This window comes from Manis javanica, chromosome 10 (genome assembly GCF_040802235.1).
Source record: "Manis javanica isolate MJ-LG chromosome 10, MJ_LKY, whole genome shotgun sequence".
NCBI lineage: Eukaryota > Metazoa > Chordata > Mammalia > Pholidota > Manidae > Manis > Manis javanica.
Window position 1 is genome coordinate 43,052,265 of NC_133165.1, and position 208,978 is coordinate 43,261,242.

The 208,978-nt window shown below is 38.5% G+C and overlaps 2 protein-coding genes, 2 long non-coding RNA genes and 1 pseudogene across 9 annotated transcripts; 2 read left to right on the forward strand and 3 right to left on the reverse strand.

Annotated features, from left to right (window-relative positions):
* Positions 1 to 2,617: 2,617 nt before the first annotated feature.
* On the reverse strand, positions 2,618 to 33,956 carry NIPSNAP2 (nipsnap homolog 2). The gene is made up of 10 exons (XM_037002585.2): positions 33,756 to 33,956; positions 19,508 to 19,647; positions 19,380 to 19,425; positions 16,332 to 16,426; positions 15,918 to 15,988; positions 14,998 to 15,138; positions 13,939 to 13,970; positions 9,255 to 9,349; positions 5,179 to 5,262; positions 2,618 to 3,748 (listed from the first exon to the last, which is right to left on the reverse strand). The coding sequence occupies exons 1-10, from the start codon at positions 33,845 to 33,847 to the stop codon at positions 3,684 to 3,686; spliced, it is 861 nt and encodes a 286-aa protein (XP_036858480.1). The 5' UTR covers positions 33,848 to 33,956; the 3' UTR covers positions 2,618 to 3,683.
* Positions 33,957 to 36,900: 2,944 nt separating this feature from the next.
* On the reverse strand, positions 36,901 to 206,934 carry MRPS17 (mitochondrial ribosomal protein S17). Of its 6 annotated transcripts, XM_073215245.1 has the most exons (6): positions 206,399 to 206,580; positions 183,816 to 183,904; positions 171,515 to 171,641; positions 171,086 to 171,178; positions 38,845 to 38,984; positions 36,901 to 37,332 (listed from the first exon to the last, which is right to left on the reverse strand). In XM_073215245.1, exons 1-6 carry the CDS (start codon positions 206,460 to 206,462, stop codon positions 37,063 to 37,065), a joined length of 783 nt encoding a protein of 260 aa, XP_073071346.1. In that variant the 5' UTR covers positions 206,463 to 206,580; the 3' UTR covers positions 36,901 to 37,062. The 6 variants fall into 6 exon arrangements, with proteins under 6 accessions (XP_073071346.1, XP_017529346.1, XP_017529345.1 ...); XM_073215242.1 differs by lacking the exons at positions 36,901 to 37,332; positions 38,845 to 38,984 and adding an exon at positions 155,338 to 163,267 and having other exon boundaries at positions 206,399 to 206,934; XM_073215244.1 differs by lacking the exons at positions 36,901 to 37,332; positions 38,845 to 38,984; positions 183,816 to 183,904; positions 206,399 to 206,580 and adding exons at positions 155,338 to 163,267; positions 175,812 to 175,918.
* On the reverse strand, positions 66,738 to 67,317 carry LOC108405611 (large ribosomal subunit protein eL19-like; annotated as a pseudogene).
* LOC118969165 (uncharacterized) lies at positions 91,308 to 100,558 on the forward strand. The gene is made up of 2 exons (XR_005057083.2): positions 91,308 to 95,900; positions 99,443 to 100,558. It is a non-coding gene; the product is annotated as an uncharacterized lncRNA (long non-coding RNA).
* On the forward strand, positions 156,296 to 175,832 carry LOC118969166 (uncharacterized). Its single transcript, XR_005057084.2, has 3 exons — positions 156,296 to 156,426; positions 174,879 to 174,981; positions 175,701 to 175,832. It is a non-coding gene; the product is annotated as an uncharacterized lncRNA (long non-coding RNA).
* Positions 206,935 to 208,978: the final 2,044 nt, after the last annotated feature.

Consider the following 208,978-nt stretch of genomic DNA (forward strand, 5'->3'; position numbering starts at 1 on the left):
ATTAATGATGAGTCTTCAGACCTCATCTAACCCAGCTTCACAGTAACTAACCCAGGTGACCTCATCCTTGATGGGCTTTCTTTACTCGGCTTTCATGATAACCCACTTCCTTGAGTTTCTTCCTATTTCCCTGGTGGTTTCTCACCTTCTTCCTGGTTCCTCCTCACCCTGGTCCTCTTCTCTATATACTCACTCCCTGTGAGACTTTAAATCCTACATGCAGACAATTCACAGATGTTTTACCTCCAGGCCAACTTGGACCAGACACATTTTATACTACGTAATGCCCCTCTCCTCAATTTCAGACTCATATACCCAACTGCCCACCTGATATCTCTACCTGGTTATCTGCATAGATATCTCAAACTCAACATGAGCAAAATAGAATTCCTGATCTTCATTCCCCCAAATACGTTCCACCTCCAGTCTTCCCCTCCCTCTAGTTGCTGAGGCCAAAAACTTAGTCACTTTCAATGTTTCTCTTTCATTCACACTCCACAATCAATTGTTCCAAGTGAAACCATGTTGGCTCTAACTATATTTAGAATAGGACCATTCTTCCTACTTGTACTGCTACCCCTAGTCCAAGCCACCATTTAAAACTAAGTCAGATCATACCATCCTCTCCTTAAAACCTCCCAATATATCCCATCTCACTTAAGAGTAGAAGCCAGGGTCTTCCCAATGGACCCTACTGATCCAGCCCTGTGCCCCCTTGACCTCTTCTTCCACCAAGCTGTCCCTCTCACCTCTTCTAGCCACAGTGGTCTCTGCTGCTCCAGTGCCCAGCAGGCATGACTCTGCCTTAGGGCCCTGTAGCCATTCCCTTCCATGGAAGGATCCACCTTCTCACCCCCACCCCAACCCAAGACTGCTAACTTCCATATCTCCTTCAATTTTTTTCACCTAAATCTCGGCTTTTCATCAAGGCCAACTCTGACATGTTTAATAAACATACTGCCCTTCCCAGCCCAGCCTTAGATTCCTGACTTCCATTACCCTGTTTTATTGTCTTCCCCTGTAGCATTTATCAACGTCTACCATATCATATAACTTACAGTGTTATATTTTAATTGCCAGTCTCCTTTCACTGGACGGTAAGCTTCCCAAGGGCAGGGATCATGTTTTGTTCCAAGTGCCTAGTGCTTATAGTACGTAACAGAAACTTAGTATTTGTTGAACTGAATAAAGACTAAAGCCCAGTGTGGGGAAGGCTGACTTGTGAAATCCAATGACTTAAGTAGGACAGAAATTCCTTCTCCTAAAGTAGGGTGTACTCTGAAAGAATTCCATTTTAGTGATTCAGTTCACTGCTCTATCCTTTTCTGAACAAAAAGATCCTTTAAGGAGCAAATAAAAAGATGCAAACTATTTCTAAAGGAAAACGTTCTTACATATTCTATTTGGCACCTGGACACTCTGCTGCTCACCAGATACTGAATGGCCTGGGGATGGGTAATTGGTGGATGAAGCAGTTTAGGGAGGCCCTTGAGCCCAGTTGTGATAGTTAACTTTGTGTCCACTTGACTGGCCTAAGGGATGCCCTGAGAGCTGGTGAAACACTATTTCTGGGTGTATTTGAAAGGGTGTTTCTGTAAGGTAAGTATTTGATTCAACAGACTGAGTAAAGAGATCCACCCTCACCAATGTGGGTAGGCATCATCCAATCTGTTGGGGGCCTGAATGGAAAAGGCAAAGGGAAAATTCACTCTCTCCTTGAGCTGAGACATCCTTCTGCTTTCAGATACTGGAGCTCTTGTGCTTGGACCTTTGACTTCAGATTGGGCGTTACACCACTGGCTCCCTGACTCAGGCCTCTGGACTTGGACAGAATTATTCCATTAGTTTTTCTGATTCTCCAGCTGGCAGATGGAAGATTGTAGGACTTCTTGGCTTCCATTAACTGTGTGAGCTAATTCTTATAATAAATCTCCTCATATGTTTCTGCATCTAGATATATTGGTTTAGTTTCTCTGGAGAACTCTAATATACCAGTAAATGATAGAAGATTCCTGACTTGTGCAGGGTTTATTTCATTTACAAGTCCACATACTTTGTAAGTGAAAGTTCTCGTTCTCAGCAATTTTTTTCCAATTCTGAATAGCTAGATTAATTTTACTAGTAATACTAATTTTATCATTTTTCTTTAGAAAGTAGTTTCATAGAATAGTTCTTTCATTCATGTCCTGCAAACATACTCTGAGCATCCAATCACAATTGCTGGTGCTAAAATGTTTTCACTATACTCTCTCCTACTGCTCCCAATGGCACCAAGAAGAGCCAGTTACAGAAATTCAGAGCTAAAGGGACTTCAAAGGCCTTAGGATTCAACCTCCCTATTTTATAGTTTAAGGATATGAATGCCAAGAGGATAAATACTTCATAAAGGAGCACAGCCTGGACTACAAAGTCCTGTTCTGCTGAGAGCCCAGAACCTCAAACCCCAGGACTGGCACATTCCCCATAACACCCTACTGAATGGCCAAAGGAAAAGGCGAATGACCTTATTTAATATATTTATAGACTCACATATGCTCACTTAACTGGGACAAGCTGTTTTTTAAGATTGACAGAATCATTCTCAGCACAAGTTCATTAAGAAAAGATTGCAAACATGTGAAAATTAAGAATATTTTATTGACTTTTATATGTTCTTGGAGAAAACCATTCCCATGTAAAAGTTTGACATTTGATGAGATTTATTCACAATTTACACATAATTCTTTAATTTGGGGTCAGATATAATTTTTCATTTCAACAGGACTTTCACATGATTACAGTCACAAAATTGGCACACTGTATTAAAAAACAAAATCAAACAGCTAGATAAAGTATGCAGCTTTATGCCAATTTAAATGTCAACATGCACCACCCTTCATCCATAATTTTGGAAGTATATGCTGTGAGCTTACTAAAATATTAACTAGAGAACGTCTGAGATCACAAATGCTTGTTTACAAAATAAAACCTCTTTTCCTAGTGCTACTCATTTTGTTATAGAAAAATATTACAAATAAAAATTAGTGCTATTCAAGGTGTTCACTTCAAAATCACATGATATACAGGTTCAAGCCATTTCCCCTCTCATAATGAGATATCACAAAACACTGTGATGACTGAATTAAATGTACCCTGGCAACCACACCAGCTGAGTAATGGACACTGACTGATTAAAAATGAGAGTGAATTAAAACATTTTCAGGTATTGCATACACTCATAATTTGTTCCCAGTCTGAGACTCAGAAAGACTGTTAGAGAAACATGACAAAATTTATATTTCTTCCTGATACAAGAAATTTGTCTAAAAATCTGTAATTATAAAACAGATTGGCTTTTCATAAAGAAATAGCAACTTTTCTCCCCAAGATTATATTCTTGTTTGGAGATTATTCAAATTTTAATTTGGGCCCTTTTTTTCCAGAGGGTGAGGAGGGGTGGTGGCTCAGTATTACAAGGTATATTTGACGAACAGGGATGCTTCAAGGAGGACTACAGAGCACGGTCACGACCGAACTGTGATAGTTTCCTTTCTTGTGATTATGTAGATTTTAAAGAAAAGAGGTTCTCTCATAAGCTATATACAGCAGTGTACACTTTTTTTTCACTTTATATACAATTAAAATTAACTTATGACAAATACTTGTCACATCAATTTATGTAGGCACATCTAAATTCCATAGCTTTACTGGAGGGGTGAGGTCTTCAGTGGGATCATGATTCTGGATTCCATTTCCTGAATAAGTGGGACTGAAAACAAGGATCAAGATTACTGGGCTATTTTTTTTCTAAACACATGAAGTAAATATATTTACTTATAACAAATAGATTGCTGAGAATGTTCAGAAGATATACTATTTGAAATCAGAATAGAGTACTGGGAAATACAGGACTCATCTAGGGTAGAAATATGTAAGCTAATGATAGACCAGCTAACATCCTATAAGATGTTATTAAAACAGATTCTGTCTGGGGATGTATTTCATTTGTAGGAAATTAGGAAAGGCCATATTATGAGAAAGAAAAACGGTGCTTTCTCAAAAGGCTTTTTGAACTAAAATAAGTACACATAAAATCAAATAATGGTGTATTTGACTGTATCCTGTATAAAGGAACAGATACACTACATTTGTAAAACTGTCATTGCTGAAAACCGAAGGAACAAAACAACAGCAGACTCACGGACTCCAAGAAGGGACTAGCCATTACCAAAGGGAAGGGGATGGGGAGGGAGAAGGGGATTAAAAGGCATTATGATTAACACACATAATGTAGGTGGCTCACAGGGAAGGCAGTATAGCATGAAGAAGACAAGCAGCGACTCTATAGCATCTTACTACGCTAATGGACAGTGACTGCAATGGGGTGTGGCAGGGAACTTGATAATATGGGCTAACACAGTAACCATAATGTTGCTCAAGTGAAACCTTCATAGAATTGTATATCAATGATACCTTAATTAAAACAAAACAAAACAAAAAAAAACTGTCATTGCTAAGTAAAACTCTGGAAACTGATGAGAGTAGAAGGATTTTTTGCACTAAAAGACAATACTTATTTTCTCAAACAAATTGCTCTTCGATTACTTGGTAGTATATGGGCTTAAATATACCTGACATGGAACACTGTTGGTACCTACTACCTGTATTGGTATTGCTGGGTTTTATTCAGTCTGTGTTTTATCAAAACCAAGCAACCAGGATTTCATAATACATATGTATGCATTCTGTTCAACATTACAAAGCTCTACACATGTACACATGGAAAGTCTAAATTTCAAATTAATTTTCAAAACTACTTTTTAATTGCTCTATCAAATTGTAATGTTTTTGGGACTGGTCAATTTTGATGGGAATGGGAAAGCTTAGAAAAAAATTTGTGTAATAAATTTTCAGAGAATACAGAAATATACAAAAAAAAGATATTGATGTAAAATTTATAGCATACAAGGATGTGAAAACTATACCAGAGAACATATATACTTGAAAGAATATTCTTTATTGAAACAATGTCATGTAACTATTCCCTTTACTGGTATGTATGGAGCAATATACCATTAAAAAAAAAATGTGTATATATATATATATATATATACACACACACATATATGTTAGCTTCAGGGTGAAAAAATGTAAACCAATAAGATGAGAAGAAATGTTTTATGCCTGTTAAAATATTACCTGTATAATACACCAATTCTTCCCAGCCATGTTTATGCCATACCGCATTCCGTATGTCTTCCCTAGTCTGAAGATTCTTATAAGCTTAAAAATAACCACACAGAAGAAGCAAGACTTAAACCAAACATAATGCCCGCCATTCTATTTAGTATAAAGTATTGATTCAGCTGGTCATTTCAAAGAACTACTTTGGGAATTTAGTATTAAGCTGGGATTACTGTGAGCTGGTTATTCTAAGCAAAAGTATGTTAGGCCTTGTGGGAGAAGCAAAACAATCCATTCTTATGTTTTACAGTCTAGTGGCTCCAAGACATACCTTTCTAAACCAAGTGAACTTCTTCAATAATGTTAAATTCAGAACCAGAAACTGTCAGACTATAGATAAGCAGTATTAGATTCCATTTTGCTCAACATTTACAAAGCTCTAAAACGATCTGGGGTGGCTCTTTTCAATGCAGGAGGACAAAAAGACAAGTAAAGGCAAAGTCAACCCCTGCTGAATACTGAGGTATCCTCAGGAGACCAGGGAAGATACCAGGAGAGCTTCCTGGAAGGCATGATTTGACCAGGTGGGTCATAAAGGCTGAAGAGGATGTTTCTGACACATAAGAATGGAAGAGAAAGGCACTCCAGGTGGAGGGAAGAACATGGTCAAAGGCATCAGACTCCTTGCTGTCATGTGGTACAATGCACAGATATGTCACTGAGGTGCCTTGGTTTGATTCCAGACCTCAGCAAAATACTTCCAACTACTTACCTGGGAAATGTGTCCTCGGTACCTCGACATGGCATTGGCCAAGACCCAGGGCTACCCCCTCACTGCTATTTTCTCTTTGGGACACACCCCGTTTCCCCATGCCACTTCCTTCTCCCTATGAGAAGACCTAACCTTGCAGGCCTAACAATTTAACCATCAAATGACAAAAATTCTCTTTACTAGTATGGTTTAAAAATTTATCCATAAAGTTTTGAAGATGCTGAAAAACAGAAGGAAAAAGAAGACTTTTACCTCTCACCACCCAGAAGAAAACAGTTAAATTCATATGACAAGAAGCAGCATTCTCTCTGAGGTCAGGTGTATGACTAGTGCATGGTGTGATGACGCCCCCTTGTAGGGAACACAGGCTAGAGATGCCTGTGTTCCTATTTAAAAATTAACTTAAATTTTCTTAATTAAAACAATTTTTACTGTGGTAAAATATACATAATAAAATATACTATTTTAATCATTTTTAAATGTTCAGTGGCATTAAGTACATTCACACTGTGCCGCCATCATTACCACCCATCTCTAAACCTTCATCAGCCCAAATTAAAACTGTACCAATGGAATAATAATTCCCATTCATCCGTCTCCCAGTCCCTGGTAACCTCTATTCTACATTCTGTTCTATAATGATTTGCTTATTCTAGGTACCTCACATAAGTGGAATCATACAGTATTTCTCCTTTTGTGTCTGGCTTATTTCAAGATTCAACTATATGGTAGCATGTATTAGAATTTCATTCATTTTTATGGCTGAATAATGTTATGTTATACGTACATACCACATTTTGTTGAACTGTTCACCTGTCAATGGATACTTGGGTTTGGGGAGGCTATTCAAGATGGGAGGCACTTGAGCATTTTCACATACTGAGGGAAGGAGCCCACAGGCTGGGTGGTGATGGAGCAAATTGATGGAGAAGGTCTAAAGGAAGGTCAGGGAGGGATGGCCTCAAGTGCAAGGGTAAAAGGAAGGGGTGCTGTGCTGTGGAGAGATCTGCTTCGAAACCAGACATGCCGAGGTCTGAGCCTGGGTCAGATACTAACCAGCTGTGGCTCCTGGGTGATTTATTTACCACCTATGAGTCAAAGGTATGCACTTGTAAGGATTAAAGGGAATGATTCATAAAATCATCAACATACTGAGATGCTTGGTAAGTGTTGGTTCTCTTTCTCTAAAAAAATGGAAAAGTGAGAGTTAGTTTTCGGGGCAGGCAAATGAGGATTCATCTCTGCATAACTCAATACTCTCTATAAAGTAGGAAGTGGGCGGTGGACACTTGGGACACTGATAGGGACAAAAAAAGTAGGTAGAGAAGGGCAGTGGCAAAGAAAAGACATGTGCTACAATCTGGCCACCCTCAGATGTTCTAGCTTCTGTGTGTCTGCATGGAGGAGGGCTCTGGTGGACTCCTCCTCATCTTGCTGTTGCTCTGTGAAGCCTCAAGCTCCCCCCACCCACAGGGCAGAGGTAAGGGCTCTACTCTGTGCTCCCCATAGCCCCTGTCAGAGTACTGCCACTCACACCCACTGATGCCTGTCTGCAAGTCCAGAGCCCTTCACCTGGGAGTCCCTACCCAGAAACGCCAGTCCCTATCCAGGTGCTGATGTGAACCAAGTGTATGCATGGCTTGTCCTCTCTCTGCCTGTGAGCCAAAGCATGTGGCGATGATCCTGACCCATCAAGTCCCCATGCTCACACCAGAGGATGTCTGAAATGCAGGAGCCACCCTCAGAGGCCCCTCGGGCTGAGAAAGGGGAGAGAAAGGAAGAGGTCTGACTTCTCAGTTTAAGCCTCTGGACAGATCATACACTATTTTAAAAAATAAAAATAAAAACTACGACTACCCTATCTCAAACCCATAAAGGTTAAACTACATTTTGGATAATCTCAAAAGGGAGGGCCACAGAACACATTTTAAAAGATGTATTTCCAAATCTACTACATTTGAAAACTGAAACTAAAGGACAGTGCTGCCTCTGCTGTTCTGGGGAGTTGAGGTTATTTACAGCATCCCTCATGGGGTGCAGAGTTTTCAATCTCCTAAATGCTGGGGAAGCTCAGTGTGTGCAGCTGTGATGAGGCCCGGGCAAAGCAGTGACTGGTGGGTGTGAGAATGGGGGTTTCCTCCTCGAGACCCGAAGGTCTGTTGGGGAGGGTTGCAGGAGCAAAATGTAAAAACTTCTTTTCTGGCCTCAATTTACCCATTCAGACTTAGGTCTCCAGCAGACATCCTACCATTTAGCCAGTCTGCACTATTTGTAGTTTTCTGAGTACTTTTTATGATCTCCTGTGCCCCCATGACTGTTTCAGCCCTTCCTTCTGCCTTTACCTGTCAACCCATCTAGATCCTGAAGTCTAGTTCATATTTCACCTTTACTAATTTTCCCCAAATACGTAACTTTATATCCCTTTAAGTGAAAGGAAACCTGAAATGTAACTCTTTATGTAACTGGGCATGTCATGTCATTTGTGTTGTTTTAGCCCTTGTTAGTCCTATCACCTTATTTTATAAGCAGCCGACAGGATACAGCACCTGGTGGGATCAAACAGGCCATATCAACACCTTAGTTAATATGGTCTGGAAATGAGTTATGCTTTTTTTCTTTTTAAAGTTAATAGCCATTTACAAATGTGCCCAGAATATACCCAGATATGAGTGAGAACAGTTCCTGTTCTCTCAGGAAGACAGATAAAAATAGCCACAACTGTGACAATCTGCCCAATACTGGGCTCTGGGGGCTCAGGAGGAGAATGACAGTCACTTGGGGGTTGGTGAACATCCGAGTTAGGCCCTGAAAGACGCCAGAGATGGTACCAAACAAAAGTGGGTGGGGATAGAAAAGGTGAGTGGAGAAGGGCCTGTGGGATGATGGAACCAGACCCAAGGTGGGAATGAGTGTAAATGTGGGAAAGTGCCTCCCAGGCAATTGCAGGACTGCCCAGGAGGGAGCGAGGATGTGTCTAGAAGGTTGGTTGGGACTGCTCTGTGCAATGCACTCGTCAGCTTTCCCATCTTCCTCCTCCTGTGTTTGCTCCTCCCATGTTTGCTCACTCCTTACCTCTTTCCCATCATCTCCATTCTCGCCATCAGCTAACTCACAGGCCACGAGCCTATGGACCTTTCACTGCAGACCTCTTTTATTCTAGATAGTCCAGCAACTTACCTTCTATCTATGACATACAGATTTGCTAGTGTTTAAGGATACTGGCTTGGTATATGCTTACCAGCTAGTACAACTTACTTGGTAATGAACTCTGAGATATCACTTAACACAAAAATGAAGGAAAACCTCCCCCCCCACATACCCCAAAGATGATGCACCATATACAGCTGCCCAATCTGAGAGAAGAATCCTCCAACTGCTTCACTACTGTCCTGCCTGAAGCGAATTGCACGAGCCCTTTAAGAAAAGTTCAGATATTTAATTAGGTATGTTAAAAAGAAACAATAAATTTCCTCCATACTCAGAGCAAACTGTTCAGAAGACTATTTTTTAATTATCAAATACAATTGAAAGTATTTTAATCTAAGATGTAAATATATCTTTCTATAGCTAGACTAGTCATTTTTCTGAGGAAAATAATTAATGACAAACTAAAAAATGTGAGGATATGTGGTTGTACTTCTGATTCTTGACATAAATCAAGAAAACTGGCAATAGGACCTGTCAACTTAAAAAGAATTGCTTCTCCAAGAACATGCTGAGAGAGTGAGAGGCAAACCTGGATACTAGAACACCCAAGATGCCACAAGCACCATATCCAAGGGAGACTGAGACCACCCATGAGAATGGGGTGTAAAGCAGAGGTGAGGGGAGCACACCTTCAAAGCAGTCGCAGACAGTGAACCCTGAAAAGCTTGAGAGCTCTCTGAACTATCAGGGAGATTCTGCAAACCTCATGGACAGCACACAGAACCATGAATGTGGAGCTTCCTGGTAATACACCATTTGTCAAACTGATGCTGCCCCTCAGGTTTTGTTCTTACCAGAGCAAATGGTAATGAGTATCAAAGGGCATTCATTCCGTACTATGCTTGGACGCTATGTACTATATACTATGTGTATATACATGTGTTATGTGTATAACATGAAATTGTGATAAATTAGTTAAAAATGGGCACTTGTCTTAAACTTTTTAAGATTTCCACTGCAAAAGGTACTGGCTCTTTAAACACTTTTCTGGCCTGAAGTCTGTCCCATCAGAATTGACAGGACTTGGGAAGGTGGATTCATTTGAATTCATTTGAAAGAGCTGGAGGCATATGAACAAGGATACTAATCCACTAATATCTACAGTGAGCTACAACTCTTGAGAGACAAGATACTTGAGTTGGCTTGATTAGGGCATTCTCTTCCAGGAGGCAAACCCCAGAATAACTGAGTCAGAATATCTCAAGGAGCGGCAGGTATTGAATCCGAGCCAGGGCAACCTGCATTGGGAATGTGGAAGCTCACCTCCTCAAGATCCCTATGTACATCTTTGGCTCTGTCCACCATGAGCTCTGCTCCATGAGGCTGACCCGAGGCTTCAGGTTCTTTTGTGGTGAAGGAGGGATCTCTTGCTATTGCCCCCATGAGTTACTCCCAAACAATATTAAATTCTATATTTAAAATTAAGTGATCAAAATCTTCACAAAACTTACAAATCTGATTGGTAAATTACTGAAATTAAGCAAATTACTTTAATGTGCATTCTAACTACTTGGAAGAAAAACCATCTTGTATTGATAGTGATAAATATTCAGGATTATTCATTTCATTATGAATTTTTCTAATTCAGTTATAGTAGGCAAAGAAAACATACTTGCCTTAGCCTCGTAATAAGCAGAAGTATGTACTGAAGAGGAGATCAGCACCTTAAATAATTACCTATGTGCCAAAATATAAATTGAGTGCTGAACTGGCTTTATAAATAATTTTTAAAACAATTGAAGAATGACCTCAATACTTCTTTGTGGATTTCATTGTGGGCAAGCCTTAGTTAGCAACATGCAAAAACAAAATTAATGAGTGATCCTATTCTGAGGGGCAACTAAATTATATGTATAAGGCCCCTCCCTAAAAAAAATCCCTTAATAAAGTGGTGCCTATAATATGTAAGTATACAATTAAACATATATTTCTTAGTTCTCAAATAAAAGAAATTCTAACTTGCATTATTTAGCCTTTGATGACCCAAGAAGAAAAGATTGGTTAAAAATAAAGAACAGTTTTTTTTGTAGCTAGATCTTAGAAATTATCTAGTTCAAAGCAAGACATTTCATAACTGAATAAAGGAGAATATATGTAAGTTGAAAGTGAGTAAAAGTTATAGGTTCTCACTTATAGATAAAGAAACCACGGGTAAATAGCTTACTAATAGCCAATAATTCATTCTTGTATCCTATTATTAAAGCTTTATATTACTAGATCTTTTGTTTTTTCTCATTACACTAGTCAGGATTTCCAAAAACAATATAAAATTATAATGACGAAAGTTTGCATGTTGTTATAATGGTAAGTAATGAGTATGCTTCTTGTAGCTGTTTAATGTAGCTGTTAAAATGGAAGACATGGTAGTTTTATCTTTTAACTCAGGGCCAGCTAACTACACCCCTCAGGCTAAATCTCACCCTCTGCAGCTTATTTTTATTTTATGGTCCAGGAACTACGAATGGTTTTTACACTTTTAAACGCTTGGATAAAAAATCAGTAATTATTTCATGACACATGAAAATTATGAATTTTAAAAACAGGTGTCCAGAAATAAAGGTTTTGTTGAAACATAGCCATGCTCATCCACTTACAAATTGCCCACAGTTGCTTTCACACTAAAACAGCAGTTAAGTAATTGTGATGGATGTAGTATCATCCACAAAGCCTGAAGTATTTATTTACTGTGTAGTCCTTTATAGAAAAGCTTGTCAACTTCTGATTTAAAGTATTTTCTATTCTTGATTTTTAAATATTCTCTTTTTTTTTTCTGATTTTTAAAAATCAGAAATTAGTGTCTAATAAAACTGGTGTCTTCTGAACATGCATTAAGGTAACTTTTAAACTGTTTTTCTTTTAATGATGATTTCAAACATCCTAATCACCTAGATTTTTAAGACATGAATACTTTACATCTTTTTTGTATTCCTCATCCCCAACTTCCCTATCAGTTAACACTCTTAGGAAGCAGTTACCTCTCTTTTGAAGACAAGTCTTCCTGTCCATGGTTTTATATTTCTACTTAATATGCATTCATGAACAATAGTTATATGTTTTTATGTAGCTCTTGCTGTATATAACTTGTTTATATAACTCTCCTGTATCGTTTTAAGATTTATATAAAAGATATCATGCTATACATATTCCTTTTCAGTTATTTCTTCTTGACTTGGTGTTTTCAAGATTAATGCATGCGTACATGTTTTACTTTAACTACTATATATACTATAAATAAATAAAGTCTATATGTAAAAAAAATATATATATTATATATATATATATATACTTTATTCTTCTAACCTCTTTTGAATATACACTCAGAAGCAGGACTGCTGGATCATATGGTAATTCTATTTTTAATGTTCTGAGGAACCTCCATACTGTTTTCCATAATGGCAACACCATTCCTACGAACAGGGCACAAGGGTTCCAATTTCTCTGTATCTTCAACACTTTTCATTTTCAGTTCTTTTGATAATAGCCATCCTAAAGGGTGTGAGATAATACCTCATTGCAATTTTGATTTGTGGTTCTCCTATGATTAGTGATGTTGAGCATCTTTTCAACTTTTTAGCCATTTGCATATCTTTGAAGAACTGTCTATTCAAGTTCTTTGGCCATTTTTTAGTTGGGTTATTAGTCTTACTGAGTTGTAGTATTTCTCTATATATTCTGGATACAAGCCCTTTATAAGATACATGATTTACAAGATGTTCTCCCAATCTGCGACTTGTCTTTTAATTTTTAAAATAATATCCTTTGAATTACAAAGCTTTTTCATTTTTATGAACTATAAAACTTTAGAAGAAAACATAGGAGAGAGTCTTTGCAAACTTGGGGTAGGCAAAAAGTTCTTAGATATTAACACCAAAATTGTGATCCACAAAAGAAAAAATTTGGTAAATTACATTTAGGTCTACATTTCATTTTTGGTTAATTTTTGTATATGATGTGAGGCAGCAGTCTGAATCTATTTTTTGCAAAGATGTTTGGCTGTCTCAGTACCCTAGGTCAAAAAGACTACCTGTCTCCACTGAATTTGCTTTGGTACATCATTTGTTGGAAACTAATTGCTCATAATGTGAAAGTCTATTTCTGGAATTTCAATTCTGTTAGATTGATCTATATGCCTGATCTTATGCCAGTTCCATACTGTCTTGGTTACTCCAGCTTTTTAATCAGTTTTGAAACTGAGAAGTGTGAGTCCTCCAACTTTGTTCTTTTGCAGGGTGGTTTTAGCTCTTTTAGGTCCTGTGCATTCCCACAGCCTGCTGGGAGCCTCACTGGAATTACACTGAATTTATAGATCAGTTTTGGGAAAAATTGGTATTTTGCCATTTAAACTAAGAATAAAAAAAAGCAATAGTATCATGTGGTGCTCCATTTATGTAATGAAAGCAACATTTCAGAAAAGGTAATTATCTCATGCTACATTGGGATATGGTTTAAAAAAAAAAGTACTTATTTATCCTAGAAATACATACTAAAATGTTATAGATGAATGGTATATTGTTTTGGATTTACTTCCAAATTTTCTGGGTTATGGGTATTAGACCTAAGCAAGATTGGCCCTGTGTTGATTACTAAAGTAAAGGGTGTGAGAAAGGTGGGGTGGAGATCCACAGTATTAGTCTCCCTAGTTCTGCATATGTTTGAAAAATTTCATAATAAAAACATCTAAGAAAAAAACATTGTAGTATCAAATTATGCCCATATTTCATTCCTAGAATTAACACTATGGCCTAAAATTAACTAGTAATAAGATTAACAAACTCAGCATTTGGTAACATACTTACCAGTAATTGCCCCATTCAATCATAGTTCCTGGCTGAAAAGAGATTTGAATTTTGGTTTATTAGTTTTTCTATGAAGAAATATGGAAACAGTAGTATAAAAAATTGACAAAATTAACTTAAAAATTAACTTTTATTAATGTGAGATGTTAACAAATAAAAAATGTGACAAAATATTATTCACTTTGGTCATTTCCATCCCATAATGGGCTTCATATAAGATGACATTTATATAAGCCATCCAATTATGGTTATCAAAACTGTACTTAGGCCTACCCTCCAAATGTACTGAAGGGATCATTAAATTGTTGATATCCATTCAGACTTTATTGTGAAATGTTTAAAAAATTCAATTTAAGTAAACTTAACAAGCATGTCACTTTATTTTTACAGTATAAGGGTATTAGAGCACTGAGATCTACTGATATGCATTCCTTTTAATAATGTTGTTATCTGGGGCTTTCTCTCTAGTAGTCACTTGGGGAAATACCAGAAAGTCTTAAAAAATATTATTCCCTTTTACTCTTACAATGCAGTACAACATTGAATAGGCATATATTTATTGATTGTTCTAATTCAATTATAATAGATGCTATACATTAGATAGAAGTGACAAGTGGTTACCAAGGCGGAGGGGATTGTATGGGGGCAGGGGAGTGGGGGAGGGGAACTGTTGAACCACTGTTATGTACATTTGATAAATAAAACAATAAATTAATTAAAAAAACAAAAATAAATAATAGATGCTATATACCATCCCTAGTCTTGCATTTTAGGCCTTTCCTTTTGAAATAGAAATGCTATATGGAAAAATGTCAAATAATAAATATTATATACAAGATTATAAAAAACAAAAGAGCTTTACAGAAGAAAAGGAATGAAAAAGAAAGAAGATTGGAAAAAAAAAAGGAAATAAGAGAAGGACTGGACAGGGGAGAAAACAAGCCAATCAAAATACAATGACAAACATATTATATAATGTACATCTAACTTTTCTTTTCATTAGGGGTTGCTCATGTTTTTTCATGAAGAATGACAGTTAACTCCTATTTTAGTACTTACTCGGAGTTGGTAAGATCTGAGTTCATATATATTAGGTCCTGACCGTGGGACAGGCTCATTCCAGAAACTGAACTCCAATAGCAGCTGATTCTTCCTAGACAGAAGCATGTTGCTTCTTGCCTTACGGAATTCTACAAATTCCTTTAAGTGAAAAAAATGTGCTTATGAAATCTTCTAATATTTATATATAAATCCACTTTAGTAGCATTTATGTTCCTCCTATAATAGATTAGTATTATAAATAGGGTCCCAGTTGGCTGAGACAGTCCCAGTTGACATTTTGTTGAACCAGTGTAACAACTATTAGCATTCCCTTTCTCTTAAGTGTCCAGGTTTAGATGATAAACTACATGGTCATCCTAATTATTTAAATGACAATGTAAACAAATTTGATTTTTTAAGTTTTTAGATTTTCCTAACAGTGTCTGACAGCATAGTAATAGGTGACATGGACAGCACAAAACATCCTGTAATCTAAAATAATTTATATTTGGACTCGCAAGCTGTATAAAAAATTTTCTTTCCTAATAATGTATGGCTGTTAAAAATCTCTCCACTAACCCACACCTATTAGTGAAGGGAGGGAGAGGAGAATAAAGTCAGCGCAAGCTAAAAACTGTGCGGCTGGCAGTTCCTGAAGCAGGTCGATGTGAGGTAATCCAGGGCTGATTGTGTCTACCATGCTGACTTACTGGTTTAAAAGTACCAGCTTATCAGTTTCAAAGTACAAGTTATTTTGATAGTATTATAACTGGTTACTTAATGTTTAAATACAACTTCGTGAGTCCAAATAATAAAATTCTTGCTATAACAAAGTTTGCAAATGTTAAAAAAAATGACAATAGCAGAGTCCTTTAATTCTGTACTAACATCTACTCTATCATTAGTCTGAATAAGTAAACAGTTTTCAAAATCATTACCTGATTTTCTCTGAGTTTATTCATGACCTCTGTGAGTGCTGGATAGCCTCCTTCATACCTCCAGAGGTGGACTGAAATATATTTTAAAAGATAATACACATTTAGAGTTTCATGATACTCTTACCTTGAAAATATTCCAGATATGAATAATGTTTACACAGTACAAAACTAATGCGACATGTGTCAGTCTATGAGTTACATCATAAAGTTTTAGTAATAGAGTCAAACATTAAAAACAATAAAAAAGTAGTTTTTGCAGTGAATTACTGGGAAGACTACTTTAACCATAAAACTAGATTGAGACTTGGAAAGCTTTGATTACAAAACAAGCATTAAATTAAATATTACTTATTTAAGTCATTTCACTAAAGGCTTAAGGAATAAGTGTTTATTCCAAAGACTTCTGCTTCCTACCAGCTTGATCCTGCTCGCCATACCACGTGTTCCAAGTCCCCACCAAAGTACAAGGGTAATGTTTATCTTCATGAATCTTTGGCAACACCTCTTGACTTAAAGAGAAGAAATAGCAACACTAATTAAACAACCAACAAAATTACACCCACGTGTAAAACACATGATCAGTAACAGGAATAAAGCCATCTCCTCTGTGTTCTAACAAATACCTCAGAATGTATTTATGATAAATGGCATGCAGAATTGACCTTTTAGCTGAATTCTGTGTTGGTCTAATATCCCACTTATCAGAAGCGTAGGTTTCTGATACCCCAACTATCTAGAACAGTTGTAAGCAACTCAAATATAGTGATAAAAATAAAGAAGAGCCAAAGGTCCCAAGACTCCAGGAACTGGGTCTACTATTTGCCATTTCAGAAAAAAAAAAAGAAGTACCTAGGAATGGCCAAGTTTATAAAAGCTAAGTTCTGCTAGTTCCAAAAATAGGAAGAAAGAGAGAAATGGGAAGAGTACAAAAAAAACACATAAGAAGTAAGAACGAAGAAAGAAGTGTTTCAGATAGGGGAGACAGCAGAAGTGGCATGAGTAGGCAGAGGTAGCAGGGGCAGAGAACAAGTTGGCCTTAAGGAAGGAGGAGGAAGACAGCATTAGAACATAACAGACTGGAAGCAACCCAACTCGAACAGTTCTAATCCCAACAGTCCACAAGGGCATCAAAGTGGCAGAAAAACACTAATTAACGATACAACATGAAACATAAATTAAATAGCTGAGGGGATTTGAGAGTTATCATATAATCTCACATTGAACGCACCATCTAGTTCATTACCATTGATTGTATGGTAGTGGCAAAGTCAAGAGATGTCAGAACTTGGTTCCATGTAAACCTTCCTGTAGTACAGAGTCTAATGTACAGGGAAAGGCAAAGGGAAGAGGCATAACTGCCATACCAAGAGAAAAGCTAGAACCTGCACACTTTTTTGAATACATTATGATAAAAAAGTATAACACAGATTCACCAATGGATGCAAAAGGGTAAAGGGTCAGAAATGGAATCTGTTCAAACTATTTGTTGACAGTGAGCTTTATTAAGCTAGTGATTACCACCAGATGCTGGGGCACCAAGACTGGGCATATATGCATAGTTCAGAAAAAAGCTTAAACGGTCTTATATTTAATTGAAAATCCATACACCTCTATGATCCAGTACAATACCGCACCATGTTTTTTTTTCGAAGGGTGGACTTTACTTTTAACATCAGATCTTAATTTTAAAAGTAATTGCTACCCTTAAGAAAATACATGGGGTATGGTCATGATACTGGGTCATAAGGACTTATGTGCAGAAATAATATGAGATTGATGGAAGCTGAACGTGGAAAAAGAGGCATTATGTTAGGAAAATGGAAGGGATTTTCCTTTTTGTCACATGACATAAGCAGGAAGTAAACAATCCTGAACTGGATCCAATGTGGAAGAAGGAAGCTTGTATAGGTAGGGTCCAGAAAGGAGCTGGAGCCTGACAATGGGGCCTAAGCTTTTTACCAATACAAAGTCATATATATGGATTTGTAGCCAATCTTCTTTGCTGGGAGCCCCAAACCTGCTCCTGGAAGCTCTGGCCTTACCTGCACGGAGGTTGTAAGGTAGATAGTACTTGTACCCAGAATGAGATGAGTTGGGCAGAACCTCATTATTGGGGTTATAAAAACCAGGCAGGAGTTAAGCCTTTATGTACTAGAAACAGGGAGCTGCTGGAAGTTTCAGAGAAAAGAAAAACATGATGAAGGTGAAAAGAGAATGTATGCAGATCCACCTGACAGACTTATGGCTAATGGAATGTAGGACTGGGTGAAGCTTTGAGCCTGGGAAGGCAGTCACAAAGGAAGATATTTGGAAATTGGGCTAGGCAGTCTGGGAGAAGGAGATGGAGATGGAAGCAAGAAAAATGAACCAAAATACATGTCAAATGAAAAATCCACAGTCCTAGTGGCTGACTAATCACAAAGAATGAAGGAAAGAGTTCAATAAAATCATGGTGAATGACACATATGAAGAAGTTGGAAGAGCAAATGGTCTACATGTTGAGTTTGAAGGGAGAGCAAGACATCCATATAGAAATATGAATAGACAAGAAATCTGAGACAGAAGAGACAGTAAAAAAAAATAGGACAGGAAAGAGAATCCAGGGAAACATAAGCATAGAAAAAATTTCATTTTATGAAAAAGATTTAGAAATAGGCAACTGCTTTGTTTTAGGGCATTTTTAAATAAAGAAAACTGCAGAGGTGAATAAGACATTCTATGCTAATAATTCATTTCGTGAACCACCTCCAAAAATAAAATAACAGATTTCTGCTTCTGGAAACTATGCTGATTCTGGTGGCAAAATCATTTGCTTTCTCATGAAAGTAGCAGATATTAAAGGTAAACAAAATGCTTTTTAATTACATTTGCTCAAAACTGATCATCAAAATACCATTTCTGTTAATAATTTAATTAAGAATACACTTAATTCTCTCTTTAGTCTTAAAGTTTACAAATTCTGTAAGAGGATCTCTTTTCATATGAAAATCTGCTTAAGGGACTTGAATCCTGGTGAATAGAAGACTTGGGAAGAAATGGCAGCCACATTCTAATACATAGGGCACTTTCACATGGCAGTTTTACTTTGGAGTAAAATTGGAAACAACTGGAGGTCACAGGGATGTGAGTTCTAATTCCTAACACTCAAAGCTGTTCAGAGATAGAATGTATGAATGTATCGAAGCACAGGCAGTCAGCAGATGGACTAGATGGCTTTGCAAGGTTTCTTCTACCTTAATAGTATAGAAACACTCTAATAGCTTATATGATGATTTAACTGTATAAATGCTTAAAATCAAAATGCTCTCAGCAATCCCACATAGAGCTCAATTGAGGAGCCTCTAAACATTCAGCTTTGAGAAGAGGGATCAAAGATCTCATTCTGTTATCAAGTGTTAGCTGAACCAACAAATTTTAAAATTCTTATTTTTCCCCAAGTAAAGGATAGTTTGGTATACACACCAAATTTTGTTGTATGCTTCTAGGCATTCCGGTTTAACACTGTGAACTGAAACAAAAGAAAATTCAACGATAAACTTACAAACAAAGGGAAAAAAGTCAACTATGAAAGTAACAAACCTATCACTCACACTGTAATTTGTATAGACTGCTTGTTTCCTTTTTGGCTAGAAGATTAGAGTGAGCATCTTTTCTTGGATCAACTTTCCGGACAAATAAAGACTTTAACCAGCTGTCTTCTCGAGGTCTGTTATCAGAAGATGTCAATGTCCTATGGAATAACAAATACAAAAATGTGAATCTCATCAGATGTACCAAGATTTCAGTGTCTTTAGGTAGTGCCATATAGTGTACACTGCTTTCATAAATTCATCAATCCATCCAGCAAACATACCTTGAACACCTAGTTCAGGAGCTGTTCTAGAACCTGGGGTACCATAAGATGTCCTCTTTCCATTATGGTAATGTGCACTCTCAACAGCAGGAACAAGTGTAAGATATGTAATTCGTGGCTCTCTTAAGAAAGTCTTTGTGTGTATCTTTGCAATTCCCACAGTTTGTTTTTCCCTCTTCCAAAGCAATTTCTGACAGAAAAAAATATACATGGAAATCTAGAGTAGTCAAAATCGTGGTGAATGAAAGTAGTATGGTGGTTGCCAAGGGCTCAGAGGAGAACACAGTGAGGACTTATTGTTTAATGGGTAGAGACTTTCAGTTTGGGAAAATGAATGTGGATGGTGGTGATGGTTGCATAACAATATCAATATACTTAAGGACACTACTATATATACACTTAAATGATTAAAATGACAAATTTTATGCTACATGTACTTTACCACAATAAAAAATGTGAAAAGAAAATCATTTCATCCCTTAACTAAATTGATTTAGAATCAAGATTTTTAACTGTCACAAAAACCTAGGATTACAAACTTTATTAAAGCATAATTTGCTAATTTTCATCATGTAACTGAATTCTTGTTATACATGCTGTCAGAGAGTGAGGTAAAGTTCACTGAAGTAACAAACTGCACTTTTACCATGAAATTTTAAGTAAATGTGCTTGCTTAGTGGGCACTGTGGGCAGTGTGGTATTATCTATATCAAAATTAAAACTGCATAGGCCTTTCAGCCTAATAAATGCACTTGTAGCTACATCCCACAGGCAGTTATATTTATATAAGTGCACAAAGTTGAATGTATAAGAACATTACTGCCTTGTCTCCAGATTTGTCCTGGTACAGGTAATTTGGATATCCATTAATGGGGTCAAACAAATTGGGGACTATCCAAAATCAGAATACAATGCAATCATTAAAAAGAATGAGGAAGAGAGGAAGAGGGAAAAATATGGTGGAGTAAGGTAAGGTAAATTCGAAACCTCCTCCCTCATATACACCAGGGAAGTAACCACAGCAAACACAATTAACCCTGAAGACTGAAGAACAGACCATCCACACCTGGAGAAGAAGAGAAGGCCACATTAAGAAAGGTAAAGTGGCAGAGCACAACTGATTTACCAGTAATATGACCCAAGCCATACCCTCATCCCAGCCCACAAGCAGGAGAGACAGAAATGGAATGGGGAGGGGATAAATGCTCAAGAACTCTGTACACTTGGCCCTGGAGATCTGCCCCAGCAACATGAGTTCACATTGCTTTGGGCTTTGATGATTCACGGGGCTTGACGCTACGCAGAGTTGTGGAGCACTCTTGGAGGCTGAGACTCCTGTCACTTATAGAGGACAGGAACACTCTGTTGGTCCTGCTGAAACCCAACACAGAGGTATCACTTTACAAGATTTACCAGCAATAGGAAGTGTGTCAGGAGCAGGTGTAAGAGGGAGCTCTCTCTGGAGGAGAAAGGGCAGGTGGACAACACTTCCAAAGCCCTCCCTCTACCCAAGTGCTCAGGCAATCTCAGGAGCTAGCTCCAAACGCTCCATCTCCCTTGCTGGTGGCTCAGTCCCACAGCATGCTTCCCTGCCCACATGTCCTGCCTTGCCTGGCCCAGAAGCAGTCAGACTTTGCTTCCTGGAAACTGGAAGGACACTTTCCTGACTCTCCCAGTCCTGCTTCAGCTCAACTGGTGGGGCTCCTGAGGGGGACAGCTCTAAACTGTCCATATCCTCACTGGTGACTCATCCCTGCATCCCACTCCATAGAACATACCCCGACCAGCAGAGGGAGGGCAGCCTGCCCACAATGAATCCCAGCAGAAGCACCTCACAGTCACAAAGGGCATGCAGAGGCCACTGCTGGTGGAAATGCAGAAGGTGGCACTGCTCATTGCCCACCAACAACAAATGAGGCTCCATCACAAGGGAGACTAAGGCACTGGTGAGCAGAGTCTTGAACTCTGGGCACCACAGGATGCCTTCTTCAAAAAGCCATTACTTCATAGACCAGGAGGCATAACAGATCTACCCAATAGAAAGAAAGACACACAGAAACCCAGACAAAATGAGGAGGCAGAGAAATATACTCCCTCAAAAAGGACAAGATATGAAAGAAGGCTAAATGAAAGAGAGATCACCAATTTCTCAATAAAGATTTCAAAGCAACACTTACAAAGATGCTCACTAACTTGGGGAAAAGAATTGATGATCTCAGTAAGAGTCTCAACAAAGAGACAGAAAAATCTGCAAAAGAGCCACTCAGAGCTGAAGAATATAATTACTGAAGTGAAAAACAGAAGAAATGAATAGTAGACTGGTGGAAGTAGAGGGGAAAAAAGTAAGGAGATGGAAAATTGAGGACAGGAAAACAACCAAGCTGAGGAGAATTTCTAAAAATGAGAAGATGATAAGATAGAAGTGTGACAATTCCAAACAAAAAAATATTTGCATAATAGGGGTCTCAGAAGGAGAAGGGAGAAACAAAGGCATAGAAAGTCTCTTTTAAGAAAAAACAGCTGAAAACTTCCCCAATCTGAGATAGGAAATAGACACACAGGTCCTGGAAGCAGAGAATGCCTAACAAAAAGGAATCCTAAGACAACACAAAGACATATAGTAAATAAAATGGCAAAGATAAAGAGAGAATCTTAAAAGCAGCAAGAGAGAGGCAGCCAGTTACCTATAAGGAAATTCCATAAGGCTATCAGCAAATTACTCAGCAGAAATTTCACAGATCAGAAGGGCATGGTATGAAATATTTAGTGTACTGAAAGGGAAAAACCTACAACCAGAAATCCTCTACCAGAAAGATTATCATTCAGAATGAAGGACAAATTAAAAGTTTCTTGGAAAAACAATGGTTAAAAAAATTCACCATCCCTAAACTGGCCTTCACAGGATTTGCTAAAGGGATTTGGGTATATGGAAACGTTCTTAAACCTAAATATTTTTCATCAGTGAAAATAAACCTACATTAAAGGTAGACCAATTGCTTAACTAAGCAAGTATGAAGTTAAAAAAAAAAACCCAAAAGTAGTAAAATCAGTATCAGTCAAGGGATACACAAAAGATATAGATTATGACATCTTAAGCATAAAGTGCACAGGAGGAAGAAGAATAAAAAAGTAGTACTTTTAGATTGTGTTCAAAACAATGTCCATCAACTTAATATAAACTGTTATTTATTTAGGAAACTATGAACCATATGTCAATCACAAGCCTAAAGCATGTAAAAGATAAACAGAAAATTAAAAAAAAGAAATCCAAGCATAATATTAAGAAAATCATGAAATTATAAGATAAGAGTATAACAGTGGAAGAAAGGAACAGAGAGGAACTACAGAAAGCACCAAAAAACAATTTGTAAAATGGCAATAAGTACATACCTATCAATAATTCCCTTAAATGTAAATGGACTGAATGCACCAATCAAAAGACCTAGGGAGGCAGAAAGTATAAAGAAACAAGACCCACCTATATGCTGCCTTACAAGAGACTCATTTCAGACCTAAAGACGTACACAGACTGAAAGTGAAGGGATGCAAAAAGGTATTTCATGCAAATAAATGGGAGAAAAAAGTAGTAGAAGTACTTGTATCAAAACAAGTAAGGTTTCAAAACAAAGAAAGTAACTAGAGACAAAGACATTACATAATGATAAAGGGATCAGTCCAACAAGAAAATATAATGACTATAAATACCTATGCACCCAAAATAGGAGCACCTAAATATATAAAACAAATACTAACACATCTAAAGGGAGAAACAGACAGCAGTACAATCATATTAGGAGACTTTAACAGCCCATTTAAACCAATGGACAGATCATCCAGACATAGAATAAATAAGGAAACAGAGACATTGAAAAACACATTAGATCAGATGGACTTAACAGATACATAGAATGTTCCACCCAAAAGCAGAAGAATACATATTTTTCTCAAGTTCACATGGAATTTTCTCCAGGACAGAGCTCATATTAGGACACAGAAAGAGCCTCAATAAATTCAGAAAGACTGAAATTATATCAAGCATCTTTTTGGATCACAATGGTGTGAAACTAGAAATCAATTACATGAAGAAAACAAAAAGCCCCCCATAAACATAAGAAGGCTAAACAACATGCTTCTAAATAATCAATGGATCAATGAACAGATCAAACAGGAAATAAGACAATATGTACAAACAAATGAAAACAGAAAAACAGTTATTTCCATATAGATGCTGCAAAAGCAATTCTAATAGAGAAGTACATAGCAATACGGGCCTACCTCAGTAAGAACACTCCCAAATAAATAGTCTAAATTCACAACTAAAGAAACTAGAAAAAAAAGAACAAATGAAATCTGAAGTCAGTAGAAGGAGGGACATAATAAATATCAGAGCAGAAATAAATAATGTAAATAATATTAGAACAGAAAAAAAAAAGCAATGAAACCAAGAGCTGGTTCTTCAAGAAGATAAACAAAATAGAGAAACCCCTAGCCAGACTTATCAAGGAAAAAAGAGAGTATGCAAATAAACAAAATTAGAAAAGAAAAAGGAGAAATTACAACCAACACAGAGATTCAAAGAATTGTAAGAAAATTCTATGAAAAATTATATGCCAATTTGATAACCTAGAAGAATTGTGTGAATCCCTAGAAACATACAATCTTCCAAGCCTGACCCAGGAAGAAACAGAAAATATCAACAGTCAAATCTCCAGTAACAAAGTTAAATTGGTAATAAAAAAACTCCCAACAAACCAAAGTCCACAACCGGACAGCTACAGAGCTGAATTCTGCAAAACATTTGAAGAAGAGTTTATACCCATCCTTCTTAAGTATTCCAAAAAGTAGAAGAGGAGGGAACACTTCCAAACTCATTCTATGAGGCCAGCATCACTCTAATACAAAACCAAAGACACTACAAAAAAAAGAAAATTATAGACCAATATCCCTGATGAGCATAGATGCAAAAATCCTCAATGGTATTAGCAAACCAAATTCAAAAATACATCAAAAGGATCATCCATCATGTCCAAGTGGGACTAATTCTGGGGATGCAAGGATGGTACAATATTTGTAAATGAATCAATGTGATACACCACCTTTACAAAAGGATAAAAACTATATGATCATCTCAATAGATGCTGAAAAAGCACTTGACAAAATTCAACATCCATTCATGATAAAAACTCTCAACAAAATGGGTGTAAAAGGGTATGTGCCTCAACATAATAAAGGCCATATATGAAAGGCTATATATTGAAAACCTTAAAGATTCCACCAAAAAGCTATTAGAATACTGAATTCAGTAAAATTGCAGGATACAAAATTAGTATACATAAATATGTTGCATTTCTATATACTAACAAAGAACTAGCAGAAAGAGAAATCAGCTAGCAACCAACAGCTAGCAACCACTGATCTATGTTCCTACCTTTTTTGCCTTTTCTAGATCATCTTATATACGGAATCACACAGAACATACCTTTTTGAGTCAGTGCCCATTCTTTTTCCACAATCCCTTTTCAAACTCATGACCTTCATTGCTGGCCAGGGCTGTTAAAACATACTTTACGGTTTTGATCTTTAACTGCTCTACACATTAAGTGATCTTTTCTGTCCCTTGCTAGATCATGCTAGAGTAACATGCTGGATTTCAATGGCCAGTATAAATGCTCAGGCTCTTATCCAGTGCTTCAAAATAGGGTCAGTATGCTAACAGGTCAGTATGAGCCATTTCTGGGGGATCTGTATGGAAACACAAGATGATTTATCTACAGACTATTTCCAATCTGTTTATAGGGCTCCTTAAGGACACAGACACCACAAGCAAATCTAAGAGAAAAAGAGATAGTGACCCCAGGTATTAGGGACGGGGTTTGGAATTTAAACAAGAGGTAAGAAAAACTCTCACGAAGTGCATATTCACCATTGCGCATGAGATGAACATGTGGATTCCACATTACAGTAATATAAATTCCTATACTTATTCAACTATGGTGGTTTAGAACTAATAGTACTCTAAATTTCACATGCTATATTGGTAGCATTTTTTTTGCTTAAAAAAGTAAACTTGCTGCTTTAATGAACAAATATTACAATGCAACTTTCTCTCCATAAGATGTTCTTTAAATTTAAAACCAGATTCATAGGCTATTGTCACAAGTAGCTAGAAACCAGATAAAAAGACTTGAATGATGTAAACTTACGCATATACAGACATAAAATATTCAAATACAAAATTTACAAACTGTTTTCTATGAACAATGAATAAATATGAAACTATTTTTTCAGATCCTTCAAAGATCAAAAAGCAGCAAGCTCATAAACAAATTAACAATACCGGAAACATGCCATTTTTTTAAGCAAACAGGACAAAAATATATAATCCTAAACAGCATTTGTAAAAAGAAGTTGGAAATTCTTCCATTTTGCTTTTGTAAGTTAACAAGTTAAAACTCCTTAGAATTAAGAAAGTGTTATTAATGGTGGGAGCCGTGAGGTAGGTACAAAGAGTTAAGGTAGAAGAGAAACAGCTTTCCTTAACACAATGTCTATATTGACTGTGCTTTTCACTTCTGTGTATGTTTAAGTACATTTTTAACCCCATAATAAAATATCTTAAAGCAGTTAAAACAGACTTGATAAATGGTGTAAAAATTAAGTTTTTAAAACTACTCTTTCAATAAAACAAACTTTTAAAAATAAAATTTTACATAAAAGCTATTAATCCCTTAGCAAAACCCAAAATCATGTTATTTCTGTTTTCAATTCACTCTTTGAATATATAAACACACTAATTCTGAAGAAGACAGTTCTCCAAATTAATCATGGTTAAATTTATTTAAACAAAAATAAAAAATTTTGTCAATTTGTTTAAAGTGTTGTAAACACCACATTTTGGGATATCATGAGGCAAACTGGCAAGCATATACAACTGGCGATACACAAAAGAAAGTTTTAAGACTTGTTAATGAGACTTTGTATAATTCCTGTTTTTTCTATATTTTAGATTTTAAGTTCATTAAATTTAAGAAAGGGGTACAATGAAAGTACAAAGTGTATACCAACACTAGGGAATTTCACTTAAAGTAAGAAATACCACAATAACTACTACTAATAGTTTTAAATGGGTTCTTCCGGGAATGTAGACAAGCATATGTCATGTGTGCATATATTGATACTTAATTTCTATGGCACTTAATACCTTATAAAATAGGAGAATTAAGAATTATTGGCAGCCTAAATCTGGGGGCTGCGGATCCAAAGTAATTTTTCTTGTCCTCTTTAGAATTTAAGGGGATTACAAATTACTAAGAATATACTTCTGGCTAGGCACTAGATTAGACAGTTTATGTCATTCTCATTTAATCCTTGGAACAATCTAGCAAGGTAGGCATTATTGCATTTTAAAGCTTGGTTCAGAGAGGTTAAAGGGCCTAAGAAATGGCAAAAAGAAATATGAACCCAGAACTATAAAGTTCAAAATACTTTCACTAGTAAGGAATGTCTCCTGTACACAAATCTCCGCAATGGAACATTTGTTACAGATTTTAATAACAGCAAAGGGATTTACTTGGGGATGGGAAAAATGAATTAAGGGATATGGAAATGCTCCATGAACTAAAGATGAGCCTAAGAAATAGACACCATTACAGGACATACACAAAAACCTGAGTGGTGTTTTCTTTTTATTAAGGTATCACTGATATACAACTTTATGCTCAGGTTTCACATGAGCAACACTGTGGTTACTATATTCCTCTATTATCAAGTCCCCACTACATAACCCATTACAGTCACTGTCCATCAACAGAGTAAGATGCTATAGTCACTACTTGTCTTCTCTGTGCTATATATACTTCCTTCCCCCTGCTCCCCCTACATTATATGTGCCAATCAGTCCCTTAATCCCCTTATCCCTCCCTTCCCACCCACCCTCCCCAGTCCCTTTCCCTTTGGTAACTGTTAGTCCATTCTTGGGTTCTGTGAGTCTGCTGCTGTTTTGTTCCTTCAGTTTTTGCTTTTTGTTATACTCCACAGATGAGCGAAATCATATGGTACTTGTCTTTCTCCACCTGGATTATTTCACTGAGCTTAATACCCTCTAGCTCCATCCATGTTGTTGCATTGAGTGGTGTTTTCTTGAGAACTTGGGTAGTCACTGTCTTGATAAGTTAAAAACAGTCTATTCCAGCATTACCCTCAGTTGGTTGTCCAACTCTGGAATCTGACTGTCAGGTGACCAAAGCTGTCTAATATGTTCAGTGCATGTAGCCGTCCAAACTGCACCACAGAACGGGGGAGAAGCAGCTATGCTAACAGCTGCCAGGATGGTAAGAATGAGTGGGGTTCTTTACTGAGTCACAAACATCACCATCAGTTATCTCTGTAACATCATATATATGTTGTGTGGCACTTTAGAGGGTGGATAGGGGACAGTACATTCTACAAAACACAAGACATTAAATAGAATAAGCACTATGTGCCACACAGTGTGAATGTAAAGATGAACCAGATACCTAGCTCATTCAGTCTCATGAGAGAAAGCTATCAGCAAACAGCCACAGTGGTTATAGATACTGCAGACTCACACACACTACACACACACACACACACACACAAACACACTGGCTTGGCCTATGGTAAGGGATACTTCAGACTCACACACACCACACACACACTGGCTTGGCCTATGGTAAGGGATACTGCAGACTCACACACCACATACACACACACACTGGCTTGGCCTATGGTAAGGGATACTGTAGACACACACACCACACACACACACTGGCTTGGCCTATGGTAAGGGATACTGCAGACTTACACACCACACACACACACACACACACACACACCTTGGCCTATGGTAAGGGATACTGCAGACTTACACACCACACACACACACACTGCAGACTCACACACCACACACACACACACACTGGCTTGGCCTATGAGGAGACATTCTGGCAGGGATACTGCAGACTCACACACCACACACACACACACACACACCTTGGCCTATGGTAAGGGATACTGCAGACTCACACACACCACACACACACACCACACACACACACACACACACACCTTGGCCTATGGTAAGGGATACTGCAGACTTACACACCACACACACACACACTGCAGACTCACACACCACACACACCACACACACACACACACACACACACACACACACACTGGCTTGGCCTATGAGGAGACATTCTGGCCCTGTCTTGGAGGACAAGCAAGACAGATGGACAAGGCAGGTGGTAATTCCAGTCAAAGGGAACATGTCCAGGGGCATGGAGTCATGAGACTGTATGGCATATTTCTGGAACAGCAAAGACGTTACTAAGGTAGGAGGACAGGGTGGGAGGATGGCAAGAAAGATAATAGGGCAAGGGAGACAGGGTGATTAGGCTCTTGTGCACCGTGCCCATCAGCTGGACTTTATCCTGTACATAGTGCAATGCTAGCAAGTTTCTGAAAAAAATCTAGGTGTAAAAAAGCAGCCTGGCAGTGGTGTGGGGGATGATCTGCAGCAATAAAGGTAGGGAGCATGGTTCTTGGGCTCCTGCTGGCTGCTATGCCTAGCAGTACCAGGCACACAAGAGGCATTCAATAGTCACTGGATGGACCAAAGGATGGTCCTGGGTTAGAATGATGGCAGTGGGAATGAATGGGAAGGAATTCTTTTTTTTTAAAAAATTTTTATTAAGGTATGATTGATAATACACTCTTATGAAGGTTTCACATGAAGAAACAATGTAGTTACTACATTTACCCATATTATCAAGTCCCCACCCATACCCCAATGCAGTTACTGTCCATCAGTGCAGCAAGATGCCACAGATTCACTATGTGCCTTCTCTGTGCTACATTCCCTCCCTGTGATCCCCCACACCATGTGTACTAAACATAATACCTCTCAATCCCCTTCTCCCTCCTTTGCCCACCCCCCCCACACCCCTCCTCTTTGGTAACCATTAAATCATTCTTGGAGTCTCTGAGTCTGCTGTCATTTTGTTCGGGGAAGGAATTCTTTTAAAAGATAATCCTGATATGAAAAGAAGACACAGTTCCTGATTAGGTGTGGAAGATGGTACTGTAGTTCAGCTGGAGCAAATCACGGATGGGAAATGCATTGAACACTGAGACCCCAGGATTAGGCAGCAGTAGTGTAATGGGCTTCATCATCTGATCATCAAGCATCTACTGACTGCATTGCATGTGCTGGGTACTGGGCCAGCTGAGGATACAAAGATGAATAATCATGGCCCTGACTTCACAGAGCTGTTTGCTGGTGGGAGCCGATGGACAAAAACATGATCACAGCCCAGTGTGAGATGAGCTTCTTGATGGAGATGTAAGGTAGGGGTGGGCATAGAGGAAGTGGAGTCTAAGTTGGCCTGGGGAGACATGGAGCAGCTCTCTGCAGAAGCACTTGGTGAGCTGAAGACTTACAAGATGACAGGCATATATCAGGCAGATGCCCATGAGAGGAAGGACATTCTAAGAAGCTGAACTATGCCTGCCAAAGCCAGGAGTGTGCAAATATGGTGGAGGGATGGGAACAGAGGGGACCAAAGGGCCAGATCCAAAGAAGTGTCTTGCATTAAAGTAGTTAACCATCCAACTCCCCTCCCACTGCTGACCCCAATAAATCTGTCTTCCACATTGCTATAGAAAGCTGTTCTCTAACATTTCGGTATGGAAAAGTTCAAACACAGAAAAGATGGAAGAATAATGAAGACCTCTATGTCCTGCATCAGTGAAAAAATGATGAACATTTTGTCATTTTTCATCTTTCTATAAATATATTTTTGCTTTTTTACCAAACCATTTGTAAGTATAGACATTATGAGTCTTCATCTCTAAATACTTCAGCACGCATCTCCTAAGACAAAACCATGATACTATTTTCACATCTAAGGAAAATAATAATGCTAATATCCACTCCATTTTATATGTCCCCAATTGTTCCCAAAATGTCATCTACAGCTTTCTTGGCAGGGGTGGGGTGGGACAGGGTTGGAGGGAAGAGGGGTTAGAATCCAAAGTTCATATCATTGATATTTTTCTAATAAGAAAATGTTCTGTTAGAATTCTTAAGTCATTCCCGTCACCAAAAGGTTCAAGTCCACCCTCCTTGTAGGAGGCCAGACTATTGCTGCTAAGAGTTGAACTAGGGGAGAAGTAATAGAGAAGGCAGAATTGAGACCAGCTGGAGGGAGCAGCAGGTGGGTGTGGGCTGCGTGTCTTCATGACCAGAGAACCCAGGAGAGGCAAGCAGGCTTTGTGAAAGGAAGATGAGTTAAATTCTGAATACATAAGCTGAGTCTCAAGCACCTGCAAGACACTAAAGCCATGTCCACTATCAGCTGGAACTCAAGACCTGGAACTGGGCTGAGCAAGTAAGAGATGCTGGCAAATGTTTCCTGAGAAGACTTTCCTCCTTCACCTCTGAAACATTTCTTGCAAGGTCAGCCACCTTCTGGCAGCATCTTGCATAGTTAACCACTCCCTCCTTGAAATACCTCTCCCTGGGCATAGTCACATAACAGTGACCTCACTGCCTGCTCCTTCCCAGCCTCCCTTGCTGTCTCTCCTTCCTGTATTTAGCCTGTAAATGTTAACATATCCCAGGAACTGTTTCTCAGGCCCTTCTCTATTCACACTCTTTACTCAAGCAATCTCAATCACTCCTATGGTTTAAAAAAATGGTTAATTATGAAAAATTTAAGTCAAACACAAAACAGTATAATGAAACCCAAGTACCTATCAACATGTAGCATTCCTATATACTGACAACTCCCAGATGTTAAATACAGTCCAGACATTTCCTCTGAGGTCAAGTGGGCCAACTACCTACTTGGCCTTTCTAACTGAATAGCTCACAGCCATCTCAAACTTTATCTGGTTAAAATTGCTCTGGATCCGTTCTCTCCACCTATTCACTTCTCATAACTGTTCCTCCTTTTCTGAATTAGCAGTAAACTCCAGGATGGCAATGACCTTATTCATTGATGTTCCCAACATCTCCAGGCATATGGTGTACATTCATATACCTATGGAATGCCTCTCAGTAATTGGCACCAGCATCCACTCAGTTGCCCATTACCCTTGATTCTGTCTCCCTTCCAAAGTCAGATCAGATCGTGTCACACTAGAGCTTTTACTTTTAAGTGTCTTCCATAGCTCCTAAAAATAAAATCCAAGCTCTCTAAAGATGACTTGCTAGGCCTGGAAATATCTGGCTCTCACTCCTTGCTACCTGTCTTCTAGGCAGTCTTCCCTTCACTCTTGTGCTCCAGCCTCCTAGATTTTTCTGGGGTTTCCCAGTATGCCTGACTTCTTCCCATTCAGGGCTTCAATGCCCACTGATTCTTCAGATCTCAGCTTAATGTCACCTTTTTAGAAAAGCCTTCCATGATCTCATGTGGTAGGTTCCCTGATTTTCTCTGACAGCACCTACCTCAACCTGTAAGTCTATATGGGTTTTTGTCCCTGCCATAACTTCCTGCTATGTTTCACAGGGCTTCAAAGACATCATATACATTCAACATTTGATACTGAATATTCTAAAGAACACCTACAGTTAAGGCAGACTAGAGCCTAGGAAGGTACAAGGGACCTGAGAGAGCAAAGAGCCAACAGGTTGGATGGAAATAAAGAGTCTAGTGTCAAGAGCATGTGCCTCAGGAGGAAGTGGGGAGACCCAGGTGAAAATCTCCAGTTTATTAGCTCTTGACTTTAGGCACTTTAATGAACATGTTCGGTGAATACCTTCAGTCTTAGCTGTCTTTTTTGTAAAGAAAATGACTTTCATGGGTTCATATTACCTGTGTGAAAAAAAGTAAGATATACAGTAGATGCTCAATAACAGAATAAAAACAAAAGGAAGTTGATTTGTTAATTAACTTGGAAACATAAACACTGGATTTGGAAATACAAGTTGAGCATCAGTCCTAGGAAGGGCGCTGGGCTTGAAATCTGACAAACTTGGGCTTAAATGTCTTTCCCTAGCTCTGTGTCTAATGTCCTTTGAGGTTCCATTTCATCTCTAAAATGCAAATCTTATTACTTACTTAAGATTGCTCTAGGATTAAGTAAATAAGCCATATTATATAAATCTCCCTGGCCCATAGTAAGAGATTGTTACTAACGGTAGTTCCTTTGCACTTTCGTTTTTAAGTGCCAATTGTTATTTTCTAGAGGCTCGTTAAGTAAAAACAAACAAGACAACATTTAAATTACCCAATGTAAAGAAACTGAAAAAGCAAATCTACTTGTGGTAGTAAACTTTGGTTTTTGTGTGTTGAAAATGGTACATGAATATGTCAAAATGATGGAGTCAAAAAACCTAACATTAAATCCAATGAGGTTAGAAAAAAAGTTTAAAAACGAACCCAACACCTATTTAATGATGATAAGCGTAGGCACCGTTTGATCCATTACCTACTTTTAAATGCCAGTCAAATACTATTCCTAGTGCCGACCTCCTCACTTGTCCCCCTGCCCTTAACGAGGGCTCATTGCGGTCGAGGCGTTATTTTTTTCTCTTTCTCACAACCTAAGAGAGATCCGGTATCTCCTCTGCCATTTGCAGATGCAGACGCCTAGGTTCTGCGCGGGCGAATAGCTTTCCCAGGACGCAGTCGGGACCCGGCGGGCCAAGTCCAGGGCTTGCGGCTTTAGCCGCATGCCTGCCGGCGGCCACGACCCCGGGTCGCGCCGGGTCAAGGTCTCCCAAGAGCCGCGGCATGGCGAGCGGCCGTGGCCTAGGGCGCCGACACCGCCGTGACCTTGAGCCTCGCTGGCTGGGAAGGCGCTCCGACCCCGCCGTGCCCCAGTCCACCCCGTCCCCGCCGACCGCGGCCTCGGACCCCGCCACCCCAGCGGCCCTGCCCCGCGCCGAGACCAGGCGCCCTGCACCCCGCGGCAGCCCCTCCCTGGCCACTCCCGGAAAGGGCGGTGCTGCCTACCGGAGCCTGGGCAGGAGGCTGCAGGGGGCGGCCCGCCGCAGGAGGCCGCCGATCCAGGCCGCTCCGCGGGAACGCAGCACTCGCGCCGCCATCTTGCTTCGGAGCCTGGGCCCCCACCGCCGGGGCCGCCGTTGACGCCGTTGACGCCGTTGACGCCACCGCTGCCGCCGCGACCTCTTCCCCGGCCGGGCCCGCCGGGCTGGCGCGGGGTGGGGCGCGCGGCCACTGCAGTGCAGGGCGCTGCCGCCAGGGGGAGCAGGTGCGCGGCCGCCACGGCCCGGCTCGCGGTACGTCCGGCGCGGGCAGGCCCCGCAGCTTGGAGAAAGGAGTGGGAAGCCCCAGAGGGGTCAATGGCATGACAGTGATGTCCTGCGAGAGGGTCTCGGTGCTCAGAACAGGGTGTACCAAAGGAACATGGGCAAGGCTCGAATGCACTTGGAAAGAGCCGCAAGAAGAGTAATATTTTTGCTGGGGGAATGCAGGGTCTTGGGGGGCAAAGCTGGGAGGTGGGCTTGTCCCCCAATACCTTTTGAATTTTGTACCATGTAAGTATATTCCTTTAAAAACAAACAAAAAACACTTCAATGAAATCATTTTGGACGGAAACAGAAAGTACATTGTTTCTGTTCATTTCGCTGGTCCCATCCCTGCCCTCAAGCTGTCCCAGTCAAGTGGGGCATAATGTGAAATGATATGGATGGAATGTGTCGAGAGGGAGCACGGACAAGAGAGCCTGTAACTGGGGGGGTGGCTGTGAAGTGGAGGCTAAGCCCCCAGTAGCTGGCAAAACAGCACAGCCCTAAGGGATGGGGAGTTGACCAATGTTAGATGGAGGACATCTCCAGTGAGCAAACAACTTAAAAGGTGTGGGTTAGGATGGCACTGTCTGCAGAAAATGTATCCTGCAGTAAGATAAGCAGCACAAAAGTAAGCATGAAAAAACTGCCCTGCAATACAGGGCAGAAAGGGAGCTAGACAGAGAATGGGGTGAAACAGGAAGGAATGGAAGCCTCAGCCACCAAGGGAAGCATTTCAAGACCACTGTGAATCTGCAGAGGCCAACAGGAAAATTCCCTTATAACTGGGTAGCTGGGAGGTCTGTTACCCAGGCACATCTTTCCAGGACAGGTGGCACAAGAATTGGGCTTGCATACTTAGGGGCTCTCTGAAGTTGGCAATTTTGAAGGTGAACGAAATGTTGGGGTTCAAGAGGTATAGGAGTTTTCTGACTAGAGTAGTATTTGACCATGTTAATCTGGCAAGGAGCCAGGAGGGAGGACAGACATTTCTATGGGCCCTGTAGATCAATGAGTGGCAACAAGGATTTGCCTCAGACCAGGGAGATGCATTTTTCACTTAAAGGCAACTGGAGAACAGGCCAGCGGCATTAGGACAGGTCAGAGGGTATGTGGCTGATGCTTAATGAGGCTGTAGAGGCTGGAAAGATCCAAAAGGGAGGCTGAAATGAGCTCTCTACAGGGTAGAAAGGATGTCCTATCCTGCACAGTAAGAGGAAGGGCCTCTTCAAGCCCATGGTGTCAATGTGCCCTTGTGAACTTTCTCACACATTCTCATATAACTTTTCAGCTCTACTTGAGAAAAATGCTTTCAAATCTACTTTCCTGAAAATATAAACTTGACAGACATTTCTTTGCTGACCTTGCTTTCATGTTATTTAGTATTAGGCCTCTCATTCTACATTTTTAACTCTGCTATCATTTGCTCTGGAGTTCCATAAACTCAGTGCTTTTTACTAGGGAGTTTTATTTCACAGGTGTGTGGTTTATTCAATGCCACAGAATAAATATGGGGCATCTTCCTGGAGTGTAGTTTTTATACCAGTATTTTCAGGAAAAATGTTAGGTAAAAATGATACATTATAGAGTACATGCAAACATTTAAAATATTAAAGCTTTTAGAGATGTCTTGGTGTCCTGTCCCTTCCAGGATAACTGGTATCAGATAGCTCCACCTGCCAGGGACCTAGACACTCTTCCATGCTTCCTTTTGGTTCACCCTCTCTTGTATCAAACCCTGAGTTCTAATATGGTACATCACCTATCCAACCACTTTTCATCTTTCCTGACCAATTCAGTTTGTAAGTCTTAGGATCAGTCTTTGAACAGGTCATTGTCTCCCTCCCTCTAATCTTTCCTCTTACAGTCCATTCTCGTCACAGATGCTATTACTTTTATTTAAATATGAATCTACATCACTTTCTTTAAAAATGTTAAATAACCCACCACCATTTACAGTGTACTTCCTGTCTACTGCTCTGAGTTCCTCTCTCATGAAAGGCCCAGCAATCCTCACCAGCTTCTTGAAGCCCTTGGTTATGCTCCTCTCTCATACTTTGAGGACTTTACACTCTCTTCCTTCTGCTTGGAATGCTCTTTCCACATCCCTCACGTACTAGCCTGAAGACTTTCTTTTCTTCAAAATTCAGTTCTAGCCCTATCTCATCTCTCTGGGAAGTTACCCTAATTTTCCCCCCATGAATGTCCTTCCCTGCCATGAAGGCCCCTATGCATACCTATTCCATTACAGTATGAGCCCCGAGAGGGTGGACAGTACCTGTGGTCATTGTTGAAATCCTGTACTAATACAATGTGTTAGTTTAAGTATGCTCCAAGTCTCTAAGTTATCACAGTTTATTAATGAACAGCAACAAAACTGAAATTCTCCAACTCAAATACACCTGTAAGAAGCTCTACAACTTCCTCAACATATCAGATTTTAAGAACTCATTATTTAATCTAGCCTGGGATACAGAATAAAAGTGACACAAATTCTTAAAGTTTTTTGTTCTACCTGTCAACATTCTCTACAGACTTTAATCTGATAAAGTCTGACCTCAAGCATGCTGCTTATTTTCATTTGGAATTAGTAAAATCAGAGTAAAGATTTAAATTTTTGAATGTATATCATCAAAAATATTCACCTAATGTGTTATCTGTTCATGGTATCAAAAGGTTTCTTCTCCCAAAATAAAGATTCTAAGATAAATTCAAGATGCTTTGAATGAAAAAAAAAGTACACTTTCTAAATAGTGCACTAACAAAATAGAACAGTGGACTACTAGGCACACTTAGTGTAACAGTTAAGTATGTACACTGAAAAGGAATTCAAAACATGACCATAAATCTTTATGAAAAATTGTAACAAAGCCTTTATTTTCTTTGCTTTCAGCTATTTCATAAATACCAGGAGAGATATTGGACAGTTTGTGGTGAGACTCAGAAAAAAATTTTTTCTCATAAAGCAAACCTGTAAGTCTTTCCCTTTGGTTCCTTCTTCCAATCCTCCTTCACTGTGTTGAAGAGCTATCATGTTCTTTCAGATTTTTGGTTAGGTGGGTGGTTTCCAGACTGACTGGACTCTCCAGATAGATAGCTCCTGCACAGGGTTTTCTGGTCACTGGATCTATGACTTGTCCAACTTTGAAAACGATCTCAGCCAATTCATGTTTCACATGCTTCGTTCGTGGGACAGGTAAAGCTTTGAGAAGCACAATATCCCCAACTGTGCACTGCTGAAGGGCATCGTGAGCAAAGTAGGTTTTGCGCTTGTTAAAATACTGTTGCGAGAAAGAGGAAGAAATCAGTAGTTCCTATCCGTGATCTGCCAGTGCAGTATAGAATATGAAAAAATAATGTACAGAAAACCAGCTGTGACTTGGGGAGAAAGATAATACATTTAAAGGAGGCCTCCAATACAAAAATCACCCGCTTTATTTATGGAAATTAGCAATGACTTTTTCAGAGCTGATCCTGTCCCTGAGCTCTCCAGCTTGTTATCTTCTGTACCCTTGCTGTATAAATTATCACCCTTCTCTACCACTATTTAAGGTCTTCCTTCCCAGTGAAGCCTTCTCTCCAAACTGTATGTAACATACTACTCTGAGTACTAGTTGTGGGATTTGGGATAAGTCACTTACCCACTCCAAGCTCAGTTTTTTTCTATCATAAAATAAACCTCTAAAGTTACCAAGAGAATTAAATGCCATAACATATATAAAGCACTTAGCTATATGCCTGGCTCAAAGTATTGCAAACAAGCCAGAGATGATAACTAGAATCATCTGTTCCTCCTAACAACCCTGCCACAGCAGGCATTCCCATTTTACAGATTAGAAAAACAGACTCAGGTAAGTTAAGTAATGTGCACAGGTAGTAAACAACAGAATCAGTATTCACACTAAGGCTTTCTGATTCTAGGTCCAATGATTATGCCATCACTTCAACTTGCTCCTGGGTTTTTGATCCTAAATAACAAAACAGCATTTCTACTTAACTGTGTGCTCAACCTTGAATGCAGAAACATCTTTGGCACTTCCCTCCTCCCTCCCCTGCACATCTAACAAATCCAGGACTCCATCCCTTCTTTCTTTCTCCACGTTTCCCACTCTACCCCAATGCTCCAAGACTGTTCAAGTCCTTATCATTTCCATCCTAAGCTTTTGCAATAGCCTCTTACCCACTTCCTGACCTCTAGCCTTGTCTCCTCATCTGTTTTGCCTTTGCTTATGGGATGAAGTAAAAAATACTACATAAAAGGTCTTTCCCAATTCATTTCCAATTGTTCTTGTATTCATTTAACAACGGTGCCTACTTAGTGCCAAGTTTTGGGCTCAACCTTGCCCAACCACTTGCTATTCCTGTACTATGTCACACCCTTTCATGGCTAAAAAAATTTTCACGAACTACTTATCATGGCCAGAATGACTTTCCCGGCCCCAATCTGGTCCTCCAGATAAATCCTTTTTGAGATTCTGCTCAAATGTCTCTTAGTCAAGGATGCTCTCCGTTGACAATTTGAAAGCATGAGGTGTTCTGCTCTCTTCTGCCACAGTACTGCGCATATAAAACTACAGCACTTACCAGACTAAACTGTAATTAACTCTATGTGTCCCTAGAATGGGAGTGGGAACCATGACTAATTCGTTTTATTATACCCACAGACCAGTACTGTGCCTGGTTCACAGCACATATTCAGTGCATCCTCACTGACAGAGAAGTCTTTTTCAGCTCAGAACCCGGAATATGTTGGTGATTTATTAATGACACCTAAAAACAGGGATGTTCCTCACCTTTGATAAATAGGGATCCAGAACAAGCCTGGTCACTCTGACTTTGGCAGTTTTTTGCATTGCTGTCCCAATCACCTTTCCCACGATCCATTTGGCATGGACGGATGAACGAGCTATTGACATTATGTGACTTTGGTCACCTGAAAAACAAATTTCAAAGTTGAACATTCCGTTGGTTATGACTCGCCAATTCTGTCACTAGAACTCACCAAGTTCAGAAAGAGCTTTTGTTGACCTTCTGGAATCACCACGTTAGAAATGCTTACACGTTTCATTATTTTCTTAACTGCCCAACCTCACTTCTTAATACCATTTATAAAACTGTAATTTTAACCTAAAACTCAGTTTCCCCCAAAGCAAAATGGAAGTAACTATAGGTCCTACTCACAGGAGCGCTTTATGGATTTATCTGTAAAGCTCAACTGCGCGATTAACAATGGCCTTTACTGGCGTCCCTTATTACTCGCCATTCCGCTGGGCTGCCTCTCCCCAACAGCTCACAGCCTGGCTACTCGCGCGGCAAACGCCTAGGCGGAGCTGCCGGGGTGTCCTTCCCATTGAGGGAGACCTTGACGCGGGACTGCTTTCCCAACCACTTAATAGTGAGTTCATCCATCCCGCAAGGCTGACCCACCTTCCGCAGCTGCTGAGCGCACCCAACGCACACCTCCGGATCTACTACACTGGTGAGCACCCCGCAGAGCGCCGACCGGAAAGTGATAAGGGTTACGTCATACGCATCGCTCCATCCGGTCCGTCCCTCTTATTGGCCGCAGATCGCCTTAACAGCGGGCGGGGCTAAAAGCAGGGTTCCGCCCACTCCGGCGTAAAAGGAGCCGCAACCTGTCGATCACCCCGCATACTTTGGCCTTTCATTTCCCCATGGTAACAGCGACGGGAGTGTGGGGATTATTGCCTTTCCTGGTTTTTATTTATTAATTTATTATTATTATTATTATTATTATTATTATTATTATTATTATTATTATTATTTTTGTTATCATTAATCTACAATTACATGAAGAACATTATGTTTACTTCAAGTCCCCCCCACAAACCCCATTACAGTCCCTGTCCATCAGCATAGTAAGATGTTGTAGAATCACTACTTGTCTTCTCTGTGTTGCATAGCCCTCCCTTTCCCCCATCGCCCAACATTATACATGCTAATCATAACACCCCCTTCCTTCTTCCCCACCCTTATCCCTCCCTACCCTCTCATTCTCCCCAGTCCCTTTCCCTTTGGTAACTCTGAGTCCCTTCTTGGGTTCTGTGACTCTGCTGCTGTTTTGTTCCTTCAGTTTTTCTTTGTTCTTATACTCCACATATGAGTGAAATCATTTGGTATTTGTCTTTATCCACCTGGCTTATTTCACTGAGCATAATACCCTCTAGCTCCATCCAGGTTGCTGCAAATGGTAGAATTTGTTTTCTTCTTATGGCTGAATAATATTTCATTGTGTATATGTACCACATCTTCTTTACCCATTCATCTACTGATGGACACTTAGGTTGCTTCCATTTCTTGGGTATTGTAAACAGTGCTGCAATAAACATAGGGGTGCACCTGTCTTTTTCAAACTGGGCTGCTGCATTCTTAGGGTAAATTCCCACCAGCAGTGTAGGAGGGTTCCCCTTTCTCCACAACCTCACCAACATTTGTTGTTGTTTGTCTTTTGGATGGTAGCCATCCTTACTGATGTGAGGTGATATCTCATTGTAGTTTTAATTTGCATTTCTCTGATGACAAGCGATGTGGAGCATCTTTTCATGTGTCTGTTGGCCATCTGAATTTCTTCTTTGGAGAACTGTCTATTCAGCTCCTCTGCCCATTTTTCAATTGGATTACTTGCTTTTTGTTTGTTGAGGTGTGTGAGCTCTTTATGTATTTTGGATGTTAAGCCTTTACCGGATCTGTCATTTATGAACGAATATATTCTCCCATACTATAGGGTACCTTTTTGTTCTATTGATGGTGTCCTTTGCTGTACAGAAGCTTTTCAGCTTGATGTAGTCCTACTTGTTCATTTTTGCTTTTGTTTTCCTTGCCCGGGGAGATATGTTCATGAAGAAGTCGCTCATGTTTATGTCCAAGAGATTTTTGCCTATATTTTTTTCTAAGAGTTTTATGGTTTCATGACTTACATTCAGGTCTTTGATCCATTTCGAATTTATTTTTGTGTATGGGGTTAGACAGTGATCCAGTTTCATTGTCTTACATGTAGCTGTCCAGTTTTGCCAGCACCATCTGTTGAAGAGACTGTCATTTCTCCATTGTATGTACATGGTGCCTTTATCATATATTAATTGACCATATATGTTTGGGTTAATGTCTGGAGTCTCTAATCTGTTCCCACTAGTCTGTGGCTCTGTTCTTGTGCCAGTACCAAATTGTCTTGATTACTATGGCTTTGTAGTAGAGCTTGAAGTTGGGGAGTGAGATTCCCCCACCCCCACCCCCACTTTATTCTTCTTTCTCAGGATTGCTTTGGCTATTTGGGGTCTTTGGTGTTTCCATGTGATTTTTGAACTCTTTGTTCCAGTTCATCGAAGAATGTTGTTGGTAATTTGATAGGGATTGCATTGAATCTGTATATTGCTTTGGGCAGGATGGCCATTTTGATGATATTAATTCTTCCTAGCCAAGAGCATGGGATGAGTTTCCATTTTTTAGTGTCCTCTTTAATTTCTCTTAAGAGTGTCTTATAGTTTTCAGGGTACAGGTCTTTCACTTCTTTGGTTAGGTTTATTCCTAGGTATTTTATTCTTTTTGATGCAATTGTGAATGGAATTGTTTTCCTGATTTCTCTTTCTATTGGTTCATTGTTAGTGTATAGGAAAGCCACAGATTTCTGTGTGTTAATTTTGTATCCTGCAACTTTGCTGTATTCCGATCAGTTCTAGTAGTTTTGGAGTGGAGTCTTTAGGGTTTTTTATGTACAATATCATGTCATCTGCAAATAATGACAGTTTGACGTCTTCTTTACCAATCTGAATTCCTTGTACTTCTTTGTTTTGTCTAATTGCCATAGCTAGGACCTCCAGTACTATGTTAAATAACAGTGGCGAAAGTGGGCATCCCTGTCTTTTTTCCGATCTCAGAGGAAAAGCTTTCAGCTTCTCACTGTTCAGTATGATGTTAGCTGTGGGTTTATCATATATGGCCTTTATTATGTTGAGGTACTTGCCCTCTATAACCCTTTTGCTGAGAGTTTTTATCATGAATGGATGTTGAATTTTGTTGAGTGCTTTTTCAGCATCTATGGAGATGATCATGTGGTTTTTGTCCTTCTTTTTGTTGATGTGGTGGATGATGTTGATGGATTTTCGAATGTTGTACCATCTTTGCATCCCTGGGATGAATCCCACTTGGTCGTGGTGTATGATCCTTTTGATGTATTTTTGAATTCAGGTTGCTAATATTTTGTTGAGTATTTTTTCATGTATGTTCATCGGGGATATTGTTCTGTAGTTTTATTTTTTTGTGTTGTTCTTGCCTGTTTTTATACCTTTGTGGTCTGAAAAGTTGGTTGGCAGTATTTCAATCTTTTGGAATTTACTGAGGCTCTTTTTGTGGCCTAGTATGTGGTCTACTCTGGAGAATGTTCCATGTGCACTTGAGAAGAATGTGTATCCTGTTGCTTTTGGATGTAGAGTTCTGTGGATGTCTATTAGGTCTATCTGTTCTAGTGTGTTGTTCAGTGCCTCTGTGTTCTTACTTATTTTCTGTCCAGTGGATCTTTTCTTTGGAGTGAGTGGTGTGTTAAAGTCTCCCAAAATAAATGCATTGCGTTCTATTTCCTCCTGTAATTCTGTTTGTGTTTCTTTCAGATATGTTGGTGCTCCTGTATTGGGTGCATATCTATTTATAATGGTTATATTCTCTTGTTGGACTGAGCCCTTTATCATTATATAATGTCCTTCTTTATCTCTTGTTACTTTCTTTGTTTTGAAGTCTATTTGTCTGATACTAGTACTGCAATACCTGCTTTTTTCTCCCTGTAGTTTGCATGAACTATCTTTTTCCATCCTTTGACTTTTAGTCTGTGCATGTCTTTGGGTTTGAGGTGAGTCTCTTGTAAGCAGCATATAGATGGGTGTTGCTTTTTTATTCATTCTGTTACTCTGTGTCTTTTGATTGGTGCATTTAGTCCATTTACATTTAGGGTGACTATTGAAAGATATGTACTTAGATACATTTGCAGGCTTTAGATTCGTGGTTGGTTACCAAAGGTTCAAGGTTAGCTTCTTTAGTATCTTACTGTCTAATTTAACTCACTTATTGAGCTGTTATAAACCATGTCTGGTGATTCTTTATTTCTCTCCCTTCTTATTCCTCCTTCTCCATTCTTTATATGTTGGTTGTTTTATTCTGTGCTCTTTGTGTTTCCTTTAAGTGCTTTTGTGGGTAGTTGGTTTTATTTTTTGTCTTTAGTTAGTATTTTGTTGGTCTCCTTTCTTTGCTGTGATTTTGTTTTCTCTGGTGACATCTATTAAGTCTTAGAGTGCTCCCATCTAGGACAGTCCCTCTAAAATACCCTGTAGAGGAGGCAAATTCCCTCAACTTTTGCTGGTCTGGGAATTGTTTAATCCCTTCTTCATATTTAAATGATAATCATGCTGGATACAGTATTCTTGGTTCAAGGCCCTTCTGTTTCATTGCATTAAATATATCACGCCATTCTCTTCTGGCCTGTAAGGTTTCTGGTGAGATGTCTGATGATAGCCTGATGGGTTTTCCTTTGTAGGTGACCTTTTCCTCTCTCTAGCTGTGTTTGAAACTCTGTCCTTGTCCTTGATCTTTGCCATTTTAGTTATTATGTGTCTTGGTGTTGTCCTCCTTGGGTCCCTTCTGTGTACTTCCGTGGTCTAATCGATTATTTCCTCCCCCAGTTTGGGGAAGTTTTTGGCAATTATTTCTTCAAGTACACTTTCTATCCCTTTTTCTCTCTCTTCTTCTTCTGGTACCCCTATAATGCAAATATTGTTCCTTTTGGATTGGTCACACAGTTCTCTTAACATTGTTTCATTCCTGGAGATCCTTTTATCTCTCTGCCTCAGCTTCTATGTGTTCCTGTTCTTTGGTTTCTATTCCATCAATGGCCTCTTGCATCTTATCCATTCTGCTTATAAATCCTTCCAGAGATTGTTTCATTTCTGTAATCTCCCTCCAGACATCATCTCTTAGCTCTTGTATATTTCTCTGCAGTTCCATCAGCATGGTTATGACCTTTATTTTGAATTCTTTTTCAGGAAGACTGTTTAGGTCTATCTCCTTCTCAGGGGTTGACTCTGTGATCTTAGTCTGTATCAAGTTCTTTTGTCTTTTCATGGCGATAAAGATAGTTTGCAGAACTGGAGTGTATGACAACTGGGAGAATGTCCCTTCTTGCTGTTTTGTCGCCTTCCTCTCCTGGGAGAACAGTGACTTCCAGCAGCTTGTGCTGGGAGCTGTGCACAGACGGGGCTTCTGATTCTTGCCTGGCAGCTATGGAGTTAAGCTCTGCAGTTGCTGTGGAGTTAAGCTGCATGGTTGCTATGGGCGGGGCCTGCCTCAGGCTGCTGCTCTGATATGGCGGAGCCCCGTTGGAGGGGAAACAGCCGGGAGGCTGTTTATCTCTGTGAGGGGCCTCCAAGCTGCAATGCCTCCCAAGGGGTTAGGGCACCCGGAATTCCCCTGGATTCCCAGCTGCTAGGCTAAGTGTCCCAGGACACTTCCATCCAGCTGTGGGGTCCCTGTTTCTTTAAGATTTTCAAAAAGCACTTGCTTTTCTTTGTCCCAGTGGCACCAGCTGTGGGGACCCACTCACAGGTCTTACTGTCCTGTTCCCCAAGTTTCCAGCACCCCACGCACGCAGTGTGTGTCTGCGCTCTGGTGCAGATGGCTAGGGCTGGCTATTTAGCAGTCCTGGGCTCCCTCTCCCTCCCCGCTCTGACTCCTCTCCTCCCTCTGGAAGCTGGGGTGTGGGGTGCTTGGGTCTCGCCGGACCGTGGCTTGTATCTTACCCTCTTGTGAGGCACTGAGTTCTTGCAGGTGTGGATGTAGTCTGGCTGTTGTCCTGTGTATTCTGGTCTTTCTTTTAGGAAGAGTTGTATTTATTGTATTTTCAAAAATATATATGGTTTTGGGGGCAGATTTCCACTGCTCTACTCAAGCTGTCATCTTCCTTTCCTGTTTTTATTACATTTCTTTTCTGCTGGACTTCAGGCTTTGGACAAGGCCTTACAAATCAAAGGAACTCCATTCGTTCATCAAGCACTTAAGCATCAGATTGCCACATGCTGAGACAAGCGCTAATTCTCACACAGCAGCTTGTAAGATAAAGTTATGTATACTTTTATGTTCAGTATGATTTTAAGTGTTATATCTCAATATCTGTGAGATGGAGAGAAGATCAGCATCCATACTTATTTATGTGTGCCAATTACAAAGGAGTTAGATGGGTCAAGAGTAGGCTGATTGATGATGCTTTCTCGGATAGCCTGGAAATGTATTAGGCTCTTGTTTGGAAATTGCTTAGAGGAATGGAAAACAATAGGCTATTTTGAGAGGCAAGATCTGGATGTGGTCAGTCACCTTTGACCCTTGAAAAAGGTTAGCTACTGGTGAGGGAACTCTGGGAAAAAAGAATTCATCAATGCATTTTTCTAATACTTTCTTCTTTCTTAGCAAACAGTTATGGAACACTTATTCAGACTATGCTAAGCACTTGGGGCAAAAAGATGAACCAAAGGGGATCCTCACTCTCAAAAAGCCTACTGTCTAGGAAGGACAGGTGAGTAAAGAAACAATTATAAACGAGCACAGGTAATGAAAACCTTGAGAAAGGAGTGACTAACTGTGGAGAAAGGAAACTTAATCAATACATATCCCCTAGCCAGGGGCCTTAGCTTGGGAGGAGAGGGACAAAGGATGTGAGGAGGGCATTTGAGGCAGAAAGGAAAATATGTGAAGAGAGCTGGGCTGTGAGAGACAGTATGATGATGAGGAGTCCAATATTGCTAGAATACATGGTGAGGAGAAGAGTGGCAGGGATTGAAGTTGGGCAGATATAGGCCTCTGCCTAGTTCATACAGTATGAACTCATGATATATTTTTCTCAAAAAACAGAAAAAAAAGCCTTTCCTAGAAAGCCTAGAAGCAATGACAACCCAGTAGCAATCAGTATACCAAGCACCCAGATTGTGATATCTACATACCATTTCTCTCTGAAAGGAACCAAGGATACTTGAGAAACGGCTGACTTCAGGTCTGGAGCAGGAAACCTATGGGATTTTATAGTAGGGATATCTGTGTCAGAAATCAGGGGAGCTATTAAAGATTCATGGGGTTAAGTCAAAAGCCAATCTGAAGGCATTCCCACTGAACTAAGATGAGATTGTATGAGGCTAAAAAGAGTAACTGTAGTGGACTGAAAACATGAAATACTTAAAAATCCATGAGTTCATAATTGTACTTAAAAGTAAAATTTACTGATTATATTTGGAGAGTCCTAGGGCACCAAGTCAAATTTGATAAATAAAAGTGTTATAATAGTTGGATAGCAGACATGAGCAGGGAGGGAGTTGGGGACTTTGGCTGGTGTTTACATTGAGTTAGATGCTTATTTATATTCTAAATATTCCATGTAAACTGTTCTCTCAGGATGTGGGGAGGGAGGGTACAGATACCAGACCTGCTAAAACTGACTGGTTCCAACATGGAGGACAAGTTGACCCTGACTTCACATCAAAGTACATTATACACTCATTAGCATACTAAAATCCCACCACTTGGCACCATTACAGTTCTGAGGAAGACGCTCTAAGGACAAAAAGATGGTGTCACCCTATTTCTCAGATATCCCATACCTATTCTGAGAAAACCCCACCTAATCTGATGAATATTTCACCCCTACTTAAAATCTAGCTGTAAGACCACTCAACTAATTCCCACTGTCCTGCTAACCTCTGGAGTATGCCTGCACTCTCTCCTCTAGTGTGTACTTTGCTTTATTAAACTACTCTTGTATCTGCTCAACCTATTAGTGAATTATTTCTCAATCAGAGTCAAGAACCCTCCCACAGATTGAGGTCTCATCTGGTGACAGGGAGATTACCTCAGATTAGATTGCCTGACAACAAGAGGAAAGAATCCATGTATCCTGATATATAATCAATGATAGAAAGTGAATCTCAGCATGATGAAATAATTGATGCATGAGAATGACAGAATTGGAAAATAACTTTTTTGAAACCATGAATGAAATAATGAATATCAACATGGTTAACAAAACTATGGGTTGAAAGATTGAGGGGGAACTTTATGATAAAAGGAGCAGACTAATACCTCCTGAACCTCTGATTAATCTGAGCATCAGTATAAGTGAGTCAACTAGACATTATACACCATTTTTTTAGATTATACACCTTTTGATGTAAAGGCAAAGGAAGTACAGAGCGTTATATATAAAATATTAATGCATAAAAAATTAATGCATAAAAAGTAATCACAGCTGGGAGAGAAAAAGGATGGCAGAGTAGGAAGGCAAGGTGGAAACCTCTTCCCCCACACGTACACCAAGGAAGCACCTACAGCAAAAAAAAATAACCCTGAAAATGACCTGAAGACTACAGAACAGTCATTCTACACTTGGTGATGAAAAGACCACATGTAGAAGGGTAAAGGAGCAGAGCCACAAATGACTGGGACCCAAGTCCTTCCCCCATCCCAGTGCACAATTGGGAGGGACAGAAATGGAGTGGGGAGGGAATAAGCACTCAGGATCTCTACACACCCAGCCCTGAAAATCTGCTCTGGGAATACAGTCCATATTGCAGTGGGCTTTGGTGATTAATAGGGCTGGATACCAGGGAGAGTTGGAGCACTTTGGGAGATGACACTTGTGGAGGACAGACATGCTCCATTGGTCCCTCTGAGACACAACACGGAGACAAAAGATTGAAAAATTTACCAGCAGTGGAAAGCATGCCAGAGGGGTGAGGGTTGGATAGAGCTCTCTTCACAGGAGAAAGGACAGGTGGATGATGCTTCTTCAGCCTTCTCTTAGCTCAACTGGATGGGCTCTTGTGGGAGTTCCAAACACTCCATTTCCCTCATGGTGGCTCAGCTCTAAAGGGCTTCCCAGCACTCCCAGCACACCAACCTACATGCCTGCCAGGCATGCATTGCCCTGCAGCAGACAGACTTTGCTGCCTAGCAGGTGGAGGGAGTATTTCCCAACTTTCTTGGGCCTATCTCATCCCAGCTTGGGAAGTGCCTGCAGGAACCAGCTCCTAGGCTCCTTTCTCCCTGCTGGTGGTCTAGCCCCATGCTGGACTCCCCCGAAAACCCACCCTACCCACACATACAGCCCAGTAGTGCTGCCATTGCTGCAAGGCAGGCAGAGGGCAGCCCTTCCCACAGTCTGAGCAGAAGCACCACTGCTTGGCTCACAAAGGGCCTCTGTGACAGAAACCACTGTTGGCAGACAAAGGCAGCCCTACCCATAGCCCACTACAACTGGGTCTTTATCACAAAGGAGAACCAGGCACTGGTGTATAAAGAGTCTTAAGCTTCTGGTCACCACAGCATGACTTCTTCATAAAGCCATCATTCTCTAGATCAGGAAGAATAGTGGAACTATCCAATACACAGGAAGAAAACACAGAAACCCTGAAAAAATGAGGAGAGAGAGGGATATGTTCCCAAGAAAACTATAGGATAAGACAGCAGAAAGAAGGCTCAATGAAACAGAGACCACCCATCTTCTTGATAAATATTCCAAGAAATAGTCATAAATATGCTCATTAATCTGAAGAAAAGTATTGATCATTTCAGGGAAGACTTCAACAAAGAGATAGAGGAGTTGAAAAAGATCCACCAGAGCTGAAAAATACAATATCTAACATGAAAATGCAATGGAGGGTATGAATAATAGATTGCCTCAAGTAGAGAAGACAGCCAATGAGATGGAAATTAGAGAACAGGAAAACAATGAAGCCAAGGAACAGAGAGAAAAAAGGAATCTTTAGAAATGAGAGGACAGTAAAAGAGCTGTATGAAAACTCCAACTGAAATGATACTTGCATAATAGGGGTCTCAGAAGGAGAAGAGGGAGACAAAGGAGTAGAAAGTCTCAATGAAGGAAAAATTGCTGAAAACGTCCCCAGTCTGGGAAAGGAAATAGATGCCAGGTCCTGAAAGCATAGAGAGCTCCTAACAAAAGGAACCATAGGAAGACAACACCAAGACATAAAAAATTAAAATGACAAAGATTAAGGATATGGAGAGTGTACTGAAAGAAGCTAGAGAGAGGCAAAAAAAATTCTTATAAAGGAAATCCCAGCAGGGTATCAGCAGACTTCTCAGCAGAAACTTTACAGACCGGAAGGGAGTGGCATGAAATGTTGAATGTATTGAAACAAAAGGACCTCAACCAAGAATCCTCTGTACAGCAAAGTTATCATTCAGGATTGAAGGAGAGAATAAAACTGTCCCAGGTAAAAGCTGAAGGAATTCACCACCACTAAACTGGCCTTACAGGATATGTTTGAGGGACTTCTGCAGGTGGAAATGTTAAGCATAATATTTTTCACCAGTGAAAATAAACCCAGAGTAAATGTAGTAGACAAATTATTTACCCAGGTAGTATGAAGTTAAACAAAACAAAACAAATGTAGTAAAACCAACTATATACAAAATCAGTAAAGGAATACACACAAAAAATGCAGATGATATCTAATACATAAAGTATGAAGGAGGAAGAAGAATAAAAAAGAGTACTTGTAGATTCTGTTTGAAACACAGTGACCATCAACTTAATATAGACTGTTATATATTTAGGAAACTACCCATGGACCTTATGGTAAACCACAACCTAAAGCCTATAATAGGTACACAAGAAATTTTTAAAAATCCAATCACAACACTAAATAAAACCACCAAATAATAAGAGTATAAAAGGAAGAAAGGATCAGAGAGGAGCTACATAAACAACCATAAAACAGTTAATAAAATGGCAATAAGTACATACCTATCAATAATTACCTTAAATGTAAATGAACTGAATGTATTAATAAAAATATACAGTGGCAGAATGTATAAACAAGACCCAGATATATGCTGCCTTCAAGAGACTCATTTCAGACCCAAAGACACAGACAAGGGATGGAAAAAGATATTTCATGCAAATAATAGGGAGAAGAAAGCAGGGGTAGCAGTACTTGTATCAGACAAAATAGACTTCAAAGCAAAGTAACCAAAGACAAAGACCACAAAAAGAGCCTCAATAAACTCAATAGCTTGAAATTGTATTGAGCATCTTTTCAGATCACAATAGTATGAAATGAAATCAATTACATGAATATAAAAAAACCTCCACCAACAAATAAGGCTAAACAACATGCTTCTAGATAATAAGTGGATCAATGAACAAATCAAAGAAGAAATCAAGCAATGTATGGAGACAAAAGGAATAAAATACAACATTCAAAATATGTGAGACACTGTAAAAGTGGTTGTAAGAGGGAAGTGCATAGCAATACAGGCTTATCTCAAGAAACAAAACAATCCCAAATAAACAGTCTAAACTCACAACTATGGAAACTAGAAAAAGAAGAACAAATGTAACCCAAAGTGAGTAGAAGTAGGGACATAATAAAGAATCAGAGCAGAAATAAATAACATAGGGAAAAATAAAACAACAGAAAAAAAATCAGTTGAAACCAAGAACTGGTTCTTTGAGAAGATAAACAAAATAGACAAACCGCTAGCCAGACTCATCAAGAAAAAGAGAGGACACAAATAAACAAAATTTTAAATGAAAAAGGAATAATTACAACTGACATCACAAATACAAAGAATTAGAGAATTCTATGAAAAATTATATGCCAATAAATTGGACAACCTAGAAAAAATGGACAAATTCCTAGAAAAGTACAACCCAAGGCTGGCACAAGAAGAGACAGAAAATCTGAACAGACCAATTACCAGTCATGAAATTGACCTGGTAATCCAAAATCTCCCAATAAACACAATCTCAGGTCCAGGTGGCTTCACAGCTGAATTCTACCAAAAAACATTTAAAGAACAGTTTACATCTATCCTTCTTAAAGTACTTCAAAAGGTAGAAGAGGGGGTAATACTTCCAAACTCATTTTATGAAACCAACATCATTCTAAAACCAAAACCAAAACCAAAGAAACTACAAAAAAAGAAAATTACAGACTAATATCTCTGATGAGCATAGATGCAAAAATCCTCAAAAAATATTAGCAAACCAATTAAAAAATACATTAAAAGGATCATCCATCATGACCATGTGGGATTTATTCCAGGGATGCAAGGATGACACAATATTTGTAAATGAATCAATGTGATACACCACATTAACAAAAAAGGATAAAAGCCATATGATCATCTCAATAGATCCTGAAAAATCACTTGACAAAATTCAACATCTATTTATGACAAAAGCTATCAACAAAATGGATATGGAAACTATGTATCTCAACATAATAAAAGCCATATATGACAAACCATGGCTAACATCAGTTCAATGGCAAAAAGCTGGAAGCTTTTCCTCTAAGATCAAGAAAAAGACAAGGATGTCAACTCTCACCACTATTATTCAACATAGTACTTGAAGTCCTAACCATACCAATCAGGCAAGAAAAAGAAATAAAAGCCATCCAAACTGGTAAAGAAGAAGTAAAAGGGTCACTATATGCAGATGACAGGATACTATATACTGAAAACCCTAAAGACCACCAAAAAAATATTAGAACTAATAACTGGATTCAGCAGTTGCAGAATACAAAATTAATACACAGAAACCTGTTGCATTACTATATACTAACATTGAACTAGCAGAAAGAGAAATTAGGTAAACAATTCCATTTACAATTGCATCAAAAATAATAAAATACTTGGAAGAAACCTAACCAGAGAGGACCTCTACTCTGAACACTATAAGACACTGATGAGGGAAATTAAAGAAGACACAAATAAATGGAGATCTATGCCATGGTCATGGATAGGAATAATTAAAATTGTCAAAATGGCCATCCTGCCCAAAGCAATTCACAGTTGCAGTTCAATCCCTATCAAAAGACCAACATCATTTTTCAATGAACTAGAGCAAATAATCCTAAAGTTTATATGGAACCATAAAAGACTCCAAATAGCCAATGCCACCCTGAGAAAGAAGAACAAATCTGGGGGGATGACACTCCCTGAGTTCAAGCTATACTACAAAGCTACAGTAATTAAAACAGTATGGTACTGGCACAAGAACACACCCATAGATCAATGGAAGAGAATGGAGAGCCCAGATATAAACCCATGCATATATGGCCAATTAACATATGATAAAGGATCCATGAATATTCAATGGGGGAAAAGACAGTCTCTTCAATAACTGGTGCTGAGAAAACTGGATGGTACATGCAAGAGAATGAAATGATTACTGTCTAACACCATACACAAATGTAAATTCAAAATGGATTAAAAACCTAAGGTCTCCCTAGGCAAGGAAAACAAAATAAAAAAAGAAGTGGGACTACATCAAACTAAAAAGCTTCTGTACAGCAAAGGACACCATCAACAGAACAAAAAGAGAACCGTCAGTATGGTAGAATACATTCATAAATGATTTATCTGATGAGGGGCTAACATAAGGAGTTAACTCACAGGACTCAACACCCCCCCTCAAAAAAAGAAATAACCCAGTTAAAAAATGGGTAGAGGACCTGAAGAGAAGTTTTTCCAAAAAAGGAATACAGATGGCCTACAGGCACATAAAAAGAGATCATCTTTTCCCCATTGTATATTTATGGCTCCTTATTTTATATTAGTTGACTATATATGCATGCTCCATATCACTAATCATCAGGAAAATGTAAATCAAAACCACAACTATGTATCACCTTATGCCAGACAGAATGGTCACTATCCAAAAGGTAAGAAATGACAAGTGTTGGTGAGGATGTGGAGAAAAGGGAACAGTCCTACACTGTTGATGAAAATGTAAATTGGTGCAGCCACTATGGAAAGCAGTAAGGAGATTCCTCAAAAAACTAAAAATAGAAATCCATATGACCCAGTAATTTCACTTCTAGGAATTTACCCAAAGAAAACAAAAGCCCTTATATTTATTGCTGCATTATTTACAATAGCCAAGATATGGAACCAATCTAAGTGTCCATCAGCAGTGGAGTGGATAAAGTAGAGGTGACGCATATACATACACAAGAGGGTATTATTCAGCCATAAAAAAAGAAATCCTGCCATTTGTGACAACATGGATGGACCTAGAGGGTATTATTGTTAGTGAAATAAGCCAGGTGGAGAAAGACAAATACCATATGATTTCACTTATTTGTGGAATCTAAATACAAAATAAAGCAAAATGAATTAAATAGTGGTAGACTGATAGACACTGAGAATTGACTGATGGTTACCATGGGGGGAGGTGTTTGGGTGGCTGGGTGGGGATTGTGAGGGGGATAAAGGGTCACAAAAATTCTCAATTATAATTATAAGTTGGTCACAGGAATGCAGAATACAGCATGCAGAATTTAGTCAATAATTCTGTAATATCTTCCTATGTTGACAGATAGTAACTGCACGAGTGAAGGTGAGGATTTAATAGTATGGGTAACTGTTGAACCATTCCTGAAACCAATATAAGAGTGTATATCAACTATACTTCAATAAAAAATGTGAAAAAAATGGAAGCCAGTGGCCACATTAATAAGCAAAATCTCTGCTCAAATGACCTCCCTGCCTCTTCCCAGCCCCCAATAATGCCCTGAGATAGTGTACATTAGTAGCATGACTACATCATGAAGCATAGACAATAGGATATAGTAAAACTGTTTATGAAATTTGACCTTGGGAAAGCATGTTTAAGTTCAGGAGGTCTCCAAGATCACCCTCAATTCAATAAATCATTAGAAGGACTCACGTGTCAGGCAGGACATTCCAAGGACTTACAAGGTTACCTATCAGCTTCCACAGCAAAGGGCCAAACCTTTCTTTATGTAAGATTAATCCTTTACTAAACAGCTTATTATGTCAAATACCCCTTCTCTGGGTGTGTAAGGAGTTTCACAGACTTCAGGAGTGTGTATAACTTCTACAGACCCCCCAGATTATCATATCTTAAGCTTCCAGACCTTCATGTTGGGGCTCAGAAGTCACAGAACATCACTTTTTTTTCTTTTCTATTAGATAAAGTAAGTCAGAATCTAACTCAGATTCAGTGTATGAGAAGACTACACAAAAGCATAAATATCAGTTCACGGGGGTCATTTTTGGAGACTGGTTACCGTGGTCCTTTCAAGGCATTTCTTATGGTGAGTGACATGTGAGTTTTGCTTGTGGTCTTTCCCTTCATGTCATACTTAATAAGGTCTTGGCATTTATAGGCCTGTTTTATATAACAAGATTTGTGTTCATGCTACGATGTCATTTGCATTCATTCTAATCATGCTTCTCATGAATAAGGGTTTTTTTCTGTGGATCTAGACAACTTGATTCCAGAACCCATCATAGTTTTCTTGGGAAATTCTAGAACTGTCCCAGTATAGATTATCCCTCATGAATCTTTGCATTATTATGCTGTGAGATGACTTTTCATGATCAGTTTTGAACTTTAGTGTTTTTAAAATTCAGTTCTAGACCCCTAGGTTGTGAGAAACACTTCTTTGGAAAAAGAAGAAGACTGATAGTAGATATTACAATGAATATGTGGTCCCTCCATAATCACCCTAACACGGCCCAATTGTGATCCTGAAACCCAGAGAAATAATGTAAGAGAAGAACCTGTGAGCAGAGGACAAATATGAATGTAAATCATGTTTCCATTTGATTGTCCAAGGTGAACAAAGAGAGGATTATTGGATGGAGAAAAGGTTAAGTAAACTAAAAAGAGGCCATGGGCCTTGAGTACCAAAGGACTGGGTTTGAAAGACATCAGATTCTGCAGTCTGGATCATTAAATCTGATTCGAGGGATTCTTAATCTAAGGTTGGTATGGAAAGAGTTTTATGGGGTCTGAATTCCACAACATTGTATATGTAGGTTCTTGCAGGGAGGTATTCTGACTTTCATCAGACTCTCAAAGAAGTCTGTGGTCCTGCTCCCCCCAAATTAAGAAATTACTGCTTTATACCCAGATCATTAAAAATAGTTCTTAATTATTATTACAGCTGCTTTGGGCTCTTGATTTAAATCTAACCAAAACGTTATCATCATGTTAATCTTTCCATTTTTGTGATGGCTCTGTATCTTCAGCTCTACTGTCACTCTCACTTTAAATAGTTAGAACTCCTACATCTAACTACAATGACTTTTTATGCATACACCAGTAATCAAGAAAATCCAGAGTGGAGAGAGATTAAAATGGTGGCATGAGGGGTGAGACAGAGGCCTCTTCCCAAAACCACATATAATGTGAAAATATAATTAATACAACTAATCCTGAAAAAGCAACAGGAAAGAAGGCTGCACCAGACTGCATAACTCCTGGAGGAAAGAACAGACCCCATGGAACAGGATAATGGACCAAAGCCATGAACCAGTGGGACTCAAGCCCTTCCCCCACCCCAGCTCTCCAGCAGGAGGACTAGAAACAGAGCACGAAGGGAGTGGAGGGTATGACTGTTGAACACCCAGCCCTGGAGATCTGCTCTAGGAGCATGAACTTACATGGTATGGTGCTCTGGTAATTAGTGGGGTTTGAAAGATAAGACAGGTGGAATACCTGGAGAGACTGAGATTCCAGCCATTTGTGGAAAACAGGGATCCAAATCTAGCTGCTCTGGGACCAAAGAAAGGCAGGTAGTCTGAGAGACTTCCTAACAGTGAGAGGGCTGCTCAAGGGCCAAGGACTCTACAGAGCTTACTGCTCAGGAGAAAGGACAGGTGGACAAAATTGTCTGGGTGTACTCTGCCCAGCAGGTTGGGAACTTTCAGGACCTTCAGGTGGTCAACCCCCTGGCTAGGGGCACAGCTCCAAGGCCCCCCACTGATACAGAGCCTGCCACACCTTCCTCCCAGCCAGCCCACACCAGCTCACAAACCGGCAGCCCTTGCCCTGATGTCATGCCAACCAGAAGAAGGCCCCACCTATGGCAGCTACCAACACAAAGCATAGAGGCTTACACCTGTGTGCTTGGCCCACTGGTTCTGACAGTGGAGACAGGCACAGCAGTCTGGAAGCAGGAAACATATCTTTCTTTACCCCAGGCACCAGAGCCACTCCCCTGACACTTCCACCATTACTCCAGGGGCTGAGCAGCTCCAGAGGGTATAGCTTCTGTGCAGTAGAGGGTGCCACATACAAATATGAAATGTCAAAGGAACCTGGTTCAAACCCAAATCCCACAAATACCAGGAAAAGGGTCCAGTCTTCCTGAAAGAGATTTCAAAATAAAAATCATAAACATGCTCATGGAGGTTCAGAAAAATATTCAACAACTCAGGGAAGAATTCTGGATGTAGATTCAATCATTATGGAATACAAAATCTGAAATGAAACATACAATGGAGAGATTTAAAAGAAGATTAGATATAGTGGAGGAGATGGTAAATGGAATAGAAATTAGAGAAGAGGAATACAAAGAAACTGAGGCACTGAGAAAAAAGGATCTTTAAGAATGAAAGAATACTGAGAGAACTGTGTGACCAATCCAAATGGAATAATATTCACATTATAGAGGTACCAGAAGAAGATGAGAGAGCAAAGGGGGTAGAAAGTGTCTTTGAGGAAGTAATTGCTGAAAACTTACACAATCTGGGGAAGGAGATAGCCTCTCAGGCCATGGAGGTACACAGATCTCCCAACACAAGGGGCTCAAGGAAGACAATGCCAAGACATATAATAATTAAAATGACAAAAATCCAGGATAAGGACAGACTATTAAAAGCAGCCAGAGAGAGAGAAAAGATCACATACAAAGGAAAACCCATCAGGCTATCATCAGACTTATCAGCAGAAACCTTACAGGCCAGAAGGGAGTGTGGCATGATATATTTAATGCAATGAAGCAGAAGGGCCTTAAACCAAGAGTACTCCACCTAGCAAGATTATCATTTATATTTTAAGGAGGGATTAAATAATTTCCAGATAATCAAAAGTTGAGGGAATTTACCTCCCACAAACAGTCTCTGCAGTGTATTTTGGAGGAACTGCTATAGATGAACGTGTTCCTAAGGCTAAATCACTGTCACCTGAGGAAATAAAACCACAGTAAAGAAGGCAGAACAATTAATCACTAAGCAGATGAACAATTAAATCAACTACTGCCAAAGTCAGTCAAGGGATAGAAAAAAAGTACAGAACATGATACCTAATATAAGAAGAATGGAGGAGGAAGAAAAAGGAGGAGAAATAATAGAAAACCTTTAGATTGTGTTTGTAATAGCATACTAAGTGAGTTAAGTTAGACTCTTGGATAGTAAGAAAGTTACCCTTGAATCTCCGGTAACCACGAATCTAAAGCCTGCAATGGCAATAAGTACAAACCTATCAATAATCACCCTAAATGTAAATGGTCTGAATGCATCAATCAAAATACAGAGTCACTGAATGAATAAAAAAACAAGACCCATCTATATGCTGCCTGCAAGAGACTCACTTCAAACCCAAAGACATACATGGTCTAAATGTGAAGGGATAGAAAAAGATATTCCAGGCAACTAATAGGGAGAAAAAAGCAGGAGTTGCAGTACTTATATCAGACAAAATAGACTTCAAAACAAAGAAAGTCACAAGAGACAAAGCAGGACATTACATAATGATAAAGGGGTCAATCCAACAAGAAGATGTAACTATTACAAATATCTATGCATCCAACACAGAAGCACCTACATATGTGAAACAAATATAAAGGAATTGAAGGGGGAAATAGAATGTAGTACATTCATTCTAGGAGACTTCAACACACCACTCACTCCAAAGGACAGATGAACTAAACAGAAAATAAGTAAGGAGACAGAGGCATTGAACAACACATTAGAACAGATGGACCTAACAGACATCTACAGAACTCTCCACCGAAAAGCAGCAGGATACACATTCTTCTCAAGTGCACATGGAACATTTTCAAGAATAGATCATATACTAGGCCACAAAAAGAGCCTCAGTAAATTCAAAAATATTGAAATTGTACCAACCAGTTTCTCAGACCACAAAGGTATTAAACTAGAAATAAATTATGCAAAGAAAATGAAAAATCCACAAACACATGGAAGCTTAACAACATGCTCCTAAATAACCAATAGATCAATGACCAAATAAAAACAGAGATCAAGCAATATATGGAGACAAATGAAAAAAATAATTCAAAACTGAAAAATCTGTGGGATGCAGCGAAGGCTGTGATAAGAGGGTAGTATATTGCAATACCTCAAGAAAGAAGAACAATCCCATATGAATAGTCTAAACTCACAATTAACAAAACTAGAAAAAGGAACAACTGAGGCTCTAAGTCAGTAGAAGGAGGGACATAATAAAGATTAGAGCAGAAATAAATAAAATCAAGAACAATAAAACAACAGAAAGAATCAATGAAAGCAGGAGCAGGCTCTTTGAGAAAATAAAAATAATAGATAAATCCCTAGCCAGACTTATCAAGAAAAAGAGAGAGTCTATACACATAAAAAGAATCAGAAACGAGAAAGGAGAAATCACTACAGACAGCACAGAAATACAAAGAATTGTGGGATAATACTATGAAAAATTATGTGCTAACAAACTGGATAACCTAGAATAAATGGACAACTTTCTAGAAAAATACAACCTTCCAAGACTGACCCAGGAAGAAACAGAAAATCTAAACAGACCAAGTACCAGCAATGAAATTGAATCAGTAATCAAAAAAACAACCCAAGATCAAGTAGGATTTATTCCAGGGATGCAAGGATGGTACAATATTTGAAAATCCATCAACATCATCCACCACATCAACAAAAAGAAGGACAATAACCACATTATCATCTCCATAGATGTTGAAAAGCATTCAAAAAAATTGAACATCCATTCATGATAAAAACTCTCAACAAAATGGGTATAGAGGGAAAGTACCTCAATATAATAATGGCCACAAGGATGCCCACTCTCCTCACTTTTATTCAACATAGTTGTGGAGGTCCTAGCCACAGCAAAAAGACAACACTAGGAAATAAAATGCATCTAGATTGGTAAAGAAGCAGTTAAACTGTCACTGTTTGCCAATGACATGATATTGTACATAAAAAAAACCTGAAGAATACACTTCAAAACTACTAGATCTAACATCTGAATTCAGCAAAGTTGCAGGATACAAAATTAATACAAATAAATCTGTTGCATTCCTATACACTAATGATGAACTAGCAGAAAGATAAATCAGGAAAACAATTCCATTCACAATTGCATCAAAAAGAATATCTAGGAATAAACCTAATGAAGGAAGTAAAAGAACTATACCCTGAGAACTACAAAACATTCATGAAAGAAATGAGAGAAGATAAATGGAAATACATCCTGTGCTCATGGATAAGAAGAATTAATGTTGTCAAAATGGCCATCCTGCCTAAAGCAATCTACAGATGCAATTCAATCCCTACCAAAATACCAACAGCATTATTCAATGAACTAGAGCAAATAGTTCTAAAATTTCTTTGGAATCACAAGAGACCCTGAATAGCCAAGCCAATCCTGAGAAGAATAAAACTGTGGGAATTATGCTGCCCAACTTAAAGCTCTACTACAGAGCCACAGTGATCAATACAATTTGGTACTGTCACAAGAACAGACTCATAGACCAATGGGACGCACTAGAGAGCCCAGATATAAATGCAAGCATATATGGCCAATTAATATATGATAAAGGAGCCATGGATATACAATGGGGAAATGACAGCGTCTTCTACAACTGGTGGTGGAAAAACTGGACAGCTATATGCAAGAGAATAAAACTGGATTATAGTCTAACCCCATACACAAAAGCAAACTCAAAATGGATCAAAGACCTGAATGAAAGTCATAAAACCATAAAACTCTTATTAGAAGACAACATAGGCAAAAATCTCCTGAATATAAACATGAGCATCATTTTCCTGAACGCCATCTCCTTGGGATAGGGAAACAAAAGCAACAATGAGTAAATGGGATTACATCAAGATAAAAAGCTTCTGTACAGCAAAGGACACCATTAGCAGAACAAATGGGTATCCTACAGTATGGGAAAATATATTTGGAAATGACATATCTGAAAAGGGGTTAACATCCAAAATATATAAAGAACTCAAATGTCTCAACAACCAAAAAGCAAATAACCCAATTAAACAATTAGTGGAGGATACGGACAGACAATTCTCCAAAGAAGAAATTCAGATGGCCAAAAGGCACATGAAAAGATGCTCCACATTGCTAATCATCAGGGAAGTGCAAATTAGAACCACAATGAGATATCACCTCACACCAGTTAGGATGGTGAACATCAAAAATACTAGAACAACAAATGCTAGCAATGATTCAGGGAAAGGGGAAGTCTCCTACACTTGCTGGAGGGAATATAAACTAGTTCAACCATTGTGGAAAGCACTATGGAGGTTCCTCAGAAACCTAAAAATAGAAATAACATTTGACCCAGGATTTCCACTCTTAGGAATTTACCCAAAGAAAACATGACCTCAGATTCAAAAAGACACATGCACCCCTATGGTGATTGCAGCACTAGTTACAATAGCCAAGAAATGGAAGCAACCTAAGTGTCCATAAGTAGGTGAATGAATAATGAAGATGTGGTACATATACACAGTGGAATATTATTCAGCCATAAGAAAGAAACAAAGCCTACAGTTTGCAACAACATGGATGGAGCTAGAGGGTATTATGCTCAGTGAAATAAGGGAGGCGGAGAAAGACAAGTATCTAATGATTTCACTCATTTGTGGAGTAAAAGAACAAAGCAAAAACTGAAGGAACAAAACAGCAGCAGACTCACAAAACCCAAGAATGGACTAACAGTTAGCAAAGGGAAAGGGACTGGGGAGGATAGGTGGGAAGGGAGGGATTAGGGGAAAAAGGGGCATTACAATTAGCACACATAATGTAGGGGTGGGGGCACAGGGAAGGCACTACAACACAGAGAAGACAAGTAGTGATTCTATAGCATCTTACTACACTGATGGACAGTGACTTTAATGGGGTATGTGGTGGAGACTCGATAACGGGGAGAGTCTAGTAACCATTAATGTTGCTCATGTAATTGTACATTAATGATAGCAAAAAAAAAAGACATATGCACCCCTATGTTTATTATGGCACTATTTACAATAGCCAAGATAAGGAAGCAACCTAAGTGTCCATCGGTAGATGAATGGATAAAGAAGATGTTTTGTATATACACCTTAATGAAACAAATTGTATAAAAGACATACCTTAATGGAATACTATTCAGTCATAAGAAAGAAACAAATCCTACCATTTGCAACAACATGGATGGAGCTAGAGAGTATTATGCTCACTGAAATAAGTCAGGTAGAGAAAGACAAGTACCAAATGATTTCCCTCATTTGTGGAGTATAACAACGAAGCAAAACTGAAGGAACAAAACAGCAACAGACTCCAAAAAGGGACTAGGGGTTACCAAAGGGGAGGGGTGAGGGATGGTAGGTGGGGAGGCAGAGAGAAGGGGATTGAGGGGTATTATGATTAGTGCACATGGTGTGGGCGGGATCATGGGGAAGACAGTGTAGCGTAGAGAAGATACGTAGTGACTCTGCGGCATCTTACTACACTGACTGTGTTCAATGGCTATGGAGGGGGGACAATAATATGCGTCAATGTAGTAACCACATTGTTTTTCATGTGAAACCTTCATAAGAGTGTACATCTTAATAATAATACCTTAATAAAAAAATTGTAAAAAAGAAATACCTTAATGATACTAAAAAAAGAAAAGCTTAAAGCAGTCCTCAAGTCACTTTACCACACTGTAACCCCAAGCTATGGCCTCACTGACGGTATATTCTAAGTAGTCTCAGGCAGTTTCCTGGGTAGGTTTTTTCCATTCCTCAGAGTTCCTCCTCTGATCCTTTTCATCTAGTTAGGGGAGAACAGTGGTGTTCAACTGGCAAGCTTTGTGATTTTTCAACATGGACTATAATATCAGGTTCAAACTACAGCTTAACAGATTATTATTAAGACTGATTTGAGGAGATTAGGGAGAGAGGCAGCTGACAGTTGGGAAGGCCCCTGAACCATGTCATTCTGCTGCTGAGAAACCCTTGAATGCGTTTCCTATGCAAACTCAAAAGGTTATAAAAAAACAAAACCAAAAAAACTTTGTAATTGTAGATCAATGATATCAAAATTAAAAAATAAAAAAAAAACACCTTAATAAAAAAAATTGTAAAAAAGAAATAAAATAAAATCCAAGTACAGAATATGAATTCTGGCTCTCTTGATCTAAGGTTAGAGTCTCTTCTGTATTCTGATTGCTATCATTATCATCTAGTTCAGCCAGTTACCGAGTTATATTACCTGTGGTCAATTACTCAGCTTCTCTGCCTTCAGGCTTGTCATTTGTAAAATTGGGTTATTGCTCTTACCTAAACCTGTAAAGTACTCAACATAATATTTGACACAGATTATGTGCTCAACAAATGTTAGTTCCCTTGTATGTCTACATCATTTGAATGGTTTCCAGTAGACATTTAAGAAATCCTCATTAAATATAGTAATAACAGAGAGTGTTTATAGAATACTTATTATGTACTAGGCAACATGACACTTTTTTCCATCTTATCTAATCTTTACTACAATTTTATTAGGCAGGTTTTACTATTGTTGCCATTTACAAATGAGGAAATCAATGCTGGGAGAAGTTAAATAAATTGTTCTAGGCCCCAAAGCCAGCAGGTTGAAGAACTGGCACTTGAACTTTTTCAAATGTTTGAGTGCCTATTTTGTGACCAGAACTGTAGACAGGAGTTAAAAGACATGGGTCTTTTTCCTATAATGTTAAAATCCAAGTGTGAAAAGTAATAAAAAAGCAATATAAGCAGTAGTCAAAAACTCATTATGGTGAGGGATAGTCTCTAAAGGGAATGGAAATTCAGATAAAGTAAAGATTGACAAAGCTGGGGAAGTCAAGAAAGGAAGATTTCCCAGAAGAAGGTGAAAAATAAAAAACTGAAGACCTCCAAAATAAGAGGCACATGGAGCTGTTACAGATGCTATCCAGGAAAAGGACTGAGTCCTGGGTCAGGAAGGTTCTGCTTCATCAGCATCAAGGCCACTTGTTGGGTGAGGTCATCAAGAAGACAAGACCACTGGGTGACCTGTGGGCTGTACTCCAGCAATTGGAGATTCCTTTTCCTTGGAATGTGGGTTATGCTTTCCTTACTAGCTCCCAGGGCCTGTCTCAAGGACATAACCTGAGATAGTGATGTGGTATTGAGACCATCTGGACAGTATACATGACTGAATCTACTTAAGGCCTCCATATACACTTCTAAGATTTGGTGGGTGGGTGCAGAGATCTAATCATTTTACAGCAGCCCCAAAACAAGCCCTTGGAAGTTCCCTTGCTTATCAAACCTGCCACCTACCAGTCTGAGTCACCTTTTTCTTTGGCCTCTCCCTGCCCTCTACTTATGGGGTATTGTTTCGGATTATACTTGGGAAGCTCCTGAAGAGCTTGTGAAACAACACAGATGTTCATTGACTAGGAACTTGGCAATATTTGTTATGCTGAGCCAAGAGCTGATAAATTGCCCTTTGTAGTATCTTAGATCTCAGACTCTGTGTCACCTGGGATTGGAATTTTAGGAAGGTTGATAGAAAAATTAGTATGTTGGCATGTGGTTGGCTACTTCTTGTAGCTTTATGGAATGTCTTGCAAGAAACATGCAGCTTTGGTTTAAGCTGGCTCATCTGAAAAAAGGAGAGAGGAAAGAATATTCAACTTGGCCAAGAGAGGACTTTTTTGCCTACGGTCAGCAATCCAAGATGTTTAAATTAGCTAATCTTGTGTCTTCAGTTTTGAAAAGCAGATTTTTTTGTCCTAGTAAAATTTTGGGAGAGTAAAGGGAGGAAGCCTGGAAGCAAAGTAGAAGAGATAAGATATCGGGACCTAGGAGAAGAGACTCATTTCTATCTCCTCTCATGTAATTATACCTGTATGCTACTGGCAAGATAAATATTTTGAAGAATCTTTGATATATCTGTGGGCAAGGGACAGATTGATAATGCCTCCTCTCTCTGGGATTTTGTTTTATGTTGTCCTGAGACAGAGGCCAAGGTGGAGGCTAAGTTAAGGAGATTGAGCAGAGCCCTGAAGCCTATAGCTACAAGTCATTAAAAACCCAGGCTGGGTTCCAGATTCAAGGGCCGTGAGTCAGTAACCTTTTAGACTTTGCTTATTAGTCTGAATACAAATACATGGGAAGACTGCTACTTTTCTAAGAGTTGTTCAGTCAGGAGAATTGCAGTCTTTCTACAGTAGGAAGTAGGCTTGTTGAATTTGAAGGCATAGGTTCAGAAAGGAGATCTTATCCAGCACACTTCTCAGATGTGACTGTCTTAGTTCTGTTGGAGATGCTGTAATAAAATATAGACTGGGTGGCTTATTAACAACAGAAATTTGTTGCTCACATTCTGGAGGCTGAGAAATCCAAGATCACTGACAAATTCAGTGTCTGATGAGGGCCCACTTCCTGGTTCAGAGATAGTGCCTTATCATTGTCCTACTATGATGGCAGGGGCCAAGGGAGATTTCTTGGGTTCCTTTAATAAGGGCACTAAAACCCATTCCTGATGGCTCTGCTTCCCAAAGGTTAAAATTCAACATATGAATTTTGGGGGACATTCAGACCATTAAAATGACAATGAAAGGTAATAGATGAAAAGATGAGAGAGAGAGACTGAACAGGAGAATGAATGATGTGTAATGGGTTAGGGAATTGTATGGCTGATGAATAAGCTCATCACATGGGGGGAGGTGTTATTCCTTTCCAGAAGCATCTAATACATGTCTTACACTACTGAAGGCTGCATGCTGTTTTCCATTTTCCCTTAATTTTTCCAAATGACATTTTCTAATGTTTTCCTTTTCTTAAACCAATGATCGATGTATTTGTTGGGGATTTTTAAAAAATCGAGATATAATTAATATAAAACATTGTCAGTTTAAGGTGTACAAAGTGTTGACTTGATATGCATTGCAATATGATCATCACTGTAGCTTTAGTTAACATCTCTATGACACAATTATCACTTCTCTTTTGTGGTGAGAACAATTAAAATATAGTCTTTTAGCAACTTTGTAGTTTATAATATAGTATTGTTGACTCTAATGAATCTGCTGTGCATTAGATTTCCAGAACTTATTTATTTACTGGTTGCAAATTTGTACCCTTAAATAACATCTCAATTACCTCACCCTCAGATCCTGGTAACCAGCATTCTACTCTCTACTTCCATAAGTTTGGAATTTTTAGGTTCACATGTAAGTGATGTCATTTGTCTTTCTGTCTGACTTACCTCACTTAGCATAATGGCTTCAAGGTCTATCATGTCATCTCAATGGCAGGATTTCCTTCTTTCTTACGGCTGAATAATATTCTATTATAAATATGTATATATATCTTACATATTTTATATCCATTCATCTATGGATGGATACTAAGGTTATTTCCATATATTGGCTTTTGTAAATACTGCTACAACAAATACAAGAGTGCAGATATTGTTTTGATATCCTGTTTTCATTTCCTTCGGATATATACTCAGAGGCAAGATTGCTGAATTGCATGGTAGTTCTATTTTAATTTTGGTGGTATTTTCTTTTTTTGAGATATAATTGACATGTAACATTATATTAGTTTCATGTGTGCAACATAATGATTCAGTATTTGTATATATTGTGAAATGATTACCACATAAGTTTAGTTAACATCCATAACCACACAGTTACAATTTTTTTTCTTGTGATGAGAATTTTTAAGATCTACTCTCTAAGCAATTTTCAAATAGTAACTATAATCAACAAGCTGTACATCATATCCACAGGACTTATTTTATAACTGGAAGTTTGTACCTTCTGTTCATTTTGCACACTTCCCATCTGACAACCACTGTGTATCTATGTTTGGTTTCTTTAGATTCCATATAGAAGTGATATCATAGGGTATTTGTCTTTGTCTGATTTATTTCACTTAGCCTAATGCCCTCAAAGTCCATCCATGTTGCTATAAATGGCAGGATTTCCTTCATTTTTTTGTGTGAATAATATTTCATTGTATATACATACCACATTTTCTTTATCAATTCATTCATTGATGGACACAGATTGTTTGGCTATTGTAAATAATGCTGCAATGAACATGGGGGAGCATATATCTTTCAGAGTTAGTGTTTTCATTTCCTATAGATAAATACCCAGAAGTGGAATTGCTGGATCATATGGTAGTTCTATTTTTAATTTTTTGAGGGACCTCCATACTGTTTTCCATAGTGGCTGCACCAATTTATAGTCCAACAACAGTGCCCAAAGTTCCCTTTTCTCAACATCCTTGCCAACATTATCTCTTGACTTCTTAGTGATAGCCATTCGAATAGATATGAGTTGATATTTCACTGTGGTTTTGATTTGCATTTCCCTGATGATTAGTGATGTTGACCCTCTTCTCATTACCTGCTGATCATTTGAATGTCTTTGGAGGAATGCTGATCATTTGAATGTCTTTGGAGGAATGTCTATTTACTTTCTCTGTCCATTTTTAAATTGGATTTATTTTGTCATTGAGTTGTATGAGTTTTTTTTTTTTTTGCAGGCAGAAACAACTTGATTTATTGAATGCTTGATCTATGTAATTGCTGAGGCCACTATGTACAGACAAGAGAGAGGGAGCTTTATTTCTTGGTCTCTTCCTTCTTGGACAGAGTCTTAATGACTTCCTTCTTCTTGGCCTGGTGCTACTCTTTATGGTGCTTGTGTGCTTCCTTAGTCTTGGACCTGAGGGCCTCACCCTAGGCAGCCAGAAGCTTCTTGCAGGCCTTGTCTGCCTTCAGCTTATGGATGTGTTTCATGAGAATCCACTTGTTTTTGAACACATTACCCTTCACTTTCAGGTACAGGCTGTGATACATGTGGTGGTCAATCTACTTAGATTCACATTACCTTCTGAGCAGCATGTGCAGAATTCTCATCCTCCTCATCCAGGCCACCTTCTCAGGCATTTGAGCATTGGCAAGTACCCTTTCACTTACCTATGTCCTTCTGGCAAGCCAAGGTGTTTCTCTGGCACTGATCTAGGAAATGGACAGTCACAGGCTTCCAAATGATCGGCCCATCTTTGATCAGCTTCCAAATCTGCTGATGTGAGTTGGCATTGGTGATTTCATTGGTCTCACTGGGGTCCAACCAGACGTTCTTTTTACCACAGTGGAGGACACTGGAGGCAAGCCTCTACTGAAGCCTGAGCGAACTCATGGCTGTGGCCGCAGCAGCATAAGGAAAAGGGAGTTCTTTATATATTTTGGATATTAACTCTTTATCTGATATATGGTTTGAAATGTTTTCTCCCTTTCTGTAGGTTTCCTTTTCATTTTGTTGATTTTTTTGCTGTGCTTTTTTTGCTTTTTAATTTGATATAGTCCTACTTGTTGATCTTTGCCTTTTTTGCTTGTGCTTTTGCTGTCATACCCAAGTAATCATAGGCAAGAACAATGCCAAGGAGTTTCCTCCCTATGTTTTCTTCTAGAAGTTTTAAGGTGTCATGGTCTTTTGTTTAAATCTTTAATCCATTTGAGTTAATTTTGGGGTTGCTATAGGAGTCCACTTTCATTTTTCTGCATGTGGTTATCCAGTTTTTCCAACATCATTTGTTGGAAAGATTATTTTTCTCCCATTGAGTGCTCTTGCTTCTTTGTCAAATATTAGTTGACCCTATATGCATAAGTCTATTTCTGGGCCTGAGTTTATTATTCTATTCCATTGGTCTGTGTGTCTATTTTTATGCCAATACTATATTGTTAGAATTGCTATAGCTTTGTAATATATTTTGAAACCAAGGAGTCTGAAGTCTACAGGATTGTTCTTTTTTATTTTATTTATTTATTTATAATATATTTTTGTTAAAGTGTACTTGATATACAATATTATATCAGTTTCAAGTATACAACATAGTGATTCAACAGTTTTATACATTATTAAATGCTCACCCCCCAACTAGTGTAGTTACTGTCAACATAGAGAGATGTTACAAAACTATTGACTATATTCTCTATGCTATACTTTCATCCCCATGATTAATTTATATTATGACTGATGTTTTCTGCCTTTTTATCCCCTTCACCCACCTCACCCACCCACCCCAACACCTCCCCCATGGTAGCCACCAGTCACTTCTCAGTATCTATAAGTCCACTGCAGTTTTGTTCATTTTATTTTGTTGTGTTTTTAGATCCCATATATAATTAAAATCATATGGTATTTGTCTTTCTCTGCCTGGCTTACTTCACTTTGCATAATACCCTCTAAGTGCATCCAAGTTGTTGTATATGGCAGGATTTCTTTTTTTTATGGTTGAATAACATTCCATTGTGTATATGTACCATCTCTTCTTTAATCATTCTTCTACTGATGGACACTTAGGTTGTTTCTATTTCTTGGCTATTGTAAATAATGCAGCAATAAACATAGGGGTTCATATATCTTTTCAAATCAGAGATTTTTTTTTCTTTGGGAAAATTCCAAGAAGTGGAATTACTGAGTCATACGGTATTTCTATTTTTAGTTTTTTGAGGAATCTCCTTACTGCTTTCCATAGTGGCTGCACCAATTTGCATTTCCGCCAACAGTGTAGGAAGGTTCCCTTTACTCTACATACTCACCAACACTTGCTATTTCTTGTCTTTTGTATAGTGACCATTCTGACAGGAGTGAGGTTATATCTCACTGTGGTTCTGATTTACGTTCTTTCTTTCTCAAGATAGCTTTGGCTATTAAGGATCTTTTGTGGTTCCATACAAATTTTAGGACATTTTTTTCTATTTCTGTAAAAAAATGCCATTGGAATTTTGATGAGTATTGTATTGAATCTATAGATTATTTTGGGTACTATGAACTTTTAAAAATATTAATTCTTTTGATATATGAACATGGAATATATTTTCCATTTGTATCTTCTTCAATTGCTTTCATCAAAGTCTTATAGTTTTCATTGTATAGCTCTTCACTTCCTTGGTTAAATTTTTCCTAAGTATTTTATTATTTCTGATGCTATTGTGAATGGGATAGTTTTATTTATTTATTTTTCAGATATTCATTTTTGGTATATTGAAATGCAACTGATTTCTGTATGCTGATTTTATACCCTGCAACTTTACAGAATTTGTTTACTAGTTTCAACAGTTTTTTGGTTGAGTCTTTAGGATTTTCTATATAGAAGATCATATCATCTGCAAATAATGACAATTTTACCTTCTTTCTGATTTGAATGCCTTTTATTTCTTTGTCTTGCCTGATTATCCTAGCTAGGACTTCCAGCACAATGTTGAATAAGAGTGGTGAGGGGTACCTTTTTTTTGTTTCTGATCTTAGAGGGAAAGCTTTCAGCCTTTCATCATTGAGAATAATGTTAGCTGTGGGTTTGTCATATAGCCTTTATTATGTTATGAAACTTTTCTCCCCAACAGGTTGAAGGTTTTTACCATGAAAAGACATTGTTTTTGTCAAATGCTGTCTCTGCAAATATTAAGCAGATCATGTGATTTTTATCTTTCATTCTATTGATGTGATGTGTTAAATTGATTGATTTTGTCTGTGCTGCATCATCATTGTATCCCAGGGACAAATAACACCTGATTACAGTGTATGGTCCTTCAAATATGTTGTTGAATTCAGATTGCTAAGACTTTTGCTGAGAATTTTACATTTGTATCTTACAGGGGTATCAGTTTATAGTTTTCTTTTCTTGTAGTATCTTAGCATCTGGCATTGGTACATGGTGTTCCCTCATATTGTAGTTTTTGTAGGAGTTTGAGAGTTATTGGTATTAGTTTTCTTTAAATGTCTAGTAGAATTCACCAGTGAAGTTTTGTGGTCCTGGAATTTTCTGTATTTGGAGGTTTTTGATTATTGATTCAATATCCTTAGTCATTATTGATCTCTTCAGATTATCTGTTTTCCAGATTCAGTCTTAGTAGATTGTCTTTTTCTAGAAACTAGCCAATCTTTTCTAGGATACCCAGTTTATTGGAATATAATTTGTAGCAGTCTCATGATCCTTTGTATTTCTGTGGTATAAGTTGTAACATATCCTCTTTCATTTCTGATTTATTTGAGTTTTCTCTGTTTTTTTCTCGTCTAGTTACATGTATGTCAATTTTGTTTATCTTTTAAAAAATAGCTTAGTTTCATTGGTCCCTTCTATTTTTTTTCTGGTCTGTCTTTCATTCATCTCCACTCTGATATTTTAAATTTCTTTCCTTGTTCTAACTTTGAGATAACTTTGGTTCTTCTTTTTCTAGTTCTTTGTTGTATAATATTAGGTTGTTTATTTGAGATCTTTTTATTTTCTTAATATATGCATTTGTTGGTGTAAACTTCCCCTTAAGGAATGCTTTTGCTGCATCCTATAGGCTTTGGAATGTTATGTTTCCATTTTAATTTGTTTTAAGATACTTTTTATTTCCCGTTTGATTTCTTCTTTGACTTTTGTTTGTTCCTGGATGTGTATTTTGTTAGCCATTGTTTTCTTGAAACAGATATTTTGATTTCTTTATCAGATAAATTGCAATTTCTGTGTCTTTGATCCAGTTATTGGAGGATTATCTTTTGGTGATGATGTTTCCTTTATTCTTCATGTTCCTTGGAGTTTTGCATTGCTTTTTTTTACATTTGAAGTAGCAGACACCTCCTTAATCTTTCTTGTTGTCTTTGGGTGGTAGCTACTTCTCACAGATCTGCTTATATCTGGGATGTTCTCCAACCTCATATTAAAACCCCTCCTCTTGTAACAGAATTCTTAAGCTTGTATGTCCTCTCTGGTCTTTACAGCCTGTCAGGCTCGTTGCTGGTAGCCTCTCTTATTTTCCAGAAGGTGGTGCTACAGGTCAAATTTTGGGTTTCTCCCTAGACCACAGATCGTAGCCTATTTTCTGATGGACTCCTTATTTATTGGAGCTAGCTGCCAAGTTGGGGGAAGTGTGGGTTTTGCATTCAGGATATTTGGGGTGCCTGCAGACCAGGTGGGGGTATTCTCATGTGAGGTTCTCCCAGTGGCTTGTGGGCTAGCTTCCTTCTGGTGTCCTGAAAACAATCAAGTGAAACCACATTTTTTAAATGTCCTTTGATATTCGTATCCGTCTCTTTCCTCATCTCCTCCCTCCTCATAGTTAGAGGCCCCACTTCAATACTCTAGGTGCTGTGGTAGAGAAACAGGCTTCTCCAGTAGCATCCCACACAGCTGGTGTAGCCAGCACTCATTCACTGTCCTCCCTTTCCCTCACGGGAGAGGCTGATGTCAGCTGGTTCAGCCCTACAATGTGCCACCTTGGGGAAGGGTGTCACTGGCAAAGTTTCTCTTTTCCCCTCCAATGTGTCCAAACTTTATGTACATATTTGCTCCAAAAAAGTACTAAAATCTCTCCTTGGGAAAGCTGTACTTCTGCAAAGGCTCTCTTATCTGTAGGTGTCTGCCCAAGTCAGCACTCTTCTGGTTTTCCATGACCATGGCTGATTCACAAGCTCCTGTTGGCTCTGCAGGTCCTCCCAGGACTCCTTCCAGGGGCCTTAGTGTATGGTGCTGGATCCCACAACTCCCGCAGATGTACTTTTATTCATGGATGATTGCCTAATTAATTGTTAAAAAGAGGGGACAAAAAGAGGGATGTCTGTGTCACCATGATGCTGGTATCACCACAGGTGTGTTGAGGATTATTAACTTTTCATAAAGGGCTGGTCTGATGTGAGCCAAGTCAAGTCAATGAGACTCAGTTTTAGGACTATTATTTAGAACTGTTGAGAAAGAGAAGCTCTTTTTCTGCTAAGCCACCACAAAGTTGCCATCACAACCGAAGAGCCTCTCTAAGAATAAAAGCAACATAGGCAAAAACAGTCACAGAAGGGAGAAGGATGGCATCCTGATGGTGTCATTGGAGCCATTCATTGGTAAATGCAGCTCATTTTAAAAGCAAAACCACTGCAGAACTCTAACATGGTAAAATAAACAATTAGAAGTGATGTACAGGAAAATGAAGAGGCAACTGTTAATTTAGAGAAAAATAGGTTAAATGTGATCTAAAAATGTATTTAGTAAAATTGGAAGGGGGAATGGTTTACATTATTTTAAAATTTGGAAACTTCTTTCTTTCCTTTTGGTTTTAAAATGTGAGTTGTTAATTCTCTACCCTCAGTTTGTAAAGGGACAGATCTTCCTATAAAATTTCCATCGTAAGTGCCCTTTGTTCCCTAATGTGCAGCAGACCGGTGGTTCTCACATTGGAGCTTGTCTCAGGTTCCCTGGAGGAGGGCTTAAGACCCAGATTCCAACCTTTTTCCTACTTCCCACCTTATTCTCTCTCCCTTCCCACTCTTTCCCTTTTCCCCCCTGGAATTCTGATTCAGAAGGGTAAAGGTGAGGACAAGAATTTACTTTTTTTTTTTTTGGTATCATTAATCTACAATTACATGAAGAACATTATCTTTACTAGGCTCCCCCCTTCACCAAGTAGCCCCCACAAACCCCATTACAGTCACTGTCCATCAGTGTAGTAAGGTGCTGCAGAATCCCTACTCGTCTTCTCTGTGTTGTACAGCCCTCCCCGTGCTCCCCCACCAAACCCACATTACACATGCTAATCATAATGCCCCCTTTCTTTTTTCGCGCCCTTATCCCTCCCTTCCCACCCATCCTCCTCAGTCCCTTTCCCTCTGGTAACTGTTAGTCCATTCTTGGACAAGAATGTACTTTAAAAAAATTTTTTTAACAAACTCCCAGGTAAAGGCCACACTCAGGGTAAGAATCCAAGGATCCTAGCCTAGGAGGCAGGAGCCCTCACTCAAAACATTTCTAGCCTCTAAATCTTGGTTAAATTACTTGAGTTTCTCATCTATAAAATGGCATATATAAAATGTCCAGATTCTCAAAATTTTTATAAGGATAAAATATAAAATAAATGTTATAGCACTATTTCAGATTTTCTCAGCGTATGTAGAATCATACAGGTTTGGGTTTTAATGTTGGACCCGCAATTTAAGGGTTGTGTGGACCTCTGGAGGTCACCTAATCTCTCTGTGCCTTGGTTTCCAAAATACAAAAGTAGGAATCACATATTGAAAAGTTGTAAGACTGTGTGAATATGTGAAGATGCCTAGCTAGTCACACACAGTAAATTCTAAATAAATTTTAGCTTCTCTTTCAACATCACACACCTAGTTAGGATTAAAGTATAATGCAGTTAACGAGTTTGACCATATGCTGGAATTTACTACTCTTAATCTGAAATGGATCTGATTTTGGCTTAATAGACAACACAATCTGTATACAATGGGAATCCAGAGAAGACACTTTCTAGTAAACTAGATTCCAGATTATAATTTAGAAACTGCTGTTTATGATTTGGTGAATTGAATTTTAAAAACCTTTATATGATTAAATTTAAACTCTTTGTTTTGAACACACTCCCCCCACAAATAATCAGCTCCACTGGTTTAGTCTTTGAAATTCTTAAAGATTATGGTTTTACTCCTAATGTAGATTCTTACCCTAGAGATGATCATATATTCGGATAGATTTCTTATGTGATAAATGTGTTTTGGTTGGTAACAATTGAGTAATTGGGATTCTCTTTAGGACTTTGCTCTCTATAAAAAGTAGTATGAATAGAATTTCTAAGGTTTTTGTTCTCAACCCACGTGAAACTATCCCTATTGAAGCCAGGCTTTGTGATTATTTGAATTTTATTATACAATATAAATCATAAACCAGAATATTTAATGAAATATGAAGAAATCTAGTAAGCTGGGGTGCCTATTTTCTCCCAAAGCCTCTAGAAATCAGAATCCTTGTTAAGGAATAAAGATTTTATAAACTTGATATATTAATGGAAACCTTGGCCTAAGTGCCTCTGAACTTGACAAGTACTTTTGAACCTTCTGTACTTTGGCACAATAAGGTCAACAAAACTCATGTGTTTAAATTTAAACAGAATTGGGTCAGATAATGCCCCCGCCTTTCCCTCCCTGGTATTTAGTTTCCTATCCATAAAAATCTAAATCTCTAACTTGGAAAATGCCACAAATCTGCAACATTGGGCTGCTGAGATAAGTCAGACCAAGCAAAGCCACTTTCCGAAATAATGATACCTTTCTAAAAAGAATTGGGGTCACCACAGGAATTCATAGATCTATGAAATAGGTCAAGAATAGTACCTGGGAATTCTCATGTTCCATTTTGATGTTATGGATAAGATATGGCTATCAGCCATAATCATTTTCACAAGGATCTCTTGGTCTTCACTCATTCAAGGCCTGTGTGCCTCCAGTACTCCCTGACCACAGCAAACATCTCAAATTGATTATGACATTTTTTCATATCTAGGCAATGGCATCAAAATTCTTTTTGTAGACAAATTTATCAAATGATTAGGGCTGGAAGTATAGGGGAAAACCATATGCCATTTGTCCTTGGTCCACCTCTGGTTCTTCTATTTTCAGCTAACCATCATTTCTTTCCAAACCTTAATTTCATGGTACTAAGATCACTTTCAAAAATATTGTTTGACTCTCATTGTCATTAGGACTAAGTTCCAGTCAAATGTTTTGGGCATTTAAGATTCTATGGTCTGGCCTAACCTCACACAGTCACTCTTGCCTCTCCCTGTGCCCCACTTCGGACTCCTCATTCCAGCCAGACTGGCCTACTCACAGGAATTTATAGATCTATGAAATAGGTCAAGAATAGTACTCGGGAATTCTCATGTTCCATTTTGATGTCATGCCCATAGATACCATCTGCACTCCAACCTTGTCTTTGCTTTTGATGTTCCCTCTCCTGAGAAGGCCTTCCCTTAGTTGTTCTAATTTTTTAAGCCTTGTCTTTCAGGTATAGCTCACATCTTGCAGGAAGCATTCTTTGACTCAGTAAGTCCTCTTTAGCACACTCCTTCACTCATATTTTTACTGTGCATATCTTTGTGTTACTTAAATATTTTTCTAGTGCAAATTAACAATTTTTACTTTTTTTTTGTATCTAGAACTTAACTTCCAAAGAGACAGCAAGTAATTTAATGACAAGAACTATGTCTTAGAGAATTTTTGTTCCTCTTTTTGGGTTCATAGGAAATTATCCAAGAACGACCCAGGATCATGTTAGTGCCATTAGTGGCTAACTTATTAAATAGGTGAATGTTGAGTGAATATGGGAACAGGAGGCAAATGATGAAAATAGGAAAAGGGCTCTTCACTCTGCAGTGTTCTTTCTTCTTCCACCAGGAAATACTCAATTTCCTGGAGCAGCTATCAAAATGGACTGTCTATAGGGCTGTGGAAGTGACCATATGTCTTTGAAAACATACCTTTAAACAGAAATAGTAATGTGTCCTATTTTTAAATGTGCTCCCTATAGTGACAATGTTTTATGGAGGTGTGAACAAATGTGGGAAAGCTTGTCTTTACTTCCGTGCCTATAAATAAACTAGAAGATACAGAGAGAAACTTCTTGGGTATAGAAAACACAGATAAAGGAAAAAATACTTCAATCATCTGCAAATAACATGGCATTTAAGAAGGGGCAAAGGAAACTGTTCCCTCCTGGGGACTTGGTCATTTCACTTGATCTTCCTTGAAGAATAACAATGTCCCAAGCATGCCCAGCTGGGGAAGACAAAGGGCCCTGAGTGATCAGCCCTGACTTAAGAGTTTTCAGAATGGCTGGTAAAGAAGTTTCTACCCAAATATGAGAGAAGGATCCCTAGATCCTTCAGAAGAAACAAGAAATACCACTAAGTTGTATGGCCAGCATGACCCTTCTAGCTCTGAAAGAACAAAATGGAACTACTGGTGTACGTACATTCCTATTAGACAATCAACAGTCCACTCTTTCACTGATTTCTAAGGCTCTTAATCCAAGCCACTGTCCTGGAGAGGAGGGAAGCCACTGAAAGAAGTGAGAATAAAGGTTTTATCTGGAAATTAGCTTGTACAATGTAAGAAAGTCCTTTCAGCTTACTAAATAACACACTAGAAATAAAAATCTCTTGCTTTTATTGTTTTCTTGGGAACTAAGATGTTTCTAAGATACTGTTCAACTGGTTGAAAAACATATTGGAACAAAGTTTTGACAGATAGTAACTACATTACTTGGGGTGAGCATTTAATAATGTATATAACTTCTGAATCAGTATGTTGTATGCCTGAAACTAATATAATATTGTATATCAACTATACTTCATTAAAAAAAGAAAAACATACTGGAAATACAGGCCTAAAGAACTTCTAATTTTTTTCATGGTTATCTGACACATGTAAAAGACTCCAATCAGCTTTCTGAATAATATACCAGAAAACAAATCTCTGGCTCTTACAATTATTCCTAGAATTTAGCTTGTTCATATAAGCAGTTAACATAAATGAAAATTTCTAGTAATTATACTTTCATCTGGCACTGACATGGTGCTTGTAAGGGAATCTAATCAGGCTACAGAAATTACAGGAACTAGAAACTTTCATTACAAATGTGTAATTCACCAACTTCAACAATTTTGATTCACAAGTGACTCAAGAAGAAACTACAAGTTTCTGCAAGGAAATACAGGGTGCTGTAGATTAGTGGACTCTGCGTAAACCTGGCATGAAGTGACTTTTATTCATTCATGTAATAATACTGAGGTCTTCATCCTTAGGAGGCCCCAAGACTTCTCCAGGATTCCCCTGCATTACTGGTCCTAAAGGACCCCAGTGTCTGCCTCTTGTGCAGCATTACACCATGCTTCTATTTTCCTTGAGATACCATCATCCTCCAAACAAATCCTATGTGGTAGACAGAATAATGGGCCTCCTAAAATGTATGTTGGAACCTGTGAATATCATACCTTACATGGCAATAGGGTCTTTGCAGGTGTGACTAAGGACTCCAAGACAGAGAGATTATACTGGATTTTCCAGGTGACCCCAGTTTAATCCTAAAGTTCTTATAGGAGGAAGGTACCATGGTCAAAGTCAGAAAAAGAAGATGTGGTGATTCAAACAGAAGTTGGGGGGATGCCCTTTGAAGATAGAGAAAGGGGCCATGAGCCAAGGAATGAAGGCAGCCTCTAGAAGCCGAAAAAGGCCAGGTAAAAGATTCTTTCCTGGGGCCTCCAGAAAGAATGTTGACACACTGATTTTAGAACTGTAGAACTAATATCACACTTTTGACTTCTAGAACTGTAAGATAGTAAATTTCTGTTGTTTAAATCCACTGAATTCGTGGTAGTTCATTACAGCAGCTGTGGTAAACTAATATACCCTATATTTGTCCACCATTCCTTGAACAGTCTTTTAACTACTGCATGCTACTGCAATACTACCTAATCATCTTTAAGAACCTGGTTCAGACAATACTTCAGTCAGAAAACCCTTTCCAAAGCCTCTAGTCAGAAATAACAGTTCCTGTATGTTCCAACAATATTTTACTTGCAGTTGTTATCGTTTATATCCCATGCTGTTTTGTCCAGATTGTATACTCTTTAGAAGGAGAAGGACCCAGAGCCTATTCATTTTGATTTCCGCATAGCATCTATCCCAGTACTTTGCACAGGTTAGATACACAAGAAATATTAGGGCATAAGTGAATGGATTACAAACAAGTTTTTCTATAAAGCATGAACTCTTTTCATGGCGTGTATATGTTTGAATGGCAGTGTTGAATGGGGTTGAGGCAGTATGAAATAGTGCAAGACACAGAAATCTGGTAGCTTTAATAATACATTAAACATAATCAAATGTCTGTAAACAACTAAAAACTGATTCTAAGAATAAATTCAAGTTGAAATCAGTAAATAATGAATTAGAAAATAAAAGAGTAGCAGAATAAATTAATCCCAAATCATTGTATTTTGGGGGGAATGTCTATTGGATAAATAATTTAATGTGGGGGGAAAAATAATTATTTGCAACCCAATCAACTGAATTAGCAGAAACAGACTAGAAGATAGTGTGGATCATTTGTGAACTAGCAGGGATTTTGAGATGTGGAATATCTACATTAATAAAGAGATTTCAGTTTAAGAAGGAAATATGAATTATAAGTATTTAGACATAGATTTGCCCAACATTTAAGCCCCCTATATTGGTGACCAGTATATTCTTTTTTATTTTGGGAGATTAATCTTTTTTTATTTTGACATCATTAATGTACAATTACATGAGCAGCATTATAGTTAGTAGACTCCCCACATTATCAAGCCCCCACCACACACCCCATTACAGTCACTGTCCATCAGTGTAGTAAGATACTATAGAATCACTACTTACCTTCTCTGTGTTGTACTGCCTTCCCTGTGCCCCCATCCCTACATTATGTGTGCTAATTGTAATGCCCCGTTTCCCCCTTATCCCTCCCTTCCCACCTTTTCCCTCCCCAGTCCCTTTCCCTTTGGTAACTGTCAGTCCATTCTTGGGTTCTGTGAGTCTGCTGCTGTTTTTTTTTTTTTTTGAGAGGGCATCTCTCATATTTATTGATCAAATGGTTGTTAACAACAATAAAATTCAGTATAGGGGGGTCAATGCTCAATGTACAATCATTAATCCATCTCAAGCCTAATTCTTGTCAGTCTCCAATCTTCTGAAGCACAACGAACAAATTCTTACATAGTGAATAAATTCTTACATGGTGAACAGTACAAGGGCATTCATCACAGAAACTTTCGGTTTTGATCACGCATTATGATCTATAAACAATCAGGTCAAATATGAATATTCGTTTGATTTTTGCACTTGATTTATATGTTGATCCCACATTTCTCCCTTTATTATTATTAGTATTTTTATTTTTAATAAAATGCTAAAGTGGTAGGTAGGTGCAAGATAAAGGTAGAAAACATAGTTTAGTGCTGTAAGAGGACAAATGTAGATGATCAGATGATCAGGTGTGTGCCTATGGACTAAGTATTAATCCAAGCTAGACAAGGGCAGCAAAACATCCACGGATGCAGAAGATTTCTCTCAAAACAGGGGGGGTGAGGTTCTGAGCCTCACCTCTGTTGATCCCCAATTTCTCACCTGATGGCCCCCCTGTGACTGTGCCTGTCTTAGGTTGTTCCTCCCTTGAGGAATCTTACCCGTCTCTGGCTAACCAGTCATCTTCTGGGGCCATACAGGGAAATGTAAAGTTGGTAAGTGAGAGAGAAGCCATATTGTTTGAAATGTTTAGCTTTTTACTTCTTTGCAGATTTATGCCCTGTGTCTTCTATGCCCAGCACTTGTCTCGAGGTATCTTTACCACCTGGAGGAATTATGATACTCGGTAAATTCGATGTGAGGCACGAATTCTATTTAAGGGTTGTAATTAGGAAGGAAGAAGAAAAGCTATAGAGGTAGCATATGGAAGAAAACATGGGAGGATTGATTATTTCTTTGACATATCTTCTTGTAGAGTACCTTAAGTATGTATAGGTTTTAAACTACTAACTAATTTGCACACACATATTAACATAATAGGAATACGGTGACATAAACAAAGCAAATCTATAATTACCATCCATCTCCAGTGAAGCCAAGAAAACCATTTAGGCACCCTAGGCATTTGTGAAAATTTGTCTATGATATGATGGATATTGTCCAACTGTACTTGAACAGTCTGAGAGAAATCAGACAAATTAAAGCAGCCCATTTCTGGGATCTGTTCACATCCCATATGTTCTTTTAACTGTAGATAGTCTATAGTCATAAGATTTTGGAGTGCTACAACTTGCACCCCTCCCAACTCCTGGTTGAGTTCCAACAGTACAGATCTGGTCAAATTCATTGTCTCACTGTATGCACATGCCAGCCTAGACATCTCCCTCCTCATTCCAATGGCAAGTCCAGGAAATGGTGGGGTGGACACAGCCAGAACTGCAGCATCGCCTGGATCACTGTGGAGGCTTTTTGATGATCATCCCCCGGCACGAGTCCTCCAGAGAGTGCTGCTGCCGGAAGCTCCTCCTCATATCGTATCTTAGTTCATTTTCTGGGTAGCCAAGCTAGGCCTTGATCTTCTGCATAGAAACAAACAGACCCTTTGCCCACACTTTGGCATGCCCTCTATACCACTGTGCAGAACTCATTGGAGGTCAGCACACAGGGACTGCCTTTTTTTTTTCTTTTTATTAAGAGAAAGGAATATTATCAGAAAAGAGTACCTCCATAGCTGATCATCTGACACCCTTTAAGTGATCAACATTAAGGATATTTAAAGCATGCGTTGATCTTTGATTTACCAATAGTTTAATCCTATCAAGGAGTAATCCCCGTGTTCTTTCTTTCTTTCTTTCATTTTTTTTAAATTTTTAATCTACACTTAGATGAAGAATACTATGTTTACTATGCTCTCCCCTATATCAGGTCCCCCCTAACAACCACATTACGATTACTGTCCATCAGCTTAGCAAAATGTTGTAGAGTCACGACTTGTCCTCTCTGTGTCATGCAGCCCACCCTCCCCTTTCTCCCTCCCCCCCATGCATGCTAATCTTAATACTCCCCTTATTCTTCCCCCCTCTTATCCCTCCCTGCCCACCCATCCTCCCCAGTTCCTTTCCCTTTGGTACCTGTTAGTCCATTTATGGGTTCTGTAATTCTGCTGCTGTTTTGTTCCTTCAGTTTTTCCTTTGTTCTTATACTCCTCAGATGAGTGAAATCATTTGGTATTTCTCTTTCTCCACTTGGCTTATTTCACTGAGCATAATACTGTCCAGCTCCATCCATGCTGCTGCAAATGGTTGGATTTTTCCACTTCTTATGGCTGAGTAGTATTCCATTGTGTATATGTACCACATCTTCTTTATCCATTCATCTACCGATGGACATTTAGGTTGCTTCCAATTCTTGGTTATTGTAAATAGAGCTGCGATAAACATAGGGGTGCATCTGTCTTTCTCAAACTTGATTGCTGCGTTCTTAGGGTAAATTCCTAGGAGTGGAATTCCTGGGTCAAATGGTAGGTCTGTTCTGAGCATTTTGATGAACCTCCATACTGCTTTCCACAATGGTTGAACTAATTTACATTCCCACCAGCAGTGTAGGAGGGTTCCCCTTTCTCTACAGCCTCGCCAACATTTGTTGTTGTTTGTCTTTTGGATGGCAGCTATCCTTACTGGTGTGAGGTGATACCTCATTGTAGTTTTAATTTGCATTTCTCTGATAATTAGTGATGTGGAGCATCTTTTCATGTGTCTTTTGGCCATTTGTATTTCTTTTTTTCTTTTTTTTTTTTTTTTTGAGAGGGCATCTCTCATATTTATTGATCAAATGGTTGTTAACAACAATAAAATTCAGTATAGGGGGGTCAATGCTCAATGTACAATCATTAATCCATCTCAAGCCTAATTCTCGTCAGTCTCCAATCTTCTGAAGCATAACTAACAAGTTCTTACATGGTGAACGAATTCTTACAGAGTGAATAAATTCTTACATGGTGAACAGTACAAGGGCATTCATCACAGAAACTTTCGGTTTTGATCATGCAATATGACCTATAAACCATCAGGTCAAATATGAATATTCATTTGATTTTTGTACTTGATTTATATGTTGATCCCACATTTCTCCTATTATTATTATTATTTTTATTTTTAATAAAATGCTGAAGTGGTAGGTAGATGCAAGATAAAGGTAGAAAACATAGTTTAGTGCTGTAAGAAGGCAAATATAGATGATCAGATGATCAGGTGTGTGCCTATGGACTAAGTATTAATCCAGGCTAGACAAGGGCAGCAAGACATCCACGGATGCAGAAGATTTCTCTCAAAGCAGGGGGGGTGAGGTTCTGAGCCTCACCTCTGTTGATCCCCAAATTCTCACCTGATGGCCCCCCTGCGACTGTGCCTGTCTTAGGTTGTTCCTCCCTTGAGGAATCTTACCCGTCTCTGGCTAACCAGTCATCTTCCGGGGCCATACAGGGAAATGTAAAGTTGGTAAGTGAGAGAGAAGCCATATTGTTTGCAAAGGTTAGCTTTTTACTTCTTTGCAGATTTATGCCCTGTGGCTTCTATGCCCAGCACTTGTCTCGAGGTATCTTTACCACCTGGAGGAATTATGATACTCGGTAAATTCGATATGAGGCACGAATTCTATTTAAGGTTTGTAATTAGGAAGGAAGAAGAAAAGCTATAGATGTAGCATATGAAGGAAACTTGGGAGGATTGATTATTTCTTTGACATATCTTCTTGTATAGTACCTTAAGTATGTATAGGTTTTAAACTACTAACTAATTTGCACACACATATTAACATAATAGGAATACGGTGACATAAACAAAGCAAATCTATAATTACCAGCCATCTCCAGTGAAGCCAAGAAAACCATTTAGGCACCCTAGGCATTTGTGAAAATTTATCTATGATATGATGGATATTGTCCAACTGTACTTGAACCATCAGACAAATTAAAGCAGCCCATTTCTGGGATCTGTTCACATCCCATATGTTCTTTTAACCATAGATAGTCTATAGTCATGAGATTTTGGGGTGCTACAACTTGCACCCCTCCCAACTCCTGGTTGAGTTCCAACAGTACAGATCCAGTCAAATTCGTTGTCTCACTGTATGCACATGCCAGCCTAGACATCTCCCTCCTCCTTCTTATGGCAAGTCCAGGAGACGGTGGGCTGGATGCAGCCACAACCGCAGCATCGTCCGGATCCCTGTGGAGGCTTTTTGATGATCATCGCCCGGCACGAGTCCTCCAGAGAGTGCTGCTGCCGGAAGCTCCTCCTCATATCGTATCTTAGTTCATTTTCTGGGTATCCAAGCTAGGCCTTGATCTTCTGCGTAGAAACAAACAGACCCTTTGCCCACACTTTGACATGCCCTCTATACCACTGTGCAGAACTCATTGGAGGTCAGCACACAGTAACTGCTTTTTTTTTTTTTTTTAATTAAGAGAAAGGAATATTATCAGAAAAGAGTACCTCCATAGCTGATCATCTGACACCCTTTAAGTGATCAACATTAAGGATATTTAAAGCATGCGTTGATCTTTGATTTACCAATAGTTTTATCCTGTTAAGGAGTAATCCCCCTTTTCTTTCTTTCTTTCTTTTTTTTTTTTTAAATTTTTAATCTACACTTACCTGAAGAATACTATGTTTACTATGCTCTCCCCTATATCAGGTCCCCCCTAACAACCACATTACGATTACTGTCCATCAGCTTAGCAAAATGTGGTAGAGTCACTACTTGTCCTCTCTGTGTTGTGCAGCCCACCCTCCCCTTTCTCTCTCCCCCCCATGCATGCTAATCTTAACACCCCCCTTCTTCTTCCCCCCCCTTATCCCTCCCTGCCCACCCATCCTCCCCAGTTCCTTTCCCTTTGGTACCTGTTAGTCCATTTTTGGGTTCTGTAATTCTGCTGCTGTTTTGTTCCTTCAGTTTTTCCTTTGTTCCTATACTCCTCAGATGAGTGAAATCATTTGGTATTTCTCTTTCTCCACTTGGCTTATTTCACTGAGCATAATACTCTCCAGCTCCATCCATGTTGCTGCAAATGGTTGGATTTTTCCACTTCTTATGGCTGAGTAGTATTCCATTGTGTATATGTACCACATCTTCTTTATCCATTCATCTACAGATGGACATTTAGGTTGCTTCCAATTCTTGGCTATTGTAAATAGTGCTGCGATAAACATAGGAGTGCATCTGTCTTTCTCAAACTTGATTGCTGCGTTCTTAGGGTAAATTCCTAGGAGTGGAATTCCTGGGTCAAATGGTAGGTCTGTTTTGAGCATTTTGATGCACCTCCATACTGCTTTCCACAATGGTTGAACTAATTTACATTCCCACCAGCAGTGTAGGAGGGTTCCCCTTTCTCCACAGCCTCGCCAACATTTGTTGTTGTTAGTCTTTTGGATGGCAGCTATCCTTACTGGTGTGAGGTGATACCTCATTGTAGTTTTAATTTGCATTTCTCTGATAATTAGCGATGTGGAGCATCTTTTCATGTGTCTCTTGGCCATCTGTATTTCTTTTTTGGAGAACTGTCTGTTCAGTTCCTCTGCCCATTTTTTAATTGGGTTATTTGTTTTTTGTTTGTTGAGGCGTGTGAGCTCTTTATATATTCTGGACGTCAAGCCTTTATCGGATCTGTCATTTTCAAATATATTCTCCCATACTGTAGGATACCTTTTTGTTCTATTGATGGTGTCCTTCACTGTACAGAAGCTTTTCAGCTTAATGTAGTCCCACTTGCTCATTTTTGCTGTTGTTTTCCTTGCCCTGGGAGATATGTTCAAGAAGAGGTCACTCATGTTTATGTCTAAGAGGTTTTTGCCTATGTTTTTTTCCAAGAGTTTAATGGTTTCATGACTTACATTCAGGTCTTTGATCCATTTTGAGTTTACCTTTGTATATGGGGTTAGACAATGGTCCAGTTTCATTCTTCTACATGTAGCTGTCCAGTTTTGCCAGCACCATCTGTTGAAGAGACTGTCATTTTGCCATTGTATGTCCATGGCTCCTTTATCAATTATTAATTGACCATATACATTTGGGTTAATTTCTGGAGTCTCTAATCTGTTCCACTGGTGTGTGGCTCTGTTCTTGTGCCAGTACCAAATTGTCTTGATTACTATGGCTTTGTAGTAGAGCTTGAAGTTGGGGAGTGAGATCCCCCCTACTTTATTCTTCTTTTTCAGGATTGCTTTGGCTTTTCGGGGTCTTTGGTGTTTCCATATGAATTTTTGAATTATTTGTTCCAATTCATTGAAGAATGTTGCTGGTAATTTGAGAGGGATTGCATCAAATCTGTATATTACTTTGGGCAGGATGGCCATTTTGACGATATTAATTCTTCCTAGCCATGAGCATGGGATGAGTTTCCATTTATTAGTGTCCCCTTTAATTTCTCTTAAGAGTGACTTATAGTTTTCAGAGTATAAGTCTTTCACTTCTTTGGTTAGGTTTACTCCTATGTATTTTATTCTTTTTGATGCAATGATGAATGGAATTGTTTTCCTGATTTCTCTTTCTATTGATTCATTGTTAGTGTATAGGAAAGCTACAGATTTCTGTGTGTTAATTTTGTATCCCGCAACTTTGCTGTATTCCGATATCAGTTCTAGTAGTTTTGGAGTGGAGTCTTTAGGGTTTTTTATGTACAGTATCATATCATCTGCAAATAGTGACAGTTTAACTTCTTCTTTGCCAATCTGGATTCCTTGTATTTCTTTGTTTTGTCTGATTGCCTTGGCTAGGACCTCCAGTACTATGTTAAATAACAGTGGGGAGAGTGGGCATCCCTGTCTGGTTCCTGATCTCAGAGGAAATACTTTCAGCTTCTCGCTGTTCAGTATAATGCTGGCTGTGGGTTTATCATATATGGCCTTTTTTATGTTGAGGTACTTGCCCTCTATTCCCATGTTGCTGAGAGTTTTTATCATGAATGGATGTTGAATTTTGTTAAATGCTTTTTCATCTTCTACGAGATGATTATGTGGTTTTTGTGTTTCTTTTTGTTAATGTGGTGGATGATGTTGATGGATTTTTGAATGTTGTACCATCCTTGCATCCCTGGGATGAATCCCACTTGGTCATGGTGTATGATCCTTTTGATATACTGTTGAATTCTGTATGCTAATATTTTATTGAGTATTTTTGCATCTACATTCATCAGGGATATTGGTCTGTAATTTTCTTTTTTGGTGGGGTCTTTGCCTGGTTTTGGTATTAGGGTGATGTTGGCTTCATAGAATGAGTTTGCGAGTATTCCCTCTTCTTCTATTTTGTTGAACACTTTAAGGAGAATGGGTGTTATGTCTTGTCTGTGTGTCTGATAAAATTCCGAGGTAAATCCGTCTGGCCCCGGGGTTTTGTTCTTGGGTAGTTTTTTGATTACCGTTTCAATTTCTTTGCTCGTAACTGGTTTGTTTAACTTTTGTGTTTCTTCCTTGGTCAGTCTTGGGAGGTTGTATTTTTCTAGGAAGTTGTCCATTTCTTCTAGGTTTTCCAGCTTGTTGGCATATAGGTTTTCATAGTAGTTTTTAATAATTCTTTGCATTTCTGTGGAGTCTATCGTGATTTTTCCGTTCTCATTTCTGATTATGTTGATTTGTGTTGATTCTCTTTTTCTCTTAATAAGTTGGGCTAGAGGCTTATCTATTTTGTTTATTTTCTCAAAGAACCAGCTCTTGGTTTCGTTGATTTTTGCTATTGTTTTATTCTTCTCAATTTTGTTTATTTCTTCTCTGATCTTTATTATGTCCCTCCTTCTGCAGACTTTAGGCCTCAGTTGTTCTTCTTTTTCCAGTTTTGATAATTGTGATGTTAGACTATTCATTTGGGATTGTTCTTCCTTCTTCAAGTGTGCCTGGAGTGCTATATACTTTCCTCTTAAGACTGCTTTCACTGCGTCCCACAGAAGTTGGGGCTTAGGGTTGTTGTTATCATTTGTTTCTATATATTTCTTGATCTCTATTTTGATTTGTTCATTGATCCATTGATTATTTAGTAGCATGTTGTCAAGCCTCCATGTGTTTGTGAGCCTTTTTGTTTTCTTTGTAGTATTTATTTCTACTTTTATACCTTTGTGGTCTGAAAAATTGGTTGGTAGAATTTCAATATTTTGGAGTTTACTGAGGCTTTTTTTGTGAACTAGTATGTGGTCTATTCTGGAGAATGTTCCATGTGCACTTGAGAAGAATGTATATCCTGTTGCTTTTGGATGTAGAGTTCTATAGATGTCTATTAGGTCCATCTGTTCTAGTGTTTTGTTCAGTGCCTGTGTGTCCTTACTTATTTTCTGCCCTGTGGATCTATCCTTTGGGGTGAGTGGTGTGTTGAAGTCTCCTAAAATGAATGCATTGCAGTCTATTTCCCTCTTTAGTTCTGTTATTATTTGCTTCACATATGCTGGTGCTCCTGTATTGGGTGCATATATATTTAGATTTAGAATGTTTTTTTTAAAAAATTTTATTTTGGTATCATTAATCTACAATTATATGAAGGACATTATGTTTACTAGGCTCTCCCCTTCACCAAGTCCCCCCCACAGTCACTGTCCATCCACATAGTAAGATGCTATAAAATCACTACTTGTCTTCTCTGTGTTGCAGAGCTCTCCCCATGCGCTCCCCCACACTGTGCTTATCATAATGCCCCCCCCTTTTTTTCCCGCCCTTATCCCTCCCTTCCCACCCATCTTCCCCAGTTCCTTTCCCTTTGGTAACTATTAGTTCATTCTTGGGTTCTGTGCTTCTGCTGCTGTTTTGTTCCTTCAGTTTTCTTTTGTTATTATACTCCACATATGAGTGAAATCATTTGGTACTTGTCTTTCTCCACGTGGCTTATTTCACTGAGCAAAATATCCTCTAGCTCCATCCATGTTGTTGTGAATGGTAGGATTTGTGTTTTTCTTATGGCTGAGTAATATTCCATTGTGTATATGTACCACATCTTCTTTATCCATTCATCTACTGATGGACATTTATGTTACTTCCGTACCTTGACTATTGTAAATAGTGCAGCGATAAACATAGGGGTGCATCTGTCCTTTTCAAACTGGGCTGCTGCATTCTTAGGGTAAATTCCTAGAAGTGGAATTCCTGGGTCAAATGGTATTTCTATTTTGAGCATTTTGAGGAATCTCCATGAAGCTTTCCACAATGGTTGAACTAATTTATATTCCCACCAGCAGTGTAGCAGGGTTCCCCTTTCTCCACAACCTCGCCAACATTTGTTGTTGTTTGTCTTTTGGATGGTAGCCATTCTTACTGGTGTGAGATATCTCATTGTATTTTTAATGTGCATTTCTCTGATGACAAGCAATGTGGAGCATCTTTTCATGTGTCTGTTGGCCATCTGCATTTCTTCTTTAGAGAACTGTCTATTCAGCTCCTCTGCCCATTTTTTAATTGGGTTATTTGCTTTTTGTTTGTTGAGGTGTGTGAACTCTTTATATATTTTGGATGTCAATGCTTTATAGGATCTGTCATTTATGAATATATTCTCCCATACTGTAGGATACCTTTTTGTTCTATTGATGGTGTCCTTTGCTGTACAGAAAATTTTCAGCTTGATATAGTCCCATTTGTTCATTTTTGTGTTTGTTTCCCTTGCCCAGGGAGATATGTTCAAGAAGCGGTCACTCATGTTTATGTCTAAGAGATTTTTGCCTGTTTTTTTCTAAGAGTTTTATGGTTTAATGACTTACATTCAAGTCTTTGATCCATTTTGAATTTACTTTTGTGTATGGGGTTAGACAGTGATACAGTTTCATTGTCTTACATGTAGCTGTCCAGTTTTGCCAGGACCATCTATTGAAGAGACTGTCATTTCCCCATTGTATGTCCATGGCCCCTTTATTATATATTAATTGGCCATGTATGTTTGGGTTAATGTTTGGAGTCTCTATTCTGTTCCACTGGTCTGTGACTCTGTTCTTGTGCCAGTACCGAATTGTCTTGATTACTGTGGCTTTGTAGTAGAGATTAACGTTGGGGAGCGAGATTCCCCCCACCCTCACTGTATTCTTCCTTCTCAGGATTGCTTTGGCTTTTCGGGGTCTTTGGTTTTTCCATATGAATTTTTGAACTATTTGTTCCAGTTCATTGAAGAATGCTGTTGGTAGTTTGATAGGGATTGCATCGAACCTGTATATTGCTTTGGGCAGGATGGCCATTTTGATTAATTAGGAAGATATTAATTCTTCCTAGCCAGGAGCATGGGATGAGTTTCCATTTGTTAGTGAACTCTTTAATTTCTCTAAGAGTGTCTTATAGTTTTCTGGGTATAGGTCTTTCACTTCCTTGGTTAGGTTTATTCCTAGGTATTTTATTCTTTTTGATGCTATTGTGAATGGAATTGTCTACCTGATTTCTCTTTCTATTAGTTTATTGTTAGTGTATAGGAAAGCCACAGATTTCTGTGTGTTAATTTTGTATCCTGCAAATTTGCTGAATTCCGATATTAACTCTAGCAGTTTTTGAGTGGAGTCTTTAGGGTTTTTTACGTACAATATCATGTCATCTGCAAATAGTGACAGTTTAACTTCTTCTTTACCAATCTGGATTTCTTGTATTTCTTTTTTTCGCCTAATTGCCGTGGCTAGGACCTCCACTACTATGTTGAATAACAGTGGGGATTGTGGGTCTTGTTCATGATCGCAGAGGAAAAGCTTTCAGCTTCTCGTTGTTCAGTATGATCTTGGCTGTGGGTTTATCATATACGGCCTTTATTATGTTGAGGTACTTGTCCTGTATTCCCATTTTCTTGAGAGTTTTTATCATGAATGGATGTTGAATTTTATTGAATGCTTTTTCAGCATCTATGGAGATGATCATGTGGTTTTTGTCTTTCTTTTTGTTGATGTGGTGGATGATGTTGATGGATTTTTGAATGTTGTACCATCTTTCCATCCCTGGGATGAATCCCACTTGGTCATGGTGTATGATCCTTTTGATGTATTTTTGAATTCGGTTTGCTAATATTTTGTTGAGTATTTTTGCATCTACGTTCTTCAGACATATTGGTCTGTAGTTTTCTTTTATGGTGGGGTCTTTGCCTGGTTTTGGTATTAGGGTGATGTTGGCTTCATAGAATGAGTTTGGGAGTATTCTCTCCTCTTCTATTTTTTGGAAAAATTTCAGGAGAATGGGTATTATGTCTTCTCTGTATGTCTGATAAAATTCTGAGGTAAATCCATCTGGCCCGGGGGTTTGTTCTTTGGTAGTTTTTTGATTACTGCTTCAATTTCATTGCTGGTAATTGGTCTGTTTAGATTTTCTGTTTCTTTCTGGGTCAGTCTTGGAAGGTTGTATTTTTCTAGGAAGTTGTCCATTTCTCCTAGGTTTCCCATCTTGTAAGCATTTAGGTTTTCATAGTGCTCTCTAATAATTCTTTGTATTTCTGTGGGGTCCGTCGTGATTTTTCCTTTCTCATTTGTGATTCTGTTGATTTGTGTTGACGCTCTTTTCCTCTTAATAAGTCTGGCTAGAGGCTTATGTATTTTGTTTATTTTCTCAATGAACCAGCTCTTGGTTTTGTTGATTTTTGCTATTGTTTTATTCTTCTCAATTTTATTTATTTCTTCTCTGATCTTTGTTATGTCCCTCCTTCTGCTGACCTTAGCCCTCATTTGTTCTTCTTTTTCCAATTTTGATAATTGTGACATTAGACTGTTAATTTGGGTTTGTTCTTCTTTCTTTAAATAAGCCTGGATTACTATATGCTTTCCTCTTAAGACTGCTTTTGCTGTATCCCACAGTATTTGGGGCTTTGTGTTATTGTTGTCATTTGTTTCCATCTATTCCTGTATCTCCATTTTGATTTGGTCATTTATCCATTGATTATTTAGGAGCGTCTTGTTAAGCCTCCATGTGTTTGTGATCCTTTTTGCTTTCTTTGTACAGTTTATTTCTAGTTTTATGCCTTTGTGGTCTGAAAAGTTGGTTGGTAGGATTTCAATCTTTTGGAATTTACTGGGGTTCTTTTTGTGGCCTAGTATGTGGTCTATTCTGGAGAATGTTCCATGTGCACTTGAGAAGAATGTGTATCCTGTTGCTTTTGGATGTACAGTTCTGTAGATGTCTATTAGGTCCATCTGTTCTAGTGTGTTGTTCAGTGCCTCTGTGTCCTTACTTATTTTCTGTCTGGTGTATCTGTCCTTTGGAATGAGTGGTGTGTTGAAGTCTTCCAAAATGAATGCATTGCATCCTATTTCCTTCTTTAATTCTGTTAGTATTTGTTTCACTTATGTTGGTGATCCTGTATTGGGTGCATATATATTTATAATGGTTATATCCTCTTGTTGGACTGAGCCCTTTATCATTATTTAATGTTCTTCTTTATCTTCTGTTACTTTCTTTATCTTGAAGTCTATTTTGTCTGATACTAGAATTGCAACACCTGCTTTTTTCTGTCTGTTGTTTACATGAAATATCTTTTTTCCATCCCTTGACTTTTAATCTGTGCATGTCTTTGGGTTTGAGGTGAGTCTCTTCTAAGCAGCATATGGATGGGTCTTGCTTTTTTATCCATTCTATTATTCTGTGTCTTTTGATTGGTGCATTCAGTCCATTTACATTTAGGGTGATTATTGAAAGGTATGTACTTATTGCCATTGCAGGCTTTAAGTTTGTGGTTACAAAGGTTAGCTTCTTTACTATCTTACTGTCTAACTTAACTCACTTATTGAGCTATTATAAACACGGTCTGATGATTCTTTATTTCTCTCCCTTCTTATTCCTTCTCCTTCCTTCTTCATATGTTGGGTGTTTTGTTCTGTGCTCTTTTTAGGTGTGCTCCCATCTAGAGCAGTCCCAGTAAGATCCCCTGTAGAGGTGGTTTGTGTGAGGCAAATTCCCTCAACTTTTGCTTGTCTGGGAATTGTTTAATCCCTCCTTCATATTTAAATGATAATCGTGCTGGATACAGTATTCTTGGTTCGAGGCTCTTCTGTTTCATTGCATTAAGTATATCATGCCATTCTCTTCTGGCCTGTAGGGTTTCTGTTGAGAAGTCTGATGATATCCTGATGGGTTTTCCTTTGTAGGTGACCTTTATTTTCTCTCTGGCTGCCTTTAATACTTTGTCCTTGTCTTTGGTCTTGGCCATTTTAATTATTATGTGTCTTGGTGTTGCCCTCCTTGGATCCTGTGTCATGGGAGTTCTGTGTACCTCTGTGGTCTGAGAGGCTATTTCCTCCCCTAGTTTGGGGAAGTTTTCAGCAATTATTTCTTCAAAGACACTTTCTATCCCTTTTTCTCTCTCTTCTTCTTCTGGTACCCCTACAATGCGGATATTGTTCCTTTTGGATTGGTCACACAGTTCTCTTAAAATTCTTTCATTCCTGGAGATCCTTTTCTCTCTCTCTGCATCAGCTCTCTGCCTTCCTGTTCTCTGTTTTCTAGTCCATTAATGGTCTCTTGCATCTCGTCCATTCTCTTTTGAAGTCCTTCCAGATCTTGTTTTATTTCTGTATTCTCCCTCCTTAGTTCTTGCATATTTCTCTGAAAGTCCATCAGCATGGTTATGACTGTTGTTTTGAATTCTTTTTCAGGAAGACTGGTTAAATCTATCTCTCCAGGTTCCTTCTCAGGGGAAGATGTAGAAGATGTTGAGGCTGTCTGGGTTAGTCTTGTCTGGATCAAATTTTTTTGCCTTTTCATGTTGATAGGTGCAGTGGAGTGCTATTGACTTGTCTGTCAGCTGGGAGAGTCAAGCCTCTTTCCACTTGGCTCCTGGCCTTACTTTACTGGGACAACTGTGACCCCTAGTGGCTTGTTTTGGGCAATTGCATGTAGACTGGGTCTTTGTATCTTGCCCTGTCGGTATGGAGGAAACTCCCTAGCTGCGAGCGTGGCCAGCCTCAGGCTGCTTCTCTGCTATGGCGGGGCCCAGGAGGGGTAATGGACAGGGGCTGTTTGGCTGTTTACCTCCGTGAGGGGTCTTAGAGCTGTTGCCCTGGGGATTAGTGCGCCCAGAGTTCCCTGGAATTTCCAGCTGCTGGACTGTGAACTGGGATGCTTCCGTCCAGCTGTGCAGTCCCTGTCCCTTTAAGACTTTCAAAAAGTACTAGCGTTTCTTTGTCACAGGGGCACCAGATTCGGGATCTGCTCTAAGGTCTTACTGTCCTGTTTCCCTAGTTTCCAGCTCCCCACGCATGCACTGTGTCTGCGCTGGTGTGGATAGCTGGCGCTGGGTGTTTAGCAGTCCTGGGCTCCCTCTCCCTCCCTGCTCTGACTCCTTTCCTCCTGCTGGGAGCTGGGGTGAGGGGCCTCAGGTCCCGCCGGGCTGTGGCTTGTATCTTACCCCATTCACCAGGTGCTGGGTTCTCGCTGGTGTGGATGTAGTCTGGCTGTTGTCCTGTGTCTTCTGGTCTCTCTTTTAGGGATAGTTGTATTTGTTGTGTTTTCAAAAATATATGTTTTTGGGAGGAGATTCCCACTGTCCTACTCATGCCACCATCTTGGCTCCACCCTCCTGCTGCTATTTTGTTCCTTCAATTTTTGCTTTGTTCTTATACTCCACAGATGTGTGAAATCACTTGATACTTGTCTTTCTCCACCTGGTTTATTTCACTGAGCATAATACCCTCCAGCTGCATCCATGCTGTTGCAAATGGTAGGATTTGTTTTCTTCTTATGGCTGAATAATATTCCATTGTGCATATGTACCACATCTTCTTTATCCATTCATCTACTGATGGACACTTAGGTTGCTTCTATTTCTTGGCTATTGTAAATAGTGCTGAAATAAGCATATGGGTGCATCTGTCTTTTTCAAACTGTAGATTGCTTTGGGCAGGATGGCCATTTTGACAATGTTAATTCTTTCTACCCAAGCATTCTTAGGGTAAATTCCTAGGAGTGGAATTCCTGGGCAAATGGTATTTCTATTTTGAGTTTTTTGAGGAACCTCCATACTGCTTTCTACAATGGTTGAACTAATTTACATTCCTACCAGCAGTATAGGAGAGTTCCCCTTTCTCCCCATCCTCACCAATATTTGTTGCTCTTTGTCTTTTGGATGGTGGCCATCCTAACTGGTGTGAGGTTATATCTCATTGTGGTTTTAATTTGCATTTCTCTGATGATTAGTGATGTGGAGCATCTTTTCATGTGCCTGTTAGCCATGTGAATTTCTTCTTTGGAGAAGTGTCTGTTTGGATCCTCTCCCATTTTTGAATGGGATTATTTGCTTTTTGTTTGTTGAGGTGTGTGAGCTCTTTATATATTTTGGATGTCAACCCTTTATTGGATCTGTCATCTATGAATATATTCTCCCATAATGTATGTCTTTTTCTTCTACTGATGGTGTCCTTTTTTATACAGAAGCTTTTCAGCTTGATATAGTCCCACCTGTTCATTTTTGCTTTTGTTTCTCTTGCCCATACAGATATGTTTATGAAGTTGCTCATGTTTATGTCCAAGGATTTTTACCTATGTTTTTTTCTCAGATTTTTATGGTTTCTTGACTATATTCAGGTCTTTGATCCATGTTGAGTTTACTTTTGTGTATGGGGTTAGACAATGATCCAGTTTCATTCTCTTACATGTAGCTGTCCAATTTTCCAACACCAGTTGTTGAAGAGGCTGTCATTTCCCCATTGTATGTCCATGGCTCCTTTTTCGTATATTAATTGACCATATATGCTTGAGTTAATGTCTGGAGTCTATTCTGTTCCACTGGACTATGGGTCTGTTCTTGTGCCAGTACCAAATTGTCTTGATTACTGTGGCTTTATAGTAGAGCTTGAAGTTGGGAAGTGAGATCCCCCCTGCTTTACTCTTTCTTCTCAGGATTGCTTTGGCTATTCAGGGTCTCTTATGGTTCCACATGAATTTTAGAACTATTTGTTCCAGTTCATTGAAGAATGCTCTTGGTATTTTGTTAAGGATTGCATTGACTCTGTAGATTGCTTTGGGCAGGATGGCCATTTTGACAATATTAATTCTTTCTACCCAAGAGCATGGGATGAATTTCAATTTGTTAGTGTCCTCTTTAATTTCTCTTAAGAGGGTCTTGTAGTTTTCATGGTATAGGTCTTTCACTTCCTTAGTTAGGTTTATTCCCAGGCATTTTATTCTTTTTGATGCAATTGTGAATGCAATTGTTTTCCTGATTTCTCTTTCTGCTAGTTCATCATTAGTTTATAGGAATGAAACAGATTTCTGTGTATTAATTTTATATCCTGCACCTTTGCTGAATTCAGATATTAGTTCTAGTAGTTTTGGAGTGGATTCTTTAGTGGTTTTTATGTACAATATCATGTCATCTGCAAACAGTGATAGTTTGGCTTCTTCCTTACCAATCTGGATGCCTTTTATTTCTTTGTGTTGTCTGATTGCTGTGGCTAGGACCTCCAGTACTATGTTGAATAAAAGCAGGGAGTGTGGGCATCCCTGTCTTGTTCCCAGTCTTAGGGGAAAAGCTATCAGCTTCTCACTGCTAAGTATGATGTTGGCTGTGAGTTTGTCATATATGGCCTTTATTATGTTGAGGTACTTGCCCTCTATACACATTTTGTTGAGAGTTTTTATCATTAATGAATGTTGAATTTTGCCAAATGCTTTCTTAGCATGTATGGAAATGATCATGTGGTTTTTGTCCTTTTTGTTGATGTGGTGGATGATGATGGATTTTTGAATGTTGTATCATCCTTTCATCCCTGAGATGAATCCCAGTTGATAATGGTATATGATACTGTTGACGTATATTTGAATTCAGTTTGCTAATATTTTGTTTGTTGAGAGCCGGGGCTATGTCCCTTCCCCCATGTCTGAATGCAGCATGGGAAAGCACAAACTTGAGAACAGCCGATGCAGTCCATGGAAGTTATCTGCCCACAAAAACATGTCTTGTCCTTGAGGAGGAGCCAAGACTCCTCACTCTGAAAATAGGGAGATCATGAGGATGTGTGAAAACACCGCCCCTGCTTCTGGCCTGCTTTCTCCCACTTGCGGATGTGGCAGGAATGGAGAACAAAGAACACTCTGTTTATGCACTCCATGAGCAACTAATGGAACCCTGCTGAGCCTACCTTTGCCCAGTTACTGCTGACGTCAATACTGTGCTTGATTGTTTATTGGATAATGCCATTTCCTGGAATAGTGAGCTTTTTGCTGTATAAATACCCTAGACCTTCAATAACGTTTTGCTGGTGACACGAAGGAGCATCAGCCCTCCCCACCTCTCTTGTATCCTTTATTCCGGTCTCCTCACGTCCTTCGGTAGCTCTGTTTGACTGTTGCAGCTGGACCCCGACAAGTGGTGCCTGAACAGGGACCTGAAGGAGAGGGAGAAGGTGACGGCCACCACGTCAAGAAGAGAAAGCCCTGGCCAGGGTAACGTGAGAAGACGCGCAAGAGAATAGGCACGCAAGCAATGTGGACATGGTAAGTGAATTTTTCTGGGAGTCCAATATGGGACAGGCAGGGAGCAAACAGTTATATGTTTGCGTGCTAAAGAGGTTGTTAGCCGCCAGAGGAATTAAAGTAGGGAAACCCCAATTAGAAAGATTTTTAGATTTTATTGAGAAAGTGTGCCCTTAGTTCCTGGAAGAAGGGACAGTAGATATAGAATTGTGGAATGAGGTAGGAAAGGGACTTCAATCTTATTATTCTACCCATGGTCCAAAAAAGGTTCCGGTGGACACATTTATCCTGTGGACCTTAATTAGAGACTCTTACATGACTTAAGGCAAATTAATGCGGTTCTTAAACCTATGGGACCTTTACAACAAGGCTTCACTTTTCCAGCTATGATTCCAAAAGACTGGAATATGGCTATCATTGACCTTAAAGATTGCTTTTTTATCTTGCTCTCCATTCAAAGTAGTCCTCTTAGGCCTGCTTTACTTTCTCCTGTGTAATGTAAATAGAGCCTGTAATTAAGCTGAACCCTCAGATCAACATGTAAATAGCTCCATTCTATTAACTGCTTTCCTTAGAGGCAGTCATCCTGGAGCTAAGCATTTCCTCCTCAACAGCCCCAGGGAAGCCAAACAAGCTTGTGACTCAGATCAGGGCTCTAGTAGCGAAAAGTCACACAGTCCCTGCATTTATAAGACAGGCATGGGCCTCTTGAGGAATGACTAAAGCTCAGGCAGAAAAAACTAGGAAAACTGAGAGCAGTTCGATCCCTAAACTCTAAAAAGAAGTATCTTATCTTCTGCACACAAACCTGGCCCCAGTACAAACTCTCTGATTAGAGAGGCTTGGCCCCTAAAAGAAGTATGCAATATAATGTTATGCAGCTAAATATATTTTTGCCACAAGGGAAGAAAATAGTCAAAAGTTCCACAAACTACTACAATATGGAGCTAGTTTTCTAAATTCTTTTAGTGAACATCTATTCTACTTTTTAAGTTCATCATTATCTTTGAGAATTGAGAAGTCTTAAACTAAACTCCCTGAGATAGAAGAAATTTATCTTCTGCAATACAGCCTGGCTTTAAATGACTGGAGCTAGAATTGTGCTTGCATTTCATTTCCAACCCCCTGGACACACACAGTCCCTATCAGTTCAGAGCCTTCATGGGACCTGTTAGTCTGGGGCCATCTAAACCTTAACCCAGTTATGTAAACTGCTTGCCCTTAGAGGGTATTCTTGAAAACTGAAGTACTTTTAATCAAATAAACTAAGAAGGAAGAAGACCACTGAATATTATAAACTCAAATCTTTATGTCAGTTTGTCTGTGTATATGTTTTTATATGAAAAGTGCTGCTAACTGTAGTCATTATGTCTCGGTCTGTATGTTTGTGTGTCTAAGCGTGTAACAAAAAAATATTTTCTACCTCCAGAAGGTATTAATAAAATTGATTTAAAAACAAGTGCTTGTGAAAATTGGGCATTCTAAAACTTCCAGAATATCTAATAAAAAATATTATGCATTAATGCTAATTTAAGCTTAACTGATATGGACATGTCCTTATAGTTATTAGCTGCCAAAGTTTACTTTAAGTCTTTTAAGTTGATGTTACCTGTTAAATATTTAAAGAAAATGCTTAAAGAAAAGCTTGACTTTGTCTAATGTTTGGTAAAAGTTTTATAAATAATTTAGCATGGTTGCTAAAAATAAGTAAATAAGTGTAGCAAATAAACTTTTTAATAATAATACTGTATTAATGTATAACAATGTATATTTCTGCAAACAGCCTGAGAATTTTTGTGGTAACCAAAATTCTTAAAGTTTGCTAAGTTATATAGACATATTTTTTATTTAATAAGAAATTGTGCTGTAAGGCACATTTCCAAAAATGATAAAATATTTCATAGATGTATCAATCTGAAGAATGCTGGTGTAACAGTTTACAGTGGCCTGTTTTTCAGTGTTCACTGAAGGTTAAGGTACCAAATAGTTTTAGTTCTAATGAAAACTACTTAATATAATAAGGAAAATATTTTAGTATGCTAAAGATATATGTTTTAATAAGAGAAAGTATAAAGAATGGAAATTCATTTTGTTGAGAGTAAAAGAAAGTTAATTGTTCTAAAGTACAGCTATTTATTTAATGAGAGACAGAGACAGAGACAGAGAGCAGTGTGGTGCAGCAGCCTGGTGCCTTTTGTTGTGGCAGATCCACTCAGCCTGTTGCTTTGGGAGAGGGTCAAGATCTTTAGAGATAAGGTGGGATAAACCCAGTCAAGCCCCAGGCAAGCCCAGGCATAATTCTCACTGGCTTATGTGCTTTTGGGACCATGGGGCAAATGAAGAATAAATTACTATATTCTTACAGATATAATCATGCTATGTGAAATTAAAGCAAGTGAGTCTTAATAACGAGTATACAGCAAAATTGGAGTTTTGTTTTCAGTTGGAAAGACAAAGTATTCTTTAACTGTTAGTCTGCTCTTAATATTGAAAGATTGCAAAGGGTTCTCTAATTGTTTTATTGAAACAGTTTCTTATACTTAAAGTCTTAATGAATTGTCTGAGTATTTAAGAAAATAAGATCTTAATATTAAAAAGACTAAGCTAAGTGTTAACTATGTAACCTTCTCCATTTGCTTTTAAACTTTATTATCATTCTAGTTAAATAATACGTGTTATTTAATAACTATAATTCTATTTAGATAAGTGCCTTAAAAACTTCTGAGAGCTTCCCAAAAAACCAAAATTTAAAAAAGTATTTTTACCTCTCAATTAACTCTGATATTTTCCAGAGGGCGCCTGGAACATATCAGTAGAATTTCTTCTCCTCATCAAAGAAAATATTTGACTAATTTGGCTTATTTACCTGGTATATACTTACCTAAAAAGTACTGTCAAAAGGAATAATGCTCGATTTTATTACTGAGTGTTTTATGTTACAGAAATATCCAAACTTACATATATCAACTATCTTACAGTAAGTTCTCATCAAATCTTTAACCATTGTCATTTGTAAATCTTTTCTTGTTTATAATCACTGTTTAATTATTACTAAACTAGTAAAGAACTAGATTTCAGCAAAATGAGTACTAGTTACTTAAAATTAAGTAAACTAAAGACAAATGATTTTGTAGCTTGTTTCAAGTGTTGCTGATAAAATGTTTTAAGCTTTATCTCTTAAACTGACTAACAACGCTCCAGTTTACCTCTCCTCTGTGTTACATACATTTTTCAGCTATATAACATCACTCATAACACAGGCATTTCATACAATTCTACAAGTCAAGCTCTCACTGAATATTGTCATCTTATTCTTAAACATTATTTATTAATACAAAGAGGGGGGATTACTCCCCAATATGATAAAATTAGTTGCAAGTTGACGATTGGTGCATGCTTTATATATCCTTAATTTTGATCTTCTGGAGGGTGATAGATGGTCAGCGGTAGAGGTACATTTTTCTGATAATATTTCCTTTTCTGAAACAACAACAGTTCCTGGGTGGTAGTCTCCAATGGGTTCTTTACTACGGCATAAAGATCATATCAAGGTGTGGGGCAAGGGGTTTGCTTGTGTTTTTACAGAAGATCAATGCTTGATCTGGCCGCCCAGAAAATGAATTCAGATACGATATGAAGGAGAACTTCCAACATCAACATCCTCTGGAAGAGTCATTCCAGAAGGTGACCATCAAAAACCTCAACAAAAGTCTGCATGTCAAACACGGAAAACTGAAGCCCACTAAATAATATTACAACAACTCATGAGCCAAAAGTTGCACAAGTCATCTTTTTGTGTACCAAGAAATTTCTCTATCAGTGAACTGTTGAAGAAGAATTTAATAGGCATAAGACTTTCTCCTACGGTGTTTACTAATATCTCAGGCATAAACATCACTCTTCCCCCTAAAGTACTTGCTCCTGATGCCCAATTAAATCTACCTGTTAGTATTACTATAATTACTGATTGTGTATGTATTAATTGTACTCATGTAGCCTCTTACTGCAATTGTGCAATCATTGTAAAATGGTCTTCTAGATATAGACTTCCAAATAGTTGGGTATTTTTGTGTGCCCTTTCTCCACACTATCAAGGTGTTGGTAGTGTAAGATGCATTCTTCCTGTTCTAATAGACCATCCTGAATATAAGCACAAGAGACTTCTCCGAGTTCTGCCATCTGACTGTGATGAAAACTTGAAACTTGGAGGTCCTTCCTCTGTTGCAGTTGCAGCTGCATTCCTCCTGCCAGTTCCTAGACTTGTCATTGGAATGCTAAAGGAGATATCTAAGCTAGCCTGCGCTTATAGGAAAACAAACTTGACTGCTTCTGTATTATCTGAACTCAACCAAGAACTGAGAGAATTGCGAGCTGCAGTGCTTCAGAATCAAGCTGCTGTGAACTGTCTGATGTTAAAAGAGCATGTAAGATGTGATCAGTTTCCAAGAATGTGCTGTTTCAATTTCTCAAACTACCCAAAATCAATTAGATGATATCCCTCATATTGTCAATAAGTTTTTACAAATGCCTAAGCTATCTAACTAGTTTTCTTAATTTCATTAGATATAACTAGTAATTGTAAATCTGCCTTTGTTATGTATCTGTATTCCTATTCTGTTAATGTGTGTATGCAATTTAACTAGTAGTTTGTTAAAACCTATATATATATATTCAAGTTATGTCTGTCTTTTGACATGTTCTATCTCAGCCATGTAATGCATATTTCCTGCAAAACTGAGATACCATATAATCCACAAGGCCAAAGCATCGTAGAATACGCCCATGGTACCCTTAAAGCTCAATTGGAAAAAACAAAAAAGGGGGAGTTATATCCCCAGTCACCACAGAACTATTTAAATCATATCTTATTTGCAGCTAAAACTGCATCTGATATATTAAATCAGATAAAAGACGTGTTCAGGGACCCCCTGAATAGTCTCTGGCACGCTGTCACACCTCTCTTAACCCTAAGCATTTTATGTCTTCTATTGCTGTTACTAGGGCCTTGTGTCCTTCGCAGCATGTGGAAACTCATCCAACAAGCCTTAAGAGGCCTGCATCGTTTGAAATTGCAGATGTCCCCCCCCCCCCCTGCTGACTTGTAAATCATAAGATCTAAAGTCAAGTATGGTAGCCAATTGTAAATCATAAGATCTAAAGTCAAGTATGGTAGCCAATGATGGGTAAGATATGGTTGAATTGTAAATACCAACCTAAGACAGGGAGTAGTTGACAGAGGACTATAGCCCCATAACGGGTAAGGATTTACTTCAACCATACAACCTAAGACAGGCACATACCTTGACCCAATCTGAGTTAGGCTAGTTATTTTATTAAAGATAAAAGGGGGAGATGTTGAGAGCCGGGGCTATGTCCCTTCCCCCATGTCTGAATGCAGCATGGGAAAGCACAAACTTGAGAACAGCTGATGCAGTCCATGGAAGTTATCTGCCCACAAAAACATGTTTTGTCCTTGAGGACGAGCCAAGACTCCTCACTCTGAAAATAGGGAGACCGTGAGGATGTGTGAAAACACCGCCCCTGCTTCTGGCCTGCTTTCTCCCACTTGCGGATGTGGCAGGAATGGAGAACAAAGAACACTCTGTTTATGCACTCCATGAGCAACTAATGGAACCCTGCTGAGCCTACCTTTGCCCAGTTACTGCTGACGTCAATACTGTGCTTGATTGTTTATTGGATAATGCCATTTCCTGGAATAATGAGCTGGAGCGTCAGCCCCTCCCCACCTCTCTTGTATCCTTTATTCCGGTCTCCTCACGTCCTTCAGTAGCTCTGTTCGACTGTTGCGCCTGGACCGCGACATTTGTTGAGTATTTTTGCGTGACCAGTATATTCTACACTGCTTAAGTAGGACTGACAAAGGGTTTTGAGATCTTGGAATGAAAGGTACTCTGTGTTTTTTGAGGCTATGTCTAAAATACCATGGAGTTCCCACCTTGTGCTGTTGTGATGCTTAATCATCACGTGGGGGAGGAAGCTCAAGCAGCCTGTGGAGGGGCCCACTCATAAAGGAAAGGATACCTGAATGGGAAGGCAGGCTCTCTCCCTAGCACATGTTGAGCTCACAGTGAATAGCTGGCACCAATTTGCCAGCTGTGAAAGTGAGCCATCTGGCTTCTAGTCAAGGTTCTCCTGCTGATACTTTGTCTCCATTGAGTCCTGTCCAGTTTGAAGATTCATGAGCAAATAATGGTTGTTTGGTTTTAATCCATTAAATTTGGGGTGTTTCTTTTGTGAAGTTCACTATGTTACTGGACACAGCGGGTCTGTTGCTTGGGGTGTTTTCTGAATAATCAGCCTCAAGAGAAAGTCAACTCAAAGCAAAGCTTAGTTTACTTGTGACAAGTGAAGGAGACAAGGATAGTCTCTCATAAAACTGTCTAATCTTGAGAAATCAGGGGCAGGTTTTAATTCAGCAAAGGCATGCATACACATTAGGGGAAAAGGATGGTTCTCTGTTCTGGGTGATCTCTTGATGGCACGTGCACAGCTCCTCACCATGCTTTTTCATGTCACATTTACAAAGATGGTGAGTATCTCCAGGTTATCTCAGGATACACTAGCACTGTCACTGTAGTCAGTTTCAGTTTCAGGAACCATTATGGTCTTCCCAAGAAGATCTCAACACCTAAGTTTAGCACAGTTTCAAAATTACCTCATAAACATGCATCAGCTGGTTAGAAATGTACCAGATGTAAACCACCCAAGAAAAACACTCAAGACAAAATTATTCATTCCCAACTGACCCTGTTCACATTAACAGACTCTTGTCCACCACTTGAGCTCTTTTAGGTAACAACTAAAACAGATGGGAACGTCAAAGTTTCTCATTGACAAGTTTTCCTACGATACTCTAGGAGGGAACATAGCTGCTGACACCCAGACCTGGTGCTAAGAAAACTAACTTGTGCTGCATGATTTTATGTTGCATAGCTGGAAGAATCTCCTGGGGATCAACACACTGAAAGCTTAAAGTTATCTGACACCACTAAAAAACATCTTTATTTTGGAATTGGGAAGAAGAGTTGGGAACCATATGCTCTCTCCCCAGAAGACTTTTCAAAGTCCAGTGTACAGTGAACATAGCAATCTGGTCATTATATGAAGCCGGGGAAGGGGTGCTAACCATGGGCTGGAGTGAGTTGGGACCACCTAATACTTGGTATACATGCAGAAGCAGGAAACACAAAATATATTCAGAGAAAGTAACATTTTGGCTGTACTCTCCTTTCTCTTCTTCCCCTGCAAGACACACACACACACACACACACACACACACACACACACACACACACAAAATATATATATATATATATATATTAAAGGGCCAATCTCCACCTGTCCCAGGGCAGTCTCCAGGTAGGGCTACCAGGTTTAGCAAATATAAATACAAGAACATGTACTCTGAGGCCTGAATCTCAAGCTCAGTTTCTTCCACACACCAAGACCAAGACAAGAGCATTCATCTGCTTCATTACCACTCTGGTGCCTCCTTTCTCCTGGGCCTGCTCTCCTCCTGCCTGGCTCTGGGTGCATGAAGGACATGCATGGCACACCACTTTTGAGGCCTGCCCACCTGGGCCTCCACCCAGGATGCCTCTGGCATCTCTTCAGTCCCTTAAGGTGCCCAAGGGACCAGTGTCCTCTGGAAATTGGTGTTTGTCCTTCCTGGTGTGGATTTGCCCTGGTGGCCATTAATTTGGGTCTTCAGCAGGCAGAGGGGAGTGCTTGGGCTTGAGGGAGTTATGGTGAATGTTCTTTTCTTTGCTGTGTCTGAGAAGCTCCTGAGCCACTGGCCACCCAACCTACCCCCAAACCACTGCCTCAGACCCCACAGACTGACTCTTCTCAGACCTCACTGTTGTGGGGAAGGAGTTGTTCCCAGGGGATGACAGAATGGGCTCTTGGCTGCCAGGCAGTGATTTCAGGCCATGGGAGACAGGGTGCCAAGCTGTGAGGTGCCCTTGTTAAGGATGAAAAAAAGCTTGGTATCTCTTCCTTCATATTGTGTCTGTCTTCTTTGCTGCCTTAATCTTTGGGTCATTTTCTGCTCAACCCTACTAGCAAACATGCTAATCATTAGAGGAATTTTGCTTACAGCTTGAGATTTCTGCAAATAACCCCTTCCTGGAAGCTTGTCTCCCAAGGAGATAAGGAAGTATGTACAAAAATAACAGTTGTTTTGTCAAGGACTATAAGGAACATCCTGAACACACCCACATCAATGGGAGTTAACTAATCAAGAACAAAGTTTCATAACCCTTTTCTGAGTCTTGCTAGCACCTAGATGCCTGGGATCAACCCTCACCTCTGGACATCAGCCCCTTTCTGCTTCTCCCTTTCCTAGCATAAAAGGAACTTAAAATTCATCCTGAGTTAAGATCTTCAGGACATTAGTCCACTATCTTCTTGGGTTGCTAGATTTCCAAATAAAGTGGCCTTCCTTGCCCCACCACCTTATCTCTTGACTTATATTGGCCTGTTGTGTGATGAGTGGTAGGAACTTGGACTTAGTTATATCCTGACTAAGAGGTCTGAGTTCGAATTGCACTTCAGCTGCTCATTAGCAGACCTTGAATAGGCACAGAGCTTGATCACTTATTCATCTGTAAAATGGGGGATGAAAGTTACTTCTCCAGCACAGGTTTCTGTTTCTAAGCCTATGGCATAGTATGTGTTCTGTATACAACAGTTGACCTAATTACCAGAGATGCCTAGGACCCACGCCCCCAGAAAAAAGTGAGGATCCTAGGAGGGAAGGTGAGGATTACATTCTGGAAGAATAGATCCACTTTGGTATGAGAAAACTCTCTGAAGTCTCTCAGAACAGAAGCTAGAGCATCTAAGGAAAAATACATTGTGGTATGGCTAGAGCAAAATAAATTCCTGATTCCTACTAGAGACATGTGGACTTGGTTGGAGACACCTCAGGCATAGGTCTTTGAGAATTGTTAGGACTTTGCCCTATGGGTTTGAGTACTGATGAGCACAAGCCAGACTGAGGCTGAGGACATCCCCCTACATGAGGGATTAAAACACACAAAAATAGGGGCACCTCAGGAGAAGCCTTGTTGAAAGAGAGCAGGGGAGAGAAAGGTTTTTTCCTCAGGCAGGTTGGCATATCCACTTGTATGTTACTGTTGAAGAGAAGACTATGCAGGTATATATGGATGCAGTCTGTTACATCTAGTAAATGCTGCCTGCAAGTGTCCTATCCTTAGTGGGTATTTATTTTTTATCTTCACACATATAAACACAATATACTAATAATTGAGGGCTTCCTCTGTATTAGGTCTTGATACAACAATTCTTGTGTTTGAATCCCCATTCCAAAATTTGCCAACGTTGAGTCAAGTCACTTAACTTCTCCGAACTGCAGGCTTTTAATTTATAAAAAATAGCCATATTAACATTCATCTCAATGGTTTCTAGTGGGGAAGCAAATGAGATTACATGCACTTGAGTTACATCATATGAACATTAAAGTTAACATGAATTCATGAGTACTGATAGGAAAAGAAAGAAACTTAACAGTTCAATACTGTGGGCAATTCTGACTGTCATTACCCTTACTAAAAATTGAGCCCTGAGAGGAGCAGGAGTGAAACATAAATCTGTGGCTCCCTAACTTGGTTTCTACCTCTCTTCAAAGTTCTCTTCTGTCTTGTGAGTGATTTAAGAGATTAAAACAACTACTAAATTGTGATATGACGCATGCACAGGAAAATAGAAATGTACAATTCAATGAGTTATCACCAAGCAAAAATCTGTGTAACAACCATCCAGGTCAAGAAATAGAGCACCTGCTAACAGCTCAGAAAAGTGCTCTTGCCTTTTCTCAATCCCTGTGTTTTTTTCTTACCCAAAGTAAACACAATCCTAACTTTTATGACAGTCACTTCCTTTTTCTCCATCATCTTATCACTTAAACGTGCATTTCTAAATACTACAATTCCTTTGAATTTTATATAAATGGAATTATGCAATACACAATCTTTTGTGTCTGATTGCTTTTGCTCAACATTAGGTTTGTGGGATATATTCATGTAGTTACATGAACTTGTAATTCACTTAAATTTTTCTGTAGGATTCCATTGTACAAATGGACATCAGCCCCTTCTGATGGGACATTTACCCATTCTATTACTAATGAGCATTTGGGTTGTTACCATTTTTTGGCTATTAGAATTATTGCTACTGTGATTATTATTGCATATATTTCTTGATGTACTTAGCATATATAACCTGGAAGTGGAATTGTTGGATCATAAAAATGCATATCTTCAACAACCATATATAATGATAATTTGTTTTCTGAAGGTGTTCTAATTTATAATCCCTGTAGCAATGTCTGAAAGTTCCCACATCTTTACCAACACTTGTCAGTCACTTTCTGTCATTTTTTCAGCCATTCTGTTGGGTGTTGCATAATATTTCACTGCGATTTAAATTTCTGTTTTCCTGATAGGCCATTTAGATATTCTCTTTGCAAAGTGCCTGTTTACGTCTATTGCCCAGTTTCCTCATGGTTATTTGCTTTTCTCTTGTTGATTTGATGTTTTTTTTTTATTAGTTTTATGTACTGCAAATATCATCTACTCTGTCACCTGTCTCTTGATAATGTCTTTTGATGGACAAAACTTCTTAATTTTAAATAGTCCAATTTGTGAATCTTTTGCATATGGATAGTGCTTTTTGTATATTGTTTAAAAAGTTTTTCTTTTCTGAGGTTATGAAGTTATTCTCATAGAGTATCTTCTAGAAGTTTTATTGTTTTGCTTTTCACATTTAGATTTATAATACATCTGAAACTGTGTTGCATAAATGACTGAATTTCCAGAATCTCCCACCTGGCTTTAGTCCATTTACATATCAATAGGTGTTTACCACTGCAGCCTCCCATAGCCTCTAGGGAAAAGGGTGAAGAGAAAATGGCCTTTCTATTCTCCCCTCTATTCTTGGTATGTAATTGGTCTGGTGTCTACCAGGGACCCACCCACAGAGCTCCTCCCAGAAGGGGTGCGCAGGGAAAGGAGAAAATGTGTGGTGGCCAGAGGAGATGGACAGAGCCAGCCCTGGGTAGTGACTGTAAGGAATAAAAGCCCTTTCTCCCAACTTGAGTTTCACTAACTTAATAGGGGAATTTATTACCAGGAGGGGAACTCCTTTTCCCCTGGAGACAAATCTGGCATAGTCAGCAGGATCCATTGAACCTGATACTTGTCTTCATGGGTGTGATGTTTTGGTGGGCTGCTCCTATAGATTGTGGAGAAATACCCTTTAATCCCCCCATGGGTGGTGGGTATTCATCTGGGGATTCTCTGGTGGATGAAGATTCATCCAGAGATATCTCAGTGGGGATGTGGTCTGGGGTAAACTGCCTCCTAGAGGAGTGGAAGCCTTCCCTGAATTGGGGAAGAATGGGGACGTTGGAGGGAGTAGAGTTGGCCTTCTGCAATACTGGGAACTCCTTGGGGAAACTGAGTGGCCACAAGGTGGCAGGTAAAGTGCGGTGGCAGTTTCTCATGGCATTGGTAATGGTTACCAAGGAAAGAGACACACACTTCAGCAGTCAATGAGCAGAATAGGAAGATGAGTTGTAGGATGCTATGAAAAAGGAACAAAAGTTCTTGAAAACCAAGGTCGTGCTGTTGAGAGACAGACTAGTGGTGAGGGAGGGGAAGGCAGAAAAATGCAAGCTACAAGAGGCCATGGGAGAGGTGAAGGAAGGGGTGGTGCCTTCAGCTCCAGATATGGTAGAGGAGACATCAGAGGAGGAGGAGCTGTGGGATGAAGATGGATTGGGGGCCAAGGCCAGAGCTGTTGCTGAGGTTACTGACTGAGGCACCAGCCCCCTCCTGTATTGAAAGCCCACCCAGTTGTCATTAAGAAAACAAAGATGCAACAGTCACAGGTTCCTTAGCAGTTCCCTTCCCAGGTTGTGAAGCATTCCATGCTATGGCCCTTACCCAAGCCAAGCTGGTGGATTTGAGCACCCAGTTTCAGCAGAGCCCTCAGAGCCTCTGCCCACATGGCTTTTGCATCTTTGAGATTTAGGATTGGAGGGCATTGTTCTGTCTGGGTCAGAAATGGGTAAACTGGTTTCCCTGGGTAAACTCATCCCTCTCTCTGCAGAGTTTATAAATGACCATCACACCCCCAGGAGTCATGCAATTTTGGATTGTCTGACAGGAGCCCTTAGGGCAATTTGGCCTAATCAGAGTGATTACCATATTTCCCCACCAGATGGACAATATATGCAGAGCTCCATCAGGTTATATGAGAGTTGGGCATGAAAAATATCATCTACAATATGGACCCTCATGGCCCTGAGGAGGAGTTGTGTGTGGTGGGGATGAGAAATCTGGTGCTCCATACAGCTTTCCCATGACTCCTTGGATCTCTAGTGAGCATTCTTTCCCCTACATAGGGCAACCCATAAGTGAGGTTACTTGTACTATAGCAGGCCTGGAGAGATTGAAAGAATAAGAGCACAGAAGGAAATATGATCTGTGACTGAAAGAAGAGGTTCAAAGGACCCCATGAAGGTCTCAAGAACCCAAGATGTGGGTTTATTTGATAAAGGTGGGGGCAGTGAAAGAAAAACTTGATGGACAGCCCAATAGAATCTTGCCAGAGCTATGGCAGCAATCAAAACCAGAGCAGAGGTTCCATCACTAAGGTCTAAGACATGGAAGCTGGAGGCAAAGCCACATGTCTGGCCCATGTGCCTGCAGGACTTCCTGGGGGGAAAGTACCCAGACACTGCCTGTGCCCCCACCCCCACAGGAAGGTGATTGGGCATTGCTGTTTGACTGAGGTGGATCAAGGCTGCCACCTTGGGGGACATGGTGGGAACTGGAGGCCATATGTAGTATTAGAAATTCATTGGTCCCCAGTGAATATACAATGTGCCTGGCTCCGGTGGACACAGGAGATGAATTGTCTCTGATTTATGGCAACACTGAGAAGTTGCCTGGAACCTCCTGCTGTGATAGATAGCTATGGGGGTAAGGCAATTAGAGTGAAGAAAGCCCAAATCCCATTGGGGATAGGGCATTTACTCCCAAAGGAGTATACTGTGTATATTTTCTCCCATCCCTGAATATATTTTTGGGGTGGATATCCTGCAGGTTATCCTGTGGTTACAAACCACTGCAGATGAGTTCAGACTGAGGATATGTGGGGTAAAGGCAGTTCTGAGGGGACATGCTAAGCACCCACCTGTATCTCTGCCTGTACCTCAGTGGGAGATGAATACTAAGCAATATAAATTGCCTTGGGGACACAAAGAATTTGGGGAAACTTTACAGGAGCTGGAGAAGGTGGGCATCATAAAGCCCACTCACAGCCCTTTTAATTTCCTGGTGAAGAAGCTGGATGGCTCCTGGCATTATAACCGTGGATTACAGAGAATTGAATAAAGTCACACCCCCTCTGCATGCTGCTGTCCCCTCTATAGCAGCCATTCTGGACATCCTCAGTCATGAGCTAGGGACAAATCATTTTGTTGTAGATCTTGCTAATGCTTTCTTCTCTATTGACATAGCACAGGAAAGTCAGGAACAGTTTGCCTTCACATGGGAAGGCCAGCAGTGGACATTCACTGCCCTTCCACAGGGATACCTCCACAGTCCCACCATTTGTCATGCATGGGCTTATAGCCCAGGACTTGGAGACATGGAATAAACTGCAAATGGTGTAGCCATATCACTACATTGATGATATTATGCGCATGTCTGATTCACTTGAAATTTAGAAGGGGCAGTACCTAGACTGCTGCAACATCTACAGGAGAAAGGATGGGCTGTGAACAGCACCAAGGTTCAGGGACTTGGTTTGTCAGTCAAGTCTTTTGGGGTTGTCTAGTTGGTTAAGACTATAGTTATCCCAGAAGAAGTCTATCCCAGATAAGGTCTAGGCTTTCCCTACCCCTAAAACTGTGGCAGTATTACAAGAGGCTTTGGGTCCTTTGGGCTACTGGAGAGTGTTTATCCTGCACTTGGCACAAATTCTGAGGCCCTTATACTGGTTGGTATGAGAGGACATTGGGTGGGACTGGGATGAAACATGTTCAGCTGCTTTCACTGCTCAGTGGGCAGTCAAGGCTTTGCAGGCCTTGAGTGTAATGGACCCATAAGGCCCTGTGAGCTAGATGTTCATGTAGCCAAAGATGGTTCTGGATGGGGCCTCTGATAGCAGCTTGAATGGACCAGCCAACCTACTGGATTCTGGTTTCAACTCTGGAAAGGAACAGAGGTCTGGTACACCTTGAGAGAGAAGCAACTGGCTTCTGTGCACCACACTTTGCTGGCTATGGAGCCAATTGCCAGACAGCTCCTAACAAGGTGATAACCACCTATCACATTATGGGGTGGGTGTGAGACTGGATCCAAAAGACATGGAGTGGTGTGGCAGAGGCCTACACTGGCCAAATGGGATGCATATTTAAAGCAACATAGTGCCCTTACCACTAGCCCTTTAAGTGGAGAACTCCAGTGCCTATTGGGTCCAGTGACATATACCAGTGGAAAACAGGAAGAACTTGATTTGGAGCCATTAGTAACAGAGAGGCCTAATTGGGGTTGTTCTATACCTGAAGATGCTTGGTATACAGACAGCTCCAGTGTGGGCAGCTGCCAAAGTGGAGGGCTGTGGTTTTCTATCCTAAGACTGAGACAACATGGATTGAGGATAGGGAGGGGAAGAGCAGACAATGGGCTGAGTTGTGAGCAGTATGGCTCATGATCATGCAGGAGCCCTCCCCATTAGTTGTCTGCACAGACAGCAGGGCCATCTATCAGTGCCTTACCCTGTGGCTGCTGACATGGTGTCATGCCAACTGGATGGTTGGTCACCAGCCCCTCTGGGGACAAGAGTCGTGGCAAGACCTATGGGCCTCTGGTCAGACTAAGACTGTTAACTGTATATGATATGACTGGCCATTTGGCTTTGGCATCCCCAGAGAATGATGAAGCAGACACATTGGCCCAGTTGCACTGGCTAGAAGGAAAGCCTACCTCTAACATCAGCATTTGTTGCATATGGGACAAAAAGACAATGTGAGCTGTAGCCCATCCGTGGGGCTTGCTTTTGACCTTTGAAGAAGTCAGCAGAGCCTGGTGGGAGTGTCTTGTGTTCTCTAAGAGAAATTTATACTGAGTCCTGCAGCAACATGGAACAATAGTAAAGGGGCTGATACCCCTTGTCAGGTGGCAGATAGACTATATTGGGCCTCTGCCCATATCAGGAGGATATCAGTATGCCATGACTTGTATGGACACAGCTACTGGACTGTTGGGTGCTTTTCCTGCACATTGTGAAGATCAGCAAACGATTAAAAGAGCTAGAGTCTCTTTGCAGCCTGTGGCTAGCTGCAGGCGATTGAAAGTGATCAAGGCACCCACTTTACTAGACATTCATTACAATAATGGGTGCAACAATTAGGAATAAGGTGGAAGTTTCATGTACCATATAACCGTACCAGGACAGGCATGATAGAGAGGTACAGTGGTTTGTTAAAATCTGGCCTGAAGTCAGACACCAACAGTCTATGGGGCTGATCAGTCTGTGGACAGTGCAACAGAATTTGAATGAGAAGCACTGGAAGGGGGCATTGAGCCCTGTGGACATGCTAACATACATTGCTTCTTCTCCTATACAACTGCAGGTACAAATAAAAGAGGAATTATTGAAGACAGGATATGGCCAGCAAAGCAATATTCTGCTGCTAGAACCAACCATGCTAAACCCTGGAGACTCTGTTGAGTGGACATAGCCTTGGACATTTCAACACATGGACCAGCAATGGCTGGTCCTTCTGGTTGCCTTGAGGATGAGTCCTGGGAGCTGACCTCCTGTGTGTTCCTGTAGTAAAAGGTGTGGAGAAGTTGGGGTTCCTATGGCCAGGATCCTCACAGCTTAAACCACTTGATGATGTAACTGGTCTGTTGCTAGGCTACTGCTTCCACACCCGTAGGCAATAAGCTATTATTGCACTATACAGAGAGCTCCGCCCAGTGCTCTGGGCAGAGGCAGAGATACTAGTGCTCGACCTACCACTGGGAGAACAAGCTGGATAATAAACCCTTTCACCCCAAAGAAATGTTCTACTGTCATTTCTTTGGTCACACTGAATCCATAGTGAGATGACTGGGGGCTGAAACCCATTGGAAAGTAGTCCCGAAAGACACAGTAGTGCACCCAAAACAGCTGGGAGGTAAGAACATCTTATGGGGAAGCTTTGTTTTGTCTTTATGGCTAGAGCATGTGCCTCCCATAGCCCTACATATTGATTGATCTGTAGCTCCCATAGGGAGAGGGATAAATGTCTGGTATGCTAGACCAGGATGGGACACCATTCCTGCCACTGTCCTAACAGAGGACCACTCTTGTATGCATACTACCTGATGGACAAGATTTGCCTATGCTGGTGTTGTTAACACATGTATCTTATTGCCCTTAAGGTTATTCTCTTCTACAGTCATTGTGGATTGGGCCTGTCTCCTAGTCATAGCTGTTGCTTGCTGAGTGTGCACGGAGCTCCCTACTAGTTCAGCTGCTGGTCTCCTGTGGATTGGGTGAGCTATGGACTTAATCTGAGTTGGACTTTGAATCCAGCTGGATCTTAAGGTTTGAGGGTGGCATGATTTTATTGCTACCTGTATTTCTGTTATTGTATGTTACTAGTCTAGTTACAGTGCTCTAGTTTTCTCACTAAGGGCCCATTGCAGAAGATTTGGGTGAGATTGGGGTAGATTGTGAGGTGAGAATTTTGGAGGGGTGGATTGTGAGGTAAATGGGAGAATTTCCATAATCTCTCACATGGCCTTAGTCCACTTACTTATCAATACGTGTTTACCACTGCAGCCTCCAGGTCAAGCAGTGAAGAGAAAATGGCCATTCTCTCCTCCCCTCTGCTTCTGGTATGTAATTGGTCTGGCATCTGCCAGTCACCAAGAACCTGCCCATAGAGTTCCTCCCAGAAGACGGTGGGTGGAGGAAGGAGAGTACAAACCGTGACTGGAGGAGATGGAGCTAGGCCTTCACAGTGACTGTAAGGAATACAAAGTCTTTTGCCCAACCTATCCTTTCCCATGACTTATTCTGGGTTCCCTGGATTAATAGGGGAAATTATTACAGGGAGAGGATCCCCCTTTCCCTCAGAGCTACAAACTGACTTTTGTATATGGTGTGAAATAGCATCTCATTTTATTTTACTATATGGCTATGTTGTTTCATTCATTGAAAAGTAATCCTTTCCCCATGACTTTGCAGAACTCTATTATAAATTAAGTGTTCATAGGTACCTGGGTATGTTTCTCAGCTCTGTATTCTATTCCCCAGGCCTATGTTCCATACTTGGCCAATACCACCACACTGTCTTAATTACAGTAATCAGCAGCATGCTTTCAAATGTTTAACAATCAGTTCTGAAAAAGAGTCTTGATTTGCAGCATTTGCCAATTTATTTTTTGAGAGGGCATCTCTCATATTTATTGATCAAATGGTTGTTAACAATAAAATTCTGTATAGGGGGGTCAATGCTCAATGTACAATCATTAATCCATCTCAAGCCTAGTTCCCATCAGTCTCAAATCTTCTGAAGCATAACAAACAAGTTCTTACATGGTGAACGAATTCTTACATAGTGAATAAATTCTTACATGGAGAACAGTACAAGGGCAGTCATCACAGAAACTTTCGGTTTTGATCACGCATTATGAACTATAAACAATCAGGTCAAATATGAATGTTCGTTTGATTTTTGTACTTGATTTATATGTTGATCTCACATTTCGCCTATTATTATTATTATTTTTATTTTTAATAAAATGCTGAAGTGGTAGGTAGATGAAAGATAAAGGTAGAAAACATAGTTTAGTGCTGTAAGAGGGCAAATGTAGATGATCAGGTGTGTGCCTATGGACTAAGTATTAATCCAGGCTAGACAAGGGCAGCAAGACATCCACGGATGCAGAAGATTTCTCTCAAAACAGGGGGGGTGAGGTTCTGAGCCTCACCTCTGTTGATCCCCAATTTCTCACCTGATGGCCCCCGTGCGACTGTGCCTGTCTTAGGTTGTTCCTCCCTTGAGGAATCTTACCTATCTCTGGCTAACCAGTCATCTTCCGGGGCCATACAGGGAGATGTAAAGTTGGTAAGTGAGAGAGAAGCCATATTGTTTGAAAAGGTTAGCTTTTTACTTCTTTGCAGATTTATGCCCTGTGGCTTCTATGCCCAGCACTTGTCTCGAGGTATCTTTACCACCTGGAGGAATTATGATACTTGGTAAATTCGATATGAGGCACGAATTCTATTTAAGGGTTGTAATTAGGAAGGAAGAAGAAAGGCTATAGAGGTAGCATATGGAAGAAAACATGGGAGGATTGATTATTTCTTTGACATATCTTCTTGTAGAGTACCTTAAGCATGTATAGGTTTTAAACTACCAACTAACTTGCGCTCACATATTAACATAATAGGAGTACGGTGACATAAACAAAGCAAATTTATAATTACCATCCATCTCCAGTGAAGCCAAAAAAACCATTTAGGCACCCTAGGCATTTGTGAAAATTTGTCTATGATATGATGGATATTGTCCAACTGTACTTGAACAGTCTGAGAGAAATCAGACAAATTAAAGCAACCCATTTCTGGGATCTGTTCACATCCCATATGTTCTTTTAACCATAGATAGTCTATAGTCATAAGATTTTGGAGTGCTACAACTTGCACACCTCCAAACTACTGGTTGAGATCCAACAGTACAGATCCGGTCAAATTCGCTGTCTCACTGTATGCACATGCCAGCCTAGACATCTCCCTCCTCATTCCTATGGCAAGTCCAGGAAACGGTGGGGTGGATGCAGCCACAACTGCAGCATCGTCCGGATCCCTGTGGAGGCTTATTGATGATCATCCCCTGGCACGAGTCCTCCAGAGAGTGCTGCTGCCGGAAGCTCCTCCTCATATCGTATCTTAGTTCATTTTCTGGGTATCCAAGCTAGGCCTTGATCTTCTGCATAGAAACAAACAGACCCTTTGCCCACACTTTGACATGCCCTCTATACCACTGTGCAGAACTCACTGGAGGTCAGCACACAGTAACTGCTTTTTTTTTTTTTATTAAGACAAAGGAATATTATCAGAAAAGAGTACCTCCATAGCTGATCATCTGACACCCTTTAAGTGATCAACATTAAGGATATTTAAAACATGCGTTGATCTTTGATTTACCAATAGTTTTATCCTATCAAGGAGTAATCCCCATGTTCTTTCTTTCTTGCTTTCTTTTTTTTTAATTTTTAATCTACACTTAGAAGAAGAATAGTATGTTTACTATGCTCTCCCCTATATCAGGTACCCCCTAACAACCACATTACGGTTACTGTCCATCACCTTAGCAAAATGTTGTAGAGTCACTACTTGTCCTCTCTGTGTTGTGCAGCCTACCCTCCCCTTTCTCCCTCCCCCCATGCATGCTAATCTTAATACCCCTTTCTTCTTCCCCCCCACCCTTATACCTCCCTGCCCACCCATCCTCCCCAGTTCCTTTCCCTTTGGTACCTCTTAGTCCATTTTTGGGTTCTGTAATTCCGCTGCTGTTTTGTTCCTTCAGTTTTTCCTTTGTTCTTATACTCCTCAGATGAATGAAATCATTTGGTATTTCTCTTTCTCTGCTTGGCTTATTTCACTGAGCATAATACTCTCCAGCTCCATCCATGTTGCTGCAAATGGTTGGATTTTTCCACTTCTTATGGCTGAGTAGTATTCCATTGTGTATATGTACCACATCTTCTTTATCCATTCATCTACCAATGGACATTTAGGTTGCTTCCAATTCTTGGCTATTGTAAACAGTGCTGCGATAAACATAGGGGTGCATCTGTCTTTCTCAAACTTGATTGCTGCGTTCTTAGGGTAAATTCCTAGGAGTGGAATTCCTGGGTCAAATGGTAGGACTGTTCTGAGCATTTTGTTGAACCTCCATACTGCTTTCCACAATGGTTGAACTAATTTACATTCCCACCAGCAGTGTAGGAGGGTTCCCCTTTATCCACAGCCTCGCCAACATTTGTTGTTGTCTTTTGGATGGCAGCCATCCTTACTGGTGTGAGGTGATACCTCATTGTAGTTTTAATTTGCATTTCTCTGATAATTAGCGATGTGGAGCATCTTTTCATGTGTCTGTTGGCCATCTGTATTTCTTTTTTAGAGAACTGTCTGTTCAGTTCCTCTGTCCATTTTTTAATTGGGTTATTTGTTTTTTGTTTGTTGAGGCATGTGAGCTCTTTATATATTCTGGACGTCAAGCCTTTATCGGATCTGTCATTTTCAAATATGTTCTCCCATACTGTAGGGTTCCTTTTTGTTCTATTGATGGTGTCTTTCGCTGTACAGAAGCTTTTCAGCTTAATGTAGTCCCGCTTGCTCATTTTTGCTGTTGTTTTCCTTGCCCTGGGAGATATGTTCAAGAAGAGGTCACTCATGTTTATGTCTAAGAGGTTTTTGCCTATGTTTTTTTCCAAGAGTTTAATGGTTTCATGACTTACATTCAGGTCTTTAATCCATTTTGAGTTTACCTTTGTATATGGGGTTAGACAATGCTCCAGTTTCATTCTCCTACATGTAGCTGTCCAGTTTTGCCAGCACCATCTGTTGGAGAGACTGTCAATTTGCCATTGTATGTCCATGGCTCCTTTATCAAATATTAATTGACCATATATGTTTGGGTTAATTTCTGGAGTCTCTAATCTGTTCCACTGGTGTGTGGCTCTGTTCTTGTGCCAGTACCAAATTGTCTTGATTACTATGGCTTTGTAGTAGAGCTTGAAGTTGGGGAGTGAGATCCCCCGTACTTTATTCTTCTTTTTCAGGATTGCTTTGGCTATTCGGAGTCTTTGGTGTTTCCATATGAATTTTTGAATTATTTGTTCCAATTCATTGAAGAATGTTGCTGGTAATTTGAGAGGGATTGCATCAAATCTGTATATTGCTTTGGGCAGGATGGCCATTTTGACGATATTAATTCTTCCTAGCCATGAGCATTGGATGAGTTTCCATTTATTAGTGTCCCCATTAATTTCTCTTAAGAGTTACTTGTAGTTTTCAGATTATAAGTCTTTCACTTCTTTGGTTAGGTTCACTCCTAGGTATTTTATTCTTTTTGATGCAATGATGAATGGAATTGTTTTCCTGATTTCTCTTTCTATTGACTCATTGTTAGTGTATAGGAAAGCTACAGATTTCTGTGTGTTAATTTAGTATTCTGCAACTTTGCTGTATTCCGATATCAGTTCTAGTAGTTTTGGAGTGGAGTCTTTAGGGTTTTTTATGTACAGTATCATATCATCTGCAAATAGTGACAGTTTAACTTCTTCTTTACCAATCTGGATTCCTTGTATTTCTTTGTTTTGTCTGATTGCTGTGGGGAGGACCTCCAGTACTATGTTAAATAACAGTGGGGAGAGTCGGCATCCCTGTCTTGTTCCCGATCTTAGAGGAAATGCTTTCAGCTTCTCACTGTTCAGTATAATGCTGGCTGTGGGTTTATCATATATGGCCTTTATTATGTTGAGGTACTTGCCCTCTATTCCCATTTTGCTGAGAGTTTTTATCATGAATGGATGTTGAATTTTGTCAAATGCTTTTTAAGCATCTATGGAGATGATCATGTGGTTTTTGTCTTTCTTTTTGTCGATGTGGTGGATAATGTTGATGGATTTTCGAATGTTGTACCATCCTTGCATCCCTGGGATGAATCCCACTTGGTCATGGTGTATGATCCTTTTGATATACTGTTGAATTCTCTTTGCTAATATTTTATTGAGTATTTTTGCATCTACATTCATCAGGGATATTGGTCTGTAATTTTCTTTTTTGGTGCGGTCTTTGCATGGTTTTGGTATTAGGGTGATGTTGGCTTCATAGAATGAGTTTGCGAGTATTCCCTCTTCTTCTATTTTGTTGAACACTTTAAGGAGTATGGGTGTTATGTCTTCTCTGTGTGTCTGATAAAATTCCGAGGTAAATCCGTCTGGCCCCGGGGTTTTGTTCTTGGGTAGTTTTTTGATTACCGTTTCAATTTCTTTGCTCATAATCGGTTTGCTTAACTTTTGTGTTTCTTCCTTGGTCAGTCTTGGGAGGTTGTATTTTTCTAGGAAGTTGTCCATTTCTTCTAGGTTTTCCAGCTTGTTGGCATATAGGTTTTCATAGTAGTCTTTAATAATTCTTTGTATTTCTGTGGAGTCTATCGTGATTTTTCCATTCTCATTTCTGATTATGTTGATTTGTGTTGATTCTCTTTTTCTCTTAATAAGTTGGGCTAGAGGCTTATCTATTTTGTTTATTTTCTCAAAGAACCAGCTCTTGGTTTCGTTGATTTTTGCTATTGTTTTATTCTTCTCAATTTTGTTTATTTCTTCTCTGATCTTTATTATGTTCCTCCTTCTGCTGACTTTAGGCCTCATTTGTTCTTCTTTCTCCAGTTTTGATAATTGTGATGTTAGACTATTCTTTTGGGATTGTTCTTCCTTCTTCAAGTGTGCCTGGAGTGCTATATACTTTCCTCTTAAGACTGCTTTCGCTGCGTCCCACAGAAGTTGGGGCTTTGTGTTGTTGTTATCATTTGTTTCTATATATTCCTTGATCTCTATTTTGATTTATTCATTGATCCATTGATTATTTAGTAGCATGTTGTTAAGCCTCCATGTGTTTGTGACCCTTTTTGTTTTCTTTGTAGAATTTATTTCTACTTTTATACCTTTGTGGTCTGAAAAATTGTTTGGTAGAATTTCAATATTTTGGAATTTACTGAGGCTCTTTTTGTGAGCTAGTATGTGGTCTATTCTGGAGAATGTTCTATGTGCACTTGAGAAGAATGTATATTCTGTTACTTTTGGATGTAGAGTTCTGTATATGTCTATTAGGTCCATCTGTTCTAGTGTTTTGTTCAGTGCCTGTGTGTCCTTACTTATTTTCTGCCCTGTGGATCTATCCTTTGGGGTGAGTGGTGTGTTGAGGTCTCCTAAAATGAATGCATTGCAGTCTATTTCCCTCTTTAGTTCTGTTAGTATTTGTTTCACATATGCTGGTGCTCCTGTATTGGGTGCATATATATTTAGTATGGTTATATCCTCTTGTTCGACTGAGCCCTTTATCATTATGTAGTGTCCTTCTTTATCTCTTGTTACTTTCTTTGTTTTGAAGTCTATTTTGTCTGATATTAGTACTGCAACCCCTGCTTTCTTCTCACTGTTGTTTGCCTGAAATATGTTTTTCCATCCCTTGACTTTTAGTCTGTGCTTGTCTTTGGTTTAAGGTGAGTTTCTTGTAAGCAGCATATAGATGGGTCTTGCTTTTTTATCTATTCTATTACTCTGTGTCTTTTGATTGGTGCATTAAGTTCATTTAAATTTAGGGTGACTATTGAGAGATATGTACTTATTGCCATTGCAGGCTTTAGATTCGTGGTTACCAAAGGTTCAAGGTTAGCCTCTTTAGTAGCTTACTGCCTAACTTAGGTCACTTATTGAGCTGTTATATACACTGTCTGGAGATTCTTTTCTTATCCCCCTTCTTATTCCTCCTCCTCCATTCTTCATATGTTGGGTGTTTTGTTCTGTGCTCTTTCTAGGAGTGCTCCCATCTAGAGCAGTCCCTGTAAGATGCCCTGTAGAGGTAGTTTGTGGGAAGCAAATTCCCTCAGCTTTTGCTTGTCTGGGAATTGTTTAATCCCGCCATCATATTTAAATGATAGTCGTGCTGGGTACAGTATCCTTGGTTCAAGGCCCTTCTGTTTCACTGCATTAAATATATCATGCCATTCTGTTCTGGCCTGTAGGGTTTCTGTTGAGAAGTCTGATGTAAGCCTGATGCGTTTTCCTTTATAGGTTACCCTTTTCTCTCTAGCTGCCTTTAAAACTCTTTCCTTGTCCTTGATCTTTGCCATTTTAATTATTATGTGTCTTGGTGTTGTCCTCCTTGGATCCTTTCTGTTGGGGGTTCTGTGTAATTCCATGGTCTGTTCGATTATTTCCTCCCCCAGTTTGGGGAAGTTTTCAGCAATTATTTCTTCCAAGATACTTTCTGTCCCTTTTCCTCTCTCTTCTTCTTCTGATACCCCTATAATACACATATAATTCCTTTTGGATTGGTCACAGAGTTCTCTTAATATTGTTTCATTCCTGGAGATCCTTTTATCTCTTTCTATGTCATCTTCTATATGTTCCTGTTCTCTGGTTTCTGTTCCTTCAATGGCCTCTTGCATCTTATCCGTTCTGCTTATACATGCTTCCAGGGTTTGTTTCACTTCTGTAATCTCCTTCCTGGCATCTGTGATATCCCTTCGGACTTCATCCTATTGCTCTTGCATTTTTCTCTGCATCTCATCCCATTGCTCTTGCATTTTTCTCTGCATCTCTGTCAGCATGTTCATGATTTTTATTTTGAATTCTTTTTCAGGAGGACTAGTTAGGTCTGTCTCCCTCTCAGGTGTTGTCTCTGTGATCTTTGTCTGCCTATAGTTTTGCCTTTTCATGGTGATAGAGATAGTTTGCAGAGCTGGTACAAGTGACCGCTGAAAGAGCTTCCCTTCTTGTTGGTTTGTGGCCTTTTCCTGGGAGAATAGCGACCTCTCATGGCTTGTGCTGGGCAGCTGTGTGCAGACAGGGCTTCTACTTCCTGCCCGGCTGCTATGGGGTTTATCTCCGCTGTTGCTGTGGGCTTGGCCTGGCTGGGGCTGTTCCTCCAAAATGGTGGAGCCCCGTTGGAGGGTGTGCGGCCGGGGGGCTATTTATCTCCGTAAGGGGCCTCTGTGCTCCCTGCTGCCCAGGGGGTTAGAGTGCCCAGAGTTCCCCAGATTCCCTGCCTCTGGTCTATGTGTCCTGTCCTGCTCCTTTAAGACTTCCAAAAAACACTCTCCAAACCAAAACAACAACAGCAACAATGAGAGAGGGAACAGAAAGAAAAAAAAGGAAAAAACACGCGATTTTTTTTTTTTTTTTTTGTCCTCAGGTGCCGGTTCCAGGCACCTGCTCACTGGTCCTGCTGCCCTGTCTCCCTAGCACCTGGGTCCCTGTCCTTTCAAGGCTTCCAAAAAGCACCCACCCACCGGTCCCGCAGGGAAGGAACGCTCGATATTCTTTGTCCTCAGGCGCTGGTCCCAGGCACCCGCTCACCAGTCCCGCCGCCCTGCCTCCCTAGCACCGGGGTCCCTGTCCCTTTAAGGCTTCCAAAAAGCACTTGCCAAAAAGAGAGAAAAAAAGGGGAAAAACGCGCGATTTCCTCTGTCCTCAAGTGCCGGTCTCAGGCACCCGCCCACCGGTCCCGCAGGGAAAAACGTGGGATATTCTTTGTCCTCACGCGCTGGTCCCAGGCACCCGCTCACCAGTCCCGCCACCCTGCCTCCCTAGCACCGGGGTCCCTGTCCCTTTAAGGCTTCCAAAAAGCGCTTGCCAAAAAGAGAAAAAAAAAAGGGGAAAAACGCGCAATTTCCTCCGTCCTCAGGCGCCGGTCTCAGGCACCCGCCCGCTGGTCCCGCAGGGAGAAACGCGGGATATTCTTTGTCCTCAGGCGCTGGTCCCAGGCACCTGCTCACCGGTCCCTCCTCCCTGCCTCCCTAGCAATGGGGGCCCGTCCCTTTAAGGCTTCCAAAAAGCATTCGCCAAATAAAAAACCGCTCCGGTTTCTTTCCACCTGCCGGGAGCCAGGGGGAGGGGCGCTCGGGTCCCGCCGGGCCGGGGCTTGTATCTTACCCCCTTCACAAGGCACTGGGTTCTTGCAGGTGTGTATGTGGTCTGGATGTTGTCCTGTGTCCTGTGGTCTCTATTTTAGGAAGATTTTTCTTTGTTATATTTTCATAGCTCTATGTGTTTTTGGGAGGAGATTTCCACTGCTCTACTCACACCGCCATCCTGGCTCCGCCCTCCTCCATCCCTGTTTCTTAAAAGACATAAGATGTTGTAGGTCGTGAAGCTTTATCTCCCAGACACTTAGGCATTTTTTTTCCTTATGCATTATAATTCAGATCACACTGTTTCATTTTGTGTCTCTAAAAAAATCTTATCTTGAGTATTTCCCAAGCCTATCAGATATTCTGCAGCATTATTTTTCATTGTTTCATACTTTCATGGTTTCAGTATGGTTGAAACAGTGTTTTTTTTAAGTAAACATTTCAAACAAATTAATAGCTTTTTTTTACAGGTTTACAGAAAAATAGCATATAGTACAGTTGTCACATACCTTTCACCTGTGTTCTCCTTACCCTGTCCCCCTATTATTAACATCTTGAGTAGTGTGGTACATTTATTACAATTCATAAGCCAATATTGGTACATTGGTATTAGCTGAAGTCCATAATTTACATCAGGGTTGATGTTCATTTTACAGGTTTTGGCAAATGTCCAATAACACATATCCACTATTTCAGTATAATAGAGAATAGTTTCTTTGTCCTAAAAATCTACTGTACTCCAGCTTTTCATCTCTCCCCCTAGACTCTGGAAACTGATCATTTTACTGTCTTCATAGTCTTGCCTTTTCTAGAATGTCATATAGTTGAATTCATACAGTTTGTAGCATTTTCAGATTGGCTTCTTTTACTTAAGCAATATGCATTTAAGGTTTCTCCATGTCTTTTTATGGTTTAATAGTTAATTTCTTTTCACTGCTGAATAATATTCCATTGTCTGCGTGTGCTAGTTTATTTATTCATTTACCTACTGAAGATCTTCTTGGTTGTTTCCAGCTTTTAGCAATGATGAACAGAGTTTCTATAAACATCTATGTACATGTTTTTGTATGGGCACAAGTTTTCACTGACTTTGGGTAAATACCAAGGAGTATGATTCCTGGATCATATGGTAAAAATATGTTTAGTTTTTTAAGAAACCACCAGACTGTCTGGAGTGGCTGTACCATTTCACATTTCTACCAGCAGTGAATGAAACTTCCTGTTGCTCCATAACCTTGACAGCATTCTGGATTTTGGCCATTCTAATAGGTCTGTAGTAATATCTCATTGTTGTAATTTGCATTTCCCTGGCGACATATGATATGGTGCATCTTTCAATATGCTTCTTTGCCATCTGCATATATTTTTTGGTGAGGTGTCTGTAAAGATCGTTGGCCACTTTTAAGTTGAGATATTTATCTTCTTATTGAGTTTTAAGTAATCTTTGTGTATTTTTATAACAGTTCTTTATCTGTTATGTCTTTTCCAAATATTTTCTAGTGGTCTGTGGCTTGTCTTCTCACTCTCTTAAATGTTACTGAATTTTTTATTTCAAATTCGAATTGTTCATTGCTGGCATATAAGAAAGCAAGTGACTTTGTATATTAATATTTTATTTTGAAACCTAGCCTTAATTTTATTTTTTATTAGTTCCAGGGGATTTTGGCGGATTTGTTAAGACTGTCTACATTGAAAATCATGTAATCTCTATATAAATATGGTTTTATTTCTTTTTTTCCTAATTTCCTCTTCTGATCTTTTGCTTTAGCTAGAACTTCCAGTATGAAGTTGAATAGGAATGATGAGAATGGATATCCTTGCCTTATTCCTGATCTTATCATGAAAGCACCTAGTTTTTCATCATTCAGTATGATGTTAGCTGTAGGCTTTTTGTAGATGTTCTTTGTGAAGTTGAGAAAGTTCCCCTCTATTCCTAGATTTTTTGAGAGTTTTTATCATGGACAAATGAGTGTTGTTTTGTCAACTGCTTTTTCTATATTCATTGATATAATCATATGACATTTTCATTAGCCTGTTGATGAGATTACTCATTTAATAATTAATAATTAATTGATTTTTGAATGTTGAGCCAGTCTTACATACCTGGAATAAATCCAATGTCATTGTGTGGTATATATTTTTTATTTGTTTTGTTTTTTGTTTTTTATTAAAATATCATTAGTATACAATTTTATGTTAGTTCCAGATTTACATCACAGTGGTTCAACAGTCCCCATGAGCAAATTATATGGTGATTGCAAATTATTGTTCTCCTTTATCCCACACACCCTGCCCCCTGCACCCATCCCAGCCCCTTTTCCTTGGTAACAACTAGTCACTTCTCAGTGTCTATGAGTCTACTGCTGTTTTGTTCCTTCTGTTTTGCTTTGTTTTTATATTCCACAAATAAGTGAAATCATATGACATTTGTCTATCTCTGCCTGGCTTATATCACTGAGCATAATAGCCTCTAGGCCCATCCATGTTGTTGAAAATGGCAGGATTTCTTTTATTTTTATGGCTGAATAATGTACCATACCTTCTTTATCCATTCACTTATTGATGCACACTTAGGTTGCTTCCATATCTTGGCTATTGCAAATAGTGCAGTGATAAACATAGAGGTGCATATGTATTTTGGAATCAGGGATTTTGTTTTCTTTGGGTAAGTTCCTAGGAATGGAATTACTGGATCAAATGGTATTTCTATTTTTAGTTTTTTGAGGAAACTCCATACTGCTTTCCACAGAGGTTGCGTTATTGTACATTCCCACCAACAGTGTAGAAGGGGTTGCCTTTCTCCACATCCTTGCCAGCATTTGTTGTTTCTTGTCTTTTGGATAATGGCCATTTTAACTGGTGTGAGGTGATATTCATTGTGGTTTTAACTTGAATTTCCTGATGATTACTGATGTGAAGCATCTTTTCATGTGCGTCTTGGCCATTTGTGTTTCTTCTTTGAACAGCAACTATCCAGGTCCTCCACCCATTTTTTAATTGGGTTATTTGTTTTTTGGGCTTTGAAGCATGTGATTTCTTTATATATTTTGGATGTTAACCCCTTATCATATGAATCATTTGTGAATATATTCTCCCATACTGTAGGATGCCTTTCAGTTATGTTGATGGTGTCCTTTGCTGTGCAGAAGCTTTTCAGTTTGATGTAGTCCCACTTTTTCATTTTTTTATTTTGTTTCCCTTGCCTGAGGAGATGTATCCAGGAAAAAGTTGCTCATGTTTATATTCAAGAGATTTTTGCCTATGTTTTCTTCTAAGAGTTTTATGGTTACATGACTTACATTCAGGTTTTTGATTCACTTCAAGTTTACTTTTGTGTATGGAGTTAGACAATAATCCAGTTTCCTTCTCTTGCATGTCCAGTTTTGCCAACATCAGTTGCTGAAGATGCTGTCTTTTCCCCATTGTATATCCATGGCTCCTTTATCTTATATTAATTGACCATTTATGTGTGGCTTTATATCTGGGCTTTCTATTCTGTTGCATTGATCCATGTGTCTGTTCTTTAGCCAGTACCAAGTTGTTTTGATTATTGTGGCTTTGTAGTAGAGCTTGAAGTTAAGGAGCATAAATTGCCCAGCTTTGTTCTTTCTCAAAATTGCTTTGGCTATTTCAGGGTCTTTAATAGTTCCATATGAATTTTAGAACTATTTGTATTCATTGAATAATGCTGTTGGTATTTTAACAGGGATTGCATTGAATCTGTAGATTTCTTTAGGCAGGATGGCCATTTTGACAATATTAACTCTTCCTATCCATGAGCCTCGTATGTATTTCCATTTATTGGTATCTTCTTTAATTTCTCTCATGAGTGTCTTGTGGTTTTCAGTGTATAGTTCATTCACCTCCTTGGTTAGGTTTATTCCTAAGTATTTTATCCTTTTGGATGTAATTTTAAGTGGAGTTGTTTCATGATTTCTCTTTCTGCTAATTCATTGTTAGTATATAGGAATGCAACAGATTTCTGCGTATTAATTTTGTATCCTGCAATTTTGCTGAATTCACTTACTAGTTCTAATATATTTTTGGTGGAATCTTTAGGGTTTTCTATGTATAATATCATGTCTTCTGCAAATAGTGTCAGTTTAACTTCTTCCATACCAATCTGGATGCCTGTTATCTCTGTTTCTCTGATTGCTGTGGCTAGGACCTCCAGTACTATGCTGAATAAAAGTGGTGAGAGTGGGCATCCTTATCTTCTTCCCAATCTTAGAGGAAAAGTTTTCAGCTTTTTGCTCTTAAGTATGATGTTGGCTATAGGTTTGTTATGTATGACCTTTATTATGTTGGGGTACGTGCCCTCTATACCCATTTTGTTGAGAGTTTTTTTCATGAATCGATGTTGAATTTTGTCACATGATTTTTCAGTGTCTATTGAGATGATCATGTGGTTTATATCTTTTTGTTAATGTGGTGTATAGTGTTTAATTTGTGAATACTGTACCATCCTTGCATCCCTGGAATAAATCTCACTTGGTCCTGATGGATGATTTTTTAATATATTTTTGAATTCATTTTACTAATATTTTATGGAGGTTTTTTGCATCTATGTTCATCAGGAGTATTGGTCTATGATTATCTTTTTTGTGGTTTTGGTATTAGAGTGATGCTGTCCTCATAGAATTAGTTTGGAAGAATTCCATCCTCTTCTATTTTTTCAAATACTTTAAGAATACTTTAAATATTTGGTAGAGTTTGACTGTGAAGCCATATGGACCTAGATTTTGTTTTTTGGGTTTTTTGTTTGCCGATTCAATTTCGTTGCTGGTAATTGGTTTGTTCAGATTTTCTGTTTCTTCCTCGGTCAATCTTGGAAGGTGGTATTTTTCTAGGAAGTTGTCCATTCTTCTATGTTGTCCAATTTATTGGCATACATTTTTTCATAGTATTCTCTAATAATTGTTTGTATTTTGTGGTATGCATTGTGATTATTTTCTCATTACTGATTCTGCTTATGTATGTACTCTCTTTTTTTCTTGATAAGTCTGGTTATAAGTTTATCTATTTTGTTTATTTTCTCAAAGAATCAGCTCCTCATTTCATTGATTTTTTTCTATTGTTTTATTTTTCTCTATTTTATTTATTTCTGTTCTTATCTTTATAATATCCCTCCTTTTACTAACTTTTGGCTTCATTTGTTCTTCTTTTCATAGTTTCTTTGTGATATTAGACCATTTATTTGGGCTTGATCTTGTTTTGGGAGATAGGCCTGTATTCCTATGTACTTCACCTCTTAGGACTGCATTTGCCACAGAGTTTGAGCTGTTGAATTTTTGTTTTCATCTGTCTCCATGTATTGCTTGATTTCTGTTTTAATTTGTTCATTTTTCCATTGATTATTTAGAAGCATGTTGTTTAGCCTCCATGCATTTATAGGCTTTTTTCTTCGTGTAATTTATTTCGAGTTTAATACCATTATGTTCAGAGAATCTGCTTGATACAATTTAAATCTTTTAAAATTTATTGTGACCTACTGTATGATGTATTCTGGAGAATATTCATTGCACACTTGAGAAAAATGTATATACTGCTGTTTTGGGGGGGAATGTTCTGTAGATATCTGTTAAGTTCATCTCATCTATGCCTTGTTTCCCTACTTATTTTCTGTCTGGTTGATCTATTGATGTGAGTGGTGTGTGAGAGTCTCTTAAATGAATGTGTTGCAATCTATTTCCCCCTTTAATTCTGTTAGTATTTTTTTTTTTACATATTTCAGTGCTCCTATATTGGTTACATAGATATTTATAATGGTTATATCCTCTTGTTGGATTGACTCCTTTATCATTATGTAATATCCTTTTTTGTCTCTTGTTACTTTCTTTGTTTTGAAACTTATTTTGTCTGATATAAGTATGGCTAATCCTGCTTTTTTCTCCCTATTATGCGCAATGGATATATTTTTCCATACCATCTGTGTATATCTTTGGGTCTGAAATGAGTCTGTTGTATGCAACATATATGGGTCTTGTTTTTTTTTTTTTTTTTATCAATTCTGCCAGTCTGTCTTTTATTTTGTGAATTCAGTATGTTTATGTTTAAGGTAATTATTGATATGTATGTACTTATTGCCATTTTATTACTTGTTTTCTGGTTGTTTTCATAGCTCCTTTCTGTTCCTTCTTCCTCTATTATACTCTTCTCTTGTTATTTGATGGTTTAGTGGTATGATTAAATTTTCTTTTAATAATTTTTTGTATATATTGTAGGCTTTAGAGTCGTGATTACCAATAGTTCAAGGACAGCTTCCTTAATATATGACAGTCTTTATTAAGTTGCTGATTCCTCTATTTCAAACACAATCTAATTTTTTTCTTTTCCTCCTCCACAGTTTATGGATGTCATAATCCACAGTTTTTGTGTATCCCTTCACTGATTTTGTATATAGTTGATTTTGGTGCTTTTGATTTGTTTTAATTTTGTACTTGCTTGGTAACTAATTGGTCTACTACCTTTACTGTGGGTTTATTTTCACTGGTGAAAGCTTTGTAGTCTTAGGCACATTTCCATCTACAGCAGTTCCTTTAACATATCCTGTAAGGCTGGCTTAGTGATGGTGAATTCCTTCAACTTTTGTTTATCTGAAATTATTGAATTCCTGCTTCAAATTTAAATGAGAATCATGCCAGGTAGAGGATTCTTGGTTGGAGATCCTTCTGTTTCAGTACATTACATATTTCATGCAACTCCATTCTGGCCTGTAAAATTTCTGCTGAGAAGTCTGCTGACAGCCTGAGGGGGTTTCAGTATAAGCAATCTTTTTTTCTTTCTCTGGTTGCTTTCAATACTCTCTTCTTATCATTGACCTTTGCTATTTTAATGATTATATGTCTTGGTGTTGTCTTCCTGTGGTTCTTTTTGTTAGGGGCTCTCTGAACTTCCATTACCTGAGTGTCTATTTCCTTCCCCAGATTAGGGAAGTTTTCAACAATTATTTCCTCAGAGAGACTCTATCCTTTTTTCTCTCTCTTCTCCTTCTGGTGCCCCTATTATGCAAATATTGTTTTGTTTGGATTGGTCACACAGCTCTCATTATTTCATTTCTAGAGATCCTTTCTTCTTTCTGTTCCTCAGTTTTGTTGTGTTCCTGTTCTCTAATTTCTATTTCACTGAGTCTCTCCACTACTTGGAGTAATCTACTCTTAAATCCCTCCATTGTATGTTTCATTTCTGATACTATATTCTTCATTCTGAGTGGCTCTTTTTTAACTCTTCTATCTCTTTGTTGAAGTCCTCCCTGAGGTCTTGAATATTTTTATGTAAATCACTGAGCATGTTTATGATTTTCTCTTTGAAATATTTATCAAGATCAGTGATTGTTTCATTTAGCCCTCTTTCTGGTGTCTTGTCCTCTATTCTGTGTTTCTTTATTTGTATTAGATAGGTATGCTATGCTTCATGGCCTATAGAGTAATGGCTTTATGAAGGAGGCATCCTATGGTGCCCTGAAGCTCAAGACATTTTATTCTCCAGTGCTTGGCTCTACTTTGTGGGATTCCCAGCTGTTGGTGTGCAGTGGGTGGGGCTGCATTTCTGTCTATCTTTTGTAGTGGTCTGAGTCTGCACCTGCAGTTTGCTTCAGCCACTGCCTTTGTGGTTTGAGAAGAAGCTTCTTCTGGGATTGCTGTTGGCAGGGTGACCCTCTGCCTGCCCTGCAGTGATGGCAGGGCCGCAGGGTTAATGGGGCGTGCAGGCTAATGTGCTGCTCTCGGGCAGAGAACCAGGCTTGGACACCTTCAGAAATGAAGAAGGTCTTGGGGCTGGCTCCACTAGGCACCTCCCCATTTTGGCTGAAACAGGGCCAAGAAAACTGGAAGTGCCTCTCTCTGCCTGCCAGACAGCAAGGTTTCATGCTGCTGCTGGGCCAGTGGGTTGGCTCCCAGCAGTGTGCAACTCTGGAATGAACTGCCAGCAAGGGGGACGGAGCATCTGGAGCTTGTGAGACTTCCCAACTTGTTGGGCTGAGGGAGGGCTGGGGAAATATTGTCCCCCTGCCCTTTACCCTCTGGGGAGACCTCCATTCAACCCTCACACCTCTAGCACCCCTCCCACTACTGCTGCTTCTGTTTTGGGTCTCAGGAGGACAAATGTAGCATGCCTGCCTTTCCCAGGTGTCTGGAGACTCAGACTCCCAGAGTGTTCCAACTGTCCCTGGTGTTCAGCCCAATTAATCACTAGAACCCAGTTTAATGTGGACTTGTGTTCTCAGAGAAGATCTTCAGGACCAGGTGTTCAGAGTTCCTGGGCACCTATCCCCAGGAATCCATTCCTCTTTCTCCTGCCTGTAGGCTGGAGTGGGGGGGAGGGATTTGGTCCTGCTCAATTGGAACTCTGCCACTTTACCCTTTTCTGTGTGGTCATCTCTTCTTCCCCAGGGTCTGTTCTGCAGTCTTCAGGTTTTTTTTTCAGGTTTAGTTGTATTTGCTGAGTTTTCTTTTATGTGTTTTAGGGAAGAGGGTTTTGCCTTGTCTTCCTACTCTGCTGTCTTTTTTTCAGTCCCCATTTTCTGTTACTCTGGGGTGCATATATCTTTTTGAAGCAGAGATTTTGTTTTCTTTGGGTCAATTCCTAGAAGTGGAATTACCAGGTCATATGGTACTTCTATTTTTAGTATGTTGAGGAACCTCCATACTGTTCTCCACAGTGTCTGCACTAATTTACAATCCTAACAACAGAGAGTTCCCTTTTCTCCACATCCCCGCCAACACTTTTTATTTCTTGTCTTTTGGATAGTCGCCATTGAGGAGATATCTCATTGTGGTTTTTGTTTTCATTTCCCTATTTATTAGCAATATCAATGGAGCATCTTTTCATGTGTCTACTGGCCATCTGTATTTCTTCTTTGAAACAAATGTCAGTCGAGGTCCTCTGTCCATTTTTTTTTGTAGATAATTATTTTTTATTGAAGGGTAGTTGACACACAGTATTACATTAGTTTCACGTGTACAACACAGTGATTCAACATTTATATACATGATAATTCTAGGTACCAGCTATCACCATACCAAGTTGTTACAATATTTTGACTATATTCCTTATGCTATACATTACATCCCAGTTACTTATTTATTTTACAATTGGAAGTGTGTACGTTTTTTTTTTTTTGGTGAGGGCATCTCTCCTATTTATTGATCAAATGGTTGTTAACAACAATAAAATTCTGTATAGGGGAGTCAATGCTCAATGCACAATCATTAATCCACCCCAAGCCTAATTTTCATCAGTTTCCAATCTTCTGAAGCATAACGAACAAGTTCTTACATGGAGAACAAATTCCTACATAGTGAATAAGTTACATGGTGAACAGTACAAGGGCAGTCATCACAGAAACTTTCGGTTTTGATCACACATTATGAACTATAAACAATCAGTCCATATATGTATATTCGTTTGATTTTTATACTTGATTTATATGTGGATACCACATTTCTCTCATTATTATTATTTTTGATAAAATGCTGAAGTGGTAGGTAGATGCAAGATAAAGGTAGAAAACATAGTTTAGTGTTGTAAGAGAGCAAATGTAGATTATCAGGTGTGTGCCTGTAGACTATGTGTTAATCCAAGCTAGACAAGGGCAATAAAACATCCACAGATGCAGCAGATTTCTCTCAGAACAGGGGGGGAGAGGTTCTAAGCCTCACCTCTGTTGATCCCCAATTTCTCACTTGATGGCCCCCCTGTGACTGTGCCTGTCTTAGGTTGTTCCTCCCTTGAGGAATCTTACCAGTCTCTGGCTAACCAGTTATCTTCCGGGGCCATACAGGGAAATGTAAAGTTGGTAAGTGAGAGAGAAGCCTTATTGTTTGAAAAGGTTAGTTTTTTACTTCTTTGCATATTTATGCCCTGTGGCTTCTATGCCCTGCATTTGTCTTGAGGTATCTTTACCACTTGGAAGAATTATGATACACGGTAAATTTGATATAAGGCACGAATTCTATTTAAGGGTTGTAATTAGGAAGGAAGAAGAAAAGCTATAGAAGTAGCAGGCGGAAGAAAACATGGGAAGATTGATTATTTCTTTGACATATCTTCTTCGTAGAGTAACATAAGCATGTATAGGTTTTAAACTACTAATTAAACTGCGCACACACATTAACATAATAGGAGTACAGTTACATAACCAAAGCAGACCTATAATTACCAGCCGTCTCCAGTGAAACCAAGAAAACCAGTTAGGCACCTTAGGCATTTGTGAAAACTTATCTATGATGTCATGGATATTGTCCAACTGAACTTGAACAGTTTGAGAGAAATCAGACAAATTAAAACAGCCCATTCCTGGGGACTGTTCACATCCCATATGTTCTTTTAACAGTAAATAGTTGGTAGTTGTAAGATTTTGGAGTGTTACAATTTGCACTTCTCCTAATTCTTGGTTGAGTTCCAACAGTATAGATCCAGTCAAATTTGTTGTTTTACTGTATGCGCAGGCCAGCTTAGATATCTCCTTCTTCATTCCCATGGCAAGTCCAGGAACCAGTGGGATGAGTGCATCTACACCTGTAGCAGTGTGTGGATCTTTGTTGGGGTTTTTTGATGACCATCTTCTGGCATGAGTCTTCCAGAGAGTGCTGATGTTGGAAGTTCTTTTTCATATCGTATCTTCATTCTCCGCCCATTTTTTAATTGGGTTATTTGTTTTTGGGGTGGTGAGGAGTTTGAGTTCTTTATATACTTTGCATGTTAAACCCTTATTGGATAGATCATTTTTGAATATATTCTCCCATACTGAAGGTTGCCTTTTTGTTCTCTTCATGGGTCCTTTGCCTTGATTTTTAGTTTGATGTAGTCCCATTTGTTCATTTGCTTCCCTTGCCTGAGGAGACGTGTCGAGAAAAAAATTGCTCATGCTTATGTTTAAGAGAGCTTTGCCTATGTTTCTTAAAGATAATTTTTAAAGATATACATATATATATATCTTTAAAGTCGATCTGGTCTAATGCATCATTCAATGCCTTGTTTCCTTATCTAATTTTGGTCTGGATGATCTATCCATTGATGTAAGTGGGGTGTTAAAATCCTTTTTTATTATTGTGTTACCATCAGTTTCTCCCTTTAGGTTTGTTAGTATTTGCTTTCTATATTTAGGTGCTCCTATATTGGGTGCATAGATATTTATGATTGTTATATCCTCTTGTTAGACTTATTCCTATAACAATATGTAATGTTCTTCTTTGTGTCTTATTTTCTTTGTTTTAAAGTTCATTTTATCTGCTATAAGTATTGCTAGTTCAGCTTTCTTTTTTCATCCTTATTTGCATTTAATATCTGTGTTTTTAGGTCTGAAGTGTCTCTTTTGGGCAGCAAATAGATGGGTCATGTGTTTTTATCCATTCAGTCACCCTGTATCTTTTGATTGGTGAATTTAGTCCATTTACTTTTAAAGGAATTATTGATATATACATACTGATGGCCATTTCGTTAAATGTTTCCTGGTTATTTTTGTCATTCTTCTCTCATCCTTGCTTCCTCTCACTCTCGTCTTTTGTGTTTTATGACTTTCTTTAGTGTTATGGCTGGATACCCTTCTTTCTTTTTATAAGTTTTGGTTTGGTGGTTACCATAGCGTTCTTATTTGACATCCTATGAATATAACAATCCATATTAAGCTGATGGTCACTTAAGTTCCAATTCCTTCTAACACCACTACATTTATCATTCCTCTGCTCCACCTTTTATGTATGTATCTTATTTTATACCTTTTTAAGGAAAGATTCCATTAACTAATTTTTAGATGTGATTATTTTTGCTACTTTGTCTTTTTGACCTTCATACTGACTTTTAAGTAATTGAGCTACTACCTTTGCTATGTGAATGCTTTACCAGTGGAAATATTACCCTTTATTAAGTTTGTTGCCTCTAGTTAGGTTCTTTTCCTCTTATAGAATTCCCCTCAACTTTTCTTGTAAGTCTGGTTTAGTAGTGGTAAACTCTTTTAACTTATGTCGATCTGCGAAGCTCTTTATCTCCCCTTCCATTGTGAATGATAATCTTGCTGGGTAGGCATTCTTGATGGGAAGTCTTTCCTTTAAGCACTTTGAATATGTCATTCCATTCCCTTCTGACCTGTAAAGTTCTACTGAAAAATCAGCTCATAATCTTATAGGGTTTCCCTTATTTGTAATTCTTTGCTTTTCTTTTGCTGCTGTTATAATTCTTTGTCTTTGATATCTGACATTTTAATTATGATGCTTCTTGGTGTGGACCTCCTTGGGTTCATCTTTGGAGCTCTCTGTGCTTCTTGGGCCTGGTACTCTGTTTCCTTCCCCATGTTAGGAAATTTTTCTGCTATGGTTTCTTCAAATAAGTTTTCTTCTCCTCTTTCTCCCTCTTTTCCTTTGGAGACTCCTATAATGCATATGTTAGGTCATTTGATGTTGTCTCAGAGCTCTCCTAACCTATCCCCATTTAAAAAGATTCTTTCTTCAGCATCCTCTAGTCTGATGTTTATCCCCTCTAGTGTATTTTTATTTGCTCTATTGAGTTCTTCCTCTCTGTTTCTTTCTGTAGATTTCCTATGTCTTTGTTGACATCTACCTTGAGTCCACCACTTTTTTCTCAGGGCCAGTGAGCATCTTTATAACCATTACTCTATCAGATAGACTGGTTATGTCTGTTTCATTTAGTTTTTTTATATTTTGGAGCATATTCCTCTGACTCACCATTTTGTTTGACTTTTGGTGCTTGATTCTATGAATTAGCTGACAGGACTTAGACTTCTAATTTTAAAGGATTGGCATTGAGTAGGAGGGTCTTCTGGATAGACTGCATGTGCTTCATGGTTTTGTCAAGCTGAAGGCTGAGTATACAAGGCTTTTCCTGTTTCTGGAGATCCCAGGATATGGTCCTGGGGATGCAGTCTTGGGGTTCCCATTGGAGGGACTTCTGGGTGAACACCTGTGGGTTCTGCACTGGTGGGGAGGCTGGTGGGCCAGTGCCAAATTGGAGACACACTCCAGGTAACGCCAGGATTGACAGCAGTTTAGTCTCCTGTGCCTCCTTACCCATAGAGCCGTGCACACTCTGGGCTGCTCCAGGGATTCTAGCATTAGCACTGGCTGCATCCTGCTGCTAGGGTGAAGGCAGGCCCTGTGCATGCTCCCCTAAAGCCTGTGTTTGCCCTGGATAACTCTGGGAAATCCACCATTGGTGTTGGCCCACAGTTTCCTGGGAAATCCCTGTCAGGCTGAGGAACTTTCTGGTTCTGCTGATGGTGGCTGGACTGGTGGATGGCAGTGGGCAGCAAGATGGGACTGCTTGATCTCCTGTAGGTGCATTTGGATATGAGGGGCTTGGCCCAAAAGGCCACCTAGATCAAGTCTGAGGTTAGTGTGTGCACCCAGGCCCTGTTCTCTTCCACTCCAATGTGTGCAGAAGGAAAACAAACAATGTTGCTGACCAGGTCCTCTGATCCCAGAGTGCTTCCAGCTTTTCCATTGCGAAGTGGCAGATGCTTAGTTCTGAAACAAGTTCTTTCACTTATGGTCTAGTTGCACTTTAAACCACAAGGCTTTTTTCTTGCATCTAAGTACAGGGAGCCTGTACCTGGCTCTCTCAGTGATATTCCTTTCCCTCCCCTCTGCCAGTCACAGTGATGGAGGTGGGGTTCTCACTACTACCATGTCTCTGTCTCTTCTTTTGTTTTTTGTTATGTGATCTTTCTATCCCTCATTGTACAGAAGTTGTTCACTCCAGTCTCCATTCTTCATCAGGATGAAATACTCTGTCTGCAGGTGTATATTCAGTGTGTACATGGTAGAAAGTACGTTCAGTCTTTCTCTACTCTGCCATCTTTCCAGAATCCCCTCAACAGTGTTTTTCATTCCTAGCATTTCTTTTGGTTCTTTCTTAGAGTTTCCTTCTGTCTGCATACATTACCCTTCTGTTCTTGTATCATGTACACTTTTTGCATTATAATCATTGGCATATTAAACATAATTGTTTTAATTTCCTGGTTTGATAATCCTGACACCTCTGCCATGTTAGAGTTTGGTTCTAATGATTGCTCTGTCTCTTCCAACTGTGTGTGTGTTTACAGTACCTTGCAATTTCTTGTTGAATCTGGTACTGGTTCCCATGGAGGTTTACTTTTGAACTTTGGCTCTGATAAGTTTAATTCTCTGTATTTAAGGTCTTTCTCTCCAGTTTTTGGGGTAGCAATTTGACCTGTGATCTCAACTTTCTGATGGATATAAGAAGAGTTATTAATTTTTTTTATGGATATAAGAAGTCTCTTCAGATTTTTTCTTGTGAAGACAGGAGTGATGACTTCTAAGTTGCTGTAAACTGGATTGGAAACTAGTCATCCAAAATTTATTTTTCAATTCTCCATAGTTGGGCATTTAGGCTGTTTTCCAGCAAACATACCACTACACAAACATCTTTCCTCAAGCATCTCTGGATACATTCTCAGAAAGGTTGAAGTTTACTAACTCTGCCTGTGATTAAGCCTCTTCATATTTTACCAATACTTCTCAAGGAAGAATGGGAACAGTCAGGAGGGCCTGAAATTTTAATCACCTTTTAAAAAATGTTTTATTCAATCATAACCTACATACAGACAAACATACATAGGTGTGCAGCTCACTGAATTTTTAGAAACTGAACTCATCCATGTACTCAAAATCCAAATCAAGAACTGGAACATTCCATCAGAAGCCCCATTACTCCCTCCCTGGCACTACTCTACGGAAAGTAGGATTAAAAAACAAAGAGTCCTATTCCATTACGTCTTTGGAACCTTAGTTTATTAATGCATTGGTAAAAATCTAGGCCAAAAAAACTTTTGATAAGTCATTTCTGCAGTCACTTAACAGTCTGAAGTCTGGCTGGAAAGATTATATTGTGTACTTTTGGGCAAGTTTAATCATAGAAGGATTGTTTTCTTCTTCCACTTTCCAGCTCAGATATATTTTGCACTGAAATCTGGCAGTGTAGGGAGGGGACATACTCCTTTTCCATTCTATTCTTTTCCAGTTCATCTCCTATCCACTTGTCTGCGACTCTTTCACCTCACATAGGGAATGTTGAAGGGGACAATCTGTCTCATACTCACTTTTGTATCTTGATATTTATTATATTGGTTTCTCAGTCAAAATCAGGGTAGGTAGCCAAAGCAATATTGAGAATAAAGAATGAAGCTGGGGATACCATCTTTCCTGCTTTCAAACTATACACAAAGTTACAGTAACTGAAAGAGTATGGTACTGGCACAAAAAAGCAGCTCAATCAGTGGAACAGATAAGAGACTCCAGAAAAAAACGCACACTTATATGGCCAATTAATATGTAGCAAAGGATGCAAGAATATACAATGGGGGAAAATACAGTTACTTCAATAAATGGTGCTGGGAAAACTGCACAGCTACACTCAAGAGAATAAAACTAGCTCACTGTGCAACACTATTCAAAAAAGTAAACTCTAAGTGGGTTAAATACCTAAATGTAAGACATTAAATAATAAAACTCCCAGAAGAAAACATAGGCACTAGTAATTTTTTTCTCAGTATGTCTCTCCACACAATGGAAACAAAAAAGAAAATAAGCAAAAGGGACTGTATCAAATTAAAACACTTCTGCGCATGGAAGGAATCCAACAAAATGAAAAGACAACCTACTCTATGGGAGAATATATTTACAAATGATGTATCTGATATCCTTCCCCACCACAGATTGCACAGGTGTGGGGTTCTCTCTGTTATCATGTTTCTATGTCTCCTGCCATATTTTATGTGATCTTTCTATCCCTCATTGTGCATAATGTTTACACATAGTCCTCAGTTCTTCCTCAAGATGAATTACTCTGTGTGTGGCTGTAGATTTGGTGTAAAGGTGGGAGGAGGTAGGCTCAAGAACTCTACACTGCCGTCTTCCCAGAAGTCTCCTATTACTCATTTTCATATTATAAAAATGGTTTGTAAATTGTGAATCCATTAAACCAAGCATACCTCACTTTTCCTTTATATAATGAAGTTTTTCTTCTTTATCTCTGAACAAAACTTGCTTGAATCATCATTAGACTAGGTGGTACAAATTTTAAAAATTCATTCTGTATTGACAATGTTAATATTTTCTAATTTATTCATTCCATCTGAGGGCTGCTTCTATATAACTGTGAATTTAAAAAATACATGTCTTTCACCCACCTTAAAAAAATCACAATAAAATGTAGAAATCAAAAGTGTTCAGTTCAATTAATCTTGTCAGCTATATATGCCTATGTAACTGCCACTAACACAAGATATAAAACGTTTTTATCACCTCAAAAAGTTCCCCTATTTGAGCCCTCCTACACTTCTGGTGGGAATGTAAACTAGTTGAAGCATTGTGGAAAGCAGTATAGGGGATCCTCAAAAAGCTCAAAATAGAAATACCATTTGACCCAGGAGTTTCACTTCTAGGAATTTACCCTAAGAATGCAGCAGCCCAGTTCGAAAAAGACATATGCACCTCTATGTTTATCACAGCACTATTTACAATAGCCAGGAAATGGAAGCAACCTAAGTGTTCATCAGTAGATGAATGGATAAGAAGATGTGGTACATATGCACAATGGAATATTATTCAGCCTAAGAAGAAAACAAATACTACCATTTGCAACAACATAGATGGAGCTAGAGGGTATTATGCTCAGTGAAATAAGCCAGGTGGAGAAAGACAAGTACCAAATAATTTCACTCATCTGTGGAGTATAAGAACAAAGCAAAAACTGAAGGAACAAAACAGCAGCAGAATCACAGAACCCAAGAATGGACTAACAGTTACCAAAGGGAAAGGGACTGGGGAGGATGGGTGGGAAGGGGGAAAAAAGAAAGGGGGCATTACGATTAGCATGTATAATGTGCAGGGAGGGGGACACGGGGAGGGCTGTGCAACACGGAGAAGACAAGTAGTGATTTTACAGCATCTTATATGCCAATGGACAGTGACTGTAATGGGGTTTGTGGGGGGGACTTGGTGAAGGGGGGAGTCTAGTAAACACAATGTTCCTCATGCAATTGTAGATCAGTGACACCAAAAAGAAAAAAAAGTTCCCCTATTTGTCAGCTTCCTATGCCCACCACCTTAAGCTCCCTGACTTTTGGTATTAAAGAGTGGTATTAATTTTTCCTGTACTTTATAAATGGAATCATTGTATACATTTTTTTTGTGTTTCTAAACCAAATAATGTTTTTGAGATTCAGGTTCATTGTCACTATCTCAGCAGTTCATTCTTTTTTTCTTGCTGAGTCATGCTGATGGACTTTGCATTGTTTCTGGATTTTAGGTATTATGAACAAGGTTTCTATGAACATTTTTGTAGAAACATTTTCATGGACATATGCTTTCATTTCTCTCAAGTGAAATTGCTGGATCATAGGGTGGGTAGATATTAAACTTTATAAGACAGTGCCAAACAGTTCTACAAAATGGCTGTACTAGTTTACATTTCCACCAGCAAAGTATGAGTGTTTTAGTTTACATCCTCACCAACATTTATTGTTGTCTGCCTTTTAAGCCATTTTTGTATATCTTTCTTTCTTAACAAAGTATCATTGATATACAATCTTATGATGGTTTCACATAACACAGTGGTTTAATTTACTCATATTATCAAGTCATCACCCATCTATTGTGGTCACTGTCTAGCAGCATAGTGAGATGTTATAGTCATTAATTGTCTTCTGTGTGCTGTACTGCCTTCCCTGTGGCTAACCTGTATTGTGATTGTGAATTATAGTGGCCCTTAATCCCATTCTACCTTCCCACTCACCCTCCCCAACGCCTCCGTTTTGGTAACCACTAGTCCCTTCTCAGTGTCTGTGAGTCCACTGCTATTTTGTTCCTTCAGTTTTGCTTTGATTTTTTAAATTTTGGTATAATTAATGTACAATTACTTTAACAACATTATGGTTACTAGACCCCCCTTTTATCAAGTCCCCACCACATACCCACTACAGTCACTGTCCATCAGTTTAGTAGGATGTTATAGAATCATTACTTGTCTTCTCTGTATATACTGCCTCCCCCCCCATCACCCTGCTACATTATGTGTGTTAATTGTAATGCCACTTTTTCCTCCTTATCCCTCCCTTCCTACCCATCCTCCCCAGTTCCTTTCCCCTTGGTAACTGTTTGTCCATTCTTGGGTTCTGTGAGTCTGCTATTTTGTTCCTTCATTTTTTTCTTTGTTCTTATACTCCACAGATGAGTGAAATCATTTGATACTTGTTTTTCTCCACCTGGCTTATTTCACTGAGGATAATACCCTCTAGCTCCATCCATGCTGTTGCAAATTGTAGGATTTGTTTTCTTATGGCTGAATAATGTTCCATTGTGTATATGTACCACATCTTCTTTATCCATTCATCTACTGATGAACACTTAGGTTGCTTCCATTTCTTGGCTACTGTAAATAGTGCTGAAATAAGCATATGGGTGCATCTATCTTTTTCAAACTGGGCTGCTGCATTCTTAGGGCAAATTTCTGTGAGTGGAATGCTTGGGTCAAATGGTATTTCTATTTTGAGCTTTTTGAGGAACCTCCATACTGCTTTCCACAATGGTTGAACTAATTTACATTCCCACCAGCAGTGTAGGAAGGTTCTCCTTTCTCCACATCCTTGCCAACATTTGTTGTTGTTTGTCTTTTGGATATTGGCCATCCTAACTGGTATGAGGTGATATCTCATTGTGGTTTTAATTTGTATTTCTCTGATGATTAGCTATGTGGAGCATCTTTTCATGTGCCTGTTGGCCATCTGAAGTTCTTCTCTGGAGAAGTGTCTGTTCAGTTCCTCTGCCCATTTCTTTTTGAGAGGGCATCTCTCATATTTATTGATCAAATGGTTGTTAACAACAATAAAATTCTGTATAGGGGATTCAATGCACAATCATTAATCAACCCCAAACCTAATTCTCAACAGTCTCCAATCTTCTGAAGCATAACGAACAAGTTCTTACATAGTGAATAAGTTCTTACATGGTGAACAGTGCAAGGGCAGTCATATCACAGAAACTTTCGGTTTTGATCATGCATCATGAACTATAAGCAATGAAGTCAGATGTAATTATTCGTTTGATTTTTATACTTAATTTATATGTGAATCCCACATTTCTCCCTTATTATTATTATTATTATTTTAAATAAAATGCTGAAGTGGTAGGTAGATGCAAGATAAAGGTAGAAAACATAATTTAGTGCTGTATCCTCTGCCCATTTTTTAATTGGATTATTTGCTTTTTGTTTGTTGAGGTGCATGACCTCTTTATATATTTTGGATGTCAACTGTTTATCAGATCTGTCATTTATGAATATATTCTGCCATACTGTTGGCTGCCTTTTTGTTATGTTGGTGGTGTCCTTTGCTGTACAGAAGCTTTTTAGTTCAATGTAGTCCCACTCGTTCATTTTTGCTTTTGTTTCCCTTGCCCGGGGAGATATGTTCATGAAGAAGTCACTCATGTTTATGTCCAACAGAGTTTTGCCTATCTTTTTTTCTAAGAGTTTTATGGTTTCATATCTTACATTCAGGTCTTTGATCCATCTTGAGTTTATTTTGTGTACGGGGTTAGATGATCCAGTTTCATTCTCTTACATGTAGCTGTCCAGTTGTGTCAATACCAGCTGTTGAAGAGGTTCTCATTTCCCCCATTGTAGATCTATGGTTCCTTTATCATATATTAATTGACAATATATGTTTGGGTTAATATATGGACACTCTATTCTGTTCCATTGTTCTATGGATCTGTTCTTGTGCTAGTACCAAATTGTCTTGGTCACTGTGGCTTTATAGTAGAGCTTGAAGTTGGGAAGCGAGATCCCCCCTGCTTTATTCTTCCTTTTCAGGATTGATATGGTTATTTGGTGTTTTTCGTGGTTCCATATGAATTTTAGAACTATTTGTTTCAGTTTGTTGAAGCATGGTGTTGGTATTTTGATAGGGATTGCATTGAATCTGTAGATTGCTTTAGGCAGGATGGCGATTTTGACAATATTAATTCTTCCTACACAAGAGCATGGGATGAATTTCCATTTGTTTGTGTCATCTCTAATTTCTCTTAAGAGTGTCTTGTAGTTTTCAGGGTATAGGTCTTTCACTTCCTTGGTTAGGTTTATTCCTAGGCATTTTATTCTTTTTGATGCAATTGTGAATGGAATTGTTTTCGTGATTTCTCTTTCTATTAGTTCATTGTTAGTGTATAGGGATGAAACAGATTTCTGGGTATTAATTTTGTATCTTGCAACTTTGCTGAATTCAGATATTAGTTCTAGTAGTTTTGGAGTGGATTCTTTAGGGTTTGTTATGAACAATATCATGTCATCTGCAAACAGTGACAGTTTGACTTCTTCCTTACCAATATGGATGCCTTTTATTTCTTTGTGTTGTCTGATTGCCATGGCTAGGAACTCCTGTACTGTGTTGAATAAAAGTGGGGAGAGTGCGCATTAATGTCTTGTTCCTTATCTTAGAGGAAAACTTTCATCTTCCTGCTGTTAAGTATCATGTTGGCTGTGGGTTTGCCACATATTGTCTTTATTATGTTGAGGTACTTGTGCGCAATACCCATTTTGTTGAGAGTTTCTATCATGAAAGGATGTTGAATTTTTTGAATACTTTTTCAGCATGTATGGAAATGATCATGTGGTTTGTGTCCTTTTTGTTGATGTGGTGGATGATGTTGATGGATTTTCAAATGTTTTACCATCCTTGCATCCCTGTGATGAATCCCACTTGACCATGGTGTATGATCCTCTTTATGGGGTTTTGAATTTGGTTTGCTAATATTTTGTTTAGTATTTTTGCATATATGTTCATCAGGGATATTGGTCTGTAGTTTTCTTTTTTTGTGGTGTCTTTGCCTTGTTTTGTTATTAGAGTGATGCTGGCTTCATAGAATGAGTTTGGAAGTATTCCCTCCTCTTCTATTTTTTAGGAAAACTTGAAGGAGGATGGTTCTTAGGACTTCTCTAAATGTGTGATAAAATTCGGTAGTGAATCTTTCTGGTACAGTGTTTTTGTTCTTGTGTAATTTTTTCATTACCAACTCTATGTCATTGCTGTAATTGGTCTGTTTACAGTTTCTGTTTATTCCTTGCTCAGTTTTGGAAGGTTGCATTTTTCAAGAAAGTTGTCCATTTCTTCTAGGTTATACCATTTGTAAGCATATAGATTTTCATAGTATTCTCTAATAATTTTTGTATTTCTGTGGTGTCCATTGTGATTTTTCCTTTCCATTTCTGATTCTGTTTATGTTTGTAGATTCTCTTTTTCTCTTAATAAGTCTGGCTAGGGGTTTATCTATTTTGTTTATTTTCTCAAAGAACCAGCTGTTGTTTTCATTGATTTTTTTTCTATTGTTTTATTCTTCTCAATTTTATTTATTTCATCTCTGATCTTTATTACATCCCTCCTTCTCCTGACTTTGGGTCTCATTTGTTCTTCTTTTTCCAGTTTCAATAATTGTTGACTTTAGACTATTCATTTACTATTGTTCTCCCTTCTTTAAATAGGCCTGGATTGCTATATACTTTTCTCTTAGAACTGCCTTCACTGTGTCCCACAGAAGTTGGGGCATTATGCTCTTGCTTTTGTTTGTCTCCATATATTCCTTGGTCTCTGTTTTAATTTTGTTATTGATCCATTGATTATTTAGGAGCATGTGGTTAAGCCTACATGTGTTTGTGAGCTTTTTTGTTTTCTTTGTACAATTTATTTCTAGTTTTTTACCTTTGTGATCTGAGAATTTGATTGGTAGAGTATTTTTGAATTTACTGAGGCTCTTTTTGTGGCATTGTATTCTGGAAAGTGTTGCATTTGCACTTGAGAAGAATGTGTATCCTGCTGCTTTTGGGTGTAGAGTTCTGTGGATGTCTGCTTGGTCCATCTCTTCTAGTGTGTTGTTTAGTGCGTCTGTGTCCTTACTTCTTTTCTGTCTGGTTGATCTGTTTTTTGGAGTGAGTGCTGTTTTGAAGTCCCCTAAAATGAATGCACTGCATTCTATTTCTTACTTCAATTCTGTTAGTGTTTCATATATGTTGGTGCTCCTGTGTTGGGTGCATAGATATTTATAATGGTCATATTCTCTTGTTAGATTGACCCCTTTATCATTATGTAATGATATCTCTTTATCTCGTTACTTTCTTTGTTTTGAAGTCTATTTTGTGTGATACAAGTAGTGCAACACCTGCTTTTTTTCTCCCTATTGTTTGCATTGAAATATCTTTTTCCATCCCTTCACTTTTAGTCTGTGCATGTTTTTGGGTTTGAAGTGAGTCTCTTGTAAGCAGCATATAGATGGGTTTTACTTTTTTATCCATTCTATTCCTCTGTGTCTTTTGATTGGTGCATTCAGTCCACTTACATTTAGGGTGATTATGGATAGATATGTACTTATTGCCATTGCAGGCTTTGGATTCATGGTTACCAAATGTTCAAGGGTAGCTTCTTTACTATCTAACCATCTAACTTTAAGTCACTTAATATGCTATTATAAACACAGTGTGAATTTTTATTTCTTTCCATCCTTTTTCTTCCTGTTCTACTCTTTATATGTTAGGTGTTTTATTCTGTACTCTTTTGTGTATAGCTGATTTTATTTTTGCCTTTGGTTAGTAATTGGTTGTTCTGCTTTCTTTGCTGTGATTTTATTTTCTCTGGTGACATCTATTTAGCCTTAGAAGGACTTCCATCTAAAACAGTCCCTTTTTAATACACTGCAGAGGTGGTTTGTGGGAGTTAAATTCCCTCAATGTTTGCTTATCTGGGAATTGCTTAATCCCTCCTTCAAATTTAAATGATAATCTTCGTGGATACAGTATTGTTGGTTCAAGGCCCTTCTGTTTAATTGCATTAAATATATCATGCCATTCTCTTCTGGCCTGTAAGGTTTCTGTTGAGAAGTCTGATGGTAGCCTGATGGATTTTCCTTTGTAGGTGATGTTTTTTCTCTGTGGATGCTTTTAATACCCTGTCCTTGTCTTTGATCTTTGCCATTTTAATTATTATATGCCTTGGTGTTGTCCTCCTTGAGTCCCTTGTATTGGGAGATCTGTGGGCTTCCATGGTCTGAGAGACTATTTCCATTCCCAGCTTGGGGAACTTTTCAGTAATTATTTCTTCAAAGACATTTTCTATCCCTTTTTCCTCTCTCTTCTTCTTCTGGTACCCCTATAATGTGAATATTGTTCTGTTTGGATTGGTCACACAGTTCTCTTAATATTCTCTCATTCCTAGAGACCCCTTTATCTCTCTCTGCCTCAACTTCTCTGTATTCCTGTTCTCTGATTTCTATTCCATTAATAGTCTCTTGGACCTCACCCAGCCTGCTCTTAAATCCTTTCGTTGTTTGTTTCACTTCTGTCATCTCCCTCTGAAATTCATCCCATAGCTCTTGCATATTTCTCTGCAGCTCTATCAGTTGGTTATGACTTTTATTTTGAACTCTTTTTCAGAAAGATTGGTCATATTGGTCTCACCAGGGCCTCTCTCTGGTGTTTGATTGATTTAGACTGGACCAGGTTCTGCTGCCTTTCATGGCAATAGAAGTGATTGCTGGCAAGTGATGCATGTGTCAGTGGGGAGAACAAAGTCCCTTCCTGCTTGCTGGTCACCTTGCCCTTTTCCCTGCCTGTGCCAGTTAACCACACACAGGGAGTAGTCTCTGGGTTAACCCCCTGAGCTGCTGTGGGTAGTGTAGCCCTCGGGATAGCCTAGGGCACTGCTGGGGATCGCAGGTGCTCAAAGTGTGTTCTTCTGTGAGAACGGCACCTCTTTGTGCCTTCTGGACTTTGTGCCCATATCCTCTTCCTGTGCCAGGCAGCTGCATGCAGGGGGCAGCCCCTTGGTCTGGCCCAGGTAGCTGTGCACTAGGAGAAGACTTTGTGTTGTTGCTTTGGGTGGGGCTGCTCCCCTGTTGGTCCGCAGCAATGGCGGGTCAGCCGGTTTGCTTGTAGTGCCAGTGGGGGGGGGGGCAATGAATGGCAGGCTGCTTATCACCACGAGGGGCTTTGGAGCTGCATTGCAACCCAGGGGGTTAGGGTGCCTGAAGTTCCTTAAAGTTCCCAGCCTGCTAGGCTGAGTGTGCCAGGACAATTTTGTCCACCTATTAAACCCCTGTCCCTTTAAAACTTTTATAGCACCCACTTTTCTTGTTCCAGGGCAGCCAGCTGTGGGAACCTGTTTTCAGTCTCAGTCTCAGATTTTACTTTTCCATTTCTCTAATATCCAGTACACTATTGGATGTGTGCCTGTGCTCCCAGTGCAGATAACTAGGGTTGGTTATTTAGCAGTCCTGTGCTTCCACTCTTTTCCCACTCTGATTCTTTTCCTCCCGCTGGTGAGTTGGGATGGGGGGGAGTGCTCGATCCCGCTGGATCACCTCTTTGTATCTTACCCTTTTTGTGAGATGCTGAGTTCTCACAGATGAAGATGTAGCCTGGCTTCTGTACTGTATCTTCTGGTCTTTCTTTTAGGAATAGTTGTATTTGTTGTATTTTCAAAATATATATGGTTTTGGGAGGAGATTTCCACCGCCCTACTCACGCCGCCATCATGAGGAAACTGGCATGTGAGTTCTTACATATTTTGGATGTTAACCCCTTATTGGATAAGTCATTTATGAATATATTCTCCCATACTGTAGGATGCCTTTTTGTTCTGCTGTTGGTGTCCTTTGCTATACAGAAGCTTTTTAGTTTGACGTAGTCCCATTTGTTCATTTTTGCTTTTGTTTCCCTTGCCTAAGGAGATGTACTCAGGTAAAAGTTGCTCATGTTTATATTCAAGATATTTTTGCCTATGTTTTCTCTAAGAGTTTTATGGTTTCATGACTTACATTCAGGTCTTTGATCCATTTCAAGTTTACTTTGTAAATGGAGTTAGACAATAATCCAGTTTCATTCTTACACGTAGCAGTTGTCCAGCTTTCTGAGCACCAGTTGTTGAAGAGGCTGTCATTTCCCCATTGTATATCCATGGCTGCTTTATCATATATTAATTGACCATATATCTGGGCTTTCTATTCTGTTGCATTGATATATGTGTCTGTTCTTGTGCCAGCACCAAGTTTTGATTACTGTGGCTTTGTAGTAGAGCTTGAAGTTAAGGAGCATAAAGCCCCCAGCTTTGGTATTTCTCTGGATTGCTTTGGCTTTTCAGGGTCTTATTTAATAAATGGTTTTCAAATATTTTCTCCCATTCCTAGGTTAACTTTCATTTTGATGATTCTCCCCTTTGCTACGTACTTTTTTGTTGATGTTTATGTTTTCTTTTGTTGCCTATGCTTTTGGTGTCACTTCCAAAATTTCATTGGCAAGATTAGTGTCAAGTTGCTTTTCTTCTGTTTTCTTCTAGGAGTTTTATGGTTTGGGGTTGTATTTTAACATAAGTTGCTTTGCCTCTGTTGTAGGAAAAAAGGTCCAATTTCCATCTTTTGGATGTGGATATCCAATTTTCCTAACATCATTTATTAAAGAGACTATCCTTTCCCAATTAAGCACTCTTTGGTCCTTTGTTGAAAATCTGTTGACCGTATATATGTCATTTATTTCTGGGCCCTATATTCTGTTCCATTTGTCTATATGTCTTTTATTAGCACAACATTCTCGAGATCATCCATATTGTAGTATATGTGAGTACTTATTTCCTTTTCATGGTTGAATAAAGTAACATTTTTCTAATCCAGTTATCAATTGATGGGCATTTGGGCTGTTTCCACTTTTTGTCTACTATGAATAATGCTATGAACATAGTTTTTGTATGGTGTATATTTCCATTTCTCCTGGGTAAATACCTAGGATAATTGTTGGGTCATATAGTAACCCCATGTCTATCATTTTGAAGAACTGTCAGGCTATTTTCTAAAGTGACTGAACCATTTTACATTCCCATCAGCAGTATATGAAGGTTTCTATTTCTCCTCACCATCCTCCCCAAGATTTATTACCTGACTTTTGATTGTAGCCATCCAATAGGGTTTGAACTTTTGATTTGCATTTCCTCAAAGATGATTATATTATCTTTTTGTATGTCTATTGGACCTTTTTATGTCTTCTTTGGAGAAGTGTCTATTCAGATCCTTTGCCCATTTTTCAGTTGGGTTTTTTAAAATTGTTTTTTCCAAAATAGTGTAATAGTCCTTTACATATTATAGATACAAGTCCCTTATCAACTATATGACTTGCAAATACTTTCTCCCAGTGTGGCTTTTTTTTTGGTATCATTAATACACAATTACATGAGCAATACTGTGGTTACTAGATTACCCCAATTATCAAGCCCCCACCAGACACCCCATTAGTGTCACTGTCCATCAGCATAGTAAGATTCTATAGAATCACTTGTCTTCTCTGTGCTACACTGCCTTCCCTGTGCCCCCACCCCACTGCATTATGTATGCTAATTGTAATGCCCCTTTTCCCCCTGCTCCCCTTCCCACCCCCTGTCCCACAGTCCCTTTCCCTTTAGCAACTGTTAGTCCATTCTTGGGTTCTGTGAGTCTGTTGCTATTTTGTTCCTTCAGTTTTTGCTTTGTTTTTATGCTACACAGATGTGAAACCATTTGGTAGTTGTTTTTCTCTGCCTGGCTTATTTCACTCAGCCTAATACCTTCTAGTTCCATCCATGTTGTTGCAAATGAGAGGATTTGTCTTCTTCTTATGGCTGAATAATACTCCATTGTGTATATGTACCACATCTTTATCCATTCATCTACTGATGGACACTTAGGTTGCTTCCATTTCTTGGCTATTGTAAATGGTGCTGCAGTAAACGTAGGGGTGCATATGTCTTTTTGAGACTGGGAAACTACTTTCTTAGGGTAAATTCCTAGGAGTGGAATTCCTCGGTCAAATGGTACTTCTATTTTTAGTTTTTTGAGGAACCTCCATACTGCTTTCCACAATGGTTGAACTAGTTTACATTCCCACCAGCAGTGTAGGAGTGTAGGAGGGCTCCCCTTTCTCCACATCCTTGCCAGCATTTGTTGTTCCTATTCTTTTCTATGTTGGGCTTGTTTTTACTTTCTTGGAAGCACAAAATTATATCTTTTGATGAAATCCAATTAACATTTTTCTTTTTTCACTGTCATTTTATTGTATTTAGAAATGCTTTGCTTAATCCAAGGTTATGAAGATTTAATACTATGTTTGCTTTTCAAAGTTTTAGATAGTTTTAGCTCTTACATTTAGGTCTGGGATCCATTTTGAGTTAATTTTTGTATATAGTGTAAGGAAGGGGTTCAAATTCATTCTTTTGCATGTGGAAACCTAGTTGTTCCAGCATTATTTTTTGAGAATACTATTCTTTCCTCATTTACATATCTTAGCATCCTTGTCAAAAATCAATTGACTATCCATGGGGATGGTAGTACAGCATGGAAAATATAGTCAATGATTCTGTAACATCTTTCTATGTTGATAGATGGTGACCACACTAGAGGGGGTGTATATTTAATAATATGGATAATTGTTGAGACACTGGTGTTTTGTACATTTGAAACTGTTAGGGGGGTTGAGTTTATTTTTCTTGGTCCTTTTCCCACTGCAACAAAGTATTGAAGGGCAGAGATACAGTAGTGAAGCAGAGTAAAAGTTTTATTTGAATGCACTCCGAGAGGAGCAGGCCAGAGTCAAGGTAGATAAAGGCAGGTGTATTTGAATAAAGCAGAGATGAAGGAAAAATGGAGGAAAGCAGAGCTCATTGAACTGCTGGTCAGCATAAGGGCATAATCCCTTGCCAATTCCTAAAGCCAGTGTCACCCAGTGTCCAGTGTCCACTTGGATCTGCACGGTGTGGGAACTAAGTCCTTACCACCCCAGGATTTGGGGAAGCTACAGAGCACTGGATGGTGTGAGATTATGTCCTGAGATCTTCCCAAAGGCAAAGAAAAGAGATTTTCAGGCAGGCTACTAATGAGCATGATAGTATACCTGCAGTCATGACTTGGTCACCCAGGTGATGGGAACTTGCAAGCCCAAATCAGAGCTCTCAGCTGCCCCTCCTTACTTATCTGAACTAGGAAAGAGAGACTGACACAATCAAAGAAAGGTGAGCGTGGGAAACCTCAGAGTGGAGGTGTACTTAAGGGTTTAGGGTCTGGGGTTTTATAGGGCTTTTTTGGGTAAGGATCAGCATAAGGCATGATGTATACAGGTGATTCATAATTCCTTTGAAGTTTTGTCTTAAGAATAGGGTAATGTTGGTCTGGGACTTCAGCATTCTTTGTCCACATAGGTTTATTTACTCTTCCAAAATCTGTCTCCTGCCCTGGTTACAAAATTACTTGATTAAGGGGCATGAAGAAGAGGAAAAAACAGCATATAGTTTAAATTAAAGAGTAAGCTGGGCCTTTCAGCAGGCTGAAGTAAATCTTAGAATGGCATGATCTAATTGATACAATGAAGATATGGGCTGAGCTGCGCTCTGATACTTTTCTTCATCTGGGGAATATCTAGGAATTCCAAGTTGCTCCTGGCCTTTGGAACTTCAATTAATTAATTCATTCACTCTGTAAGTCCTTTCTGGCTCTCTAGTTTTATCTTGTTAACTCTTTGAGTCCCTTTTGGTGGGCTTTATTGACCTATTCTCCCTCCATCTGCTCATATCTATTTGTGCCTAATAAAACCATTATGATTGTATGTCAATGATACTTCAATAAAAATATTAATTTACCATCAATATAAAGGTTCATTTATGGACTCTCAATTCTGTTCTATGGATCTATATGCCTATCTGTATGCTAGGACCATTGTGTCTAGAGCATCATAGTTTTGCACTAATATTTGAAATCAAGAAGTGTGAGCTCTCTACCTTTTTTCTACTTGTTGAAAATATTTTGGCTATTCTTAATCCTTGCATTTCAATATGAATTTTGGATCAGTTTGTCAATTTCTGCAGGAAAAAAAACAAAAAATAAGTTGAGATTTTGGTAGGGATGGTGTTAAGTCTGTCATCAGCCTTTCTTAGCACCTGTTAATTTCCTTTTCTATGGGTGGTGTCTTTCAATGGGAGCTTTCATTTCTTTATGCATTAAAACATTTTGCCTTCACATTTCTCCTGAAATGTTAGAATTATGTAATGTAGATATTCACCAAATTTTCTGATTCTGATTTTAGGGGGACACATATGGACCCAAGAAAATATCTTTATTAGAATATTGGGAGGTTGAGATCTATCTGCAAAATTTTAGTGCATATTGGCAGATACTATATGTGACAGGAAATTATAAGAAAAAGATTACTCGAAGGACAAATATTTCCAGGCAATCTATTTGGAGGTTCGTTCCTTGTGCGCCTTGATAATACTGTCTTATTTGTCATGGGATATGAGTTATTATTGTGATGAGGGGTTGCAGTGTGTGGAATAGTTGTCCACCCCAATTTCCTCACTACCCAGAATCTCAGAATGTGGCCTTACTTAGAAATTCAAAGATATAATTAGTAAAGGATTGGGATAGTATCATTCTGGATTAGGGTGGGCCTAAAACTAATGTCCTTATAAAAAGAAGAGCACACAGAGACATACAGAGAAAAGGTCATGTGAAAATAGAGGCACAGATTGAAGTGATGCAGCTGTAAGCTAAGGAATGCTGGAAGCCACTAGACACTAGGAAGAGGCAAGGAAAGAACTGTCCCTAGAGACTTCAGAGGGGGCACAGCCCTATCAAAAACTTGATTTTTGGACTTCTAGCCTCCAGGACTGAGAGAGAATAAATTTTTGTTTTAAGCCACTTATATGATAGTTTATTATGTCACTCCTAGGAAATGAATTAAGGTATGAAATTAAAAGTATTGAGAGAGGAGATTTTGATAAGCATGAGCACTTTCAAATATACACCTTTATGCTTAGTTTAGAGGTCAGTGAACTATGGTCCACAATCCAGATCTGGCCTCCTGTCTGTCTTTGGAAATAATGTTTTACTGGAACGCAGTCATGCCATTCATTTATGTTTTTTCTATGGTTGCCTCAGTACTACAATGGGAGAGTTAAATGATTGCAACAGAGAACTGTATGTTCCACAAAGCCTAAACTATTTATTATCTGTCCATTTAGAGAAAAATGTTTGCTGGCATGTGATTGAAATCATGAAACTGCCTGCTCACTTCATCCCCACAGGCATCATGAAGTCAATGTAACGTTTAAAGATGGTGTTGTATTTGAAAGAACTAGGTTTGTCTATGAATGCAAAATTCTCAAAAATAGCAGTGACTTAAGGGAGACAGAAGATTATTTCTCTCATGTAAATTTACAGTCTAAACCTGGTAATGGCAACCTTATGATCATCAGGAACACTGGCACCTACTATCTTGTTCATTTTCCATCCTCAACCTACAGTTTTCACAGCATGATCCAAGATGCAGTTAGCACATTTGTATTCTACTCAGGAAGGGGGAAAGGAAAAACATACTTTCTTTTAAGGACTCTTCCAGGAAATGTCACACTTCTGCTTATACCTCATTAGCCAGAACCTAGTCACATGTAGCATAAGGAGTCTGAGAAATATAGTTATTATTCTGAGAGGCAAAGTGCACAGTTAAAAATCAGGGATTTAATTACTTTAGAAGGAAGGGAATATAGATCTTAGGGAATGGACTAGTAATGTCTGCCACAGCAGTGAAGCAGGTTGACTTTTGTCCTTTTTGCTATTCAAGGATATGAGGGAGGCCACTATATCTCAAGGAAACTTCTACTATTAACACACTTATATACATTGAACTAATGACTGTGTACCATAGGGATGCATCCATGGCTATTTCAGGAGTCCCACTGGAAACGTGCTCAAGGATTTGAATCTACACTGATTTTAGGGAAACAGAATCTGTAAGACTTCATAACTGATTTCATGTGAGGTGGAGGGTGAGAGAAATCTAGGGTAATACTCAGGTGTCTGCCTTAAGTGACTAGGTGGACTCTTGGGCATACTGGCATTTGAGAGATGAGAGAACGAGGAGGTTCTTCAGTTTGATTTACTTGTAAGGTTATTAATTACCCCTACGTAATGCTCAATTTTGGTAGCTTTTAGTCTAAGTGAATATTTAAATCTCATTTTACAAATAGCTATGTGGGTCTCAGAGACAAGTAGTTGTTGCCTTGCATGTTTACCCTTGTCTTATCTGAGCTCCTTCCATGTCCCCCAACCATCTCTCATCTCGTGGAAAGTTCAACATGTGTGGCCCTGATAATTACTGAACATTTTTATTTCTGGACTTTCTAGGTTTCTTCTTACTGAGATGGCATCATGATATGTTATAGCATTATAATTGTATAAATGCACTATCACATTATTGTGGTGTGAGAAAAGATGGAGGTGGTAGTCAGGAGTGTCAGGGGATCTGGTGTCCAATTGGCATGTTATATCATGTTATATTCAAAATATTATCATGGAGTGTGTTCTTGTGGGGTTTTGCTGTAACTCACAAATTATAAGTTCAATAAAATGATCAAGTTCTTCCAAATATATCACCTCTTCTTCCATCTCCTACTTTTTTTTTTTACAAAGGTAAAATTTTGGCTCATTTTAAGGTTCAATAATGCTGCTTTTCAAATCAACTTATTAAAAAAATTAAAACTGATAGAAACTGAGCAACAGTACATTGAGCAATCATAAACCCTTTACTAAGACATCCATTGATCTTTAACATTTTGCCATACATTTTCTCATATATTATACATACACACACAATCATACCGACATACACAAATACGTGTGTGTGTGACATGTTTTTAAAAACTATTTAGGAGTTGCTGGCAGACATCATGACACTTCACCCATAAATACTCCATTCATCATGTTTCTACAGGCATACCTTGGAAATACTGCAGGTTCTGTTCCAGACTACCATAATGAAGTGAACATTGCCATAAAGTGAATATTTGCAATAAAGTAAGTCCAGTGAATTTTTTGGTTTCCCAGTGCATGAAGAAGTTATATTTATACTATACTATAGTCTATTAAGTCTATACCATTATGTCTAAAAAGTATAAATACCTTAATTAAAAACAATGTGTTGCTAAAAAATGCTAACTATATCTGAGCTTTTAACAAGTCATAGTTTTTTCTTCCTGTTGGATGGTCTTGCCTTGATGTTGATGGCTGCTGACTGATCAGGATGATGGTTGCTGAAGGTTGGGGTGGCTGTGGCAATTTCTTAAAATAATAAAACAATTGTTTGCTACATCCATTGATTCTTCCTTTCCTGAACTTCTCCTTAGCATGCAGTGCTGCTTGATAGCACTTTACCCACAGAGGGACTTCTTTCAAAATTGAAGTTGATTCTCTCAAACCCTGCTGCTGCTTTATCAACTAAGTTTATGGAATCCTTTAGGGAATTTGTTATCTAAATCCTTTGTTGTAAGTTCAACAATCTTCACCAGGAGTGGATCCCATCCCAAGAAACCACTTTCTTTCTTCATCCATAAGAAACAATTCCTCATCCATTAAAGTATCATGATGAGATTGCAGCACTTCAAATATAGTAATGCAAAAGTTTGAAATATTGTGAGAATTAACAAAACGTGACACAGACACATGAAGTGAGCAAATGCTATTGGAAAAATGGTGCCAACAGACTCACTTGACATGTTGCAACAGTTGCCACAAACTTTCAGCTTATGAAAAATGCAGTATCTGCAAAGCACAGTAAAGCAAAGTGCAATAAAACTGAGTATGCCTCAATCTCCTAAGAACGAGGACACTTTCCTGTATCACCACAGTAAAGTTTTCACACTCAGGAAATTTCACATTTATATACTGAGTCCATAGCCACAATTTCTTAATCATTCTATTATATCCTTTATAGTTTTTGCAAAATTTGATCCAGGACCTAATCAAGGATCACACATTGCTCTTAGTTGCCATGTCTACTTTCCTTCAGTCTAGAACAGTCCCTCAGTCTTTCTTTCATGACACTGACATTTAAAATGAGCACAAGCCAGTTGTTTTGCCAGCTGTCTCTCAATTTGGTTTTGAGTTTCCTAATGTTTGAATTATTGGCAGGAATATTATATGTGATGTAGCCTTCTCAAAGCACCATCATCATGAATAACATGATTTCAGTGTGTCCCATTTTTTATATTAGTTTGAGCTTTGAGATAGCATCTGCCAGATTTCTCCACTGTAATTCCCTAGGTAATTAACAAGTAATTGCTAGGGAGATGCTTTTGAGACTGTGTGACTGTCCTGTTCTCCAAACAAGCTTTCAGCCAATTTTTAAGCATCCACTAATGATTCTCAATTATTAATATGGTGGTTATAAAATGGTGATTTTTCTATCACTCCTACTGCATTTTTAGTTGACATTATTTTGTAAGGAAGAACCTTCTCCTTTCTTCATATATTAAAAAAAGTAATACAATTTTGAGATGTGATCCACATACAGTGGAATACATATATAGCTTAAGTGTTCAATTGGTTTTGATGAATGCACACACACAACTCAGACTACTATTAAAGTAGAACATTTCCTTAAGTTCCCTCATGACTTTAGTCAATCCGTCCCCTCCAGGAACAACCACTGATTTTAATTTCTATCACCATATTAACACTGCTTATTCTAGAACTTGATGTAAATGGAATCATACGGTATAATGCTTTTAAGTCAGGCTTTTTTCACTTAGTATAATGTTTATGAGGTAGATTTATTCTGTTGCACTCACACTTAAAAAAATTTTAACTGTTTTTGGTATTAATACAGACTAATGGATTATTGTTTTAACAGTTTTATTGAGATAAGGAAATTTCACATTTATATACTGAGTCCATAGCCACAATTTCTTAATCATTCTAATATATCCTTTTTAGTTTTTAAGGATATACAGGCTTCACAATTCACCCATTTATAGTATAAAATTCAATGGTTTTTGCTATGCTCACAGATATGTGCAATCATTATGACAATTTTAGAACATTTCATCACCTCAAAAACAAACTATAATCTTTAGCTTTCGCCCCATCCCCACTCTCAGGCCTAAGCAACCCCTAATCTACTTTCTGCCTTTATCGATTTTCCTATTCTGCACTTTCACATGAATGAAATCAAATAATGTATGATCTGGCTTCTTTAACTAGTGTAATGTTTTCAAGATTCATTCATGTCATGGCATGAATTAGTACTTTGTTCCTTTTTATGGCTAAATAATATTCCACTATGTGGTTATACCACATTGTTTACCCATTTGTTAATGGATATTTGAGTTGTTTCAACCTTTCTTCTTTAATTTCCAAATTATATTTTTTAATTAATTTTTTTATTGAAGTATCATTGATATACAATCTTATATTGGTTTCAAATGTACAACAGAATGGTTCAACAGTCACCTATATTATTAAATCCTCACCCCTACTGGTGTGGTTACTATCTCTCAACATAGAAAGATGTTATAGAATCATTGATTATATTCTCCATGCTGTACTACTATCCCTGTGACCAACTTATATTATGATTGAGAATTTTTGTGCCCCTGTATTTGCCTTACTCTCTCCACCCACATACCCCAACTCCTCCCCTATGGTAACCAGTACTCCTCAGTGTCTTGACTAATGGAATTTTAATAATGTTTTATTCTTGTCATTCATTTGAAGTTCAAATTGTTCCAAAATTGACCATGGGAGCCTCTTTGATGTCCATGACTTTCTGACTTGTCTCCATTAGTTTTTGTGGAACAAAACTTACTTTCTGGAAGAAAAGTATGATCCAGGTTCACCTATACTTTCCCTGTCCACTGGACAAACAGATTCTCCATGGAGAAGTTTCAGAGGGGAATGGAATTTAGAAACCAAATCTGGGTGCTAGGTGAGCATCTTGCTATTATTTTCTTGCTTTCAGGCTAATTAAAGGGATGCAGCTATCTACATATTGAAACACATATATACAAGCCCATCTGTGCACACACATGCACCCACGCAAACCTCTAAACACCAAAAAGTTCTCCTTCCCCATCCCTTATTTGTATCTCCTTTCTTCCACAATGAGAACTCTAGTCCCCACCCCAGCAACATCAATGACATAATGTGCTAAATTCTACAATACATGCTATATATTTTTAAAATTGTAATAATAATATCACTACTTAGAGCAAATCTCATAGGTAAATTCCTCTGCATTTTTTTGGTACCTAATGTGTACAGTGAAAGCACTGTTAGAAATTTTTTGGATTCCTTTTCTTCTGTGTGGTTATGATATCAATATTCTATACAGTTAAGTTAACTTGTATCTGCTTGTACACAATTTTGCAGCCAAGAATAGGGATAAATCTGTCCTTTTTTATTTAATCTTATTTTTTGAATGTGTAAATCATTAAAATGATTCAAAAATCAAAACTATAAGCTATATTCAGAGATGTTTCATTCCCTTCTTACCCTGTAATCCTGTTCTTATTTTCCATAGGTAACCAATTTGTTAGTTTTTGATTTGTCTTTCCTGTATTTCTTTTTGCAAAAAACATACATACATATTTTTTCTTTCTTACAAAAAGGTAACATTGTATACATGGTCTTTTGCATTTGACTTTTTCATTTAACATATATTTAAACAGTCACTAATAATCAGTTCTTAGAGATCTTCCTTGTTCTTTTTCAGATGCACAGAACTTTTCTGTGTGGAGTAGTCTTGTGTGAATATATATATATTTTTCTGAGTATTTTAATAACTTTGTGCATGTGTGCTTTATTATTTTTAGAGGTATGCCTTCAGGGTAAATTTCTAGAATGTGTTTGCTGAACCAAAAGGGTAAATGCATATTAGGTTTTACTAGATATTGCCAAATTCCCTTCCACAGGGGTTGTGTGGTGTTGCTTCTCTACAAGTGATGTATAAGAGTGCCTGTTTCCTCACAGTTTTATAGAGTTTGTTGTCAAGATTTTGGATTTCTCCTGATTGGTGAGAAATGGTATTTCAGGTCAGTCTTAGTTTGCATTTGTCTTATGACTGAAGTTGAACATCTTTTCATATTTTAAGGGTTACTTGTATCACTTCTGTGAACTCTCTTTTCAGGTTTTTTTACCCATTTTTCTAGTGATTTTTTAAATCTCTTTAAAATTGATTTTTGAGTAGTGATTATTTCTTAAATTTTCATTTCCACATGTAGGTTTCTCTAAAAGCATGTCCTTTACATTTCTGTTATGTTGTCAATACTGAGTTTTTTTCAGCAAGCTGTATATTGCTATCATACTCATCAATCACTCTTTCCCCCACAATTTACCGCTTACCTCAGCTCCATGTAATAACTTTTGAGTGCCCCAAATGCAGCTTGCCAAATAGCTGTTCTACCTAAACTGGAGAGAACCTTTTATTTTGTAATCCCAGCCGGAGCTACTGCCACCAAGGCATCAGAAATTCTGCAGTTGAGGAGGCAATCAACTGTAGATTCATTATGAACATAACCAGTTATTGGGAAAGTATATGGGAGCTAACTTTAAGGAAGCACTAAAAAGTAGAGAAGCCCAGTTATTCTTACAAAATACAGACAATGCTAGTAAGTCAGAATTTTTGGAGGACATTCATTTCCTGCTGAGCTACTCAAGGCACACTGTGCATGGGTTTTCCCTGCCCGAAACACACAATACCATTCCCTTATGCCATCTCTTAAGAATATTGAGTGTATGTATTTTTTTTAAAGGTATCATTGATATACACTCTTATGAAGGTTTCACATGAAAAACACTGTGGTTACCACATTCACCCATCTTATCGAGTCCCCCCCATACTCTATTGCAGTCACTGTCCATCAGTATAGTAAGATGCCAGAGTCACTACTTGTCTTCTCTGTGCTACACTGTCTTCCTCATGATCACCCCCACACCATGTGTGCCAATCATAATACCTCTCAATCCCCTTCTCCCTCCCTCCTATCCACCCTCCTCCACCCCTCCCCTTTGGTAACTGCTAGTCTCTTCTTGGAGTCTGTGAGTCTGCTGCTGTTTTGTTCCTTCAATTTTGCTTCATTGTTATACTCCACAAATGAGGGAAATCATTTGGTATTTATGTTTCTCTGCTTACCTTATTTCACTGAGCATAATACCTACCCTCTAGCTCTATCCATGTTGTTGCAAGTGGCAGGATTTGTTTCTTTCTTATGGCTGAATAGTATTCCATTGTGTATATGTACCACATCTTCTTTATTAATGAGTGTAGAATTTTGAAAAGGAAGTTAGGAGCTGGCTTCACACAAAAAGTTGAGGACCTCTCAAAGGCATCTTGGGATCAATTTTAAATGAAGTTGTTTTAAGTGATTTGTCAGTGGAGGTGAACGTCCCAGTGACAAAGACATCCTATCTTGTTGAAATCGGTAGGGTACATCTATATACATTAAATTAGAAAAGTCAGTGAGAAATAAAGTCTTGTCTTAAAGACATATGATCCAGCTTCTACTGCTAAAAGTGAAAGCAACAGCTGTAGCCACAGCAGGGCTTTTGTCTCTCTCAGTGGTCATGAATATCCCTAGTGCCCAGATGCTGGTCTTTACTACCACTCTACACTAAAAGAAATAGAAACTTTGGGCAGGATTTGGGAAGATAATCCTGTGTCTTGGAGGAAAAAATTCAGGATATGCTTGGAACATCTTATTCCAAAAATGAGAATATGCTTAAGGATAACAGATAGAGTGCCAAGAATTAAAAGAAGTTAGCTGAATGGAGTTTCCACTGGCCAGGTTGTCACGATTTGAACATTGAAAAAAATGGTTAATTGGAACTGCTTGAGTATGTAAGAGGCCAAGTGTTCATAATGATATTCAAGAACAAAGTTAATGTAATCAAGTGTGCCAAAACAGTTGCAAAAGGATGAATATGGTATGCATGATTCATTATTGATCTTAAAAAGCAATCTGTATTTTTTCTTTCTAAGTATGTGCATGTGTATATACATGTATACACATATGTATGAACACACATACACATATAAGGTATATATACTGGGTAGTTCTTCCTATTTCACTTAGACCAAGTAGAAAGATAGTTCAACAGTTAATCAGCTCTAAAAGTCACATACAATAACAAATGTAAAGAGGTTTCAAAAGTGTGTTGCAAAATGAAGCGGCTAAGTATTCTATAGAGGAAAACTGACATTCTTCAGGCAGGAGCTAGATGGCTGTAATAATTATAATAATGAGGCAAACAAAAGCCCTATATAATGCTAGCCAAAAAACCACTGAACCAAAATGAGAGGACAATGGGCAAGATGGCTTTTGGTAAGTTCACATGTCAAAAATTTTAAACCTATATAAAAGGAAGGTCTTTAATAAAATGTCCCATGACATAACAAGTGATATTTTGTTCTAAGAGATTTTATAGATGACTTAAGTATCAGCCAATTGCTAATCCATAAATTATGCTTAATTTGTCTGAGACAGAATTATTATTTTGGGATGAGATTACAAAAATCTGAGGAAGGTGTACAAATAGAACGTGGTAGAGCCTAAACCTAGGAACATATGAACATTCCTTACTCTGAGTACCAGTATTTTGATGTGTATTTAGGGTTCACTCCTTAACTGGGAATATTTTGAAGAGGCAGAGTACATGAGAATGAATTCACACCAGAATGACATAGTTTACTGTACAATATAAGCATAATCATTTATGACCCTAAGGAATATATAATAGACTTCTAATTTTACAATTCCTATGGAGAATTGTTGAAAATCCTTGGCCAGCTGTGGTCTGGTTGAATCCAGGAATTGTCCAATTATCTGGGCTTGTCCAAATTCTGTGGATCCTTTCTAAAAACCCCATATTCTCACTTTTCACCTGAGCTGAGATACACTGCCTTGTATTAGAGCCCTTAGTACTCTGTGGAATATTCAGTATTTGTGTCTCATTGCAAAATTGAACTTTGATTAAAGCTTTAATTAATTATTACTTCTTTTGTCTGAGACTTCACCTTAGCATACTCTCCCTCTTCCTGAAATCTGACTGCCCTACGCTCTGCCTCCCTGATGGCAAATGAATGTTAAATTTAGCTCTTTTTGATGAGGAGATACCTCCAGAACTGATCTACCCTGAAAATGGGTCTCAACTACATAGATGTTTGAACAGAACTACTATTAGAAATCCTCCCTGACTACAAGAACTCAAGGTTTTGTTACCTATTTCACACCCACTGATATGTGGGACGTAAGTGTCCTTTGAAAAGTTTAATTTTTGTGATGAAATGAGTTGATTACTTTTTTGGTTTTTAGTGTTTTAATTTTTTAAAGGCTTAAAATAATTTCAGCTTTGACCGAAAATGTCAGAAGTCCTATAAAATCTAGTCCTTCACAGGGGAAAATAGGGAAGTCCTGAATGGGGAGATAGGTTAGAAGAAAGTTGAAAAAGCAGGGGGAATGCATTCCTACCTTAGTCTAATGCCTGAGAAGACTGAGAGAAAAACAAAGGCAAGAAACCGAAGCAGCCCTTAGTTGAAGCTATATATGGCTTATGACAATTTTAACATTTATAATTCTTTGGAACATCAAAATGTGATTTCTGTCAAGGCAATATAATAAAAACCAAATTAAGCTATCTTAAATTCTTTTTGGGAAAAGGTGTTACATATATATATTTCAACAAGTAAAATGAACTATTAAGCCAATTAGTAATATTTCCTTAATTGTTTATAAAACTGGCAAGGCTCTTCGCTGGCTTTTAGCCTCACTAAGAATGGGATGCCAGCTCACCCTCTGGTATAGTTTACTACCCCATGTCTTCCATAGTGGTGCAGGGAGGCATAAATATTCTTAGCCTCTGGTTATTATAAAAAACAACAAATACCTCTTCTCTATTCAAACCTGCAAATATAGCAGAAATAACAATATTAATTTAAAAATCTGTTTAAAATTAGAACAGGATAGAAAAGTAGACTTTTCTGCATCACTTGTCAAAGTTCATCAGTATGACCCTCAGTCTCCTCCAAGACTTTTTAAAAAGTGAATCTAGGACTTGTTTGAAAGTCCTATGAAAATAATGCAAGGATTGCTAAAAAAGTAATAAAATATTGCCATGTCCTATCACATTGTTTCTCAAATGGTACAGATTTAGGTGATACACTAATGGGTATTTTTAATTTCAAAGTTATATATTTACTTTGATGGCAATTAGAACAAATATAATTAGCATATGAAACTTGTAATTTACACAAATAGTAATTCCTAGGACAAGGTTAAAAATTCTGAGTCCTTTTAAAGAAAAATATTAAGTAAACACTATGGTTAAAAACTGTAATATTGAGAAATAGTGCTCTTTTCTGATTATTCAAGTTTAGTGACTGGTTACACTATATTGCTGCCTTGATTAACCAATGCTTGTATCATTTAAAAACTTTATACCATAAAACTCACAGATGAATAATTATAGGTTATTGCCTATAGTATTAAAAACAGTTTTGTATCAGATTTGGAATGTGATTCCTAATATAATCTTGTTAATAAAATATTTTCACTATTTAAACACTTTCCTAGAATATAATATGATACTAGTATAAGGTCTAAATTGTTTGGCTTCTATGCATTAAAAGTTTGATAAACTTCCTCTATGCTATGAATAATTTGATATTGAATGGAATGGAAAGGTCTTATCAAAAAGTTTCCTATATTTATATATTCATACGATTTCCCCCCCATGAGTTACATGCTGCTGAGTAAGTGAAGGATTGTGGCTTAAGGTTTTTTCACATTTATTATATTCACATAATTTCTCCCGGGTATGGATTTTCCTATGTTGATTAAGGTGTGCACTCTGGCTAAAGGCTTTCTCACATTCATTGCATTTATAAGGTTTCTCTCCTGTATGAGTTCTCTCATGCTGATTAAGATGTGTCCTCTGGCTAAAGGCTTTCCCACAAAAACTACATTCATAAGGTTTCTCTCCAGTATGAAGCCTGTGATGTTCAGTAAGGGATGTAATACGGCTAAAGGCTTTATCACATTGTTTACACTTATAGGGCTTCTCTCCAGTATGAATTCTTACATGTTGGGTAAAGGATGAATGTTGACGAAAAGCTTTCCCACATTCATTGCATATAAAAGGTTTTTCTCCTGTGTGAATTCGCTGATGTTGAATAAGATGTATCCTCTGGCTGAATCTTTTCCCACATTCATCACATTTATAGGGCTTCTCTCCTGTAAGGACTACCTGAGGTTGAGCAAGAGATGAGTTATGGCCAAAGGCCTTCCCACATTCACTGGGTTTCTCTTCAGTATGAATATGATTAGTAAGAAAAATATGTTGATTGAAGATTTTTCCACACTCATTATATACATAAGGATTCTCTCTTACATACTTTCCCTGATAGTAAATCAAGCCTGAATTATTTTTGATGCTATTTCCTTGTGTATCAGAATTAAGAGGTATTTTAATTGAAGGAATTCTTTGATGCATAATAAGGTTTGAATTTAGATTACAGTTTCCCCCAAATCTAATACATTCAAGGCTTTCCACCTGTGTGATATTTTTGTGGGTAAAAGATACCTGTCCTAAATGTCTCTGTTTGTTTTCTTGGTTATATTCTAACTGGTAATCAAAATCCCAGAGTCTTCCTAAGATGGAGTACCAGAAACTGTCTCCTGTTAGTTTCTCCATTATCATGTCATGGGTTTGATTTTCATCAGAAATATTCTGGTTTGGAGTTGATTTTTTGATTTCAGGTCTAGTATCCCCATCTAAAAGAAATTCAGAATATACAAATATTTTGCAGTATTCTCTAAGTTTTGAAAAAGAAATTGCTGCACAATGAATTACCTAGTGAAACAGCAATAATGTAGACAAGGCATATGTGACATTGAAAGTTTTAAAATACAGCCATGTAACAGAAAGACTATAAAAGGATGACAAGAAGCAGTGAACAGGGAAGAATTTTAAAATGTGTGGCAATTATAAAAAGAAGAGATTATCCAGGAGTATTCACGGTTCAAAGGAAAAGGAAAGGAGAATAACAAATATCAGAAAAAGGTCTGTGTTCAGAGGTGGAAGACATTAGAGGAAAGACTGTACTTAGAGAAGACAGGTCCAAGTCTAGGACCTTATAAATCTCATCTGTGGATTATTCCATTGTAATGCTAGCTTTATTTAGAAAGCATTTCTCCCTAGCTTTAATTTTTTGTTTAAAATGATAAAACTAACACTTCTCTATAGTAACATATTCAAATAATATGGAAATGCATAAAGTTATAATTCTAACCTAGAGGTAATCATTAATAATTGGAGATGATCTTGCCAGATTTTTCCTACATTCACACAAATATAAAGGTAAACCATATTTTGAACAAGCCTGGCTCATGGGCTATGATAAAAACAAAACTTCATTTCAATCTCCTACCACTTTCCAAAACTTTATTTAGTGGGGGTATTTTCCTCTGCTTCTGAATGGAGATCTGGGCAGGTCCCATGGCTTTTCTCCTAATTCTTAGGTAACAGATACTTCTACTGTATAGCATCAAGTCACAAACATAGTATTCAGTAATTAAAATAGTCATGTGCATTAGTCAAAATTCCAAAATTAATTCATTTCCTCTCCTTTGAGCTGTTCCAGGCATTTTCCTCTTCCTCTTCTTCCTGCTGACCCCTTCCCTGACTCTACTTTCTCCCTGCTAGTTTTTTCCCTGACTCTACTCTCTCACTTCTTTCTCTACTTACTTGCCTGCTTATCTCTTCCTTCATTCACAACTGTTGTTTAGTTCCCTCCCAGCAAGAGTTGGAGGGTAGGAGCTGTGTGGTGGGAAGAGGGTTTAAGAGATAGGCCAATTTTTGTATGACTGGTTACCCTGACATTTTCAGGTTGGCAGATGGCTAAAATGGACTCACTTTTGGGAACTTTTATGACTCGTGGGAGTTTGTAGCTGAACCTCTTTCTGTCCTGTCATTTCCATGATCTAGATAGATAGATCTCTGTTTTGGGTAGTCCCTTGGGACTAGTCCTAGACCATGAATCCTAGTGGACAAGATCCAAGATCATGTTGGCTGATTCATGAAAAACACTCATGATGCCTTGCCCCTATAAACTTGGATAATGAACTTATCAGCTTCTCCTGGCTCACTCAAAAAAGTCATTTCATTTAGTCAGCTGTTTTGGGGCCTTGAACTGCTTTAACTTTCTCAGATGTGAGTCATGCATTAGTCTTGGTCTTCAGAACACAGGGAATGTGTATAATGCCATAGAAGTGGTGGCTTAGAAGCTGGCACATATGATGTCCAAATTAGAACACTTCACAGTAAAAGGGGGCACCTTTAATAATTATGCCCAGAACTGGGAAAATAAATTGTAATTATGCCATAGTACTTTATATTTTGCTGTTTTACATTACTGCATATCATGAACACATTTCCACATCAACAAATACATTTTCATAGAACTTTTAAAGGTCTATAAAATATCCAATTTTATGGATTTACAAAGTACTTTTAATCAATTCATACTTAGGTTATATTGGAACTTACTCTTATCACAAACAAACAGCACAGTAAGAATAGTTAGTTGGCTGAACATAAAATAGGAATTTTAAAAAGAAAAAATCTAAATCAGAAGATTATGAAAAACAGATCAATGTGATTAAAGATGTACAAAAAAGATAATTAAACTATTTCCACCAAATTATCAATGGGACCACTTTATTTTCAGCCTAAATGCTTTTGTCTACCAGGGATTTTGAGTCTAAAATGTTTAGAATGACTAGCTGTAGCTGTTTAGACTGTCTGTAATGTTCTCTTAACACCATCCACAGCCTGCTAACCTTGCTCATGGAACCACAGGTAAGTATGGTGCTCCAAGGTCCTACTGCCTAGTATTAGAGTTTACAGATTTAATCTGCTAAATTTTAGCTTTCAGACTTTTGTTTATCCCTAGAAACATGGCAACCTGATCAACATGTTCATGGTCATTTTGTTGACTGCCTTGTTTCTAACTCTTGCTTCTATGAGGGAAAAGGGAAAACTCCTGGTGGCTGACAGCTTACCATGATGATACCAGGAGGAATGATTGTGCTGTACACATGGACTGTACAAGTACTGCTTCCTGACTTTGAATACTTTCAAGGCATATCAGATCACTCATCACAGGGTTGCCTATCTACATCCAGTGGGATGCCAGGGGACAGGGTTTCTAATTCAGCTTGAGAAATGATTACCTTGGGCTTCAAAGCAGTTTTGAGAACAAACTCTATTCCATTTGCCCCAGCTACTCACCTAAGTCCCCATGTTAGTACAAATGAGTGCAACTGCCCTTAATGAGGCACCAATGAGGATGACTACCCTCACCACCCCATGTATACAGGAGCATGTAGAGGCGCTCTTCATTCATTATCCACTAATTTCTTCCTGATTTGGCTTACCTGGCTAGAAACCCAATCATTCATGGAAACATCCAAGCCCCGCTTTGTACTTCTGTCTATCCCCTATCAGATCTTACACTGCCTATCTCACTGCTGCTTGAGATTACAGATAAAAGTGCTTCTTGGGAAGAAAGTGTTTTCAGATATGAAAGCAAAAGAGTTTCCCCTGCCTACACTGTGAGAATGACATGCAATCTATCTTGTGCCCAAGTCCTAAGTTAAAAGAGTATAATGTCATGGTAACAGCTACAGACTAAGGCTCTACCTTCTGACAGAGGTTCTTCAGGCTTTCATTATTCTTACAGGAGCCTAAGGGAACTTCATAAAGAAAAACAGGGGATTTATGTAGACTATTGTAGTCTCAATGGTGTTACTATATGTCTCCACTGACTCTGCATTTCTTGGATCAATTCCAGGGGTTATGGGCTTTTAATAAAATTCCATTTCAAGGGAATTTATAACATTGTATTAAGAAAGGGTACCTTCCAGACAGGCCCTTGGTCAATATTTGCACATTGTGATGTCACTGAGTAACTTAAATAATACCCTGCAGGCCTTCTGTACCACTGCATACCTCACCAGTAGACACCCTGTTTAGCATCACCCAATGACTTTTGAACTGGATTATTCAGAAAGTAGGGAGGAAGGAAACAAGAAACAAGAGGAAGGAGAGAGGGAGGGAAGGAAGGAGGGAGAAAAAGAAATAGGGAGAAAGGGAGGGAGGAAAACAAATTTTTTAAAGTTTATTATTTCTACTTGCAAAGCATTGTGGTATTTCCAGTTCTTTTGTTAGTTAAAAAAATGTACCATGGTTATATTAATTTAGTGGGTAAAAATTAATTAAAAACTAAAACAGAACAGGCTAAAAAAGAACAGAAAATATCAAAGTTCATCAAACAGTGATAATGATAAATGTTTGGCAAAACTTTGTTTCAGTTTTAGAGATTATATAGATCTCATGGGCTGCAATAAAAATACATTTGTTAATGAGAGTGGTGGTCACAGAGAGTTACAAACTACTGCTTTACCAGAGGTTGGCAAGCTTTTTCTGTAAAGGGTTTTGTGGGCTCTGTTGTAAATACTCAACTCTGCTTTATATTGTGAAAGCAGTCATAGACAATATGTAAGACAGAGAATGGTTTTAGAATGCATTACTATAAAACTTTACTTAAAAAAATATGTGACTCTAGACTATGTTTTGTTCATCCAAAGAGTCTACAATGCTAAACTGAGTGTGTGGAAAGAAAGCTCCTTGATTAGTCTAAGATACCTTTGTGTTGACTGGTGGTTGCAATGTATGAGAGTGCTTTCTCCCCTATGGGCTCAACAGCGTGTGTTATCAAACCTTTGGAATTTTGCTAGTCTGATAGGTAAGAAAGGGTAATTTGTTGTAGTTTCAATTTGTGTTTCTCTTACCATGAATGAGACTGAACATTTTTTCATGTTAAAGGTATTTGTATTCCTTTATCTAAGAATCATATTTGTGTATTTTTCTATTGGGCTGTTGGCCTCATTGATTTAGAGGAGACTTATATGTTAATGGGTGATTAGCCTTTATATACTGGTAAGCATTTTCCATCCTTGCTACTTATCTTTTTACTTTACTTATTATTTTATACCATGGAGAATTTTGGGATTTGTGTGTGTTGAATGTATGAATCTTTTCTTTTATGGCTTCTAGATTCTGAATCATAGAGGCAACTCCCCATTTCAATGTTATATAAAAGATTTCCGTATGTTTTCTTCCAGATCTCTTATGTTTTCATGTTTTACATTGAAAGTCTCTGATCCCTTTGGAGTTTTTCTTGATTTAAGGGGTAAGCTATGGATCCAATAGCTACCCATTATTTATTAAAGGTCTACTTTTTAAATACTAGTTGTCTTAACACCATTTATTAAGAAATCTACCTTTTCCCTCCTAATCTGAGATAATGCTTTTATCATATACTAAACTCCTGCATGTATTTGGTTCTATTTCCAGATTACCATTTTGGTCAGTAGTCTGTCTTGTTTTAATTAATGAAATTTTATTATGTATCATCTAGCCTGGATAGTCCCCCTTACTGTTTTTCCTTTCAGAACTTCCCTGATTGTCTTTGTGTTTTGTTTTTCCCATGGGAACTCTACAATGAGCTTATTTACATCCTTTTAAAATCTTGTCGGCACTTTGTATGGGATTACATTATGTGTATAGTAGAGACACTGACTTGATTGTTAAAGCAGAGTAAAGAAGGCAAAGGAACAATCTATTTACCTGGCCATACAGTTATGTAAGAAATCTTAAACTCAGTGTCCCACTCTCTTGCCCAACAAGTGGACTTATTCACATTATACTTACTTTCTGATCTCATCTAGAACTCCATTTCTTTGACTCTTCTGTTACTTTCTAGTTTTCAGTCTCCTTCAGACCTTACTTCTTGTCACTTCTTGCACTCTATGTCAAATCACCTGATTAACTCTCTTTCACAGTTTTCCTCCTTTAGTTCTACTAGTCTAACAGGCCCTTAACCTAGGCTCTACAAACCATTTCCAGGGCTGAATAACAGGAGAAATGGCTTGCCCCTGGAAATTAGAAGCCACAAATGTATAGAGCAAAATCTCATTTGGGCCCTCAAAGCTGATCAGTAATCCCTTGCTCTTTTTTGGTCAGTTTCCACTGATCTTAATAAGCTTAGTAAGCAAGTGATCCTCAAGTTCTCTACTTGTCTTCCCAATTCCTTTACAATCAATAGAGGACCTTGCCTCCTACTTTACCAAGAAAACAGGAATCATCTTGTGTCAACTCCCTAAAATCTTATACCAACAAACTTATTTAGATACAAAATCACCCTAAGCTTTTTTCCAGTCACATTCTCATCTCTTCTAGAACTTTGCTCTATCTCTTGTATTTATTTTCTTCTTACCCTCTTTATTGACTTCTTCCCTTCAGCATTATAAACATGCTAAAATGGTTCCTGCTTAAAACAATCCTCCTTTTACACTACCTCCTAGTCTAGTAAATATCCTTTTTATTGTCTCCTTTTCTCGTTGTAGCTTGTTGTACAAGTACTGATGCTTACTAGCTCTACTTTCTTATCTCCTGTGCACTCAACAACATATAACCAATTGTTCTTCTAATCACTCCCCTGTCACTTCTCTCATTGATATAATTTCTAACTTCTCTGTTGCTAAATCCACTGGACATTTTCCAGGTCTCACATTAGCTAGGAAGAGATTTACAGACATCAGCAGATGTTAATAACATGAAGGAAGCAATATGTCAGATAGCATATCAGAATTAGGTCACATAAGCCAGAATTAGGTCACATAAGCTAGATCATTCTACCACAGTCCCTCAATCAAAAATACTTTTGAGATATCCTCATAACAAGAACTATTGATTGTGTTTCACAGTATAATGCAAAAATGCAAGTAGTCTCCTTGGAGGAGACTGCCTGTTTCTGATAACAAAGAAGAAATCAGTTATTCAAGCAAATCTGTGAACCAAGAGCCTTAAGCATCCACATATAGTTGTATAATGAAATGTGGAAATTTTCTTAAGTTAACAATTATTTTCTCTAGTTGGGTGTCTGTGGGTAGGGACATAATGGGAGATACTGTGTATCCTACACATGGCCAGCCTATGTGTCTTGGGAAAGAACAGTTCTCCCTTCTGCTGGAGGTGCCCACCTTGGCAATTCACCTGAAAAGAGAGTTTTTCATGTTTTTCCTTCAGTTTCCTACTCCCCAATTTTAAGGGTGTGGAGGTTCATAGAAATGATGTTACCCACTGTTGTCAGGGATAATGCTAGGGGTTCTTGACCAAATGTTTTCATTATTAGCCTCTATCCATGGAATGTTAGCACTGGTCAGGCCAAAATGTTGGTTCAGAGAGGCTGAAATAGGAACAAGTTTTCCTACCTAAAATAACTTAGAGCACTGAGAGCCAGGATAGCGAAGTCAAAGTCAACTTGAAAAAGCTGATGACAGAAAGCCAAGTCCAAATGATGTAACAAGGTGTCAGAGCAAAGAATCAGAGTAGGAACTAAATAGAAATGAGGTAGGTTAGCCTGGCTTAATGGATCAGAGTGAAAAATACCTAACTCAGTATACATATGCCATAAATTTAACAGTCAATTATTTGCTAAATCAGGCAGAGCACTTTAGTTGCTAATCCAACAAGAGGGAGCTAAGATTTGGGGGATTTTTTGATCAAAAAGTCTCATATTTAGTGAGATGCTTTAAAGAAGAGAGTATGAAATTAACAGAGCCAGGTTTTGAAATATTTAATTAAAATGATAGCATGATATTCACAAACAAAAAATATAATCTAAAATCTGGGAAGATAATGTGGGTGAAATATTGAGGCTAGGATTATAGAAATTGGAAAATAACACAGAAGGCCTACTTAAATGCAATGTACTAATAAGAATGGAACACGAGGACCACAGGAATACCTGCCTTTAGAAGAATAAGGAGGAAAAGAAGGTAGCAAAGGAGCAGGTGTAGAGGCTAGAAGAGGCAAGAATAGTGTATATCACAACCCAGGGTGGAAGAAAATTTCAAGAAGTAAAGCCAACACAATCAAATGCAACAGGATCATAGGAGACAATAATGGTGTTTTTTTTTAGCCACTGGATTTGACTAGAAGAAAGTAACTGGCAATCTCCAAGAAAACAATTTTAGTAGTACAGGTAGGAGAGAAGTCATACCATAAAGATGATCAAGAAAATTGAAGCTATGTTTTTAGATAAGTTTAAAGAGTTTGATAATAAAAGGAAAATGAAATAATAAAAAGTAAGCAAAAATAAAAGAGGATTTTTGGTATGGAAGAGAAAGATTTAAAGAATACTGGAGAGAGAATGTATGCCTAAAAAATAGAAAGAAAATGTTATGTGAAGATTTTCACCACCAAGGTATTTATGGGTATTCAAATGAATACCTTCAAAATAACTTGTGTAAATTTTTTTACAAGTAAAAATGATCTCTAATCAGAAAAAGAAAATGAGAGCCTCTTCCACTATGGAATAAAGTCAAATATGAACTAGGTTTTTGAAAAGGTCTCCGTATTCTTTAAATCCCAGAGGGAGATATTTGGAGCACACTAAGTTGAGTATTTCAGAAATGACTGTTTCCCTTCACTGAGTAGCAGATACCCAAGTGTTTGCTTCTTACCTGGATGAGTATCCACTGAGTTGCCTCTTTCTATCATCCATTGCTCCTCTTGCTCCAACTGAGTGATCACCTCTGGCTTATAAAGTTGATGCCCTTTTCATGGAAAAAATATATGTCTTAGAAGTTTATACTGTGAACAAAAGTCTCTCTCAGAAATAATACCCAACCTTTCTAGTCTTTAGGGCCTCTCTGGATTTGGAAAAGGGAGATTTCAGAGGCATCAAAATAAGGCTGCCTCCCTTCTCAACAATATCAATAAAGCCCTTGTACTGAGGAGAAAGCAGGAAACAAAGGTTTGTTTCCAAAATTGACTAGCATTCTTCTGTCCTGACCTGAACTATATTCACAAAAGCTTTGGAGATTTTCATTATTTAAGGAAATAAACCCATCTAAGAATGGGTTCCAGTTTTACAGGGTCACCATCCTTACCCAGTGCGACCAGATTCCTATAGTTCTCCAGCATCACATCTCGATATAGATTCTTCTGAGCAGGGTATAGCTGGTCCCATTCCTCTCTGGTGAAGTCCACAGCCACATCCTGGAATGTCAGTGATTCCTGAAACATCAAGTGCATGCCTGCTCAGCCAGGGATCCGTGAGGGAAGAGGCAAAGGTACAGCAGTAGACAAAGGTTAGGATGTTTTAGCTATTGTCCTGACAGTCTTCAGGACTCTGAGTAATCCAGATCAGAATTTGTGAAATAATTAGTACCTGTCTTTTCACCACCTTTCAAGATTTAAAAATGCATGAAATAATGCTTGTTTTTAAGCTTTTTACAACTTGTAGGGGAAAGACTTTCATATCATTTAAATAATTTTAAAAACCACATGGGAAATTCATGCTGTAAGATTTCAGAAATGAAAGAATTCAGGTCATGTTGAAATAGTAAAAGCAGATATCATGTTGGTGGATGTTGTGTAAATCCCTAACATTTTAAAATTTTGAACAGAACAGGAAAGAGGATATTCCATTGGGTTAAAAAAAGCAACAGGGGCAAACAGGTTGAGAGTAGAAGGCACATGATGTTGGGATCAGTAAAAGAAACTCTCTTGTTAAAGGTAGGAATTTCAAATAAAAAAGGGTGACCTCTAAATTTCCTCCATTGTTAATGCTTTTTAACCTTTTTGCTCTAAGAGACACAGACATGCAGACACACACAACTCAATTCTTCAGAATCAGTAGAATGTGATGTTCCAAGTAAGTTGTTTTTTCCCTAAGATTCAATATTTAAGTCACAGTATTGGCATTTTATTTAAATTATTTTTCATGCTTTGATAACATATCTTTCTCAGATGTATTTCAATTAATTGATGTAGGCAATTTAGAGATGAGTCATTGAAGCTAAAAGAAATTAAATAATTTATCCAGGGATGTTTTGAGACTAAACCTCAATTTGGGCTTGTCTAATGTCTCCTCAGGACTAGTACAGAAGGGCAACTGGGTTCTTCTCAGCAAGTCATATCAGGAGACACATTACTGGTTAAGGTGGCTATCTAACAGTAATTTCTACTGGAAAACTACTATTTCATCCTGTAATTAAAAGGTGTCTTGTTGGGGAGATACTTTGAGACTATGTAAATATTCTATTGCTCCTCAAGCTTTCATCTACTAGTTTTTAGCATCCACTGATGATTTTTGCCTGGATCAACTGTAATTATGATGGTTGCTCAATAGTGCTTTTCATCATTCTTTGTATATTATTAGTTGACCTTCTACTGTGATGTCAGCAGATGTCAATAACATCTTTAATTTATATAAGGTGGAATTAGTTTTTTCAGTAAGTTATAATTTACTATCACTATCTTAATACTGATTGTCCTAGATTTAGTCTGTAGGGGCCTTTCAAACTGGCTTCTGTGTCTTTCTAACATGTCCTTATCATTCTCTTCTTTATTTTCTGGGATAGAAAGATGTTCTTTGAAGGTTCATATTGTACTTTCTTCCATCAAGCCCAAATCAGCCATTTTTCTAAGGATCGCTGGTTCCTTTTAATGGTCCAATACTAAGTGCTTCTGCTTCCAACTAGAGGATCTGCAGTTGCAGGGTGTCATGTTCTGCTCTGCTGGTCAAATACTGAGTGGCTATGCCTGGTTCTTTTTAATGGAAAATGGCATTTAGAAACCAAAATCTGAGCACTATGTTTGTTGAATGTTACTGGAATTAATCATTGCTTCTAGGCCCTATATGTAATAATATAATAATCAGTGGCTGCATCTGCAAAATAGAGGTATATATGTATATAAAATGATGTATGTACACATAAACATAGACACACACTTTCATATCCATTTCTCCATGTAGCTATATGTATTAAAACCAATCAGTTCACACTGCTACCTCTAATTTTAATCCAACATTGTAGGGTTCATTGTATTCTTCTCTCTTCATATTTGTTCCGTTCTCTGACCTGGCTGTCATTATACACAACATATTTATTTGCTCAATCTTAGAATGTAAACAAAATGGTCTCAGTGTTGCTAACACATGTCTCTGCACAAAAGCAGCCTACAAATTAAAGAATTTGCTAGAGTTATTTTGCTTTTACCCTCAAGGTGTTAAGTACCACTGTTTAACTTTAAAGGTTAACTCCATTTCCTGATTCTTCCAGTAATTCCTGCTTACATCAGTAATTTAAAATATAGTTTAATTCAATTGATCCTGTTCGCGATCAATTTTAGGCCCTCCCTCTATACTCTTCTCCGCCCTCCCACCATTCCATCTTTTTCACCCCAAACCCATTCAAGGCCTGTAGGCAACCAATCTCAGTAGACTGAATATCACCTTTCCAAGTGGTGTCTCTTTTTGTTCAAATGAATAGATATATGTATACGTATGTTTTTATTTCCTCTTTATTACACAAAACAGTATACTATAGATACTCTTTTGCATATTACTTTTTTCACAGATCAGTTTATCCTGGAAATCCTTCCATATCAGTTCATAGATATCTTCCTCACTTTTGCTTATAGCTGCATAACACTCTATTGTGTGAATGTTGCAAAATTTATTTAACTAGTCCATTACAGACATTTTAGCTGCTTTCTTCTCTTTTGCTATTATAAATAATGCTGCAATTATTTTATATGTATATTATTTCACAACTGTATACAAGTCTATTTGTAGAATCAACTCCCTAAGATGGGATGTCTGGTAAGAGTATATAAATCTGTAATTTTGATACATATTGTCAAATTGATCTCTACAGGGATTGTATCAACTTACATTCTATAACATCAATCTATTGCTGCTAACAAAACATCCCAAATTTAGTGGCTCTAAACATTTATTTTATTCCCAAAATCTGTAATGTGGGCAGGACTCAGTGTGACTAGCTCACCTTTGTTCCATTTGGTTTCAGCCAAGTGGCTCAACTTTGGGCTGTAAAATTCACTTTTAAGATGGCTCACTCATATGGCTGGCAAGTTGGTGCTATCTGACAGGTGGTGGTCAGCCAGAGTCCTCACTTCCCTCCAGAGGGCCTTTCCACAGGATCCTTGGGCTTTTTCATGGCATGGTGGCTGGATCACAAGGGCAAAATTCCCAAGAGAACCTTTTTTTTCCCCAGCCTCAGTAGTTGCATAGCTCACTTCCAGCATGCCAGAAGACTGCCCATATGTAAGAGGGAAATAGTCCCTTATCTTTTATGGAAAGAGTATTTAAGTCACCTTATAAGAAGAGCCTCTGGGATGGTAGAAATTGTGCCATTTTGGGAAAATACACTCTGCCACAGTCTACTTTTTGAACATATAAACTCATCCCTCCCACATGCAAATACACTTATCTTCTTCCCCAAGATCCTCAAGTTTCATCCGATTGTGACACTGGCTTGAAGTCCAAGATCTTGTCATCAAAATCAGACCCAAATGCAGATGAGGATCTTGGAGTGTAGTTTCCCAGGTATGGTTCCTTGAAGACTCTCTCCCTATACAATGACCTGTGAACTTAAGAATAGTTATTTGGCCCCACCCTCTAATCTACACAAACTTACAATGGTATGAAAGGCATAGAAATAACCACTAGGGATACTTCCAATTCAAGTAAACAGTAGTCCACCGCAATTCTAAAATGTAGCTGAAGTGGGCACGTGTTGAGAGCTCTGAATGAGAAAGTTTTATTTTCAAGCTCAGTAATTCCAGGTTTCTTCATAATTTATCTTTTTCCTCTACATTTTACTTTAGGTAGCCAGAAGCTACCAGTTGGCAATTTCAATCTTCTGTCTGAAAATCTACTTAGATAGATCATTGAGTTCATTAAGCATATTTCCCATTTTCCTTGTTACTGAAGGTAACATTGCCCAAAATTTGTTGTTCTTGGGTCTCCTTTCCTTTAGCTCATATTTTCCTTACCACCTCTAAGCCTGGACAAAGGTCCTTCAAGCCTATACTAACTCTCCTTGAGGTCCCTTATGATGTTACTTGTTAGTCTTTTCTTTTCCATTTTCTTCCTACTTTTTAATTGGTTCTGTTCTAAAGCTAATGCCATATGCTCTAGGTTTTTGTTTTGGCAGCACCCCACTTGCAGGTACTAAAATCCATAACAGTTATCTGATGCTGCATAATAAATCACTCCCAAATTTGTGGGTTTAATACAGCAACTATCATTTATTTTGCTCACAGATTTGCAATTTGGACAAGACTCATGGGGACAGAATGCCTCTGATCTATGTGGCATCAGCTGGGAGGGCTTGACTTTAGATTGGAGAATACACTTGAAGATGGCTTACTCACATGGCTGGTAAGTTTGTGCTGGCTTTCAGCTAAGAGCTCAGTTAGAAACCTTGGTTACTCTCTCCAAGTGGGCTTCTCCCTGGGCTATTTGGGTTTCTTCATGGCAAAGTACCTGGGTTTAGAGAAAGCATCTCATGAAAATGAGGTGGAAGTCTTACTGCTTTTTATAACTTGCCTGGACAGTCACATCGCTTTACTTTCACAGGTAACAAACAGGCTTGCCCAGATTCAGTGTAGGAAATACAGACCTCAGTGTCTTGAGATGAGTGTCAAAGTCATATTGAAAGTGACATAAAGTCATAAAGTGTTTCAGATGGGAGAGATTTTGACCATTTTTCTGAAAATGCAATTTGCCACACACCACACCAAGAAACAGCCTGTTCTCTGAAGCTTTGCCAAGAGAGTACATTATCAAGCTTGTGGAAAATACCAAACTTGTGGCAAGTATGAAGCTTGGTGATAAAATACCAAGTTTTCTCTAGTTTTAATTTAAATTTTCTCTTGTTATGAGTATAGGTGAACGTTTTTCCTGTGTTTAAGACCCATCTGAATTTTCTTTCCTGTGAATTGTCTTTTTATGATATTTGTACATTTTTCTATTGGGCTCCTACTCTCTTACTGATTTAGGTAAGAGCCTTATGTATTATAAACATTAGTCCATTGTAATTTGAGTAGCAAAATATATTTCTCTATTTGACATGTTTTTTTAGTTTGCTTATAGTTTCCATTTGTCATACAGATTTTTTGGTACTTTTAAGGAGTTGAACGCAACAATCTTTTCTTTGATAGCTTCTGAATCTTTAGCTGTAATTGAGAGTCTTTCCTCAGTGAAGGTCATGAAGGAATTCTATTTTTTTTATTGAAGTATAATCAAGATACATTATATTAGTTTCAGGTGTACAACATAATGATTTGACATTTGTATACATTGCAAAAAGATCACCATATTATTTGCCACCTGTCCTCATACAAAGTCACACTTTTTTCTTGTGGTGAGAACTTTTAAGATTTATCCTCAACAACTTACAAATTTGCAATACAATATTATTGACTATGGGCCCCATGCTGTACACGACTTATTTATTTTATAACTGGAAGTTTGTACCTCTTCATCGCCTTCACCCATTTTGCCCATCCCCCACCCCTCTCCCTTCTGGCAACTACCAATCTGTTTCTCTATGAATTTTGTTTGTTATTTTGTTCTTTAGATTCCAGATGTAAGTGAAATCATATGGTATGTGTCCTTCTCTGCCTGGACTATTACACTTAGCATAATACCCTCTAGGTCCATCCATGTTGTCACAAGTGGCAAGGTTTTGTTCTTTTTTATAGTTGAGTAGAATTCTATTGTATATATAAACCACATCTCCTTTATCCATTAATCTACTGATAGACATTTAAGTTGTTTCCATATCTTGGATATCGCAAATAATGATACAGTGAACATAGTGGTGTATATATTTTTTTTAATTAGTGTTTTCATTTCCTTCAGATAAACACCCAGAAATGGAATTGCTGGATTGTATGGTAGTTCTGTTTTTAAGTTTTGGAGGAACTTCCATACTGTTTTCCACAGCAGCTGCACCAATTTTCATTCCCACAGTGCATGAGGGCTCCCTTTTCTCCTCATTCTTGACAACACTTGTTATTTTTCTTTTTGATAATAGCCATTCTAACAGGTGTGAGATGATATCTCATTATGGTTATGATTTTCACTTCCCTGATGATTAGTGATGAAAAGATGAACATCTTTCATGTGCCTGCTGGACATCAGTGTGTCTTCGCTGGAAAAATGTTTGTTCAGATCCTCTGCCATATTTTTTAACCAGATTGTTTTGTTGTTATTACTGAGTTGTATGAATTCTTTATATACAGGCTTATTTTATTGCATTTCACCTTATAATGCTTTGCAAATTTTTTTTTGCAAGCTAAAGGTTTGTAGCAATGCTGTGTCAAGTGACTATTATTGGTATCATTTTTCCAACAGAATTTGATCAGTTTACATTTCTGTGTAACACTTTGGTAATTCTTGCAATATTTCAAACTTTTACTCTTTATTATTAAATCTGCTATGTCTGTGATTAGTGATCCTTAATGATACTACAGCACATACTGTGCCCATATAAAATGTTGAATTTAATTGATAAATGTTGTGTCTGTTCTGTCTCACCAACTGGCCATTCCCTTGCTTCTCTCCCTCTTCTTGGTCCTCCCTATTCCCTGAGATGCAATAAGATTGAAATTAGGCCAATTAATAACTACAATAGCCTTCAAGTGTTCAAGCAAAAGGAGTCACATATCTGCCACTTTATATCAAAAGTAAGAAATGATTAAGTTTAGTGAGGAAGGCATGCCAAAAGCTCAGGAAAGCTGAAAGTCAGGCCTCTTGCACCAGTTAGAAGAGCTGTGAATGCAAAGGAGTTCTTGAAGGAAATTAAAAGTGCTATACCAGTGAACACAGGAGTAATAAGAAAGCACAACAGTTTTGTTACTGATATGGAGAAAGTTTTAGTGATGTGGATAGATCAAATCAGCCACAACATTCTCTTAAGCCAAAGCCTAATGCAGAGCAAGGCCCAAAATCTCTTAAATTCTTTGAAGACTGAGAGATGAGGGAACTGCAGAAGTAAAGTATGAAGCTAGCAGAGGTTGGCTCATGAGGTTTAAGGAAAGAAGCTGTCTTCATAATATAAAGGTAAAGGTGAAGTGGCAAACTGCAGCAGTTAATCCAAAGATGTAGCTAAGAAGGTGGCTACACTAAACAGATTATCAGTGTAGACTAAATAGCCTTATATTGGAAGAACATGCCATTTGGTATTTGATAGCTAGAAAAAAGAAGTCAATGCCTAGCTTCAATGCTTCAAAGGACAGCCTGACTCTCTTGTTAGGGGTTAATGTAGCTTGTGACTTTAAGCTGAAGCCCATGTTCATTGACCATTCTGAAAAGATTAGGGTCCGTAATTATGCAAAATCTACTCTGCCTGTGCTGTACAAATGCAGTAACAAAGCCTGGATGACAGTACATCTGTTTATAACATGGCTTACTGAATATTTTAAGCCCACTGTTGAGATCAACTGCTCAGAAAAATAGACTCCTTTCAAAATATTACCATTTATTGAAAACGTACTTGGTCACCCAAGAGCTCTGGTGGAGACATTCAATGAGATAAATGTTTTCATGCCTGCTAACACAGCATCCATTCTGAAGCCCTTGCATCAAAGGAGTAATTCTTACTTTAAAGTCTTATTATTTATGAGAAATACATATCATAAGGCTATAGCTACCATAGATAGTGATTCCTCTGATGCAACTGGGCAAAGTAAATAAAAGACCTCCTAGAAAGGATTTACTTTTCTAGATGCCATTAAGAACATTCATGATTCATGGGAAGAGGTCAAAATATCAACATTAAAAGGAGTTTGGAACAGCTTGCTTTCAGCCCTCATGGATGACTTTGAGGGGTTCAAGTCTTCAGTGGAGAAAGTAACTGTACATGTGGTGGTAACAGCAAGAGAACTAGAAATGGAGCCTAAAGATGTGACTGAATTGCTGCAATCTCATGATAAAACCTGAATGGATAGAGTTTTTTTCTTATTGATGAGCAAAAAAAGTGGTTTCTGGAGATGGAATCTACTCTTGATGAAGATGCTATGAAGATTGAAATGAAAACAAAGGATTTAGAAGACAAACTTTATTGATAAGGCAACAGCAGGATTTTGAGAGGACTGACTACAATTTTGAAAGATGTTCTACCATGGGTAGGATGCTATCAAATAGCACCTCATGCTACAGAGAAATCCTTTGTGAAAAGAAGAGTCAACTGATGTGGCAAACTTCATTGTCACCTTATTTTAAGAAATTGCCATAACCACTTAAACCTTCAGCAACCACCACCCTCATCAGTCAGCAGCCATCAACACTGAGACAAGACCCTCCACCAGCAAAAAGATTATGACTTGCTGAAAGCTCAAATATTGGTTAGCATTTTTAATACAATATTTTTAAATTAAGGTATGTTCTCAGTGCCTTTCTATTCCTGTCTGTGAGGAACTTTGAAATTAAAGAGTAAACCGAATGAATCTATTCCTTGCAACCCAAAGATCCTAAACCACTAATGTACCAAATAAATGCTCAGCCTCAGATGACAGTCTCTTTGTCCTGCTGTTGCTCAAGTTTTATTTCCTGCCTAGAATGGTCCTGTCTTCTCTACTCTTTTAACGCTACCCAATATCAGCACAAATTCAAACTCCACCTTCTTCATTAAGTATTTCCTCATCCCTCCAATCTCAATTAGATCTCTCCCTTCTCTGAACACTTGGGAAATAATACATATATAGACTCCCCTGAGATTTTTATGATTTACCTTCAGTGTTTACAATTTTGCTCACACTTGACAGTTTTTTTTTAAAAAAACAACTGGCATTTATTAAGTCTTTCCAGTGCATTCAACTAGTTTTTACAGAAACAATTCCTTGTTTATTAGTAATATCTCATTAGTTTACATAATACTTAACCTAATTATATATTTGTAATAACAGGCTTGAACAGGTTTTTGAAGAGATGCAATGGATTACTGATAAACATTAAGTTGTGGTAGCAGATGTCCTCAGGCATATTGAATTATGCCAGAGAAATGACAAGTATGGCTTACATTCTGGTGAGCTTTTTAAGTGAAGGGTGATTAAATGATAGTCTATGGTTTCCTTTGTTTCCTTTACAACATCTAGCAAGGACATGAGTCCATGATAGGGTAAAAATGCTAGAAGGAGAAAAGAGCAATAAAGGGGTATATTAGATACAGGAAGCATCCTAGATTATCATCTGTCAGAAGAGTCCCAAGAGCAAACAAAAAAGATAAACCCCTAGACAGACTTACTAAGAGAAAAAGAGAATCTACACATATAAACAGAATCAGAAATGAGAAAGTAAAAATCACTATGAACACCACAGAAATACAAAGAATTATTAGAGAATACTATGAAAATCTATGTGCTAACAAACTGGATAACCTAGAAGAAATGGACAACTTTCTAGAAAAATACAACCTTCCAGGACTGACCAAGGAAGAAACAGAAAATGTAAACAGACCAATTACCAGCAACAAAACTGAATCGGTAATCAAAAAACTACCCAAGAACAAAACCCCCATACCAGATGGATTCACCGCTGAATTTTATGAGACATTTAGAGAAGACATAATACCCATTCTCCTTAAAGTTTTCCAAAAAGTAGAAGAGGAGTGAACACTTTCAAATTCATTCTATGAAGCTAGCATCACTCTAATCACTCTAATACCAAAACCAGGCAAAGACACCACAAAAAAGAAAACTACAGACCAATATCCCTGGTGAATATACAAGCAAAAATACTCAACAAAATAGTAGCAAACTAAATTCAGAAATACATCAAGAGGATCCTAAACCGTGATCAAGTGGGATTCATCTCATGGATGCAAGGATGGTACAACATTCGAAAATCCATCAACATCATCCACCACATCAACAAAAAGAAGGAAGACCACATGATCATCTTCATAGATGCTGAAGAAGCATTCAACAAAATCCAACGTCCATTCATGATAAAAACTCTCAAAAAAATGGGTACTGCAGGCAACTACCTCAACATAATAAAGGCCACATATGACAAACCCACAGCCAACATCATACTTAACAGCAAGAAGCTGAAAGCTTTTCTCCTAAGATTGGGAACAAGACAAGGATGTGCACTCTCCCCACTGTTATTCAATATAGTACTGGAGGTCCTAGCCACGGCAATCAGACAACACAAAGAAATAAAAGGCATCCAGATTGGTAAGAAAGAAGCCAAACTGTCACTGTTTGCAGATGACATGATATTGTACATAACAAACCTTAAAGAATCCACTCCAAAACTACTAGAACTAATATCTGAATACAGCAATCTGAATACAGAAATCTGCTGTATTCCTATACACTAATGATGAACTAACAGAAAGAGAAATCAGGAAAACAATTCCATTTACAATTGCATCAAAAAGAATAAAATACCTAGGAATAAACCTAACCAAGGAAGTAAAAGACGTATACCCTGAAAACTACAAGACACTCTTAAGAGAAATTAAAGAGGACACTAATAAATGGAACTTCATCCCATGCTCTTGGGTAGAAATAAATAATTTTGTCAAAATAGCCATCCTGCCTAAAGCAATCTACAGATTCAATGCAATCCCTATCAAAATACCAACAGCATTCTTCAACAAACTGGAACAAATAGTTCTAAAATTCATATGGAACCAACAAAGTCCCTGAACAGTCAATGCAATTCTGAGAAGAAAGAGTAAAGCAGGGGGAATCTCGCTTCCCAACTTCAAGTTCTACTACAAAACCACAGTAATCAAGACAATTTGGTACTGGCACAAGAACAGACCCATAGACCAGTGGAAAAAAGATAGTCCAGATATTAACCTAAGCATATATGGTCAATTAATATACAATAAAGGAGCCATGGATACACAGTGGGGAAATGAGAGCCTCTTCAACAACTGGTGTTGGCAAAACTGGACAGCTACATGTAAGAGAATGAAACTGGATTATTGTTTAACCCCACACACAAAGTAAACTCAGAATGGATCAAAGACCTGAATGTAAGTCATGAAACCATAAAACTCTTAGAAGAAAATATAGGTGAAACTCCCTTGAATATAAACATGAGCAAATTCTTCATGAACATATCTCCCCAGGCAAGGGAAACAAAAGCAAAAATGAAGTGGGACTATATAGAACTAAAAAGCTTCTGTACAGCAAAGGACACCATCACTAGAACAAAAAGACATCCTACAGTATGGGAGAATATATTCATAAATGACATATCTGATAGAAGGTTGACATCCACAATATATAAAGAACTCACCCACCTCAATAAACAAGCAAATAATCCAAATAAAAATTTACAGAGGATCTGAACAGACACTTCTCCAAAGAAGAAATTCAGATCCCCAACAGGCACATGAAAAGATGTTCCACATCACTAATCATCAGAGAAATGCAAATTAAAACCACAATGACATATCATCTCACACCAGTTAGGATGGCCACCATACAAAAGACAAACAACAAAAATGTTGGCGAAGATGTGGAGAAAGGGGAACCCTCCTACACTGCTGGTGGGAATGTAAATCAGTTCAACCATTGTGGAAAGCAGTATGGAGGTTCCTCAAAATGCTCAAAACAGACCTACCATTTGACCCAGGAATTCCACTCCTAGGAATTCACCCTAAGAACGCAGCAATCAAGTTTGAGAAAGACAGATGCACCCCCATGTTTATCGCAGCACTATTTACAATAGCCAAGAATTGGAAGCAACCTAAATATCCATTGATAGATGAATGGATAAAGAAGATGTGGTACATATACACAATGGAATATTATTCAACCATAAGAAGAAAACAAATCCTACCATTTGCAACAACATGGATGGAGCCAGAGGGTATTATGCTCAGTGAAATAAGCCAGGCAGAGAAAGACAAGTATCAAATGATTTCACTCATCTGTGGAGTATAAGAAGAAAGAAAAAAACTGAAGGAACAAAACAGCAGCAGACTCACAGAGCCCAAGAATGGACTAACAGTTACTAAAGGGAAAGGGACTGGGGAGGATGGGTGGGAAGGGAGGGATAAGGGGGAAAAAGGGGCATTACAATTAGAACACATAATATAGGGGGGCCATGGGGAAGGCAGTACAACACAAAGACAAGTAGTGATTCTATAGCATCTTACTATGCTGATGGACAGTGACTGTAATGGGGTATGTGGTGGGGACTTGATAATGGGGGAGTCTAGTAACCATAATGTTGCTCATGTAATTGTACATTAATGATTCCAAAATTAAAAAAATTTTTTTTAATAAAAAAAAGAGTCCCAAGGGCTCTGGAGTTTTGGGATTTAGCTCTGCTAAGGACTGGAACATAATGTGCTCACATTCTGAGAACTGTAATAGCATTTCAGAGGAAAATAAAACTAAACTTACCTGGAACCTAACCATCTGTGATCCATCATTCGTTTCCTTATCCTCCGTGTTCCCTTTCCAGGGAAGTACAGCATTCTGAGAAGGCATAACTGGGAAAAAGAGAGTAGAAGCATCTTGTTGATACATGACATTAAGGGTGAACCTAACTCTTGGAGCTTTTGCTTTGTGCTAGTATGACAGTTTAGAGAGAAGACTGTTTAAGATATAAGCTTAAAGATTAGATGACTGAACTGTGACATTCTTGTTTCTCTATTACATTGAGGAATTCAATGCAGAACTTTCTCTTTCTCTTGCTATGGCTTGTGGGAAGCTCAAGAGAGTTCCATGGTTTTCAATACTACTACACACTTAGTGAATTTAACAAAGATGCCAATGCTCAGTTCTTATCCCCAGAGATTTGGATAAATCCAATTTCATCCAAGTTGGTCTGGAGGAGCCTGGGCAACAGCATTTAAATTCTAAAGTCTCTAACGATTCTAAGTGGAAGATGAGAACCCCTGGAAAGAGTTGATACAGAGAACATATGTTGAGGACCTAGCCTTACTCTTTAAGGGGATAAATTTACCCCAAACTCAAACTCCAGAGATCGTCTCTCCTCTATTCTCTTTAAGATAATCCTTCTAATATAAAAATATTTCATTCTTTTCATTTTTCAGAAAGTTGACCTTCCTTTTTGAGTACCTGGATTCAGTCCTCCACCAAGATTACTGTACCTTTTTGCGGTTCTTAAGTTGTAATGTCACCAAAGCTTTGTTTTCTTCCAGCAGGACTGTCAGGAAATACACAGTACTAACAGCTTCAATATCCTTCTCAGTCCCTGAATGTTAATTTTCCAGTGCCTTATCACATGGAACATCACTCCACGGTATTAAAGGTGCCTCATTTCTCCTTAGAGCCTTAGGAGCCAATGGATATCCACAAGAATGATTTCTGCTTCCCAGCTACTCTCAGAATCAATTCTGCCTTTTTCTTGCAGAGCTGAAATATGAAGGTTCCTGAAGGTGGCTATTACTTTTTTCCCCTAAAAGCACTGATCATCATGTACAGACTTCACTATGATATCCAAATCTGTCTCCTGGCAGGGATCGTTTAAATACAATTTCAGGTTGAGCACCTGTAATGAGATGAACTAGAATCATCAGAAGAAACCCAGCAGCCTCAGTCACCTAGGGATCTCCTATCTGTAAAGAGACAGACTATTCATTCATAAAGATAGAGCACAGTAGGATATGGCATTCTTTAAAATAGTCAAAAATAATTTTAGAATTTCTCAGATTCACAATTACAAAAAGCAGAGATGTATAGATGCATCAACTAGAACAAACTTTAGTCTCAGTCTTTTCCCATCCTACTTTCCAATAGAAAACACGTGGTCCTTTCCAACACCAACAATAGAGTGAAATGTATTGATTTTCTAATAATCATGAAAGAATACATTCTTTTTCTGTTCACAAAGGTTGGCCTAAGAAGCTTCTCTCAAAAGCAAGTGATGGCAATGAAGAATGAAGCCATTTCTGAAAAGCAATTTTTTTTAAAAAAGAGAAAACTGCAGTTGCAGTGGAACTGCCCTGTTAGATAAGGAAGCCACTCACTGCTCAATAGATGCCCCAGATCTAACATTTTACAACCAGTTCAGCTAAGAGGCAGATCTTTCACAAGTCATTTAAAAGCACTCTAAGAACCAGGTCCTTATTTCACCAGCATAAGCTATCTGAAGAGCTAGAAAGAATTTGTGAGGATGCCTTAACATTTCAAACCAAATAATCTCAAAACCGTTTATTCACAGTGACAAAAACATATACCAAGTTAGGCAGAACAGGGTTTCTCCTTCATATGTGCAAACCCAAGGGGATGAGGATATATACTATATATTGTGTGCAAATTTAGTTAACTTGAGAATGTTTTTAATGGCATGTGATGGGACCAGGGTCCCATAGAACATACTCAGAAATGCTCATTTATTCCTTGGTTCTTTGGTTTAATGAAGGATTTAAAGTTGAAGATCACAGACCTAAGCAAAAGAGCTGGTTCTAAAACCTAGGTCTTCCAATTCACTGTCCTGGGTTCCTTCTAGTATACTCTAAAGTCCTTGTTCGTACTTGTTCTCTCCCTTTCCTTTTTTTACCTGCTCCCCCACCCCCAACCTGTGTGCGATTGTTCATACAGCACACAGACCTTTCCAGAGAAGTCTCTGATTTTGCCACTGGTTTTCAGACAAGTAACCATGATAGCTTCAAAACTAATGAATTCCCCTGACTACCTAAGGAATACCAGGATTTTAATAAATTCAGACAAAGAATGACTCTAGGCTTAACGTTTTCATTTCCACCCCAAGCTCTTCCAAAAATGTGAGTGAACTTTACTGACCATGTAGAAAACCCATGCAGTGGTTCTCAATCCGAGCTACGCATTCACCTCAGCCCAAATTTTAAAATATTCTATGTAATATATACTGTCCAGGATCCACCTAAGATCTGCTAAATCAGCATTTGTTGAGGTGTAGTCTGGCACCTATATATATTTTAAATGACCCATAAATGATTCTGATATGATCATGAATTCAGAACTATCAGACCATTGGAATTCTTTGACTTCCTCAATACCAGTGATTTTCACCATCATTCTAGTGCCACACCACTTCAGAAATCTTTCTCACCTTTCAAAATACTAGACTGTGAATCAGGGGACCCAGGCTCTAGATTGGATGGGGAAGAAAGTGAAGACAGGAGTGGATTAATACGTAGGGGTAAGACAGCAAAAGAATAATGTTTATTAAGCACTGTCTGAAAATTACCTGGATTATGGTACTTGTTGGGAAGCAGATTCACTGGTCCTATCCCAGACCTAATTACATAGCACCAGTGGAATGTATTATGAGCCCAGGAATTTGCATTAAAAGGTATTTCTTCCCTGGAATCAGTCCATTCTCTCTGGCCTCCTTATAGGCTTGAATCTAGCACATATCTTCTAATTCCTGTATCTTCAGCTTTATCTTTTACTTTTATTTTTTAATTTTTTGGTATTTTTTATTGAAGTATAGTTGATATGCAATATTATGTTAGTTTCAAGTGTACAGCATCGTGATTCAACAGTTAGATACATCACTAAAGCCTCACCCCAATTAGTGCAATACTATCTACCAAGAAAGATGCCACAGAATTACTGACTATATTCTCTATGGTGTACTTTCAACCCTGTGAATAATTTATATTATGATTGACATTTGTACATTTGTGCGTCTTTATCCCCTTCATCTATTTCACACCCTCTCCCCAATCCCTCCCCCATGGTAATCACCAGTAACTTCACAGTGTCTAAGAGTCTACCATGTTTTTGTTCATTTTGTTTTGTTTTTCTCTAGATTCCACAAATAAGTGAGATTATATGGTATTTGTCTTTGTCTACCTGACTTATTTCACTTAGCGTAATGAAAGTCTACCCATGTTGTTGCAAATGGCAGAAACTGTTCTACCCATGTTGTTGCAAATGGCAGAAACTGTTTCTTTATTATGGCCAAATAATACTCCATTATACATACATCACATGTGCTTTATCTCTTTACCTAGTGATGGACACTTTGGTTGTTTTCATATATCTTGTCTATTGTAAATAATGGAGCAGTAAACATAAGGGTGCACATATATATTTGAATTAGAGATTTTGTTTTCTTTGGGTAAATTCCTATAAATGGAGTTACTGGGTCATATATTTCTATTTTTAGTTTTTTGAGGACTCCCCCATAGTGCCTCCCATAGTGGCTGCATGAATTTACACTGCCACCAGCAGTGCAGGAGGGTTCCCTTTTCTCCATGTCCTTGCCAATACCTGTTAGTTCTTGTCTTTCGGATAGTGGCCATTTTCACTGGTGTGACATGATGTCTCATTGTGGTTCTGATTTGCATTTCCCTGACGATTAGCGATATGGAGCATCTTTTCATGTGCCTGTTGGCCATCTGTATTTCTTCTTTGGAAAAATGTCTTCTGCCCATTTTTTTTTTTGAGAGAGCATCTCTCATATTTATTGATCAAATGGTTGTTAACAACAATAAAATTCTGTATAGGGGGTCAATGCTCAAAGCACAATCATTAATCTACCCCAAGCCTAATTCTCGTCAGTCTCCAATCTTCTGTAGCATAACGAACAAGTTCTTACATGGTGAACGAATTCTTACATAGTGAATAAGTTCTTACATGGTGAACAGTACAAGGGCATTCATCACAGAAACTTTCGGTTTTGATCATGCATTATGAATTATAAACAATCAGGTCAAATATGAATATTCGTTTGATTTTTATACTTGATTTATATGTGGATCCCACATTTCTCCCTCTTATTATTATTATTATTTTTATTTTTAATAAAATGCTGAAGTGGTAGGTAGATGCAAGATAAAGGTAGAAAACATAGTTTAGTGTTGTAAGAGAGCAACTGTAGATGATCAGGTGTGTGCCTGTAGACTGTCTTAATCCAAGCTAGACAAGGGCATTAAAACATCCACGGATGCAGAAGATTTTTCTCAAAATGGGGGGGGGGTGTGAGGTTCTAAGCCTCACCACTGTTGATCCCCAATTTCTCACCTGATGGCACCCCAGCGAATGTGCCTGTCTTAGGTTGTTCCTCCCTTGAGGAATCTTACCTGTCTCTGGCTAACCAGTCATCTTCCGGGGCCATACAGGGAGATGTAAAGTTGGTAAGTGAGAGAGAAGCCATATTGTTTGAAAAGGTTAGCTTTTTACTTCTTTGCAGATTTATGCCCTGTGGATTCTATGCCCAGCACTTGTCTTGTGGTATCTTTACCACCTGGAGGAATTATGATGCTCGGTAAATTTGATATGAGGCACGAATTCTATTTAAGGGTTGTAATTAGGAAGGAAGAAGAAAAGCTATAGAGGTAGCATATGGAAGAAAACATGGGAGGATTGATTATTTCTTTGACATATCTTCTTGTAGAGTACCTTAAGCATGTATAGGTTTTAAACTACTAACTAACTTGCACACACATATTAACATAATAGGAATATGGTGACATAAACTAAGCAAATCTATAATTACCAGCGATCTCCAGTGAAACCAAGAAAACCAGTTGGGCACCCTAGGCATTTGTGATAATTTGTCTATGATATGATGGATATTGTCCAACTGTACTTGAACAGTCTGAGAGAAATCAGACAAATTAAAGCAACCCATTTCTGGGATCTGTTCACATCCCATATGTTCTTTTAACCGTAGATAGTCCATAGTCATAAGATTTTGGAGTGCTACAACTTGCACCCCTCCCAACTCCTGGTTGAGTTCCAACAGTACAGATCCACTCAAATTCATTGTCTCGCTGTATGCACATGCCAGCCTAGACATCCCCCTCCTCATTCCAGTGGCAAGTCCAGGAAATGGTGGGATGGATGCAGCCACAACCGCAGCATCGCCCGGATCCCTATGGAGGCTTTTTGATGATCATCCCCCGGCACGAGTCCTCCAGAGAGTGCTGATGCCAGAAGCTCCTCCTCATATCGTATCTTAGTTCATATTCTGGGTAGCCAAGCTAGGCCTTGATCTTCTGCATAAAAACAAACAGACCCTTTGCCCACACTTTGACATAGCCTCTATACCACTGTGTAGAACTCATTGGAGGTCAGCACACAGGAATTGCATTTTTTTTAAATTTATTTTTATTTTTTTATTTTTATTAAGAGAAAGGAATATTATCAGAAAATAGTACCTCCATAGCCGATCATCTGACACCCTTTAAGTGATCCAAATTAAGGATATTTAAAGCATGCGTTAATCTTTGATTTACCAAGTATTATCCTATCAAGGAGTAATCCCCCTTTTCTTTCTTTTTTTTTTTAATCTTTAATCTACACTTACATGAAGAATACTATGTTTACTATGCTCTCCCCTATACCAAGCCCCCCTAAAAACCACATTACAGTCACTGTCCATCAGGATAGCAAAATGTTGTAGAATCACTACTTGTCTTCTCTGTGTTGTACAGCCCTTCCTCCCCTTTCTCCCCCACCATGCATGCTAATCTTAATACCCCCTTTCTTCTCCTCCCCCTTATCCCTCCCTGCCCACCCATCCTCCCCAGTTCCTTTCCCTTTGGTACCTGTTAGTCCATTTTTGGATTGTGTAATTCTGCTGCTGTTTTGTTCCTTCAGTTTTTCCTTTGTTCTTATACTCCTCAGATGAGTGAAATCATTTGGTATTTCTCTTTCTCCACTTGGCTTATTTCATTGAGCATAATACTCTCCAGCTCCATCCATGTTGCTGCAAATGGTAGGATTTTCCCTCTTCTTATGGCTGAGTAGTATTCCATTGTGTATATGTACCACATCTTCTTTATCCATTCATCTACCGATGGATATTTAGGTTGCTTCCAATTTTTGGCTATTGTAAATGGTGCTGCGATAAACATAGGGGTGCATCTGTCTTTCTCAAACTTGATTGCTGCGTTCTTAGGGTAAATTCCTAGGAGTGGAATTCCTGGGTCAAATGGTAGGTCTGTTTTGAGCATTTTGAGGAACCTCCATACTGCTTTCCACAATGGTTGAACTAATTTACATTCCCACCAGCAGTGTAGGAGGGTTCCCCTTTCTCCACAGCCTCGCCAACATTTGTTGTTGTTTGTCTTTTGGATGGCAGCTATCCTTACTGATGTGAGGTGATACCTCATTGTAGTTTTTAATTTGCATTTCTCTGATAATTAGCGATGTGGAGCATCTTTTCATGTGTCTGTTGGCCATCTGTATTTCTTTTTTAGAGAACTGTCTGTTCAGTTCCTCTGCCCATTTTTTAATTGGGTTATTTGTTTTTTGTTTGTTGAGGCATGTGAGCTCTTTATATATTCTGGACGTCAAGCCTTTATCAGATCTGTCATTTTCAAATATATTCTCCCATACTGTAGGGTTCCTTTTTGTTCTATTGATGGTGTCTTTCGCTGTATAGAATCTTTTCAGCTTAATGTAGTCCCACTTACTCAGTTTTGCTGTTGTTTTCCTTGCCCGGGGAGATATGTTCAAGAAGAGGTCACTCATGTTTATGTCTAAGAGGTTTTTGCCTATGTTTTTTTCCAAGAGTTTAATGGTTTCCTTCTGCCCATTTTTTAATCAGATTATTTGTTTTTTGGTATTGAGGCATACGGGTCCTTTATTTTGGATGCTAACCCCTTATCAGATATACTATTTATGAATATATTCTCCCATACTGTAGATTGCCTTTTTGTTTTATTGTGTCTTTTGCTGTATAGAAGCTTTTCAGTTTAATGTAGTCTCAGTTCTTTGTGTTCGCTTTTGTTTCCCTTGCCCAGGAGATATATTAGAAAAAATTTCTCATGCTGATGTTCAAGAGAGTCTTGCCTAAATTTTCTTCTAAGAGTTTTATAGTTTCATGTCTTATATTTACGTATTTAATCCATTTTGAATTAACTTTTGTGTATGGTGTTAGTGATTCAGTTTCATTCTCTTAGATGAAGCTGTCCAGTTCACTCAAAACCACTTACTGAAGACATTGTCTTTTCCTTAATGAATGTTCTTGCCTCCTTTACCATATATTATTTGATTATACATGTGTGGGCTTATTTTTGGGCTCTCAACTCTTTTATTGATCAATGGGTCTGTTCTTCTGCCAGTACCATACTGTTTTGATTACTGTAGCTTTGTAGTATAGCTTGAAGTCAGGGATGTAATAACCCATTTTGTTCTTCTCTCTCAAGATTGCTTTAGCTATCTGGGGTCTTCTGTGGTTCACCATAAATTTGAGGTTTATTTGCTATAGTTCATTGAAAAGTGCCATTGGTATTTTGACACGGATTGCACTGAATCTGTAAATTGCTTTGGGCAGGATGGCCATTTTGACAATATTAATTCTTCCTATCCATGAGCATGGGATAGATATCCATTTATTTGTGTTTTCTCCAATTTCTTTCATTAGTGTCTTATAGTTATCAGAGTACAGGTTTTTTACCACCTTAGTTAGGTTTATTCTTAGGTATTTTATTCTTCTTGATGCAATTATAAAAGTAACTGTTTCCCTGGTTTTTCTTTCTGATAGTGCATTATTAGATTTCTTTATATTAATTTTCTATCCTGCAACTTTATTGAGTACATTTATTAGTTCTAATGCTTTTTTGGTGGAGTCTTCATGGTTCTCTACATATAGTATCATGTCATCTACAAACAGTGACATATTTAAAAACTACTACTTCCTTACCAATTTGGATGCCTTTTATATATCTTTTCTTGTTTGATTGTCATGGCTAGGGCTTCCAGTATTATGTTGAACAGAAGTGGTGAGAGTGAGCATCCTTGTTTTGTTCCTGATCTTAGAGGAAAAGCTTTCAGCTTTTCATCATTGTGTATGATGTTAGCTGTGGGTTTGTCATATTTGGCTTTTATTAAGTTGAGATTTGTTACCTCTATACCCATTCTGTTGAGAGTTTTTATCATGAATTTTGTCAAATGATTTTTCAGCACTATTCAGATGTTCATATGGTTTTTATATTTCCTTTTGTTAATCTTGTGTATCAGATTGATTGACTTATGAAATTTGTACTGTCTTTGCATACCTGGAATAAATCCCATTTGGCCATAATGGATGATTCTCAATGTATTTTTGAATTCAGTTTGCTAATATTTTGTTGAGGATTTTTGCATCTATGGTCATCAGAGATCTTGGCCTATTGTTCATTCATTTATTTATTTATTTTGTATTGTCTTTGTTTTTGGTATTAAGAGTGGTGCTGACCTCACAGAATGAGTTTGGAGGTATTCACTCTTCTACTTTTTGGAATACTTTAAGAAGAATGGGTATTAGCTCTTTAAGTGTTTGGTAGAGTTCAGCTGTGAAGCCATCTGGTTATGGACTTCTGTTTTTTGGGAGTGTTTTGATTACCAATTCAATTTCGTTACTGGTAATTATTCTATTTAGATGTTCTGTTTCTTCCTGGGCCAGTCTTGGCAGGTTGAACTTTAATAGTAGTTTGTCCATTTTTTCTAGGTTGTCCACTTTATTAGCACATAATTTTTCATAGAATTCTCTAATAATTATTTGTATTTCTGTGGTATGTTGTAACTATTCCTTTTTTGTTTCTGATTTTATTTGTGTCATTTATCTAGATAAGTCTGGCTAGGGGTTTGTCTATTTTGTTTACCTTCTCAAAGAACTAGTTCTTGATTTCACTGAGTTTTTTCCTAGTGTTTTATGCTTCTCTATTTTATTTCTCCTTTGATTTTTATTATGTCCTTTCTTCTCTTAAGTTTAGGCTTCATGAGTTCTTTTTCTAGTTTCTTTATTTGTGAATTTAGACTATTTATCTGTGATTGTTTTTGTTTCTTGAGGTAGGGTTTTATGGCTATATACTAACCCCTTAAAACTGCTTTCATATCATCTGACATATTTTGAACTGTTATATTTTTGTTTTCATTTGTCTCCATGTATTGGTTGATTTCTTCATTCATTTCTTCATTGATCCATTTATTATTTAGAAGCATGATGTTTAGCCTTCATTTGTTTGTGGCTATTTTTGTTTTCTTCCTGTAATTGATTTCTGGTTTCATACCATTGTGGTCTGAAAAGATGCTTGACACAATTTCAATCATGAATTTATTGTAGCTCTTTTTGTGTCCTAATATGTGATCTATTCTGGAGAATATTACATGTGCACTTGAGAAAAAGTGCATCCTATTGTTTTTGGGTCAGATGTTCTGTATACATCTGTTAAGTTCATCTGATCTAGTGTGTTGTTCAGTGCCTCTGTTTCCTTATTTATTTTCTGTCTGGTTGATCTCTCTATTGATATAAGTGGTGTGTTAAAGTCCCCTAATATGATTAAGTTGCAGTTTATTTCTCCCTTTTGTTCTGTAAATATTTGTTTTATATAATTAGGTGCTCCTGTTTTGGATGTATAAATATTTACAAAATGCTTCCTGTTGGATTGATACCTTTACCCTTATCTAATTTGCTTTTCTGTTACTTTTTTTGTTTTAAAATCTACTTTATCTGATGTAAGCACTGCTACTCCTTTTTTTCTCCCTATTATTTGCATGAAGTATCTTTTTCCATCTCTTCACTTTCAGTCTATGTATGTCATTAAGTCTGAAATGAGTCTCTTGCAGGCAGCATATAGATGGATGTTTCTTTATCCATTCTGCCACCCTATGTCTTTTGACTGGTGAATTCAGTTCCTTTAGATTTAAGGTAATTATCGATAGGTACATACTTACTGATATTTTATTAATTGTTTTCTGGTTGTTTTTGTAGCTCCTCTCTGATCCTTTCTTCCTCTTATACTCTTGTTATTTGATGGTTTTCTTTAGTGTTGTGAATGGATTTCATTTAAAAATTTTTTGTGTACCTAGTCTTTAGGTTTGTGGTTATGATAAGATTCAGTTTCCTAAAAATATATGTTTATATTAATTTGATGGTTGCTCTATTTCAAACATGGTTGGAAAGTACTTTTTATTCACCTTCCTTCCTCACACTTTATATATTATGTCATAATCTGCATTTTTTGTGTATCCCTTAACTGATTTTTGTATAGTGATATTACTACTTTTGGCTTTTTAATTTTTTTAACCCTATACTTGCTTAGTTAATTGGTCTACTACCTTCACTGTGAGTTTATTCTCACTGATGAAAAATCTTTAGGATTAAGAACATTTCCATTTATAGAAGTCCCTTTAACATATCCTGTAAGGCCAGTTTAGTGGTGGTGAATTCCTTCAGTCTTCATTCATCTGGGAAATTTTTAATCTGTCCTTCAATTTTGAATGATAATCTTGCTGGGTATTCTCAGTTGAAGGTCCTTCTGTTTCAGTACATAAGTATTTCACTCCCTTCTGTCTGTAAAGTTTTGTTCTGAGAGATCTGCTGATAGCCTGATGGGGTTTCCCTTATAAGTAATTTTTTTTTTCTCTCTGGCTGCTTTCAATAACCTCTCCTTATCCTTAATCTTTGTAATTTTAATTATTGTATGTCTTTGTGTTGTCTTACTGGGGTTCCTTTTTTAAGGGCTCTCTGCACTTCCAGGACCTGAGTGTTTATTTTCCTCCCCAAATTGGGGAAGTTTTCAGCAATTATTTCTTCAAAGACTTTCTACTCCTTTGTCTCTCTCTTCTCCTTCTTTGACCCCTATTATGTAAATACTGTTTCATTTGTAGTTATTCCACAGGTCTCTTTCCATCCTCTCAATTCTAGAGATTCTATTTTCTCTCTGTTCCTCGGCTTTGTTGCTTTCCTACTTTCTAGTTTTCCATCTGACTGATTGTCTCTACTTTGAATGGTCTATTATTCATTCACTCCATTGTTTTTTTCTTCTCATTTCAGTTACTGTATTCTTCAGCTCTGAGTGGCTCTTTTTTATTTTGCTATTATTAATGTACAATTACATGAGCAATATTATGGTTACTAGACTCCCCCTATTATCAAGTCCCCATCACATACCCCATTAGAGTCACTGTCCATCAGCATAGTAAGATGTTGTAGAATCCTGAGTGGCTCTTTTTAAAATCTTCTATCTCTGTTGAAATTCTCTCTGAGATTGTCAATGATTTTCCACAGATCAGTGAGCATATATATGACTATTACTTTGGCATCTTTATCAAGAAGATTGGTGATGTCTGTTTCAGTTAGCTCTCATGTCTTATCCTGTTCATTTGGAAAATATTCCTCTGCCTCCTCATTTTGTATTTCTGTGTTTTTTCCTTTGTATAAGATAGATCCACTATGCCTCCTGGTCTAGAGAGTAAAGGCTGTATAAAGAAGGTGCCCTGTGGTGCCCAGAAGCTTAAGACTCTTTGCTCACCTGTGCCTGGTTGTCATTTACAGCATAGCCACAATTGCTGTTGGTGGGCTGTGGGTAGAGCCTCCTTTCTATCTGTCCGCTGTCAGTGACTATGTCAGGCTGCTGTCTGCTGGCAGTGGTTGTGTCAGTTTTGGCTGGCAGCTCACCTCAGCCAGCCTTTGTGAACCATGCAGCAGCACAACTGCTGTGTTGTGGGCAGGGATGCTTTCTGCCTGCCTGGCAGCAATGGTGGTGCTGCTGGGCTGACATGGCAGATGGGGAAAGTGCACAGGGGAGTGCAGCACAGTGCTGGGCTGTCAGCGAGAAGAAAAGAGTGTTTGGAGCTGGCTCCCCCCAGGCACATCTGCAGTTAGGCTGAGACGGCCAAGAAATCTGGGAAAGCCTCCCTCTGCCTGCCAGGCAGCAAAGTCTGCTGCTGGGATACGCAGGCTGGGCAGGTGGGTGCTCAAGGAAGTGCCTCAGGTTTGAGCCAACAGCAAAGGGGATGGAGCATTTGGGGCTAGCTTCTGTGAATGCCTGAACAGTTGGGCTGAGGGAGGGCTGGGGAAGCATCAACCACATCCCCTTTCTCCTGAGGAGAGAGCTCTATCCAAACTCTGCCCCTCTGTCACCTTTCCTGATGGTAAATCTTTCAAACTGCCACCTCTGTGTTGGGTCTCAGCAGGACCAAAGGAGTGTACCTGTCTTCCACAAGCAGCAGGAGGTTTAGCCTCCCAGAGTGCTCCAACTCTCCCTGGTGTCCAGCCCAAATGTAATATGGACTCATATTTCCAGAGCAGATCTCCAGGGCCAGGTGTGTAGGATCCCTGTGTGCTTATCCCCTCTCTGTTCCATTCATCTCCCTCATGCTTATGGGCTGGGATGGTGGAAGGGCTTGGGTCCTGACTGCAGCTCTACAGCTTGCCCCTTCTCTGTGTGATCTTCTCTTCTTCACTAGGTGTAGATGGCCTATTCTGCAGTCTTCAGGTCATTTGCAGGGTCAGTTGTATTTGCTGTAGTTGCTTCCTTGGTGTAGATGTGGAAGGAAGTTTCCTGCCTTGCTATTCCACCATCTTCTTCCTGCCAGATCTATTAGTATTTGTTTTACATATTTAGGTACTCCTATGTTGGGTGCACAGATATTTATAATTGTTATACCCCTCTTGTTGGACTGATCCCTTTATCATTATGTAATGTCTTTTGTCTCTGGTTTCTTTGCTTTGATGTCTATTTTGTCTGATACTCCTGCCTTTTCTCCTTTTCATGCATGAAATTTCTTTTTCCATCCTTCACTTTTAGTCTATGCATGCATTAAGTCTAAAATGAGTCTCTTCTAGGCAGCATATAGATGGGTCTTGTTTCTTTATCCATTCTGCTATCCTGTATCCTTTGTTTTGTGCATTTAGTCCACTTGCATTTAACACAGCTATTGATAGTGTGGTTAAACTGCAATATTTCCAGAACCCCCACCTGACCTTAGTCTATTTACATATCAATAGGTGTTTCTTCCCACAGCCTCTGAAAGCAAGGGGTGGAGAGAAAACAGCTGCTCTCTCCTCCCCTCTATTACTGGTATGTAATTGGTCTGGTGCCTGTCAGTTACCAGTGACATGCCCCATGGAGTTCTTCCCAGAAGGGGCCACTGGGGAAGTAGGCATGTGGTGTTGGGAGAGACAGGGAGCAAGAGCAGAGGCCAGCGGGGATGAACAGATTCAGGTCTCATTGTGAGCAATAAAAGGGTTTCTCCCAGTCTAGTTTTTCCCTTGATTGGTTTTGGTCACATCAGTTTATTTGCCCTGGGACGGGAACACTGCTTCCACCCAGAACTACAGATAGGTATGTATTATTGCCATTTTATTATTGTTTTATTGTTGTTCTTGTAGTTCCTCTCTACTCCTTTTTTATTTTCCTACAGTCTTCTCTTGTGATTTGGTATTTTTGTTTAGTGTTATGCTTGGATTCCTTTTTAAATAAATTTTTTGTGTATCTATTATAGCCTTTAGGTTCATAGTTACAGTAAGGTTCATAGTTTCCTATAATAGTATATATTAAATTGATGGTTATCTGATTTCAGAAACAATCTAAGAGTACTACTACTTTTTCTCCTTCCTTTTTCTCACTTTTTGTATAAGATGTCATAATCTATGTCTTTTGTGTATCCCTTGTGTGATTTTGTATATGGACTATATTCTTTCTTTTTTTTTGCTTTTTTAATTAAACTTTTATTGAGATAATTATGAATTCACATGCACCTGAGACCCTTGTACAATTTGCCCAGTTTACTCCAACAGTAACATTTTGCAAAACTATTGTACAACAACCAGAATATTGACACTGATACAGCCCACCAATCTTACTCAGATTTCTCTGGTTCTACTCATTTTTTGTGTGTGTATTAAGTCTTATACAATTCTATTACCCGTGTAGGTTTGTCTATCTGCCATAGAGTTACAATACTGAACACTTCAAGCTTCAACACCACAAGGATCCCTCAATGCCCTGCCCCCTTGTAAACATATCCACCTCCCTCTGGCCCTTTCCCCCCATCCTCCTCTGCTCCCCACATCCCTAACCCTTGACAAACACTAATCTTGTCCTCTATTTCTAAAATTTTGTCATTTCAAAACATTAATACATGGAGTAATATAGTAGTATGTAACTTTTTGGGACTGGCTTTTTTTCCCACTCAGTGTTATTCTCTAGAGACCCATCAAGGTGGTTTTGTGCATTCATAGTTTGTTCTTTTCTGTTGCTGAGTAATATTCCATGGTATGGGGGTATCAAAGTTTACATAGCCATTCACTTGTTAAAGACATCTAGACCCATACCAATTTTTTTGCTATTACTGAGGAAACCCTCCCTGCTATTAAGCTTTGTGTACAGGTTTCTGTGTGAACATGAGTTTTCATTTCTCTGGGATAAATGCCTAGGAGTGTAATTGCTGAGCCATGTGGTAGTTGCACATTCAGTTTTGTAGGAAACTGTCAGGCTATTTTACAAAACAGCTGTAGCATTTTAAATCCCCCATTAGCAATGTCTGCGTGATCGTTTCTCTGCATCCTTGCCGGCATTTCCTGTTGTCATTCTGGTATGTGCGTAAGGATGTTTCATTGTGTTTTTAATTTGTATTTCCCTGATGCCTAGTGATGTTGAACATCTTTGGCTGTGATTATTTGCCATCTTTATATTCTCTTCAGTGACCTGTCTATTCATATCTTTTGCCATTTTTTAAAGTTGTATTTTTCTTTTTTACAGCTGAGTCTTGAGTATTCTTTATATATTCTAGTCCTTTGTCAAATATATATTTTACAAATATTCTGCTAGCCTGTAGATTACTTTTCTTTTTAATTTATTTTTTATTACTTTTTTTTGGTATCATTAATATACACTTACATGAACAACATTGTGGTTACTAGATTCCCCCCATTATCAAGTCCCCACCACATACCCCATTATACTCACTGTCCATCAGCATAGTAAGATGCTATAGAACCACTACTTGTCTTCTCTGTGCTATACTGCCTCCACTGCCAAACTGCCAAACTGGAGTGTTGCATTCTTAGGGTAAATTCCTAGGAGTGGAATTCCTGGGTCAAATGGTATTCCTATTTTGAGTTTTTTGAGGGATCCCCATACTGCTTTCCACAAAGGTTGAACCAATTTACATTCCCACCAGCAGTGTAGGAGGGTTCCCCTTTCTCCACATCCTTGCCAACATTTGTTGTTTGTCTATTGGATGTTGGCCATCCTAACTGGTGTGAGATGATATGTCATTGTGGTTTTAATTTGCATTTCTCTGATGATTAGCGATGTGAAGCAACTTTTCATGTGCCTGTTGGCCATCTGAATTTCTTCTTTGAGAAGTGTCTGCTCAGATCCTCTGCCCATTTTTTAATTGGGTTGTTTGGTTTTTGTTTGTTGAGGTACACGAGTTCTTTGTATATTTTGGATGTCAACCCCTTATCGGATATGCCACTTATGAATATATTCTCCCATACTGTAGGATACCTTTTTTTTTTTTTTTTTACTACTGATGGTGTCCATTGCTGTATGGATGCTTTTTAGTTCAATGTAGTCCCACTTGTTCATTTTTGCTTTTGTTTCCCTTGTCCATGGAGATACGTTCATGAAGAATTTGCTCATATTTATATTCAAGAGAGCTTTGCCTATATTTTCTTCTAAGAGTTTTATGGTTTCATGACTTACATTCAGGTCTTTGATCCACTCAAGTTTACTTTTCTGTATGAAGCTAGACAGCAATCCAGTTTCATTCTCTTACATTCAGCTGTCCAGCTTTGCCAATACCAGCTGATAAAGTGGCTGTCATTTCCCCATTGTATATCCATGGCTCCTTTATCATATATTAATTGACCATATATGCTTGGGTTAATATCTGGACTTTCTATTCTGTTCCACTGGTGTATGGGTCTGTTTTTGTGCCAGTACCAAATTGTCTTGATTAGTGTGGCTCTGTAGTAAAGCTGGAAGTTGGGTAGCGAGATCGCCCTTGCTTTATTCTTCCTTCTCAGGATTGCTTTGGCTATTTGGGGTCTTTTGTCATTCTATATGAATTTTAGAACTATTTGTTCCAGTTCATTGAAGCATGGTGTCAGTATTTTCATAGGGATTGCATTGAATTTGTAATTGCTTTAGGCAGGATGGCCATTTTGACAATATTAATTTTTCTACCTAAGAGCGTGGGATGAATTTCCACTTATTAGTATCCTCTTTAATTTCTCTTAGGAGTGTCTTGTAGTTTTCAGGGTATAGGTCTTTCACTTCTTTGGTTAGGTTTATTCCTAGGTATTTTATTCTTTTCGATGCAATTGTGAATGGAATTGTTTTCTTGATTTATCTTTCTGCTAGTTCATCATTAGTGTATAGGCATGCAACAGATTTCTGTGTATTAATTTTGTATCCTGCAACTTTGCTGAATTCAGATATTAGTTCTAGTAGTTTTGGAGCAGATTCTTTAGTGTTTGTTATGTACAATATCATGTCATCTGCAAACAGTGACAGTTTGACTTTTTCCTTACCAATCTGGATGCCTTTTATTTCTTTGTGTTGTCTGATTGCCGTGGCTAGAACCTCCAGCACTATGTTGAATAAAAGCGGGAAGAGTGCACATCATTGAATTGTTCCCGATCTTAGAGGAAAACTTTCAGCTTCTTGCTGTTAAGTATCATGTTGGCTGTAGGTAGGTTTGTCATATATGGCTTTTATTATGTTGAGGTACTTGCATGCAATACCCATTTTCTTGAGAGTTTTTATCATGAATGGATGTTGAATTTTGTTGAATGCTTTTTCAGCATCTACGGAAATGATCATGTGGTTTTTGTCCTTCTTTTTGTTGATGTGGTGGATGATATTGATGGATTTTCAAATGTTGTACCATCCTTGCATCCCTGTGATGAATCCCACTTGATTTGATTTGCTAATATTTTTTTCAGTATTTTTGCATCTATGTTCATCAGGGATATTGGTCTGTAATTTTCTTTTCTTTGTAGTGTCTTTGCTGGTTTTGTTATTAGAGTTATGCTGGCTTCATAGAATGAGTTTTGAAGTATTTCCTCTCCTGTTTCTTTGAAAACTTTAAGGAGAATGGGTATTATGTCTTCTCTAAATGTCTGATAAAATTCAGCAGTGAATCCATCTGGTATGGGGTTTTTGTTCTTCAGTAGTTTTTTGATTACCAATTCAATTTCATTGCTGGTAATTCGTCTGTTTTGATTTTCTGTTTCTTCCTTGGTCAGTCTTGGAAGACTGTATTTTTCTAGAAAGTTGTCTATTTCTTCTAGGTTATACCATTTGTTAGCATATAGATTTTCATAGTAATAATTTCTCTAATAATTCTTTGTATTTCTTTGGTGTCCAACATGATTTTGCCTTTCTCACTTCTGATTCTGTTTATCTGTATAGATTCTCTTTTTTTCTTAATAAGTCTGGCTACGGGTTTATCTATTTTGTTTATTTTCTCAAAGAACCAGCTCTTGATTTCATTAACTTTTTCTATTGTTTCATTCTTCTCAATTTTATTTATTTCTTCTCTGACCTTTATTATGTTCCTCCTTCTGCTGACTTTGGGCCTCATTTGCTCAACTTTTTCCAGTTTCAATAATTGTAAATTTAGATTATTCATTTAGGATTGTTCTTCCTTCTTTAAAGAGGCCTGGATTGCTATATGCTTCCATCTTAGAACTGCCTACGCTGTATCCCACAGAAGTTAGGGCATTATTTTGTTGTTTTCATTTGTCTCCATATATTGCTTGGTCTCCGTTTTAATTTGGTCATTGATCCATTGATTATTTAGGAGCATGTTGTTACCTCCATGTGTTTGTGAGCCTTTTTGTTTTCTTTGTATAAGTTTATTTCTAGTTTTATACCCGTGTGATCTGAGAAGTTCGGTGGTACAATTTCAATCTTTTTCAATTTACTGATGCTCTTTCTGTGGCCTAGTATGTATGTGGTCTGTTCTGGAAAATGCTCCATGTGTACTTGAAAAGAATGTGTATCTTGCTGCTTTTTGGTGGAGTGTTCTGTAGATGTCTGTTAGGTCCAGCTGTTCTAGTGTGTTGTTCAATACCTCTGTCTCCTTACTTATTTTCTGTCTGGTTGATCTGTCCTCTGGAGCAAGTGGTGTGTTGAAGTCTCCTAGAATGAATGCATTATCTTCTATTTCCTCTTTTAATTCTGTTAGTATTTGTTTCACATGTTGGTGCTCCTGTGTTGGGTGCATAGTTATAATATTTCTATATTATATTAATATTTCAGGGTGAAGATATTCTTGTTGGATTGATCCCTTTATCATTATGTAATGTCCTTCTTCATCTCTTGTGACTTTCTTTGTTTTGAAGTCTGTTTTGTCTGATACAAGTAGTGCAACACCTGCTTTTTTCTCCCAATTGGTTGCCTGAAATATCTTTTCCCATCCCTTCACTTTTAGTCTGTGTATGTCTTTGGGTTTGAAGTGAGTCTCTTGTAGGCAGTATAGAGTTGAGTCTTGTTTTTTTATCCATTCAGTGACTCTATGTCTTTTGATTGTTGCATTCAGACCATTTACATTTAGGGCGATTATCGAAAGGTATGTCCTTATTGCCACTGCAGGCTTTAGATTCGTGGTTACCAAAGGTTCAAGGGTAACTTCCTTACTAAGAGTCTAACTTACCTCACATAGTCTGCTATTAGAAACACAATCTAAAGTTTCTTTTTTTCCCTCCTTTTCTCCCTCCTCCATTCTTTATATATTAGGTATCATAGTCTGTACTCTTTGTCTGTCCCTTTTTATTACCTCAGGTGACAGCTATTTAACCTTAGGAACACTTCTATCTATAGCAGTCCCTCCAAAATACACTGTAGAGATGGTTTGTGGGGGCTAAATTCTCTCAGCTTATCTGGAAATTGTTTAATCCCTCCTTCAAAGTTAAATGATTATCTTGCCACATAAAGTATTCTTGGTTCGAGTCCCTTTTGCTTCATTGCATTAAATATATATTGCCACTCCCTTCTGACCTGTAAGTTTTCTGCTGAGCAGTCTGATGATAGCCTGATGGATTTTCCTTTGTATGTGATCTTATTTCTCTGGCTGCTTTTAATAGTCTGTACTTATCCTTGATCTTTGCTAGTTTTATTACTATATGTCTTGGTGTTGTCTTCCTTGGGTCCTTTGTGTTGGGAGATCTGTGGATATCCAAGGCCTGAGAGACTATCTCCTTCCCCATACTGGGGAAGTTTTCAGCAATTACTTCCTCAAAGACACATTCTATCTCTTTCTCTCTTCTTCTTCTGGTACCCTTATAATGCAAATATTGTTCTGTTTGGATTGGTCACACAGTTCTCTCAATATTCTTTCATTCTCAGAGATCCTTTTTTCTCTTTGTGCCTCAGCTTCTTTTTATTCCTCTTCCCTAATTTCTATTTCATTTATCTTTTCCTCCACCATATCTAATCTGCTTTTAATAACCTCTATTGTGTTCTTCAATAATTGGATCTCCCTCCTAAATTCATTCCTGAGATCTTGAAAATTTTTCTGTACCTCCATAAGCATGTTAATGATTTTTATTTTGAAATCTCTTTCAGGAAGATTCATGAGGTCAATTTCATTTGAATCTTTCTCAGGTTTATTCATAATTTTGCTTTGAACCAGGTTCCTTTGACATTTCATAATTTTGTATGTGGTACCCTCTAGTGCCCACAAGCTCTACTGTCTGGAACTGCTCCACCCCTGGAGGAATGTTGGGAGTCCCAGGGGAGCAGTGTTGGTGCTTGGGGGGAGGAAAGAGCTCTTTCCTATTTCCCAGCTGCTATGCCTGTCTCCACTGCCAAAACCAGTGGCCCGAACACACAGGTATAAGCCTCTATGCTTTGTGTTTGTAGCTGCTGTAGGCAGGGCTTCTCTCTAGCTGGCCTGACACCAGGGCAGGGGTTTCTGGTTTGTGAGCCTGAGCCACGTGCAGGATAGCCTGGAGGAAGACACAGCAGGCTGCGTATCACAGTGGGGGGCCTTGGAATTGCTAGCCAGCCAGGGTGATGGAGTGCCTGAAGATTGTTTAAGCTCCCAACATGCTGGGCAGAGTGCACCCAGACAATTTTGTCTACCTGTCCTTTCTCCTGAGCAGTAAGCTCTGTGCAATCCTTGCCCCTGTACCAGCCCTCTTGCTTTTAAGAAGTCTCTCAGACTGCCTACCCAGATCAGACAGATATGAATCCCTGTTTTCCACAAGCAGCTGGAATCTCCATCTGTCCAGGTATTCCACATGTCTTAGCTTTCCAACCCCAGTAAAGCACCAGAGAATCATGCAATGTAGGTTCATGCTCCCGGAGCAGATCTCCAGGGCTAGGTATTCAGCATTCCCAGGCCTCCACCTCCTCCCTGCTGTTTCTCTTCCTCCCACTGGTGAGCTGGGGTGGGGGAAGGGCTTGGGTCCCGCTGGGTCACAGTTTTGGAACATGACCCTGTTCAGTGAGGTCTGCTCTTTTCTCCAGGTGTAAGCAGTCTGGTGCAACCTTCTTTCCTGTTGCTCTTTCAGGATTAGTTGTATTAATTATATTTTTGTATTACATGTGGTTTTAGGAGGAGGTCTCTCACCTCTCACACCACTATCTTTAATCCTCTGTCAACTATATTATTTCTTAATGGAATCTATTTTTTAATGAGTATTAAAATTTTTGTTTTGTATTGAAGTGATATACACAATATTGTCAATTAAAATCTGTTTCAAAAATGAATATTATACATATAATAATGGCATATGCCATATTATAGTGTGTGTGTGTGTGTGTGTGTGTGTGTGTGTGTGTGTGTGTGTGTGTGCAGAAAAAGCCTGAAAGGATATATCCAAAAAAAAAGTAACTGGTTATCTCTGGGTGGTGATATAGCTAATTTTCTTGATGCTTTTCTATATTTACTAAAATTTTTAATATTTGCCAGAAAATAGAATGAAGGTGCTCCAAGGAATGAGCATGATCATCATGGATGCAGAGTGAAGGCAATATTGTATCAAAGTCAAGGACCAGTTACAGAGATGTGGCAGTAATAAAAGTGAGAGATGACAGATGGAAGATTCACTACATATTTAAGGGTCTAAACTTACCAGTTTACTTTTGATTGGGAGAGAAACTATGGGAAAGAAAGAGAAGTTAAGTATGGCAATTCAGGTTTCAGACTTGGTGGTGAAATTCACTGAGATAAGGAACATGTTATGAGAATAATAATAATAAGTAACACAAATATGGCTAACTACGTGCTCTTATTTACAAATATTTACTCCCTTAATAAATAGTAATACCATATGACCCAGTAACTCAACTTCTAGGAATTTACCCAAAGAAAACAAAATCCCTGATTTGAAAAAGATATGTGCACTCCTATGTTTACTGCTGCGTTATTTACAATAGCCAAGATATGGAAACAACCAAAGTGTTCATCAGTAAGGTAAAGGAATAAAGAATATGTGGTATCATATGCAATGGAGTATTATTCAACCATAAGAAATAGTTCCTGCCATTTGCAACATGGGTAGACCTATAGGGTATTATGTTAAGTGAAATAGTCATGGGAATGAAAATAGAGCATAAAGAAATTAGTCAATACTTCCGCAACATCATTCTGTGTTGACAGTAACCACACTATTTGGGTCGTTATTTAATCATGTAAATTACCATCAAATTATTATGTGTATACTTGAAACCAATATAATAATGTATATTAATTACATTTCAAAAAAACTTTTAAAATTAAAGCAAAATGGTATCAGTGCACAAACTGTCAAAGTGGTGAAGGAAACAGTCTAAAAACAGATCTGAGTATATTTATAAACACGCCTGCAAACTACAAAAGTGCCATTTCTATTCAGAGGTTAAATGGTTCAACAGATGATGGCAAGAAAACGCGGGTGTGTGTGTGTGTGTAGCATAATCCTATTTAACTCCTTACAACAAAATACCTGTAAATAAATAAAAATGTAAAAGGATATTTTAAAAGTCATTTAAAGTACTAGAAGAAAATAAAGGTGAATGTTTGAATAATCTTAAAAAGCGGATAAACAATAAATGACACCCAACCACGACTACACAAAAATAAACTGCGTAAGATATCAGATGAATATACGTTTAAACTCTTGGGATGGGCTGGCGTTGGGGAGGTGCGGTTCTCGTCAAAAAAGGACACAGGGTGTCGGGAAAGCTGAGCGCGCTGCTGTGATCTCAGGGCCCAGCGCACGGTCGGCGACTGCCACCCGGGCACCCTGGGGCCGCCACCCGCCCCTCTGCTCGCCAGTCTCCAGGCCCTCGGCGCGCAGCACTCACCAGCCTCCACAGACAAAGGGCGCTCCAGGCGGCTCCTCCCCCTGACGCCTCCGCAGCTGCCCATCGCACCTAGGTGGGACAAGGTGATGAGGGACCTGACGCCTGAGCCAATGACGCCAGTGACTGGGCCCCTGGGGCTGGACCAGCCTCCAGCGCCGGGCGGGCTGTGACGAAAACCTTCCCTCAATGGCGACCGCGCCGCGTTGGCTTCGGATCCCTGATACGCATGCGCCAGGGTGCCCTGGGCCCTCCGCTCCCCCAAAATGGTGCTGCGCACTCTCACCCGCCCTCCGGCCAGTTGCTCTCAAGGACCACGCTAACCCTCGAGCCTGGCCCTCGGTTCCCAACCCTCACAGAGATGCACTTTGGAAAAGGTTGGAGGAGAGCGGGCCCAGGACACTCCCACAGCCCCTGCCAATCAGAAAAGTTGGACTGCCTGTCTCCCGCGCCGTGTCACTGCTCCGTCCCTAAGGTGATGGTGTTAAGACTTAGCTCTCCTCAATACTGGAATACTGCCCCCATTTTATATTGAAACCCAAAATATAATAATGATTAAAGACATTTTTTTTTATAATACAGGTCTACTTATGAGAAGAATTTTTTTTTATGAGGATAACATTTTGCTTTATTGGGATTCAGTGTTCCCCATCACCAAAATCAAATGCAAAGGTTTATCTGTTAATTCTAGATTATAATGAGGTCTTATGTATTTCATTTTTGAGAACGTTTCAAATAGATAGGGACTGCCAAATACTGGCACCCACAAGCATGATTTAAATTGAGAGAATTCGTTGCTTGAAAAGCATTTATAGAATTCTATTGTGTTCTACTTGCCTCTCAGCATGTCATTAAGTGGCAAACTAATCACTTCTAAATGAAGGTTAGGTGGCAGCTCCTCAATTGCTCAGTTAAATGGAATTTGAGGTATGGAAATATCCTTTACACTTTCATAGAGGTCAGAAAATGCTACTAGAATAATGGTTTGCACGTGGAAGATATAGCCTCTGCTAATTTTCCATGAGGGTAAGGATCTCAATTCTTATTTTAACCTTTTACTGCACTGGAAGTGTAATAAATCAGCTTGACATTACTTGTGATGCAAACACTGCTAGCTGTCATCAAAATAACTTTAGTGACAAGTTATATGTTATAAGCTTTGCCTGTCTTGTAATTTTAGGTTGATTTCATTAAGAAACATCAAATTTGCAGCAGAGGCTAATACCCATAGCCATTCAGTGTTTGATAAGTGCTTGTGGATGGTTCTTTTCATTTAGAAAAATTTCTATCTCAGCCCTGAGGTCAGATCTTAATAAACTTTTCCACATTCAAGCCGTCAAATTGCTACATGGTAGGGCATGTCAGTATATTTGATTTCTACTTTTGACAAAAATTCATGAAACTGAAAATGGTTAAGTCCATGAGAGCAAATTAAAATTGCCATTGGCAATACTAATTCAATAACCCACAGTAGATTCAAATATTTTCCGTAAAGTACCTCCTTAGCAAATCCCATTTGAGGTTGTACTGAATTAGGGCTTTCTAAATTTCTTTGAAAATATTCTCCCCCAAAGCTACTCTATACAGACTATAAAACTAATTCTTAAAAACTAATTCTTCAGTTACTTAAAAATTGGCAGACTCCCGAATAAACAAACAACAGCTGAAGAGTATCCATGTGTTGACTCATCAAGAGCTAAGCAAACTTACTTTAGTTGCAACCTTATTTTCATTTTTTTTCTCTTTGTGAAGAAACTCCAGTGTGATGAGATATTCCATTTTGAATTTTCTAATTTTTCTGATTGTTGCTTCCTGACATAGTTATCATGGTTATATCTGACCTATATTCAGCTTGCTTTTAGGATCCAAAGTGAATAGATGGTTTGGCAGTTTCATTTTAGGTTACAATGAACACAATAATACTGTAAGACAAAAATCCAAGTATAGTGTCATTCAGCTGGGTCCTCTCTTTAGAGTCTTGCAAGGCCAAAATTAAGATGTCAGCAGGGCTATGTTCCATTCTGGAGGCTCTGGGGATAAATCTGCTTCTGGTGTCATTCAGGTTGTTGGCTGAGTTCAGTTCCTTGTGATTTTAGGACTTTCCTTACTGCCTGTCACCAGGAGCCTATCTGCCCCTACAGGTTGCCCATATTCCTTCTGCTTTATGTGGCTCCCTTTAAGCAGTGTCAGGTTGATTACCTTTAATGCGTCAAATCTCTCTGTCTCCTTCTGTTGCATCTCACCAAGACAGTCCTGGTGGTTTTGAAAACACTGGGGCAACTCATGGTTTCTAAAGGAGGACGGGGTAGAAATTTACCTTTCTGATCCAGAAGTCTCATATCAGAGTAGGAAACAAAGAATGCACCCCAGGTTATTTATAGGAGTGAGTGTAAGAATATAGTAATTTATCCTCCATTTACCCCATGGTCCCAAGCACATAAGCCAGTGAGAATTATGCCTGGGCTTGCCTGGGGCTTGACTGGGTTTACCCTGCCTTAGCAGCAGGCCAAGCGGATCCACAATAAAAAGCACCACGCTACTGCCCTCTCTCTCTCTGTCTGTGTCTCTCTGTCTCTCGGTCCC

Bases quoted from the DNA above. Each gene is read 5' to 3' on its own strand.
- NIPSNAP2 (XM_037002585.2), bottom strand. From the start codon at position 33,847: ATGGCGGCGCGAGTGCTGCGTTCCCGCGGAGCGGCCTGGATCGGCGGC. The intron at 19,426-19,507 runs GTGAGTGATAGG...CTTTTGTTTCAG, and splicing joins CAGTCTATACAAATTACAGT to TTCACAGTGTTAAACCGGAA. The intron at 9,350-13,938 runs GTAAGTATGTTA...CTTTTCTTAAAG, and splicing joins ATTGAATGGGGCAATTACTG to GGCTCGTGCAATTCGCTTCA.
- MRPS17 (XM_073215242.1), bottom strand. From the start codon at position 206,462: ATGGGCAGCTGCGGAGGCGTCAGGGGGAGGAGCCGCCTGGAGCGCCCT. The intron at 171,642-183,815 runs GTAAGTTTAGTT...TTGATGTTTCAG, and splicing joins CACAGATGGTTAGGTTCCAG to GAATCACTGACATTCCAGGA. The intron at 163,268-171,085 runs GTAAGAAGCAAA...AATTTCTTTTAG, and splicing joins CTCAGTGGATACTCATCCAG to ATGGGGATACTAGACCTGAA.